Below are 252,963 nucleotides of genomic sequence, written 5' to 3' on the forward strand. Positions count from 1 at the left end.
TAATTTGTCAGCTACCCCTACAACCGGTCAAGTTTCTTCATGCAATGTTGATGCAGAATTACAGAAATGTAATTCGAAAATTAAACGTTAACAATGTGCGGAATGAAAACAAAAGTTTTCGCTCACACCTGTTAGGTAACGTACTTTGCCTTCGATTTCTCAAAGGATTTCCAGTCACCAGTTAGGCAGCTATTATGCTTTTGTGATGTAAAATGCAAACAATATGTCAATTGCCTTATGAGGTGCAATTGGAATATTTTGGGTATTTTTGATATATATAATATTTTTTAATAATAAACACGAATTACTTGAATTGAATAGATAGGTATGAATTGAAGCAGGATGCAATACGAACAAATCAAAAATTAATTTGAATTGTTAATGAATAAAATGTTAAAAACAAATAAATATATATTTAGATTTTTAGGAGCCTAAGCTCTGATACCAAATGACGCGTGAGGGCATGGGGAGGATCGAATCAACTCCTATAACCCACTTAATATTGAAACTATAATCGCCTAGATAAACCCCTCCCTCTAATTGGATCTATAATCTTAAAAAAAAAAAGCAAAAATAAAGAATAGGGAAGTGAAACAAGGAAAAGAAAAACACCACGGACTTACCGATAAGTTGATCCTCGATCCTTTGCTCAATAAGACTTCTGAAGACTCCTGTTTTTTGAAGAACTTGAATAAGCTAATTTAGCAGAAATGCTAAAAAGAAGAAAAGTCTAAGCTTTCATGAATTCTCTCAAATTGACTGTAATTGGTTTTTTATAACCTATGGGGAGAAACTTATTTATAGCCTTTCCCGGACAATCCAGATGACTACAAGCTCTTGGAATAATTTCATAAAATGATAGTCTAAATAAAACTGTATCTAAATTTAGGATAACTATACAATAAAATAATTATTATATCTCAAATAAATCAATTAAATAATCCTAAAGGATACACTTATAATAAAATAATAATTAAAATATCTTAATACGTATCCCATTTGAATTCCATGTAAAAAATATGTGGAAATTCCATTAAAATAACGAGATAAATTGTAGCGCCCGGGGAAATTGAAGAAGAGAAGAAAAGAAAAAAAAAAAAAAAAAAAAAAACGCCCGTGCCACGTCAGCAGACCCAGTCAGCAGTCCTGGCCAACCAGGATCTACCACGTGGCAAAATCACGTCGACTGGGGACGGGCCACGTTGGCGATCCGCGTGCGCGCGATTGGACGGCCCAGATCAATCGCGCGCACGGACGACCCAGATTTAATCGCACGGACGGCCCAGATTTAATCAAAAACGGACGACCCAAATTAAATCAAAATAGACGGCTGAGATCAAAAGGCAAAAGGGTATAAATAAGACCCCCACACCAGACCCCAAACCCTAGCCGCCTGCCCTCGCCGGAGAAGACGAACCAGAAGCCGGCCGCCGCACCGGAGGGATTTCCGACCGCCGATCGAGGTAAATTTCATACCCCCGACTCGTTTTTCCACGCTGATTTCCCCAGTGGCTAAATCGAAGCCAAAATCCTGGCCAAACGGCCAAAAAATACAGCCGAAAGCCAGCAGTGCCGCCGCGCCCCTCCTCGGTTTTTGCCTCCGATGAGGCCCTTCCCGACCTCCGTTTAATGCAATTTTTATATCACCGTGATCACCATTCTTTTCTCTACAGGTTGATCAGAGCCGAATCACCAAAACACGAACTTCACCGGAGAGCCACCGCACCCGAGAGCACCGCCACCGGTAAGCTTCGGTTTTTCGTAAATTTTCGGCCCCCCGAGGGCCGTAGGGTTGTTTTATCGCAGGAACCAATGCGAGTGTGGCCGAATTCGGCCGGAAGCAGCCGAAAACGGCCAACCCGAGGCGAACCGCAGCTGCAAGCGGCGGCGCCGACGCCGAAGCACGGCGGAGCCGCCGTGCTGGAGTTGCGATATTGGCCGAAAGGGGCCCTAGGCCTAATTTGGGATTTTTTGGAACACGTGCAGGTACCAGTAGTGCGTTTCAGTTCCCCGAGAAAAATTCAGGAAAGATTAGGGACAGCCTGCAAGCGCACTGTGAAGCCGTGTTCGGACCCCAAAACGAGTAAGGACCCCTCACCCTATTTCCTATCACGGTTTTAAAGTTCAATAAATGATAAAACGGTATTTCATGAATCAACGAATATGTGAAATTGCTTAAGGTCGCTAATGGAGCCCGAGTATAGTGTGTTTGTCGGTTAACTGTTATTTGGCCTGTTTACAGTTTTAAATGCAGTATGAGATTTGATGTTTTCATTTTATAGTTTCGTGTGCATATTCTACTGTTTTATTGATTATGGATTGAATGACCGGGATATTGATGCTGTATGTTGTCTGTTTGGCATAAACTATCGTTTTGCTTGTTTGTATGTGATTGATAATGCTGACTGAGGGAAAAGGAGAATGAAAGATTATGTAAATGGAAATTGTATACTGTGGTCAGCCTGACTAGATATCCTGGGAGATGGTGGACGGACCGGGTCCGTAGGGAACCCTACCGGGATTGTGGTCTCCCATACCGGACGGGGTATGGAGATCTTATGTGTTTTGGCGCCCATACCGAACGGGGTATGGGGACGGCCCGTTTCACCCTCATACCGGACGGGGTAATGAGGTCTATGGTTTGGCGCCCATACCGGACGGGGTATGGGGACGGCCCTGGAATGGATTTCAAGTGTTAAGGATTAACGGGTAGCATGACCCCTATGGATCCCCATGGATACTAGTGGGCTGGTGAATTAGGAAAATATGTTGTGTAACGATTGAATTACGAAAAGTTTGATAGGTATTATGTTATACAGTTCATATATATGTTTTCATGATGATGATGATGTTATTGCTTTTGTATATTGTTTTATGAATTTCACCGAGGTAAGTGAATGGTAAAGGTTTTATTATTAATAAAAGGATTTGTTGTAAATTATGCTCCATTGGTCTTTTTGTGTTTTCTACCCACCTTTACCTCAGTGACGGTGAGATATCGTGATGTCTTTACTGGGCTAGTGTAGCTCATTCCTTATTTAATCATTTCATATCAAGAGGACATCATTCCCGAGCCGGTTCCGCAGGAGGACGACGAAGGGGACGCCTAAAGACTCCATAGTCACATTCGTAGTTTTTACTTTCAAGTTTCTCCTTTAGGTAGTTTGATCTTTTATATTTTGTGAGCACGTTTTTGGTTTTAGTGTAAGGGATGTTATTCAAATTTTGACTTCGCTTCCGCATTTGATATTTATAATATAAAATTTATTTTAAATTTCTGGGGCTGCTACAGTTGGTATCAGAGCCGCATTTCCTCGGACCCATCCCTTACACAATAGTGCCTTAGAGAAATACTCACCGATATATCGTTACTCAATCATTCCTTGTGAATGCAGGTACACGGGAATGAGGAGAGGAAGGCCCCCACTAAACCGAGCGGCCCCAGATAATCACTTCGGGAGGATTTAGATAGACTATTCGAGATAGTGGAGGCTCTCGCAGCTGCCCAGCGAAGGCAAGAGGAGAGAAGGGAGTTACCGGGACCTCCTCCGCTAGCGCAGGTTGAGCCCCCGCTACAGCAGGCTGATCCCGAGCCACCCCGGCAGGAGCTTGTTCCTCCACGGTACCACCCGGCACCACAGCCGCGGTACGACCTGGTACCACAGCCACAGTATAAACAGGTGCCGCCACAGCACATTCCAGTGCCCCCACCACATCAGCAGGCGCCACCACAGGGTCCCCCAGTTCACCCTCAACCGGCCCCAGTCCCTCTACCTCGGGACCCCGCTCCCTCCTTGATCGACCCCGGCTTCATAGAGAGGTATAGAAGACTGAACCCTTCTACTTTTTCAGGGGATCCTCTTTCGAAGAGGCCCAATACTGGCTGGCAGAGACCGAGAGAGCTTTCGAGACCTTGGGAGTAGCTCCTGAGCAGAGGGTTGCCATTGCCTCCTACATGCTGGTAGGGGAAGCAGTACGCTGGTGGGAGCTCAAGCGGGCCACCTTGCCTGTACCAGTTACTTGGGAGCAGTTCCTAGCAGCCTTCCATGCGGAGTATCTCCCTAAACACATCCAACATTTAAAGGAAATGGAATTTGCTCAATTGGTCCAGGGAAATATAACAGTGTCGGAGTATGCCCGCAAGTTCCTAGAGCTGGGCCGACATGCCCCGGAGACATTGTTGGATGAGGGCCGAAAGGCCAGGAAATTCCAATGGGGTCTCCGCCCGGCGATCAGACAACACTTATTGGTGATGGAGCTCGAGACATATTCGGCAGTCCTGGCAAAGGCGCAGATCATAGAAAAGAGCTTCGACACCCGCCCTCAGCTAGCGGGAAGTTCCCGACCCTCAGCCCCGCTCCGCAGGCCAGCGCCTACCATGCCTGTCCAACCCAGTAAGAGGCCCAGACCTGCCGTCCAGGCCCCTCCTCAGGCTATGGGGGCAGCACGTGGGAAGATCTGCCAGTACTGCGGCAGAGATCATGGGGACCGACCCTGCTACCGCCTCAACAACACCTGTCGCATATGCGGCAGTGCCCAGCACTATGCGAGGGAGTGCCCTAGGAACCAGAATCAAGGGAGGCCTCCAATCCAGGGCAGAGTTTACAACCTTACCCAGAAGGATGCCGACGCAGACCCGGATGTGGTACATGGTATGTATACTATCTCTGGCCACATTGCTCATGTTTTGTTTGATACTGGTGCATCACATTCTTTTATTTCACATGTTCTTGCTTCCAAAATTTGTGTATCACCTGATAGACTTGATTCATTATTGCTTGTATCTACCGCTGGGGGGGAGACATTGCTAGGAGAGGTTGTCTACAGGGCATGTGCCATGGAGATAGCAGATAGGAAATTGAGGGTAGACCTGATAGGGTTAGACACAGGGGATTTTGATGTAATCCTAGGAATGGATTGGCTAGCGGCGTATCACGCCACCATAGACTGCTTTAACAAAAAGATTGTATTTAATCCTCCCAACGAGGAGCCATTTACAAGTTAATAAAATTATTCGGTACTGATTTCCCCTAATGGCAAATTCTTTTCTTCTTAATTCCCAGTGCCTTAATATTGTATTTTCTCTAACTAGGTAAACCCAAGAAAGAAGTTTATATCCAAGAGATTTCAGTAGTCCGAGACTTTCTAGACGTATTTCTGGATGAACTGCCCGGTCTACCAGGGGACAGAGAGGTCGAGTTCACCATAGATTTACAGCCAGGAACCCAGCCCATCTCGGTAGCTCCTTACCGAATGAGCCGCATCGAGATGGAAGAGCTAAGGAAACAAATCACTGAGCTACAAAACTGTGGCTTCATTAGACACAGCATTTCCCCATGGGGTGCCGGGGTTACTTTTGCAAAGAAAGGGGATGGAACGTTGAGACTGTGCATTGATTATAGAAGGATAAACAAGGTAACAATTAAGAACAAGTACCCTCTTCCCCGGATTGATGACCTTTTCGATCAGTTGCAGGGTGCACAGGTCTTTTCCAAAATAGATCTACGATCAGGTTACCATCAGGTAAAAGTGAGAGCCGAAGACATCCCTAAGACGGCATTCTGAACCAGGTACGGACACTATGAGTTCCTGGTTATGCCGTTTGGGCTAACCAACGCCCCGGCCATCTTTATGGATCTAATGAACAGAATCTTCAGAGAATTCTTGGATCAATTTGTCAACGTGTTTATCGATGATATCTTAGTCTACTCAAAAAGTAGGGAAGAACATGCTCATCATCTTGCCCAAGTCCTACAGGTACTCAGGGAAAAGAAGTTGTATGCGAAGTTGAGCAAGTGTGGATTTTGGCTCGAATAAACCGCCTTCTTAGGACATGTTATATCGAAGGAAGGGGTGTCGGTGAACCCTGAAAAGGTTGAAGCGGTACTTGGTTGGGAAAGGCTGACAACAGTTAAGGAAATTCGCAGTTTTCTAGAGATGGCAAGTTATTACCGCCGGTTTGTCGAAGGGTTCTCTAGTCTAGCAGCTCCTCTGACCCGACTCACAAAGAAGAATGCAAGGTTTGAATGGAATGAGAACTGCGAGAGGAGTTTTTCAGAGTTGAAGAAGCGACTGACTACTGCACCAGTGCTGGCTCTACCGAGTGGATCAAGAGGGTACACAGTTTATAGTGATGCCTCCTATCTAGGCCTGGGTTGTGTCCTAATGCAGCATGGAAAGGTTATAGCATATGGGTCTAGACAGCTAAAGAATCATGAGAAGAACTATCCTACCCATGACTTGGAGCTTGCCGCAATCATACACGCCTTGAAAACCTGGCGCCATTATTTGTATGGAGAGACCTTTCAGATCTACACCGATCATAACAGTTTGAAGCATATCTTCACTCAGAAGGATCTCAACATGCGTCAGAGAAGGTGGATGGAACTCCTCAAGGACTATGATTGTGACATCCTATACCATCCAGGTAAGGGCAACGTGGTGGCCGATGCCCTCAGCAGGAAAAGTGCAGGCACCCTAGCCCATCTGATGGTTTCAGAATGTAGGTCCATTGGGGCTACACAGCAGGTTCGCCTGCGAGACCTGAAGAGAGTCACATGTTTGGGCCACCTAGCAGTCCAACCCGAGTTAATCCAAAGAATAAAGGAAGCCCAGTCAGTCGACCCCGCCCTAGTAACCCGCAAGAAGAATGCAGAACAGGGAGTGAGCTCAGAATTTCAGATCTCTGCTGACGGATTGATTCGTTTCAAGGACAGAGTGTGTGTCCCAGACGACAGTGAGTTAAAAAGAGACATCATGACAGAGTCCCATAGTTCAAGGTTCGCCATGCATCCAGGAAGTACGAAAATGTACCAAACTATGCGACCTCGGTTCTGGTGGAATGGGATGAAGAGAGATATAGCCGACTTTGTATCTAAGTGCTTGGTATGTCAGCAGGTCAAAGCAGAACATCAATGCCCGGGCGGGTTACTTCAGCCTTTACCGATTCCAGAGTGGAAGTGGGAACACATCACTATGGACTTCGTATCGGGACTACCCAAGGCACGATCGGGACATGATGCTATATGGGTAATTGTTGACCGACTCACTAAGTCTTCCCACTTCCTGGCCATCAGAATGACTAATCCTTTGGACAAGTTGGCAATAATGTATATCCGGGAGGTAGTCAGACTGCATGGAGTTCCAGTAACAGTGGTATCCGACAGGGATCCCAGATTCACTTCTCGGTTTTGGAATAGTTTCCAGCAAGCTATGGGAACAAAGCTGTCTCTTAGTACTGCTTTCCACCCCCAAACCGATGGACAATCAGAGAGGACAATTCGTACGCTGGAGGATATGCTCCGAGCTTGTGTCCTTAACTCCGGGGGCCATTGGGACGACCACCTACCCCTGATAGAGTTTGTTTACAACAACAGTTACCAAGTAAGCATCGGCATGGCCCCATACAAGGCGCTATACGGGCGTCCGTGCAGGTCACCGATCTATTGGGAAGAAGTGGGCGATAGAAGATTGTTTGGCCTGGATTTGGTAGAAGAAATCATGTCCAAGATAGTTAAGATCAAGAAGAACATCCAGACAGCTCAGAGTAGGCAGAAGAGTTATGCTGATACCCGGATGAGAGACCTGGCCTTTGAGAAAGGCGACCGGGTGTTTCTTAAAGTCACCCCCTTCAAGGGAATTAGTAGGTTCGGCAGGAGGGGAAAATTAAACCCCAGATATATTGGACCCTTTGAAATCTTAGACAAGATTGGTACCACTACCTACAGACTTGCACTGCCTCCTGAGCTCTCCCGGGTTCATAATGTGTTTCATGTATCTATGCTACGTAAGTACAATCCGGACCCTTCTCATGTCTTGGCTCATGAACCGCTTCCACTCCGAGAGGACTTGTCTTATGAAGAAGTACCGGTCGGTATCACGGATCGAGAGAGCAGAATACTCCGCAACCGGGAAATATCATTTGTAAAAGTCATGTGGCAGAACCACACGCCCAGGGAGGCCACCTGGGAACTGGAATCAGAATTTAGGGCCCAATATCCCCATCTGTTCGATCAAGAGTAACGAAGCAAATTTGGGGACCAAATTTCTTTAAGGGGGGGAGAGTTGTAGCGCCCGGGGAAAATTCAAGAAGAACAAAAAAAAAAAAAAAAAAAAAACGCTCGTGCCACGTCAGCAGCCATGTCAGCAGACCCAGTCAGCAGGCCTGGCCAACCAGGACCTGCCACGTAGCAAAACTACGTCGACCGGGGACGAGCCACGTTGGCGATCCGCGTGTGCGCGATCGGACGGCCCAGATCAATCGCGCGCACGGACGGCCCAGATTTAATCAAAAACGGACGGCCCAAATTAAATCAAAATGGACGGTTGAGATCACAAGGCAAAAGGGTATAAATAAGACCCCCACACCAGACCCCAAACCCTAGCCGCCTGCCCTCGCCGGAGAAGACGAACCAGAAGCCGGCCGCCGCACCGGAGGGATTTCCGACCGCCGATCGAGGTAAATTTCATACCCCCGACTCGTTTTTCCACACTGATTTCCCCAGTGGCCAAATCGGAGCCAAAATCCTGGCCAAACGGCCAGAAAATACAGCCGAAAGCCAGCAGTGCCGCCGCGCCCCTCCTCGATTTTTGCCTCCGATGAGGCCCTTCCCGATCTCCGTTTAATGCAATTTTTATATCACCGTGATCACCATTCTTTTCTCTACAGGTCGATCGGAGCCGAATCACCAAAACACAAACTTCACCGGAGAGCCGCCGCACCCGAGAGCACCGCCGCCGGTAAGCTTCAGTTTTTCGTAAATTTTCGGCCCCCCGAGGGCAGTAGGGTTGTTTTATCACAGGAACCAATGCGAGTGTGGCCGAATTCGGCCAGAAACGGCCGAAAACGGCCAACCCGAGGCGAACCGCAGCCGCAAGCGGCGGCGCCGTCGCCGGAGCACGGCGGAGCCGCCGTGCTGGAGTTGCAATATTGGCCGAAAGGGGCCCTAGGCCTAATTTGGGATTTTTTGGAACACGTGCAGGTACCAGTAATGCGTTTCAGTTCCTCGAGAAAAATTCAGAAAAAATTAGGGACAGCCTGCAAGCGCACTGTGAAGCCGTGTTCGGACCCCAAAACGAGTAAGGACCCCTCACCCTATTTCCTATCACGGTTTTAAAGTTCAATAAATGATAAAACGGTATTTCATGAATCAACGAATGTGTGAAATTGCTTAAGGTCGCTAATGGAGCCCGAGTCTAGTGTGTTTGTCGGTTAACTGTTATTTGGCTTGTTTACAGTTTTAAATGCAGTATGAGATTTGATGTTTTCATTTTATAGTTTCGTGTGCATATTCTACTGTTTTATTGATTATGGATTGAATGACCGGGATATTGATGCTGTATGTTGTCTGTTTGACATAAACTATCGTTTTGCTTGTTTGTATGTGATTGATAATGCTGACTGAGGGAAAAGGAGAATGAAAGATTATGTAAATGGAAATTGTATACTGTGGTCAGCCTGACTAGATATCCTGGGAGATGGTGGACGGACCGGGTCCGTAGGGAACCCTACTGGGATTGTGGTCTCCCATACCGGACGGGGTATGGAGATCTTATGTGTTTTGGCGCCCATACCGAACGGGGTATGGGGACGGCCCGTTTCACCCTCATACCGGACGGGGTAATGAGGTCTATGGTTTGGCGCCCATACCGGACGGGGTATGGGGACGGCCCTGGAATGGATTTCAAGTGTTAAGGATTAACGGGTAGCATGACCCCTATGGATCTCCATGGATACTAGTGGGCTGGTGAATTAGGAAAATATGTTGTGTAACGATTGAATTACGAAAAGTTTGATAGGTATTATGTTATACAGTTCATATATATGTTTTCATGATAATGATTATGTTATTGCTTTCGTATATTGTTTTATGAATTTCACCGAGGTAAGTGAATGGTAAAGGTTTTATTATTAATAAAAGGATTTGTTGTAAATTATGCTCCATTGGTCTTTTTGTGTTTTCTACCCACCTTTACCTCAGTGACGGTGAGATATCGTGGTGTCTTTACTGGGCTAGTGTAGCTCATTCCTTATTTAATCATTTCAGATCAAGAGGACATCGTTCCCGAGCCGGTTCCGCAGGAGGACGACGAAGGGGACGCCTAAAGACTCCATAGTCACATTCGTAGTTTTTACTTTCAAGTTTCTCCTTTAGGTAGTTTGATCTTTTATATTTTGTGAGCACGTTTTTGGTTTTAGTGTAAGGGATGTTATTCAAATTTTGACTTCGCTTCCGCATTTGATATTTATAATATAAAATTCATTTTAAATTTCCGGGGCTGCTACATATGATAATAATAATAATAATAATAATTGTGAAAAGTTTTAAAGAATAAAAATTAGTTGGGATAAAATTCAAAATTCCTACACGATCTTAACTCCGCTCACTCAGAATAGTAATTCGCATGTCAGCTAATTAAATGAGACTGATATATCATATTTTTAGTACAAAATGGACTATTAAGTTTAACTAAAATCAATTGAACATTAATTTGTAACTCAAAAATAAGAAAAATTTAAAAATGAAACCCAATTCATTTATTAGTATAACAAAAGTACACGTCTAAACGATGAATGTACTTATTACATATATATTAAGTAACTTTCTTGCATGTCTCGTAGGAAAATGCCGATCATCATTTGGTCTTGAAATCTGTAACATTTATCAGGTATTATTACTACAACCATTAGTAAAAGAAAAATGACGTGAGAAGGAATAAAAAAATACATATAAAAAAGATCTATCAGGTTATATATTAGTTAGTAAACTATCTAAACATAAGTAATAGACTTTAAATCTAAACATAGTTAGTAAAATATTTTTGCATTTCATTATAAATTTTATTTGAGATTTGAAAATCCTGAAAGTGATTATTTTAGAATGTTTATTAAATATTTAGGTTAGTTTCAGCTCGACCCTTATGGTTTGATTTTTTTTTTTTCACTTTAGGACCCTATGTTTTTCTTTTTGTTAACAATTTAGTACTTTGTGATTTATTTGTTGAATATATATATATATGTGAACATTGTTATTAAGAAAGAAAATTTTGTTACACGGCCACTCCACAAGATGACACGTGACACCAGAAAAAGTAAAATGATTAACTTTGACATTAACAACACTAATTAAAATTAATCATAATTAAAAACATTTTGATTGATTTTGAAAACAAAAGAAAAAATAATAATTCCTTGCTTCGAAGCCAACAAATTCTTCCTTCTTTGCTTCTTCTCTTCTTCATTATTCACTTCTCCAACTTCCTCCACATGAATAAAAAATTGTAGGTTAGTAGTTGGCACCCTTCTTTGTCATCTCTGCTTTTTTTTCTGACTTTAATAATCAAGGTAGAGAAAACCCTAATAGAGATCACCTTTGTGTCCTCCCCTCTACATTTTGTTTTTGCTTAGGGTACTTTCACTTTAACCTAATAAATGTTTCTTAATGTATATCTTTTCTTAATTAAATTTTAATTTCTACTTAGGGTTTTCTTCCCTAATTAAACTGCTTATTTATGTATATCTTTTGCTATAAGTGGGTTGGGCCGAAACATTTTGGTCTTTTTTCAATAGATAAGGATTGGGTTGAGGTTTTTCTTTGAGTTTTGTTTTGGGTTTGGGTCATATAATACTAATAATACTAACAATTGTGAAAAGTTTTAAAGAATAAAAATTAGTTGGGATAAAATTTAAAACTCCTATACGATCTTAACTCCACTCACTCAGAATAGTAATTTGCATACGTCAGCTAATTAAATGAGACTGATATATCATATTTTTAGTACAAAATAGACTATTAAGTTTAACTAAAATCAATTGAACAACAATTTATAACTCAAAAATATGAAAAATTAAAAAATGAAACCAACTTGTTTATTAGTATAACAAAAGTACACGTCTAAACGATGAATGTACTTATTACATATATATTAAGTAACTTTCTTGCATGTCTCATAGGAAGATGTCGAACATCATTTGGTCTTGAGATCTGTAACATTTATCAGGTATTATTACTACAACCATTAGTAAAAGAAAAATGACATGAGAAGGAATAAAAAAATACATATAAAAAGGATATATCAGGTTATATATTAGTTAGTAAATTATCTAAACATAAGTAATAGACTTTAAATTAGACTTATACAATTTATTGAATTTTTAAAAAAAATAAACTGATAACGCTTAGATGATCTATGAACTCATTTATATTCTTTAAGCAATATTTGATAAGAACATATTACCGGATGACAAAAATGTTGTGGGTTGATCATGAGCATCTACCGTACATTGGTTTAAACATGCAGATAAACAAGCCCCTCGGAATCTACCCAAGCATTTGCTCGAACATCTTCGATAGCAGTCTTCGTCAACTTTGGCTTCCATAACCACGACAAGAAGAAGCAACAGAACGCTGATAATCATACCTCTACCCATTTTCTTATATCTGATGTTTTTACTTCAGTATGTTTATTATTTATAGAGCTTTACTAGTACTTTACCAATAAAATATATTTAATGTGCGGTTGTTTCTTCCATGTAAAACTAGAATTCCCTTCACTTTTTTCTTCACAATACGCAAAAGAATTTTGTAACCGGCCATAAATTTAATATTATAATTTTACGATAATAAATTATGTGTAACGTTTTCATAATTAAACAAATTAAGTAAGAAAGTATCCACTAAGAAAAAAACAAATTAGATGTCATATCTTTGCTATAAATGCCTTGAATTTATTTATAATTAAAAATAAAATTCATTAAGTGATGTCTAAAAACAGATTGAATTCATTAAATAAACAACTAAATAATTTTGAAATTAATTATAAAAATGATCAATTTAAGCATTTTTTTAGTAATAATAATGGTATAATATGTCCAATGAAGTATTAAATAATAATTTTAGGAGAAGAATATTGTAGAAATCTCTATTTTATATTTGAGATATTTTTAATTGATTTCGTATAAAATAAAATAACTTCAATCAATCTGTGAATTATATTCTCATATTACAAATTAAAAAAGTTTAGATTTTTACTTAAAATAATATTAAATGAGTCTAAATTTTTCTTTTTTTGGGGTTACAATTATAATTGTTATATATCTGGTTCCTAATTTTTGCTTCTATTTTCGTCCTTAACCTTTTTGTCCTTAAAATTAAGAAATCATCCTTTTATTTAGCTTCCAATTTTGTTTTTGCATTTGTAATACCTGGGCCCAAAAACTGGCCCGGGATAATTCTTTTTATTTAAAAAAGTTATCTAAATAATTAATTTAACATAATTTTAATTTAATTTTGTTTAAATTTTTGGAAAAAAACGAAATGTGGACAAATTTGAAAATTATTTTGGGGAAAAGGGGTGAAATTTTGACTAAAGGGGGTATTTTTGAAAGAAAACTTGAAAACAGGGAGTAAAATCGCAAAAAGAGAAAATTCAGCCACGTGGGACAGCCAAATCAGCAGTCACTGCAAACTAAAGCACGCCGCATGGCAAAACACACTGACATTGGCGCCATGTAGGCGATCCGTGTGCTTGGCGATCCGACGGTCTTGATCACGTTCTGCGTGTATGAACATCTTAGATGCATTCCCTCTTTATTCGCGATCGGACAGGCGAGATCAATCACGATGAACCATCTGATTCGCCCACATAATCGGCCTAAACAAGACAGAATCGGATGGCTCTCCTCGCTCCACGTCGACACCGACGGACGACCCAGATTGATACGGGATGAGTATTTAAACATGCGTCTCATGGAACCCTAACCCTAGTCGCACCTACCCTCGCTAGAGAAGAACCAGACGTTGGAGATGAAGATCGACCAACGGCTACTGCCACACTGGAGGCAACGTCGACCTCCAAAAAGGTAAAAAGTTCCCCTTATCGTTCAAATTTTGATTTTGAGTCTCTCTGTGGCCATATCGGAGCAAAAGGGACAATGGGTGAGCTGAAAATCGTGGGCAAAGCCCGACGAAGCCGCGGCGGCAAAAACCCTAAAACCTCATTGATAAACCCATTCTCGTTTCTTTTTTTACATCATTTTTTTACTATTATGTTCACCGTCCTTTTCTTTGCAGATTAGCCAAAGAATAAACCTCAGCCAGGTCGAAGTGAACCGCCGTTGTGGGTGGAGGAGCCGGCACTGGAGCATGGCGACATCGTTGTGCCGAAATCTTAAAATTGGCCAGAAAGGATTTTCAACACTAATTTTAGGCTTGAGGTATTTTTAGGTACGTGATGAGTATTTTGATTCCCGTAGAAAAAATTCATGAAATCTAAGACTCGTTAGGAGGCATAGTAGTTAGTACAACATTTCAAAACATAGATCCGGGTAAGGATCCCTCACCTTATTCTCTGTTACGGTAAATTAAAGATTAATAATCGATAATTATGTATTTTGTAAAAAATTAAAAATACCTTAAAAATAATTATAGGTCACTAGTGGAGTCGAAACTGGTTAGTTTATATTTGTCTTGATTCCCTGTTTATTTTTCCTATATTGCCTAAATTACTTACTATTATATTGTGCATATTTAAATTGATTGTTTTTATGACCTTCTCGATTATTTGGTTTATTTGGTTCCTTCTGCATTATTTAATTGGTTATCTGGTTACTTACTTATTCGGTTATGTTAAACTATATCGTTTGCTTAAATACTATTTAATTAATCGGTGAATATGAAACGAGACGTTCATATACTTTGGTGGTTATTTAGCTGATGAGAATCTAAATAAATGAAAGCTTACTGGGCATCTCAGGAAAGGGTGGATGGACCCGGTACATAGAGAACCCTACTGTGGATATTACCTCAGTCGAACGGGGCTGAGAAGTCCCATACCGGAAGGATTTTGGGAGATATGGTTAACTCTCATACTAGAAGGGGTATCGAGGCGATGGTGTTTTTGGCACCCATTACCGGACGGGGTATGCAACGGCTGGGTTAAATGTCAAAACTTGATACTGGGTCTACGAGTAGAGAGATATTCCTATAGACCCCCAAGGGTCCCAGTAAGTAGGTTAAAAGAAAGAATTTATGATCTTATGTACGAAATTAAAATGTCACTGGGTTATTTGTCTTCATAGGTTGTTTTTGAAAAAATATGTAACGGTAAATATAAAATAAAACATTTTAGAGTTAAATATATTAACTTAAATCAATGGCTTCGTGAGTTATTTTGTGATTTTTACCAATCTTTGGTTTTTTGTATCAATGATTAGTGTGATATTTTTACTGGGCTAGTGTAGCTCACCATTTCATTAACTATTTTAGATAAAGAAAATCAAAATTTAGATCCTGATCAGTAAGAGAGTTGTGAGTAGTTCATCTCCCGGACTCCCTTCAAGTGCTAGTGGAGGTTAACCCCTAGGATATCTATTTATTTGTTTTTAATTATTATTTATCTTTTTTTATGAAACAATGTAGAAGAGACATTTTCATAGCCTTATTGGGCATTCCAATTTACTGTGTAAGGAATGTAAATCCTAATTTTATTATTTGCTTCTGCATTAAAGATATAAATTCTTGTCCTTTAAAGTTTCGAACCTTTACACCATTAATTTTATAGTTAATTTAAAATTTAAACATTAAGCAAAATAAAATATAATCTGAAATAGTATTTTGACATAATTAAAATTCAATGATAAATACACAATAATAGTTGACAATAGTTTAAAATTCAATGATAGATACAAAATAATATTTGACAATAGTTAATTTTATATTTTTGTAATACTAACACATTCTTGACATTCGAAGTGCAACAAATATTCAAGGAAATTGAAGTGAACTTTAAAACATCAAGAAAAATGAAAAGTGAAAGTTACTTCAAGTATGAGGTGTCAGGAAAGGATCAAGTCAGGTAGTAAGATTAAAAAGCAAACTAGTAGTCTACCCTTTGGCACGTATGTCTCTTAAGGTCTGCCCTTTGGCATGTTCTTTGTAACCTACACTGGGGAACCACCATGACCCACCATGGAGGAATTGGCTTTAGCCACACTCACAAAACAGATGTAGAAGAGGGTGGCTAGGATATCGTTTATATTGTACTGAACCCCCATGAATCCTATGATTTCTATTTGGTTGGACAGTTTCTAACTAAAATGGTCGTCAAATTTGAATTCATGTGAAATACACTAGCCGATGTGTGGCAACCGATTAGGGGAGTGAGTGTCAAGGATTTTGGTTCTGGGCGCTACCTATTTCGCTATTTTACGAGGTAGATATCCAAAGAATAATTAATGGGGCACCATGGACATTTAACAACCATCTTCTGGTTGTCCATCGCCTCCAAGATGGAGAGAACCCCCTCATAGTTGATATAAATGATAGTCGCGTTTGGATTCAAGTTCATGCACTCTTGAGGGGCTGTATGCCGGAAACTATGACTAAATAATTTGGGAGTTTTCTTGATAAGTACATTTGTCATGGACATACCCCATATTATAGGGTGATGACTGGAGCATACTTTCTTAAATCAAATAGACATAAGTTAAGTAAAATAACCTAACTTTATTAATCATAACAAAGTCGCACAAGCATTACATCTCTTAAATATAAAACATAAACATATATACGAGATTCTAAATTCTTTGCTTATAGTACTAAACAAAAGTACGAAACAATAACTTTAATCTCAAAGTCTAGCTTCAAAACTTTTCTCTGTATCACCGCCCACTCTGCAGCGGTATTTTCAGTATCTGGAGGATGATAGGAGGGTGAGATAAAATATCTCAATAATCGATATTATGAAATCATAATATAGTACATTCAATATACAGTTTCTTTGCACACAACAAAACATATATCATATAATCTTTTCAAAATAGATATACGAATTAAAAAACGAATGCATAAATAAATAAAAAAATTCACAATTGTGTCATTGTATACTTCATCACTATTATGGAGAATCAATCAGTTACCATGCATTATGCGTAAGCATACATACTTATCACTTGTTCTCCATCTACCTAAACACAGAACGACATACATGAGTACCTTGAAACACTGCTACCCCCGAACACGGAACAATTATGGCACGCAGATCAGACTATTTTTCCATACATTTGAACATGGAATGGTTATGCATGAATACATACTTATCACTTCGCCAATACATTTATATACGAAACAGTTAAGTATGGTCACATTGAAGCCTAACATAATGCAGGTGCTTTCAGAAAAACTTCTTTCCATAACAAGTGATAGACACATATCAAAATTACATTTTGAAAATAAAAAGCGAAATAACATTTATATCGATGTAAAACGTTAACAAATACTTACTTAGCAAATACAAAAGACAATTCAAACACTTTCATATTTTTATACTAAAAATACTTCAACACTACGTAGGCTAATGAATCCATAATATCCACTTACCTTAGGTGCTTAGTAGTCATAATTTTAATTTCGGGATAGTTTTGGCTTTATTTATGACATTTTTCTCTACAAAATCTGGCAGAATTTTGGGACAATTTTTTATCACTTTCTTAACTTAAAAATATACAACACAATACTAAAAAACTAATCCCAAAAATTAAAAAGAAATTAAACTTCAAAACTTAAAAAAAGACTTACCTTTTTAATGATTTATAACCTTCTTTTGATAGTGAGCCTTCTTCCTCTTCTTTTTCTTTTCCTTTATTCTCACGAATTCTTCTTCTTCTTTTTCTCTTCCTTTATTCTCACGAATTTAGCAAAGTTTCCTCAAGGTTTTTATCTAATACCTGACAATACTCTCAAAAATTACACACTTTATACTCCTTTCCTCACCTCTATGCTTCTCACTATTTTCTCTCTTCCAAAAATGTCTCTTTCTCAATTCTTCCATCCCCTATTTATAGGAATGGGGAGGCACGAGAGAAAGGTTGCTACCATTTCGCTATAGTATTTCATCTAAAAGTTATCATCTTTTATCATATCACTTCATCTAAAATGTTAGCATTTTTCACATGCTGCTATATCTAAAATTTTTTTTCATATGTTACTTCATCTAAAAGGTTACTACTTTTCACATGTTATTTCATCTAAAAGCTGTCACTTTCTATTATATCACTTTATTTAAAAATTTTCTCTTTTTACAAGTTATTTTATTTAAAAATTGTCACTTTCTGTTATATCACTTCATCTATGAGTCTCCACTCTGAGGCTATTATGTAGACAGAAGTGCAAGTATTCTTCCTACTAAGTGCATCTGCAACCATATTGTCTTTTTCCAAATGGTATGAGATCTTGCAATCATAATCATTAAGTAAATCCATCCATCTCCTTTGGCGCATATTATGTTCTTTCTGCGAGAACAAATACTTTAAACTCTTATGCTCTGTGTGAATCTCAGATCTTTAAGGAAAAAACTATTGGCAGCTAGTTCTAAGTCATCGATCAGATAGTTATACTCATGATTCTTTAATTGTCTATAACCATATGTTATCACTTTTCTATGTTGTATTAGCACGCATCCTAATCCTTACTTTGAAACATCATTACAAATAAAGAATCAATTAGTACTATTAGGAATAGTCAATACTAGAGCTATTGTCAAACACTTCTTCAATTCCTAAAAAAATTATTCACACTTATCATTCAACTCAAACTTTGTGTCCTTTTTAGTGAGCTGAGTTAGTGGAGTAGCGATCTTTAAAAAACTTTCAATAAACTTCCTGTAGTATCTATGTAGATCGAGAAAACTTCAAACTTCAATTACTGTTAGAGTCTTTTTCCAGTTTATTACCGCTTCTACCTTAGCTAGATCTATTGATATCCCGTCCTTTGAAACTATATTTCCAAGAAAGGCAACATCCTTTAACAAAAACTCACATTTTTTAAACTTGGCATACAACTTATTTTTCCTAAATATCCCAAGAACTATTGTTAGATGCTCCGCATGTTCAGCCTTGCTCCATGAATAAATCAATATATCATCAATGAAGACGATAACAAACTTATCTAAGAATAGCTGAAAAACTCTGTTCATCAAATTCATAAATACCGCAAGAGCATTTATTATACTAAAAGGCATGAATAAGAATTCATAATGGTCATACCTGGTCCTAAAGGTAGTCTTAGGAATATCTTCTTTCTTAGTATTTTTTAATTTATGGTATCCAAAACATAGATCAATCTTTGAAAATACTTGGGCTCCTTGAAGTTGGTCAAACAGATCATCAATACGAGGCAACAGATACTTATTCTTTATGGTAACTTGGTTCAGTTGCCTATAATCGATATAAAGCGGCATAGTACCATCATTTTTCTTTACAAATAGTATTGGGGCTTCCTATGGTGATACACTTGGTCCAATGAAACCTTTCAATAATTCTTGTAGTTGTTTATTGAGTTCCAAAAGTTTGATTTTCGCCATTTGATATGGAGCCTTAGAGATAGGGCTCCTACCAGGAACTAAGTCAATAAAGAACTCAATTTCCCAATTTGAGGGTAGACTTGGAAGATATTCTGGTAAAACATCAAAAAATTCCTTCATCATGGGTATCTATTGTAGATTGACTTCTTTACTTTTATTCTCCACTACGTAAGCTAAATACCCTACACATCTCTTCTCAAGTAATTGTTGAGCTTGAATGCAAGATATGAGACATGGATGTTGGGGCTCTCTAATCCCTTTAAATTTGAAGGCCTTATCATTAAGAACATTAAAGGTCACCATCTTCCCGTGATAATCTATATTGTCATGGTACACAGCCAACCAGTCCATTTCTAATATGATGTCAAAATCATACATATCTAATAGTATGACATCTATTGGTAACTCTCTATTGGCAATCTCCATAATACATGCTTGATGTACTGTACTAATGGTTAAGTCCCTATTGACTGGGGTAGAGACTACTAATACATAATATAAAGGTGACTGTTCAATATTCAGATGTTGAGCAAACTCATGTGATGCAAAAGAGTGTATAGACATTGGATCAATTAAGACCTTAGCCAAGGTACTAGAGATAGTGTGCATACCTTGGACCACATCCTAAGAGGCTTCGACATCTCTCTCTGTAATGGCATATACTCTTCTTTGAATTCTTGTTCTGGTCTGCTCTTTGTTGGTAGGACACTCTTTGATTTGGTGATGAGTACTACCACATCTTAAGCATCTATTTGTCAGTTTGTAGCAGGGTTTGCTACCATGGTTCTTTCCACAATGGGGGCATTCTGCTATGACCCTTGTGCTGGGATTATAAGGCTCGTCTTCTGCCTTTTATTAGGTTGTTGTGGCTCCTAGGCCTTCCTCTTATTGTTTGGTATGAATGGTCGAACCCGTTGGATCTGTTGTGGGATTGGGCTTGTAGCCTTTTTTGCAATCTGGGTCCGTTCCAGTGCTTTTTGGCAATCATTAATCTTCATAACTAAGATTTTATCCCATATCTCCTTATGCAGGCCTCTCTGAAACTTCCTAGTTCTTAGGCTTCTGTCTGCTACTAAGTGTGGCATGAACCGAGCCAAATCTATGAATTTTTTTGCATATTCTGCCACTCTCATATTCTTTTTACTTTAACTCTAAAAACTCCATTTGCTTATGTTCTTGAATAAAGTTAGGGAAAAATTTCTCATAAAAGATCGCTCAAAATACTTTCCAAAGGATTGGTGTCATCAGGAATCCCTTCTTCAAGCGCCGACAGTGTTCTGCAGCTCCTTTGAACATGAATGTGGCTAACTGTACCTTTTGCTCTGAAGTGGGTTTGGGAACTTCGAACATTTTCTCCAACTCTATGATCCATTGTCTGCTAATATCGGGTCAGTTGCTCTAGTAAATGGTGGTGGGTTCATTCTCTTGAATCTTTCAATAAGTTTTTTATTATTTTCCTCTATCGACTGGGTGTTACTGGTACTAGTATTATTACTGTTAATAGCATTTTGTTTATGGACTATGTCTTGACCTATCACCGTAGTCAAGCCTTCGACTATACGCGAGTCTATCTAGACTCTATTCGATCCAGTCTTTTGGAACCCGATGTGCCTACTCTCTGAGTATCCTTTACTATTTCTACATTAATGAAATTTGAACTTAGAGGCATTTCACTATGTTACACAACTCTATTTAACTCTCATGTAACTCTAAGCGTCGTATTTAAGGGATGTCTTAGAATCGTGCTCTGGTACCACATGTTATGGACCACTCCATCTAATAGAGTAATTACCAGAGCATACTTACTTAAGTCAAATAAACTCAAGTTAAGTAAAATAACTTAACTTTATTAATCATAACAGAGTTACAGAAGCGTTACATCCCTTAAAAGCAAAATATAAACATATGTACGAGTCTCTAAATTTCCTTACTTACAGTACTAAACAAAAGTACGAAACAGTAACATCAATCTCAGAGTTTAAATTTAAAAATTTTCTCCATGTGCAGCAGTATCTTCAGTATCTAAAGAGGTATAGAAGGGGTGAGATAAAATATATCAATAAACGATATTATGAAATCACAGCATAGTACATACAATATATAATTTTTTTTACACACAACAAAATATATATCATATAATTTTTCCAAAATAGACATACGAATGAAGCAGCACTTATCCAAAGTATCCAATTAAGTTTGAATAGAAGAGAAGACAAACACATTTATGATTTCTCCAAAATGGTTAATATACAGTCAAATCTGCATATCAATATCTGAGGGGGCCGCACTCTAATCAATCAGTCGAACAATATAATGTTTGGAGATTATTATGGCAATCTGAAGTCTTGTCAAAAGTGCAGAACTTTACTTCGAGATTGTTAACTGACACTTTCCCTGTTAAAGCTCGACTGAGAGTAAAAGGAATTACAACTGAGAGTTGATGCTCATGTTGTGGGAAGGAGGAGACCATCCAACATACCTTGTTCGAGTGCGAAAAAGCAATTAAATATTGGCAAATTTGGTATCCAATTGTAGGCTAAATAGACGTGTTGGCTGGATGGCTTGTGTCCAAGACTAGGATCCAACCGAAACAAATGAATGAAGAGATATTATGCTTCTTATAGCGCATTTGGCTAGAGCGTAATGATTTCACCTAGAATGGGAAATTATTTGTTGATTGGTCATCAATCTAGTTAATGCGGAATTAATTAAATGAGTGGAGACAAGTGAAACGGATCAGAGCTATGGGTAATATAAGCCAAGAACAGTGCCAAAAGGTTCAGTACGATGGCAAGCCCCTACTGCTGGTACCTGGAAATGTAATGTGGATGGGGCGATCTACGAACATAACTCAGAAGCAGGTTATGGGGTTGTTTTTCGGGACTCAACAGGGAAGGTAATAAAGGCTTTAATTAAAAGGATATCGGCATGTCAATCACTATCATTGTTGGTTTGTAGAAATCTCAACAGACCTGGTATACTAGAGATAGACGCCCATAATGTAACGATCACTATCGTAGCCCTATATCCAATCAACTCTGAGTTTGGGGTTATTGTCGAAGGCTGCAAAGAGATGTTAACTTCAAGACCGTACATCTTTATTAACTGGATTAGAAGCAAAGGAAATGTAGTGGCACAATGACTCGCGAAAGAAGCCCATTCGTTTTCCAGTTTGTATGTATGGGAGACCTTGCCTCCAACCTATAATGTATTACTTTGATGATTAATAAAAGTCGTTCTTTAAAAAAAAGCATGAAGTGTAAAAATTTTATTTTTTATTTTTTGTGATTAGATGATTTAATTTAAAGTTCAAAAAGTATTATTTTTGCATTTCATTCTAAATTTTCTTTTAGATTTGAAAATCTTGAAAGCCTTCATTTTAGAATATTTGTTAAACTTTTATACTAATTTTAATTTGACCCCTTGTAATTTAACACTAGATGCGACAACCCGTACCCCAGAAGGAGGCAAGGTATCATTCCACATGTTCCCATCTTCTTGTCATACAACTTACAGAGGAAGTATAATCATGAATAGTTCCTACAAATGGGCCGACTGAGACCCATCGGGAAGACCCGAAGGCCTGATCCAGCCGACCTGCACTTGAGGGAGAAGAAATTGGGCCAAATGTCTGGCCCAGCAAGTCGGCCCAGTAGCCTAGCCTAGCAGCAGCCGCAGGCCCAGTTGAGAAGAAACCTGAGCAGGTCGCGGAGCCATGAGGCTTGATGGCTGCGTGCACGCAGGCTCGGCCTAAGCCACATGAGCACGTGCGGGCTTCCCTAACCCACACAGGTGAGGTGTGTGATGTGTGTGGGAGAGGGGAACAAGTGGCAAGCTTTTGGACTTCTTTTCACCACATGCTCCATGTGATTTTCCATCCCAAATTCCATAAAATTCACATGGTAATTATCACCTATTTATTTAATTATTATTATTTAAATTAAGATGATTAATTATATAATATTTTAATCTTAAGGTTATCCTAAGCTATTATTTCATTATATTATTGATCTTATTATTTTAATATAATTTCCACATGTGTTTTACAAGGAAGTCACATTGGATAAGAATTAAGATATTTTAATTATTATTTTACTGTAAGTCTATCCCTTAGGATTATTTAATTAATTTATTTAGGATAGAACAATTATTTTATGGTGTAATTATCCTATATTTAAATATAATTTTATCTTGGGTATTATTTTATTGAATTATTCCAAGAATTTATACTCATCTAGATTGTCTGAAAAATGCTATAAATAGACTTTTGCCCATAGGTTGTAAACACACCAATTACAATCAATTTGAGAGAATTCTTGAAAGCTTAAGTTTTTTTCTTTTTAACATTTTTGCTAAATTAGCTTATTCAATTTCTTCGGAAAGCAGGAGTCTTATTGAGTGAATGAGCGGGGATCAACTTATTGATAAATCCATGACATTTTTTCTTTCCTAGTTTTATTTTTCTAGTCTTTGTTTTTCCTTTCCTTTTAATATTGTAAAGTCAATTAGAGGGAATGATTTATCAAGGCGGTTATAGTTTCGGTATTACATTTGTTGAATGAGTTATAGGAGTTGATTCGAACCTCCCCATACCCTCCCCTGTCAAAATCAATAACAATAAGTCTTGTTTTGCTTTTACTTTTGTCCTTAACCTTTATATCCTTAAAATTAAGAAATTGTCCTTTCGCTTTGCTTCCAATTTGGGCTCTGACCTAGAAATATTTTTGCATTTCATTATAAATTTTATTTGAGATTTGAAAATCTTGAAAGTGATTATTTTAGAATGTTTATTAAATATTTAGGTTAGTTTCAGCTTGACCCTTATGGTTTGATTTTTTTTTTTTTCACTTTAGGACCCTATGTTTTTCTTTTTGTTAACAATTTAGTACTTTGTGATTTATTTGTTGAATATATATATATATATATGTGAACATTGTTATTAAGAAAGAAAATTTTGTTACACGGCCACTCCACAAGATGACACGTGACACCAGAAAAAGTAAAATGATTAACTTTGACATTAACAACACTAATTAAAATTAATCATAATTAAAAACATTTTGATTGATTTTGAAAACAAAAGAAAAAATAATAATTCCTTGCTTCGAAGCCAACAAATTCTTCCTTCTTTGCTTCTTCTCTTCTTCATTATTCACTTCTCCAACTTCCTCCACATGAATAAAAAATTGTAGGTTAGTAGTTGGCACCCTTCTTTGTCATCTCTGCTTTTTTTTCTGACTTTAATAATCAAGGTAGAGAAAACCCTAATAGAGATCACCTTTGTGTCCTCCCCTCTACATTTTGTTTTTGCTTAGGGTACTTTCACTTTAACCTAATAAATGTTTCTTAATGTATATCTTTTCTTAATTAAATTTTAATTTCTACTTAGGGTTTTCTTCCCTAATTAAACTGCTTATTTATGTATATCTTTTGCTATAAGTGGGTTGGGCCGAAACATTTTGGTCTTTTTTCAATAGATAAGGATTGGGTTGAGGTTTTTCTTTGAGTTTTGTTTTGGGTTTGGGTCATATAATACTAATAATACTAACAATTGTGAAAAGTTTTAAAGAATAAAAATTAGTTGGGATAAAATTTAAAACTCCTATACGATCTTAACTCCGCTCACTCAGAATAGTAATTTGCATACGTCAGCTAATTAAATGAGACTGATATATCATATTTTTAGTACAAAATGGACTATTAAGTTTAACTAAAATCAATTGAACAACAATTTATAACTCAAAAATATGAAAAATTAAAAAATGAAACCAACTTGTTTATTAGTATAACAAAAGTACACGTCTAAACGATGAATGTACTTATTACATATATATTAAGTAACTTTCTTGCATGTCTCATAGGAAGATGTCGAACATCATTTGGTCTTGAGATCTGTAACATTTATCAGGTATTATTACTACAACCATTAGTAAAAGAAAAATGACATGAGAAGAAATAAAAAAATACATATAAAAAGGATCTATCAGGTTATATATTAGTTAGTAAATTATCTAAACATAAGTAATAGACTTTAAATTAGACTTATACAATTTATTGAATTTTTTAAAAAAATAAACTGATAACGCTTAGATGATCTATGAACTCATTTATATTCTTTAAGCAATATTTGATAAGAACATATTACCGGATGACAAAAATGTTGTGGGTTGATCATGAGCATCTACCGTACATTGGTTTAAACATGCAGATAAACAAGCCCCTCGGAATCTACCCAAGCATTTGCTCGAACATCTTCGATAGCAGTCTTCGTCAACTTTGGCTTCCATAGCCACGACAAGAAGAAGCAACAGAACGCTGATAATCATACCTCTACCCATTTTCTTCTATCTGATGTTTTTACTTCAGTTTGTTTATTATTTATAGAGCTTTACTAGTACTTTACCAATAAAATATATTTAATGTGCGGTTGTTTCTTCCATGTAAAACTAGAATTCCCTTCACTTTTTTCTTCGCAATACGCAAAAGAATTTTGTAACCGGCCATAAATTTAATATTATAATTTTACGATAATAAATTATGTGTAACGTTTTCATAATTAAACAAATTAAGTAAGAAAGTATCCACTAAGAAAAAAATAAATTAGATGTCAAATCTTTGCTATAAATGCATTGGATTTATTTATAATTAAAAATAAAATTCATTAAGTGATGTCTAAAAACAGATTGAATTCATTAAATAAACAACTGAATAATTTTGAAATTAATTATAAAAATGATCAATTTAAGCATTTTTTTTAGTAATAATAATGGTACAATATGTCTAATAAAGTATTAAATAATAATTTTAGGAGAAGAATATTTTAGAAATCTCTATTTTATACTTGAAATATTTTTAATTAATTTCGTACAAAATAAAATAACTTCAATCAATCTGTGAATTATATTCTCATATTACAAATTAAAAAGTTAAGATTTTTACTTAAAATAATATTAAATGAGTCTAAATTTTTCTTTTTTTGGGGTTACAATTATAATTGTTATAAATCGGGTTCCTAATTTTTGCTTCTATTTTCGTCCTTAACCTTTTTGTAGCAGCCCCGAAAATTTAAAATGAATTTTATATTATAAATATCAAATGCAGAAGCGAAGTCAAAATTTGAATAACATCCCTTACACTAAAACTAAAAACGTGCTCACAAAATATAAAAGATCAAACTACCTAAAGGAGAAACTTGAAAGTAAAAACTACGAATGTGACTATGGAGTCTTTAGGCGTCCCCTTCGTCGTCCTCCTGCGGAACCGGCTCGGGAACGATGTCCTCTTGATCTGAAATGATTAAATAAGGAATGAGCTACACTAGCCCAGTAAAGACATCACGATATCTCACCGTCACGGAGGTAAAGGTGGGTAGAAAACACAAAAAGACCGATGGAGCATAATTTACAACAAATCCTTTTATTAATAATAAAACCTTTACCATTCACTTACCTTGGTGAAATTCATAAAACAATATACGAAAGCAATAACATCATCATCATCATGAAAACATATATATGAACTGTATAACATAATACCTATCAAACTTTTCGTAATTCAATCGTTACACAACATATTTTCCTAATTCACCAGCCCACTACTATCCATGAGGATCCATAGGGGTCCCGCTACCCGTTAATCCTTAACACTTGAAATCCATTCCAGGGCCGTCCCCATACCCCGTCCGGTATGGGCGCCAAAACACATAAGATCTCCATACCCCGTCCGGTATGGGAGACCACAATCCCGGTAGGGTTCCCTACGAACCCGGTCTGTCCACCATCTCCCAGGATATCTAGTCAGGCTGACCACAGTATACAATTTTCATTTACATAATCTTTCATTCTCCTTTTCCCTCAGTCAGCATTATCAATCACATACAAACAAGCAAAACGATAGTTTATGCCAAACAGACAACATACAACATCAATATCCCAGTCATTCAATCCATAATCAATAAAACAGTAGAATATGCACACGAAACTATAAAATGAAAACATCAAATCTCATACTGCATTTAAAACTGTAAACAGGCCAAATAACAGTTAACCGACAAACACACTAGACTCGGGCTCCATTAGCGACCTTAAGTAATTTCACACATTCGTTGATTCATGAAATACCGTTTTATCATTTATTGAACTTTAAAACCGTGATAGGAAATAGGGTGAGGGGTCCTTACTCGTTTTGGGGTCCGAACACGGCTTCACAGTGCGCTTGCAGGCTGTCCCTAATTTTCCCTAAATTTTTCTCGGAGAACTGAAACGCACTACTGGTACCTGCACGTATTCCAAAAAATCCCAAATTAGGCCCAGGGCCCCTTTCGGCCAATATCGTATCTCCGGCACGGCGGCTCCGCCGTGCTCCGGCGACGGCGCCGCCGCAAGCGGCGGCGGTTTGCCTCGGGTTGGCCGTTTTCGACCGAATTCGGCCACACTCGCATTGGTTCCTGCGATAAAACAACCCTACGGCCCTCGGGGGGCCGAAAATTTACGGAAAACCGAAGCTTACCGGCGGCGGTGCTCTCGGGTGCGGCGACTCTCCGGTGAAGTTCGTGTTTTGGTGATTCGGCTCCGATCGATCTGTAGAGAAAATAATGGTGATCACGGTGATATAAAAATTGCATTAAACGGAGGCCGGGAAGGGCCTCATCGGAGGCAAAAACCGAGAAGGGGCGCGGCGGCGCCGCTGGCTTTCGGCCGTGTTTTCCAGCCGTTTGGCTGGGATTTTGGCTCCGATTTGGCCACTGGAGAAATCAGCGTGGAAAAACGAGTCGGGGGTATGAAATTTACCTCGATCGGCGATTGGAAATCCCTCCGGTGCGGCGGCGGGTGGCGGTGGCCGGCTTCTGGTTCGTCTTCTCCGGCGAGGGCAGGCGGCTAGGGTTTGGGGTCTGGTGTGGGGGTCTTATTTATACCCTTTTGTCTTTTGATCTCAGCCGTCCATTTTTTTTTAATCTGGGCCGTCCGTTTTTGATTAAATCTGGGTCGTCCGTGCGCGCGATTGATCTGGGCCGTCCGATCGCGCGCACGCGGATCGCCAACGTGGCCCGTCCCTGGTCGACGTGGTTTTGCCACGTGGCAGGTCCTGGTTGGCCAGGCCTGCTGACTAGGTCTGCTGACGTGGCTGCTGACGTGGCACGAGCGTTTTTTTTTTTTTTTTTTCTCCTTCTTGAATTTTCCCTAGGCGCTACACTTTTTGTCCTTAAAATTAAGAAATCATCTTTTTATTTAGCTTCCAATTTTATTTCTGCATTTGTAATACCTGAACCAAAAATTCGGTCTAGGATAATTCCTTTTATTTAAAAAAGCTATATAAATAATTAATTAAATTTAATTTTAATTTAATTTTGTTTAAATTATTGAGAAAAAATGAAATAGGGACAAATTTGAAAATAATTTTGGGGAAAAGGGGTGAAATTTTGACTAAAGGGAGTATTTTTGAAAGAAAACTTGAAAACAGGGGGTAAAATCGTAAAAATAAAAAATTCGGCCACGTGGGACGACTCAGTCAGCAGTCACGACGAATCAGAACACGCCGCATGGCAAAACACACTGACATTGGCGCCACGTAGGTGATCCGTGTGCTTGGCGATCCGATGGTCTTGATCAAGTCCCACGCGCACGGACAGCTCAGATGCATTCTCTCTTTATGCACGATCGGACTGGCGAGGTCAATCCTAATTTCCTGCTTATTTTTCTTGTACAGCCTAAATTACTTAATATTATATTGTGAACATTTAAATTAATTGTTTTTATGACCTTCTCGATTATTTGGTTTATTTGATTTTTCCTGCATTATTTAATTGGTTATCTAGTTACTTGATTATTCGGTTATGTTAAACTATATCGTTTGCTTAAATACCGTTTAATTAATCGGTGAATATGAAACGAGACGTTGGTATGATTTGGTAGTTGTTTGGTTGATGAGAATCTAAATAAATGAAAGCTTACTGGGCATCCTGGGAAAGGGTGGACATACCTGGTACATAGGAAACTTTACCGTGGATATTACCTCAGTCGAATGGGGCTGAGAAGTCCTATACCGGAAGCATTTTGGGAGATATGGTTGACCCTCATACAGGACGAGGTATCGAGGCGATGTTGTTTTTGGCGCCCATTACCGGACGGGATATGGAGACGACCGGGTTAATTGTCAAAACTTGATACTGTGTCTACGAGTAGAGGAATATCCATATGGACCCCTAAGGGTCCTAGTAAGTAGGTTAAAAAGAAGAATTACTGATCTTATGTAAAAAATTAAAATGTCACTTGGTTATTTGTTTTCATAACTTTTTTTTTTGAAAAAATTCGTAACGGTAAATATAAAATAAAACATTTTAGAGTTAAATGTATTAGCTTAAATCAAGGGCTCCATTAGTTATTTTGTAATTTTTACCAACATTTAGTTTTTTGTATCAGTGATTAGTGTGATATTCTTACTGGATTAGTATAGCTCACTCTTTCATTAATTATTTTATATCAAGAAGACCAAGATTCAGATCCTGATCAGCGAGAGAATTGTGAGTAGTTCATCTCTTGGACTCCCTTCAAGTGCTAGTGGAGGTTAACCCCTATGATATCTATTTATTTGTTTTTAATTATTGTTTGTCTTTTTTAAAGAAACAATATATAAGAGACATTCCCGTATTCCTATTGGGATTCCAATTTACTGTGTAAGGAATGTAAATCCTAATTTTATTATTTGCTTCCGCATTAAAGATATAAATTCATGTCATTTAAAGTTTCGGGTCTTTACACCATTAATTTTATAGTTAATTTAAAATTTAAACATTAAGCAAAATAAAATATAATCTGAAATAGTATTTTGACGTAATTAAAATTCAATGATAAATACAAAATAATATTTGACAATAGTTTAAAATTTAATGATAAATACAAAATAATATTTGACAATAGTTAATTTTATATTTATAAAATACTAACACATTTTTGACATTCGAAAGTGCAACAAATGTTCAAGGAAATTGAAGTGAACTTTAAAACATCAAGGAAAATGAAAAGTGAAAGTTAATTCAAGTACGAAATGTAAAAATTTTATTTTTTATTTTCTATATAATTAGATTATTTAATTTAAAGTTCAAAAATTATTATTTTTGCATTTTATTCTAAATTTTCTTTGAGATTTGAAAATCTTGAAAGCTTCATTTTAGAATGTTTGTCCAACTTTTATGCTAATTTTAATTTGATCCTTGTGATTTAACTTTTTCACTTTAGTATCTTATGGTTTTCATATTAGATATTCAATATTTTCTAGTTTAGTTGTTAAATATATACATGAAGGGTATTAGCAACGAAGAAAATTTTGTTATGTGGTCACTCACAAGCTGACACATGGCACCATATTAACTAAACTGATTAACTCAAGAATTAACGATATTAGTCAAAATCAATTCTAACTAAAAAACATTAAATTAAATTTAAAAACAAAAAAAAAATCTCTGATTTCTAAGGCAACAAATTCTTCCTTTTTACTTCTCCTCTTCATCATTCTTCGTTTCCCAAAACTTTGTCCGCATTTAATCAAGAATGGTAAGTTATTTGTTGGCACCTTTCTTTGTCATTTCTCTTCTCTTAGGTTTTCGGAACCAAGATAGAGAAAACCGTAATCAAGATGACCTTTGTATCTTCCCTATATTTCCTTTCTGCTTAGGGGGCTTTCATTTTGACCCAACAATTGATTCTCAATGTATATCTTTTGCTTAATTAAATTTTAGTTTTTGCTTGGGGTTTCCTTTTTTAATTAAATTGCTTCTCCATGTATATCTTCTGCTTAATGTATATCTTTTGCTACAAAAGCATGATACTTCAACATACCTAATGTCACACAATCTTTAACTGATTAGCATAATACTTCAAATCATTTAATGCTACAAATCATGAACGCATTGATTCTGTATTTGATAATCCACTAACTTCTAAAGTAATATTTATATGGTTAATGTATATCTTTTGCTATAAAAGCATGGTACTTCAACTCACCTAATGTCACACAGTCTTTAACTGATTTGCATAATACTTCAAATCGTTTAATGCTGCAAAGCATGAAGGCGTTGATTCTGTATTTGATAGTCCACTAACTTCTAAAATAATATCATATGATTATTTTTATTAATACATAATATGCAATTAATTAATTCATAATTTTCCATGTTTGTTGATGTATTGTATTGTTATAATATTTTTAATATCATTTTTATTTAAATTTGGAATAATTATTGAAATAATTTTGAGTTAAAAATGAATTAATTAGTAAAATTTTGATGTTGGTGATATTGTTAAGAAAAGAGCAAAAAAAAAACTGAAAATAGAAGAAGAAGCCTAAAACCCAAGCCCAAATATTGAACAACCCATCCTAGTAGCCACGTCAAAACCAAAAAAAAAAAAAAACAGGGAAAAATAATTACAGAAAGCAGAAGAGGAAAATAAAGAAGCGGCTGAAGAGAAAAAAAAGAAAAAGAAAAAGAATCAGCTAAGAAAGAAAAGGGGCTCAAAAGGAAAAAAAGTTCAAAAAAAAAAAGAAAGAGAAAACCCCATCTCTTCTCTTGCAGCGGCCTATTAAAAAAGGGAGGCAACAAAAAGGAAAAAAAAAACAAAAGAAAAAGAGAGAAAACTTGCAAAGAGAGAGAGATGGGAGCTAGAGAGAGAAAGCAGCAACCCAATCTGCGAACTTAGTGAACGCAAGCAGAGGCGAAAGGAAGCAAATGCGGTGGAGAGAGAGAGAGGAGCTGAGAAAAATTTAGTAATTTTATTTTTAATTAACTTAGTTTTGGGCAAACAGATTTAGGATATTATGATGAAATCTGAACGTTAGCATTTGAGATTATTCAGATGTTTATTTTTAATTAATTACATGAGTTATTTTTTTTCAAATACACTTTGTGTTGCTCAAACCACCATGTCTAGCTAAATTTCTTTCGTTAGAGTAATTGTCGTAACCTGAATCAAAGGTAAATTTGCTTTTTAATTTTTTAGCTTTCTCCTTATTGCAATTTAACATTATTGAACTTAATTAGATTGTGAAAATTTGTCGGTTCATAGTTTTATATGCGATTGATGGTTTTATAATTACGAGGGTGAAATTTTATCAATTAAACATATAGTGTTAAACATTAATAGAGACTTGAATAAGAGTAATATAGTCAAATTAACGTGGATCAATTAAATTATTAGAGATTTAATTGAATCAAATTAATAATTGTTATAAAAGGTTAACAGTTGTTAATTGATAGACCTATGAAATAATAGAAAGAAAACCGAAAGTATATTAGAATATTTCGACCATTACAGATTAGATTAAATCGATTGCGAAATCAAAACGTGAATATATCCAAGATTCATGTTAATCAATTACTCTAGTGCGTTTTCGTTGATAAGTTTTTCTCAATTTAATTATTCTGCTTTGATTAAATTATTTAAATGTTATTTCCTGCATAAACTTAATTTTGATTTCTATATAATAATATAATTTTTACAATTTTGGTATTTGGTACGTAATATCTGTGATATGATATTCTATTCATCACTTTATTATTTGAACAATTTCTTACACTTGAGAATTCACCTGTCGGTTGTTTATGATTTAAAATTTGTAACATATGAAAATATTTATATGTTATTCATCTGCATCATAGTCGACAATTTATATTTAAGCCAAATACTACATATGTTGGAGGGGAAGATGCGTTTGATTGTTAAGATGAAGATTACTTAGTTTTATTTACATTTAGAGATTTTTTTAATATCTTGGTGATTATAAAAGATGTAGAATTATTTATTTCATCCAATCTAATTTATGTTTTGAATTAGAATAAACTAAAATAGGTTCAAATAGTGATGTTTATTTTGTGAAAGAGTTTGTCATAGGAAATATTGTTGAGCTATATTTATCAACAAATTCTATACTTTTAAATGTAATGTATGATGATGACGGTAGAACGACAATATACACCCTTTAGAATGTGGACATGCATGAGTGTGAGAATTTGGGTGATGTAAACATTCACAGGGGTGAGAACTCGGGGACTGCAAACATGAATGAGGATAATAATTTTTTATTATTTTAAGGTTTAGATGGTTTTTAATTTTTTTTATATAAATTTAATTATTCAAGTTCAGATCAAGATCAGATTAGACCATAACTAATTTAATTTAATTTTATTTAATTTAGACTGAGCAACTAGGTATAGTTTGTCTTTTCGGTCCATAATGAACTATGCACAACCTAATAACTAAAATTGCATACATGTAAAATAAATTTAATCGTATAATCTCTTAAAATACTAATAATATGAAAAAATATTAATAATTTTAAATAGGAAAATAACTTTTGTGCTATTTTTATTGTTTTGTTTAAACCCCCTATATTTTGTTCTTCTCTTTTTAATTAACTCTTATATTTTAAAATTTTTTTCCAATAAAAAATTTTCTTTCAAAAAGTTTATGTAACTATTAAATCAATGTCACATGTGCACGTCATATAAGGTTGACTTCCTCACTACTAAAATGATGAAATAGAGATTTTTTATATCGTGTTCAATGTTAGCAACACCTACTAACTAGTCAACGTTACACCAAACCAATGAAGTAGAGATTTTTTTCTATGCCATGCTCCATGTCAACAACCTTATACCATTTCACAATTGACGTAATTTTTCGCTCACACAAACTTGAACCCCTCAAATTAAAAATTAATATTTTTCTTCTACACCACTGAAGACAATGAAGTAAAGATGGTAATAAGCAAGATTTCATCACATAAAAATTCTATACTTCTTTAAATTACATGACAATACTTTTTTAAGTTGGATTTAATTTCAAAAATGTATATAACTCCTCTTTTTTATTCTCACCCATATATGTAACGATCTGCTTTCTCTGCTGAGAAAGAAGTGTTACCACATATATAAAAACCTAATAAACACGCATCAATATGCTAAAATTTTTAATTCAATCATCCACTGTATGCAGTTACAATTTGTGAGTCTCACAAAATCCTTAAGTTACATTATGATAACATATTTAGATCTAAAGTAGAAAATAAAATATCTAAAATTAATAAACATTTTTCAGAGTCTTCATTTGACCTTAAATATGCTCTTGATTCGAACTAATCTGCTCTGAGGGGGTGTGAATTAAGGTGAGCTTCATGGGCTCAATAAAAAAAGGGTAGTGCCCATACAGAGGCATGCAAACAACCAATCATACAAGTTTTAGGAAAACAAATGCTGATTTTAAAGCAAAATACCCAAACATGGAAAATAATACAACAATAACAAAGTTTCTCATTCTTCATTCCACATATCAGTTTCTTTTTCCTTTGATATTGACCTCACATATCCCAATCTCATATTCATTAACAAATTATCATTAGAACATATTCATAATCGGAAGCTATACATATAAATTATATGCGAATGATTCCGTAAAGAATGAGAAATGAGATTTTTTTGATAAATGGGAAAAATTTTAAAAATAGTGTTTGTGGATGGAAATGAGGGAAAGTCTACAATACCTGGGTTGAATCAGATATAATTTGAAGGATTTTGTAGGTTTATTAATAAGTGTCATGATCAGAAAAGATTTATATTTAAATACCATACACATCCATAAAAACACATCACATTTATGTTCGGACAACTTGCGTTCTCATGCATAAACACAGTTACATCTTATCAAATATATAACCAAATGTAATACATGTATTAGATCAATTCGTTTCTCTCTTCCGTTTGATATTTAGAGTTTCACATACCTTTAGATTTCACAATGTAATGCCTTTTTAACCAATATTATTTAATACATAAGGATCCCCTCTATATGTGAATACTCAAATATTTCCATAGCCAATAAGTAATCGTTAGTTATCCTCATACCCCAACCCATGTGGGCGCCATAATTATCAACCATCCTCATACCCTCAACCCGTATAAGTGTCATAACCAGTCGATCGCCACCATACTCTAACCCGTATGGGTGCTGCTGTTATTCCATATGTATAATAGGGTTTGCCCTGCATAACCAAAATACAATCATTATATAATCAAAGCACAAATGTGACCATCAGCTGCCCAGACCACAATCCATTTGAGCGCCATAAACACCTACCGTATGAGTGCCATAAACCATACCCTAACTCGTATGGGCGCCTTTGTTATTTTGTATCCACAGTAAGGTTTGTTCTGCATAACCAAAACACAATTATTATATAATCAAAGCAAAAATATTCCAATGTTGTATCTGTGATATTTATTTTACTAATCAAATTCCAATGTTGTACTTTTACTTTTGTCCTTAATCTTTTTGTCCTTAAAATTAAGAAATCATCCGTTTATTTAGCTTCCAATTTTGTTTCTCCATTAATTTTATAGTTAATTTAAAATTTAAACATTAAGCAAAATAAAATATAATTTGAAATAATATTTTGACGTAATTAAAATTCAATGATAAATACAACATAATATCTGACAATAGTTTAAAATTCAATGATAAATACAAAATAATATTTCGCAATAGTTAATTTTATATTTATGTAATACTAACACATTCTTGACATTCCAAGTGCATATAAATATTCAAGGAAAATGAAGTGAACTTTAAAACATCAAGAAAAATGTAAAGTGAAAGTTAATTCAAGTATGAGGTATCATGAAAGGATCAAGTCATGTAGTAAGATTAAAAAGCAAACTAGTTATCTGCCCTTTTGTATGTATGTCTCTTAAGGTCTGCCCTTTGGCATGTTCTTTGTAACCGACATTGGGGAACCACCATGACCCACCATGGAGGAGTCGGCTTTAGCCACACTCACAATAACAGATGTAGAAGAGGGTGGCTAGGATATCGTTGATATTGCACTGAACCCCCATGAATCCTATGATTTCTATTTGGTTGGACGGTTTCTAACTAAAATGGTTGTCAAATTCAAATTCATGTGAAATAAACTGGCCGGTGTGTGGCGTAATGGTCCCGAAAATTTAAAAAGAATTGCATATAATAATTTTAGTGCGGAAGCGAAATAAAGGTTAAAATTAACATCCCTTACATGATAACTCAAAAATACTAACAAACATCACAGAACAAATTTTCTGAAGAAAATACGAAAAATAGAAAAAATAAAGGAAATTAATAAGTATCTAGGGTCTACTCGTAGCCTTCTTGCGGATCGGGCTCGGGAACCGGGTCCTCATGATATGAAATTGTTAAATAAATGGTGAGCTACACTACCCCAGTAAGGATATCATAATATATCACCGTCACAGAAGCAAAAGTTGATAGAAAAATCAAAAACAACCAATAGAGTACAAATTTTAAATAAATTCATTTATTAATAATAAAACCATTTACCATTTACTTACCGCAGTGAGATTTATAAAAACAACCTATGCAAACAATAACATTATAAATATCATGAATTCATATATAATCTGCAACATAGCATATATCGTACACGTGAACCCTTTCCATTAACAATCTTAATTCCAGGACCATCCCCATACCCTGTCCGGTATGAGTGCCAAGACATTAAACCTCAATACCTCGTCCGGTATGAGGGTGAAGCGGGTCGTTCCCATACCCTGTCTAGTATGAACGTCAAATGACCAAGTCTCCATACCCCATCCGGTATGAGACAACGTTCATGGTAGGATTCCCTATGAACTCAGTCCGTCCACCATCTCCTAAGATATCTAATGAGGCTGTCATCTTATCCATTTATCAGATCACATCCCTTTCCTGTTTATCCTTAATCTCCGTTACCAAATTAAACACAATCACATAAATAATGAACATGTACCCGGTAATACAATCATATCTTAAATCCCAAATCACACAGTGGTCAAGTAATACAGTAATACATGCATTTAAAACTTTAAGACCAGATACCATCATGCATTTAAACTGTAAAATAAATCAACAGGAATCAACAGAGAATAATGTCCGGTTTCGGGCTCCATTAGCAATCTGTAATTAAATATGAATATTTATCTAACCTATACAAAAGACCGTATTATTATTTATTCAAACTTCACATCTATGACAGGAAATAGGGTAAGGGGTCCTTACTTGATTTGGCGCCAACAATTAGATGGTTACTGTGCTTACGGGCGGTCCCTAAGTTCCCTGAATTAAACGCGCTTACGGTACCTACAAGTATCCCAAATAAACCCATTCGGCTCATTTTCTTCTCCCTCAAGTACGGGTCGGCTGGATCAGGCATTCGGGTCTTCCCGATGGGTCTCAGTCGGCCCATCTGCAGGGACTTGCGGCATGGGCCGTATGTTCTTCTCAGGTGCGATGCCTACTAGCCCACGGATTGAGCCTAGCAAGCGGTGTAGCAGGTTAGGTGACTCAGGTTTCCCCCTCACGGGTGCCTCTCCTCCATGTGCGACCTCAGACACACCATCTTCGTCGAGTGTGGGCTTTTTTACAATTCTTCAAGTTCATTAATCTTACTTGGGCCTTTAAGTCTTTTAGCTTGAACAAACTTGGCCAATCTCTTGGAATAATCTCAATTAGGAAAGTAATCCGGAATGAAATTACTTTCATATTATGGGCATTCCTCATTGATGTTATATTGCATCTTTGGAACTATTTTTTGATTTTCTAGGATCACATCATCTCCCCCTTCTTTAAAAAATTTGTTCTCGAATCTGGGCCTTCATCACAAGGGAAAAAGATTAGTGATTGCAATAGAAAACATATCATACCTCCCAGGTATGTTTGTTTTATTGTTTATGCACTTCATGACTTGATTAACAATTCTTTTGGGATCGGGATCAAATCTTTGTAGCCCACTTATCATGATAATTATCTGTAAGAGAAAAACAATACGAATATGCAAAGAGTGGTTAAGGTCAAAATGAATCTCCCTATAGGTAAGGACAATCAAAATTACATTTTTATAAGAGATATTACTTAACATTGTGTCTTTATGATCAAGACACTTGTTTGTTTTTGCTCTATGTTTTTCTATTAATAGACAATCTTTAATTTTCTGTCGGGCTTTTTTGATGCTTAATGGACCACTAGTTTCTTTTTCGACCTTCTCTATCTCTTATGCTCTCTTTGAGTATTCATGAAAGGACTGTTTAATTTTAACATGATCTTCATGTGCCTCTTTTGGTGATAAAGGCATAAGAACATGATTCAGACCGTCCTTTCACAATGAGTATTAGTTGGCGCAACTGCTATGTTGTACCTGTCTGTCAAACTGCCAAGGTCTCCCAAGTATCAAGTGAGTGACATGCATAGGTACGATATCACAACATACCTCATCGTGATATTTTCCGATGGAGAATGGTATTATGACTCTTCGGTAACTTGGGCTTCACCATATTCATTCAAACACTTTAATCGATAGAGATTCGAATGCTTGATGTATGTCAACCTAGCTCTTTCCATGAGTAGAGTGCTTGCCACATTAGTATAACTACCACTATCAATGATCATTCCACATACCTTACCATTGATAAGGCATTATGTGTGGAAAATATTCTCCCTCTACTCGTTGCCTTCACTCATAACTTACACGTTGAGAGCTCTTCAGATAACAAGGAAATTACTTTCACAGAATGGAAGTATGTCACTTTATTGAAACATAGTGAATTTCCCTACAAGGTAAAGGTTATTGAAAGAAAATCTCTCCCTTGCCTTCACTCATGTTTACCTCAGAATCTCTCAATTGACCGTTTCTTCTGTCGAGTTGAGCATCTGGAATCGAAATCACTTGAATCAGATTTGCATGTTAATCCTTACGACACAACAAAGAACCCTAAAAGGATCTGATTTCTATGGAAGCTCATAAACAAGTACATAGAAAAAAGACTAGTGTGTTTTTTATGTGTTAAACAACTAGAATCGATTAGTCACTTAATTTTTTTATAATGGAATAAAAGTAAAATAAAAGATAGAAATGTAGATCACAAAGAATGAAAATTCGAACTGATACATAGGAATCCGATCAATCCCAATGGATATAACTGGAAGGTGTATTTACCTATACTACCCCTAATTTGTCAGCTACCCCTACAACCGGTCAAGTTTCTTCATGCAATGTTGATGCAGAATTACAGAAATGTAATTCGAAAATTAAACGTTAACAATGTGCGGAATGAAAACAAAAGTTTTCGCTCACACCTGTTAGGTAACGTACTTTGCCTTCGATTTCTCAAAGGATTTCCAGTCACCAGTTAGGCAGCTATTATGCTTTTGTGATGTAAAATGCAAACAATATGTCAATTGCCTTATGAGGTGCAATTGGAATATTTTGGGTATTTTTGATATATATAATATTTTTTAATAATAAACACGAATTACTTGAATTGAATAGATAGGTATGAATTGAAGCAGGATGCAATACGAACAAATCAAAAATTAATTTGAATTGTTAATGAATAAAATGTTAAAAACAAATAAATATATATTTAGATTTTTAGGAGCCTAAGCTCTGATACCAAATGATGCGTGAGGGCATGGAGAGGATTGAATCAACTCCTATAACCCACTTAATATTGAAACTATAATCGCCTAGATAAACCCCTCCCTCTAATTGGATCTATAATCTTAAAAAAAAAAGCAAAAATAAAGAATAGGGAAGTGAAACAAGGAAAAGAAAAACACCACGGACTTACCGATAAGTTGATCCTCGATCCTTTGCTCAATAAGACTTCTGAAGACTCCTGTTTTTTGAAGAACTTGAATAAGCTAATTTAGCAGAAATGCTAAAAAGAAGAAAAGTCTAAGCTTTCATGAATTCTCTCAAATTGACTGTAATTGGTTTTTTATAACCTATGGGGAGAAACTTATTTATAGCCTTTCCCGGACAATCCAGATGACTACAAGCTCTTGGAATAATTTCATAAAATGATAGTCTAAATAAAACTGTATCTAAATTTAGGATAACTATACAATAAAATAATTATTATATCTCAAATAAATCAATTAAATAATCCTAAAGGATACACTTATAATAAAATAATAATTAAAATATCTTAATACGTATCCCATTTGAATTCCATGTAAAAAATATGTGGAAATTCCATTAAAATAATGAGATAAATTGTAGCGCCCGGGGAAATAGAAAAAAAAAAAAAAAAAAAAAAAAAAAAAAAAAAAAAAACGCCCGTGCCACGTCAGCAGACCCAGTCAGCAGTCCTGGCCAACCAGGATCTACCACGTGGCAAAATCACGTCGACTGGGGACGGGCCACGTTGGCGATCCGCGTGCGCGCGATTGGATGGCCCAGATCAATCGCGCGCACGGACGACCCAGATTTAATCGCACGGACGGCCCAGATTTAATCAAAAACGGACGACCCAAATTAAATCAAAATGGACGGCTGAGATCAAAAGGCAAAAGGGTATAAATAAGACCCCCACACCAGACCCCAAACCCTAGCCGCCTGCCCTCGCCGGAGAAGACGAACCAGAAGCCGGCCGGCGCACCGGAGGGATTTCCGACCGCCGATCGAGGTAAATTTCATACCCCCGACTCGTTTTTCCACGCTGATTTCCCCAGTGGCCAAATCGAAGCCAAAATCCTGGCCAAACGGCCAAAAAATACAGCCGAAAGCCAGCAGTGCCGCCGCGCCCCTCCTCGGTTTTTGCCTCCGATGAGGCCCTTCCCGACCTCCGTTTAATGCAATTTTTATATCACCGTGATCACCATTCTTTTCTCTACAGGTTGATCAGAGCCGAATCACCAAAACACGAACTTCACCGGAGAGCCACCGCACCCGAGAGCACCGCCACCGGCAAGCTTCGGTTTTTCGTAAATTTTTGGCCCCCCGAGGGCCGTAGGGTTGTTTTATCGCAGGAACCAATGTGAGTGTGGCCGAATTCGGCCGGAAGCGGCCGAAAACGGCCAACCCGAGGAGAACCGCAACTGCAAGCGGCGGCGCCGTCGCCGGAGCACGGCGGAGCCGCCGTGCTGGAGTTGCGATATTGGCCGAAAGGGGCCCTAGGCCTAATTTGGGATTTTTTGGAACACGTGCAGGTACCAGTAGTGCGTTTCAGTTCCCCGAGAAAAATTCAGGAAAGATTAGGGACAGCCTGCAAGCGCACTGTGAAGCCGTGTTCGGACCCCAAAACGAGTAAGGACCCCTCACCCTATTTCCTATCACGGTTTTAAAGTTCAATAAATGATAAAACGGTATTTCATGAATCAACGAATATGTGAAATTGCTTAAGGTCGCTAATGGAGCCCGAGTATAGTGTGTTTGTCGGTTAACTGTTATTTGGCCTGTTTACAGTTTTAAATGCAGTATGAGATTTGATGTTTTCATTTTATAGTTTCGTGTGCATATTCTACTGTTTTATTGATTATGGATTGAATGACCGGGATATTGATGCTGTATGTTGTCTGTTTGGCATAAACTATCGTTTTGCTTGTTTGTATGTGATTGATAATGCTGACTGAGGGAAAAGGAGAATGAAAGATTATGTAAATGGAAATTGTATACTGTGGTCAGCCTGACTAGATATCCTGGGAGATGGTGGACGGACCGGGTCCGTAGGGAACCCTACCGGGATTGTGGTCTCCCATACCGGACGGGGTATGGAGATCTTATGTGTTTTGGCGCCCATACCGAACGGGGTATGGGGACGGCCCGTTTCACCCTCATACCGGACGGGGTAATGAGGTCTATGGTTTGGCGCCCATACCGGACGGGGTATGGGGACGGCCCTGGAATGGATTTCAAGTGTTAAGGATTAACGGGTAGCATGACCCCTATGGATCCCCATGGATACTAGTGGGCTGGTGAATTAGGAAAATATGTTGTGTAACGATTGAATTACGAAAAGTTTGATAGGTATTATGTTATACAGTTCATATATATGTTTTCATGATGATGATGATGTTATTGCTTTTGTATATTGTTTTATGAATTTCACCGAGGTAAGTGAATGGTAAAGGTTTTATTATTAATAAAAGGATTTGTTGTAAATTATGCTCCATTGGTCTTTTTGTGTTTTCTACCCACCTTTACCTCAGTGACGGTGAGATATCATGATGTCTTTACTGGGCTAGTGTAGCTCATTCCTTATTTAATCATTTCATATCAAGAGGACATCATTCCCGAGCCGGTTCCGCAGGAGGACGACGAAGGGGACGCCTAAAGACTCCATAGTCACATTCGTAGTTTTTACTTTCAAGTTTCTCCTTTAGGTAGTTTGATCTTTTATATTTTGTGAGCACGTTTTTGGTTTTAGTGTAAGGGATGTTATTCAAATTTTGACTTCGCTTCCGCATTTGATATTTATAATATAAAATTTATTTTAAATTTCTGGGGCTGCTACAGTTGGTATCAGAGCCGCATTTCCTCGGACCCATCCCTTACACAATAGTGCCTTAGAGAAATACTCACCGATATATCGTTACTCAATCATTCCTTGTGAATGCAGGTACACGGGAATGAGGAGAGGAAGGCCCCCACTAAACCGAGCGGCCCCAGATAATCACTTCGGGAGGATTTAGATAGACTATTCGAGATAGTGGAGGCTCTCGCAGCTGCCCAGCGAAGGCAAGAGGAGAGAAGGGAGTTACCGGGACCTCCTCCGCTAGCGCAGGTTGAGCCCCCGCTACAGCAGGCTGATCCCGAGCCACCCCGGCAGGAGCTTGTTCCTCCACGGTACCACCCGGCACCACAGCCGCGGTACGACCTGGTACCACAGCCACAGTATAAACAGGTGCCGCCACAGCACATTCCAGTGCCCCCACCACATCAGCAGGCGCCACCACAGGGTCCCCCAGTTCACCCTCAACCGGCCCCAGTCCCTCTACCTCGGGACCCCGCTCCCTCCTTGATCGACCCCGGCTTCATAGAGAGGTACAGAAGACTGAACCCTTCTACTTTTTCAGGGGATCCTCTTTCGAAGAGGCCCAATACTGGCTGGCAGAGACCGAGAGAGCTTTCGAGACCTTGGGAGTAGCTCCTGAGCAGAGGGTTGCCATTGCCTCCTACATGCTGGTAGGGGAAGCAGTACGCTGGTGGGAGCTCAAGCGGGCCACCTTGCCTGTACCAGTTACTTGGGAGCAGTTCCTAGCAGCCTTCCATGCGGAGTATCTCCCTAAACACATCCAACATTTAAAGGAAATGGAATTTGCTCAATTGGTCCAGGGAAATATAACAGTGTCGGAGTATGCCCGCAAGTTCCTAGAGCTGGGCCGACATGCCCCGGAGACATTGTTGGATGAGGGCCGAAAGGCCAGGAAATTCCAATGGGGTCTCCGCCCGGCGATCAGACAACACTTATTGGTGATGGAGCTCGAGACATATTCGGCAGTCCTGGCAAAGGCGCAGATCATAGAAAAGAGCTTCGACACCCGCCCTCAGCTAGCGGGAAGTTCCCGACCCTCAGCCCCGCTCCGCAGGCCAGCACCTACCATGCCTGTCCAACCCAGTAAGAGGCCCAGACCTGCCGTCCAGGCCCCTCCTCAGGCTATGGGGGCAGCACGTGGGAAGATCTGCCAGTACTGCGGCAGAGATCATGGGGACCGACCCTGCTACCGCCTCAACAACACCTGTCGCATATGCGGCAGTGCCCAGCACTATGCGAGGGAGTGCCCTAGGAACCAGAATCAAGGGAGGCCTCCAATCCAGGGCAGAGTTTACAACCTTACCCAGAAGGATGCCGACGCAGACCCGGATGTGGTACATGGTATGTATACTATCTCTGGCCACATTGCTCATGTTTTGTTTGATACTGGTGCATCACATTCTTTTATTTCACATGTTCTTGCTTCCAAAATTTGTGTATCACCTGATAGACTTGATTCATTATTGCTTGTATCTACCGCTGGGGGGGAGACATTGCTAGGAGAGGTTGTCTACAGGGCATGTGCCATGGAGATAGCAGATAGGAAATTGAGGGTAGACCTGATAGGGTTAGACACAGGGGATTTTGATGTAATCCTAGGAATGGATTGGCTAGCGGCGTATCACGCCACCATAGACTGCTTTAACAAAAAGATTGTATTTAATCCTCCCAACGAGGAGCCATTTACAAGTTAATAAAATTATTCGGTACTGATTTCCCCTAATGGCAAATTCTTTTCTTCTTAATTCCCAGTGCCTTAATATTGTATTTTCTCTAACTAGGTAAACCCAAGAAAGAAGTTTATATCCAAGAGATTTCAGTAGTCCGACACTTTCTAGACGTATTTCTGGATGAACTGCCCGGTCTACCAGGGGACAGAGAGGTCGAGTTCACCATAGATTTACAGCCAGGAACCCAGCCCATCTCGGTAGCTCCTTATCGAATGAGCCGCATCGAGATGGAAGAGCTAAGGAAACAAATCACTGAGCTACAAAACTGTGGCTTCATTAGACACAGCATTTCCCCATGGGGTGCCGGGGTTACTTTTGCAAAGAAAGGGGATGGAACGTTGAGACTGTGCATTGATTATAGAAGGATAAACAAGGTAACAATTAAGAACAAGTACCCTCTTCCCCGGATTGATGACCTTTTCGATCAGTTGCAGGGTGCACAGGTCTTTTCCAAAATAGATCTACGATCAGGTTACCATCAGGTAAAAGTGAGAGCCGAAGACATCCCTAAGACGGCATTCTGAACCAGGTACGGACACTATGAGTTCCTGGTTATGCCGTTTGGGCTAACCAACGCCCCGGCCATCTTTATGGATCTAATGAACAGAATCTTCAGAGAATTCTTGGATCAATTTGTCAACGTGTTCATCGATGATATCTTAGTCTACTCAAAAAGTAGGGAAGAACATGCTCATCATCTTGCCCAAGTCCTACAGGTACTCAGGGAAAAGAAGTTGTATGCGAAGTTGAGCAAGTGTGGATTTTGGCTCGAATAAACCGCCTTCTTAGGACATGTTATATCGAAGGAAGGGGTGTCGGTGAACCCTGAAAAGGTTGAAGCGGTACTTGGTTGGGAAAGGCTGACAACAGTTAAGGAAATTCGCAGTTTTCTAGAGATGGCAAGTTATTACCGCCGGTTTGTCGAAGGGTTCTCTAGTCTAGCAGCTCCTCTGACCCGACTCACAAAGAAGAATGCAAGGTTTGAATGGAATGAGAACTGCGAGAGGAGTTTTTCAGAGTTGAAGAAGCGACTGACTACTGCACCAGTGCTGGCTCTACCGAGTGGATCAAGAGGGTACACAGTTTATAGTGATGCCTCCTATCTAGGCCTGGGTTGTGTCCTAATGCAGCATGGAAAGGTTATAGCATATGGGTCTAGACAGCTAAAGAATCATGAGAAGAACTATCCTACCCATGACTTGGAGCTTGCCGCAATCATACACGCCTTGAAAACCTGGCGCCATTATTTGTATGGAGAGACCTTTCAGATCTACACCGATCATAAGAGTTTGAAGCATATCTTCACTCAGAAGGATCTCAACATGCGTCAGAGAAGGTGGATGGAACTCCTCAAGGACTATGATTGTGACATCCTATACCATCCAGGTAAGGGCAACGTGGTGGCCGATGCCCTCAGCAGGAAAAGTGCAGGCACCCTAGCCCATCTGATGGTTTCAGAATGTAGGTCCATTGGGGCTACACAGCAGGTTCGCCTGCGAGACCTGAAGAGAGTCACATGTTTGGGCCACCTAGCAGTCCAACCCGAGTTAATCCAAAGAATAAAGGAAGCCCAGTCAGTCGACCCCGCCCTAGTAACCCGCAAGAAGAATGCAGAACAGGGAGTGAGCTCAGAATTTCAGATCTCTGCTGACGGATTGATTCGTTTCAAGGACAGAGTGTGTGTCCCAGACGACAGTGAGTTAAAAAGAGACATCATGACAGAGTCCCATAGTTCAAGGTTCGCCATGCATCCAGGAAGTACGAAAATGTACCAAACTATGCGACCTCGGTTCTGGTGGAATGGGATGAAGAGAGATATAGCCGACTTTGTATCTAAGTGCTTGGTATGTCAGCAGGTCAAAGCAGAACATCAATGCCCGGGCGGGTTACTTCAGCCTTTACCGATTCCAGAGTGGAAGTGGGAACACATCACTATGGACTTCGTATCGGGACTACCCAAGGCACGATCGGGACATGATGCTATATGGGTAATTGTTGACCGACTCACTAAGTCTTCCCACTTCCTGGCCATCAGAATGACTAATCCTTTGGACAAGTTGGCAATAATGTATATCCGGGAGGTAGTCAGACTGCATGGAGTTCCAGTAACAGTGGTATCCGACAGGGATCCCAGATTCACTTCTCGGTTTTGGAATAGTTTCCAGCAAGCTATGGGAACAAAGCTGTCTCTTAGTACTGCTTTCCACCCCCAAACCGATGGACAATCAGAGAGGACAATTCGTACGCTGGAGGATATGCTCCGAGCTTGTGTCCTTAACTCCGGGGGCCATTGGGACGACCACCTACCCCTGATAGAGTTTGTTTACAACAACAGTTACCAAGTAAGCATCGGCATGGCCCCATACAAGGCGCTATACGGGCGTCCGTGCAGGTCACCGATCTATTGGGAAGAAGTGGGCGATAGAAGATTGTTTGGCCTGGATTTGGTAGAAGAAATCATGTCCAAGATAGTTAAGATCAAGAAGAACATCCAGACAGCTCAGAGTAGGCAGAAGAGTTATGCTGATACCTGGATGAGAGACCTGGCCTTTGAGAAAGGCGACCGGGTGTTTCTTAAAGTCACCCCCTTCAAGGGAATTAGTAGGTTCGGCAGGAGGGGAAAATTAAACCCCAGATATATTGGACCCTTTGAAATCTTAGACAAGATTGGTACCACTACCTACAGACTTGCACTGCCTCCTGAGCTCTCCCGGGTTCATAATGTGTTTCACGTATCTATGCTACGTAAGTACAATCCGGACCCTTCTCATGTCTTGGCTCATGAACCGCTTCCACTCCGAGAGGACTTGTCTTATGAAGAAGTACCGGTCGGTATCACGGATCGAGAGAGCAGAATACTCCGCAACCGGGAAATATCATTTGTAAAAGTCATGTGGCAGAACCACACGCCCAGGGAGGCCACCTGGGAACTGGAATCAGAATTTAGGGCCCAATATCCCCATCTGTTCGATCAAGAGTAACGAAGCAAATTTGGGGACCAAATTTCTTTAAGGGGGGGAGAGTTGTAGCGCCCGGGGAAAATTCAAGAAGAACAAAAAAAAAAAAAAAAAAAAAAACGCTCGTGCCACGTCAGCAGCCATGTCAGCAGACCCAGTCAGCAGGCCTGGCCAACCAGGACCTGCCACGTAGCAAAACTACGTCGACCGGGGACGAGCCACGTTGGCGATCCGCGTGTGCGCGATCGGACGGCCCAGATCAATCGCGCGCACGGACGGCCCAGATTTAATCAAAAACGGACGGCCCAAATTAAATCAAAATGGACGGTTGAGATCACAAGGCAAAAGGGTATAAATAAGACCCCCACACCAGACCCCAAACCCTAGCCGCCTGCCCTCGCCGGAGAAGACGAACCAGAAGCCGGCCGCCGCACCGGAGGGATTTCCGACCGCCGATCGAGGTAAATTTCATACCCCCGACTCGTTTTTCCACACTGATTTCCCCAGTGGCCAAATCGGAGCCAAAATCCTGGCCAAACGGCCAGAAAATACAGCCAAAAGCCAGCAGTGCCGCCGCGCCCCTCCTCGATTTTTGCCTCCGATGAGGCCCTTCCCGATCTCCGTTTAATGCAATTTTTATATCACCGTGATCACCATTCTTTTCTCTACAGGTCGATCAGAGCCGAATCACCAAAACACAAACTTCACCGGAGAGCCGCCGCACCCGAGAGCACCGCCGCCGGTAAGCTTCAGTTTTTCGTAAATTTTCGGCCCCCCGAGGGCAGTAGGGTTGTTTTATCGCAGGAACCAATGCGAGTGTGGCCGAATTCGGCCAGAAACGGCCGAAAACGGCCAACCCGAGGCGAACCGCAGCCGCAAGCGGCGGCGCCGTCGCCGGAGCACGGCGGAGCCGCCGTGCTGGAGTTGCAATATTGGCCGAAAGGGGCCCTGGGCCTAATTTGGGATTTTTTGGAACACGTGCAGGTACCAGTAGTGCGTTTCAGTTCCTCGAGAAAAATTCAGAAAAAATTAGGGACAGCCTGCAAGCGCACTGTGAAGCCGTGTTCGGACCCCAAAACGAGTAAGGACCCCTCACCCTATTTCCTATCACGGTTTTAAAGTTCAATAAATGATAAAACGGTATTTCATGAATCAACGAATGTGTGAAATTGCTTAAGGTCGCTAATGGAGCCCGAGTCTAGTGTGTTTGTCGGTTAACTGTTATTTGGCTTGTTTACAGTTTTAAATGCAGTATGAGATTTGATGTTTTCATTTTATAGTTTCGTGTGCATATTCTACTGTTTTATTGATTATGGATTGAATGACCGGGATATTGATGCTGTATGTTGTCTGTTTGACATAAACTATCGTTTTGCTTGTTTGTATGTGATTGATAATGCTGACTGAGGGAAAAGGAGAATGAAAGATTATGTAAATGGAAATTGTATACTGTGGTCAGCCTGACTAGATATCCTGGGAGATGGTGGACGGACCGGGTCCGTAGGGAACCCTACTGGGATTGTGGTCTCCCATACCGGACGGGGTATGGAGATCTTATGTGTTTTGGCGCCCATACCGAACGGGGTATGGGGACGGCCCGTTTCACCCTCATACCGGACGGGGTAATGAGGTCTATGGTTTGGCGCCCATACCGGACGGGGTATGGGGACGGCCCTGGAATGGATTTCAAGTGTTAAGGATTAACGGGTAGCATGACCCCTATGGATCCCCATGGATACTAGTGGGCTGGTGAATTAGGAAAATATGTTGTGTAACGATTGAATTACGAAAAGTTTGATAGGTATTATGTTATACAGTTCATATATATGTTTTCATGATAATGATTATGTTATTGCTTTCGTATATTGTTTTATGAATTTCACCGAGGTAAGTGAATGGTAAAGGTTTTATTATTAATAAAAGGATTTGTTGTAAATTATGCTCCATTGGTCTTTTTGTGTTTTCTACCCACCTTTACCTCAGTGACGGTGAGATATCGTGGTGTCTTTACTGGGCTAGTGTAGCTCATTCCTTATTTAATCATTTCAGATCAAGAGGACATCGTTCCCGAGCCGGTTCCGCAGGAGGACGACGAAGGGGACGCCTAAAGACTCCATAGTCACATTCGTAGTTTTTACTTTCAAGTTTCTCCTTTAGGTAGTTTGATCTTTTATATTTTGTGAGCACGTTTTTGGTTTTAGTGTAAGGGATGTTATTCAAATTTTGACTTCGCTTCCGCATTTGATATTTATAATATAAAATTCATTTTAAATTTCCGGGGCTGCTACATATGATAATAATAATAATAATAATAATTGTGAAAAGTTTTAAAGAATAAAAATTAGTTGGGATAAAATTCAAAATTCCTACACGATCTTAACTCCGCTCACTCAGAATAGTAATTCGCATGTCAGCTAATTAAATGAGACTGATATATCATATTTTTAGTACAAAATGGACTATTAAGTTTAACTAAAATCAATTGAACATTAATTTGTAACTCAAAAATAAGAAAAATTTAAAAATGAAACCCAATTCATTTATTAGTATAACAAAAGTACACGTCTAAACGATGAATGTACTTATTACATATATATTAAGTAACTTTCTTGCATGTCTCGTAGGAAAATGCCGATCATCATTTGGTCTTGAAATCTGTAACATTTATCAGGTATTATTACTACAACCATTAGTAAAAGAAAAATGACGTGAGAAGGAATAAAAAAATACATATAAAAAAGATCTATCAGGTTATATATTAGTTAGTAAACTATCTAAACATAAGTAATAGACTTTAAATCTAAACATAGTTAGTAAAATATTTTTGCATTTCATTATAAATTTTATTTGAGATTTGAAAATCCTGAAAGTGATTATTTTAGAATGTTTATTAAATATTTAGGTTAGTTTCAGCTCGACCCTTATGGTTTGATTTTTTTTTTTTCACTTTAGGACCCTATGTTTTTCTTTTTGTTAACAATTTAGTACTTTGTGATTTATTTGTTGAATATATATATATATGTGAACATTGTTATTAAGAAAGAAAATTTTGTTACACGGCCACTCCACAAGATGACACGTGACACCAGAAAAAGTAAAATGATTAACTTTGACATTAACAACACTAATTAAAATTAATCATAATTAAAAACATTTTGATTGATTTTGAAAACAAAAGAAAAAATAATAATTCCTTGCTTCGAAGCCAACAAATTCTTCCTTCTTTGCTTCTTCTCTTCTTCATTATTCACTTCTCCAACTTCCTCCACATGAATAAAAAATTGTAGGTTAGTAGTTGGCACCCTTCTTTGTCATCTCTGCTTTTTTTTCTGACTTTAATAATCAAGGTAGAGAAAACCCTAATAGAGATCACCTTTGTGTCCTCCCCTCTACATTTTGTTTTTGCTTAGGGTACTTTCACTTTAACCTAATAAATGTTTCTTAATGTATATCTTTTCTTAATTAAATTTTAATTTCTACTTAGGGTTTTCTTCCCTAATTAAACTGCTTATTTATGTATATCTTTTGCTATAAGTGGGTTGGGCCGAAACATTTTGGTCTTTTTTCAATAGATAAGGATTGGGTTGAGGTTTTTCTTTGAGTTTTGTTTTGGGTTTGGGTCATATAATACTAATAATACTAACAATTGTGAAAAGTTTTAAAGAATAAAAATTAGTTGGGATAAAATTTAAAACTCCTATACGATCTTAACTCCACTCACTCAGAATAGTAATTTGCATACGTCAGCTAATTAAATGAGACTGATATATCATATTTTTAGTACAAAATAGACTATTAAGTTTAACTAAAATCAATTGAACAACAATTTATAACTCAAAAATATGAAAAATTAAAAAATGAAACCAACTTGTTTATTAGTATAACAAAAGTACACGTCTAAACGATGAATGTACTTATTACATATATATTAAGTAACTTTCTTGCATGTCTCATAGGAAGATGTCGAACATCATTTGGTCTTGAGATCTGTAACATTTATCAGGTATTATTACTACAACCATTAGTAAAAGAAAAATGACATGAGAAGGAATAAAAAAATACATATAAAAAGGATATATCAGGTTATATATTAGTTAGTAAATTATCTAAACATAAGTAATAGACTTTAAATTAGACTTATACAATTTATTTAATTTTTAAAAAAAATAAACTGATAACGCTTAGATGATCTATGAACTCATTTATATTCTTTAAGCAATATTTGATAAGAACATATTACCGGATGACAAAAATGTTGTGGGTTGATCATGAGCATCTACCGTACATTGGTTTAAACATGCAGATAAACAAGCCCCTCGGAATCTACCCAAGCATTTGCTCGAACATCTTCGATAGCAGTCTTCGTCAACTTTGGCTTCCATAACCACGACAAGAAGAAGCAACAGAACGCTGATAATCATACCTCTACCCATTTTCTTATATCTGATGTTTTTACTTCAGTATGTTTATTATTTATAGAGCTTTACTAGTACTTTACCAATAAAATATATTTAATGTGCGGTTGTTTCTTCCATGTAAAACTAGAATTCCCTTCACTTTTTTCTTCACAATACGCAAAAGAATTTTGTAACCGGCCATAAATTTAATATTATAATTTTACGATAATAAATTATGTGTAACGTTTTCATAATTAAACAAATTAAGTAAGAAAGTATCCACTAAGAAAAAAACAAATTAGATGTCATATCTTTGCTATAAATGCATTGAATTTATTTATAATTAAAAATAAAATTCATTAAGTGATGTCTAAAAACAGATTGAATTCATTAAATAAACAACTAAATAATTTTGAAATTAATTATAAAAATGATCAATTTAAGCATTTTTTTAGTAATAATAATGGTATAATATGTCCAATGAAGTATTAAATAATAATTTTAGGAGAAGAATATTGTAGAAATCTCTATTTTATATTTGAGATATTTTTAATTGATTTCGTATAAAATAAAATAACTTCAATCAATCTGTGAATTATATTCTCATATTACAAATTAAAAAAGTTTAGATTTTTACTTAAAATAATATTAAATGAGTCTAAATTTTTCTTTTTTTGGGGTTACAATTATAATTGTTATATATCTGGTTCCTAATTTTTGCTTCTATTTTCGTCCTTAACCTTTTTGTCCTTAAAATTAAGAAATCATCCTTTTATTTAGCTTCCAATTTTGTTTTTGCATTTGTAATACCTGGGCCCAAAAACTGGCCCGGGATAATTCTTTTTATTTAAAAAAGTTATCTAAATAATTAATTTAACATAATTTTAATTTAATTTTGTTTAAATTTTTGGAAAAAAACGAAATGTGGACAAATTTGAAAATTATTTTGGGGAAAAGGGGTGAAATTTTGACTAAAGGGGGTATTTTTGAAAGAAAACTTGAAAACAGGGAGTAAAATCGCAAAAAGAGAAAATTCAGCCACGTGGGACAGCCAAATCAGCAGTCACTGCAAACTAAAGCACGCCGCATGGCAAAACACACTGACATTGGCGCCATGTAGGCGATCCGTGTGCTTGGCGATCCGACGGTCTTGATCACGTTCTGCGTGTATGAACATCTTAGATGCATTCCCTCTTTATTCGCGATCGGACAGGCGAGATCAATCACGATGAACCATCTGATTCGCCCACATAATCGGCCTAAACAAGACAGAATCGGATGGCTCTCCTCGCTCCACGTCGACACCGACGGACGACCCAGATTGATACGGGATGAGTATTTAAACATGCGTCTCATGGAACCCTAACCCTAGTCGCACCTACCCTCGCTAGAGAAGAACCAGACGTTGGAGATGAAGATCGACCAACGGCTACTGCCACACTGGAGGCAACGTCGACCTCCAAAAAGGTAAAAAGTTCCCCTTATCGTTCAAATTTTGATTTTGAGTCTCTCTGTGGCCATATCGGAGCAAAAGGGACAATGGGTGAGCTGAAAATCGTGGGCAAAGCCCGACGGAGCCGTGGCGGCAAAAACCCTAAAACCTCATTGATAAACCCATTCTCGTTTCTTTTTTTACATCATTTTTTTACTATTATGTTCACCGTCCTTTTCTTTGCAGATTAGCCAAAGAATAAACCTCAGCCAGGTCGAAGTGAACCGCCATCGTGGGTGGAGGAGCCGGCACTGGAGCATGGCGACATCGTTGTGCCGAAATCTTAAAATTGGCCAGAAAGGATTTTCAACACTAATTTTAGGCTTGAGGTATTTTTAGGTACGTGATGAGTATTTTGATTCCCGTAGAAAAAATTCATGAAATCTAAGACTCGTTAGGAGGCATAGTAGTTAGTACAACATTTCAAAACATAGATCCGGGTAAGGATCCCTCACCTTATTCTCTGTTACGGTAAATTAAAGATTAATAATCGATAATTATGTATTTTGTAAAAAATTAAAAATACCTTAAAAATAATTATAGGTCACTAGTGGAGTCGAAACTGGTTAGTTTATATTTGTCTTGATTCCCTGTTTATTTTTCCTATATTGCCTAAATTACTTACTATTATATTGTGCATATTTAAATTGATTGTTTTTATGACCTTCTCGATTATTTGGTTTATTTGGTTCCTTCTGCATTATTTAATTGGTTATCTGGTTACTTACTTATTCGGTTATGTTAAACTATATCGTTTGCTTAAATACTATTTAATTAATCGGTGAATATGAAACGAGACGTTCATATACTTTGGTGGTTATTTAGCTGATGAGAATCTAAATAAATGAAAGCTTACTGGGCATCTCAGGAAAGGGTGGATGGACCCGGTACATAGAGAACCCTACTGTGGATATTACCTCAGTCGAACGGGGCTGAGAAGTCCCATACCGGAAGGATTTTGGGAGATATGGTTAACTCTCATACTAGAAGGGTTATCGAGGCGATGGTGTTTTTGGCACCCATTACCGGACGGGGTATGCAACGGCTGGGTTAAATGTCAAAACTTGATACTGGGTCTACGAGTAGAGAGATATTCCTATAGACCCCCAAGGGTCCCAGTAAGTAGGTTAAAAGAAAGAATTTATGATCTTATGTACGAAATTAAAATGTCACTGGGTTATTTGTCTTCATAGGTTGTTTTTGAAAAAATATGTAACGGTAAATATAAAATAAAACATTTTAGAGTTAAATATATTAACTTAAATCAATGGCTTCGTGAGTTATTTTGTGATTTTTACCAATCTTTGGTTTTTTGTATCAATGATTAGTGTGATATTTTTACTGGGCTAGTGTAGCTCACCATTTCATTAACTATTTTAGATAAAGAAAATCAAAATTTAGATCCTGATCAGTAAGAGAGTTGTGAGTAGTTCATCTCCCGGACTCCCTTCAAGTGCTAGTGGAGGTTAACCCCTAGGATATCTATTTATTTGTTTTTAATTATTATTTATCCTTTTTTATGAAACAATGTAGAAGAGACATTTTCATAGCCTTATTGGGCATTCCAATTTACTGTGTAAGGAATGTAAATCCTAATTTTATTATTTGCTTCTGCATTAAAGATATAAATTCTTGTCCTTTAAAGTTTCGAACCTTTACACCATTAATTTTATAGTTAATTTAAAATTTAAACATTAAGCAAAATAAAATATAATCTGAAATAGTATTTTGACATAATTAAAATTCAATGATAAATACACAATAATAGTTGACAATAGTTTAAAATTCAATGATAGATACAAAATAATATTTGACAATAGTTAATTTTATATTTTTGTAATACTAACACATTCTTGACATTCGAAGTGCAACAAATATTCAAGGAAATTGAAGTGAACTTTAAAACATCAAGAAAAATGAAAAGTGAAAGTTACTTCAAGTATGAGGTGTCAGGAAAGGATCAAGTCAGGTAGTAAGATTAAAAAGCAAACTAGTAGTCTACCCTTTGGCACGTATGTCTCTTAAGGTCTGCCCTTTGGCATGTTCTTTGTAACCTACACTGGGGAACCACCATGACCCACCATGGAGGAATTGGCTTTAGCCACACTCACAAAACAGATGTAGAAGAGGGTGGCTAGGATATCGTTTATATTGTACTGAACCCCCATGAATCCTATGATTTCTATTTGGTTGGACAGTTTCTAACTAAAATGGTCGTCAAATTTGAATTCATGTGAAATACACTAGCCGATGTGTGGCAACCGATTAGGGGAGTGAGTGTCAAGGATTTTGGTTCTGGGCGCTACCTATTTCGCTATTTTACGAGGTAGATATCCAAAGAATAATTAATGGGGCACCATGGACATTTAACAACCATCTTCTGGTTGTCCATCGCCTCCAAGATGGAGAGAACCCCCTCATAGTTGATATAAATGATAGTCGCGTTTGGATTCAAGTTCATGCACTCTTGAGGGGCTGTATGCCGGAAACTATGACTAAATAATTTGGGAGTTTTCTTGATAAGTACATTTGTCATGGACATACCCCATATTATAGGGTGATGACTGGAGCATACTTTCTTAAATCAAATAGACATAAGTTAAGTAAAATAACCTAACTTTATTAATCATAACAAAGTCGCACAAGCATTACATCTCTTAAATATAAAACATAAACATATATACGAGATTCTAAATTCTTTGCTTATAGTACTAAACAAAAGTACGAAACAATAACTTTAATCTCAAAGTCTAGCTTCAAAACTTTTCTCTGTATCACCGCCCACTCTGCAGCGGTATTTTCAGTATCTGGAGGATGATAGGAGGGTGAGATAAAATATCTCAATAATCGATATTATGAAATCATAATATAGTACATTCAATATACAGTTTCTTTGCACACAACAAAACATATATCATATAATCTTTTCAAAATAGATATACGAATTAAAAAACGAATGCATAAATAAATAAAAAAATTCACAATTGTGTCATTGTATACTTCATCACTATTATGGAGAATCAATCAGTTACCATGCATTATGCGTAAGCATACATACTTATCACTTGTTCTCCATCTACCTAAACACAGAACGACATACATGAGTACCTTGAAACACTGCTACCCCCGAACACGGAACAATTATGGCACGCAGATCAGACTATTTTTCCATACATTTGAACATGGAATGGTTATGCATGAATACATACTTATCACTTCGCCAATACATTTACATACGAAACAGTTAAGTATGGTCACATTGAAGCCTAACATAATGCAGGTGCTTTCAGAAAAACTTCTTTCCATAACAAGTGATAGACACATATCAAAATTACATTTTGAAAATAAAAAGCGAAATAACATTTATATCGATGTAAAACGTTAACAAATACTTACTTAGCAAATACAAAAGACAATTCAAACACTTTCATATTTTTATACTAAAAATACTTCAACACTACGTAGGCTAATGAATCCATAATATCCACTTACCTTAGGTGCTTAGTAGTCATAATTTTAATTTCGGGATAGTTTTGGCTTTATTTATGACATTTTTCTCTACAAAATCTGGCAGAATTTTGGGACAATTTTTTATCACTTTCTTAACTTAAAAATATACAACACAATACTAAAAAACTAATCCCAAAAATTAAAAAGAAATTAAACTTCAAAACTTAAAAAAAGACTTACCTTTTTAATGATTTATAACCTTCTTTTGATAGTGAGCCTTCTTCCTCTTCTTTTTCTTTTCCTTTATTCTCACGAATTCTTCTTCTTCTTTTTCTCTTCCTTTATTCTCACGAATTTAGCAAAGTTTCCTCAAGGTTTTTATCTAATACCTGACAATACTCTCAAAAATTACACACTTTATACTCCTTTCCTCACCTCTATGCTTCTCACTATTTTCTCTCTTCCAAAAATGTCTCTTTCTCAATTCTTCCATCCCCTATTTATAGGAATGGGGAGGCACGAGAGAAAGGTTGCTACCATTTCGCTATAGTATTTCATCTAAAAGTTATCATCTTTTATCATATCACTTCATCTAAAATGTTAGCATTTTTCACATGCTGCTATATCTAAAATTTTTTTTCATATGTTACTTCATCTAAAAGGTTACTACTTTTCACATGTTATTTCATCTAAAAGCTGTCACTTTCTATTATATCACTTTATTTAAAAATTTTCTCTTTTTACAAGTTATTTTATTTAAAAATTGTCACTTTCTGTTATATCACTTCATCTATGAGTCTCCACTCTGAGGCTATTATGTAGACAGAAGTGCAAGTATTCTTCCTACTAAGTGCATCTGCAACCATATTGTCTTTTTCCAAATGGTATGAGATCTTGCAATCATAATCATTAAGTAAATCCATCCATCTCCTTTGGCGCATATTATGTTCTTTCTGCGAGAACAAATACTTTAAACTCTTATGCTCTGTGTGAATCTCAGATCTTTAAGGAAAAAACTATTGGCAGCTAGTTCTAAGTCATCGATCAGATAGTTATACTCATGATTCTTTAATTGTCTATAACCATATGTTATCACTTTTCTATGTTGTATTAGCACGCATCCTAATCCTTACTTTGAAACATCATTACAAATAAAGAATCAATTAGTACTATTAGGAATAGTCAATACTGGAGCTATTGTCAAACACTTCTTCAATTCCTAAAAAAATTATTCACACTTATCATTCAACTCAAACTTTGTGTCCTTTTTAGTGAGCTGAGTTAGTGGAGTAGCGATCTTTAAAAAACTTTCAATAAACTTCCTGTAGTATCTATGTAGATCGAGAAAACTTCAAACTTCAATTACTGTTAGAGTCTTTTTCCAGTTTATTACCGCTTCTACCTTAGCTAGATCTATTGATATCCCGTCCTTTGAAACTATATTTCCAAGAAAGGCAACATCCTTTAACAAAAACTCACATTTTTTAAACTTGGCATACAACTTATTTTTCCTAAATATCCCAAGAACTATTGTTAGATGCTCCGCATGTTCAGCCTTGCTCCATGAATAAATCAATATATCATCAATGAAGACGATAACAAACTTATCTAAGAATAGCTGAAAAACTCTGTTAATCAAATTCATAAATACCGCAAGAGCATTTATTATACTAAAAGGCATGAATAAGAATTCATAATGGTCATACCTGGTCCTAAAGGTAGTCTTAGGAATATCTTCTTTCTTAGTATTTTTTAATTTATGGTATCCAAAACATAGATCAATCTTTGAAAATACTTGGGCTCCTTGAAGTTGGTCAAACAGATCATCAATACGAGGCAACAGATACTTATTCTTTATGGTAACTTGGTTCAGTTGCCTATAATCGATATAAAGCGGCATAGTACCATCATTTTTCTTTACAAATAGTATTGGGGCTTCCTATGGTGATACACTTGGTCCAATGAAACCTTTCAATAATTCTTGTAGTTGTTTATTGAGTTCCAAAAGTTTGATTTTCGCCATTTGATATGGAGCCTTAGAGATAGGGCTCCTACCAGGAACTAAGTCAATAAAGAACTCAATTTCCCAATTTGAGGGTAGACTTGGAAGATATTCTGGTAAAACATCAAAAAATTCCTTCATCATGGGTATCTATTGTAGATTGACTTCTTTACTTTTATTCTCCACTACGTAAGCTAAATACCCTACACATCTCTTCTCAAGTAATTGTTGAGCTTGAATGCAAGATATGAGACATGGATGTTGGGGCTCTCTAATCCCTTTAAATTTGAAGGCCTTATCATTAAGAACATTAAAGGTCACCATCTTCCCGTGATAATCTATATTGTCATGGTACACAGCCAACCAGTCCATTTCTAATATGATGTCAAAATCATACATATCTAATAGTATGACATCTATTGGTAACTCTCTATTGGCAATCTCCATAATACATGCTTGATGTACTGTACTAATGGTTAAGTCCCTATTGACTGGGGTAGAGACTACTAATACATAATATAAAGGTGACTGTTCAATATTCAGATGTTGAGCAAACTCATGTGATGCAAAAGAGTGTATAGACATTGGATCAATTAAGACCTTAGCCAAGGTACTAGAGATAGTGTGCATACCTTGGACCACATCCTAAGAGGCTTCGACATCTCTCTCTGTAATGGCATATACTCTTCTTTGAATTCTTGTTCTGGTCTGCTCTTTGTTGGTAGGACACTCTTTGATTTGGTGATGAGTACTACCACATCTTAAGCATCTATTTGTCAGTTTGTAGCAGGGTTTGCTACCATGGTTCTTTCCACAATGGGGGCATTCTGCTATGACCCTTGTGCTGGGATTATAAGGCTCGTCTTCTGCCTTTTATTAGGTTGTTGTGGCTCCTAGGCCTTCCTCTTATTGTTTGGTATGAATGGTCGAACCCGTTGGATCTGTTGTGGGATTGGGCTTGTAGCCTTTTTTGCAATCTGGGTCCGTTCCAGTGCTTTTTGGCAATCATTAATCTTCATAACTAAGATTTTATCCCATATCTCCTTATGCAGGCCTCTCTGAAACTTCCTAGTTCTTAGGCTTCTGTCTGCTACTAAGTGTGGCATGAACCGAGCCAAATCTATGAATTTTTTTGCATATTCTGCCACTCTCATATTCTTTTTACTTTAACTCTAAGAACTCCATTTGCTTATGTTCTTGAATAAAGTTAGGGAAAAATTTCTCATAAAAGATCGCTCAAAATACTTTCCAAAGGATTGGTGTCATCAGGAATCCCTTCTTCAAGCGCCGACAGTGTTCTGCAGCTCCTTTGAACATGAATGTGGCTAACTGTACCTTTTGCTCTGAAGTGGGTTTGGGAACTTCGAACATTTTCTCCAACTCTATGATCCATTGTCTGCTAATATCGGGTCAGTTGCTCTAGTAAATGGTGGTGGGTTCATTCTCTTGAATCTTTCAATAAGTTTTTTATTATTTTCCTCTATCGACTGGGTGTTACTGGTACTAGTATTATTACTGTTAATAGCATTTTGTTTATGGACTATGTCTTGACCTATCACCGTAGTCAAGCCTTCGACTATACGCGAGTCTATCTAGACTCTATTCGATCCAGTCTTTTGGAACCCGATGTGCCTACTCTCTGAGTATCCTTTACTATTTCTACATTAATGAAATTTGAACTTAGAGGCATTTCACTATGTTACACAACTCTATTTAACTCTCATGTAACTCTAAGCGTCGTATTTAAGGGATGTCTTAGAATCGTGCTCTGGTACCACATGTTATGGACCACTCCATCTAATAGAGTAATTACCAGAGCATACTTACTTAAGTCAAATAAACTCAAGTTAAGTAAAATAACTTAACTTTATTAATCATAACAGAGTTACAGAAGCGTTACATCCCTTAAAAGCAAAATATAAACATATGTACGAGTCTCTAAATTTCCTTACTTACAGTACTAAACAAAAGTACGAAACAGTAACATCAATCTCAGAGTTTAAATTTAAAAATTTTCTCCATGTGCAGCAGTATCTTCAGTATCTAAAGAGGTATAGAAGGGGTGAGATAAAATATATCAATAAACGATATTATGAAATCACAGCATAGTACATACAATATATAATTTTTTTTACACACAACAAAATATATATCATATAATTTTTCCAAAATAGACATACGAATGAAGCAGCACTTATCCAAAGTATCCAATTAAGTTTGAATAGAAGAGAAGACAAACACATTTATGATTTCTCCAAAATGGTTAATATACAGTCAAATCTGCATATCAATATCTGAGGGGGCCGCACTCTAATCAATCAGTCGAACAATATAATGTTTGGAGATTATTATGGCAATCTGAAGTCTTGTCAAAAGTGCAGAACTTTACTTCGAGATTGTTAACTGACACTTTCCCTGTTAAAGCTCGACTGAGAGTAAAAGGAATTACAACTGAGAGTTGATGCTCATGTTGTGGGAAGGAGGAGACCATCCAACATACCTTGTTCGAGTGCGAAAAAGCAATTAAATATTGGCAAATTTGGTATCCAATTGTAGGCTAAATAGACGTGTTGGCTGGATGGCTTGTGTCCAAGACTAGGATCCAACCGAAACAAATGAATGAAGAGATATTATGCTTCTTATAGCGCATTTGGCTAGAGCGTAATGATTTCACCTAGAATGGGAAATTATTTGTTGATTGGTCATCAATCTAGTTAATGCGGAATTAATTAAATGAGTGGAGACAAGTGAAACGGATCAGAGCTATGGGTAATATAAGCCAAGAACAGTGCCAAAAGGTTCAGTACGATGGCAAGCCCCTACTGCTGGTACCTGGAAATGTAATGTGGATGGGGCGATCTACGAACATAACTCAGAAGCAGGTTATGGGGTTGTTTTTCGGGACTCAACAGGGAAGGTAATAAAGGCTTTAATTAAAAGGATATCGGCATGTCAATCACTATCATTGTTGGTTTGTAGAAATCTCAACAGACCTGGTATACTAGAGATAGACGCCCATAATGTAACGATCACTATCGTAGCCCTATATCCAATCAACTCTGAGTTTGGGGTTATTGTCGAAGGCTGCAAAGAGATGTTAACTTCAAGACCGTACATCTTTATTAACTGGATTAGAAGCAAAGGAAATGTAGTGGCACAATGACTCGCGAAAGAAGCCCATTCGTTTTCCAGTTTGTATGTATGGGAGACCTTGCCTCCAACCTATAATGTATTACTTTGATGATTAATAAAAGTCGTTCTTTAAAAAAAAGCATGAAGTGTAAAAATTTTATTTTTTATTTTTTGTGATTAGATGATTTAATTTAAAGTTCAAAAAGTATTATTTTTGCATTTCATTCTAAATTTTCTTTTAGATTTGAAAATCTTGAAAGCCTTCATTTTAGAATATTTGTTAAACTTTTATACTAATTTTAATTTGACCCCTTGTAATTTAACACTAGATGCGACAACCCGTACCCCAGAAGGAGGCAAGGTATCATTCCACATGTTCCCATCTTCTTGTCATACAACTTACAGAGGAAGTATAATCATGAATAGTTCCTACAAATGGGCCGACTGAGACCCATCGGGAAGACCCGAAGGCCTGATCCAGCCGACCTGCACTTGAGGGAGAAGAAATTGGGCCAAATGTCTGGCCCAGCAAGTCGGCCCAGTAGCCTAGCCTAGCAGCAGCCGCAGGCCCAGTTGAGAAGAAACCTGAGCAGGTCGCGGAGCCATGAGGCTTGATGGCTGCGTGCACGCAGGCTCGGCCTAAGCCACATGAGCACGTGCGGGCTTCCCTAACCCACACAGGTGAGGTGTGTGATGTGTGTGGGAGAGGGGAACAAGTGGCAAGCTTTTGGACTTCTTTTCACCACATGCTCCATGTGATTTTCCATCCCAAATTCCATAAAATTCACATGGTAATTATCACCTATTTATTTAATTATTATTATTTAAATTAAGATGATTAATTATATAATATTTTAATCTTAAGGTTATCCTAAGCTATTATTTCATTATATTATTGATCTTATTATTTTAATATAATTTCCACATGTGTTTTACAAGGAAGTCACATTGGATAAGAATTAAGATATTTTAATTATTATTTTACTGTAAGTCTATCCCTTAGGATTATTTAATTAATTTATTTAGGATAGAACAATTATTTTATGGTGTAATTATCCTATATTTAAATATAATTTTATCTTGGGTATTATTTTATTGAATTATTCCAAGAATTTATACTCATCTAGATTGTCTGAAAAATGCTATAAATAGACTTTTGCCCATAGGTTGTAAACACACCAATTACAATCAATTTGAGAGAATTCTTGAAAGCTTAAGTTTTTTTCTTTTTAACATTTTTGCTAAATTAGCTTATTCAATTTCTTCGGAAAGCAGGAGTCTTATTGAGTGAATGAGCGGGGATCAACTTATTGATAAATCCATGACATTTTTTCTTTCCTAGTTTTATTTTTCTAGTCTTTGTTTTTCCTTTCCTTTTAATATTGTAAATTCAATTAGAGGGAATGATTTATCAAGGCGGTTATAGTTTCGGTATTACATTTGTTGAATGAGTTATAGGAGTTGATTCGAACCTCCCCATACCCTCCCCTGTCAAAATCAATAACAATAAGTCTTGTTTTGCTTTTACTTTTGTCCTTAACCTTTATATCCTTAAAATTAAGAAATTGTCCTTTCGCTTTGCTTCCAATTTGGGCTCTGACCTAGAAATATTTTTGCATTTCATTATAAATTTTATTTGAGATTTGAAAATCTTGAAAGTGATTATTTTAGAATGTTTATTAAATATTTAGGTTAGTTTCAGCTTGACCCTTATGGTTTGATTTTTTTTTTTTTCACTTTAGGACCCTATGTTTTTCTTTTTGTTAACAATTTAGTACTTTGTGATTTATTTGTTGAATATATATATATATATGTGAACATTGTTATTAAGAAAGAAAATTTTGTTACACGGCCACTCCACAAGATGACACGTGACACCAGAAAAAGTAAAATGATTAACTTTGACATTAACAACACTAATTAAAATTAATCATAATTAAAAACATTTTGATTGATTTTGAAAACAAAAGAAAAAATAATAATTCCTTGCTTCGAAGCCAACAAATTCTTCCTTCTTTGCTTCTTCTCTTCTTCATTATTCACTTCTCCAACTTCCTCCACATGAATAAAAAATTGTAGGTTAGTAGTTGGCACCCTTCTTTGTCATCTCTGCTTTTTTTTCTGACTTTAATAATCAAGGTAGAGAAAACCCTAATAGAGATCACCTTTGTGTCCTCCCCTCTACATTTTGTTTTTGCTTAGGGTACTTTCACTTTAACCTAATAAATGTTTCTTAATGTATATCTTTTCTTAATTAAATTTTAATTTCTACTTAGGGTTTTCTTCCCTAATTAAACTGCTTATTTATGTATATCTTTTGCTATAAGTGGGTTGGGCCGAAACATTTTGGTCTTTTTTCAATAGATAAGGATTGGGTTGAGGTTTTTCTTTGAGTTTTGTTTTGGGTTTGGGTCATATAATACTAATAATACTAACAATTGTGAAAAGTTTTAAAGAATAAAAATTAGTTGGGATAAAATTTAAAACTCCTATACGATCTTAACTCCGCTCACTCAGAATAGTAATTTGCATACGTCAGCTAATTAAATGAGACTGATATATCATATTTTTAGTACAAAATGGACTATTAAGTTTAACTAAAATCAATTGAACAACAATTTATAACTCAAAAATATGAAAAATTAAAAAATGAAACCAACTTGTTTATTAGTATAACAAAAGTACACGTCTAAACGATGAATGTACTTATTACATATATATTAAGTAACTTTCTTGCATGTCTCATAGGAAGATGTCGAACATCATTTGGTCTTGAGATCTGTAACATTTATCAGGTATTATTACTACAACCATTAGTAAAAGAAAAATGACATGAGAAGGAATAAAAAAATACATATAAAAAGGATCTATCAGGTTATATATTAGTTAGTAAATTATCTAAACATAAGTAATAGACTTTAAATTAGACTTATACAATTTATTGAATTTTTTAAAAAAATAAACTGATAACGCTTAGATGATCTATGAACTCATTTATATTCTTTAAGCAATATTTGATAAGAACATATTACCGGATGACAAAAATGTTGTGGGTTGATCATGAGCATCTACCGTACATTGGTTTAAACATGCAGATAAACAAGCCCCTCGGAATCTACCCAAGCATTTGCTCGAACATCTTCGATAGCAGTCTTCGTCAACTTTGGCTTCCATAGCCACGACAAGAAGAAGCAACAGAACGCTGATAATCATACCTCTACCCATTTTCTTCTATCTGATGTTTTTACTTCAGTTTGTTTATTATTTATAGAGCTTTACTAGTACTTTACCAATAAAATATATTTAATGTGCGGTTGTTTCTTCCATGTAAAACTAGAATTCCCTTCACTTTTTTCTTCGCAATACGCAAAAGAATTTTGTAACCGGCCATAAATTTAATATTATAATTTTACGATAATAAATTATGTGTAACGTTTTCATAATTAAACAAATTAAGTAAGAAAGTATCCACTAAGAAAAAAATAAATTAGATGTCAAATCTTTGCTATAAATGCATTGGATTTATTTATAATTAAAAATAAAATTCATTAAGTGATGTCTAAAAACAGATTGAATTCATTAAATAAACAACTGAATAATTTTGAAATTAATTATAAAAATGATCAATTTAAGCATTTTTTTTAGTAATAATAATGGTACAATATGTCTAATAAAGTATTAAATAATAATTTTAGGAGAAGAATATTTTAGAAATCTCTATTTTATACTTGAAATATTTTTAATTAATTTCGTACAAAATAAAATAACTTCAATCAATCTGTGAATTATATTCTCATATTACAAATTAAAAAGTTAAGATTTTTACTTAAAATAATATTAAATGAGTCTAAATTTTTCTTTTTTTGGGGTTACAATTATAATTGTTATAAATCGGGTTCCTAATTTTTGCTTCTATTTTCGTCCTTAACCTTTTTGTAGCAGCCCCGAAAATTTAAAATGAATTTTATATTATAAATATCAAATGCAGAAGCGAAGTCAAAATTTGAATAACATCCCTTACACTAAAACTAAAAACGTGCTCACAAAATATAAAAGATCAAACTACCAAAGGAGAAACTTGAAAGTAAAAACTACGAATGTGACTATGGAGTCTTTAGGCGTCCCCTTCGTCGTCCTCCTGCGGAACCGGCTCGGGAACGATGTCCTCTTGATCTGAAATGATTAAATAAGGAATGAGCTACACTAGCCCAGTAAAGACATCACGATATCTCACCGTCACGGAGGTAAAGGTGGGTAGAAAACACAAAAAGACCGATGGAGCATAATTTACAACAAATCCTTTTATTAATAATAAAACCTTTACCATTCACTTACCTTGGTGAAATTCATAAAACAATATACGAAAGCAATAACATCATCATCATCATGAAAACATATATATGAACTGTATAACATAATACCTATCAAACTTTTCGTAATTCAATCGTTACACAACATATTTTCCTAATTCACCAGCCCACTACTATCCATGAGGATCCATAGGGGTCCCGCTACCCGTTAATCCTTAACACTTGAAATCCATTCCAGGGCCGTCCCCATACCGCGTCCGGTATGGGCGCCAAAACACATAAGATCTCCATACCCCGTCCGGTATGGGAGACCACAATCCCGGTAGGGTTCCCTACGAACCCGGTCTGTCCACCATCTCCCAGGATATCTAGTCAGGCTGACCACAGTATACAATTTCCATTTACATAATCTTTCATTCTCCTTTTCCCTCAGTCAGCATTATCAATCACATACAAACAAGCAAAACGATAGTTTATGCCAAACAGACAACATACAGCATCAATATCCCAGTCATTCAATCCATAATCAATAAAACAGTAGAATATGCACACGAAACTATAAAATGAAAACATCAAATCTCATACTGCATTTAAAACTGTAAACAGGCCAAATAACAGTTAACCGACAAACACACTAGACTCGGGCTCCATTAGCGACCTTAAGTAATTTCACACATTCGTTGATTCATGAAATACCATTTTATCATTTATTGAACTTTAAAACCGTGATAGGAAATAGGGTGAGGGGTCCTTACTCGTTTTGGGGTCCGAACACGGCTTCACAGTGCGCTTGCAGGCTGTCCCTAATTTTCCCTAAATTTTTCTCGGAGAACTGAAACGCACTACTGGTACCTGCACGTATTCCAAAAAATCCCAAATTAGGCCCAGGGCCCCTTTCGGCCAATATCGTATCTCCGGCACGGCGGCTCCGCCGTGCTCCGACGACGGCGCCGCCGCAAACGGCGGCGGTTTGCCTCGGGTTGGCCGTTTTCGACCGAATTCGGCCACACTCGCATTGGTTCCTGCGATAAAACAACCCTACGGCCCTCGGGGGGCCGAAAATTTATGGAAAACCGAAGCTTACCGGCGGCAGTGCTCTCGGGTGCGGCGACTCTCCGGTGAAGTTCGTGTTTTGGTGATTCGGCTCCGATCGATCTGTAGAGAAAATAATGGTGATCACGGTGATATAAAAATTGCATTAAACGGAGGCCGGGAAGGGCCTCATCGGAGGCAAAAACCGAGAAGGGGCGCGGCGGCGCCGCTGGCTTTCGGCCGTGTTTTCCAACCGTTTGGTTGGGATTTTGGCTCCGATTTGGCCACTGGAGAAATCAGCGTGGAAAAACGAGTCGGGGGTATGAAATTTACCTCGATCGGCGGTTGGAAATCCCTCCGGTGCGGCGGCGGGTGGCGGTGGCCGGCTTCTGGTTCGTCTTCTCCGGCGAGGGCAGGCGGCTAGGGTTTGGGGTCTGGTGTGGGGGTCTTATTTATACCCTTTTGTCTTTTGATCTCAGCCGTCCATTTTTTTTTAATCTGGGCCGTCCGTTTTTGATTAAATCTGGGTCGTCCGTGCGCGCGATTGATCTGGGCCGTCCGATCGCGCGCACGCGGATCGCCAACGTGGCCCGTCCCTGGTCGACGTGGTTTTGCCACGTGGCAGGTCCTGGTTGGCCAGGCCTGCTGACTAGGTTTGCTGACGTGGCTGCTGACGTGGCACGAGCGTTTTTTTTTTTTTTTTTTTTTCTCCTTCTTGAATTTTCCCTAGGCGCTACACTTTTTGTCCTTAAAATTAAGAAATCATCTTTTTATTTAGCTTCCAATTTTATTTCTGCATTTGTAATACCTGAACCAAAAATTCGGTCTAGGATAATTCCTTTTATTTAAAAAAGCTATATAAATAATTAATTAAATTTAATTTTAATTTAATTTTGTTTAAATTATTGAGAAAAAATGAAATAGGGACAAATTTGAAAATAATTTTGGGGAAAAGGGGTGAAATTTTGACTAAAGGGAGTATTTTTGAAAGAAAACTTGAAAACAGGGGGTAAAATCGTAAAAATAAAAAATTCGGCCACGTGGGACGACTCAGTCAGCAGTCACGACGAATCAGAACACGCCGCATGGCAAAACACACTGACATTGGCGCCACGTAGGTGATCCGTGTGCTTGGCGATCCGATGGTCTTGATCAAGTCCCACGCGCACGGACAGCTCAGATGCATTCTCTCTTTATGCACGATCGGACTGGCGAGGTCAATCACGGTGAACGATCCAGATTCGCCCACACAATCGGCCTAAATAGGACACAATCGGACAGTTCTCCTCACTCCACCTCGACGCCGACGGATGGCCCAGATTGACACAGGATGGGTATTTAAACATGCGTCTCAGGGAACTCTTACCCTAGCCGCACTTATCCTTGCTGGAGAAGAACCAGACGTTGGAGACGAAGATCGACGCCCGACTACCGCCGCACCGGAGGCAACGTCGACCTCCAAAAAAGGAAATTTTTTTTCTTATCGCTCGAAATTCGATTCTGAGTCTCTCTGTGGTCATATCGGAGCAAAAGGGACAGTGGGTGAGCTGAAAATTGTGGGCAAATCCCGACGGAGCCGCGACGATAAAAACCCTAAAACCTCTTTAATGAGCCCATTCTCGTTTCTTTTTTTACACAATTTTTTGACTATTGTGTTCACCGTCCTTTTTTGTGCAGGTTATCTGAAGAAGAAACCCCAGTCACGAAGGAGAACCAGCAGAGCTGCCGCACCTGGAGACCCCCCGCTGATAGGTTCTATTTTTTTATTTTTTTGCCAACCGAGGCCCTTAACATGTTTTTCTTCAGGGATAAGTGTAAAACTGGCCAAAACTAGTCAAAACCGGCCAGGCTAAAAGAAACCACCATCGTGGACAGTGAAGCCAGCACCGGAGCATGGCGGTGCCACCGTGCCGGAACCCTAAAATTGGCCTAAAAGGGTTTTCAATACTGATTTTAGGTTTGGGATATTTTTAGGTATGTGACGAGTATTTTGATTCACGTAGAAAAATTTATGAAATTCGAGACCCGTTAGGAGGCGTAGTAGATAGTACAATATTTTAAAAAACAGATTCGGATAAGGATCCCTCACCCTATTCTTTGTTACAGTAAATTGAAGATTAATAATCAATAATTATGTATTTTCTAAAAAATTAGAAATATCTTTAAAATAATTATAGGTTACTAATGGAGTCGGAACTGGTTAGTTCATATTTGTCCTAATTTCCTGCTTATTTTTCTTGTACAGCCTAAATTACTTAATATTATATTGTGAACATTTAAATTAATTGTTTTTATGACCTTCTCGATTATTTGGTTTATTTGATTTTTCCTGCATTATTTAATTGGTTATCTAGTTACTTGATTATTCGGTTATGTTAAACTATATCGTTTGCTTAAATACCGTTTAATTAATCGGTGAATATGAAACGAGACGTTGGTATGATTTGGTAGTTGTTTGGTTGATGAGAATCTAAATAAATGAAAGCTTACTGGGCATCCTGGGAAAGGGTGGACATACCTGGTACATAGGAAACTTTACCGTGGATATTACCTCAGTCGAATGGGGCTGAGAAGTCCTATACCGGAAGCATTTTGGGAGATATGGTTGACCCTCATACAGGACGAGGTATCGAGGCGATGTTGTTTTTGGCGCCCATTACCGGACGGGATATGGAGACGACCGGGTTAATTGTCAAAACTTGATACTGTGTCTACGAGTAGAGGAATATCCATATGGACCCCTAAGGGTCCTAGTAAGTAGGTTAAAAAGAAGAATTACTGATCTTATGTAAAAAATTAAAATGTCACTTGGTTATTTGTTTTCATAACTTTTTTTTTTGAAAAAATTCGTAACGGTAAATATAAAATAAAACATTTTAGAGTTAAATGTATTAGCTTAAATCAAGGGCTCCATTAGTTATTTTGTAATTTTTACCAACATTTAGTTTTTTGTATCAGTGATTAGTGTGATATTCTTACTGGGTTAGTATAGCTCACTCTTTCATTAATTATTTTATATCAAGAAGACCAAGATTCAGATCCTGATCAGCGAGAGAGTTGTGAGTAGTTCATCTCTTGGACTCCCTTCAAGTGCTAGTGGAGGTTAACCCCTATGATATCTACTTATTTGTTTTTAATTATTGTTTGTCTTTTTTAAAGAAACAATATATAAGAGACATTCCCGTATTCCTATTGGGCATTCCAATTTACTGTGTAAGGAATGTAAATCCTAATTTTATTATTTGCTTCCGCATTAAAGATATAAATTCATGTCATTTAAAGTTTCGGGTCTTTACACCATTAATTTTATAGTTAATTTAAAATTTAAACATTAAGCAAAATAAAATATAATCTGAAATAGTATTTTGACGTAATTAAAATTCAATGATAAATACAAAATAATATTTGACAATAGTTTAAAATTTAATGATAAATACAAAATAATATTTAACAATAGTTAATTTTATATTTATAAAATACTAACACATTTTTGACATTCGAAAGTGCAACAAATGTTCAAGGAAATTGAAGTGAACTTTAAAACATCAAGGAAAATGAAAAGTGAAAGTTAATTCAAGTACGAAATGTAAAAATTTTATTTTTTATTTTCTATATAATTAGATTATTTAATTTAAAGTTCAAAAATTATTATTTTTGCATTTTATTCTAAATTTTCTTTGAGATTTGAAAATCTTGAAAGCTTCATTTTAGAATGTTTGTCCAACTTTTATGCTAATTTTAATTTGATCCTTGTGATTTAACTTTTTCACTTTAGTATCTTATGGTTTTCATATTAGATATTCAATATTTTCTAGTTTAGTTGTTAAATATATACATGAAGGGTATTAGCAACGAAGAAAATTTTGTTATGTGGTCACTCACAAGCTGACACATGGCACCATATTAACTAAACTGATTAACTCAAGAATTAACGATATTAGTCAAAATCAATTCTAACTAAAAAACATTAAATTAAATTTAAAAACAAAAAAAAAATCTCTGATTTCTAAGGCAACAAATTCTTCCTTTTTACTTCTCCTCTTCATCATTCTTCGTTTCCCCAAACTTTGTCCGCATTTAATCAAGAATGGTAAGTTATTTGTTGGCACCTTTCTTTGTCATTTCTCTTCTCTTAGGTTTTCGGAACCAAGATAGAGAAAACCGTAATCAAGATGACCTTTGTATCTTCCCTATATTTCCTTTCTGCTTAGGGGGCTTTCATTTTGACCCAACAATTGATTCTCAATGTATATCTTTTGCTTAATTAAATTTTAGTTTTTGCTTGGGGTTTCCTTTTTTAATTAAATTGCTTCTCCATGTATATCTTCTGCTTAATGTATATCTTTTGCTACAAAAGCATGATACTTCAACATACCTAATGTCACACAATCTTTAACTGATTAGCATAATACTTCAAATCATTTAATGCTACAAATCATGAACGCATTGATTCTGTATTTGATAATCCACTAACTTCTAAAGTAATATTTATATGGTTAATGTATATCTTTTGCTATAAAAGCATGGTACTTCAACTCACCTAATGTCACACAGTCTTTAACTGATTTGCATAATACTTCAAATCGTTTAATGCTGCAAAGCATGAAGGCGTTGATTCTGTATTTGATAGTCCACTAACTTCTAAAATAATATCATATGATTATTTTTATTAATACATAATATGCAATTAATTAATTCATAATTTTCCATGTTTGTTGATGTATTGTATTGTTATAATATTTTTAATATCATTTTTATTTAAATTTGGAATAATTATTGAAATAATTTTGAGTTAAAAATGAATTAATTAGTAAAATTTTGATGTTGGTGATATTGTTAAGAAAAGAGCAAAAAAAAAACTGAAAATAGAAGAAGAAGCCTAAAACCCAAGCCCAAATATTGAACAACCCATCCTAGTAGCCACGTCAAAACCAAAAAAAAAAAAAAACAGGGAAAAATAATTACAGAAAGCAGAAGAGGAAAATAAAGAAGCGGCTGAAGAGAAAAAAAAGAAAAAGAAAAAGAATCAGCTAAGAAAGAAAAGGGGCTCAAAAGGAAAAAAAGTTCAAAAAAAAAAAGAAAGAGAAAACCCCATCTCTTCTCTTGCAGCGGCCTATTAAAAAAGGGAGGCAACAAAAAGGAAAAAAAAAACAAAAGAAAAAGAGAGAAAACTTGCAAAGAGAGAGAGATGGGAGCTAGAGAGAGAAAGCAGCAACCCAATCTGCGAACTTAGTGAACGCAAGCAGAGGCGAAAGGAAGCAAATGCGGTGGAGAGAGAGAGAGGAGCTGAGAAAAATTTAGTAATTTTATTTTTAATTAACTTAGTTTTGGGCAAACAGATTTAGGATATTATGATGAAATCTGAACGTTAGCATTTGAGATTATTCAGATGTTTATTTTTAATTAATTACATGAGTTATTTTTTTTCAAATACACTTTGTGTTGCTCAAACCACCATGTCTAGCTAAATTTCTTTCGTTAGAGTAATTGTCGTAACCTGAATCAAAGGTAAATTTGCTTTTTAATTTTTTAGCTTTCTCCTTATTGCAATTTAACATTATTGAACTTAATTAGATTGTGAAAATTTGTCGGTTCATAGTTTTATATGCGATTGATGGTTTTATAATTACGAGGGTGAAATTTTATCAATTAAACATATAGTGTTAAACATTAATAGAGACTTGAATAAGAGTAATATAGTCAAATTAACGTGGATCAATTAAATTATTAGAGATTTAATTGAATCAAATTAATAATTGTTATAAAAGGTTAACAGTTGTTAATTGATAGACCTATGAAATAATAGAAAGAAAACCGAAAGTATATTAGAATATTTCGACCATTACAGATTAGATTAAATCGATTGCGAAATCAAAACGTGAATATATCCAAGATTCATGTTAATCAATTACTCTAGTGCGTTTTCGTTGATAAGTTTTTCTCAATTTAATTATTCTGCTTTGATTAAATTATTTAAATGTTATTTCCTGCATAAACTTAATTTTGATTTCTATATAATAATATAATTTTTACAATTTTGGTATTTGGTACGTAATATCTGTGATATGATATTCTATTCATCACTTTATTATTTGAACAATTTCTTACACTTGAGAATTCACCTGTCGGTTGTTTATGATTTAAAATTTGTAACATATGAAAATATTTATATGTTATTCATCTGCATCATAGTCGACAATTTATATTTAAGCCAAATACTACATATGTTGGAGGGGAAGATGCGTTTGATTGTTAAGATGAAGATTACTTAGTTTTATTTACATTTAGAGATTTTTTTAATATCTTGGTGATTATAAAAGATGTAGAATTATTTATTTCATCCAATCTAATTTATGTTTTGAATTAGAATAAACTAAAATAGGTTCAAATAGTGATGTTTATTTTGTGAAAGAGTTTGTCATAGGAAATATTGTTGAGCTATATTTATCAACAAATTCTATACTTTTAAATGTAATGTATGATGATGACGGTAGAACGACAATATACACCCTTTAGAATGTGGACATGCATGAGTGTGAGAATTTGGGTGATGTAAACATTCACAGGGGTGAGAACTCGGGGACTGCAAACATGAATGAGGATAATAATTTTTTATTATTTTAAGGTTTAGATGGTTTTTAATTTTTTTTATATAAATTTAATTATTCAAGTTCAGATCAAGATCAGATTAGACCATAACTAATTTAATTTAATTTTATTTAATTTAGACTGAGCAACTAGGTATAGTTTGTCTTTTCGGTCCATAATGAACTATGCACAACCTAATAACTAAAATTGCATACATGTAAAATAAATTTAATCGTATAATCTCTTAAAATACTAATAATATGAAAAAATATTAATAATTTTAAATAGGAAAATAACTTTTGTGCTATTTTTATTGTTTTGTTTAAACCCCCTATATTTTGTTCTTCTCTTTTTAATTAACTCTTATATTTTAAAATTTTTTTCCAATAAAAAATTTTCTTTCAAAAAGTTTATGTAACTATTAAATCAATGTCACATGTGCACGTCATATAAGGTTGACTTCCTCACTACTAAAATGATGAAATAGAGATTTTTTATATCGTGTTCAATGTGCACGTCTCAGAATGCAGGAAAATTGGGGCTACACAACAGGTTCGACTTCAGGACTTGAGGAGAGCCACATGTTTGGTCCATTTGACCGTCTAGCCTCAGTTAATCCAGAGAATAAGGGAAACTCAATCAGCTGATCCCGCCCTAGTAGCCCTCAAGAACACTGCAGAATAGGGAGTTAGTTCAGAATTCTGAGTCTTTGCTGATGGGTTACTCCAATTTCAGGACAGGGTATGTGTTCCAAATGACAGTGAGTTGAAGAGAGATATTATGACAGAGGCCCATAGCTCAAAGTTTGCCATGCATCCCGGAAGCACCAAAATGTACCAAAGCATGCGATCCCGGTTTTGGTGGAATGGGATGAAAAGGGACATAACTGACTTTGTGTCTAAATGCTTGCTGTGTCAGCAGGTCAAGGCAGAGCATCAGCGCCCAGGCGGGCTACTTCAGCCTTTACCGATTCTTAAATGGAAGTGGGAACATATCACCATGGACTTCGTGACAGGGTTACTTGAGGCACGCTCAGGACATGACACCATCTGGGTAATTGTTGACCGGCTCACCAAGCCTTCCCACTTCTTAGCCATCAGGATGACCGATCCCTTGGACAAGTTGGCAAGAATGTATATCCGAAAAATAGTCATATTGCATGGAGTCCCAATAACAGTGGTGTCCGATAGGGACTCTAGGTTCACTTCTCGATTTTGGAGTAGCTTTCAGCAAGCCATGGGAACGAAGCTGTCCCTTAGTACTACCTTCCACCCTCAGACTGATGGACAATCCGTACACTTGAGAATATGCTTCGAGCTTGTGTCCTTGACTCTGGGGGCCATTGAGATGACCATCTTTCCCTGATAGAATTTGCCTACAACAACAGCTACCACGCGAGCATGGCTCCGTATGAGGCGTTATATGGGCGTCCATGCAGATCGCCGATTTGTTGGGAAGAAGTGGGTGATAGAAAATTATTCAGCCCGGAGCTGGTAGAGGAGACCACATCCAAGATAGTTAAGATTAGGATGAACATTCAGACGGCTCAGAGTAGGGAGAAGAGTTACGCGGACACCCGAATGAGAGATTTAGCGTTTGAGAAAGGCGACCGGGTGTTCCTTAAGGTCACTTCTTTCAAAAGAATTAGTAGGTTCAGCAGGAGGGTAAAACTGAACCCCCGATTTATTGAACTATTTGCAGTCTTAGATAGGATTGGTACCACCGCCTACACACTAGCACTACCTCCAGAGCTTTCCAAGGTCCACAATGTGCTCCACGTGTCCATGTTACGTAAGTACAACCCAGACCTCTCTCATGTCTTGGCCCATGAATCTCTCCCACTCCAGGAAGACTTATCCTACGAGGAAGTACCAGTCAGCATTACGGATTGAAAGAGTAGATTACTCTGCAACTAGGAAATATCATTTGTAAAGATCGTATGGCAGAACCACACACCAAGGGAGGCTACATGGGTGCTAGAATCAGACTTTAGAGCCCAGTACCCCCATTTGTTCGATCAAGAGTAAAAAGAAAATTTGAGGGACCAAATTTCTTTAGGGGGGGGGAGAGTTGTAACAACCCAACCCTTTCTTTTTTCATTAATTTTATTTATTTTATAATTATTATATGAATATAATGATTAATTATGTAATAATATATTGAATTTAATTTAGTTCAATTTATTTTAATGGAAATAATAATAATAATAATAATAAAAGGGGCAAAAATTATTTAGGAATTTAATTGAAAAAAATTTTGGAAAAAAAGGTGAAAATTTAGGTTCTATGGGTATTTTTGAAAGAAAAATTGAAAACTAGGGGTCAAAACACGATTTAAAAAAATTGCACCACGTCAGCTGCCCGGTCAGCAGCCCCGGCCAACCAGGACGTGCTGCGTGGCAAAGACGCTGACGCGGGAGGCCACGTGGAAGGGAGACATGTGGGCGATCCGCGTGTGCGCGATCGAACGGCTGAGATCCGTTCCCGCACGCACGGACGGCCCAGATTGCATGCGCAAGGACAGCCCAGATTGAATCGCGCATGGACGGCCCAGATTGCACTGCGATGAACGATCCAGATTCATTTTCTATTAAATCGCGGTCGGACGGCCCAGATTGAATCGCGATGGACAGCTCAGATTAAAAGCAGATGGTTATAAATAATCTCATCCGCACTCAAACTCAAACCCTAGCTGCCAGAGCCCCTCGCCGAAAAAGATAGCCCAGCCGCCGGGGAACTGACCGCCGCCACCCACCGTCGTACCGGAGCAATTTTCGATCGCCAAACGAGGTAAAAATTCTTTCCTTGGCTCAGAATTCGATTCTAAACCCACCTATGGCAAAATCAGAGCAAAAATACCGGCCAATTGGCCGAAAAACGCCGCCGAATCCCAGCGGCACCGCCGCAGGTTGTCTCAATTTTTACCTCCGATGAGGCCCTTCCCAATCCCTGTTCAATGTAATTTTTCCACCATTGTAACCACTGTTCCCTCCTCTACAGGTTGACCGGAGCAAAACACCAAACCACAACGCGAGCTGGAGGAGCCGCCGCACCGGAGAGCCCCACTGCCGATAAGTTTCAATTTTTTGTATTTTTTTGACCCACCGAGGGCCCTAGGGGTGTTTTCTCATAGGAACCAATGCAAGTGTGGCTGAATTCAGCTGAAAACAGCCAGAAACAGCCAACCTGAGGTGGATCACCGCCGCACGCAGCGTCACTAGAGCACGGCGGAGCCGCCGTGCCAGAATTTTGAAATTGGTCGAGTAGGCCCTGGGTCTGATTTTTGGGTTATTTGGGACATGTGTAGGTACCGTAAGCGCATTTTAGTTCACAGGAAAAAAATTTAAGGAACCTAGGGACCGCCCGTAGGCACAGTGAAAATCTAGTTTTCAGCGTCAGATCAGCTAAGGACCTCTCACCCTATTTCCTATCACGAGATTAAAGTCTGAACAAATGATAAAACTATTTTTTGTACAAATTGAGTAGATATGCATAATTACGGTTGCTAATGGAGCCCGAATCGGACATATTTCTCTGTCAGTTCCTGTTTGATTTATTTTACAGTTTAAATGCATTATGGTATTTGGTTTATTTATTCTATGGTTTTAAATGGATGAATCACTATTTACTTCACTACTGCTTGATTTTGTGAATCTAAGATATACTTGCCTTGTTGGATGCTCGTTGCTTGTTTAAGTATTCATGTTTGAATGGGTAACGGAGACTAAGGAAAAAATAGGAAAGGGGTGATAAATGGATAAGATGACAGCCTCACTAGATATCCTGGGAGATTGTGGAGGGACCGGGTCCATAGGGAACCCTACTGAGAACGTTGTCTCATACCGGACGGGGTATGGAGACTTTATTATTTTGGCGCTCATACCGGACGAGGTATGGGGATGGTCCACTTCACCCTCATACCGGACGGGGTATTGAGGTTTATTGTTTTGGCGCTCATACCGGATGGGGTATGGGGACAGCCCTAGAATTAAGTTTGTTAAGGGGAATGGTTCACGTGTAGTAGGGACCCCAATGGATCCCCATGGATACTAGTAGGCTGATAAAAAGGGGCAATTATTGTTTGATGATTTGAATATAAAAGTATTTATATGTGATATATTACAGATTATATATGAATTCATGATATTTATAATATTATTATTTCCATAGGTTATTTTTATAAATCTCACTGCGGTAAGTAGACAGTAAATGGTTTGATTATTGATAAATGAATTTGTTTAAATCTACTGCTCCATTGGTTGTTTTAATTTTCTACCAACCTTTGCTTCTGTGCCGCTGAATAGTGTGATGTCCTTACTGGGCTAGTGTAGCTCATTCCTTATTTAACAAGTTCAGATCAGGAGGACTTGGTTCCTGAGTCCGATCCACAAGAAGACGGCGAGTAGATGCTAGGTGTCTTATAGTTTTCTTTATTCTTCTTTCATTTCTAGTATTTCTTTTAGAAAACTTATTCTTTGATATTGTTTAGTACTTTTAAGTTATTGTGTAAGGGATATTAACCTAAATCTTTTATTTCGCTTCCGCACTCAGATTATAATATATATTTCCTTTCGAATTTCTGGGGCCGTTACATAATTATTTATTTCATCCAATCTAATTTATGTTTTGAATTAGGATAAACTAAAATATGTTCAAATAGTGATGTTTATTTTGTGAAAGAGTTTGTTATAAGGAATATTGTTGAGCTATATTTATCAACAAATTCTATACTTTTAAATGTAATGTATGATGATGATGGTAGAAGGACAATATACACCCTTTAGAATGTAGACATGCATGAGTGTGAGAATTTGGGTGATGTAAACATTCACAGGGGTGAGAATTCGGGGACTGCAAACATGAATGAGGATAATAATTTTTTATTATTTTAAGGTTTAGATGGTTTTTAATTTTTTTATATAAATTTAATTATTCAGGTTCAGATCAAGATCAGATTAGACCATAACTAGTTTAATTTTATTCAGTTCGGACTGAGCAATTAGGTATAGTTTGTCTTTTTGGTCCATAGTGAACTATGCACAACCTAATAACTAAAGATTGCATACATGTAAAATAAATTTAATCGTACAATCTCTTAAAATACTCATAATATGAAAAAATATTAATAATTTTAAATAGAAAAATAACTTTTGTGCTATTTTTATTATTCTGTTTAAACCCCTATATTTTGTTCTTTTCTTTTTAATTAACTCTTATATTTTAAAATTTTTTTCCAATAAAAAATTTTCTTTCAAAGAATTTATGTAACTATTAAATCAATGTCACATGTGCACGTCATATAAGGTTGACTTCCTCACTACTAAAATGATGAAATAGAGATTTTTTTATGTCGTGTTCAATGTTAGCAACACTTACTAACTAGTCAACGCTACACCAAACCAATGAAGTAGAGATTTTTTTCTATGCCATGCTCCATGTCAACAACCTTATACCATTTCACAATTGACGTAATTTTTCGCTCACACAAACTTGAACCCCTCAAATTAAAAATTAATATTTTTCTTCTACACCACTGAAGACAATGAAGTAAAGATGGTAATAAGCAAGATTACATCACATAAAAATTCTACACTCTTTAAATTACATGACAATACTTTTTTAAGTTGGATTTAATTTCAAAAATGTGTCTAACAACTCTTTTTTATTCTCACCCATATATATAACGACCTACTTTCTCTGTTGAGAAAGAAGTGCTACCACATATATAAAAACCTAATAAACTTACGCATCAATATGCTAAAATTTTTAATTCAATCATCTACTATATGCAGTTACAATTTGTGGGTCTTATAAAATCCTTAAGTTACATTATGATAACATATTTAGATCTAAGGTAGAAAATAAAATATTTAAAATTAATAAACATTTTTCAGAGTCTTCATTTGACCTTAAATACGCTCTTGAGTTGGACTAATCTGCTCTGAGGGGGTGTGAATTAAGATCAGCTTCATGGGCTCAGTAAAAAAGGGTAGTGCCCATACAGAGGCATGCAAACAACCAATTACACAAGTTTAGGAAAACAAATGCTGATTTTAAAGCGAAATACCCAAACATGGAAAACAATACAACAATAATAAAGTTTCTCATTCTTCATTCCACATATCAGTTTCTTTTTCCTTTGACACTGACCTCACATATCCCAATCTCATATTCATTAACAAATTATCATTATAACATATTCATAATCAAAAGCTATACATATAAATATATGCGAATGATTCCATAAAGAATGAGAAATGAGATTTTTTTGATAAATGGGGGAAATTTAAAAAATAGTGCTTGTGGATGGAAATGAGGGAAAGTCTACAATACCTGGGTTGAATCAGATACAATTTGAAGGATTTTGTAGGTTTCTTAATAAGTTTCATGATTAGAAAAGATTTATATTCGAATACCATACACATCCATCAAAACACATCACATTCATGTTCGGACAACTTGCGTTCTCATGCATAAACACAGTTACATCTTATCGAATATATAACCAAATGTAATACATATATTAGATCAATTTGTTTTTCTCTTCCGTTTGATATTTAGAGTCTCACATACCTTTAGATTTTACAGTGTAATGCCTTTTTAACCAATATCATTTAATACATAAGGATCCCCTCTATATGTGAATACTCAAACATTTCTATAACCAATAAGTAATCGTTGGCAATCCTCATACCCCAACCCCATGTGGGCACCATAATTATCAACCATCCTCATACCTTCAACCCATATAAGTGTCATAACCAATCGATCGCCACCATACTCCAACCCCTATGGGTGCTGCTGTTATTCCATATATATAATAGGGTTTGCCCTGCATAACCAAAATACAATCATTATATAATTAAAGCACAAATGTGACCATCGGCTGCCCCAGACCACAATCCATTTGAGCACCATAAACACCTACCGTATGACTGCCATAACTAGTCGGTCACCACCATACCCTAATTCGTATGGGCACCTTTGTTATTTTGTATCCATAGTAGGGTTCGTCCTGCATAACGAAAACACAATTATCATATAATCAAAGCAAAAAATATTCCAATGTTGTATCTGTAATATTTATTTTACTAATCAAACTTATTCGTTTAGTCTCCTTTATGTTTTTTTTCCTTTTGTGACACTATATCTATTATCCATAACTATATTTATTGTTTCGATATCAGAGTCACCATGCACTGCCTCACACATCATTAAAGTTGTCATGCGTCGCCGCACGCACCATTGTTGGGATCAGTACATGTTGTCGCATGCACCGCTGCATTTTGACCATAAACACTATGGAAACCTCATGCACTTGCTTGAGCGAATAAGAGAGGTAAGTTGAGGTCGCATTTCGCACAAACCTATAAGGATCACGCGTAGCTTCACCGCACCAAGCACCATAAATGAATCTTTTCTTTGCAGGTCTATCTTCCTTAACGCATATCTAAACGAACGCATTGACCTTCTATTTTTGATCGTCAGCAACTACGCTATTGTTCATATCAGGTCGATTCACACATAGATCTGTCTTGTCGCCCACTACCGCTTTAATCTTCTTCTACAGCCAGTTTGCCACGTCTCTTTTCCTCTTCTTCTTCTTCTTTTTCTTTGCTTTCTTATTCTTTTTATTCTTCTTCTAATTCTCTCCTCCACCACCTCTCTCTCCTACTGTGTCTTCCTTCCGCCATGCCTCTCTCTCTCCTTTCCCTTCTAGCTGCCAACTCTCCCATCAGCCTTCCTTTCCTACCATGTTCTCTCATCCACCCCTATTCTCTTTTATTTATTTATCTATTAAATATTGTATATATATACATATATATATATACTTATGGGATGTTCCAATATAAGTACCTCATTCCCACATCTTTTACATAACTCTCTAAAATCAATTTCATAAGATTAAAGAAAAATCTTTTTCTATTCTCTTCAAACTCTTATGAGTCTTAAGAGTGTTTTCATTTATAATCAACTTTTTGAGATAGTAAACCTGAATATTTTCTTCTACTTTTGTGGGTGTTATAAAAAATATTTGAAAACTTTTTCTGGAGGTTCTTTTGTTGAGAATACACAAGTATTCAACGAGTTAGACACTAGAAGTTACTAATTTATTGTGAGTTTGAAGAAAATAGTAGAATATAAGTAGTTGGTTTGGTAAAGAGGAGGTAGACACAAATTGTAAAAACCCCTATAAATCGAGTTTGCAATATCTCTTCTTCTCTTTTGAAACTTATCTTTGGTGTATATTCCTCGATAATACATTATTTCTCATTCTAGCCCATATTCTTCATACATATTTTTGGATTTTTATGTAAAGGAAAATATTGTTTTTATTGTCAATAGATATTATCATTATCATCTTTGAGAAATTGAACACAAAGTATAATTTTCACTTTCATTCATACATTTTACACATTATTAATGAAAATATTCATATAAAGAAATCTCTTTACCTTAGAGTATATATTATATACAAATATTATTGGGTAATTACTTAAAAGCTTGAAACTTTGAAAAGCTCGATTCACTGCTCTCTTGGGTTGTCTTAGAATTTAGGCCAACAAGCACAAACTCTCCCTTAGTAGTCGCAAATCTTGCACCAACAACTCTCTCACTTCAATGAACTATGCTAGTTTGCATCCTCTATAATCTTTGTCCTCTATGCTTCTATATGGTGCTCCCATCTCCATCATTCCCATCACATAACTAAACTAAAAGCATGGAAAATGAAAATGCATACTAATTTGATTACAGATCTAAAACCTTAATATCTTACCAAAATTTTGTAATCTTGGTTAAAACCGAAACTAAGTTAAGTTGAAGAAAGATGGGTTGATTCACACAAAAGGGAGGCTTAGTTTTAAAACAAAAAGAAGAGAGGCTGGGTTTTAACATTTGGGTTTTGGTTTTATTCAAAACATAAATGGGTCAAGCAAAATGGGATAAACATAAAAGAGCCAAGGCATTAAAAATGAGTTAAGTAAAAAAAGGAGAATCATATCTTTATAAGATTGGATTATTTTTCATCTCTCTTATTTTCTTTGATTTGTTTTTTTTTCTCTCTCTATTTTGTTCACTCTCTTCAACAATAACAACAATAATAGTATTTATTTTTCTAAACATTTAAAAAATAAACTACAGGATAAAATTAAAAAAGCTCTTATATGATCTCAATTTAGTCATATTTTTAGTAATTGTGCATACTTGGTCCAATTAGATAAAATTGATCTGTCATATTTTTAGTACAAAATGGGCTATTAAGGTTAACTAAAATCAATTTAACAGCAATTTGTAACTGAAAAATATGAAAACTTTAAAAAAGAAACCCAATTCATTTATTAATATAATATAAGTACACGTCTAAACGATGAATGTACTTATTACATATATATTGTAAGTAACTTTCTTGCATGTCTCACAGGAAGATGTCGAACATCATTTGCCATTGACATCTGTAACATTTATCAGGTAATATTACAACCATTAGTAAAGGAAAAATAATGTGAGAAGGAATCAAAAAATACGTATAAAAAAATATCTATCAGGTTACGTATTAGTTAGTAAACTATTTAAACATGAGTAATAAACTTTAAATTAGGCTTATATAATTTATTAAAATTTTTTTAAAATAAACTGATAATACTTAAATGATCTGTCAACTCATTTATATTCTTGAAGCAATATCTAATAAAAACATATTACCGGATGAAAACATTGTGGGTTGATCATGAGCATTTATCGTACATTGGTTTAAAAGTGTAGATAAACAAGCCTCTCAGAATCTACCCAAGCATTTGCTCGAACATCTTCGATAGCAATCTTCATCAACTTTGGCTTCCATAGCCACTACAAGAAGAAGCAAAGATGTTGACAATCACACCTCTACCCATTTTCTGCTATTTGATGTTTTTACTTCAATATGTTTATTATTTATAGAGCTTTACGAATTACTTTACTAACAAAATATATTTAATGTGTGCTTGTTTCTTTCATGTAAAACAAGAATCCCCTTCACTTTTTTCTTCACAACACGCAAAAGAATTTTGTAACCGACCATAAATTTAATATTATAATTTTATAATAATAAATTATTTGTAATGTTTTCATAATCAAAAAAATCAAGTAAGAAAGTAATATATACTTATTACATATATTAAATATAAAATTCATTAATTGATGTCTAAAAGCAGATTGAATTCATTAAATAAACAACTAAATAATTTTAAAATTAATTATAAAAATAAACAATTTAAGAATTTTTTTAGTAATAATAATGGTATAATATGTCTAATAAAGTATTAAATAATAATTTTTTAGGAAAAGAATATTTAAGAAATCTCTATTTTATATTTGAAATATTTTTAATTGATTTCGCACAAAATAAAATAATTTCAATCAATATGTGAATTATATTTTAATATTACATATTAAAAAAGTTTAGATTTTTACTTAAAATAATATTAAATGAGTCTAAATTTTTTTTTTGGGGTTACAATTATAATTGTTACAAATTTGATTCCTAATTTTTACTTTTATTTTTGTCCTTAATCTTTTTGTCCTTAAAATTAAGAAATCATCCGTTTATTTAGCTTCCAATTTTGTTTCTCCATTAATTTTATAGTTAATTTAAAATTTAAACATTAAGCAAAATAAAATATAATTTGAAATAATATTTTGACATAATTAAAATTCAATGATAAATACAAAATAATATCAGACAATAGTTTAAAATTCAATGATAAATACAAAATAATATTTGGCAATAGTTAATTTTATATTTATGTAAACTAACACATTCTTGACATTTCAAGTGCAACAAATATTCAAGAAAAATGAAGTAAACTTTAAAACATCAAGAAAAATGAAAAGTGAAAGTTAATTTAAGTATGAGGTATCATGTAAGTAGTATATTTTAAATTTTGTTTCTATAATTTTCTGAAAAAAATGAAAATAAATCGATAATACTTAGATAATCTACCAATTCATTTAAAATTTTGAAGTAATATTCGATAAAAATATATTACCAGATGAGGAAAATGTTGTCTGATGATCATGCGTAAGTATCTTGTATTTTTTTAAACATTCAGATAAATAAACTCTTCGAATTTTACCCAAGCATGTGCTTAAACATTTAAGTTCGCAATCTTTGTCAACTTTGGCTTGCACAGCCACCACAAGCACAAATAGCAGGATGTTTATGACCACACCTCTACCCATTTTCTTTTATTTGTGTTTTTACTCCAACACATCTATTATTTGTAGAGTCTTCTATCACTTTACAATTTACAAAAGAAGTTTGTAACCCACCATAAATATAAGATTATAATAATATGATAATAAATTATGTGTAACATTTTCATAATAAAAATAATACTTAGGTAGGTATCCACTCAGAAAAGGACAAATTAGATATCAAATCTCTACCATGAATATAGGGGGAGTTACTTATGATTAAAAACAAAATTCATTAATGGATGTCTAAAAAAATTTCAAATACATTAAATGAGCAGTTACATATTTTTAAAATTAATAAAAAATATTTAAGAAATATCTATTGTTTATTTGATATATTTTTAGTTGATTCATGAAAAATGAAAAAATCTCAATCAAGCTGTGAGCTATATTCCCATATCACAATTGAAAAATGTTTTGATTTTTATTTAAAATAAGATTACATGAATCCAATTTTAAGTTAAAATTATGCCTAAACCTAAATTAGAAAAAGTAAACGGTATATGCTTTCTAAATTACTTAGAAATAGTAGGTGAGCAGAATTGTATATGTGGTAACTGCAATTTTACCGGTCTGTCTATCCTCAATAATTAATTCTCACTGACCACGCCCTATATGGATCATCAAATCTGATGTGATCCTAAACAACCAAAAATTAGTTCTAAAGATGCAATCTTGCATCAATGAGGAATGCCCAAAATAGAAAAGTAATTTCATCCCTAACTACTTCCCTAATTGGGATTATTCCAAGAGATGGAACAAGTTTGTTCAAGCTAAAAGACTTACGACTTAAGTAAGATTAATGGACTTGAAAAATTATACGAAAGCCCACACCTTACAAAGATGGCGTGTCCGAGGCCGTGCATAGAGGAGAGGCACTCCCGAGGGGTGACCCGAGTCACTCGACCCGCTAGACCCAACTCACGGGCTAGGGGGCTACGCAACCAAGAAGAACGTGCGGCCCATGCCGCACGTCCCTATAGATGGGCCGACTGAGGCCCATCGGGAAGACCAGAAGGTTGGCCCTCATCCCAAGGCTCGATCCAGTAGAATTGCACCCGTGGGAGAAGAAACCAGGCTGAACGTTTGGCCCAACAGTAGTTGCAGGCCTAGTCGAGGAAAAACCCAGGCGGGTCGCGAAGCCGTGAGGCCCGAAGGCCACGTGACCACAGGCCTGGCCCAAACTGCTGCACATGTGCAGGCTTCCTTTGCCCGCACGAGTAATGTGTGTGATGTGTGTGAGAGAAAGTAAGAAGTGGCAAGCTTTTGGACTTCTTTTCACCACATGCTCCATGTGATTTTCCATCCCAAATTCCACAAAATTCACATGATAATTATCATCTCATTATTTGATTATTATTATTTAAATTAAGAGGATTAGTTATATAATATTTTAAGCTTATGGTTATCATAAACTATTATTTTATTATATTATTTATCTTATTATTTTAATGTAATTTCCACATGTTTTTTTACATGGAATTCAAATGGGATACGTATTAAGATATTTTAATTATTATTTTATTATAAGTGTATCCTTTAGAATTATTTAATTGATTTATTTGAGATATAATAATTATTTTATTGTGTAATTATCCTAAATTTAGATACAATTTTATTTAGAGTATTATTTTATGAAATTATTCCAAGAGCTTGTAGTCATCTGGATTGTCCGGGAAAGGCTATAAATAAGTTTCTACCCATAGGTTATAAAAAACCAATTACAGTCAATTTGAGAGAATTCGTGCAAGCTTAGACTTTTCTTCTTTTTAGCATTTTTGCTAAATTAGCTTATTCAAGTTCTTCGAAAAACAGGAATCTTCAGAAGTCTTAGTGAGCAAAGGATCGAGGATCAACTTATCGGTCAGTCCGTGGTGTTTTTCTTTTCCTTGTTTCACTTCCCTATTCTTTATTTTTGCTTTTTTTTAGGATTATAGATCCAATTAGAGGGAGGGGTTTATCTAGGCGATTATAGTTTCAATATTAAGTGGGTTATAGGAGTTGATTCGATCCTCCCTATGCCCTCACGCGTTATTTGGTATCAGAGCTTAGGCTCCTAAAAATCTAAATATATTTTTATTTGTTTTTAACATTTTATTCATTAACAATTCAAATTAATTTTTGATTTGTTCGTATTACATCCTGTTTGAATTCATACCTATCTATTCAATTCAAGTAATTCGTGTTTATTATTAAACAATATTATATATATCAAAAACACCCAAAATATTCCAATTGTACCTCATACGGCAATTGACATATTGTTTGCATTTTACATCACAAAAGCATAATAGCTGCCTAACTGGTGACTGGAAATCCTTTGAGAAATCAAAGGCAAAGTACGTTACCTAACGGGTGTGAGCGAAAACTTTTGTTTTCATTCCGCACATTGTTAATGTTTAATTTTCGAATTACATTTCTGTAATTCTGCATCAACATTGCATGAAAAAACTTGACCGGTTGTAGGGGTAGCTGACAAATTAGGGGTAGTATAGGTAAATACACCTTCCAGTTATATCCATTGGGATTGATCGGATTCCTATGTATCAGTTCGAATTTTCATTCTTTGTGATCTACATTTCTATCTTTTATTTTACTTTTATTCCATTATAAAAAAATTAAGTGACTAATCGATTCTAGTTGTTTAACACATAAAAAACACACTAGTCTTTTTTCTATGTGCTTGTTTATGAGCTTCCATAGAAATCAGATCCTTTTAGGGTTCTTTGTTGTGTCGTAAGGATTAACATGCAAACCCGATTCAAGTGATTTTGATTCCAGATGCTCAACTCGACAGAAAAAACGGTCAATTGAGAGATTCTGAGTTAAACATGAGTGAAGGCAAGGGAGAGATTTTCTTTCATTAACCTTTACCTTGTAGGAAAATTCACTATGTTTCAATAAAGTGACATACTTCCATTCTGTGAAAGTAATTTCCTTATTATCTGAAGAGCTCTCAACGTGTAAGTTATGAGTGAAGGCAACGAGTAGAGGGAGAATATTTTCCACACATAATGCCTTGTCAATGGTAAGGTATGTGGAATGATAATTGATAGTGGTAGTTGTACTAATGTGGCAAGCACTCTACTCGTAGAAAGAGCTAGGTTGACATACATCAAGAATTCGAATCTCTATCAATTAAAGTGTTTGAATGAATATGGTGAAGGCCAAGTTACCGAAGAAGTCATAATACCATTCTCCATCAGAAAATATCACGACGAGGTATGTTGTGATATCGTACCTATGCATGTCACTCACTTGATACTTGGGAGACCTTGGCAGTTTGATAGATAGGTACAACATAGCAGTTGCGCCAACTAATACTCATTGTGAAAAGACGGTCTGAATCATGTTCTTATGCCTTTATCACCAAAAGAGGCACATGAAAATCATGTTAAAATTAAACAGTCCTGTCATGAATACTCAAAGAGAGCATAAGAGATAGAGAAGGTCGAAAAAGAAACTAGTGGTCCATCAAGCATCAAAAAAGCCCGACAGACAACTAAAGATTGTCTATTAATAGAAAAACATAGAGTGAAAACAAACAAGCGTCCTGATCACAAAGACACAATGTTAAGTAATGTCTCTTATAAAAATGTAATTTTGATTGTCCTTACCTACAGGGAGATTCATTTTGACCTTAACCACTCTTTGCATATTCGTATTGTTTTTCTCTTAGAGATAATTATCATGACAAGTGGGCTACAAAGATTTGATCCTGATCCCAAAAGAATTGTTAATCAAGTCATGAAGTGCATAAACAATAAAACAAACATGCCTGGGAGGTATGATATGTTTTCTATTGCAATCACTAATCTTTTTTCCTTGGGATGAAGACCCAGATTTGAGAACGAATCTTTTTAAAGAAGGGGGAGATGATGTGATCCTAGAAAATCAAAAATTAGTTCCAAAGATGCAATATAACATCAATGAGGAATGCCCAGAATATGAAAGTAAGTTCATTCCGAATTACTTTCCTAATTGAGATTATTCCAAGAGATTGCCCAAGTTTGATCAAGCTAAAAGACTTAAGGCCCAAGTAAGATTAATGGACTTGAAGAATTGTAAAAAAGCCCACGCTCGATGAAGATGGTGTGTCTGAGGTCGCGTATGGAGGAGAGGCACCCGCGGGGGGGAAACCCGAGTCACCTAACCTGCTACCCGTCTTGCTAGGCCAAATCCATGGGCTAACAGGCAGCGCGCCCGAGAAGAACGTACAGCCCATGCTGCACGTCCCTGAAGATGGGCCGACTGAGACCCATCGGGAAGACCCGAAGGCCTGATCCAGCCGACCCGCATTTGAGGGAGAAGAAACTGGGCCGAATATCTGCCCCAGCGAGTCGGCCCAATAGCCTAGCCTAGTAGCAGCCGCAGGCCCAGTTGAGGAAAAACCCGAGTAGGTCGTAGAGCCATGAGGCCTGATGGCTGCGTGCACTCAGGCTCGACCTAAGGCGCACGAGCATGTGCGGGCTTCCCTAACCCGCACGGGTGAGGTGTGTGATGTGTGTGGGAGAGGGGAACAAGTGGCAAGATTTTGGACTTCTTTTCACCACATGCTCCATGTGATTTTCCATCCCAAATTCCACAAAATTCACATGGTAATTACCACCTCATTATTTAATTATTATTATTTAAATTAAGATGATTAATTATATAATATTTTAATCTTAGGGTTATCCTAAGCTATTATTTCATTATATTATTTATCTTATTATTTTAATATAATTTCCACATATGTTTTACATGGAAGTCACATGGGATAAGTATTAATATATTTTAATTATTATTTTACTGTAAGTATATCCCTTAGGATTATTTAATTAATTTATTTAGGATAGAATAATTATTTTATTGTGTAATTATCCTATATTTAGATATAATTTTATCTTGAGTATTATTTTATTGAATTATCCCAAGAATTTATACTCATCTAGATTGTCCGGGAGAGTCTATAAATAGACTTTTGCCCATAGGTCGTAAACACACAAATTACAATCAATTTGAGAGAATTCTTGAAAGCTTAAGTTTTTTTTCTTTTTAACATTTTTTCTAAATTAGCTTATTAAAGTTCTTCGGAAAGCAGGAGTCTTCAGAAGTTTTATTGAGCAAATGAGCGGGGATCAACTTATTGATAAGTCCATGACATTTTTTCTTTCCTTTTACGATTGTAAATTCAATTAGAGGGAATGGTTTATCTAGGCAGTTATAGTTTCGGTATTGCATTTGTTGAATGAATTATAGGAGTTGATTCAAACCTCCCCATACCCTCCCCTGTCAAAATCAATAACAATAAGTCCTGTTTTGCTTTTACTTTTGTCCTTAACCTTTATATCCTTAAAATTAAGAAATTGTCCTTTCGTTTTGCTTCCAATTTGCTCTCTCCGTCAATTTTTTAGTTACCTAGAAATATTTTTGCATTTCATTATAAATTTTATTTGAGATTTGAAAATCTTGAAAGTGATTATTTTAGAATGTTTATTAAATATTTAGATTAGTTTCAACTTGACCCTTATGGTTTGATTTTTTTTTTTTCACTTTAGGACTCTGTGTTTTTCTTTTTGTTGATAATTTAGTACTTTGTGATTTATCTGTTGAATATATATACATATATAGATATGTGAACATTGTTAACAAGAAAGAAAATTTTGTTACACGGCCACTCCACAAGCTGACACGTGACACTAGATAAAGAAAAATGATTAACTTTGACATTAACAATACTAATTAAAATTAATCATGATTAAAAACATTTAGATTGATTTTGAAAACAAAAGAAAAATAATTATTCCTTGCTTCGAAGCCAATAAATTCTTCCTTCTTTGCTTCTTCTCTTCTTCATTATTCACTTCTTCAACTTCCTCCACATGAATAAAAAATTGTAGCTTATTAGTTGGCACCCTTCTTTGTCATCTCTACTTTTTTTCTTACTTTAATAATCAAGAGAAAACCCTAAAAGATCACCTTTATGTCCTCCCCTCTACATTTTGTTTTTGATTACTTTAACGTAGTAAATGTTTCTTAATGTATATCTTTTTTTAATTAAATTTTAATTTCTACTTAGGGTTTTCTTCCCTAATTAAACTAATAATTTATGTATATCTTTTGCTACAAGTGGGTTGGGTCGAAACGTTTTGGGCTTTTGTTCAATAGATAGGGATTGGGTTGGGGTTTTTCTTTGAGTTTTGTTTTGGGTTTGGGTCATATAATAATAATAATAATAATAATAATAATAATAATAATTGTGAAAAGTTTTAAAGAATAAAAATTAATTGGGATAAAATTCAAAACTCCTACACGATCTTAACTCCGCTCACTCAGAATAGTAATTCGCATATGTCAGCTAATTAAATGAGACTGATATATCATATTTTTAGTACAAAATGGACTATTAAGTTTAACTAAAATCAATTGAACAACAATTTGTAACTCAAAAATATGAAAAATTTAAAAATGAAACCCAATTCATTTATTAGTATAATAAAAGTACACGTCTAAACGATGAATGTACTTATTACATATATATTAAGTAACTTTCTTGCATGTCTCATAGGAAGATGCCGAACATCATTTGGTCCTGAGATCTGTAACATTTATCAGGTATTATTACTACAACCATTAATAAAAGAAAAATGATGTGAGAAGGAATAAAAAAATACATATAAAAAAGATCTATCAGGTTATATATTAGTTAGTAAACTATCTAAACATAAGTAATAAACCTTAAATTAGGCTTATATAATTTATTGAAATTTTTTTAAAATAAACTGATAATGCTTAGATGATCTATGAACTCATTTATATTCTTAAAGCAATATTTGATAAGAACATATTACTGGATGACAAAAATGTTGTGGGTTGATCATGAACATCTACCGTACATTGGTTTAAACATGCAGATAAACAAGACCCTCGGAATCTACCCAAGCATTTGCTCGAACATCTTCGATAGCAGTCTTTGTCAACTTTGGCTTCCATAGCCACGACAAGAAGAAGCAACAGGATGCTGATAATCATACCTCTACCCATTTTATTCTATCTGATGTTTTTACTTCAGTCTGTTTATTATTTATAGAGCTTTACTAGTACTTTACCAATAAAATATATTTAATGTGCGGTTGTTTCTTCCATGTAAAACTAGAATTCCCTTCACTTTTTTCTTCACAATACGTAAAAGAATTTTGTAACCGGCCATAAATTTAATATTGTAAATAAATTATGTGTAATGTTTTCATAATTAAACAAATTAAGTAAGAAAGTATCCACTAAGAAAAGAACAAATTAGATGTCAAATCTTTGCTATAAATGCATTGGATTTATTTATAATTAAAAATAAAATTCATCAAGTGATGTCTAAAAACAGATTGAATTCATTAAATAATCAACTAAATAATTTTGAAATTAATTATAAAAATGATCAATTTAAGCATTTTTTAGTAATAATAATGGTATAATATGTCCAATAAAGTATTAAATAATAATTTTAGGAGAAGAATATTTCAGAAATCTCTATTTTATATTTGAGATATTTTTAATTGATTTCATATAAAATAAAATAACTTCAATCAATCTGTGAATTATATTCTCATATTACAATTAAAAAAGTTTAGATTTTTACTTAAAATAATATTAAATGAGTCTAAATTTTTCTTTTTTTGGGGTTACAATTAGAATTGTTACATATCTAGTTCCTAATTTTTGCTTTTATTTTCGTCCTTAACCTTTTTGTCCTTAAAATTAAGAAATCATCCTTTTATTTAGCTTCCAATTTTGTTTTTGCATTTGTAATACCTGGGCCCAAAAATCGGCCCGGGATAATTCTTTTTATTTAAAAAAGTTATATAAATAATCAATTTAACTAAATTTTATTTAAAAAAACGAAATATGGACAAAATTGAAAATAATTTTAGGGAAAAGGGGTGAAATTTTGACTAAATGGGGTATTTTTTAAAGAAAACTTGAAAATAGGGGGTAAAATCGAAAAAAGAGAAAATTCGGCCACGTGGGACAGCCACATCAGATGTCACGTTAAACCAAAGCACGCCGTATGGCAAAACACGCTGACATTGACGCCACGTAGGCGATCCGTGTTCTTGGCGATCCGACGGTCTTGATCATGCCCGCGCGCACGAACATCTCAGATGCATTCCCTGTTTATGCGCGATCGGACGAGGGAGATCAATCGCGCTGAACGATCTAGATTCGCCCACACAATCGACCTAAACAGGACAGAATAGGACGACTCTCATCGCTCGACGTCGACACCGACGGACAACTCAGATTGATACGGGATGGGTATTTAAACATGCGTCTCAGGGAACCCTAACCCTAGCCCCACCTACCCTCGCCGGAGAAGAACCAGACGTTGGAGACGAAGATTGACCCCCGGCTGTTACCACACAGGAGGCAATGTCGACCTCCAAAAAAGGTAAAAGTTTCCCCTTATAGCTCAAAATTCAATTTTGAGTCTCCCTGTAGCCATATCGGAGCAAAATGGACAGCAGGTGAGCTAAAAACCGTGGGTAAAGCCCGACGGAGCCGCAGTGGCAAAAACTCTAAAACCTCTTCGATGAGCCCATTCTCGTTTCTTTTTTTACACAATTTTTTTACTATTGTTTTTACCGTCCTTTTCTTTGCAGACTAACCGAAGAATAAACCTTAGCCACAAAGAAGAACCGACAAAGCCGCCGAACCCAGAGACCCCCCGCTGGTAGGTTTAATTTTTTTATTTTTTGGCCAATTGAGGTCCCCTAACGTATTTTTCTACAGGGATATGTGTAAAACTTGCCAAAATTGGTCAAAACCAGCCAGGCCGAATCGAACCGTTGCTGTGGGCGAGGGAGCCGGCACTGGAGCATGGTGACACCGTTGTACTGGAATCTTAAAATTGGCCAGAAAGGATCTTCAACACTGATTTTAGGTTTGAGGTATTTTTAGGTACGTGACGAGTATTTTGATTCCCATAGAAAAAATTCATGAAATCCAAGACCCGTTAGGAGGCATAGTAGTTAGTACAACATTTCAAAACACAAATTCAGGTAAGGATCCCTCACCCTATTCTCTATTACGATAAATTAAAGATTAATAATCGATAATTATGTATTTTGCAAAAAATCAAAAATATCTTAAAAATAATTATAGGTCACTAGTGGAGTCGAAACTGGTTAGTTCATATTTCTCTTGATTCCCTGTTTATTTTTCCTGTACTGCCTAAATTACTTACTATTATATTGTGCATATTTAAATTGATTGTTTTTATGACCTTCTCAATTATTTGGTTCCTCCTACATTATTTAATTGGTTATCTGGTTACTTACTTATTCGGTTATATCGTTTGCTTAGATACCGTTTAATTAATCGGTGAATATGAAGCGAGATGTTCATATGCTTTAGAGGTTGTTTAGTTGATGAGAATCTAAATAAATGAAAGCTTACTGGGCATCTCAGGAAAGGGTGGATGAACCCGGTACATAGAGAATCCTACCGTGGACATTATCTCAGTCGAACGAGGCTGAGAAGTCCCATACCGGAAGAATTTTAGGAGATATGGTTAACTCTCATACTAGACGGGGTATCGAGGTGATGGTGTTTTTGGCACCCATTACCGGACGGGGTATGGGACGGCCGGGTTAATTGTCAAAACTTGATACTGGGTTCACGAGTAGAGAGATATTCCCGTGGACCCCCAAGGGTCCCAGTAAGTAGGTTAAAAGAAAGAATTACTGATCTTATGTACGAAATTAAAATGTCACTTGGTTATTTGTCTTCATAGGTTGTTTTTGAAAAAATATACAACGGTAAATATGAAATAAAATGTTTTAGAGTTAAATGTATTAACTTAAATCAATGGCTTCATTAGTTATTTTGTGATTTTTACCAACCTTTAGTTTTTTGTATCAGTGATTAGTGTGATATTTTTACTAAGATAGTGTAGCTCACCATTTCATTAACCATTTTAAATAAAAAAAATCAAAATTCAGATCCCGATCAGTAAGAGAGTTGTGAGTAGTTCATCTCCCAGACTCCCTTCAAGTGCTAGTGGAGGTTAACCCTTAGGATATCTATTTATTTGTTTTTAATTATTGTTTGTATTTTTTTATGAAATAATGTAGAAGAGACATTTTCGTAACTTATTAGGCATTCCAATTTACTGTGTAAGGAATGTAAATCCTAATTTTATTATTTATTTCTGCATTAAAGATATAAATTCATGTCCTTTAAAGTTTCGGACCTTTACACCATTAATTTTATAGTTAATTTAAAATTTAAACATTAAGCAAAATAAAATATAATCTGAAATAGTATTTTGACGTAATTAAAATTCAATGATAAATACAAAATAATATTTGACAATAGTTTAAAATTCAATGATAAATACAAAATAATATTTGATAATAGTTAATTTTATATTTATATAATACTAACACATTCTTGACATTCCAAGTGCAACAAATATTCAAGGAAATTGAAGTGAACTTTAAAACATCAAGAAAAATGAAAAGTGAAAGTTACTTCAAGTATGAGGTGTCAAGAAAGGATCAAGTCAGGTAGTAAGATTAAAAAGCAAACTAGTAGTCTACCCTTTGGCACGTATGTCTCTTAAGGTCTGCCCTTTGGCATGTTCTTTGTAACCTACACTGGGGAACCACCATGACCCACCATGGAGGAGTCGACTTTAGCCACACTCACAAAACAGACGTAGAAGAGGGTGGCTAGGATATCGTTTATATTGTACTGAACCCCCATGAATCTTATGATTTCTATTTGGTTGGACAGTTTCTAACTAAAATGGTCGTCAAATTCGAATTCATGTGAAATACACTAGCCGATGTATGGCAACCGATTAGGGGAGTGAGTGTCAAGGATTTTGGTTCTGGGCGCTACCTATTTCTCTATTTTACGAGGTAGATATCCAAAGAATAATTAATAGGGCACCATGGACATTTAACAACCATCTTCTGGTTGTCCATCTTTTCCAAGATGGAGAGAACCCCCTCATAGTTGATATAAATGATCGTCACTTTTGGATTCAAGTTCATGCACTCTTGAGGGGCTGTATGCCAGAAACTATGACTAAATAATTTGGGAGTTTTCTTGATAAGTACATTTGTCACGGACATACCCCGTATTATAGGGTGATGACTGGAGCATACTTTATTAAATCAAATAGACTCAAGTTAAGTAAAATAACTTAACTTTATTAATCATAACAGAGTCGCATAAGTGTTACATATCTTAAATATAAAACATAAACATATATACGAGATTCTAAATTCTTCGCTTACAGTACTGAACAAAAGTACGAAACAATAACCTTAATCTCAAAGTCTAGCTTTAAAAATTTTCTCTGTATCACCGCCCACTCTGCAGCGATATTTTCAGTATCTGGAGGGTGATAGGAGAGTGAGATAAAATATCTCAATAACCGATATTATGAAATCACAATATAGTACATTCATTATAAAGTTTCTTTGCACACAACAAAACATATATCATATAATCTTTTCAAAATAGATATACGAATTAAAAAATGAATGCACAAATCAAAAAACAAATTCATAATTGCGTCATTGTATACTTCATCACTATTATGGAGAATCAATCAGTTTCCATATATTATGTGTAAGCATACATACTTATCACTTGTTCTCCATCTACCTGGACACAGAACGGCATACATGAGTACCTTGAAACACTACTACCCCGAACACGGAACAGTTATGGCACGCAGATCAGACTATTTTCCCATATATTCGAACATGGAACGGTTATGTATGAATACATACTTATCACTTCGCCAATACATCCGTATACGAAACAGTTAAGTATGGTCACATTGAAGCCTAACATAATGCAGGTGCTTTTAGAAAAACTTTTTTCCATAACAAGTGATAGACACATATCAAAATTACATTTTAAAAATAAAAAGCGAAATAACACTTATATCGAAGTAAAACTTTAACAAATACTTACTTAGCAAATACAAAAGAAAATTCAAACACTTTCAGATTTTTATACTAAAAATACTTCAAAACTACGTAGGCTAATGAATCCATAATATCCACTTACCTTAGGTGCCTAGCAGTCATAATCTTAATTTCAGCATAGTTCTGGCTTTATTTATGACATTTTTCTCTCAAACATCTGGTAGAGTTTTGGGACAATTTTTGGTCACTTTCTTAACTTAAAAATATACAAGACAATACTAAAAAACTAATCCCAAAAATTAAAAAGAAATTAAACTTCAAAACTTAAAAAAAGACTTACCTTTTTAACGATTTATAACTTTCTTTTGATAGTGAGCCTTCTTCCTATTCTTTTTCTCTTCCTTTATTCTCACGAATTTAGCAAAGTTTCCTCAAGGTTTTTATCTAAAACCTGACAATACTCTCAAAAATCACACACTTCGTAATCCTTTTTTCCTCACCTCCATGCTTCTCACTATTTTCTCTCATCCGAAAATGTCTCTTTCTCAATTCTCCCATCCCCTATTTATAGGAGTGGGGAGGCACGAGAGAAAGGTTGCTACCATTTTGCTATAGTATTTCATCTAAAAGTTATCATCTTTTATCATATCACTTCATCTAAAAGGTTAGCATTTTTCACATGTTGCTATATCTAAAAGGTTTTTTCATATGTTACTTCATCTAAAAGGTTACCAGTTTTTACATGTTATTTCATCTAAAAGTTGTCACTTTTTATTATATTACTTTTTAAAATTTTTCACTTTTTACAAGTTACTTTATCTAAAAGTTATCACTTTCTGTTATATCACTTCATCTAAAAGTTACCATTTTCTGTTATATCACTTCATCTATGAGTCTCCACTCTAAGGCTATTATGTAGAGAGAAGTGCAAGTATTCTTCCTACTAAGTGCATCTGTAACCATATTGTCTTTTTCCAAATGGTATGAGATCTTGCAATCATAATCATTAAGTAAATCCATCCATCTCCTTTGGCGCATATTATGTTCTTTCTGCGAGAATAAATACTTCAAACTCTTATGCTCTGTGTGAATCTCATATATTTAAGGCAAAAACTATGATAGCTAGTTCTAAGTCATCGGTAACATAGTTATGCTCATGATTATTTAATTGTCTATAACCATATGTTATCACTTTTTTATGTTGTATTAGCACGCATCCTAATCCTTGCTTTAAAACATCGCTACAGATAAAGAATCCATTAGTACTGTTAGGAATAGTCAATACTGGAGCTATTGTCAAACACTTCTTCAATTCCTAAAAAATTTATTCACACTTACATTCAACTCAAACTTTATGTCCTTTTTAGTGAGCTGAGTTAGTGGAGTAATGATCTTTAAAAAACTTTCAATAAACTTCCTGTAGTATCTATGTAGATCGAGAAAACTTCAAACTTCAGTTACCATTAGAGGCCTTTTCCAGTTTACTACCGCTTCTACCTTAGCTAGATCTATTGATATCTTGTCCTTTTAAACTATATTTCCGAGAAAGGCAACGTCTTTTAACAAAAACTCACATTTTTTAAACTTGGCATACAACTTCTTTTTCCTAAGTATCCCAAGAACTATTGTTAGATGCTCTGCATGTTCAGCCTTGCTCCATGAATAAATCAATATATCATTAATGAAGACGATAACAAACCTATCTAAGAATAGCTGAAAAACTCAGTTTATCAAATCCATAAATACTGCGAGAGCATTTATTAGACTAAAAGGCATGACTAAGAATTCATAATGGTCATACCTGGTCCTAGAGGTAGTCTTAGGAATATCTTCTTTCTTAGTATTTTTTAATTTATGGTATCCAGAACATAGATCAATCTTTAAAAATACTTGGGCTCCTTGAAGTTGGTTAAACAAATTATCGATACGAGGCAACAGATACTTATTCTTTAAGGTAACTTGGTTCAGGTACCTATAATAAACATAGAGCGGCATAGTACCATCCTTTCTCTTTACAAATAGTATTGGGGCTTCCTATGGTGATACACTTGGTCCAATGAAACCCTTCAATAATTCTTGTAGTTGTTTATTGAGTTCCAAAAGTTTGATTTTTGCCATTTGATATGGAGCCTTAGAGATTGGGCTCCTACCAGGAACTAAGTCAATAAAGAACTCAATTTCCCAATTTGAGGGTAGACCTGGAAGATATTCTGGTAAAACATCAAAAAATTCCTTCATCATGGGTATCTATTGTAGATTGACTTCTTTACTTTTATTCTCCACTACGTAAGCCAAATACCCTGCACATCCCTTCTCAAGTAATTGTTGAGATTGAATGCAAGATATGAGACATAGATGTTGGGGCTCTCTAATCCCTTTAAATTTGAAGGCCTTATCATTAAGAACATTAAAGGTCACCATCTTTCCGTGATAATCTATATTGTCATAGTACACAGCCAACCAATCCATTTCTAATATGATGTCAAAATCATATATATCTAGTAGTATGACATCTATTGGTAACTCTCTATTGGCAATCTCCACAATACATGCTTGATGTACTGTACTAATGGTTAAGTCCCTATTGACCGGGGTAGAGACTACTAATACATAATCTAAACGTGACTGTTCAATATTCAGATGTTGAGAAAACTCATGTGATGTAAAAGAGTGTATAGATCATGGGTCAATTAAGACCTTAGCCAAGGTACTAGAGATAGTGAGGATACCTTGGATCACGTCTTGAGAGGCTTTGACATCTCTCTGTGTAAGGGCATATACTCTTCTTTGAATTCTTGTTCTGGTATGCTCTTTATTGGTATGACACTCTTTGATCTGGTGATGAGTACTACCACATCTTAAGCATTTATTTGTCAGTTTGTAGTAGGGTCTGCTACCATGGTTCTTTCCACAATGGGGGCATTCTGCTCTGACCCTTGTGTTGGGATTATAAGACCTGTCTTCTGCCTTTTATCAGGTTGTTGTGGCTCCTAGGCCTTCCTCTTATTATTCGGTATGAATGGTCGAACCCACTAGATCTATTGTGGGATTGGGCTTGTAGCCTTTTTTGCAATCTGGGCCCGTTCCAATTCTTTTTGGCAGTCATATTAATCTTCAGAACTAAGATTTTATCCCATATTTCCTTATGTAGGCCTCTCTGAAACTTCCTAGTTCTTAGGCTTCTGTCTGCTACTAAGTGTGGCGTGAACCGAGTCAATCTATGAATTTTTCTACATATTCTGCCACTCCATTTGCTTATGTTCATGAACAAAGTTAGGGAAATATTTCTCATAAAATGTCACTCAAAATACTTTCCAAAGGATCAGTGTCCTCAGGAATTCCTTCTTCAAGCGCCAACAGTGTTATGTAGCTCGTTTGTACATGAATGTGGCTAACCGTACCTTTTGCTCTGAAGTGGGTTTGAGAACTTCGAACATTTTCTCCAATTATATGATCCATTATTTGCTAATATGGGGTTAGTTGCTCTTGTAAATGGTGGTGGGTTCATTCTCTTGAATCTTTCAATAAGTTTTTCATTATTTTCCTTTATCGACTGGGTGTTACTGGTACTAGTATTATTACCGTTAATAGCATTTTGTTTATAGACTATGTCTTGACCTATCACCGTAGTCAAGCCTTCGACTATACGCGAGTCTATCTAGACTCTATTCCATCCGGTCTTCCGAAGCCCGATGTGCCTACTCTTTGAGTATCCTTTGCCATTTCTACATTAATGAAATTTGAACTTAGAGGCATTTCACTATGTTACACAACTCTATTTAAGTCTCATGTAACCCTAAGTGTCGTATTTAAGGGATGTCTTAGAATCGTGCTCTGGTACCACTTGTCATGGACCACTCCATCTAATAGAGTAATTACCAGAGCATACTTACTTAAGTCAAATAAACTCAAGTTAAGTAAAATAACTTAACTTTATTAATCATAACAGAGTGACAGAAGTGTTACATCCCTTAAACATAAAACATAAACATATATACGAGTCTCTAAATTTCTTTACTTATAGTACTAAACAAAAGTACGAAACAGTAACCTCAATCTCAGAGTCTAACTTCAAAAATTTTCTCCATATCACTACTCACTCTGCAGCATTATCTTCAGTATCTGAAGAGGTATAGAAGGGATGAGATAAAATATCATAATAAGCGATATTATAAAAATCACAGCATAGTACATACAATATATAATTTTTTTTACACACAACAAAACATATATCATATAATCTTTCCAAAACAAACATATGAATCAGAAGACAAATGCACAAATCAGAAAAAAGATTCATAATTACTTCATTGTATACTTCATCACCATTATAGAGGATCAATCAATTACCATATATTATGTATAAGCACACACACTTATCTCTAGTTTCTCAAATACCTGAACACGGACGACATACGTAAGTACCTTGAAACACTACTATCCTCCGAATACATAACGATTAGGGCACGCAGATCAGACTATTTTTCCATACACCCGAATACGGAATGGTTATGTATGGGTACACACTTATCACTTGTCCAATACACCCGAACATAGAACAGTTATGTATGACCATATTGAAACCTAGCATAATGCAAGTGCTTTTGGAACAACTTTTTTCCATAATGAGTGATGTACACATATCAAAATCACATTTCAAAAATAAAAAACAAAATAACACTTATATTGTAGTAAAACTTTAACAAATACTTAATTAGTAAATGTAAAAGACAATTCAAACACTTTCACTCTTTTATATTGAAACTACGTAAAATACTTCAAAATTACGTAGGCTAATGAATCCATAATATCCACTTACTTTAGATCCTCAACAATCGTAATCTTAATTTCAGTAGAGTTCTAGCAATATTTATGACATTTTTCTTTCAAAAATCTGGCAGAGTTTCGGGATGATTTTTGGTCACTTTCTTGACTTAAAAATATCCAACACAATACCTAAAAACTAATTCCAAAAATTAAAGAAAAGTCGAATTTCAAAACTTAAGAAAAGACTTACCTTTCTAACAGTTTATAATCTTTTTTTAATCATGAGCCTTCCTCCTCTTCTCTTCCTCTTCCTTTACTCTTAAGAATTTAGTAGAATTTTCCTAAGATTTTTATCTAAAACCTCATAATACTCTCAAAAATCACATACTTCATACTCCTTTCCTCACCTCTAGCTTCTCACTACTTTCCCTCATCCAGAAATGTCTCTTCTTCCCTTCCCCCATTCCCTATTTATAAGACTGGAGAGCCACAAGAGAAAAGTTATCACCATTCTGTCATACCATTTTATCTAAAAGTTGCCACCTTTCATTACGCTACTTCATCTAAAAGGTTACCACTTTTTACATGCTGCTTTATTTAAAAGGTCTTTTCACATGTCACTTCATCTAAAATGTTACCACTTTTCATATGCTACTTTATCTAAAAATTATCACTTTCTGTTATGTCACTTCATTTAAAAGTTACCATTTTTCACGTGTCACTTGATCTAAAAGTTGTCACTTTCTGTTATGTTAATTCATCTAAAAGTTACAACTTTTCATTATACCATTCATCTAAACGATTCCCACCTTTTTCCAGGCCTCTTCATGCTTATTCCAACTATTTCATCCTTATCTATCCTTTTTTCGTTTGATTTTAAACTATGTTCTTAACCTTATTATACATTTCTAAACACATATAAAGGTTAAATTAAATATAAAAAATTAATTCAGAGGTATTTTCGAGCTATCACAACATTGATTATGACTCAAAGCAGGTAAATACCAGTAAGATTGAATACGTGCATATTTGGGTTACCTGTGTGGTTGGCTAGGACACTCTGAAAACTACTATAAGCTTCTTATCCATCAAGGCCCCAAACCACTGCAACCGGAATGGGATGATTCTATCAAAGCATAGTGTGTCAAAAGAACATATTGGTAAGCAAGTGGCTTAGAGATGACATAGGCAAATTTTTTTCCCAAATCAAATGTGATATATGCAGGATACGAACTGTGTAAGAAAGAAAATCTAGAATCTCGTAAGATATTTGCTTCTCTTAATCATGCGGGATCATGTCAATCAGATATACTTGAGTCGGGAGAGGGGAATATTGAAGATACAGAGCATGATGATTTAGTGGGCCAAAATAAAGTGGAATCATTGGGCCTATACCACGATAGACTCAGGCCTCGATAGTAAAAGAAATCCGTGTGGCCTAAAAAAAGGGTAAAAAATGGCAGTATCCAATGTTAGCCTCTGAAATTGAGCCTACCATATCAGATTCAGTGAACAACAACAAATAATTAAAAACAAACACCAAAATGAGAGATCAACGAGATTTGGCCTCCAAGCTCATTGGAGGCCATGAAAATCTTAAGCTAGAACTATGGAGGGCTTGGCAACCCTCGGATAGTTATAACTATCAAAGCTTATACGAAAGTTTATGTCAAATATATTTTTCCTACTAGAAACCATGGTAAAAAAATAGAAACCGGGCACAGTGAAAGCACAACTGAGATTTTAATATATCCTTGGGACGGATAGACTAGGAAGAGGCAGAGGCTTGACAGTGTTCTGGTCGACAGCCTCTAATGTCACTACACAATCTTACCCACTAAACCATCTAGATTTAAGGATTAACCTTCCAATTGGAAGGGAATGGATACTGAGGGATACCATGGCCACCTAATCAGACACAGAAGAGAGGAAACATAGCATATCTCAAGACAACTAGCAACCAATAGGAATGTACCATGAGCGATGATATGCGACTTTAATGATATAACCTCTGTGACAGATAAGGATTGAGGGGCACCTCCATCTACTTTGCTCATGATAGGATCCTATAATACTTTAGACTACTGAAAATTATCCAACATGTTAATGGGATACCAGTTTACCTAGTCGCGTGGGAAGGACACCAACATAATAAGCGAAAAGATTAATAGATGCGCAGCAAATGATCCCTAGCTTGCCTGCTTCCTACAAATCCGACTAAAAAATCTCTGCACTCCAGTATCATATCACTCATCCATCTTACTCATCTGTGATGGTACCACAGTCAAAAGGGTAATAGCTCGATTATAAATTCAAGAATGTTTGGTTATTAAATCCAAAGGTCGAGAATGTAGTGGCTGATATCTGGGGAGATGAAAGTGATACCAATATTATGATGAAAATAATAAGCTATGGGCTGACATCAAAGGAATTGGGTCACTCGCAGGTAACTCAGTTTTCTAAAAAGAAGAATACAATCTACAATCAAATATTGGCATCAAAAAGGTCCAAAGTCAGAACTAGCCAACAAATATCTGAAAAACTAAATAGGGAGTGCATCCAACTCCTTGAGGAATAAGACGTTTTTTAGAAACAAAAAGTGAAGAGGTTTTGGCTGCAGCATGGCAATCGAAATTCTAAATCCTTTCATAGATAGACCATTCAAAAAAAAGGAAAAACTACCTCACGGCCTTACGGGATGAGAATGAGAAGTGGATTCGGGATTCGGCTACCATGCACGAGCATATTGTTAACTATTTCTTAGAGTTTTTCAAGGTCTCGAATGAGGAATATGAGGAAGTAACCAACCAAGTATTTAACAGAGTCAAAACAGAGGCCAGTGAACAACTAATAGCTCCCCTTAGTGCTGAAGATATCAAAGCGATAGCCTTTTAAATACACCCCGACAGAGTGTGGGGAACTGATGGGATGAATCTAACATTCTTTCAAAGATTTTAGGGTATCATGGGAAGAGAAGTAGTATCTTGTTGTCAAAAGTGGTTCGAACAGAGGGAACTCCCTAAGTTAGTTAATGATACCATAATGGTTAAGGATCTAAAGCCAATCTCTCTATCCAATGTAATATATAAGATATCCTTTAAAATATTGGCTAACCAGATGAGGATGATTTTGCAGGAACTCATCAAGGAAACTCAGTTGGATTTCGTCCCAGGTCGATTAATGATGGATAATGTTTTGTTGGCATTCGAGATTATACACTAAATAAAAATAGCAGGATGAAGGAAGATAGGGGATATGGAAATGAAGATCGACATAAGTAAGGCTTATAATAGAGTAAGATGAGAGTATCTAGAAGTGATCCCCCTCAAATTTGGATTCAATTATAAATATAAAGTGAACATAAATGAAGAGGAGATCGATTCGATCACCCCACACAGGAGGCTTCGGCAAGGATATCTCCAGTCTCCATACCTATTCATTCTGTGCACTGAAGGATTATCAACACTATTTCAGAAAGCTGATGAAGCTAGAAAAATCCACAGTCACTGGATATGCCCGTAAATTTTTAGTATATCTCACATATTATTCGTAGATGATTCATTCTTCCTTTTTAAAGCCAATGCAGAAGAATGCTCCTAAATTAAACACATCCTACAATTGTATGAGAGTGCATTAGGCCAAGCGATCAACTATCAGAAATCTGGTACTTACTTTAGTACAAACACTCCCAATACTCCCCATGAACTTTGGACATTCCTGAACAGCATCCTGGGAGTGCAAAGCAGAATTGATCACGACTAATACTTTGGATTACCATCCTTGATCGGGCAAAGTAAACACATAATATTCATGTTTCTTAAAGACATGCTCAGGAACTACTTAACAACATAGAACACCAGGTTCCTATACAAAGTACGGAAGGAGATCCTATATAAAATAGTGGCACAAGCACTCCTGACATTCTGTATGAGTGTATTTTATATTCCCACACTTTTCTGTCATGAACTCCATAAGATGATGAACTATTTCAGGTGGGACTTGAACAGGAATGAACAAAGAAGTATACATTAGCTGTCATGAGACTCTCTTTGCCGAAGTAAAGACGAAGGCGACATGGGTTTCTAACACCTACAAAGTTTTAATCGTGCCATGTTTGGCAAACAATGATGGTCGTTGCTTAACAATCTAAACTCCTTATTATCTTGCACTATCAAAGTAAGATATTTTCTTCACGGGGACTTCTTAACTGTCGAGTTGGGTTTCAATCTCTGTTTCACTTGGAGGATTTTGTTCATGGCTAAGGATCTATTGAGCAGTTGCTTAAGATGGGTTGTTGGATCATGTGAGAAAGTGAGAGTATGGAAAGACCTGTGGATACCTAGGGAGCAGGATTTTTATATTCAAAGTGTATATACTGAAGGGCTTGAGGATTTATTAAGCTATGATATTATGGATGAGGGACGATCAAACTGGGATGCCGACATGTAAAACAGGCTATTTAGGGAGGAAGAAGTAGCACTTATCCGAAGTATCCCACTAAGTTTGAACAAAAGAGAAGACAAATGCATTTGGGCTTTCTTCAAAGATGGTCAGTATACAATCAAGTTTGTATATCAATATTTGAGGGGGTCGTACTCTAATCACTCAGCCAAACAATATAACATTTGAAGATAATTATGGCAATCTAAGGTCCCACTGAAAGTGTAGAACTTTGCTTGGTGATTGTTAACTGACACTTTACCTGTTAAAGCTCAACTGAGAGCAAAAGGAATTACAACTGAGAGTTCATGCACACGCTGCAAGAAGTAAGAGTCCATCCAACATACCTTCTTTGAGTGTGAAAAAGTAATTAAATGTTGGCAAATTTTAGGTATCCAATTGCAGGTTGAAGATACGTGTGACCTGGTCGGATGGCTAGTATCCCAAACCAAGATCCAACTGAAACAGATGAATGAAGAGATATTGTGCTTCTTATGGTGTATTTGGCTGGAGTGTAATGAGTTCACCCAAAATGGGAAATTATTCGCTGATTGGTTGTCAATCAGGTTCATGCGGAAATAACTAAATGAGTGGAGACAAGCGAAAGATATTAGAGCTAGGGGTAATGTAAGCCAAGAGCAACTGCCAAATGGTTCAGTACGGTGGCAAGCTCCTACTGTTGGCACTTGGAAATGTAATGTGGATGGGGCAATCTACGAAAATAACTTAGAGGTAGGTTATAAGGTTATTTTTTGGGACTTAACAGGGAAGGTAACGAAGGCTTTAACTGGAAGGGCACCATCATGTCGATCATCGTATCTAGCTGAGCTGTTGGGGTGTAGAAGTGCACTACAGTATGTATCAGCAAATCTCAACAGACCTAGCAATTTGGAGATTGAGGCCCATAATATAACAACCGCTATCACAGCCTGATACCCAAACAACTCCAAGTTCGATTTTATCGTTGAAGACTGCAGATAGATGTTAGCTTCAAGATTAAACATCTCCATTAACTTATTAGAAGACAAGAAATGCAGTGGCGCACCGACTCATGAAGGAAGCCCGCTTTTTTTCAAATTTGCATGTATGGGAGACCTTGTCTCCCGCTTATGATGTATTACTTTAATGATTAATGCAAGTCGTTTTTTTTTAAAAAAGTATGAAGTGTAAAAATTTTTATTTTTATTTTTTGTATAATTAGATTATTTAATTTAAAGGTCAAAAAGTATTATTTTTGAATTTTATTCTAAATTTTCTTTGAGATTTAAAAATCTTGAAAGCTGTCATTTTAGAATGTTTGCTAAACTTTTATGCTAATTTTAATTTGACCCATTGTAATTTGACTTTTTCACTTTACTACCTTGTATTTTTTTATTAGATATGCATTTTGTGGTTTTGTTGTTCGATATATACATAAGGGCTATTAGACACAAAGAAAATTTTGTTATGTGGTCACTCATAAGCTGACACATAGTACCAGATAAACTAAACTAATTAAATTAGGTATTAAAAATATTAGTTAAGATCAATTCTAATTAAAAAATTTTAAATTAAATTCAAAAACAAAAAAAATAATCTTTTACTTTTAAGGCAACAAATTCTTCCTTTCTAAGTCATCTCTTCATCATTCTTCGCTCCCCCAAACTTCCTTCGCATTTAATCAAGAATTTTAAGTTATTTGTTGGCACCTTTCTTTGTCATCTCTACTTCTCTCAGGCTTTCCGAACCAAGATAGAGAAAACTGTAATCAAGATCACCTTTGTGTCTTCCTTAATAGGAAGTTAAACCTCAGGTCAGACATACACAGTCAACAAACGTTAAAGTTATTGTAATTAGCTAAATTAGTTTACATTAGTTTTTTAATTAATCAACATTAAAATAATTAATTGAGATTAGACTCTATATATAAATACTCAATTTCTCATTAATGAACACAAGTTGTTCATTTTTCAAGAACCTTGATATTCATCCTCTCTCTTGCACTCCCTATCTGTTAAACTTCTTCAGATTTATAGAGAAAGGTTTCACCATTTTTCTTCTAGTTTTTGGATGATTTCAAGTTTTAACATAGTATTAGAGCAATGTCATGCATTTTCACTCTCTTTTCCTCACATTTTTTTAATCAATAAACAAAAATAAACAACTTGTTTTCATTAATGAGAAACTGAGTATTTAAATACAGATTTTAATCTCAATTAATTATTTTAATGTTAGTTAATTAAACAAATAATCTAAACTAACTCAACCAATTACAAAAACTTCAACATCTGTTGACTGTGTATGTTTTAGGTTTAGAGGTAGCTCGTTCTGCTATAAGGATCAACATATGTCAACGCAAATATACATTGGACTTGTTACGTGACACTAGATTTCTAGGTTGCAAACCCACACCTACACCTATGAATACCTCGATCAAATTATGTAAACAAGATGATTCATCTTTAGTTGATTCTACTTCTTATAGACGCCTTATTGGAAAACTTATATATCTTACTAACACTAGACCAGATATATCTTTTGCAGTTCAACAACTATCTTAATTTATGGATTCACCAACACAACAACATCTACAGGTAGAGCATCAGGTCCTACGCTATTTGAAGAAGCGTACCAGGACAGGGATTATTCTATTATTCTCAAAATTATTTACATCCAAAAGTCTTTAGTGATTCTAATTGGGCTTTTTGCATTGATTCAAGGAAGTCTATAATCGAATTTCGTGTGTTTTTCGGTCATGCCTTGATATTTTGGAAAAAGAAACAACAAACAATTTTCAGGTCTTCGTCAAAAACTAAATATCACGTTATGGCAGTAGTGACGTTTGAACTTCAATGGCTTGAGTACATAATTCAAGACCTGCAAATTCCTTAAAAACCAACAACATTATATTGTGACAACCAATCAGCAATTTGAATTGCCAAAAATCCTATCTTCCATGATTGTATAAAACACATAAAAATTGATTGTCATTTAATTCAGTAAAAACCTTCTGATTGGCTTATTCATTTGCTATATGTTCCTTTAAGTCTTCAACCAGTTGATTGCTTTACAAAGGCTCCTCCTATTTCAACATTCCAAAATGCTATCATCAAGCTGTGTATAGAAAATATATACTGTGACATCCCAAGTTCTAATTAAGGCAAATGAGTGTCAGATACAGATTCAGAATAACGAGTGCATGACAAAATTTATGCAATAGAATCAAACCGTAACAAATCCCTTACAAATATATATAATGTTCCAAATACATACATAAACTGAGGCCAGAAATGGCTATAAAATACAAAACATAAGGACTACTTCTTTCACTATGCTACTAGATTCATCAGAGTGCAGGAAACAGTCATCCACTCAAACTTATGGATTCACGGGATCTTTATAGACTTCTATTGGTAGGTCTGCCTGTAGTTCCTCATTTTCTTCCTCATCTAGAGGGGGCATAGAAAGAGTGGGTTCCATATGCTCAATAAAGAAAAAAGTATTAAATTAACATCGTAAGATTTTAAAATTTTATTATTTTCTCTTACTGTTTAGCTTCCTCGTTTACCTATCTCATCATTATGAAAATCATTTATTTGATTATGAAAATGGTACGTTAGCACGGAAGATCAAACATACATCATGTCAGATAATAGAGAAAATCAAATAAATCATGAAATGCACAGATTTTTCATGTCATGCTTCGCGAAGTCATTATAAACTTCCATATATGAGGGTAGATACAGATTTCTAACTACCCAAGTGGAATGACCAGATCATATACAAATAAGAAAATTTGTTCAGACCCACTTTTGGTTGGCTAAACTAGGGTACGATCTATGACCACAGCTGCGCCAACCATAGCAGTCCTAACATATATCTATAGTCATGACATTACTTATCCATGGGTGATCCCTATAGATAGTGCAATACCACTCTCGTCAAAGGGCACGGCGTCATCCACTAAGACAGACCAGATAGGGGAGAAAAAAATAGATACCCCAAAGGGCAAGGGTAATAGATACCCTTCATAGATAAAAAATCTAACAAGACACTTGATACAGTATGCATATCAATACATATACACTTCAGACCATATAGGCTTCATTCCACTTTTCTCTTTTTTTTTTGCTTTTACTATTATGGGTTACATATTACATTTATTACATGTAAATTCATCAAGCGTCTATAATTCATATAGCATGCTTGAAAACCAAAATAATTCAACTCATTTAAACACAGAGACATACAAAACAGAAAAAATAAAAATTATATTAAATTTACTTATCTAAAAATACTCCTTAAGATGTCAAAAGTAATAATAGATTCCTTATCGAAACCTCGATGATTTATTTTTCACCATTTTCCTTTCTTTTTCTTCTTCTCTCACTAATTTACTATATCTCTCTCTCTAAACCTTTTAAAAAATGAAGAAATGGAAGTGTGGAGAGGAAGGGAAGGGGGGCAATTTATAAAATTTCATAACTGTTATATTCATGACAAGTGGCAAAATCCGGTGAAGAAAGAGGAAAAAAATATTTTTGGCATGAAAAACGAGAAAGGAGGACCTCCTCTACTGGCGGCGGTGCACTGCCTGAGGTGGCAATGCTCAACCGGGACGCTGCAGGCTAGTCTACAAGGGCAAAGGCCTACTGTCGTGTGCATAGGGGCTAGCCTACGCACGCAAGCCCCAAACACACAGGCCCGCTGCACGCGCACAATGTGATGCGCCAGTCTGTGTGAGAGGTGATGCAGGGACGGTCCACCTACGCACGAAAAGACGCGTGTGTAGGTCCTGACTTCGCGTCATATATGCATGCTTGCGTGTAGAGCGAATGTGTGCGTTATGCGCATGTCCCGTGTGTACGTGCGTGCGGAGGGGACGTGCGCATTGCACGTAACATGTCTTCCAATGTCTTGATCGTACTATCTAACTGACCATTCATTTGAAGATGATAAGTGGTGCTGAAGTACAACCCAAACCCCTAAGCTTCTTAGAAACTGTCCCAAAAGTGAGAAGTGAACTGGGGTCGCGGTCGGATGCAATGGATGAGCGAACTCCATGAAGTCAAATAACATCAACATATAGGCAAGCTAACTTACTAGTCAAGTTCATGGTTTGAATAGGTAGGAAATGGGAAGTCTTGGTCAACCTATCCATAATGACCCAAATGGCATTTCGACAAGAACAGGTCCTAGGCAATCCGATGATAAAATCCATAATAACGTGCTCCCATTTCTATTCGGGAATTAGAAGACTCTATAGCAAGCCACAAGGTCTCTAATGTTCTCCCTTTATCCATTGATAAGTAAGGCATCGAGAGATATAGTCAACTATATCCTTTTTTATTCCTATCCACCAATATTGTTGTTTTAAGTCTCGATACATTTTGGTACTTCTGGGATGAATGGATAACTTGGAAGCATGGGCAATCTTTAGTACATTTGTACGTACAACAACGGAGACCCAAATTCAATTCTGGAATCTAAATAATCTGCCATCAGAGATCCTGAAATCAGGAGATTCGTTAGAAGTGAACTTACCCAGATTCTTGATGAGTACTGGGTCCGTGGCCTGTGTTTCCCAAATCTTTATAAAGAGATCTGGTAGGGCTCAGATCTGAGTGAGATAGGTTCTTTTGCCATAATAGCTAAGGCGAAGTGATTGTATAGTGTCCATCATCTTCCGACTGAAGGCAATGGTTTGGGCCAGCACAACAAGCTCCCTTCGATTTAGAGCATCAACGACTACATTCCCTCTCCTACGATGATAAATGATCTAACAATCATAATCTGTCAGAAGATCCATCCAGCGTCTTTACCTCATGTTTAACTTCAATTGAGAAAAAATGATCTTGAGACTCTTATAGTCAGTGTAGATTTCAAAAGTCTGACCATACAAATAATGTCACCATATCTTCAGGGCAAAGATAATGGCTGCTAGTTCCAGGTCGTGGGTAGGGTAGTTTTGTACATGAATTTTGAGCCCTCAGGATCCAAAGGCGACTACTTTGTCATGCTGTATCAAGACACACCCCCAAACCAATATGAGATGCATCACATTAGACCTGGAATCTCCCCTCATAATTAGGGAGGATTAACATAGGGGCAGAGGTGAGACAGCACTTTAGTTCCATGAAGCTTTCATTGCACCCATAATTCTAAATGAATGGTACACCCTTTCTAGTGAGTTGAGTCATAAGGGCAGCAATCTTAGCGAATCCATCAATAAATCGTCGGTAGTAGCCTGCTAAGCTAAGAAAACTACGTACCTTAGCCACATTGGTGGCGGACTCCAGTTGATCACCGATTCTACCTTGGACGGGTCTACAGAAACTCCTTCACTTGAGATTACATGACCAAGAAAAGAAATTTGATCCAACCAAAAGGAGCACTTGTCTAGTTTCGCATACAGTTAGTTTTGGCAGAGAGTCTCCAACACTTCAGCCAAATACATAATGTGTTCCTCATGGCTTTTGGAATACACCAGAATGTCATCAATAAAGATGATGACATACCGATTCAGTGCGTGTCAGAAAACTCGGTTCATTAGATCCATGAAAACTACTGGGGCAGTAGTCAATCCAAACGACATCACCCTAAACTCGTACAATCTATACTTGCACCAATAGGCAGTTTTTGGAATATTTTCTTTTTTAACTCTCAACTGGTGATACCCAATTCTAAGATCGACCTCAGAGAAGACCGTGGCTCCTTGTACTTGCTTTTAATGGTCACTCGGTTGAGCTCCCTATAGTCCATGCAAAGTCAGAAGGTACCATCCTTTTTCTTTACGAATAACACCGGAGCACCCCAAGAAAAATTGCTAGGGCAAATGAATTTCTGGGTGATAAGATTAGAAAGCTAATGTTCCAACTCTGTTAGCTCAATGCGACTCATGCGATACGTGGACTTCGAGGTCAGTTGGGTTTAAAACAATAATTCACTCAGGAACTCTACCTCACATAGAGGAGGTAGACCAGGAATTTCGATGAGAAAGATATTTAAAAATTACAAATAATTGGTATAGAACACACAGCAGGATCAGCGTCCATATTCCTGTTCATTCAATTATTAGAAAAATGATAACAACAATTTTTATTGCTTTTTTGGAGATCGTAAAGTTATAATTTTTCTTTCAATGTCTATTATAGCTCTATACTTTTTCAACCAATCCATTCCTAGTATTACATCAAATCTTACAAAATCTAATAGTATCAGGTTTACACATACCTCTATCCCTGAAGTTTTTATCCTACAGTCCTTATATACAATGAGCCTCTAGTAGTCCTTTAGAGGGAGTTTCCACCACTAGCGTTTTTTCTAAAGCTTTTGGTCTAAATTCTAGGTTACAAGCAATTATGTAAGAAATAAAAGAGTGAGCTGTATCAGTATCGATCAAAGCCTTGGTATAAGTATTATGAATAAAAAACATACCCTGAATGAGGACAAAAGCAGGAAGGAAATCAGATTCATCTAAGTGGTACACTTGACCTCGTGCTTTGGATCAGCTACATCCTTTGGTCAGTGAGGGCAGTCTTTTATAAGGTGTTGGGTGGTTCCACACCAATAGTAGGCGTTATTAATACGCCGACAGGATAGGTCACCATGCGAGCAACCACAATGTTGACAAGGTTGGCTAGCTCGGGCAGGTGGAGTTGTAAGTGGGGGCAGGGCAGGAGGAAGGGTAATTCTAGTTCGTTTATCTAAAGGGTTACTTACTGGGTTAGAAAATCTTTTTCTAAGTTGTTGGGGTTGTTGTTGGGCACGAACTTGGGTAAAGCGTTTATGCTTAACCGAGATAAGATCTTCGGCCAATTGGATATGTTCAAGCACCTCTATATACGAACTAAGTCTCAGCATTGTGACCCGGTCATAAATGTCGACATGAAAGTCTTTGAGAAACTTCCTAGCTTTTCAGCTTTCAAGCGTGACCATCAAATGGGCAAACCTAGACAATTAAACAAATTTGGCTATATATTGGGCTACAGACAAGCTTCTTTAGGGGAGATCCGGGAATTCTTTCTCTCTCTTTTCCCGAACATAGGCAGGGAAAAAGTTATCAAAAAAAACATCAACAAAAACTTTTCAAGTAGTAAGGGTAGGGATGACTTCTTTTTTAAGTCGCCACCAATGTTCGGCTTTACTATTTTAACATGAAAGCGGTAAGAAGGACTTTTTATTCTTTCGTCAAGTCTAGTACAGAGAAGAGTTTCTCTATTTATAGGATCTAGGCTTTGGCTACTAAAGGATCAGGACCACCTTCAAAGTGTGGGGGGTTAAGTTTTCTAAACTTCGGTATATTGTGGGAGATAGACCGTTATGTGTTTCGGAATTCAAGAGTAAGGGGTGGATAAGGGTTAGCCTCGTTTTATCCTACTACTACTGTTAATCCTTGAATGGCTCAGAAAAGTTCTGTAAATTCAACCATAGTAGGATGATCCGGGGCTTCAAGTCGTTCAGTACACTCTACGGATGGTCTTCGTCACGTCATTCCTACAAAAGAAAGGAAGACACGAGTTGGAGGTTTAATTCTTAAAAAGAGGACATATTTCTTCCTTAGATACTCTAAAAGGTTTATCTACCCTAAGCCTCAGTGCAAGGAATTTATTCTAAAAAATTCTACTCTAATAAGATCTGTGACATCCCAAGTGCTAATTAAGGCAAATGGGTGTCAGATGCAGATTTAGAATAATGAGTGCATGATAAAATTTATGTAGCAAAATCAAACCATAATAAATTCCTTACAAATATATATAATATTCCAAATACATACATAAACTGAGGCTAGAAGTGGCTACAAAATACAAAATATAAGGGCCACTTTTTTCACTATGCTACTAGATTCATTAAAGTGCGGGAATAGTCATGCACTCATACTTGTGGATCAACGAGATCCTTATAGATTTCCAAGGGTAGGTCTGCCTGCAGTTCCTCATTTTCTTCCTCATCTGGAGGGAGAGAGCGTGGAAAGAGTGAGTTCCATATGCTCAGTGAGGAAAACAGTATTAAATTAACATCATAAGATTTATTTTATCTTACCGTTTAGCTTCTTCATTTACCTATCTCATCATTATGAAAATTATTTGTTTGAATAAGAAAATGATACGTTATCACAGAAGATCAAATATACATCATGCCAGATAATAGAAAAAATCAAATAAATCATTAAATGCACAGATTTTTCGTGTCATGCTTCGTGAAATTGTTACAAACTTTCATCTCTTAGGGCAGATACAGATTTCCAACTACTCAAGTAGAATGACCAAATCAGATACAAATACGGCAATTTGCTCAGGCCCACTTTCGGCTGGCTAAACTATGGTACGATCTATGATCACCATCGCACAAACCAAAGTGGTCCTAACAAATATCTATGTTCACGACATTACTTAGCCACAGGTGACCCCTATAGATAGTGTGATACCACTCTCATCAGAAGGCACATTGTGATCCACTAAGAGTGGTCATCTTACATCTTTCCAGACTAGATAGAGGAGGGAAAAACAGATACCCCTCAGAAATAAAAAGCCTAACGAGACACTTGATATAATATGCATATCAATACAGATACACTTTGGACCATACAGGCTTCATTTCACTTTTCTCTTTTTTTTTACTATTACAAGTTATATATTACATTTATTACATACAATTCATCAAGTGTCTATAATTCACATAGCATATTTGAAAACAAAGACAATTCAACTCATTTGAACACGGAGGCATACAAAACAGGCAAAATAACAATCATATTAAATTTGTTTATCTAAAAATACTCTTTAATACGTCAAAAGTAATGCTAGATTCCTTACCGAAGCCTCGATGATATCATCTTCCCTATTTTCCTTTCTTTTTCTTCTTCTCTCACTAATTTACTCTCTCTCTCTCTAAACTTTTGAAAAATGGAAGAAATGGAAGTGTGGAGAGGAAGGGAAAGGGGGCACTTTATAGAATTTTGTAACTATTAGATTCGCGACAAGTGGAAAAATTTGATGAAGAGAGAGGAGAAAAATATTCTTGGTACGAAAAATGAGGGAGGAGAACCTCCTCCACCGATGACGGCATCACGCTCCCCAAGGCAACAGCGGTACACTGCCCAAGGTGGAAAAGCCCGGCCAATGCGCTGCAAGATAACCTGCAAGCGTACAGGCCTACTATCACCCATACAAGACCTAGGCACCGTGTGCTCAGGCCCTAGGCGCATAGGGCCTATCCGCGAAGGCTTACTATGAGCATGGCGCACGCACAGTGTGCGACGCCAATCCGTGCGTGAGGTGATGCGTGGATGCCCGCCTGCACGAGACAGGACATGTGCGCAAGTCCTGACCTTGCGCCATGCACGTAGAGGGGACGTACACGTTTTGCGCATGTCCCATGCGTGCGTGCGTACAGAGGGGACGTGCGCGTTGTGCGCACGTCTCGTGCGTGCTGGCGTGCAGACGGGTCGTACACACAGTGCCCAGCACTCGCGCGGGCAAATCACCCTCTCGCAATATTTTTTTCGCTAGCAGTTTTTTTCTATTTTGCCGTTTTTCGATTTAAAGTGGCCAAAGTACCAAATAAATAGAATTTTCAAATCATTTTAGCACAGTGATGGGCGAGGTGTTGCATATATACTCCAGCTTGGGAGGGCTAATAGAAAGTCAAAAATCGAGCTAGATATACATAGTGAGCAGACATTAAAATTGTTGTAATTAGTTAGGTTTGTTTAGATTAGTTTTATAATTAATCAGCATTAGAGTAATTATTAAGATTAGACTCTGTGTATAAATACTTAATTTCTCATTAATGAAAACAAGTTATTCATTTTTCAAGAACCCCCTATATTCTTCCTCTCTCTTGAACTCCCTGCCTGTCACACATTTTCATATTTATAAAGAAAAATTTCACCATTTTTCTTTTATTTTTTGGAAGATTTTAAGTTTTAACATTCCCTTCTACATTTCCTTTCTATTTAGAGTAGTTTTATTTTTTTACCCAATAACTGTTTATCGATGTACATCTTTTGCAGATTAAATTTTAGTTTCTACTTGGGGTTTCTTTCTTAATTAAATTGCTTTTCCATGTATATGTTTTGCTTAATGTGAATCTTTTGTTACAAAAGTATGGTACTTCAACTTAGCTAATGCTACACAATCTTTAACTGATTAGCATAATACTTCAAATCATTTAGTGCTACAAAATATGAATGCATTGACTCTGTATTTAATAATCTACTAACTTCTAAAGTAACATTGTACGATTATTTTTTGTTAATTATTTCATAATTTTCAAGTCTATTTTATGTTTTGGAATTTGTAACATATGAAAAATTTATATGATATTGATCTGCACCATGGGGAAAAAAATATTTTTAAGCCAAATCCTAGATATGTTAGAGGGAAATATGTGTTTAATAATTGAAATTAAGATTACTTCGATTTATTTACATTTAGATATATGTTTGAATCTCTTGGTGATTATTAAAGACATAGAGATATTTATTTCATCCAACTTACTTTAATTCAAAATGTGAATTATTGTATTATGTATATACATATCCTACAAATCATTGCAAATTATTGTAAGAGGTTGAAGAAAGCAATTAAATATCAAGTAGTTGACTTGAGAAAAAGGATTTAAAACTTATCTTTGATATATATTCCTCAACATTGCATGATTTCTCATTCTAGCTTATATTTTTCATACATATTTGCATATTTGTATATAAAGCAAAATATTTTTTTATTAATAAATATTATTATTGTTACCTTTGAGTACTTGAAATACAAAGTAAGATGTTCACTTTTGTTCACACATTTTATATATTTGTACAAATAAATCTCTTTACCTTAGAGTATATATTTATTAGGTTGGATTATTTTTCCTCTCTCTCATCTTTTCTTTTTCTATTTTATTCTATTTTTCCTCTTTTTTATTTTACTTTTTATTTTTCTCTCTCATTCTCTTATTTGTTTTTTTATCTTTCTCTCTTTTTCCACTCTCTCCCATAATAATAATAATAATAATAATAGTTTTAAAATTTTTAAAAATAAAAATTAGCTCAGATAAAGTTAAAAGCTCATAACGTGATCTCAACTCGGCTTAACCTACTCAGAATAGTAATTGTTCATATTTGGTCCAATTAGATAAAATTGATCCGTCATATTTTTAGTACAAAATAGATTCTATTAAGTTTAATTAACATTAATTTAATAGCCATTCGTAACTTAAATGTGAAAAAATTTTAAATAGCTATTTGTAATTCAAAATGTAAAAAATTTTAGAAAAGAAACTCAATTTATTTACTAGCATAAAACGAGTACACATCTAAACGATTAATGTACTTATTACAGACATGTTAAGTTCTGTAACATTTATTAGATATTATTATAATCACATGAATATGTCGAACAACATTTGACGTTGAGTTCTGTAACATTTATTAGATATTATTATAATCATAAGTAAAAGATACATAACGTAAGAAGGAATAAAAAAAAACTATGAACAAAAAAAGATTTATTAGGTTACATATTAGTTAGTAGACTATCTAACTGTAAGTAGTAAACTTTAAATTTTTTTATATAACTTTCTAAAAAAAATTTAAAATAAATTGATAATACTTAGATAATCTACCAACTCATTTAAAATTTTGAAGCAATATTTGATAAAAACACATTACTGGATGAGGAAAATGTTGTCAGATGATCATGAGTAAGTATCTTGCATTTTTTCAAACATTCAGATAAACAAACTCTTCAAGTTCTACCCGAGCATGTGCTTAAACATCTAAGTTCACAGTCTTTGTCAACTTTGGCTTGCACAGCCACCACAAGCACAAATAGCAGGATGTTGATGACCACACATCTACCCATTTTCTTCTATTTGTGTTTTTACTCCAACCCATCTATTATTTATAGAGTCTACTATCACTTTACAATTTGCGAAAAAAGTTTGTAACCAACCTTAAATATAATATTATAATCATATGATAATAAATTATGTGTAACATTTTCATAATTAAAAAATAGTTAGATAGATATCTACTCAGAAAAGAACAAATTAGATATCAAATCTCTACCATGAATACAGGGGAGTTACTTATGATTAAAAACAGAATTCATTAATGGATGTCAAAAAGAAATCAAATACATTAAATGAACAGTTACATATTTTTAAAACTAATAAAATTGTATATTTGATATATTTTTAGTTAATTCATCAAAAATGAAAAAACTTCAATCAAGCTGTGAGCTATATTCTCATATTACAATTTAAAAAAACTTTTGATTTTTATTTAAAATAAGATTACGTGAATCTAATTTGAAACTAAATTATCCCTAAACCTAAATTACAGAAAGTAAAGGGTATATGTTTTCTAAATTACTTTGAAATAGTAGGTTGGCATATTTTTAATTAAAAATAAAAAAAAATAGATTTTGAAGTGTCTAAAATTTAAGCCACAAAGAAATATTGATGCATTAGAAAGTTTTTTTTTTCTGAGATTTGAAAATCTTGAAAGCGATTATTTTAGAACATTTATTAATATTTTAGGTGAGTTTCAGTTTGACCCTTTGTGGGTTGACTTTTTTTTTTCTTTAGCACCATATGATTTTTTCTCGTCAATTTAATACCTTGTGATTTAGCTTTTAAATATATAAATAAACTCAATTAACAATAAAGAAAATTTTGTTACGTCAAACCAGATAAACTAAACTTATTAGCTTTTGCATAAACGATTCTAATTAAGATTAATTCTAATTAAAAACATTCAAATTAAATTTAAAAACAAAAAATAATAATAATCCCCGAAAACAACAAATTCTTCATTTTTTGCTTCTTCTCTTCTTCATTTTTCACTTCCCCAAATTTTTTCCACACTTAATCTCGACTTTAGGAATCAATGCAGAGAAAAGCCTAATTGAGATTGCCTTTGTGTCTTCCCCTTTACATATTGGTTTTCACTTAGGTTACTTACACTTTTTCTCGGCGATTGCTTCTTAACATATATCTTTTACTTAATTAAAATTTAATTTCTATTCAGGATTTTCTTCTTTAATTAAATTATTTCTCTACGTATATTTTTTACTATAAAAACATGATATTTTAACTCACTCAATACTACATAGTCTTAAATTGATTAGCATAATACTTTAAATCATCTAATGCTACAAAGCATGAGCACATTAATTCTGCATTTGATAAGAAAAAGATTAATTTGGGTCTTGGAAATTGGGTTAAGTAAAAGTTGTTTGTGGTTTAACTTTTGCATATGACGGAAGCTAAATTTGGGATGAAGCAAATGGTAAAATTAAAGGGTAAGAAATGGATTTGGGTCATAAAAAAAATAATAACAACAATAATAATAATAATATAACTATCACTATTGTAAAAGTCCAAAACTTTCATGAAATGAATATATATTGTATTAGTAAAAGAATAACATAAGCAATTAAGAGTTTAAGGTTTACATTCTTTACACAGTAAATTAGGATACTCAATACGGATACGGAAATGTCCCTTTAAGAAAGTTCAAATAACGGACTAAATAAATAAAATAAAACAAAACTAAAAATCCTATAGGGTTAACCTTCGCTGGGCAACTCTGATGGAATTCAGGAGACAACCTTTATTCACAACTTTCTTACTGTTCAGGATTTGAAATGATTAAAAAAGGGGGATGAGCTACACTATGTAACGACCCTGAAAATCCAAAAGAAAATATATAATAATTTAAGTGTGGAAGCAAAATAAAAGGTTAAGGTTTACATCCCTTACATGATAACTTAAAAGTACTAAACAAACATCACGGAATAAATTCTTTAAAAGAAATACGAGAAATGAGAAAAGTAAAGGAAAATATAAAGTATCTAGTATCTACTCGTAGTCTTATTATGGATCGGGCTCGGGAACCAGGTCCTCTTGATCTGAAATGGTTAAATAAGGGGTGAGCTACACTAACCCAGTAAGGACATCATACTATATCACCGACATAGAAGTAAAGGTTAGTAAAAAATCAAAAACAACCAATGAAGCACTAAATTTAAACCAATATATTCATTAAAAGTAAAACCATTTATCCTTTTACTTACCATTGGAAAATTTATGAAAACAAATTATAGAAACAATAATATCACACAGATCACAACTTCATGTACGATCAGCAACATAGAACAGATCAAAAAATTCACATTTTTTAACAATAAACTAAATCATAACCGTTTCTCGTTTCATCAGCCTACTAGTATCCATGGGGATCTATAGGGGTGTCCCCACTACACGTGAATTATTTTCCTTAACAATCTTAATTACAGAGTCATCCCCATACCCCGTCCAGTATGAGCGCTAAGACATTCAAACCTCAATACCCCGTCCGGTATGAGGGTGAAGCGGTCGTCCCCATACCTCGTCCGATATGAGGGTGAAGTGGTCGTTTCCATACCTCGTTCAGTATGAGCGCCAAATGACCAAGTCTCCATACCTCGTCCGGTATGAGACAACATTCATGGTAGGGTTCCCTATGAACCTAGTCCGTTCACCATCTCCCAGGATATCTAGTGAGGCTGTCATCTTATCTATTTATTAGATCACACTCCTTTCCTGTTTTTCCTTAGTCTCTTACCAAATCAAACATAAATATATAAACAAGTAGACATACAACCGACAATGCAATCATATCTTAGATCCCAAAATCGAACAGTGGTCAATTAATGCAGTAATACATGCATTTAAACCATACAATATATAAACCAGATACCATCATGCTTTTAAACTGTAAAATAAATCAACAGAAAATAATGTCCAATTTAGGCTCCATTAGCAATCTGTAATTAATCAAGTACATCTATTTAATTTGTACGAAAAATCATATTATTATTTATTTAAACTTCAATTTTATGATAGGAAATAAGGTGAGGGGTCCTTACTTGATTTGACGCCAAAAAGCTAAATGATTTATTGCGCCTACGGGCGGTCCCTAGGCTACTTGAATTTTTCTTTGGGAACTGAAACGAGCTTACGGTACCTACAAATGTCCCAAATAACCCAAAAATCAGTCCTAGGGCCTACTCAACTAGATTCAGAAATTCGACACGGCGACTCCACTGTCCTCCGGCGACAAGCGGCAGCGATCTGCCTGAGGTTGGCTGTTATCGGCCGAATTCAACCAAACTTGCATCCGTTCCTGTGAGAAAAAATACATAGGGCCCTCAGTTGACCGAAAAAAACACCGAAAATCGAAACTTACCAGCGACGGAGCTCTCTGGTGCGGCGGCTCCTCCGGCTCGAGTCGCAATTTGGTGTTTTGCTCTGGTCAACCTGTAGAGGAAGGAACGATGGTCACAATGGTGGAAAAATTATATCAAACAGGAATCGGAAAGGGCCTCATGGGAGGCAAAAACTGAAAAAACTTGCGGCGGCGGCACCGCTGGGCTTCGGCGGTATTTTTCGGTCAATTGGCCGGTGTTTTGGCTCCGATTTGGCCACAGGTGGGTTTAGAATCGAATTCTGAGCCAAATGGAGAATTTTTACCTCGTTTGGCGATCGAAAAGTGCTCTAGTGCGGCGACGGGTGGCTGTGGTCAGTTCTCTGGTGGCTGGACTGTCTTCTCCGGCGAGGGCTCTGGTGGCTAAGGCTAGGGTTTGGGTGTAGATGAGATTATTTATAACTTTCCGCTTTTAATCTGAACCGTCCATCGCGATTTAATCTGGACCGTCTGATCGCGATTAAATAGGAAATGAATCTGGGCCGTTCATCGCGATGCAATTTGAGTCGTCCGTGCGTCATTCAATCTGGGCCGTCCGTATGCGTGCAATCTAGGTCGTCCGTATGTGCTTTTGATCTAGGTCGTCCGTGCGCGCAGGAACGGATCTCAGTCGTTTGATCGCGCGCAAACGGATTGCCCGCGTGGCTCCCTTCCACGTGGCCTCCCGCGTCAGTGTCTCTGCCACGCGGCGTGTCCTCGTTGGCCGAGGCTGCTGACCTGGCGCAAGTTTTCTAAATTGCGTTTTTACCTTCGGTTTTTGATTTTTTTAAAAAAAACACCCCCATAACCCAAATTTTCACCCCTTTTTCCCAAAATTATTTACAATTGAATTCTAAAAATAATTTTATCCTTTATTATTATTATTATTATTATTATTTCTATTTAATTAAATTAAACTAAATTAAAACTATATATTATTACATAATAAATCATTATATTCATCTAAAAATTAAAAAAAATAAAATAAAATAAAATAAAATAATAATCATTTGGGGTGTTACACGTTCGACTAAGGTAACGTTTACAGTAGGGTTTTTCTATGCACCGAGTCTGTACACCAATACCCATGGTACCCAATAAGGCCTTTAGAATACATATTAACATCATTCACCAGCCACCAATCACACGCAACCAACTCATTCCATATTTATAGAATAATAGAGTGATAATTACATAAGTATTATAAATTAATTGATTAATGACTAAAGGAGACATGATCAAGGCATTTATTACAAACTAATCAACAGATGAGGACAATACGGGTAGATAAACTAAATAAACATGAAAGCAATTAAAACTAATAAATTAAAGCACACAATATAACAGTAAGCATTTTAGGCAGTATAAGAGAAAATAAACAACAAAGCTAAAATAAATATACTCTGACCGGTTTCAGCTCCACTGGTGACCTATAATTAATTTAGAAATTTCTATTTTTTTATAAAAGTCAATGTTATTAGTTATTAGACTTTAATTTACCGTAACGAGAGAAAATGATAAGGGATTCTTACCCCGGATTAGGGTTTAAAATAATGTTCTTTTCACTGTGTCTCCAGGTGATTCCTGAGTTTCCTGAATTTTTCTTGAAAAAATAAAAAATACGCATCACGTATCCAAAAATATCCCAAAAAGGCCAAAATAAATTTTTTTAAACTTTTTCGATTGGTTTATGGTTCTGACATGGCGGCACCGCCATGCTCCGGTGCCGGCTCCCCTGCCCACGGCGGTGGTTCCTCTCGATCTGACCATTTTTGGCCAGTTTTGGCCTATTTTAATGAAAACTTGCGAAAAACAAGGTGAGGGAGCTTCTGTCGGCCGGAAAAAGGAGAAATTGATACCCTACCGACGGTGGGGGGAGGGGTGGCCTCCGGTGCGGCAGCTCAGCCCTTCCTCTTTTACGATCAGGGTTTTTTTTTTTAGCTAACCTGCACTAGAAAGAAATGAGGAATACGATGGTAAAAAAATCGAGGGAAATGGGAAACGGGAAGGGGTTTATCATAGGGGTTTTAGGTTACGGCCGCGGTGGCTCAACTGAGCTTTGCTTGTATTTTTTGGCTCACCCGTCAATCTTTTAGCTCCTATATGGGTGCGGGGAGGTTCAAAATTCAATTCCAAGTGAAAGGGGAAAATATTTTACGTCTTCAGTGTCAGCGGTGGCTCCGGTGCGACAACGACAATGTCCTCTCTGGTGGCTGAGCTCTCCTCCAGCCACCCTTCTTCTTTTTCTCCGGTCAGGGGTGCCGGCTAGGGTTTTAGGAGCCGACTGAAGAGAGGTTTAAATACCTCTCTTCACCTTATCTTGGTCGTCCATTCGCGTCGACATGGAACAAGGAGAGTCGCCCGATCAAAAATCATTTAAGTCGATCTGTGTGCAAATCTAATCGTCTAATCGTGTCTAAAGAGGAAATGGATCTGGACCATCCATGCACAGGGATTGGATCTAGGTCGTTGGATCTGCTGGCACGCATATTGCCCGCGTGGCCTCTTATATAGATGTGTGTCCACGTATCTGCCACACAGCGCACAGGGATGCCCCGCGCTGCTAGTGGGGCGATCCACGTGGCAATACTTTCGAAAATTCTAATTTTACCTCAGTTTTTTAGATTTCTTTTTAAATAGGTCATTTTTATTTCTACTTTGCCCCTGATTTTTAAAAATATTTCCAAATGCATCCAAAACCCAATTTTCATAAAAAATTGATAAAAATTAAAATTAAATTATTTTAAATTTATTTTTTTATAAATATTAAATTATTCTGTGCTAAATTTTCGGGTCCGGATATTACAACTTTAGCCCCTTTAAGAAAAAATTTGGTTTGCTCAAATTTTTCGCTCTCTCACTAGTCAAATAGTTGGGGATACTGGGCTTTGAAGTCCGATTCTACCTCCCAAGTGATCTCGTCCTTCGAGTGATTCTGCCATAAGACCTTGACGAAGGGGATTTCTCTGTTGCAAAGCACTCTGTTCTTTCAGTCTAAAACACCTACCAGTACCTCCTCATAGAATAGATTCTTCTGAAGTGAGAGTGGCTCATGAGACAAGATATGCAAGGGATCTGTGTTGTACTTGCATAAGATAGACATATGGAATACATTATGAACTTTGGATAGCTCTGGAGGTAGTACTAGTCTGTATGCGGACGTAACATCCCTGTCCAAGATCTAAAACAGTCCGATGAACCGAGGGTTTAACTTTCTCCTCTTTCCAAACCTGTCGATACCCTTAAAGGGGGTGACGTTAATAAACACTCGATTGCCCTCTAATTTGGGTATCCGCATAACTCTTCTGCCTACTCTAGATTATTTGGATGTTCTTCATGATTTTAGTTATCTCAGCTATGGTCTCATCTAAAAGGTCTGAGCTAATAAATTTTCTATCACTCATCTCTTTCTAACATATCGATGATCTACAGGGTCGACTGTACAATGCCTCATACAGAGGTATGTTGATACTTGCTTGATAACTGTTATTGTAGGTAAACTCTATCAGGGGTAGGTGATCGTCCTAATGTCTTCTGGAGCCTAGAACATAAGCTCTGAGTATATCCTCCAGTGTACAAATGGTTCGTTCTTACTGTTCATCTGTTTGAGGGCGGAATGTTGTACTGAGGGACAATTTCGTTCTCATTGCCTGTTAAAAACTTGACCAAAATCGAGAGATGAACCTGGGGTCTCTGTCAGATACTACTGTCACTGAAACTCCATGTAATCTGACTATCTCCCAAATCTAAATTCTTGTTAGCTTGTCTAAACAGTCGGTCATTCTGATAGTCAAGAAATAAGAGGACTTAATGAGTCGGTCAACAATTAACCAGATAGCATCATGCCCCAAGCCTACCTTAGGCAACCTTGTTACAAAATCCATAGTGATATGTTCCTATTTTCACTCTAGGATTGATAATGACTGAAGGAGCTCACCTGGGCGTTGATGTTCTACCTTAACCTACTAACATACAAGGCACTTTAAGACAAAATTCGTAATTTTCCTTTTCATCCCGCTCCACCAGAATCGAAGTCGCATGCTTTGATACATCTTAGTACTTTCGGGATGCATGGTGAACTTTGAATTGTGAGTCTTTATCATAATATCCATTTTTAATTCACTGTCATCTCGAGCATACACCACATCTTAGACCCTAAGCAACCCATCGGCAGAGACTCGAAATTCTAGATTTACAACTCATTCTGTATCCTTTTTAAGAGTTGCTAGATTGGGATTAGTTAGTTGGACTTTCTTTATTTTCTGAATCAGTTCGGGTTGAACAGCTAGATGGGCCAGGCATATAGCCCTTTTCAAATCCTGAAGTCGTATCTATTACGCAGCCCCTATTACCATACATTCAGAAACTATTAAGTGAGCCAACATACCTATACTTTTCATACTGAACGCGTCGGCTACCCCATTGTCCTTACTAGAGTGATACAAGATCTTACAATCGTAGTCCTTGAGGAGCTCTATCCAACACCTCTAACGCATGTTGATATCATTCTGCGTGAATATATACTTCAAGCTCTTATGGTCTATCTAAATCTCAAAAGTATCCCCATACAAGTAGTGGCATCAGGTCTTCAAGTCGTAGATAATAGCGGCAAGTTCCAAGTCATGGATGGGGTAATTCTTTTCATGACTTTTCAATTGTCTGGACCCATAGGTTATGACCTTTTTGTGCTGCATTAAAACATAGCCCAACCCTAGGTAGGAAGCATCATCATACGCTACCCATCTGTCCCACTCGGTAGAGCTAAAACTAGTGCGGTAGCCAACTGCTTCTTGAGTTCTGTAAACCTCTTTTCACAGTCCTCATTCCACTCAAACTTGATGTTCTTCTTCGTAAGCCAGGTCAACGGAGCGGCTAGGCTTAAAAATTATTCAACAAACCTGCGGTAATAACCTATCATCCCTAAAAAGTTACGAATTTCCTTAACTGAAGTCAATTTCTTCCAACCCAGTACTGCCTCAACCTTCTCAAGATTCACTGACACCTTATCTTTTGATATTATGTGCCTTAGGAAAGTAGTCTGCTAGAGCTAAAACCCACACTTGCCCAATTTTACATACAACTTATTTTTTTGAAAACTTATAAAACTTGAGTCAGGTGTTGAATGTGTTCCTCCCTGCTCTTTGAATATACTAGGATATCGTCAATAAACACTATGTCCAACTGATCCAAGAATTGCCTGAAAATCCTGTTCATCAAGTCCATAAAAATAGCTGGCGCATTGACTAGCCCAAATGGCAAGACTAGGAACTCAATAGTGTCTGTACCGAGTTCAGAATATCGTCTTGGAAATGTCCTCTGTCCTGATCTTTACTTGATAGTAATCCAAACGTAAGTCAATTTTGGAGAAAATCTAGGCACATAATTGATCGAAAAGACCATCGATCCTGAAGAGGGGGTACTTGTTCTTGATAGTGACTTTGTTTAATCTCCTGTAGTCAATACACAACCTTAGGGACCCATCCTCTTTTCTTACAAACGTGACTCCAACATCCCGATGAAATATATTGTGTCAGATGAACCCACTATCTTGGAATTTTTTGATCTATTTCCTCAGTTCTCCCATCTCCACATGACTCATACGGTAAGGTACAACTAAAATAGATTAGGTATAAGACTAAAGATCTATAATAAATTCAATGTTCCTATCCACCGGCAGTCTGGGTAGTTTATCATAAAATACATTCGAAAATTTTTGGACCACAAGAATCTCTCGAATGCAAATTTCTTTCTTAGGCTTATCTAATATAGAAAAGAACAACTGAGTTAAAGCATCATATAAATAATTTAGTTACCATGAGAGAATAATATCTACAAATTTTATTAATTTGTGAATGACTCTTTGTTAGAAAGATTGAATACAAGCTTCTAAATAAAAATAATCTACGGTAGCGTGATACACCGCTAACTAATTTATCCCCAGAATTACATCAAAATCTCCCGTGTCTAGTGTTATCAATTCTACACTTAATTTTCTATTAGTATTTCTATGATACAAGCATTGTATATGACATCCCTTACTAGTGTCTCATTCCCAAGAGTAGACACAAACAATACAAAATCAAGATTTTCAAGTAGCAAATTCAAATTTTTTATAAAAGCATGCAAAACAAGAGAATGTAAAGCACCAGTATTAATTAAAACATGTGTAAGGTGATTATAAAGAATGTACGTATCCTGTATCATGTCTGGGTTAGCTTCAGCATCCTGTTGGGTGAGGGTGTAGGCTCTGCCCTAGATTGGAGGTCTGGCCTGGTTCTAATTTTTCGAGCACTCCCTCGTTTAGTTCTGAAAACTTCCACATATGCGGTAGGTATTGTTGAGGCGATAGCAGGGTCAATCCTCATGATCCTTGCCATAGTGCTGGCAAGTCTTACCATGTCCTGTTACCAAAGCCTGAAAAGAAGTTTGAGTTGGAGGCCTAGGTCTCTCATTCTGCTGAATCGATGCAATAGGTGCTGGCCTGCATTGTGGAATCGGGGGTCTGAAGTTGCCCACTACTGGAAGGAAGATGGGAAGGTTCCTCCCTATTAGTTGTGCCTTGACCAAAACTCTTGAGTAGGTGCTGAGCTCGAATACATATTGTAAAGGCCCGAAACTTAAAAGAAAATAAAGTCATAAATTAAATACGAAAGTAAAATAATAGAGTTTAAGATTTACATTCCTTACACAATAATTTAGAATGCCCAATAGGGCTACAAGAATGTTCCTTCTAAAAGAACAAACGAAAATCAAAGAAATAAACAAAAGGCAAATAACTGAGCATTCTAGGACGACCTTCACTAGCTTTTGAAGGAAGTCTGGGTGGTGAACTATTCACAATCTTCTTATTGATCGGGATATGGATCTTGGTTCCCTTGATCTGAAATAGTTAATGAAAGGGTGAGCTACACTAGCCTAGTAAAAATATCACACTACTCACCGATACAGAAACTAAAGGTTAGTAAAAATCATAAAAACAACCAATTGAGTTCTTGATTTAAGTAAATTCATTTATCACAAGGAAAACCATTTATTGCATATATTCGCCGTTGCGAGATTTTTAAAATGGATCTATAAAGACAATAACTCAAATAACATTCTAATATCATATTCAAGAACAACAATTTTCCCTTTTTATTTGCCTATTCCTAGGGGTTCGTAGGGATGTCCCACTACGTGTGAACCAATATCTAATATTTTCAACTAACTGACCGTCCCCATACCCTGTACGGTATGAGTGCTAAAAATGTCATTCCTAAATACCCCGTCTAGTATAAGGGTGAATCGGGTCGCCCTCATACCTCGTCCGGTGTGAGCGCCAAAAATATCATTCATCGATACCCCATCCGGTATAAGGCAACATTCACAGTAGGAGTTCCTATGTACCCAGTCCATCCACCATCTCCCAAGATATCCAGTAAGACAACCATTCATTAATTCACATAACCAAGTAATTTTTCGTTTGCATATTAATTTTCAATTTCATAAATTAACCGTAAATCATGCAAGACAATCAATAAATATACATCAAGGAAGCACAATTGAATCATTTAACCATTTCAATATATTTTCATGTATTTAAAGCTATAAAAGCAAACAATCAATTACACATGACAAATAAATAAATAAATAACCGTCTCTGGCTCAATTAGTAACCTATAATTATTCTCAAAGTTTTCTAAATTACATAAAATATCATATTATCAATTATTAAGTTTCAATTCCATAACAGAGAATAAGGTGAGGAATTCTTACCCGAATCGGTATCTGAAACATCGAACTTTCTATTGCACCTACTAGCAGTCCTCGAATTTTTTGAATTTTCTTACAGAGATTAAAATACACTTCACATCCCTAAAAATCCTTAGGAATCCAAAATCGGTAAAAAAAACCCTTTTCGGCCAATTTTGGGGTTCCGACACGACGGCACTACCATGCTCCAGTGACGACACCACCGTCTCATAGAGGCGGTTTGCCTCGACCTTGCCCTTTTTGACCGATTATGGCCAGTTTTGACTAGTTTTATACATATCCTTGCGAAAAAATATGTTAAGAGGCCTCGATTAGCCGAAAAAATCAGAAAACATAAACCTACTAGCAGTGGGATTTTTCGAGTGCAGCGACTTCACTGACTCACCTTCGTGGCTAGGAGTTCTTCTTTGGTCAACCTGTAGAAAATATAATGATGAATACAATGGTAGAAAAATTGCACAAAATGAAAAATGGGAAAAGGCTCATCGAAGGAGGTTGTGGGTTTTGCCCGTCGCGGCGCCGCCGGGCTTTGCCAGTGGTTTTCAGCTTACCTACCATTTTTTTTGCTCCAATTTGGCCATGGGGTGCTCGAAATTAAATTTCAAGAGGATAGGAGAATTTTTACCTTTTTTGGCGATCAGAGTGACTACAGTGCAGTGGCGATCAACGGTCAGCTCCCTTCTTCGGTAACTAGTTCTTCTTCTCCAGCGGGAGGCTGACGGCTAGGGTTTGGGTTCAATGTGATATGAAATATTTATACTCATCTCGCATTAATCTAGGTCGTTCATCGCGTTTGATCTCGACCGTCCGATCGCATTTAAAGAGAAAATGAATCTGGGACGTTCATTGCGTTTGATCATGACCGTCCGATTGTGCCTGATAAGGAAATGGATTCGGACCGTCCACGCACGCAGGAACGTTTTTGGGTCGTCCGATCGCGGAGTACGCGGATCGTCAGTGTGGCCTCCTGCGTGGCACCGAGTCAGCGTGTTTGCCATGCAGCATGCTCTGGTTCGTCAAGGCTGCTGACTAGGCGATCCTACGTGAAATTTTTTTTTAATTGCATTATGACCCCTAATTTCTATTTTTTCTTTCAGAAATATCCTTCAACCCCAAATTTTTACTCTTTTTTCCCAAAATTATTTTCAATTTCATCCTCAACCTATTTTTTCATAATTTTACATTAAATTAAAATTTATTAATTTTAAAAATAGATTCTTATACATTTTTAGAATGTTAAAATTAATCCGGGACCAAATTCTGAGCCCAGGTATTATACATACAGTTGTTGCCTGATCTTAGGACGAAGGCCCCACTCAAACTTCCTTGCCTTTTTGCCTTCATCCATCATGCTCTCAGGAGAATACTGGCCCAACTCCATGAATTTTTAAGCATACTTAAACACTGTCATCTCACCCTATACCAGGTTTGCAAACTCCATTTCCTTCAAATTCTGAAGATGCTTTGAGAGGTACTCTGCATTGAAGGCTACCAGGAACTGTTCTCAAGTGACTATAATGGGTAAGGTGGCCTACTTTATCTGCCACTAGTTACCTGCCTCACCCACGAGCATGTACATGATAAGTATGACCTTCTGTTCGGGAACCACTCCAAGAGTCGCGAAAGTCTTCTCTGTCTCTACTAACAAGTACTCGGCCTCTTTAAAAGACGATGTCCCTGCAAAGCTAGATGGGTTAAGTTTCTTATACCTCTCAATGTAGCCCGGGTCTATCATGGGTTGAATTAGGTTTCGTTAGATAGAGACTGAATTATGTTGGGGAGGGGTCGGTTGGTCTTATGTCAGCACCTTGTTGTATGATGGGGGCACCAGATTATACTGTGGTAATGCCGGATGATACGGTAGAGGGGCAAGGTTGTATTGGGGTGGCACTAGATCTTCTCGTTACAAGGGTGGTTCATACTGCGATAGTGGTGGAGGGTCAGGTAGCTCCCTCCTCTCTTTCAAGGCCTGCTGGGTAGAGATAAGTCTCTCCAGTATCTCAAAGAGACAATCGACATCCTCTCGAAATGACCCATCTAGGACTGCTCGGTTTAGTGGGGGTCTTCCTCTCCTCATATCTTTGTACTTGTATTTCACAAGAAAAGGTTGAGTATCAGGTTGTATTTGAATTATTCAAATCTTTGTGCAAGGAATGGTTCCAAGGAACGTGGCTTTGATATCAACTCTAGAAGCTCAAAACTTTCAAAAAAATAAATATATATTGTATTAGTAAAAGAATGGCGGAAGTAATTAAGAGTTTAGGATTTACATTCCTTATACAGTAAATTATGATACCTAATAGGGCTACAGGAATGTCTATTTAAGGAAGTTCAAATTATAGAATAAATAAATAAAACAAATCATAACTAAAAATCCTATAGGGTTAACCTCCACTAGGCAACTCTGATGGGATTCGAGAGGCAACTTTTATTCACAACCTTCTTGATGTTCAGGATCTTAATCTTGGTCTTTCTGATCTGAAATGGTTAAATAAAGGGGAAGATCTATACTAGTTCAGTAAAAATATCACACTTAACACTAACACATAAAACTAAAAGTTAGTAAAAATTATCAAACAACCAATGGAACCATTATTTCTTTTTAAATAAATTTATTTAACTCAAAAACCATTATTCCATACTTACCTTTATGATTTTTTAAAATTGACCTATGAAGACAATAACCTAAATAACATTTTTATTTCACACTTAAAGGAACAACAGCAATAAACTTACCTCCTTACTTGCTTACTAGTATCCTTGGGGGTCTATAGGGATATCCCCCCTACGCGTGAACCCAATATCCAATTACTAATTAATCAAGCGTTCCCACACCTCGTCCGATAATGGGCACTAAACATATCACCACCTTGATACCCTGTCCAGTATGGGGGTGATCTATACCTCCCAATCTCTTCCAGTATAGGACTTCTTAGTCCCGTTTGACTGAGATAACGTCCACGGTATAGTTTCTCTATACACAGGGTCTGTACACCCATACCCAAGGTACCCGATAAGGCCTTTAGCATATATATTCATATTATTCACCAGTCACCAAACATACACAACCAACTCATTCCATATTTACAAAACAATAGAGTAATAATTATACAAACAGTATAAATTAATAGATTAACAACTAATGAAAGCATAATCAAGGCACTTATTGCAAACCAATCAACAAATGAGGACAACACGGGTAGATAAGCTAAATAAATATGAAAACAATTAAAATTAATAAATTAAAGCACAGGATGTAACAGTAAGCATTTTAGACAGTATATGAGAAAATAAACAACAAAGTTAGGGCAAATATACATTGACCGGTTCCGGCTACACTGGTGACCTATAATTAATTTAGGAATTTCTACTTTTTTATAGAACACACCTTTATTAGTTATTAGACTTTAATTTATTATTAGTTATTAGACTTTAATTTACCATAACAGAAGAAATGGGTGAGGGATTCTTAACCTTGATGGGTGTTCGAAACATAATTATTTTCACTGTGCCTCTTGACGGTTCCTGGGTTTCGTGAGTTTTTATGTGAAAATCAAAAATACGCGTTATGTATCCAAAAATACCCCAACAAGGCCAAAATAAATGTTTTAAAACTTTTTCAGCCGGTTTAGGGTTCCGGCACGGTGCCACCACCGTGCTTCAGCACCGGCTTCACCATCCATGACGACAGTTCCTCTCGACCTGGCTGTTTTCGGAGAGTTTTAGCTGGTTTTAGCTAGTTTTGCATGGAAACCTGCGAAAAATATGGTTAGGAAGCCTCTGTCGACCGAAAAAGGAGAAAATCGAGACCCTACTGGCAGAGGGGTCTCCCAGTGCAGTGGCTTCGCCATTCCTCTTTTGCAGTTGGAGTTTTTATTTGGCTAACCTGCACCAGAAAGAAACGAGGAACACGATGGTCAAAAAATTGAGAAAAATAGGAAACAAGAAGGAGTTCATCGAAGGGAGTTTTGGGTCGCAGCCACGACGGCTCGGTCGAACTCCGCTCGTATTTTCTGGCTCACCTGTTGACCTTTCAGCTCCGATATGGGTGTGGGGAGGTTTGGAATTCAATTATGAGTAGAAGGGGGAAAAAGTTTACCTCTTCGACGTGGGTGGTGGCTCCGGTGCGGCGGCGACAATGTCTATCCGGCGGCTGAGCTTTCCTCCGGCTGTCCTTCTTCTTCTTCTCTGGATAAGGGTGCCAGCTAAGGTTTTGAGAGCTGACTGAAGAGAGGTTTAAATACCTCTCTTCCCCTAATCCCGATCATCTATTCGCATCGATGTGGAGCAAAGAGAGTCGTCCGATTCAAAGCCCGTTTAGGTCGATCTGTGTGCAAATGTGGGCTGTCCATTGTAATCATATCCAGCCATCTGATCGTGTTTGAAGATGAAATGAATTTGGGCTATCCGTGTGTGCGAGATGCGATATGAGCCATTGGATCCGCTGGCACGCAGATCGCCTGCATGTCCTCCCGTATGGACATGTGTCCACGTGTCTTCCATGCGGTGTATGGAGACTGGCCGCGCTGCTGGCATGGTGGTCAACGTGGCAATACTTTTAAAAATTCTATTTTTACCATAGTTTTTCATATTTCTTTTCAAATAGGTCCTCTTTTATTTTTACTATGTCCCTGATTTTTAAAAATATTTTTAAATGCTTCCAAAACCTAGTTTTCACCAAAAATTTATAAAAATTAAAATTAAATTATTTTAAATTTATTTTTCTTATAAATATTAAATTATTCTGAGCCAAATTTTTGGATCCGGGTGTTAGAATTATTATTTAAAAAATTAAAGAATAAAATTAGTCAGGATAAAATTGAATAATTCAGGTCAACTACTTAGAATAGTAATTGTGCATACTTGTTCCAATTAGATAAAACCGATCCCTCATGTTTTTAGTACAAAATAGACTTTATTAAGTTTGATTAACATCAATTTAATTATTGTTTATAACTTAAAAATAAAGTTTTTTTATAAAAAAAAAAACTCAATTTATTTATTAGAATAAAAAGTACACATCCAAATGATACATGAACTTGGTATATATATATATATATATTAAGTAAATTTTTTTGCATGTCTTATAGGATGATGTCGAACAATATTTAGCGTTGGCATTGAGATCTGTAACATTTATAAAGTATTATTACAATCATCCGTAAAAAAAATGATACAAGAATGATTAAAAAAATGCGGTCATAAAAAATTTATTAAGTTATATATTAGTTAATAGACTCTTTAAATGTAAATAATAAACTTAAAATTTTGTCTATATAATTTTTTTAAAAATAAAATTAAAATAAACCGATACTATTTAGATAATTTATTAATTTATATATATTTTTAACACAATATTCGATAAAAACACATTACCAAATGATAAAAATGTTCTGGGTTAATCATGAGTAAGTATCTTGCATTTGTTTAAACAAGCAGATAAACAAACCCCTCCAAATCTACCCAAGCATTTGGTTGAACGTCTTCCATAGCAATCTTGGTCAACTTTGGCTTGCACCACCATTACAAGCACAAGGAGGAGGATGGTGAAGATCACAACCTTACCTATTTTCTTCTATTTGTGTTTTTACTTCAACAAGTTTATTATTTATAGAGCTATACTATCACTTTAACAATAAAATATATTTAATATGTACTTTATGGTAATAAAGTAATATTATAACTTTATGGTAATAAATATGTGTGACATTTTTATAATTAAAAAAAAATAAATGGGTATCTACACAGAAAAAAACAAATTAGATTTCAAATTGCTGCTATAAATGCACAAGATTTACGACTAAAAACAAAATTCATTAATTGATGTCTTAAAACAGCTTAAATTCATTAAATGAACAACTAAAAATTTTTAAAATTAATAAAAAAATGAATTATTTAAGCATTTTTAAGTAATAATAATTGTATAATATGTCTAATAAAATATTAAATTAAAATTTAAGGAAATGAACATGTAATAAAAATTAATAAAAATATTCTCATATTACAGATATTTTTTTTAGATTTTTACTTAAAATAAGATTAAGTGAATATAATTTTAAATTAAAGTTATGCCTAAAAACTAAATTAGAGAAAGTAAAGGGTACACATTTTCTAAATTATTTAGAAATTGTAGGTGAGCATATTTTAATTAGAAATATAAAAAATAAAAAAAAGATTTTGAAGTGTCTGAAATTTTAGCCACAAAGATAGACTGATACATTATAGTTCAATTTAACCCAAAAATTAACGTAGTATCGTGTCCGTAACAAAACAAATATGTTAATTAATTAAATAAAATAATATACTAGGTGATATGAATTTAATTTTTATAAATTATTATTTTATGCATCACTTGTTTTAATGATTAAAGTCATACTAATTATAGGATATAATAATTCTATTATATATAATATGTTAAAAGTTATAAATGAACCAAAAAGATATATGATCATTGAAAAATACTTTTTTAGGTGTAGTTTACAATTTTTTTAATTTAAATTTATGATATAAATTACTTGTATTAATAAACTCCTAAGTTATTATAACTTTTTATTGGAGATTAATTATTTTTTCTAAAATTATATAAATAACACCCTGATTATCTTTTTTCAGAAAAAAAAAAACATTATTTTATATATAAATTTTAGTTAAATAAACATAAAATATATTATAATAATAGGATATTATGGTATTTTGTTTATATGCAATGATAAAGCAAATTGCTACTCAATTAATTAACTAAATATACTACAGTAATGTGTTTGGGAATTAAATCATTAGAATTATTATATTATACATCTTTCGTCCTGTAGAGCTTTTATATTATGCAATATGTTATTAACTTATTACTTATGTTAAAGATTTTGAATATTATTTAAATTCTATTTATATTTAGAAAATTTAAATAGATAATATATTAAAACTAATAATTCAAATAAATATTTTAAGTATTGTTTTAATTTTTAAATAAGAAAATTTAAATAAATTATAAATTCAATATTAATTAAAAATAGACCATCTAATATATATATATATATATTATGTAACACCCAAATAAATAAATAAAAATTTTATTTATTTATTTTTTATTCTTTTTATTTATTTATTTATTTAATTTTTTATTTAATTTAATTTAATTTAATTCAATGAAAATAAAAATAATTATAATGATAAAATTGGGTTAAAATATTATTTGGATTTAATTGAAATTGATTTTGGGAAAAATAGGTAAAAATTTAGATTCTGGGGGTATTTTTGAAAAGAAAATCGGAAACCGGGGGTCAAAACGTAATTTAAAAAAGTTGTGCCACATCAGCTGCCCGGTCAGCAGCCCCGGCCAACCAAGACGCGCCGCGTGGCAAGGACACGCTAAACAGGGGACGGGCCACGGGGACGATCCGCGTGCGCGCGATCGGACGGCCCAGATCCGTTCCCGCGCGCACGGACAGTTCAGATTCAATCAGGCACGGACGGCCCAGATTGCATCGCGATGAACGGCCCAGATTTAATCCCAATTAAATCGCGATCGAACGGCCCAGATTCAATCTTGATGGACGGTCAAGATTAAAAGGCAAAGGGTATAAATACCCCCACCCACACCTGACCAAAGAAACCCTAGCCGCCAGTGCTCGCCGGAGAAGAAGAACCAGATGCCGGAGGAGCTGGCCGCCGCCACCTGCCGCCACACCGGGGAAGTTTTCGACCGTGGATCGAGGTAATTTTTCTCCCCCTTGCTCGTTTTTTGACGCTGAGTCCGCCTATGGCCAAACCGAAGCCAAACCACCGGCCAAACGGCTGGAAAACTCAGCCGAAACCCAGCGGCGCTGCCGCGCCCCTCCTCGGTTTTTGCCTTCGATGAGGCCCTTCCCGGCCTCCGTTTGATGCAAATTTTATACCATTGTGATCACCGTTCTTTTCTCTACAGGCTAATCGGAGCCAAACATCAAAACGCAACTCACACCGGAGGAGCCGCCGCACCCGAGAGCACCGCCGCCGGTAAGTTTCGATTTTTCGTAATTTTTCGGCCCACCGAGGGCCCTAGGGTTGTTCTATCGCAGGGACCGATGCAAGCGTGGCCAAATTCGGCCGAAAACGGCCAACCCGAGGCGAATCGCCGCCGCAAGCAGTGGCGCCGTCGCCGGAGCAAGGCGGAACCGCCGTGTCGGAATTGCGATATTGACCGAAAAGGGGCCCTAGGTCTAATTTGGAATTTTTTTGGACACGTACAGGTACTAGTAGTGCGTTTCAGCTCCCCGGAAAAAAATCAGGAAAAATTAGGGACAACCTGTAGGCGCACTGTAGAGCCGTATTCAGACCCCGAAACAAGTAAGGACCCCTCACCCTATTTCCTATCACGGTATTAAAGTTCAATAAATAATAAAACGGTATTTCATGAATCAATAGATGTGTGAAATTGTTTAAGGTCGCTAATGGAGCCCGAGTCTGGTGTATTTGTCGGTCAGTTGTTGTTTGTTTTATTTCACAGTTCTAAATGCAGTATGATGTCTGGTGTTTTTATTTCATAGTTTCGTGTACATATATCACTGTTCTATTGACTATGGGTTGAATGACTGAGAACCTGATGTTGTGTGTTGTTTTGTTTGGCATAAATTACTGGTTTACATGTTGTGTGTGTTTGGTTGATTGAGACCAAGAAAAAAGGTCAAAAAAGTTATGTGAATTGATAGTGGATAATGTGGACAGCCTGACTAGATATCCGGGGAGATGGTGGATGGACCGGGTCCATGGGGAACCCTACCGGGAATGTGGTCTCTCATACCAGACGGGGTATGGAGACCTTATGTGTTTTGGCGCCCATACCGAACGGAGTATGGGGACGGCTCGTTTTACCTTCATACCGGACGGGGTATTGAGGTTCGTGGTTTTGGCACCCATACCGGACGGGGTATGGAGACAGCCCTGGAATCAGGTTATAAATGTTAAGGGTTCACGGGTAGCGGGACCCCTATGGATCCCCATGGATACTAGTAGGCTAGTAAATGAGGAAAATATGTTGTGTAATGATTGAAATGCAAAGGCGTGGTAAGTATTATGTTATATAGTTCATATGATTTCATGATGATGATAATGTTATTGCTTTCGTATGTTGTTTTATGGAACTCACCGAGGTAAGTAGACAGTAAAGGATTTTATTATTGATAAAAGAATTTGTTATAAATTATGCTCCATTAGTCTTTTTGTGTTTTCTACCCACCTTTACTTTCGTGGCGGTGAGATAGTGTGATGTCTTTACTGGGCTGGTGTAGCTCATTCCTTATTTAACCATTTCAGATCAGGAAGACATTGTTCCCGAGCCCGTTCCGCAGGAAGACGGCGAAGGGGACGCCTAAAGACTCCGTAGTTATATTTATAGTTTTTATTTCCGAGTTTCTCTTTTAGTTAGTTTGTTCTTTTATAATTTGAGCACGTTTTTTATTTTAGTGTAAGGGATGTTAATCAAATTTTTATTACGCTTCCGCATTTGACATTTTTAATACACATATTTCATTCTAAATTTCCGGGACGCTACATATTATCACATCCATTTGATTTTAATATGAAAAATTATATCTTTATAATAAAATTAAAACATTAAAATCATATACTCAAGTAGCAAGATGATTTGGATGTAGCGAGTATGATATTAACCCACTAGTTATATCCATATCTATATCTTACTCATTTTATATTTTTAATTTTAACTTACACCTTTTTGTAACCCACTAATTATAAGTTTCTCTCTAATTTACTAGGAACATATTAAAATAGATTAATGGTTTTTATGTTCATTTTAGTGGTTACTATATAAATACTATGTGGTTGCCATAGGGATACCATATAAAAACCCTGAGAATTTGTAAAAGACCTATAAGCTTAATCTATATATAAACCAACCAAAACCCTATTTGGAAAAAACTTTAGATACCACATAAGGACCCTTCTTTATTCTCATCCTTTATCTTTTTTTCTCCACTTGCCCGATTTTTTTTCAATTTCTTATTCCACTTTTATTTTCACTATACAATCAATGAGAACCTTAAGATGATTGAGGAAAAGGTGAAACTTTAGTGTCTACCTCATATAATATTTATTTATTTTTTCTTCAAACTGAATTTACATGTTAAAGACACACTATTAGACAGTTTATGAAATAAAAAAATTATTATGAATTTATGAATGGTTATTTAATATTCACGAGTTATATGAGTGGAAAAAAGAAATGAAGCACAATTAGGTTCTTAAGCAGGCACTTTAAAAAAAAATAGAGATGAAAATACACTGAATAATTAAGTTTCATAAAAGCACTTATATGGTTGCATAATAAAAACCTATTGAATAAAAAGATGACTCCAAAATAGATGGTATGAGTTAGAAGAGAAAGAAAAAAAGAAGAAGATGAACATCAAAGGTGTTTAAGAATGGAATGCCAATGTGAGGCTTACATGAACAACCACATGGCATTTATAGGGTAAATTCTATTATCTATTAATTAACATATACAATTAAAAATAAAAATAAAGAATAAGTATTTAAAATACAAAGCTTATCGAATAGAATTGAAAAAAAAAATCTGAGCAAATTTGTGTTACTCTCTTCAAAAAATGTGAGCAAGAAGAGAAGAAAGGAAAAAAAAAAGAATTAAAGAAACAAAAATGTACAATTAGCTAGGAAAAAGAGAGAAATTGGAAAATTTTAAAATAATATTGCTTTTAAATATATAATTTAACATATAATGGTTGTTAAATATATAGTTAATATAGAATGACATATCGAGACAAAAATGAATAAATTAAAAATGTTAAATATAATTAACACAAATAAAAATATAAAAACAATACTTTTTTTTTAACTTTTACATCTAAAAAATATACAAATCCTTTTGTTCTCACTTGTTTCATAACATGATAGATATTATTATTTTATTATTAGCATTATGACCCCAAAAAAAGAAAATGCACAAATACACAGATTCTTCCCAGCGTCACTTGTGTGTCCAGGGCCCCACTGGTTGTTACGTTCTAGCCAATCATAAGGGCTCTCGTCGTTAGCAGAAGGAATCCAACGGCCAAAATCAAGTAATCGGTTTAGTTTACCGTCGTCAGATCCATTTCTAAATACTCTAACGGCCATAAACTAGCGAGTAACAAAGAGAATTATAGGTGCGGCACATGATAGCTACTCCGTCCACATTGTTTACGAACTGTCCAAAACCCGGTTCACGCGAGTTGAATGTTGACACTACCATGTGATCCATTTACCATTTTCATCAAAATTCAGACACCTTCCCTCTCTCTCTCTCTCTCTGCGCAGCTTGTTCGCTCACTCCCCTCTCCTTTCTCCAAGATTTCTTCCTTCGTTGTCTCAGAGTGTAAGCTCAGATCAGGGAACAACAAGGTGAAAAGTTTTGTTCATTTGCTCTCTCTTCTTCGAACCAAGCTTTCTTTCTTTTTTATTTATTATTGTTTGATTTATGTTGTACAACTCAGCATTTATTTGGATCATCTTCTCAAGTCTCAACAAATTTGATGATCATTAAAGTTACTATTTAAGGTTTATAGGGTTTGTTTAGGTTCCCGGTACTTTTCAAAGTTGATAAACTACTTTTATGATCGGAGTAGCTTTACTGTACAAAACTGGAGTAGCAAATTTCTTTGCTCTCTTTAGCTTGACAAGGAAGCGGGATAAAGTCAACGCCATTCTACTCATGAGTCCTTCGAGTCTCAGCATTTTGTTTCTAGTGATGTTTAGTCGCTAATAAATGTACAGGCGATGAAGGAGATTTCCATTCGTTGATCATCCAGATTTGGTACTCGTGGTTGAAAATGTGCATTGCTAAGCTTGAGTGAAGTACAGGTCGATTGCTGGTAAAGTGGAAGAAAGAAATGGAACCAAATCCTGAATTTGCTTTTCTCAAGCTTTATTTGCTTCTGAAGTAATGTAGAGAACAAGTTTGTGTTGAGAAATTTATCTTTTTCATGCTGCAATAATGTCAGATATTTAATTTGTACTGGTTTAGGTTTGCATGTTTCCTTTTCTTTATATCTGCAGTCAAGCTGACCATTAAGTTCTGATGATTCAAATGTCCACCAATCAATTGGTGATTTGCATTATAAGGTTTACTCTAGTTGCCTTATCTCGACACTAACTCAGAAACGTTTTACTTTTTCTTTTCTATTTGAAAGAGGAAACTAAAAGGGAAACAGAGTAATGGGCCTAACAGTTGCTGTAAAATTTTCATTTTAATGTCTGAAGTAGTTCTTAGTTACTTCGATATTTCTTTGATTTCTGAGAAAATCCAAGGAAGATAAGGGAGAAAAAAAAGAGATTCTCAATTTAATATTTTGGCTTCGTTACGTCGATCTTAGTTATCTTTATCCTACAGCAAGTGCAAAGTTCTTGGAAATCATGTATCTAAAATTTAGTTATCTACTTCATTTTTCTGTTTCAATTTTACTTGCTATTTGTGGTTTACAAAGAAGGTGAAAAATAAATTGGTGTTTTCTTCTTTCATATAGAACTGGAACTCAAAGATCTGCAGCTTGTTAGCGACAAAGTCATTGTTGGTAGTAGACATGCAGATGGAATCTGGGCTAATCTTTTCAGTGGAATGCTAGTCTAAAACTGATGGAGGAACGTCTTGGAAAAGGTGATTTGCAAGTAAATGTAGTTCGGCAGTCATCCTTAAGGCAAGGTAGCTTTAAATCTACATTTTCAGGAAGGTCAACTCCTAGGAATTCTCCTTCTTTTCGGAAAGTACATTCCAGCCGAACTCCACGAAGAGAAGCTAGAAGTAGTGGTGGTTTTGAACAATGGTTTAGGAGCAACAGGTTGATTTACTGGCTGCTCTTGATCACTCTTTGGGCTTATCTTGGGTTCTACGTGCAATCCAGGTGGGCTCATGGTAATAATAAGGAAAGAATTTTGAGTTTTGGAGGTAATCCAAGAAATGAGATCTCAAATCCTGAAGAGAATAAGCGACAGGATTTGATTGCTAATAGCAGTTTGGTGGTTGTAAAAAATGGTACGAGTACAGATCAAGTAGCTGGTGGGGAAAGGATAAATGTAGTTTTGGCCAAGAAGGGTAATGGGCTTTCTCACAGCAGCAAAACTCCAAAGAAGAGGACCAAGAGAGCAAAACGCAATTCACGTAGTAGGATGCATGTTAAGCAAAAGGAGACTGTGGAGGTTGAAGGTAAAGATGTAGACGGCCAAGAACAGGATATTCCTAAGAAAAATACTACTTATGGATTACTTGTTGGTCCTTTTGCATCTATAGAGGATAGAATTTTGGAATGGAGTCCAGAGAAGCGGTCGGGAACTTGTGACAGGAAGGGAGACTTTGCACGCCTTGTTTGGTCTAGGAAATTTGTGTTGATATTCCATGAACTTTCAATGACTGGGGCTCCTATTTCAATGATGGAATTGACAACAGAGCTTTTGAGTTGTGGAGCAACTGTTTCTGCTGTAGTTCTTAGTAAGAAAGGTGGGTTGATGCAGGAGCTGGCTAGGAGAAGGATCAAAGTAGTTGAAGACAGAGCAGACCTCAGCTTCAAAACTGCCATGAAAGCAGATCTTGTCATTGCAGGATCAGCAGTCTGTGCATCATGGATTGGTGAGAAACATTAGGCAACAATTATTAACGATTTTTTGTTTAAGTTACAAGTATTTACTAGCACTGGTATCACTATTTTGGAGTTGCATTATTTAAATGGTCCAATAGGACCCCATTTTCGTTGCAGACAGTTTGAGAATGCAGTATTATTATTATGTGTGATACCTATCTAATGTTGTTCTTTCATTTCCTAATTATCTTAATGTAGGTTATTTTGATTATTATCTTAAGCTTCGATTTGATCTAATGCATGAAGTTTATAGGATCATGCATGAATAATCCATTTAGTTTCCTTATTCAGTAGAATGTGTTCCAAGTGACATTATGTAACTGTATATCTGCAATGGCATTGAACTAATTAAATGGCATAATAAGAGGACATTATTTGGCTTGCCTGGATTACAGACAGTTACTAGATTTCACATAGAATGAGGCTATAACGCAAGAGATATTCTTACCCCACTTCTACGTATAAGAATTTGCCTAAGTTTACTGAAAGGTTAATTCAATATGCTGATTAAGTAGGGGATTAAATTAGTATATGTTTCAACATTGTGCTTTTGTTCAGATCAATACATAGCTCATTTTCCTGCTGGTGGAAGTCAAATTGCTTGGTGGATCATGGAAAATAGACGAGAATATTTTGATAGGTCAAAGCTTGTTCTTCATCGAGTGAAGATGGTGATTTTCCTATCTGAATTGCAGACTAACCAATGGTTAACCTGGTGCGAAGAAGAAAATATTAAGCTGAGATCTCAGCCTGCAATTGTCCCACTGTCTGTTAATGATGAATTGGCATATGTTGCGGGAATTACTTGTTCACTAAACACTCCAACTTTTACTCCTGAGAATATGCTGGAGAAAAGGAAATTGTTACGAGATTCAGCTCGGAGAGAAATGGGTTTGATGGAAAATGATATGCTTGTGATGTCCCTTAGTAGCATAAATGCTGGAAAAGGCCAGCATCTGGTCCTTGAATCAGCAGCCTTGCTATTTGGGAAAGGATCTCTACAAATTGGTTTAAATATGGACAATTCCACAGATAATGGCAAAGATCAGTCAACTTTGGCGGTAAAGCATCATTTAAGAGGTTTACTGCAGAAGTTAAATGGCACTGATGTAGTTTTGAATGAACAATCTATTTCCCGTGCGTCTCATGTTGTGCCAGATGAGAATAACACAAATAAGTTAGGCCTATCCAGTCGCCTTGTGCACTTTAATGACATGTATGCTGTGAGCTTTCCTGGCAGTCCGAATGGGAGGAAATTGTTGTCTAATAAAGAAATGGAAAAACAGGCTCTTAAAATTCTTATTGGTTCTGTTGGATCTAAAAGTAACAAGGTGCCATATGTTAAAGAAATCTTAAGGTACTTGTCCAAGAATACAAATTTGTCGAAGTCTGTACTCTGGACTCCTGCAACTACACGTGTTGCCTCGCTATACTCTGCAGCAGACGTTTATATTATAAACTCCCAGGTAATGCATCTTTATAGTTTAACAAATAGACAAACTTAGAGACAGACCACATTACAAGAAACTTTTGGCACAAGTTTTCAATTGAAATTCTGGGTGTTTATGTTTCTTAAATCTGAGTCTATGATGAAGTTACCTTGACATTTGTAGTCTTTTGACATGATAGGCTATTCCATTCAGGTGCTTCATAATCCTTAATTTAATAGGTTTCTTAATTTACCTTTTGACCTGTTTAATCATTAAATTTTTAGAATCTTTGCTCAGTAAAATCTCAGCTAGTTATTTTAGTAAATGCTTTTATACATATGTTTAAATCTAAATGGATGTTATATTAGAGGTGCAAGTGATTGTATTTGCTTTATGGTCTGTTAATCTATCACATAGGAGGATATATTTCATGCGCTTGCTTGACAAGGTGAAGAATTCTTCTAAGTACGAAAACCAACATAGTTGTATGCTCTACAATACAGGATGAAGATATGCCTCTTCAGTGAAAATACATAATAGGCAGAAAGCCTTTTTCCTGTAAATGCAGAAGGGAGCCACCTCAAATGCAGAACCCTTGTACTTATATTCCATAATACGGAGAATTGAGACTTGAGAGTGATCTAATGAAGTTGTGAGGGGTGAGGGCAAAAATCTTGTATAGAAAAATTCTTTGGCTGGCCCCCCACCATTTAAATTCACATTCGTTCTTCCTCCTGCCACTTATTTCATCCAATTTGCAATGTCAAACCTTCAAACATCTGGAACCATAAGTAATAATCTTTAAGATTCCTGAAATCCAAACTTTTTGTTTGTGTTCTATGTATTCATTAATTATGTGCATGACAATTGAAGTAGCAATCACTTGATTATTACACGATGAAAACGCTTGCATGTAGTGTACTTAATTCTGTGTGTCCTTCAAAGTTTAGAAAAAAAAAAATTCAAGTAATGCTAGTTACCCATTTTAATAATTCGTCCTTGTCAATCAGCAAGTATGTATTAATTTTTTGTTTCATGTATAGGGACTAGGAGAAACCTTTGGAAGAGTGACCATTGAAGCAATGGCATTTGGCCTCCCAGTAAGCAATCTGTCCTTGGATACTGAGTTTTTGTTTCCTTTTCTCCTGTACAGAATTATATCCACTATCTGTCTGTTATTGTGATAGATTACTTAAATTTCTTTCCACCTCCCATATGTTTCTCACAGCTTTGAAAGATTTTAGACATTTGTTTTTCACTATGCAAACAGTCATTTTGCTTTTATACTTTTGCAATGATAATCTAATTTGCTTTTGTGCGTCTTTATTTATATGCATCATGCGTGTTTGTATCAGTAATTCAAAGTGAGGAGTGTGATCCAATTCCTGCATGTTTGTTTGTCTGTTCTCTCTTTCAGTCAGACACATAAGTTAGAAGTTTCCATTCTGTTTTAAGAGAATAAATTACCTCATGCATCGGAGAAGGAAATATGTTCATAGTTTTACCTTTCACGGATAATATTGAGGTTTTTCTCTTTTGCAACTCATTTTCAGAGGTAGATGTTAAATGGTAAATAACAATTGCATGACGGTTTTTTTGGCAGCCTTGTTTTACATGGAAGAATAATTTAACCTTAGGCCTTGGAATCAATAACAAGAAAATCCATTATACAGTTGAACAGTAATTTGAAGCATACTGGGAGAAGGTATGATACAAGGACTTTTCTTTTTTGAACACAGGAGGTGAACATAAATTCTGGATCCCAGAGTCTTCAAATGATCTGATCTGATGTGGTGTTGTAATCTATAGCTAGAAACTCCTCAGATCACAGTTCCAAAATTTTATTAAGTTGTCTCCTAATTCTTGACTTTCCTGGGGATAAAGCTTAGTTGGGACTTGAAAATGATGATTCCGAAGAAGTAGAAAGGGGGGCAATCACAGTAATTTGGTCCACTTTGTTTATTCTTTTTTCTTCTGATGACTCCCTTTTGTGAAAAACTAAAAGAGGTTTATGTTTTAAGTGTAGTGCTATTTCCAGCATTACCTATAAATTATGATTCGGGCTTACATGTGTAGAAAGATACTTGAAGCAGATGTTGATGGTATTTTCTTGCACATTATGATACAGGTGCTTGGGACTGATGCCGGAGGCACAAAAGAAATTGTTGAGCACAACGTAACAGGGCTTCTCCACCCTGTAGGTCGACCGGGAACTCAGGTTCTTGCTCAGAATCTTCAGTTTTTGCTTGAAAACCCATCTACCAGGATGCAAATGGGGATGGAAGGAAGGAAAAAGATAGAAAGAATGTATTTGAAGCGGCACATGTACAAGAAGTTTGTGCAGGTCCTCTACAAGTGCATGAGCAGCATGTAAAATCCACCATTGTCAGTCCCATTCTTTAATTGGTTCTGAAAGATCACAGTGAGTAATGAAATTCTCTCTATATTGCCCAATTGATTAGACAAAATTCTCAGAGCAATCATTTCTGAGGAAACAAAATGTGTTTCAGTCTTTCGGTTGATTAGGAAATAATTTTTGGTCCAAATTTTAGAACTCAGATCTCCAATATTCCTTTGCTTCTTAAAAAAAAAAAAACACTTCAATTATCCTGTGGAAATAAAGAATCAGGCTTCAGTAAAAGAAACCTGAAAGTATTTGAGGCGTGGCAAGTGCTGATTCCTGAAAAGTCGTGATTGGAAGGGCACAAACACAGAAATAGTAAAGATGCAGTTCCTAGGTGAATTATGTTAACTACATAATCAACATATATATATATGTACATCTATATTTATATATATATTTATGTAAATACACCAGCTGAACAATAGTTTATATCACCATCAAATTATGTGCTGTTAGGATTAAGGCAAATATTCACTAATCAGGCTGTGTTTATATATAAATATGAAGAGATGCTCTTGGTAGCTGAGCTTTTAGGTAGATAATCATCCTGGGGAAAACACGCCTACTTAGATGAAAAATCATTAGGAAGGAGCTAAATTATAGAGCCAGGAGGTAACGTTAAGCAGGGAAACCCAATTCGAGTAGCTCTTCAAACCCAAATTTGGAAGGGCATGGGCACAGCTGTTAGGCACAGCTGTTACTGATTATGCAGGTGAAATTAAGGACCACATATCCAGTCTAGGAGGGACTTGCAGGCATCGAAAGTGTTTGTGAACTGTTGGTTGTCACCATAACCATTGCTCGTGGATAGGGGATCAAAATATTCATAATAGGTCCTAGGAAAGGGGGGAGACACAAGAATTCGAACTGAGGATTGCGAACGATAGATACTCTTGTTACCATTTTCTATAAGAACATCATAGAGTTCCATGCAATCAATATGTTAATACTTCAGAATGTCAAACTTATTTTTGAAGAACTTTCTATATATATGGTAATGCATGCCGCTGTGCATTACGTGTGGGTTCGGTTGGCATTTTTTTGGCACAATTTGATGCTCCTCCAGTTAAATTTTTGTAGAATTAGCAGTATACTGTGTAGGTGCCGTGTTCTGATGATGTTTTAGTTTGAGAATAGTGTTAATGATGATTTATCTTGAGATATGAATGAGGATAGGACTCGAACCCGAGTCACTCTTCAATGAAATTGTTGTCATATGAGCTAAACATTCCGAGTCACTCTTCTATGAAATTGTAATAATATGAGCTAAACATTCTTGATACATCAAATTGTTGAACTCATCTAAGGTAAAACTTTTCTTTCAGTGCACATTCATGTGTTTACTGCTTAAAAAAAAACACGCTTGTTACAGTAACTAGGTAATTGGTTAAATTTTAATTTATTTATAATGTATTAATTATTTTCAATTTATATAATTTTTAATTCACTCATTTTTTAGATATATTTGTATAATTAGTTATTGATAATTTTAAATATATTTATATAATCATCTATATAATTTAACCAATAGAATATTTATGTATTGAAATAATTAAGAATCAAATTTAAGATTAGTGTAAATCAAATTTTTTCATCTTTTTTTGTTAATTTAACACATCAAAGATTTATAACGAGGACAATGATTATTGAAAAATATCGAACTTCAAATATCATAAAAAAGGCTGTAGAGCTTTGGGCAAAATTCACATGGCACATACCATAGCTATACATGAACTGTCTTAAATATAACTTTTTATAAGTTCACATCCTCTGCTAACGCTTTGATTAGATTACTTGCATAAGGGTTCATTAATGTCATGTACGGTCGGGTATATGCAAGATCTATTAATGTTTATTTAAACATATTTGAATGATGGTCTATTAATATTTGATAGTGATAACTGTTTTTGATTGGATTGATAAAATGATATGCCAGTATATATGAGCAAATTTTTTATTTTACCTATACTTTATTATATATAGTACTAAATGAAAAATAAAAAAGAATTAAAAAAATATATAATATTAAATATAATGATATATAAATACATATAATTAAATATATTATATACATATATATATATAATTAAAAATATAAATATATAAATTTAATTGAATATATAAATATATTTTTATATATAAAAATATATATAATTATATATATATATATACAATGTTTGAAAAGAATATAAAAAGAAGTGTCGGTTAAAAGAAATTAAAGAGAATGGTAATGTTATAAAGAACAAAAAATAATAAAGGTATAAAGGAAAAAAATTATCAAGTTATCATAAAACTACCGAATTAATAGTTTGAAAAAATAGAAAAAATCATGATTTTGAGAAGCATAACTCAACTACCAAAAAACTATACAATGTATTTGAAAATGTAAACAAAAAGAAAAAAAATCATATCATCATTATTGAATTATCGTCCAAACAAGGCCTAAGTAATATTTCTCTTCAATAAAGAGCAATAATAAAATTTTGTAAGTCTTGACATACTTCACATGTAATACCTGGCCCGAAAATCAACTGGGGATAATTTTTTTATTTTAATAAATAATTTAATTTAATTTTATTTTATTTTATTGATTTTTTGAGAAAAATAAATAATGGACGAAATTAAAAGCAATTTTGGAGAAAATGGGTAAAATTTTGAATTCATTGGGTGTTTTTGCAAGAAAAATTAGAAACAGATGGTTAAAATACAAAAAAAAATAGCCACGTGGCACAGCCCAGTTAGTAGCCCGAGTGAATTGGAGCACACCGCGTGGCAACTCCGCTGACATCGGCACCACGCAGGAAGCCACATAAGTGATCCGCTTGCCCAGCGATCTGACGGCCTAGATCTCATCTCGCGCGTGTGAATAGGCTAGATGTGTTTCCTCTTTAGACGCGATCGGACGAACTTTATGGATCATAATTGACGGCTTGGATTCATCCATGCCATTAGCCTAAACGAAAAACCATCGAATGGTCCTCCTCGCTCCACGTCGACGCAAACGGACGGCTCGGATCGAAGAGTATAAGGTATTTAAACTCCTCTTCGCAGGGCAACCCAACCCTAGCCACCAGCCCCCCGCTGGAGAAGAAGACCTGCCCCTGGCCGTCGTAGTACCGGAGCCATCGCTCATCGCCAAAAAAGGTAAAAAAAATTTCGTTCTGCCCAGAATTCGATTCCGAGTCTCTCTGTGGCCATATCGGAGCAAAAGGGACGGTAAGTGAGCCAGAAACAGCGAAAAAAACCCGGCAGAGCCACTGCAGCCAAACTTTTAAAATCTTCTGATGAACTCCTTCCTATTTTCCATTTCACACGATTCTTTGATCATTGTATTCACCGTCCCTTTCTTTGCAAGTTAGCCGAATGAGAACCAGCGGAGCCGCGCCACCCGGAGACCCCCCGCCGGTAAGTTCAGTTTTTTGGTTTTTCTGGCCAACCGAGGCTTCATAATGTATTTTTTTGCAGGGGTACGTGTAAAACTGGCCAAAACCGAACAAGCCAATGCAAATGTCGTCGTTGGCAGTGGAGCTGACATCAGAGCACGGCAGCGCCACCGTGTCGAAACTTTAAAATTGGCCAGAAAGGGTTTTCAACACCAATTTTGGGTTTTTTTGGGATAGTTTTGGGTACGTGATGAGTATTTTGATTCTCGCAGGGAAAATTCATAAAAACTCGAGGTCCGCCAGGAGGTGTAGTGGGTAACACAGCGTTTAAAAACATCGATCTTAGGAAGGATCTCTCACCTTATTCTCTGTTATGATAAATTAAGGCTTAATAATCAATAATCCTGTATTTTGTGAAAATTAGAAAAACCCTAACAATAATTATAGGTCACTAGTAGAGCTGAAACCGGTCAGTATACGATTGCCCTAGTTTATTTCATTTTCTTCTGTATTGCTTAAAATATTTACTATTGATTTATGTGCATTAAATTGCTAGTTTAAATTGTGTTCTCGATTATTTAGTTTACTTGAGTTTTCCTGTATTAATTTATTTGGTTATCTGGCTACTTGGTTATTCGGTTATGTAAATTATATCGTTAGCTTAGATGTCGTTTAAATTAATTTATGAATGTATAATATGTGATTGGTGGTTGTTTGGACGACGAGAATCTATATATATGAAAGCTTACTAGGTGCTCTGGAAAGGGTGGATGGATCCGGTATATATGGAACCCTACTGTGTACATTACCTCAGTCGGATGGGGTTGAGAAATTCCTTACCAGAAGAGTTTGGAAAAAATGGTTCACCTCATACCGAAGGGGGTATAGAGGGGATGATATGTTGCGTCCATTATCGGACGGGGTATAGTGACGTCCGGATTAATTGTCAAATCAAGATACTGAGTTCACGAGTAGATGAATATCCCTATGGACTCCAGGAGTCCTAGTAAGTAGATTAAAAAATAAGAATTACTGATCTTATACATGAAATTAAAATGTTATTTGGTTACTTGTTTTCATAGGTTGACTTTGGAAAATTCCGTAATAGTAAGTATGGAATAAAATATTTTAAAGTTAAATATATTTACTTAAATCAATAGCTCCATTGGCTGTTTTGTGATTTTACGAACCTTCGATTTTTTATATTAGTGATTAATATAATATTTTTACTGGGATAGTGTAGCTCACCCTTTTACTAATAATTTCATATCAAGAAAACTAAGATTTAGATCCCGATCAGCAAGAGAGTTGTGAGTAGATCACCTCTCGGACTCTCATTCAAGTGCTAGTGGAGGTTAACCCCCTATGATATCTATTTATTTATTTTGATTATCGTTTTTCTTTTTTTATGAACCAATATAGAAGGGATATTCTCGTAGCTATATTGGACATTACAATTTATTATATAAGGAATGTAAACCCTAACTTTATAATTTATTTATGCAATTAGATAATAAACTCTTTTCTTTTAGTTTTGGACTTTTACAGTTGGTATCAAAGCCGTATTCCTCAGAACCATTCCTTACACAAAGATTTGAAACATCTAAATAAAGCCCAACTCTTAACCCTTTATTGTGAAAAATAAGTACAAGGACATGAGGAGAGGAGGGCCCCCACTGAATAGGGTAGCTTAAGATAAGTCGCTTTGAGAGGTTATCGATTGGCTCTCCGAGATGTTAGAGAGACTCATCTCTGCCCAACAGGCTATGGAAGAGAGGAGGGAGTTGTCTGACCCTCCACCACTGCCACAGTGTGAGCCACCCCTACAATGAGAGGATCCAGTGCCATCTCGATGCAACTCTACTCCTCCACTGTATCATTCGGCATTGTCACAGTACAATCCGGTGCCCCACTATACAAGCAGGTGCCACCATAGGGTCACCCAGTCCCTCCCCAACATAATCTAGTTCCTCTTCAACAGGACTTGCTAGCACCGCAGCAAGGACTATGGGGACCAACTCTGTTATCGCCTCAATAATACCTACTGCATCTGCGGAAGTATCCAACACTACACGAGAGAGTGTTTGTGGAATTAAAAATCAAGCCAAACCTCCAGTTAGGGCATAGTCTATACCCTCACCCAACAGGATACTGAAGCCAACCCGGACATCATACAAGGCAAGTGTAAGAAAGAAATTTGCATTCAAGAGATTTCTGTAATATGAGATTCTCTGGACGTGTTTTTTGATGAAATATGAGGACTACCGATAGATAGAGAAATTGAATTTATCATAGATCTTCAACCCGGCACCCAGTCAATCTCAGTTGCCACTTACCATATGAGTCGTGTAGAGGTGGAAGAATTGAGAAAACAGATCAAAAAACTGTAAGATAGTTGGTTCATTCAACATAGTGTATCTCCTTGGGATGCTGGAGTCACGTTTACAAAGAAAGGGGATGGGTCCATGAGGTTGTGTATTGACTACAGGAGATTGAACAGAGTTATAATCAAGAACAAATACCCCCTTCAGGATCGATGATCTTTTCAATCAATTACAAGGTGCTCAAGTTTTCTCCAAAATAAACTTACATTCGGGTTCCCATCAGGTAAAGATCAAGGTAGAGGACATTCCTAAGACAGCTTTCAGAACTAGGTACGGACACTGAGTTCTTGGTTATGCCATTTAGGTTAACTAATACGCTAGCCATTTTTATGGGCTTGATGAACATAGTTTTCAGATAATTCCTGGATCAGTTTGTCATTATATTTATCGATGATATCATGGTTTATTCAAAGAGCAGAGAGGAACGTGCTTACCACCTTACTCAAGTTTTACAGGTTCTCAGGAAAAAGAAATTGTATGTAAAATTGAGTAAGTGTGGGTTTTGGCTCGAGTAGACTACCTTCTTAAGTCATATCATATCAAGAGACGGAGTATCAGTGAACCCCAAAAAAGTTGAGGCAGTATTTGATTGGGAAAAATTGACATCGATTAAGGAGATTTGTAGCTTTATGGAATGACATGTTATTACTGCAGGTTTGTGGAAGAATTTTTTAGTTTAGTCGTTCCTTTAACCAGGCTTACAAAAAAGAACGTTAAGTTTGAATGGAACGAGAATTGTAAAAGGAACTTTATAGAACTCAAGAATCAGTTGACTACTGCACCTGTGTTGGCTTTACCGAGTGGGACAAGTGGATACACAATACATAGTGATGCCTCCGACCTAAGATTGGGTTATTTTTTAATACAACATAGGAAGGTCATAGCCTATGGGTTTAGGCAGTTGAAGAGTTATGAGAAGAATTACTTCACCCACGATTTAGAACTTGCCGTCATTATCCATACCTTGAAGACCTAGTGCCAATACTTGTATAGGGAGACTTTTGAGATTTATACAAACTATAAGAGTTTAAAGCATATATTCACTCAGAAGGATCTCAACATGTGTCAGAGACGTTGGATAGAGCTCCTCAAAGATTACAATTGCAAGATTTTGTATCACCCAAGCAAGGGCAATGTGGTAGCAGATGCACTAAGCAGAAAAAGTGCAGGTATGTTGGCTCACTTAATGGTTTTTTAATGGAGGGTAATAAGGGCTGCACAACAGATACAACTTCAGGACTTGATGAGAGTTACATGCTTGGCCCACCTAACTGTCCAACCTGAATTGATTCAGAGAACAAAGAAAGCTCAATTAACTGATTCCACCCTAACAGCTCTCAAGAAGGATGTAGAATAAGGAGTAAATCCAAAATTTCGAGTCTCTGTCAATGGGTTATTCAAACTTCAGAACGAGGTGTGTATTCTAGATAATAATGAACTAAAAAGGGACATCATGATGAGACTCCTAGTTCAAAGTTCACTATACATCCCGAAAGTACTAAGATGTATCAGAGTATATGACCCCAGTTTTGGGATGAAAAGAGAGATAGTCGACTTTGTCTCCAAATGTCTAATATATCAACAGGTTAAGGTAGAACATCAATGCCCAGGTGAGTAACTTCAGCCATTACCGATCCCGGATTGGAAATGGGAACATATTACAGTGGACTTCGTGATAGGGTTACCTAAGGCACGCTCAGGACATGATGTTATTGGATTATTATCGATCGGCTCACCAAGTCCTCTCACTTCTTGACTATTAGGATAACCGATTCCTTAGACAAGGTAGTAAGAATTTATATCCAAAAGATAGTCAAGTTACATAGAGTCCTAGTGATAGTGGGATACAACAGAGATTCCAAGTTTACTTCTCGATTTTGGTCTAATCTTTAATAAGAAATGGGAACGAAATTGTCTCTTAGTACTGCATTTCACGCTCAAACCGACGAACAATCAAAGAGGATTCACACACTAGATGATATGCTTCGAGCTTATGTTCTAGACTTTGGAGGCCATTGGGATGATCACCTACCTTTGATAGAGTTCGCCTACAATAACAGTTATCAAGCAAGCATTGACATGGCTCCGTATGAGGCATTATATGGTCGACCCTGTAGGTCATCGATCTACTAGGAAGAGGTGGGCGATAAAAAATTATTTGGCCCGGATCTTGTAGAGGAGACTACAACTAAAATAGTTAAAATCAGGAAGAACATCCAGACAGTTTAGAGTAGGTAGAAGAGTTATGTGGACACCCAGTTGAGGGATTTAAAGTTTGAGAAAGGTGATGGAGTGTTTTTTAAGGTCATCCATTTCAAGAGAATCAGCAGGTTTAGAAAGAGGAGAAAATTAAATCTCCAGTTCATTGGGCCATTTGAAATCTTAGACAGGATTGGTATATTCGCCTACAGACTAGCATTACCTCCAGAGGTATTTAGAGTCTATAATGTGTTTCATATGTTCATACTACGCAAGTACAACTCAGATCTCTCACACATCTTGTCCTACAAGCGCATCTCAATCCAGGAGAATCTATCCTATGAGGAAGTACCAGTAGGCATTGTGGACCGAAAGAGTAGAGTGTTTCGCAACAGAAAAATTCTTTTCGTCAAAGTCTTATAGCAAAATCACACACAAGAAGAGGCCACTTGGGAGTTAGAATCAGACTTCAAAACATAGTAACCCCAATTGTTTAACTAAGAGAGAGGGTAATAAATTTGCGGGACCAAATTTTTTTAAAGGAGAGAGAGTTGTAACACCTGGTCCCGAAAATCAACCTGTGACGATTTTCTTATTTAAAAAAATATTTTTATAAGTAATTTTATTTATTTTAATTTTAATTTATTGAATTTTTTTAGAAAAATGAATTAGGAACCAAATTAAAAGCAATTTTGGAGAAAATGGATGAAAGTTTGAATTCAGAGAGTATTTTTGAAAGAAAAATTAGAAACAGGGGGTTAAAATATAAAAAAAAAAAGTTTAGCTACGTGAGACGGCACAATTAGCAGCCTCAGCGAACCGGAGCACGCTGCATGGCAACCTCGCGGGAAACCACGCAAGCGATCCGACAATTCAGATCTCATCCCATGCGCGTGAACGGCCCAATGCGTTCTCTTTTTAGACACGATTCGACAGACAAGATGGATCGTGATAGACGGCTCGAATTCGCCCATATCATCAGCCTAAACAGAAATCCATCGAACGGTCCTCCTCTCTCTACGTTAATGCAAATGTACGGCTCGTATCGAAGAGGAAAGGGTATTTAAACTCCTCTTTACAGGGGAACCCAACCCAAGCTGCTATCCCCCTATTGGAGAAAAAGAACCTGACGCAACGACCAGCCCCCAGCTACCGCCACACCGAAGCCACCATCGACCGTCAAAAAAGGTAAAATTTTCCCTTTCCTACTTAGAATTTGATTCTAAGTCTCCCTGTGGCCATATCATAGCAAAAAGGACAGCGAGTGAGCCAAAAATTGCAAAAAAATCCAACAGAGCCGCCATGGCCAAAACTCTAAAACCCCTCCGATGAGCCCCTTTATGTTTTTCGTTTCACATGATTCTTTGACCATTGTGTTCACTGTCCCTTTCTGTGCAAGTTAGCCAAAGGAAAACCGACGGAACCGCTGCACCCAAAGAACCCCTCGCTGGTAGGTTCGGTTTTTTGATCTTTTTGGCCAACCAAGGCTTCCTAACATGTTTCTTAATAGGAGTACGTGTAAAACTGATCAAAACTAGTTAAAATTGACCAGGTCGAGGCGAACTGCTGCCATGGACGACGGTGCTGCCATGCTGGAACCCTAAAATTTTTCAGAAAGGATTTTCAACATCGATTTTGGGCTTTTTGAATATTTTTTGGGTATGTGACGAGTATTTTGATTCATGCAGAAAAAAATAAAAAAAATTCGGGGCCTGGCAAGAGGCATAATTGGTAACACAGCATTTTAAAACACCAATCACAAGAAAGATCCCTCATCTTATTCTCTGTTGCGATAAATTGAGGTTTAATAATCAATAATCCTGTATTTTGTGAAAATTAAAAAAATTCTAACAATAAGTATAGGTCACTAGTGGAGGCAGAACTGGTCAGTATACGATTACTCTACTTTGCTGTCATTTTCTCATGTATGACTTAAAATGTTTACTTTTGATTTATGTGCACTAAATTGCTAGTTTAAATTGTGTTCTTGGTTATTTGGTTTACTTGAGTTCTCATGTATTGATTTATTTGGTTATCTGACTATTTGGTTATTCAGTTATATAAATTGTATCGTTTGCTTAGATGTCGTTTAAATTAATATATGAATGTATAATATGCGATTGGTGGTTGTTTGGACAACAAGAATCTATATATATGAAAGCTTACTGGGTGCCTTGGGAATGGGTGGAATGGACTCGGTACATAGGGAACCCTGTTGTAGACATTAACTCAGTTGGATGGAGTTGAGAAATTCCTTACTAGAAGGGTGGGAAAGATGGTTCACCTTATACCAGATGGTGCATCGAGGAGATAGCATGTTAGCGCCAATTACCGGATGGGGTATGGGGATGATCAGATTAATTGTCAAATCGAGATACTAGGTTCACAAATAGAGAGATATCCCTATGGACCTTCAGGAGTCCCAGTACGTAGGTTAAAAAGGAATAATTACTGATCTTATATATAAAATTAAAATGTCATTTGGTTACTTGTCTTCATAGGTTGACTTTGAAAAAATCCGTAACAGTAAGTATAGAATAAAACGTTTTAAAGTCAAATGTATTTAGTTAAATCAAAGGCTCCATTAGTTATTTTGTGATTTTTACCAAGCTTTGATTTTTCGTACCAGTGATTAGTATGATATTCTTACTAGACTAGCATATCTCACCTTTTTCTTAATCATTTCAGATCAAGAAGACCAAGATCCAAATCCTAATCAGTAAGAGGATTGTGAGTAGATCACCTCCTGGACTCTCCTTCAAGTACTAGTGGAGGTTAACTCTCTAAGATATCTATTTATTTGTTTTGATTATCGTTTGTCTTTTTTTATGAACCAATGTAAAAAGGACATTCTCGTAACCCTATTGGACATTCTAATTTACTGTGCAAAAAATATAAACCCTAACTTTATTGTTCACTTCTGCAATTAGATAATAAACCATTTTTCTTTTAGTTTCAGGCTTTTTTATCACATGAGTTTGTCTGCACATGTTATTGACATGGAAGAAGAGAATAAAGGTGCATAACTCAGTTCTGTAGGTTTTGGTTCAAAAAATTTTTAATTAAAATTTTTTTGAACCAAAACAAAAATCTTGATCGACCATAAATAGACTGTAATTAGCTTAACCCATTGACCAAAATTGTGATCATAATCATCACTGAATTGATCAAATTATTTAAGTTTATACAGTTCATAGCCGATTAACTGAAAAAATACATATATTTTCTTTTTGTTTCTTATTTTTAATATATTATGTAATATTCGGGCTCGAAAAATGGCTCGGAATAAATTTTTCTTATGAAATTATTTAATTAAAATAATTAATTAATTTATTTTAGTTTTATTTTATTGAATTTTTTAGAAAAAATGAATTAAGTACGAGATTGAAAATAATTTTAGAAAAAAAAGGGTAAAAATTTAAGTTTCAAAGGTGTTTTTGAAAAAAAAAAAATTAGAAACAAGAGTTAAAGTGCAAAAAAAAAAAAAAAAATCGGCTGCATAGGACAGCCCAATCAGCAGCCCTGACAAACTTGAGCACGCCGCGTGTCAAAACACGCTGATGTTGGTGCCATGCGGGAGGCCAGGTGGACGATCTACGTCCCCATTGATCCAATGGCCCAGGTTCGATCCCGTGGGGGTGAACTGTAACACCCCAATTATTATTATTATTATTAGTATTATTTATTTTGATTTTTTGTAATTTTTATATGAATATATGAATTTTTATATGGTTTTAATTTAGTTTAATTTAATTAAATAAAAAATAATAATAATAATAATAAAAAGGGGGTATAATTATTTTAGAGATTTAATTGAAAGTAATTTTGGAAAAAATGGGTGAAAATTTGGGTTCTAAGGATATTTTTGAAAGAAAATTTGAAAATCGGGGGTCAAAACACAATTTAAAAAAATTGCGCAACGTTAGTTGCCCGGTTAGCAGCCTTGGCCAACCAGAACGCACCGCGTGGCAGAGACCCTAACGTGGGAGGCCACGCGGAAGGGAGCCATGTGGGCGATCCGCGTGCGCGCGATCAAACTGCTGAGATCCGTTTCCGCGCGCACGGACGACCCATATCAAAAGCGCGCACAGACGACCCAAATTGCACTCGCACGGACGGCCCAGATTAAATCGCAATGGATGCCACAGAATAAAAGCGGAATGTTATAACTAATCTCATCCACACTACAAACCCTAACCCTAGCCACCAGAGCCCTAGCAGGAGAAGACAGCTCAGCCGCCGGGGAGCCGACTGCCACCACCCGCCGCCGCACCGGAGCACTTTCTGACCGCCAAACGAGGTAAAAATTCTCCTCTTGGCTTAGAATTCGATTCTAAACCCACCTGTGGCCAAATTGGAGCCAAAATACCGGCCAATTGGCCAAAAAATACTGCTAAAGCCCAGCGGCGACGCCGCGAGTTTTCTTGATTTTTACCTCCGATGAGGCCCTTCCCCATTCTCGTTCGATGTAATTTTTACACCATTGTGACCATCGTTCCTTCCTCTATAGGTTGACCGGAGCAAAATACCAAATCGCGACTCGAGCCGGAGGAGCCGCCGCACCTGAGAGCCCCGCCGCCAGTAAGTTTCAGTTTTTAGTGTTTTTTAGGCCCACCGAGGACCCTAGGGGTGTTTTCTCACAGGAACCAATGCAAGTTTGGCCGAATTCAGCCGAAAACGGCCAGAAACGGCCAACCCGAGGCGGATCACCACCGGAGCACGACGGAGCCACCGTGTCAGGATTTCGAAATTGGACTAATAGATCTTGGGTCTGATTTTTGAGTTTTATGGACATGTGTAGGTACTGTAAGCGCGTTTCAGTTTCTGGAAAAAATTTCATGGAACCTAGGGATTGCCCGTAGGCGCAATGAAAATCTGACTTTCGGCTTCGAATCAGGTAAGGACCCCTCACCCTATTTCCTATCACGGGTTTAAAGTCTAATAAATGATAAAACTATATTTTATGAATTAAATAGATATACATAATTATTACGGTTGCTAATGGAGCTCGAACCGGACATATTTCTCTATCAGTTCCTGTTTGATTTATTTACAGTCTAAATGCAGTATAGTATCTGATTTATTTATTCTATGGTTTTGAATGCATGAATCACTGTTTACTTCATTATGGCTTGATTTTGTGAATCCGATGATATGATTGCCTTGTTGGATGCTCGTTACTTGTTTAAGTATTCATGTTTATGTGAGAAATGGAAAACTAAGAAAAAAATAGAAAAGGTATATGAATTTATAAATGGATAAGTTGAAAGCCTCACTAGATATCCTGGGAGATGGTGCACGGACTGGGTCCATAGAAAATCCTACCAGGAACGTTGTCTCATACCGAACGGGGTATGGAGATTTTTAATGTTTTGGCGTTCATACCGGACGGGGTATGGGGACGGCCCGCTTCACCCTCATACCAGACAGGGTATTGAGGTTTATTGTTTGGCACCCATACTAGACGGGCTATTGGGACGGCCCGAAAAATTAAGTTCATCAAGGAGATGGTTCACCAGTAGCGGAAACCCCTATGGATCCCCACGGATACTAGTAGGTTATTAAAAAGGGGGCAACTGTTGTTTGATGATTGAAATATAAAAGTATGACATGTACTGTGTTATAGATTATGTATGAACTTATGATATTTATGATATTATTATTTCTATGGGTCGTTTTTATAAATCTCACTGAGGTAAGTGGATGGTAAATGGTTTGATTATTGATAAATGAATTTACTTGAAACTTGTGCTTCATTGGTTGTTTTTGGTTTTCTACCAACCTTTACTTCTGTGACAGTGATATAGTGTGATATTTTTACTAGGCTAGTGTAGTTCATTCCTTACTTAACCATTTCATATCAGGAGGACTAGGTTCCCGAGCCCGATCTATAAGAAGATGGCGAGTAGATACCTAGATGTTTATTAGTTTCTTTTATAGTCTTTCATTTCCAGTATTTTCTTTTAGATGACTTATTTTCGGTATTGTTAGTACATTTAAGTTATTGTGTAAGAGATATTAACCAGCACCTTTTATTTCGCGTCTGCACTTATATTCTTCGTGTCCATTTCATTTTTAAATTTTCGGGGTCGTTACAGTTGGTATCAAAGTCGCGTTCCTCAGACTCGTCCCTTACACAATGATACTTAGAGAAACACCAAACCAATGAATCATTGCTAAACCCTTCCTTGTGAAATACAGGTGCAGAGAGATGAGAAGAGGAAGACCCCTACTAAACCGAGCAGTTCGGGATGGTCCGCTTCGGGAGGACGTTGACAGAATATTTGAGATGCTGAAGAGGCTCATTGCTGCCCAGCAAGGTCGAGAGGAGAGAAGGAACTACCTGACCCTCCCCCACTGCCACAAGTTGAGCCACCACTGCAACAAGAGAATCCCGAGCCACCCCAGTACGAGCCTGCTCCTCCACAATACCACCTGGTGCCACCACCACAGTATAATCCGGTGCCCCGCCGCAGTACTGCCCGACACTGCCACAATATAATCTGGTGCCCCCACCATACCTGCAAGTACCACCACAGGGCCCCCCAGTTTATTCTCAGCCTGGCCCAGTCCCTCTTCCGCGGGACCTAGCTCCTTCCATGATTGACTCGGGCTACGTAGAGAGGTACAGAAGACTGAACCCATCCACTTTTACAGGGGAATCCTCTTTTGAAGATGCCCAGTACTGGTTGACGGAGACAGAGAAGGCTTTCAAGACCTTATGAGTGGCTCCCAAACAGAGGGTCACCCTTGCTACCTACAAGCTGGTGGGAGACGCAGATCGTTGGTGGGAACTCAAGCAGACCACCCTGCCTGTTCCAGTTACTTGGGAACAGTTCTTAGCAGCCTTCCATGCAGAGTACCTCCCAGAGCACATCCGACATCTTAAGGAGATGGAGTTTGTCCAATTGGTCCAGGGGAATAGGACGGTGTCAGAATATGCCCGTAAGTTCTTGGAGTTAGGCCGATATTCCCCTGAGACGTTGATGGATGAGGGTAGGAAGGCTAGAAGGTTCCAGTGGGGCCTCCGCCCAGAGATCAAGCAGCACCTATTTGTACTGGAGCTCAAGACATACTCAGCCGTTCTGGCCAAGGCACAGTTAGTAGAGAGGAGCCTCCACACCCTCCCTCAGTTAGCAGGGAACCACAGACCCTCAGCTCCACTCCGCAGACCAGTACCTACTGCACCTGTCCAACAGAACAAGAGGCCCAGACCGGTGATCCAAGCTCTCCCTCAGGCTCCAGTGGCAGGACGTGGTAAGATCTATCAGCATTGTGGCAGGGATCACGGGGACCGATCATGTTATCGCCTCAACAACACTTGTCGCATATGTGATAGTGCCCAACACTATGCGAGAGAGTGCCCAAAGAACCAGAATCGAGGAAGACCTCCTATTCAAGGCAGGGTTTACAACCTCACCCAGCAGGATACCGTTGCCGACCCGGACGTAGTACAGGGTATGTACATTATCTGTAACCATTTTGCTCATGTTTTGTTTAACATTACTGCATCGCATTCATTTGTTTTACCTGTTTTTGCATCTAAATTTAATGTATTGCCTGATAAACTTGATTCGATGTTAATTGTGTCTACTACTGGGAGTGCAACATTACTAGGAGAAGTTGTCTACAAGGCTTGTGCCGTGGAGATAAAAAATAGAAAACTGAGTGTAGACCTGATAGAATTAGACAGGGGATTTTTGTATAATTTTAGGGATAAATTAGCTAGCTGCGTATCACGCCACCATAGATTGTTTTAGCAAAAAGGTTGTATTCAATCCTCTAAATGGGGAGCCATTTATAAATGAATAAAGTCATTTAGTACTTATTACTTAATGGCAATTTTCTTACTTGTCGAGTGCCTTAACCTTGCTATTTTCTCTAACTAGGCAAACCCAAGAAAGAGAATTGTATTCAAGAGATTCCGGTAGTCCGAGACTTTCTAGATGTATTTTCGGATGAGCTGTCCGGACTCCCAGTAGACAGGAAAGTCAAGTTCACCATAGACCTACAGCCTGGCACCCAACCTATTTCGATCGCTCCTTACCGCATGAGTCACGTTGAGATGGAGGAGCTGAGAAAGCAGATCGCTGAATTACAAGACAATGGTTTTATCAGACATTGTGTGTTCCCTTGGGGCGCCGGAGTCACTTTTTCCAGGAAGGGAGATGGAACATTGAGGCTATGTATTGATTACAGAGGATTGAACAGGGTCACAATCAAGAACAAGTATCCCCTTCCCAGAATTGATGACCTCTTTGATCAGTTGCAGGGTGCGCAGGTCTTCTCCAAAATAGACCTACGATCAGGTTACCATCAGGTAAAAATAAGAACAAAAGACATCTTCAAGACGACCTTTCGAACCAAGTATGGACACTATGAGTTCCTAGTCATGCCGTTTGGGCTAACCAATGCCCCAGCCATCTTCATGGATCTGATGAACAGGGTCTTCAGAGAATTCCTAGATCAATTTGTTATCGTGTTCATCGATGACATCCTGGTCTACTTAAAAAGATGAGAAGAACATGTTCACCATCTAACCTAGATTTTGCAGGTTCTCAGAAGAAAGAAGTTGTATGCAAAATTGAGTAAGTGTGGATTCTGGCTTGAGCAGACCGCCTTCCTATGACACGTCATATCAAAGGATGGAGTATTAGTGAATCCTGAAAAGGTTGAAGCGGTGCTCGGCTGGGAGAAATTGATATCAGTTAAAGAAATCCGTAGCTTTTTGGGAATGGCGGGCTATTACTGCAAGTTTGTCGAAGGATTTTCTAGCCTAGCGGCTCCCCTAAACCGAATCACAAAGAAGAATGTCAAGTTTGAGTGGAATGAGGACTGTGAAAGAAGTTTTTCAGAACTGAAGAAGCAGCTGACTACTGCACTTGTGCTGGCCTTACCGAGTGGATCGGGGGAATATACGGTTTACAGTGATGCCTCCTATCTAGGCCTGGGTTGTGTCCTAATGTAGCATGGGAAGGTCATAGCTTATGGGTCTAGACAATTAAAGAGTCATGAAAAAAATTATCCCACCCATGACTTAAAGCTTGCCACAATCATACACGCCTTGAAGACCTGACGCCATTATTTATACAAAGAGACCTTTCAGATCTATACCGATCACACGAGTTTGAAATACATATTCACCTAGAAGGATCTGAACATGCGTCAGAGAAGGTGGATAGAACTTCTTAAAGACTATGATTGTGATATCTTGTACCACCCAAGTAAGGGCAACGTGGTAGCCGATGCACTCAGCAGGAAAAGTGCAGGTATCTTAGCCCATTTGATGGTCTCAGAATGCAGGCAAATTGGAGCTACACAACAGGTTCGACTTCAAGACTTGATGAGAGCCACATGTTTGAGCCATTTGACCGTTCAGCCTGAGTTAATCTAGAGAATAAAGGAAACCCAGTCAGCTGATTCCGCCCTAGTGGCCTTCAAGAACAATGCAGGATAGGGAGTTAGTTCAGAATTTCGAGTCTCTGCCGATGGGTAACTCCGATTTCAGGACAGGGTATGTTTTTCGAATAACAGTGAATTGAAGAGAGACAGTATGATTGAGGCCCACCGCTCAAAGTTTGCCATACATCCCGAAATGGGATGAAAAGGGACATAGCTGACTTTGTGTCTAAGTGCTTGATATGTGAGCAGGTCAAGGCAGAGCATCAGCGCCCATGCGAGCTACTTCAGTCTTTACCGATTCCGGAATGGAAGTGGGAACATATCGCCATGGACTTCGTGACAGTGTTACTTAAGACACGCGCAGGACATGACGCCATCTGGGTAATTGTTGACCGGCTCACCACGTCTTCCCACTTCTTAGCCATCAGAATGACCGATCCCTTGGACAAGTTGGCAAGAATGTATATCTGAAAAATAGTCAAATTACATGGAGTTCCAGTGACAGTGGTGTCTGACAAGGACCCTAGGTTCACTTCTCGATTTTGGAGTAGCTTTCAGCAAGTCATGAGAACGAAGTTGTCCCTCAGTACTGCCTTCCACCCTTATACTGATGGACAATCAGAAAAGACAATCCGTACACTTGAAGATATGCTTCGAGCTTGTGTCCTTGACTCTGGGGGCCATTGGGACGACCATCTGCCCCTAATAGAATTTGCCTACAACAACAGCTACCAAGCGAGCATTGCCATAGCTCCGTATGAGGCGTTATATGGGCATCCATGCAGATCGCCGATTTATTAGGAAGAAGTGGGTGATAGAAATTTGTTCGGCCTGGAGCTGGTAGATGAGATCACATCCAAGATAGTTAAGATCAGAAGGAACATTCAAACGGCTCAGAGCAGGCAGAAGAGTTATGCGGACACTCGGAGGAGAGATTTAGCGTTTGAGAAAGGCGACGGGGTGTTCCTCAAGGTCACTCATTTCAAGGGAATTAGTAGGTTTTACAGGAGGGAAAAACTGAACCCCCGATTCATTGGACCATTCAAAATCTTAGACAGGATTGGTACTGCCGCCTACAGACTAGCACTACCTCCAGAGCTTTTCAAGGTCCACAATGTGTTCCATGTATCCATGCTAAGTAAGTACAACCCAGACCCCTCTCATGTCTTGGCCCATGAACTCCTCCCACTCTAGGAAGACTTATCATACGAGGAAGTACCAGTGCATTACGAATCGAAAGAGTAAGTTGCTCCGCAACTGAAAAATATCTTTTGTAAAGGTCGTATGGCAGAACCACACACCAAGGGAGGCTACATGGGAACTAGAATCAGACTTTAGAGCCCAGTACCCCCATTTGTTCGATCAAGAGTAAGAGGCAAATTTGAGAGACCAAATTTCTTTAAGGGGGGGAGAGTTGTAACACCCCAATTATTATTATTATTATTATTTATTTTAATTTTTTGTAATTTTTATATGAATATATGAACTTTTATATGATTTCAATTTAGTTTAATTTAATTAAATAGAAATAATAATAATAATAATAATAATAATAATAATAATAATAATAATAAGGGGTAAAATTATTTTAGGGATTTAATTGAAAGCAATTTTGAAAAAAAAGGGTGAAAATTTGACTTATGGAGGTATTTTTGAAAAAAAATTTGAAAACTGGGGGTCAAAACATAATTTAGAAAAATGGTGCCACATCAGCTGCCCGGTCAGCAGCCCCAGCCAACCAGAACGCACCGCGTGGCAGAGACACTGACGCGGGAGGCCACGTGGGCGATCTACGTGCGTGCAATCGAACACTGAGATCCGTTCCCGCGCGCATGGACGACCCATATCAAAAGTGCGCACGGACGGCCCAGATTGCACGCGCACGGACAGCCCAGATTGAATCGCGCACGAACGGCCCAGATTGCATCGCGGTGAACGGCCCAGATATATTTCCTTTTTAATCGCGATGAGACGGCCCAGATTAAATCGCGATGGACGGTTCAGACTAAAACCTGAAGGTTATAAATAATCTCATCCACACCCAAACCCTAACCCTAGCCGCCAGAGCCCTCACCGGAGAAGACAGCCTAACTGCCAGGGAGCCGACCGCCGCCACCCGCTGCCGCACCGGAGCACTTTTCAGCCGCCAAATGAGGTAAAAATTCTCCCCTTGGCTCAGAATTCGATTCTAAACCCACATGTGGTCAAATCAGAGCCAAAACACCGGCTAATTGGCCGAAAAACGTCGCCAAAGCCCGACAGCGCCGCCGCGCATTTTCTCGATTTTTGCCTCCGATGAGGCCCTTTCCGATTCCCGTTCGATGTAATTTTTATACTATTGTGACCACCGTTCCTTCCTCTACAGGTTGACCGGAGCAAAACGCCAAATCGTGACTCGAGTTGGAGGAGCCGCCGCACCGGAATTTCAAAATTAGCCAAATCGACCTTGGGTATGATTTTTGAGTTATTTGGGACATGTGTAGGTACTGTAAGTGCATTTCAGTTCCTGGAAAAAAATTCAGGAAACCAAGGGACTGCCCGTAGACGTAGTGAAAATCGGCTTTCGGCTTCGAATCATGTAAGAACCCCTTATCCTATTTCCTATCACTGGTTTAAAGTCTAATAAATAATAAAACTGTATTTTATGAATTAATTAGATATACATAATTATTATGGTTGCTAATGGAGCCCGAACCGGACATATTTCTCTGTCAGTTCCTGTTTGATTTATTTTACAGTATAAATGCAGTATAGTATCTGATTTATTTATTCTATGATTTTTAATGTATGAATTACTGTTTACTTCATTATGTCTTGATTTTGTGAATCCGATGATATGTTTGCCTTACTGGATGCTCGTTACTTGTTTAAGTATTCATGTTTATGTGAGAAACGAAAAACTCAGAAAAAAATAGAAAATGTATGTGAATTAATAAATGGATAAGTTGACAACCTCACTAGATATCCTAAGAGATGGTGGACGGACTGGGTCCATAAGGAACCATACCGGGAACGTTGTCTCATACCGGACGGGGTATGAAGATTTTAAATGTTTTAGTGCTCATACCGGACGGGATATGGGGACGGCCCGCTTCACTCTCATACCAGACAGGGTATTGAGGTTTATTGTTTGGCACCCATACTAGACGGGGTATGGGGACGGCCCGAAAAATTAAGTTCATCAAGGAGATGGTTCACGAGTAGCGGAAACCCCTATGGATCCCCACGGATACTAGTAGGTTATTAAAAAGGGGGCAACTGTTGTTTGATGATTGAAATATAAAAGTATGACATGTACTATGTTATAGATTATGTATGAACTTATGATATTTATGATATTATTATTTCCATGGGTCGTTTTTATAAATCTCACTGAGGTAAGTGGATGGTAAATGGTTTGATTATTGATAAATGAATTTACTTGAAACTTGTGCTCCATTGGTTGTTTTTTCTTTTCTACCAACCTTTACTTCTGTGATAGTGATATAGTGTGATGTCTTTACTGGGCTAATGTAACTCATTTCTTACTTAACCATTTCATATCAGGAGGACTTGGTTCCCGAGCCCGATCTACAAGAAGACGGCGGGTAGATACCTAGATGTTTATTAGTTTCTTTTATAGTCTTTCATTTCCAGTATTTTCCTTTAGATGACTTATTTTCGGTATTGTTAGTACGTTTAAGTTATTGTGTAAGGGATATTAATCAGAACCTTTTATTTCGTTTCCGCACTTATATTCTTTATATACATTTTCTTTTTAAATTTTCAAGGTCGTTACATGAACGACTTATATTCGTTTCCTCTTTAGATGCAATCGGACGGACGTGATTAATCATGATAAATAGTCCAGATTCGTTTTCTTTTTAGGTGTGATCAGATGGACGAGATCACTCATGATGAATGATCTAGATTGACGTGAGATGAGTATAAATACCTTGTGTCGTAGGAGAACCCAAACTCTAACCGCCAGCTCCGGCCAGAAAAGAAGAACCAGGAGCTAGAGAAGAAGGTCGACCACCGACCACTGCCACATCGGAGCCACTGCCGACCAAAAAAAAGGTAAAATTTTCCCATACCCACTTGGAATTTGATTTCGAGTATCCCTATGGCCATATTAAAGCAAGAGGGACCGCTGGTGAGCCGGAAACCACGGGCAAAGCCGGCGGAGCTGCTGCAACCAAAACTAAAAAATCCCTCTGATGAGCCCGTTTTCACTTCCCATTTCACGCAATTTTTTTATCATTGTATTCACTGTCCTTTTCTATACAGTTTTGCCAAAGAAGAAGTCCCAACTGTGAAGGAGAATCGGCAGAGCTGCAGCACCCAAAGACCCCCCTGCCAATAGGTTTGATTTTTTGTGATTTTTCAGCCGACCGAGGCCCATTAACGTGTTTTTCTACAAGGATACGTATAAAACCGGACAAAACTTGTCAAAATTGGCCAGGTTGAGGTGAACTGCCTCCATGGGTGGCGGAGCCAGCACCGGAGCATGGCGGCACTGTCGTGCTGGAACTCCAAAATTGGCCAGAAAGAGTTTTAGACACCGATTTTGGATTTTTAGAGTATTTTTAGGTACGTGACAAATGTTTTATATTCCACAAGAAAAATTTAGAAAATTCGATACCCATTAAGATGTATAGTAGATAATGTGACATCTCAGAATATCGATCTGGATAAGGATCCTCCATCCTATTTTCCGTTACGATAAATTGAGACTTAATGATGTATAATTTTATATTTTTGTAAAAAGTTAAAAATTCTAAAAATTATTATAGGTCACTAGTGGAGTCATAACCGGTTAGTTTATAATTGTCTTGATTTTCTGTTTATTTTTTTATATTGTCCTACTTACTTGTTATCGTATTTTGCATGTTCTTAATTTATAGTTTCAATAATCTTATTAATTTATCTAGTTTATTCGATTATCTAGCTACTCGATCCTTTGTTATGATAAGGTATATCGTCTGCATAAATATCGTCTTAATTGATATGTAAATATAATATGAGATATTGGTATACGTTTGTGGGTTGTTTTGCTTAATGAGAATCTTTATGTGAAAGACTCACTTGGTACCTAAGGAAAGGGTGAACGGGCCTGGTACATAGGGAACCCTACCGTGAACGTCACCTCAGTCGGATGGACCTAGGAAGTACCATACCGAAAAGATTTGGGAGATACGGGTCACCCTCATGCAGACGGGGTATAAAGACGATAGAATGTTTAGCGCCCATTACCGGACGGGGTATGGAGATGACCAGTTAATTATTAAAATTGGATATTGGATTCACGAGTAGAGGGACATCCCTATAGACCCCCAGGGGTACTAGTAAGCAAGTAAGAAAGGAAAATTGTCGTCTCTTGTTCTCTTATGTGTGAAAATGAAAAGTGATATGAATATTTATCTTCAAAGGTTATTTTTTTAGAAAATTCATAACGGTAAGTATCAAACAAACGTCTTTAAGTTAAATGTATTTAATTAAAATAAGGGCTCTTGTAATACCTAGGTTCGAAATTTGACTCGAAATTAATTTTAAAAATTAAAATTAAAATATAAAAATATAATTTTAAATTTATAAATTTTTATTTAATGTAAAAATTAAAAAAAAATAGGTGAATGATGAAATTGAAAATAATTTTAGGAAAAAATGAGTGAAAATTTGGGTTCGAGAGGTATTTTTGAAAGAAAAATCAGAAACTGAAGGTCAAAACACAATTTAAAAAATGTGTCACGTAGGATCGCCCAGTCAGCAGTCTCGACGAACCAGAGCACGCCGCGTGGTAAGGCACGCTGACTCGGTACCACGCGGGAAGCCACCCTGGCAATCTGCATGCTCGCGATCGAACGGTTCGGATTTGTTCTTGCGCGCATGGACAGTCCGGATCCGTTTCCTCCTTAAACGCGATCGGACGGTCGCGATTAAACGCGATATACGGTCTAGATTCGTTACCTCTTTAAATATGATCGTATGGTCAAGATCAAATCGCGATGAACGGTCCATATTTATTTCTTCTTTAAACACGATCGGATGGTCGAGATTAAACGTCATGAATGGCCCAGATTAAAGAGAGACGGATATAAATATCTCACTTCACACCGAACCCTAACCCCTAGCTGTCAGCCCCCTGCCAGAGAAGAAGAACCAATCGCTGGAGAATAGAGCCGACCGCCGCTTGCTGCCGCGTCGGAGCCACCTCTGACCGCCAAAAAAGGTAGAAAAAAATTTTATTGGCTCGAAATTTGATTTTGAACACCTCCATAACCAAATCAAAGCAAAAAGACTGGCAGATGAGCCGAAAATTGAAGGTAAAGCCCGACTGCACCGCCGCGAGAAAAACTAGAAATTGCCTACAATGAACCCCTTCCCGATTCTCGTTTCGTGCGATTTTTTCACCATTGTATTCATCATTCTGTTTTATACAGGTTGACTGAAGAAAAACACTCCAACCGCGAAGGTGAGCCGGCGGAGCCGTCGCACCAGAAAACTCCACCGCCGGTATGTTTATGTTTGTTTTAATTTTTTTGGGCCAATCGAGATCCCTTAACGTGTTTTCTCGCAGTGATGAGTATAAAATCGGCTGAAATTGGCCAAAACTTATCAAAAATGGCCAGTCCGAGGCAAACTGCCGTCCCAGCGGCGATGTCGTAGTCGGAGCACAGCGGTGCCGTCGTGCCGAAATTCTGAAATTGGCGATAAAAGGTTTTTAACACCGATATTGAATTTTTTTGGGGTATTTCTAGGTACTTAAAGCGTGTTTTAATCTCCGAAAAAAAAATTCAGGGAACCTAGGGACCGCTAGTAGGCGCAGTTAAAAGTTTAGTGTTTCAGACACCGATTTGGGTAAGAATCCCTCACCTTATTTCCTGTTATGGAATTGAAGTTTAATTATAAATAATACAGCATTTTATGTAATTTAAAAAATCTCGATAATTAATTACAGGTTACTAATGTAGTCGGAACTAGTTATTTATTTCTGTTTATTCTGTTTAAACTGATTGATTGATTTTACAGTTTTAAATGCATAATAATACGCTGGAATTGGTAAGATGATTCAGTTGTGTTTCCTTGATGCATGTATTGCTTGTTTTACATAATTTACAGTTAAATTGTAAATTTGAAAATTAAATATAAATGAAGAATTTTTTGATTAAGTGAATGAATGAATGGTAGCCTTACTAGATAGTTGTAGCGCCCGGAAAGGGGCTGGAAAAAAAAAAAAAAAAAAAAAAGCCACATCGACAGCCACATCAGCAGGCCCGGTCAGCAGTCCCGGCCAACCGGGACCTGCCACGTGGCAAAACCACGTCGTTCCAAAAAGGGCCACGTTGGCGATCCGCGTGGGCGCGATCGGACGGCCCAGATTTAAACGCACGGACGGCCCAAATTTAATCAAAAACGGACGGCCCAAATTAAAACAAAATGGACGGCTGAGATCAAAAGGCAAAGGGTTATAAATAGAACCCCCACGCCAGACCACAAACCCTAGCCGTCTGCCGCTCGCCGGAGAAGACGAACCAGAAGCCGGCCGCCGCCACCCGCCGCCGCACCGGAGGAATTTCTGACCGCCGATCGAGGTAAATTTCGTACCCCCGACTCGTTTTTCCACGCTGATTCCTCCTGTGGCTAAATTGGAACCAAAATCCCGGCCAAACGGCCGAAATACACGGCCGAAGCCCAGTGGCGCCGCCGCGCCCCTTCTCAGTTTTTACCTCCGATGAGGCCCTTCCCGGCCTCCGTTTGATGCAATTTTTATATCACCGTGATCACCATTCTTTTCTCTACAGGTTGACCAGAGCCGAACACCAAAACACGAACCTCGCCGGAGAGCCGCTGCACCTGAGAGCGCCGCCGCCGGTAAGCTCCGTTTTCCGTGATTTTTTGGCCCCCCAAGGGCCCTAGGGTTGTTTTCTCGCAGGGACCGATGCGAGTGTGGCTGAATTCGGCCAAAAACGGCCGAAAACAGCCACCCCAGGTGAATCACCGCCGCCAGCGGCGGTGCCGTCGCCGGAGCACGGCGGAGCCGCCGTGCTGGAGTTGCGATTTGGGCCGAAAGGGGCCCTGGGCCTAATTTGGGATTTTTTTGGAACACGTGCAGGTACCAGTAGTGCGTTTCAGTTCCCCGAGGAAAATTCAGGGAATATTAGGGATAGCCTGCAAGCGCACTGTGAAGCCGTGTTCGGACCCCGAAACGAGTAAGGACCCCTCACCCTATTTCCTATCACGGTTTTAAAGTTCAATAAATGATAAAACGGTATTTCATGAATCAACAAATGTGTGAAATTGCTTAAGGTCGCTAACGGAGCCCGAGTCTAGTGTGTTTGTCGGTTAACTGTTATTTGGCCTGTTTTACAGTTTTAAATGCAGCATGAGGTCCGATGTTTCATTTTATAGTTTCGTGTGCATATTTTACTGTTTTATTGATTATGGATTGAATGACCGGGATATTGATGTTGTATGTTGTCTGTTTGGCATAAATTATCGTTTTGCTTATTTGTGTGTGATTGATAATGCTGACTGAGGAAAAAGGAGAATGAAAGATTATGTGAATGGAAATTGTATAATGTGTTCAGCCTGACTAGATATCCTGGGAGATGGTGGACGGACCGGGTCCGTAGGGAACCCTACCGGGATTGTGGTCTCCCATGCCGGACGGGGTATGGAGATCTTATGTGTTTTGGCGCCCATACCGGACGGGGTATGGGGACAGCCCGTTTCACCCTCATACCGGACGGGGTAATGAGGTTTATTGTTTTGGCGCCCATACCGGACGGGGTATGGGGACGGCTCGTTTCACCCTCATACCGGACGGGGTAATGAGGTCTATGGTTTGGCGCCCATACAGGACGGGGTATGGGGACGGCCCGTTTCACCCTCATACCGGACGGGGTAATGAGGTCTATGGTTTGGCGCCCATACAGGACGGGGTATGGGGACGGCCCTGGAATATGATTTCAAGTGTTAAGGATTAACGGGTAGCAGGACCCCTATGGATCCCCATGGATACTAGTGGGCTGGTGAATTAGGAAAATATGTTGTTAACGATTGAATTACGAAAAGTGTGATAGGTATTATGTTATACAGTTCATATATATGTTTTCATGATAATAATGATGTTATTATTTTCGTATATTGTCTTATGAATTTCATCGGGTAAGTGAATGGTAAAGGTTTTATTATGGATAAAAGGATTTGTTGTAAATTATGCTCCATTGGTCTTTTTGTGTTTTCTACCCACCTTTACCTCCGTGACGGTGAGATATCGTGATGTCTTTACTGGGCTAGTGTAGCTCATTCCTTATTTAATCATTTCAGATCAAGAGGACATCGTTCCCGAGCCGGTTCCGCAGGAGGACGACGAAGGGGACGCCTAAAGACTCCATAGTCACATTCGTAGTTTTTACTTTCAAGTTTCTCCTTTAGGTAGTTTAATCTTTTATATTTTGTGAGCACGTTTTGGTTTCAGTGTAAGAGATGTTATTCAAATTTTGACTTCGCTTCCGCATTTGATATTTATAATATAAATTCCATTATGAATTTTCGGGGCTGCTACTATTCTATGAGATAATGGACGGATCGAGTACATAAGGAACCCTACCGTTAATGTTGCCTCATACCAGACGGAGTATCGAAAATTGGTATTTTGGTGCTTATAACGGACGGAGTATGGGGACGGCCCATTTCACCCTCATACCGGACGGGGTATTGAGAGATGTTATTTTTAGAACTTATACCGGACTGGGTATGGGGTCGATCGGTTAGTTGACAATATTGAATAAGGGTTCACACGTAGTAAGGACATCCCTCTGGATCCCCACGGATACCAGTAAACAGATAAAAAGGGAAAGTTGTTGTTCTGATTAATTGAATATGAAATTGTAATGTTGTTTATGTTATTGCCTCTATAGACCAGTTTTAGAAATCTTGCTACGGTAAGTATATAATAAATAATTTTATTTATGATAAATGAATTTACTTAAATTAAGAGCTCAATTAGTTATTTTTATGATTTTTACTAACTTTCATTTCTGTATCGGTGAGAAGTGTGATATTCTTACTGGGTTAGTGTAACTCACTCTTTTATTAATTATTTCAGATCAAGAGAACTAAGATCTAGATCTCGATCTACAAGAGGGTTGCGAATAGGATGCCCAGTTGTTTACTTTCTATTTATTTCTTTGACTTTTTGTTTGTTTTTTAGAAGAGTCATTCATGTATCCCTATTGGGTATTCTAAATTATTGTGTATGGAATGTAAACCTTAACTTTATTATTTCGCTTCTGCATTCAATTTATTATTCTATTTCCTTTTAAGTTCTGGGCTGTTACAGCTCCATTAGTTTTTTTTTTCTTTTACCAATCTTTAATTTTTCGTATTTGTAATTAGTGTGATATTTTTACTGAAATAATATACATCATCTTTTCATTAATAATTTCATATCAAGAAGACCAAAATCTAGATTCCGATTAACAAAAGGGTTATGAGTAGTTTACTACCCGGACTCCCTTCAAGTACTAGTGAAGATTATCATATGATACTTATTTATTTATTTTTTTCTTTAATTATTGTTTGTCTTCTAAAAAAGACATTTATGTAATCCTATTGGACATTCTAAATTATTGTGTAAAAAATGTAAACCCTAATTCTATTATTCGTTTCGGCATTTAAATTGTAAATTCAATTCGTTTAAAATTTCGAGTCTTTACATACTATATAATAAGCCATGCTTATATAATAAAAAAGCTGCAGCCTGCCTTTTGTATATATAATATACACAATGTAACGGCCCCGTAAATATTAAAATGAAATGAGTATTTAAATATATCAAATGCGGAAGCGAGATCAAAATTTCAGTTAACATCCCTTACACGAAAAACCAGAAACGTACTTAAAATATAAAAGATTAAACTAACTAAGAGAGAAACTCGAAAATAAAACTATGAGTATGACTACAGAGTCTCTAGGTATCCCCTTCGTCGTCCTCCTGCGGAACGGGCTCGGGAACCATGTCTTCCTGATCTGAAATGGTTAAATAAGGAGTGAGCTACACTAGCCCAGTAAGAACATCACGATATCTCACCGTCACGGAGGTAAAGGTGGGTAGAAAAACACAAAAAGACCAATGGAGCATAATTTACAATAAACTCGTTTATTAACATGAAAACCTTTACCATCCACTTACCTTGGTGGAATTTATGAAAACAATATGAGAAAAACAATAACATCATCATAATCATTGAATAATCTAAGCTGTAAAACATAACACTTATCACGCCTCTTGTAATTCAATCATTGTACAACATATCCTTTTTTCTCATTTACCAGCCTACTAGTATCCGTGGGGGTCCATAGGGGTTCCGCTACCCGTTAACCTTTAACATTCATAATCAGTTTCCAGGGCCGTCCCCATACCCCGTCCGGTATGGGCGCCAAAACCATGAACCTCAATACCCCGTCCGGTATGAGGGTGAAACGGGCCGTCCCCATACCCCGTCCGGTATGGGCGCCAAAACCATAAACCTCAATACCCCGTCCGGTATGAGGGTGAAACGGGCCGTCCCCATACCCCGTCCGGTATGGGCGCCAAAACCATAAGATCTCCATACCCCGTCCGGCATGTGAGACCACAATCCCGGTAGGGTTCCCTACGGACCCGGTCCGTCCACCATCTCCCAGGATATCTAGTCAGGCTGACCCCCATAATACAATTATCAGTCTATACAATCTTTCATTTTCCTTTTCCTCAATCAACATCATCAATTCACATTTAAACAAGCAAATCGTAATTCATACCAACAGACAACATACAATATCAGTTTTTCAGTCATTCAACCCATAATTAATAAAAACGTAGTACATGCACACAAATCTGTAAAATGAACACATCAAACCTCACTTTGCATTTAAAGCTGTAAACAGGCCAAATAACAGTACATCATCAATCACACTAGACTCAGGCTCCATTAGCAACCTTAAGCAATTTCACACATGCGTTAATTCAAGAAATACCGTTTTATCATTTTGAACTTTAATACCGTGATAGGAAATAGGGTGAGGGGTCCTTACTTATTTTCGAGATCCGAATACGATTCACAGTGCGCCTGCAGGCTGTCCCTAATTTTCCCTGAATTTTTCCCGGGGAACTGAAACACACTAACAGTACCTGCACGTGTTCCAAAAAAAATTCAAATTAGGCCCAGGGCCTCTTTCGGCCCAAATCGCAACTCCGGCACGGCGGCTCCGCCGTGCTCCGGCGACGGCGCCGCCGCTGGCGGCGGCGAGTCGCCTCGGGTTGACTGTTTTCGGCCGAATTCGGCCACACTCGCATTGGTCCTTGTCAGAAAACAACCCTAGGGCCCTCGGGGGGCCAAAAATCACGGAAAAACGGAGCTTACCGGCGGCGGCGCTCTCGGGTGCAGCGGCTCTCCGGCGAGGTTCGTGTTTTGGTGATTCGGCTCCGGTCAACCTGTAGAGAAAAGAATGGTGATCACGGTGATATAAAAATTGCATCGAACGGAGGCCGGGAAGGGCCTCGTCGGAGGCAAAAACCGAGAGGGGGCGCGGCGGCGCCGCTGGGCTTCGGCCGCGTATTCCGGCCGTTTGGCCGGGATTTCGGCTTCGATTTGGCCATAGGAGGAATCAGTGGGGAAAAACGAGTCGGGGGTATGAAATTTACCTCGATCGGCGGTCGGAAATTTCCCCGGTGCGGCGGCGAGTGGCGGCGGGTGGCGGCGGTCGGCCTCTGGTTCGTCTTCTCCGGCGAGCGGCTGGCGGCTAGGGTTTGTGGTCTGGTGTGGGGGTTCTATTTATAACCCCTTGCCTTTTGATCACAGCCGTTCATTTTGTTTTAATCTGGGCCGTTCGTTTTTGATTGAATCTGGGCCGTCCGTGCGATTGAATCTGGGCCGTCCGATCGCGTGATTGATCTGGGCCGTCGGATCGCACCCACGCGGATCGCCAACGTGGCTCCTTTTGGAGTGACGCTGTCTTGCCACGTGGCAGGCCCTGGTTGGCCGGGACTGCTGACGTGGCTGCTGACGCGGCTGCTGACGTGGCCCCCCCCCCCTTTTTTTTTTTTTTTTTTTTTTTTTTTTTTTTTTTTTTTTTTTTTTCCTCCTCCTTTCCGGGTGCTACACACAAGATTTTTTATTTTTGGTATGCCTTCATTCTTTTTTTATTTCTAAATCTTGTAATTAGATGAAGAATAATTTATCTAAAGAGATTTTTTATATACATGATTTTATTTGTATGAATGAGAAAATATTGTATTGCTGTTCTTCTTTTTCGAAATTTTCTATCAACACATTCCTAATTAATGAAATATAATAACAATAAAAGTAAATTATTAAATTACTCATCAATATTTATTTATTATAGTTTGATACATAATATTTTTTTTACAATTGAGTTTTTGATATTTTTTATTTGTTTCAAACGCTTAATTTTTTTTTTATTTTTTAAGGAAAAAAGTTAGATTAGTGTAGATAATATTTAGATTTTTAAAAAATAATTTAAAGAATAACCCTAATTAATTAATGAAATTCACATATTAATAGATTAATAATAATATTATAGCTTTTTTATCATTAATTTAATTAATTAATTAAAATTATTTTTAATTATATTTTTTTAAATTATTTAAATATGAACTAATTATTTTAATTTTTATTAAAATATTAAAAAATGTCCAAAATAAATAAAAATATCATAAATTAAATTATAATAAAAAATATTAAAAATTAAAATATAATAGGTACAAAATTTTAAAAATTAATTTAATAAATTAACATAATAATAATAATAATAATAGTAATAATATTTAATTTTTCGTTGAAAAAAAAGTATTTAATTTTAAAAATGTGAGTTAGCAATATAACATGTGCCCTTACATTCTTCTTTTTCGAAATTTTCTATCAACACATTCCTAATTAATGAAATATAATAACAATAAAAATAAATTATTAAATTACTCATCAATATTTATTTATTATAGTTTGATACATAATATTTTTTTTACAATTGAGTTTTTGATATTTTTTATTTGTTTCAAACGCTTAATTTTTTTTTATTTTTTAAGGAAAAAAGTTAGATTAGTGTTGTAGCGCTCGGACCGAGGAGAAGAAAAAAAAAAAGCCACGTCGGCAGCCACGTCAGCAGGCCCGGTCAGCAGTCCCGGCCAACCGGGACCTGCCACGTGGCAAAACCACGTCGTTCCAAAAAGGGCAACGTTGGCGATCCGCGTGGACGCGATCGGACGGCCCAAATTCAATCAAAAACGGACGGCCCAGATTAAAACAAAATGGACGGCTGAGATCAAAAGGCAAGGGGTTATAAATAGAACCCCCACACCAGACCACAAACCCTAGCCGCCTGCCGCTCGCCGGAGAAGACGAACCAGAAGCCGGCCGCCGCCACCCGCCGCCGCACCGGAGGAACTTCCGACCGCCGATCGAGGTAAATTTCGTACCCCCGACTCGTTTTTCCACGCTGATTCCTCCTATGGCCAAATCGGAGCCAAAATCCCGGCCAAACGGCCGGAATGCACGGCCCAAGCCCAGCGGCGCCGCCGCGCCCTTCTCGGTTTTTGCCTCCGATGAGGCCCTTCCTGGCCTCCGTTTGATACAATTTTTATATCACCGTGATCACCACTCTTTTCTCTACAGGTTGACCGGAGCCGAATCACCAAAACACGAACCTCGCCGGAGAGCTGCCGCACCCGAGAGCGCAGCCGCCGGTAAGCTCCGTTTTTCTGTGATTTTTTGGCCCCCCGAGAGCCCTAGGGTTGTTTTCTCGCAGGGACCAATGCGAGTGTGGCCGAATTCGGCCGGAAACGGCCGAAAACAGCCAACCCGAGGCGAATCGCAGCCGCCAGTGGCGGCGCCGTCGCCGGAGCACGGCGGAGCCGCCGTGCCGGAGTTGCGATTAGGGCCGAAAGGGGCCCTGGGCCTAATTTGGGATTTTTTTTGGAACACGTCCAGGTACCAGTAGTGCGTTTCAGTTCCCCGAGGAAAATTCAGGAAAAATTAGGGACAGCCTGCAAGCGCACTGTGAAGCCGTGTTCGGACCCTGAAACGAGTAAGGACCCCTCACCTTATTTCCTATCACGGTTTTAAAGTTCAATAAATGATAAAACGATATTTCATGAATCAACGAATGTGTGAAATTGCTTAGGGTCGCTAATGGAGCCCGAGTCTAGTGTGTTTGTCGGTTAATTGTTATTTGACCTGTTTTACAGTTTTAAACGTAGCATGAGGTTCGATGTTTTCATTTTATAGTTTCGTGTGCATGTTTTACTGTTTTATTGATTATGGATTAGATGACCGGGATATTGATGCTGTATGTTGTCTGCTTAGCATAAATTATCGTTTTGCTTGCTTGTATGTGGATTAATGATGCTGACTGAGGAAAAAGAGAATGAACAATTATGTAAATGGATAATGGTATAATGTGGTCAGCCTGACTAGATATCCTGGGAGATGGTGGACGGACCGGGTCCGTAGGGAACCCTACCGGGATTGTGGTCTCCCATACCGGACGGGGTATGGAGATCTTATGTGTTTTGGCGCCCATAACGGACGGGGTATGGGGACGGCCCGTTTTACCCTCATACCGGACGGGGTAATGAGGTCTATGGTTTGGCGCCCATACCAGACGGGGTATGAGGACGGCCCTGGAATTTGATTTCAAGTGTTAAGGATTAACGGGTAGCAGGACCCCTATGGATCCCCATGGATACTAGTGGGCTGGTGAATTAGGAAAATATGTTGTGTAACGATTGAATTACGAAAAGTGTGATAGGTATTATGTTATACAGTTCATATATATGTTTCCATGATGATGATGATGTTATTGCTTTCGTATATTGTTTTATGAATTTCACCGAGGTAAGTAAATGGTAAAGGTTTTATTTATCGATAAAAGGATTTGTTGTAAATTATGCTCCATTGGTTGTTTTGTGTTTTCTACCCACCTTTACCTCCGTGACGGTGAGATATCGTGATGTCTTTACTGGGCTAGTGTAGCTCATTCCTTATTTAATCATTTCAGATCAAGAGGACATCGTTCCCGAGCCGATTCCGCAGGAGGACGACAAAGGGGACGCCTAAAGACTCCATAGTCACATTCGTAGTTTTTACTTTCAAGTTTCTCCTTTAGGTAGTTTAATCTTTTATATTTTGTGAGCACGTTTCGGTTTCAGTGTAAGGGATGTTATTCAAATTTTGACCTCGCTTTCGCATTTGATATTTTTGAATATAAAATTCCATTTTAAATTTCCGGGGCTGTTACAGTTGGTATCAGAGCCGCATTTCCTCGGACCCATCCCTTACACTAATGTGCCTTAGAGAAATACTCACCGATATATTGTTACTCAATCATTCCTTGTGAATGCAGGTACACAGGAATGAGGAGAGGAAGGCCCCCACTAAACCGAGCGGCCCCAGATAATTCAATTCGGGAGGATTTAGATAGACTATTCGAGATGGTGGAGGCTCTCGCAGCTGCCCAGCGAAGGCAAGAGGAGAGAAGGGAGTTACCGGGACCTCCTCCGCTAGTGCAGGTCGAGCCCCCGCTACAGCAGGCTGATCCCGAGCCACCCCGGCAGGAGCCTGTCCCTCCACGATACCACCTGGCACCACAGCCGCGGTACGATCCGGTACCACAGCCACAGTACCAACAGGTGCCGCCACAGCACATTCCAGTGCCCCCACCCCATCAGCAGGCGCCACCACAGGGTCCCCCAGTCCACCTTCAGCCGGCCCCAGTCCCTCTACCTCGGGACCCCGCTCCCTCCTTGATCGACCCCGGCTTCATAGAGAGGTATAGGAGACTGAACCCTTCTACTTTTTCAGGGGGATCCTCGTTCGAAGAGGCCCAATACTGGCTGGCAGAGACTGAGAGAGCTTTTGAGACCTTGGGAGTAGTTCCTGAGTAGAGGGCTGCCATTGCCTCCTACATGCTGGTAGGGGAAGCAGTACGCTGGTGGGAGCTCAAGCGGGCCACCCTGCCTGTACCAGTTACTTGGGAGCAGTTCCTAGCGGCCTTCCATGCGGAGTATCTCCCTAAACACATCCAACATTTAAAGGAAATGAAATTTGCTCAATTGGTCTAGGGTAATATGACAGTGTCGGAGTATGCCCGCAAGTTCCTGGAGCTGGGCCGACATGCCCCGGAGACATTGTTGGATGAGGGCCGAAAGGCCAGGAAATTCCAATGGGGCCTCCGCCCGGCGATCAGACAGCACTTATTGGTGATGGAGCTCGAGACATATTCGGCAGTCCTGGCAAAGGCGCAGATCATTGAAAGGAGCTTCGACACCCACCCTCAGCTAGCGGGAAGTTCCCGACCCTCAGCCCCGCTCCGCAGGCCAGCGCCTACCATGCCTGTCCAACCCAGTAAGAGGCCCAGGCCTGCCATTCAGGCCCCTCCTCAAGCTATGGGGGCAGCACGTGGGAAGATCTGCCAGTACTGTGGCAGGGATCATGGGGACTGACCCTGCTACCGCCTCAACAACACATGTCGCATATGCGGCAGTGCCCAGCACTATGCGAGGGAGTGCCCTAGGAACCAGAATCAAGGGAGGCCTCCAATCCAGGGCAGAGTTTACAACCTTACCCAGAAGGATGCCGACGCAGACCCGGACGTGGTACATGGTATGTATACTATCTCTGGCCACATTGCTCATATTTTGTTTGATACTGGTGCATCACATTCTTTTATTTCACATGTTCTTGCTTCCAAAATTTGTGTATCACCTGATAGACTTGATTCATTATTGTTTGTATCTACCGCTGGGGGGGAGACATTGCTAGGAGAGGTTGTCTACATGGCATGTGCCGTGGAGATAGCAGATAGGAAATTGAGGGTAGACCTGATAGGGTTAGACACAGGAGATTTTGATGTAATCCTAGGAATGGATTGGCTAGCGGCGTATCACGCCACCATAGACTGCTTTAATAAAAAGATTGTATTTAATCCTCCCAACGAGGAGCCATTTACAAGTTAATAAAATTATTCGGTACTGATTTTCTCCAATGACAAATTCTTTTCTTCTTAATGCCCAGTGCCTTGATATTGTATTTTCCCTAACTAGGCAAACCCAAGAAAGAAGTTTGTATCCAAGAGATTCCAGTAGTCCGAGACTTTCCAGACGTATTTCCGGATGAACTGCCCGATCTACCAGGGGACAGAGAGGTCGAGTTCACCATAGACTTACAGCCAGGAACCCAGCCCATCTCGGTAGCTCCTTACCGAATGAGCCGCATCGAGATGGAAGAGCTAAGGAAACAAATCACTGAGCTACAAAACAGGGGCTTCATTAGACACAGCATTTCCCCATGAGGTGCCGGGGTTACTTTTGCAAAGAAAGGGGATGGAACGTTGAGACTGTGCATTGATTATAGAAGGATAAACAAGGTAACAATTAAGAACAAGTACCCTCTTCCCCGGATTGATGACCTTTTCGATCAGTTGCAGGGTGCACAGGTCTTTTCTAAAATAGATCTACGATCAGGTTACCATCAGGTAAAAGTGAGAGCAGAAGACATCCCCAAGACGGCATTCCGAACCAGGTACGGACACTATGAGTTCCTGGTTATGCCGTTTGGGCTAACCAACGCCCCGGCCATCTTTATGGATCTAATGAACAGAATCTTCAGAGAATTCTTGGACCAATTTGTCATCGTGTTCATCGATGATATCTTAGTCTACTCAAAAAGTAGGGAAGAGCATGCTCATCATCTTGCCCAAGTCCTACAGGTACTCAGAGAAAAGAAGTTGTATGCGAAGTTGAGCAAGTGTGGATTTTGGCTCGAACAAACCGCCTTCCTAGGACATGTTATATCGAAGGAAGGGGTGTCGGTGAACCCCGAAAAGGTTGAAGCGGTACTTGGTTGGGAAAGGCTGACAACAGTTAAGGAAATTCGCAGTTTTTTAGGGATGACAGGTTATTACCGCCGGTTTGTCGAAGGGTTCTCTAGTCTAGCAGCTCCTCTATCCCGACTCACAAAGAAGAATGCAAGGTTTGAATGGAATGAGAACTGCGAGAGGAGTTTTTCAGAGTTGAAGAAGCGACTGACTACTGCACCAGTGCTGGCTCTACCGAGTGGATCAGGAGGGTACACAGTTTATAGTGATGCCTCCTATCTGGGCCTGGGTTGTGTCCTAATGCAGCATGGAAAGGTTATAGCATATGGGTCTAGACAGCTAAAGAATCATGAGAAGAACTATCCTACCCATGACTTGGAGTTTGCCGCCATCATACACGCCTTGAAAACCTGGCGCCATTATTTGTATGGAGAGACCTTTCAGATCTACACCGATCATAAGAGTTTGAAGCATATCTTCACCCAGAAGGATCTCAACATGCGTCAGAGGAGGTGGATGGAACTCCTCAAGGACTATGATTGTGACATCCTATACCATCCAGGTAAGGGCAACGTAGTGGCCAATGCCCTCAGCAGGAAAAGTGCAGGCACCCTAACCCATCTGATGGTTTCAGAATGTAGGTCCATTGGGGCTACACAGCAGGTTCACCTGCGAGACCTGAAGAGAGTCACATGTTTGGGCCACCTAGTAGTCCAACCCGAGTTAATCCAAAGAATAAAGGAAGCTCAGTCAGTCGACCCCGCCCTAGTAACCCGCAAGAAGAGTGCAGAACAGGGAGTGAACTCAGAATTTCAGATCTCCACCGACGGATTGATTCGTTTCAGGGACAGAGTGTGTGTCCCAGACGACAGTGAGTTAAGAAGAGACATCATGACAGAGTCCCATAGTTCAAGGTTCGCCATGCATCCAGGAAGTACGAAAATGTACCAAACTATGCGACCTCAGTTCTGGTGGAATGGGATGAAGAGAGATATAGCCGACTTTGTATCTAAGTGCTTGGTATGTCAGCAGGTCAAAGCAGAACATCAACTCCCGGACGGGTTACTTCAGCCTTTACCGATTCCAGAGTGGGAGTGGGAACATATCACCATGGACTTCGTATCGGGACTACCCAAGGCACGATCGGGACATGATGCTATATGGGTAATTGTTGACCGACTCACTAAGTCTTCCCACTTCCTGGCCATCAGAATGACTGATCCCTTGGACAAGTTGGCAAGAATGTATATCCGGGAGGTAGTCAGACTACATGGAGTTCCAGTAACAGTGGTATCTGACAGGGATCCCAGATTCACTTCTCGGTTTTGGAATAGTTTCCAGCAAGCTATGGGAACAAAGCTGTCTCTTAGTACTGCTTTCCACCCCCAAACCGATGGACAATCAGAGAGGACAATTTGTACGCTGGAGGATATGCTCCGAGCTTGTGTCCTTGACTCCGGGGGCCATTGGGACGACCACCTACCCCTGATAGAGTTTGCTTACAACAACAGTTACCAAGCAAGCATCGGTATGGCCCCATACGAGGTGCTATACGGGCGTCCGTGCAGGTCGCTGATCTGTTGGGAGGAAGTGGGCGATAGAAGATTGTTTGGCCCGAATTTGGTAGAAGAAACCACGTCCAAGATAGTTAAGATCAGGAAGAACATCCAGACAGCTCAGAGTAGGCAGAAGAGTTATGCCGATACTCGGAGAAGAGACCTGGCCTTTGAGAAAGGCGACCGGGTGTTTCTTAAAGTCACCCCCTTCAAGGGAATTAGTAGGTTCGGCAGGAGGAGAAAATTAAACCCCAGATATATTGGACCCTTTGAAATCTTAGACAAGATTGGTACCACTGCCTACAGACTTGCACTGCCTCCTGAGCTCTCTCGAGTTCATAATGTGTTTCATGTATCTATGCTACGTAAGTACAATCCGGACCCTTCTCATGTCTTGGCTCACGAACCGCTTCCACTCCGAGAGGACTTGTCTTATGAAGAAGTACCGGTCAGTATCACGGACCGAGAAAGCAGAATACTCCGCAACCGGGAAATATCATTTGTAAAAGTCATGTGGCAGAACCACACGCCCAGGGAGGCGACTTGGGAACTGGAATCAAAATTTAGGGCCCAATATCCCCATCTGTTTGATCAAGAGTAATGAGGCAAATTTGGGGACCAAATTTCTTTATGGGGGGGAGAGTTGTAGCGCCCGGACCGAGGAGAAGAAAAAAAAAAAAAAAAAAAAAGCCACGTCAGCAGGCCCGGTCAGCAGTCCCGGCCAACCGGGACCTGCCACGTGGCAAAACCACGTCATTCCAAAAAGGGCCACGTTGGCGATCCGCGTGGGCGCGATCGAACGGCTCAGATCAAACGTGCGATCGGACGGCCCAGATTTAAACGCACGGACGGCCCAGATTCAATCAAAAACGGACGGCTCAGATTAAAACAAAATGGACGGCTGAGATCAAAAAGCAAGGGGTTATAAATAGAACCCCTACACCAGACCACAAACCCTAGCCGCCTGCCGCTCGCCGGAGAAGACGAACCAGAAGCCGGCCGCCGCCACCCGCCGCCGCACCGGAGGAACTTCCGACCGCCGATCGAGGTAAATTTCGTACCCCCGACTCGTTTTTCCACGCTGATTCCTCCTGTGGCCAAATCGGAGCCAAAATCCCGACTAAACGGTTGGAATGCACGGCCGAAGCCCAGCGGTGCCGCCGCGCCCTTCTCGGTTTTTGCCTCCGATGAGGCCCTTCCCGGCCTCCGTTTGATACAATTTTTATATCACCGTGATCACCACTCTTTTCTCTACAGGTTGACCGGAGCCGAATCACCAAAACACGAATCTCACCGGAGAGCCGCCGCACCCCAGAGCGCCGCCGCCGGTAAGCTCCGTTTTTCCGTGATTTTTTGGCCCCCTGAGGGCCCTATGGTTGTTTTCTCGCAGGAACCGATGCGAGTGTGGCCGAATTCGGCCGGAAACGGCCGAAAACAGCCAACCCGAGGCGAATCACCGCCGGAGCACGGCGGAGCCGCCGTGCCGGAGTTGCGATTAGGGCCGAAAGGGGCCCTGGGCCTAATTTGGGATTTTTTTTGGAACACGTGCAGGTACCAGTAGTGCGTTTCAGTTCCCCGAGAAAAATTCAGGGAAAATTAGGGACAGCCTGCAAGCGCACTGTGAAGCCGTGTTCAGACCCCGAAACGAGTAAGGATCCCTCACCTTATTTTCTATCACGGTTTTAAAGTTCAATAAATGATAAAACGATATTTCATGAATCATCGAATGTGTGAAATTGCTTAGGGTCGCTAATGGAGCCCGAGTCTAGTGTGTTTGTCGGTTAATTGTTATTTGGCCTGTTTTACAGTTTTAAACGTAGCATGAGGTTCGATGTTAATCAATTTTGTCTTCGCTTCCGCATTTGATATTTATAATATAATTTTCATTATGAATTACCGGGGCTGCTACAGATACATAATATTTTTTTTACAATTGAGTTTTTGATATTTTTTATTTGTTTCAAACGCTTAATTTTTTTTTTTATTTTTTAAGGAAAAAAGTTAGATTAGTGTAGAAAATATTTAGATTTTTAAAAAATAATTTAAAGAATAACCCTAATTAATTAATGAAATTCACATATTAATAGATTAATAATAATATTATAGCTTTTTTATCAATAATTTAATTAATTAATTAAAATTATTTTTAATTATATTTTTTTAAATTATTTAAATATGAACTAATTATTTTAATTTTTATTAAAATATTAAAAAATGTTCAAAATAAATAAAAATATCATAAATTAAATTATAATAAAAAATATTAAAAATTAAAATATAATAGGTACAAAATTTAAAAAATTAATTTAATAAATTAACATAATAATAATAATAATAATAATAGTAATAATATTTAATTTTTCGTTGAAAAAAAAAGTATTTAATTTTAAAAATGTGAGTTAGCAATATAACATGTGCCCTTACATTTTTTATGGTATACTCTACCGTGCAGCTTCGTCACTCTACCACGCATCGTCTCAATTCAACGGCCACCTCCATTAATGTACTGCTGAAAACAGAACAAGCTTTAATTTTCAAAAGAAGAAAAAACCCAGAAGAAGGTGAAGGCGTGTTCTGGAAGGACGAGACAAAACCAGAACAAAGGAAATGAATCTGTACGCGCACGACCTCTCTCTGCTCGATTTCAACCTCGCCTTCATTGATCCCGAATCAGAGTCTCTCACTTTTCACCACCGAATTTCATCTTCTCTGTTCCACGACGATGATGATAACCGCCTCACCATTAATTACAGTGATAATTATCGTACTTATGATTTCGACAGCGGCAGTCGTAAAGAATCAATGCCAAATCGCAAGAGCCCACCACAGCATCGTCATGACGGCAAGTCACCGCTGCCTTTGGGAATGGACTGGAGTGCTCCTCCTCGCAATTGGGTATTTGACTCTTTGATTTTTCCTGCTCCTATTTTCTTTTAGAGGATTTCTTTCTCTCTTTCTTTTTGTTTGTTTGTTTTCGCTCTCTCCCCTTATCTGCCTTGTTGTCATCTATTATTTTGGGTGGGTTGAATTTGAACTATGATTTTTTTGCTTGATAAGTTTTTGTTGAAACTTTTATTTGTCTTCCAAGTATGTTTGAGCTAAAATTGAGGTTCTGGGTAGCTTTGGACGTATGTTGGTGTTGGGTTAACCAATTTATCATGCTAATCCAGTCATTAGGTGGTTAACCTCAAGAATTATACGAGGTGCTTCCTGGTCAAGAGTTGGCATTCTGATTTGGAGGAGGTCTTTGATTCATCTGTTGAGAATTTTGTGTCCATTTTTTTGGGTCCTAGTATGCTATTTGAATCAATGGAGTTGTTTTTTGGTTCCCTGGTTTCACTATATGATTGTTATGTGCCTTATTATAACTTTGGACTCTTGCAGTTTTATATGACCAATGCATTGTCACAGTTATATCAGTTTTCAAGTGTGATTACTGGGTGCTAGATTAAGAGCTTATGTTTAAATGAAGAATTTCATATTATATATTTTCTTAAGCGGGATCCATTTGATATTGCTGCATGCTTGCCAGCAAAATAACTAATTTCATCTCATCTGGAAGATTTCTGTATGAAGAGATATTTCATGATTAGTTGGCACTTTGAGGTCCTTGCAAGAAATAAAAATTGGCAAACTGACGATGTATTGGAGTCTTATCCTAATTTATAGTGACCTACATAATGTTGGAGCTTATGCGTATCTATGAAGCGATCTCTCTCTTAGCTATTCGTTTAAAATTTTCATTTTGTTAGGGTAGCCTGGATTGGTAGTGCAGTTTTCTGAGAATTTTTCGTATAACAAACCTACAGCTTTAAAGTTCTTTTTCTCCTTCTTTGGTATTTAGGATTTGAGTTTTATTAAATGTTCGTGTATAGTTTAGAATTTCTTGCCTTTCTGGATTTTATTAAGTTTTTTCCATCAATGGTTCTTGGTCTCTGGACATAGGATGGGCGCAACACCATTTGGCCGCATGATCCTCAAACAGGGTGGAGTTACTGTGTCACTATACCTTCTTGGACTGTTCCCCCAGAATCAAGAGTTCCAGATCCTATAGTGGTATTCTTTTACTGCCCTTCATCTTGTCTGAATAAAAGCTGATTTCTGCATCCTTTGTTCATCAAATTTGTTTTTTTGACATTTTTGTTATTCTTATATGTGATGTTATTCTACCAATGCCGATGGCTTTATATCACATCCTTCAACTTGATTTTTTAGGATCTTCATAGTATTATTTTCTGTAGAATAAAACTTTCTTCAGTATATTTAAAGGTTAATGTATATTGGAAATGAAAATTAAGTAAAACTTGTTGATGTAGGACAAAGAGAGATTGAAGACAAACTTAGAGAACTTTTACTAAGAACAAAACTTAGAAATCTCGAATCTCAATAATCAAAATAATATTTGAATTTATGAATAATAATAATGAATAACCTACCTTAATAACTAAGATAGAGTACCTTATTTATATGCACCAAAATACATCAAAATAGAAAATATAGAAAACCTAGTAATGGGAAAATAAATTAAACAGATAGGATGGAAAAGTAGGAAACCTAGGAAATATGAAAACAAATTAAATAGAAAGAATTAGGAAAATAAGAAATTTAGGAAATAGAAAAATAAATCTTCCTGTTTCCCTGAATTGTGGAACTTTTTGAAACTTGTAAAAAGAAATTAAATCTCCCTATTCCTTTTATTGAACTTCCTAAAATGTTTATGTTTCTTTATTGGTTCTGCATCATATCTCTTACTAATGAAATATATCTATCTTAGAAGTTCTCTATTCTGCATCATTCTCCTCCACTTGGTGAAAATTTGACCTCGAGTTTTAAAATGCTGTAGTAAAAAGGATAGCGAAGTTGGAACTTGTCTCAATAACATTTGAAGCTTGTGAAACTTGAAATTCTCATGAGATGGCATGAATGCTTCTAAAATCAAGGATTTCGAAGATGTAGTAAACCAATTAGAAATGACAAAATCCACAAGAGAATAATAACCAAACTCTTTCTGTTGTTGTTAGGGGTCAAAGAATGTAGAGATATATCCTCATATGGGGCCACTTCCTTGGTGGAGTTTAAACCAACTAGGGTTGATTCTTGATCATTAGGTTGCGACACTTCCATAAGATTTTGTTTATTCACTAAATCATTCACCATTTCATTATTTTCTTGTTCTTCATGTTATATGAAAATTTGAGATATGTTAGGTTCTTCTGTAACTGAAGATTCAAGATTTTCTCTTTGTTTTGTCATCGTCATTTCTTACATGACAACTTTTTACGTAAATTCTGGATAGTTATTTTTATATCCTCCAAACTTTTATAAGAATTTTTCCTTTGAAATAACTAAACCTTTATAAGAATAAGAAGTATCATATTGCTCTTGGGACTTATTGTCTCTTGTAGGGGGGACAATTTTAGATATTAGAAAATAATTTTAAATTTCTATCTGATAACATCCCCATAAAGTTCATAGGTACAAAAGCTTGTGACCTTGTAGAATGTAGATTTATTTTAATTTTCTCCCTATATCCATGTGAAGAAGTATTTTATGTTAGGTTAGAGTGTGGGTTTAATAGGTAAAGAGTATATTAGTAATATATTATGTTTATGATCTTTGTAATTAATTTCCTTGTATTGTTACTATTAACTTGTATATATAGGACCCTAATACTAAATAAAATATATAACATTCTATTTTTCCACATGGTATTAGAGTTATAGGAAAAATATTCTAACATTTTCCAAAAATCCTAAACTAACCTTTATTGTCGAAAGATGAAAAGAAAAATCCTGAAACCAAATCCAGCTTTCGTTGCTGGAACATACCCTGCTCTGTCAGAAAACACCACTACTGTGCTGGAAAACACCCTGTTCCCACATGCTCTGCTCCAGCCAAAACTGCTCTATTTTGCCTATGTTTTGGCGCTCTGCTCCAGCAACTACTGTGCTGGAAACCTGCTGTTGTGCTCAGTTTTCCCCTGTTTCGACTCTGTTTCATGCCCTGTTTTGCTATGTTTTGGGCAAAAATCTACTTCGTTTTTGCACAGCTCTACTTTGTTTTCAGTGCTCTGTTCTGCTCTGTTTTAGCTGCAATTCCTCTGTTTATAAGCCTTTGTCCAACTACAAGCAACACCTCTAGCCGCTACTTCTTGCAGCTGCGAATCAGTCCAGCTGCATGATCACTAGCCAAGCAACCAATCAACACGCCAACCAGCATGCGTCTGCCTTGCTCTTTTTTTTTCTCAATAAAAACCTCAAATTAGTTGCTATTTCGATGGGCCTTAACTGCATTGAAATATTTCAAATCATGTTGGATATTACATCCCAAGTTAGTGGAGCAAATTCCAACATGACAACTTTAGATCTTAGTGAATTTAAAGTGGAGATTGAAATATTAAGAATTCGACTTGAGTCCTAGGAGAAACAAACATGTACTGATTTATTGGCACATTCAGATACAATTATGACCTCATTAGGCACATTCAGATACAATTATTACCTCGCATAGACTAATTTGCTCCTAGATTGCACTTGGGAGCCACATACTACATGAACAACTCCGCTCAATTTTTAACCCCTATGTCTGATGCCCCAACAATACAAAATTCGTTGGAGCAATAGTAGGAGTTAGAGCTATAAAACTTAACGTTTACTATAAAACTTAACATGTCCCTAAATTGCGTACCAATTTAATATCAGTAACTAAGTTATTCCAACATCTTAGTTATAAAGTGATTTTTTCTTCATCTCTTAGTGAAATTTAGGATCAGAACTCTAGGAGGATGATTGAGACTTGAAACATGTTATGCCCCAATAATAGACTTGAGACACCACGGGCTGTCCTTTCCACTAGCACCCTTGATAAGATATGGCTCTCTCATAGAAGGTTAGGTAACCCCTCATTCTCCAACCTTAAGATTATATTTCCCTTATTGTTTTCGAATTCTAGTAATGAAAATTTATATTGTGATGTATATGAATTGGGAAAACACAAACGTGTAAATTTTTTTGTCTGATAAATAAAAAAGTAACTCTCCTTTTACTTTGGTTTATAGTGATATTTGGGATCTCTCAAATATTTTTAATATTTTTGAGGCTAGATAGTTTATCTCTTATATTGATGATTGTATTCAGGTAACTTGACTTTTTCTGTTGAAATCTAAAGTTGAACTCAGTCATATCTTTTCCAAGTTTTATATGATGATTCATACACAATTTGTGATAAAAATCAATGCTTCCAAACTAATAATGTCAAATATTACTTTAAAACAAAAATTTTCATCCTTCTTCCGGAGAGAAGGAACTGTTAATGATTATTTCTATGTCTGCGCTCCGTAACAAAATGTAGTAGAATGGAAAGACAGCCATTTGCTGACCGCTACCTAAACCTTTTTGTTTCAAAACCATGTACTTGAACAATACTAGGGGGAAGCTTATTAACTGTTACATATCTTATAAGTCGATTGCCATTTAGCGTTAAAGTTTGCAATCCTATGGAAGGTCTTGCTTCTTTTTTTTTTCTTGAAGTAGCCAATTATCATTTCAGTATTGAAATTTTGCAACCCTATGGAAGTTCTTGCTTCATTTTTTCCTGAAGTACGAGTCTCTAAAGTCCAAGTCTTTGAGTATGTTGCCTATGTTCACATACATTAATCACAAAGAGGGAAACTTGACTCTAGAGCTATCTAGTGCGTTTTTGTGGAGTACTCGCTCATCTAGAAAGGATATAAATGTTGCCATCTCGCTACTACAAAATTCTTTATATATACTGATGTTACATTTATTGAGACAGAAACCTTTTTTGATAAATCTTATCTTCAAGGAGAGACTATACTAGAAGATAAAGAGGATTCATCTTTTGGTATTCATCCCCTACTTTTAAACATTGTATCCTTTAAAACAACCATTACACCAGGAAACCTGAGCCCACAAAATGAGCAAGAACCTCAAGTCATACAAAATGAACCTAAACCTCAAATCATACAAGGCCCATGCTTTACCCAGGTGTATTTAAGAAGAAAAAACTTGACTCTAATTCCAAGCAAGTTCAAGAATCTGAGTCAGATATTAGAAATGAGGTGAATTTTGAGAATCCATTTCCTTCTTATATTGATATGCCTATTGCACTTAAAAAAAAAGACAAAAGAATGCACGAAACATACACTTTAATCAGTCTTAAACTTTGTTTCTTTTGAATTCTCACTATCTCACAAGATTTTTTTTGTGAATCTGAATACCGTGTTCATTCTTAAAATATTATTTGAGATTTTAATTAGTGAGAAATAAAAAAAAAAAGGTTATGAATTTTTTTTTAAAACAAAAAAAAAAGGCTATGAATAGTGAAATACAAACATTTGAAAAGAATTAGACGCGAGAAGTAGTTGACTTGCCTTAAGGGAAAATACCAATAGGTTGCAAGTAGGTATTCTCTATCAAATACAAGTCTGATGAAACTATTGAAAGATACAAGATGAGACTGGTGACCAAAGTACATACCTAACCTTACAGGATTGACTAATAAGAAACATTTGCACCCGTTCCGATAATGAATATGGTGCATATCCTGCTATCTTTAGCTGCTAACTTAAATTAATAATTTTAGCAGGTTGATGTGAAGTGTGCGTTCTTGCATGATGAATCGAAAGAGGAAATTTACATGGACATTCTCCTCGGGTTTGATAAGGGAGTAGGAATGACCAAGGTATGCAAACAAAAGAAGGCACTTTATAGACTTAAGCAATCCCCCTGGGTATGATTTGAGAGATTTGCAGATGCTATCAATGGATTATAAGCAGAGTTAGGGAGATAACACCCTGTCCATTAAGCACTTAGAGTTAGCAAGAGCCACAACTTTCCTGGTATATGTAGATAATATAATTTTTACAGGGAATAAGGAAGGATAAAAGATGATTCTCAAGCAATGCCTCGTTAGAGAATTCGAGATTAGGGAAATGGAAAAATTAAAATATTTCGTCAAGAAAGAAGTGGCCTATTCAAAGTCTGGAATGTTCACATCATCGTAAAAGTTTGTTACAAACCTTTTGAAGGAAATTGATAAGTTAGCATGCAAGTTTGCTAGTAAATATATTGATCACAATCATAAACTAGGACTGCTAATAAAAGACCTAGATGTGGACAAAGAAATGTACTAGAAACTAATGGAAAATTAATGTATTTGTCACATACAAAACCAAACATTGCATACGCAGTTAGAGCCAATTCATGCAAAAGTCTAAAGAAGTGCACTTGCAAGCTGCCTACAGAATACTCCATTATTTAAAGGAAACTTCGGGGAAGGAAATTATATTAAAAAAAAAAATGGTCTATTTCTTGAAGTATACATTGATGCAAACTATGCAGTATCACTAGTTCACATAAGATTCACTTCTGGATATTGTATCTTTCTTAAAGGAAATTTAGTAACTTGGAGAAATAAGAAGCAGAATATAGTAAACCGCTCTAGTGAAGAGTCAGAGTTCAAGGCTATGACCCAAAGAATGTGTAAGTTCATACAGTTGAAGATGATTTTAGAAAACATGAAGGTTCAATTGGATGGACTTATAAGACTCTACTGTAGCAATAAGTCAACAATTAACATTGTTCAAAATTCAGTACAATATGACAATATTAAGCAATATTGAAGTAGACCGATATTTAATCAAGGAAAAATTGGATAATGGTAATATGCACTTAATATATGTTTAGCGCTTCGCGACTTGCTAATATATTGACCTAAGGATCAAGCAATCCTGTATTTTAGACAATCATCGCCTAGTTGGGAATGGATAATATCTTTTCCCCAGCCTGAGGGGGAGTATTAAGAAGTATTATATATTAAGTTAGAGTGTGAGTTAAGTAGAATAAAGAGTATTTTAGTAATATACCCCTTGTTTGTAATCTTTGTAATTAGTTGTGTTGTTTTTTATTACTACTATTGACTTGTATACACCTGGATAACACACAAAGAAGCACCAGTTGCGCCTCTCTCTTTCTTTTGAAGAAAGCCTCAATGCTCGCGTTTTATACGGAACTTTTTTTTACTATTTACCTTCAAAGCCGGAAGCGAAGAACGAAAACTCCAAAAAAATGTCTAAGGGGTGCTTGTGTTGTGGTTTTAAGTTCCTTGGCTTGTGTTCTAATAATAACCACAGGAAGAAGTGGGGAGCATTCTCTATCAAATAATGATGGAGGGGGTTCATGGTTTGTAGTCTCGTTTTTGTCGAGGCTGATTCTTTATAATATGAATGTCTTTGATTGGATGGAGACATATATATACAACCTTAATAATCAATAAAATATATGACATTCTATTCTTCCATAATTCATATTGATCAAAAGTTTCATATAAAACTTAATGTGAATAATTAGTTGTAATTGAATCATCTACTCGATGGAATGTAACTAAAAAAGCTCTGTGCATGTTTTAAATCCATCCAATGTTCCTCTGAGACTAAACATACTTTGTCTAATATCAACTTGCAAAGTAAATAATGAAAAAAATTTGAGCCAACTAACCTTAAAAAGTGAAAAGACACATACAAAAACCTCGTAAATCATTTTGGAAATACCAAAAACAGGTATGGGGTGGCTAAGCTAGATAAGATTAACAAAATCGAACCAAACCAGTCTGAACCTGTCAATAATTTGTCAGACAACCCAAGGCCAAACACACTAGTCAGTGCGTTTATTGGCTTTCAGCAAGCTTCCGACAATGTTCTTCTAGCGGAGGAATCATCTTGAGGTGATGGTGTCAGATTCGATGTCGATGTTACTCCTAGTGGTCGGGAAGGATGGTTTATGGTAAAGTAGCCACAAGGGTGATTTCAAATTAAAAGTGCGGTGGTAAGCGTTGAAATTTAGTGGAGCAGCCGATTGGACCCTATAAAGAGTTATGACAATATTGAATATTTATTATCTTTTATTCAAATAGAGTTAGGGGTATATATACATATAAACAAATTCATATATGGTAACCAACATAAATTACTCTATTAATTTTCTTCCTCATTATGCTAATATATTTGAGAAAGTAATCATGTTATTATATACAAAGAATATTTTATAATATTTTAACACTTCCCTTCAAACTGAAGTATAAATGTTAATCATGCCCAGTTTGTTACAAAGATACTTAGTACATGTTCCATTCAGAGGCTTTGTGAATATATCATCTAGTTGTTCTCGTCTTCACATAACCAGTAAATATAAAGTTTTCTTGAATTTTTTCGCGGATGATGTGACAATCAATCTCGATATGTTTAGTTCTATCATGATACACCGAATTTGAGACAATATGAATGACAACGTAATTATCGCACCAGAGTTTTGCAGGAGATGTGGGTTTCAAATCCACTTCATCTAAAAGATGATATATCTATGAGACTTCGCATGTGGACTGGATCATAACTCTATATTTGGACTCCACGCTTGAGCGATACAATTGTTTGCTTCTTACTTTTATATGATACGAGATTCCCTCTAACAAAAACACAATAGCCTGTAGTGGACCTCCTATCTATTTTAGATCTAACTCAATCAGCATTTGTAAAACATTTAATATGAGTATGTTCATGATTGTTAAAAAATATGCCAAGTTTCGGAGCACCTTTTAAATAACACAAAATCTGTTTCAGAACCTCTTAATGTTTGACTATAGGTGTAGATATAAATTGACTTGTAACATTGATATGATATGCAATATTTGGACGAGTCACAGTGAGATAGTTCAATTTTTCAACTAATTGCTTGTATTTTTCTAGATTAACAAGGGAATCGCCATCATTTTTGTAAAATGTACATTTGACACCATTTGTATATTTGCATGACTTATCTCTCAACTTTTTCGTTTTTACAAATGGGTCAAGTAAATACTTCATATGAAATAACAAAATCCCTTTCTTGTTTGTTGTTACTTTAACCTTTAAGAAATATTTTAATTGTCTCAAGTATTTAATATGAAACTTGGCATGCAAGAATGATTTAAGAGAAGATGTTCCTGCATGATCATCTCTTATAGTCACAATATCATCAATATAAATAATAAGAAATATAATACCAGCTATTGATTTTTTATAGAAGACTGAATGATCACACTTGCTCTTCTTTAATCCACACTCACAGATTACTTCACTAAACTTGTCAAACCACGCATAGGAACTTTGTTTTAAACCATATAAAAATTTTTTCAAATGATAGACTTTTTCGTACTCCTTCTAAATAATAAATCTAGGTAGTTGTTTCATATACACCTCTTCTAAGAGATCACCATGAAGTAATGCATTCCTAATATCCAGTTGGTGTAAGAGCTAGTCTTCAGAAGTTGCAATAGAAATGAATAAACGGACAAAGGTAAATTTAGCCACTGGAAAGAATGTATTAGAATAATCAACCTCATAAGTATAAGCATAATCATTCACTACCAGTCTAGTTTTAAGTCTTACCACAGAGCCATCTGGATTCATTTCGACGGCAAATTTTCATTTGTACCCCACAACTTTTTTTCCTTTGAGTAAATCTATCAGATTCCAAGTATGATTATGATCAATAACATTTATTTCCTCCAGCATAACATTACGCCAAACAAGATGATTCAAAGCCTTTTTAACTGTCTTGGGTATGGAAGTTGATTCTATAAAGACAACTAAAGAGTTAGACGAATGAGACAAGTGATCATAAGAAATGAAATTAGCAATGAGATAAGTAGAATTAGGAAGAGTGCATTGACGTGTACCTTTACGAAGACTAATGACGAAGAAGCTGGTACAGGACATGTATCATTGGTCTATTGTCTTCTGGAATAAACACGAACAATTGGTGGTTGTCCTTGAGTTGGAGACACACCATCATTAGTTTGTTCAACTAGAACATAAGGCATATTGGAAAAAACACCATTATCTGGTTGCATCGTAGAAGTAGTTGGATGGAACCTATAGATGAGTCATTCATCGTCTTTTATTTGATATGTAAACTGAAAGATTAGGAGAAGAATAGTATATCTCTAAAAAGATTATATCGGTTGGTACCAGGTATTTATTTAGGTATGGAGAGTAACACCGATATCTTTTTTGGAGGTGAGAATATCCCAAAAAGACACACTTCAAGTCTTTTTGATCCAATTTATTAATATTGAGTCATACATATCGAACATAACGAGTACTATCAAATACCTGCGATTGCGTTAGAAATAATGACTTGTTTGGAAAGACAATATTGTAAGGAACATCACTTCCAAGTACTATAGATGGTAGACGATTAATTAAGAAACAGGCTGTTGATACAACATTGCTCTAAAATTGCTTAGAAATCTGTGTCTAGAACAAAAAGACTCGAGCAGTTTCAAGTAAATGTCTATTCTTTTTCTCAGTAACCCTGTTTTAAGATGGTGTATCAACACAAGAAGACTTATGAAGAATCTCTTGTTGAGTCATATAATTCTGAAATGAGTATACATGCACAAAAACATTAAACTGGGTTTTGATTTTCGTATGAAAAGCACAAAAAAAGCAAACACTTCAAAACGATTCTCATAAATTATATTCAAGTCATTTGAGAAAAATCATTTATAAAAGTAACAAAATACTTAAACTCTATTTTAAACATAACAGAACACAAACCGCAAATATCAGAATGAACTAATTCAAAAACAGACTCAGCTTGTTTATTAATTCTTGAACTTGATGAGATACGTTGATGTTTTGCAAATTGACATGGCTCACAATCTAATAAAAATATATCATGAAACTGAAGACATAACTCCTTCAATACAGTGAGAGACGGATGTCTTAACTGAAAATGTGCTTCAAATGGAGAGATGACACTAGAACAGACAATTGATTGATACACCCAACTATGAAGAATGTAGAGACCTTCTGATACAAATCCTTTCCCAATAATCTTTTTCGTCATAAAATTCTGAATAAGGCAATGATTAGGAAAGAATGAGATCTAATAATCGAGATCTTTAATAAGTCTACTTACAAAAATCAAATTGAAAGTAAGTTTAGGTAAAATTAATACAGATATCAGGGTAATGGATGGAGTTTTATAGTCCCAGAACCCTCAATATTATAGGTTGACTCATCAACAATAGTTATAGGAGATGATGATTTGTATGATTGATAGCTAGATAAGATATTAGGGTTACCTTTCATGTGATCTGTAGCATCAGAATCAATTACCCATTTGTTTGAGAAGGAGATAAGATATTTTTTACGTGATTCAACAAAAGTAGTGACAGGTGTACATTCCTTCAAAAATTCTTGGAACTGAAAGAATTTTCCATACTCGTCAACTAAAATCATAATAGTTTTCTTAGAAGAGAAGTTAGCAGTAGCAATAATAGCAATATTAGTAGTTTGTGTTCCCTAATTCCGATTTTGTAATTTATTGCATTTGCCACTTTGTATGTCATTGCTCATGGCAGTAGTAGCGAACAATATTGTTTAAATTTTTATTCCGATTATCCATTGCTTCATTTCCTCCCCTATTATTATTTCTTCCTCCTCATTTGGCAACAAGAACATTAGTATGTTGATTGAGTGTAGTACTCTCTGTGCGTAACACTCTACTGAAAACTTTCTGAAGAGATATGATCTCGGAACCAGATAGAATATGAGATTTAACAATCTCAAATTTAGATGGAAGATCAGCGAAGAAACTCATCATGGTCATCTTCTCTCTTTGGATTTGTTGTACCTTGATGGCAGTACTAAACGAAAAAAGTACATTAAACTCATCATATGTCTTTTTGAATTCTATAAAGTAGACTGAGAGAAATTTATCCTCCTTCTTAGCACGGTAGAAGGTCTTCCAAATATCATACATGCAAGACATATTTTCTTTGCCTGAATATAAAAATTTTAAATAATATATCACTTCATTCACAAACTCACAGTAATTAATTAAGGCAATTACCTTACAGTCAATTGAATTTTTAATCTGCAGAAACAATCGTGCATCATCTTTTAACCAAACTTCTTTGCTTCCATCAATGGGAGGGTCTTGAATCAAGTGATCGTTCTTATTAATAATGCGTAGATGCTTCTAATGCTCTTGCTCCACTTCAGATAATTGGTGTCATTCAATTTATGTTCAGTGATTTTTGACAAAATTTGGACTATCTCATTTATAAAGAATTTGTTATCACCTATTTTTACCACAAGAATTAAAAATTCCACACAGAACACCCAAAACACAGCAGTTAGAGATGCACGGAAAACATTGCAAATAAAATCAGAAATTAGGCGTAAATAGAGTACCTCTCCATGCACGGCCTTTACTAGAACCTCACTTTCACCTTTGGGGACCAAGCACCGTTGTATGCACCATTGTCGGAAACCCATGCGCCATTGCCGAAAAACACCAAACAACTTCCATTTGGCTTGAAATTACCAAAAAACCCAAATCTGCACCCAAATCCGGAATGGATGTCACAAAATTGCCCCAAATAGCGCCGGAAACACCCCGAAACCTTGCTGTCGCGCGATCTATCTCCGCCTCGGCTTCCTCATTAACATCTATTACATAATAACCAAAACGTACTCAAAACATGAAAGAACAAATTAAGTAAAAGAGATACTCGAGATAAGAACCATAAATATAACTATGGAGTTTTTAGGCGTCCCCTTCGCCGTTTTCCTGCGGAACAGGCTCGGGAACAATGTCTTCCTAATCTGAAATTGTTAAATAAGGAATGAGCTACACCAGCCCAGTAAAGACATCACACTATCTCACCGTTACGGAAGTAAAGGTAGGTAGAAAACAAAAATGAGCAATTGAGCATAATTTATAACGAACTAGTTTATTAATATAAAAACCTTTAATGTTCACTTAGCTCGGTAAAATCCATGAAAACGACATATGAAAGCAACAACATTATCATCATCATGAAATCATATAAAATGTATAACATAACATTTACCAAGCCATTGCATTTCAATCATTAAACAACATATTTTCCTCTTTTACCAGTCTACTAGTATCCATGGGGATCCATAGGGGGTCCCCGCTACCCGTGAACCCTTAACCTTACAACCTGATTCCAGGGCTGTCCCCATACCTCGTCCGGTATGGGCGCCAAAATCATGAACCTCAATACCCCGTCCGGTATGAGGGTGAAACGGGCCGTCCTCATACCCCGTCCGGTATGGGCGCCAAAACACATAAGGTCTCCATACCCCGTCCGGTATGAGAGACCACGTTCCCGGTGGGGTTCCCTACGGACCTGGTCCATCCACCATCTCCCAGAATATCTAGTCAGGCTGTCCACATTATCCATTTATCAATTCACATAACCTTTTTGCCTTTTTACCTTTTTCCTTGATCTCAATCATCCAATCATACAAAACATGTAAACCAGTAATTGACACCAAACAAGACAACACAGTATCGGGTTCACCATAATACAAACCATAATAAAAAAAATTATAGTTCATGCATACGAGACCATAACATAATTACATCAAACATCATGCTGCATTCAATACTGAAAATTAGATCAAACAATGATAGACCAACACTGTATCAGACTCGGGCTCCATTGGCAACTTTAATCAATTATACATCTATAAATTCACAAAGTACAGTTTAATTATTTATTTAGCTTTAATACCGTGATAGGAAACAAAGTGAGGGGTCCTTACTTGTTTTGGGGTCTGAATTCGACTCTACAATGCGCTTACAGGCTGTCCCTAATTTTCCTGAATTTTTTCCGGAAAAACTGAAACACACTACAGGTACCTGCACGTGTCCCAAAAAATCCCAAATCAGACTTAGGGCCCCTTTCGGCCAATATTAGAATTCCAGCACGGCGGAGCCGCCGTGCTCCGGCGAGCGGCGGCGATTCGCCTCGGGTTGGCCGTTTTCGGCCGAATTCGGCCACACTTGCATCGGTCCCTGCGATAAAACAACCCTAAGGCCCTCGGTGGGCCAAAAAATCACGAAAAACCGAAACTTACCGGCGGCGGTGTTCTCGGGTGCGGCGACTCCTCCGGCGTGAGTCGCGTTTTGATATTTGGCTCCGATCAACCTGTAGAGAAAAAAACGGTGATCACAGTGGTATAAAATTTGCATCGAACGGAGGTCGGAAAGGGCCTCATCGGAGGCAAAAACAGAGGAGGGGCGCGGCGGCACCGCTGGGCTTCGGCTGGGTTTTCCAGGCATTTGGCCGGTGGTTTGGCTCTGGTTTGGCCATAGACGGACTCAGTATCGAAAAACGAGCCAGGAGGAGAAAATTTACCTCGATCGGCGGTCGGAAACTTCCCCGATGCAGCGGCGGGTGGCGGCAGCCGGCTCCTCCGGCATCTGGTTCTTCTTCTCCGGCGAGGCACTTGCGGCTAGGGTTTTTGTGGTCAGGTGTGGGTGGGGTTATTTATACCCTTTGCCTTTTAATCTCAACCGTCCATCAAGATTAAATCTGAACCGTTCGATTGCGATTTAATTGGGATTAAATCTGGGCCGTCTATCGCAATGCAATCTGAGCCGTCCGTGCGTGATTGAATCTGAGCCGTCCGTGCGTGTGAATCTGGGCCATCCGTGCGCATGTTTGATCTGGGTCGTCCGTGCGCGCGGGAACAGATCTAGGCCATCCGATCGCGCGCACGCGGATCGCCCACGTGGTCTGTCCCCTAGTCAGCGTTTCTTTGCCACGCGGCGTGTCCTGGTTGGCCGAGGCTGCTGATCGGGCCGCTGACGTGGCTGCTGATGTGGCACAACTTTTCTAAATTGCGTTTTGACCCCCGGTTTCCGATTTTCTTTTTAAAAACACCCCCAGAATCCAAATTTTCACTCATTTTTTCCAAAATCAATTTCAATTAAATTCAAATAATATTTTTACCCAATTTTATCATTATTATTATTTTTATTTTCATGAAATTAAATTAAATTAAATCAAATTAAATTAATTAAAAATAAAAAAATTCAAATAATTAAAAAATAAAAATAATAACACTTGGGTGTTACATCCTCCTCTCCGGCTTTCTGGTTTCACACTTGAAACTGGTCGAACAAGCTTCTCTTCGGCTTCTGTCTTCGTGCGGCCGTCATTCCAGACACGCACGGATGATTTCGCAAAACCTCTTCCTATTTTCTGTCGTTCCAGAAACGATCTGGCTTCTTTCGCTTCCCTACCTCGTCGGCCACACGCTGAATGGCCGAGGTTCGGTTCTGTTGACTGCCGTCGGCACAGTGAATAGGTTGTTCAACCCCTCTTTTGGTCTAATAGAATCTGACCTCTCAAAGCCTAACCCTAACCCTAATTCTAACTCTAATATCATTTAAAAAATTAGGAAAATATTGAATATTTCTTATGTTTTATTAAAAGAAGATTAAGGATATATATACATACAAATGGATTCATATATGGTAACCAACATAAATTATCCTATTAATTTTCTTTTTAATTATGCTAATATATTTGAAAAGTTAATCATGCTATTATATACAAAGAATATTTTAACAGACCCCTATGAAACCAATAAAAGGGACAGTGTCAACCACCTCCCTGCAGTGGCCGAAGATGGCGTTGGATCGATGATTACTATCTTTTCTCTCTCCTGATGCTGGTGTTGACTGATTTAGGAGTTTAGTATTTTTTTAATTTTCTGACGATAGTGTTGAGTTTTGTTAAGTTCAGTTGAGAAATTAGGGCAACGTGATGAATCGAATTTAAACTCTGATACCAACTGGTGTAGAACAAACAGATGTTGAATACAAACTTACAGAACTTTTATTAAGAATAAAATTTGAAGATCTCCAATCTAAATAATAAAAATAATATCTTAATATAATAATAACAATAATGAATAATCTACCTAATAACTAAGTTAAGATACCTTATTTGTAAACACTAAAGTACATCAAAATAGGTTATGTAAAAAAAATCAAAATAGAAAATGTAGAAAACTTAGTAAATAGGAAAATAAATTACATAGAAATGATTAGAAAAATAGGAAACTTAATAAACAGGAAATAAATTAAATTGAGAGAATTAGGAAAATAAATCTTACTATTTCCCTTTATTGTAGAACTTTAAAAAATTTATAAAAGAAAACTAAACCTCTCTATTCCTTTAAGTTAGCTTCTGAAAACATTAATGTTCATTTATTGTTTTGCCTCATATCTCCTATTACTGAGATATGCTACCTTTAGAAGTTTCTTACTCTGCATCACTCCTTCTCTCTTGTTGTGTGCTCCTCCTTCCTACTTGTATTGATAAATATTATTTTCCTTTGTTATTCTTTATTTCACACCAATCAAATAAAAAACAGTTTTCCCGTTGCTGGTTTTGTCAGTTTTTCTTTTGTTCATTAGGCGCAAGCTGAAGATATTACTGCTTGTTTGACCTGTTGCTGGGTTTCACCCTTCTTTGTTGTGCATTCTGAGGACTTTATCCAATTGATCTGTGCTTACAAGTTTGCCTGCAATCTTCATACCAATCTTGTTGTGGTCATTGTCAACCTTCTGAAGTCATAGTTGAGCCTAAAAACTTTCTTTCATTTACTTTTCTCTGAGAAGCTAAATGTACTAGCTGCAATACATTTTAACTAAATTCTGCTAAAACTTGAATTGCTACATTTAATTTTTGTGTTAACATTCTTTGGCAACAGTTCTACAGAGTTCGAGTTGGGATCCAGTCACCGGAAGGGATCACCACTACCCGATGTACATTGCGAAGATATAGTGATTTCTTGAAGTTACTTTCTGAAGTAAGTGGGAGCTTACTATGTATATTGTTAGAGACTGAATCATTCATTTTCCAGCATTGTAAAAGTTGCTTTCATTGAACAATTAAACAAATGTATTTGACTAAATAATATTACTGGTTCAATGAGTTTGCACATGCATCCATTCTTGTTCATTTGATTATGGCACTCATGCATTCTTGCTTCTGGTTGTTCTTCTTTAGCTTAAAAAGGAGTTTCCAAAGAAAGCTTTGCCCGTGGCCCCTGCTAAGAGAATTTTGAGAATTAAAAGCAAGAGATTGTTGGAAGAGGTACTGCAGATTTGTGAATTCTAATCTACTTTTTTCTCTCTTCCATGGGATTGTGAACTATTAGAATCAATTTTTGATTTTTTTGAGTTCCATAATGCATATGGCAACTATAGCCATGAGGTCTGTTGTGATAGCAATTGACTGTTGTATTGTTTGTCTGGAGGGAACTTATACATTTTTATTATATAAAGCTGGGCTGGTGTTTTAAATAGCATGACTTATGGTTCTATTTTTAGTTTTATCTGTACTAGAAAAAATTTATCGTGTAAAATTATCAAAAAACATATAGAAATTAAAATATAAAGCTAGTTTTGTTTCAGAGAATAATAATATATTATGTAATAAGGCAATAATTCGCTCCATTTAATTTGAGTAGACACATTCAGAAAAAAAAGTTGAGTGGAGAAGTCGTGTAGTTGCTACTTAAGTTAGTAGAAGGATGCGTCTTCTCCTTTCTCTCTAACTTCTTTTCACCACCATCTTCATCACCCTTTCTTCTTATTCATTTCTTTTCACCAACATCATCTTCATCACTCTTCCATCTTATTTGTTAATATTCAAGTACTCTAGTCACTAGACTATGTAGAATGATTCAATATGAACACAAATCTATTAGGACTCACTGACTTGAGTGTCTAACAACCTTGCAATTGTGGTTGTGAGAACCCTATGATTGTGGTTGTTATAAATCCATGTAGTTATGGATTAAATTTAGCTCTTCTTTTTCTATCTTTCTAGCCTCCTTTGCTATCTTAAGTTAATTCGTTATTAGAGCTTGGTTCGATGCAGGAACATGAAGGTTACTAGGCCTCCGTGCTTTTGCTGATGTCTAAAACTGATGAAAAATAAAAATATTTTAGAATGGACATACCTCAGTAGTATGGGGTATTTACTTTTTCTGAAAGGAAAAAAGAACACAATTACAAAGCACCAAGGTGGTGTGACCCATTTGCAAATATCTACTCATCTTTCTATGAGAAAAGATCTAGATATCAACAAACTCACACTCATCGCAGATGGGATGACCCAAAAACCAAATATTTGGAGTTCTAAACCAATGATTGTGACCTATGAGTGAAAGGGGTTGTAAGGTTTCTAAAAGTTCTATTGCAAATGATTCAGATAATAGTGTCACGAATGATGGACATAAACTTTCTTCCTAGATTTTGCATTTGTGATACCCTTCCAATCACAAATCTCATCCTTTATGAAGCCACTAGCAACCTAACTTGAATTAAGGAGACTAAGAATAGAATGTTGAGCCTTCTGGTTTTAGGAGACCAAAGCATAAGGTGGCTTGGTGATTCAACATCATCTTGACATAGAAAGCAACATTCTTTACTAAGTTGGGCTATTGAAGAGACCCCATAAATGCATTGGTGGGGGAGAATGATGGGTTACATAGGCTTTAATTAATAAAAAAAACTCGAGTCGGGGTGTTTGATTCAACTGACAATTTTCTTCTCCCTGTTTTGTTTGACGTATTAATTTATTGCACAAACAAGCATATTTAACCTTTTTTTTTTTTAAATAAACATATTTAACTTTTATTAGTTGTGTGCTAGTAATAAAATCCACTGCTTGCACCTCCTGGTTAAAAGAGGAAGAGAAAATCTTGCTGACAATTGCATCTTTTCATCTAGCAAGTGAAACACAACGGGAAACTGGTAAAGGAGGAGACTCAACTTTTGTGAGTCGTGGTCTCGTGGATAGGGTGATATCTTCTCCATTTTCCACGGGGGACAATCATGAGGAACAATTGGAATATTTAGACTTGCAGTTTCGCTTCACTGTAGTTGGTGATATTATGGTTTTATTAGTTTTAGTCTTTAATTCTGGGTGATTATGGGGAAATTGACCGATTTTTTTGTTGACGCCAAGTCCTCTGGAAATTTTAGAGGAGATATTAGTCCCAGAAGTTTGGTCATTTTGGAATTCTCTATTTGTAAGGATATTTAATTCGTTTGGATAAGGAGTGCTATGGTTGAAAAAACTTCTTTCTCTTTTGCTTAGACAACAATGTCAAATCTTTCCACTAGTTATTAGATAGCCGAATAGGTATTTTCTGGTTGAGAGTAATCAAGAATTCTTGGGTTGTTTTCTCGCTTTGTTAAGATGTAATGGATGACGGAGGAGAAACGCCATGTTTGTTCTAGAAGATAGGGTGGGGATCGGTTGAAGGAGTTTGAAAATACCACTGGTTGAGGTATCTGCTTCGAGAAAGAAACAACAACTTCTGAGGAGAGTAACGGAAATATTGGGAAGAAAGAAGAGTCGGTAGCGGGCAATGATTCTCGAAAATTGATGGAAGCTTTCATTGAGGAGCAGCTTATTTCCTTAACTTTTGAAAACTCAAGTTCAATTTTCAAAACCTTTGGTATCAAGTGAGAAATAAAGTGTGGGTAAAGAGGAGGGTTTTCTATATAAAGCAATTAAGGAAGATATTCAATTATTTGACAATCATTTGCTTTTAATTGCCGTTGACTTCCGAGAGTTTAGAAGGATCCAATTGTAGCAGAAAATTCGTAAGGATATAGCGGATATAGAGTTTCATTTTTGAAACTTTTTTCTAGACTGGCCCAGCTGGTGACCAGAAGGTTTTGTCGTCATGCATCGAGAAGCCCACAGAATGGAACCCATATCTTTCCCAGCCTATGTAACTCAATCATTTTCTTTTAATTGCACCGATGTCCAAGGGGTTAGAAGCATTCATTGCTAGTGGAATGTTCTTAAAAATGTAGAGGGGCACAGACAAAATTTCTGTTTTCAATAGAAAGTTTCCTTTTTTGAATTTTTTCTAGATTGGGCCGGGGCCCAGTTAGTGACCAGAAGGGCTGATTTCATGCGTTGGGAAGCCCACAGAATGAGACCCATATCTTTCCAAGCTATGCAGGTTCAGTGGATGGAAAAAATTTATTAAATTTAACCTATTCTGGAGTACTAGTAGCCCAAACAGCTTCAAATCAGAAATCCACACTGTGTTGAATTGTTATCTCCAAAGAAGGTAACAAGACTCATGATGTGACTTAGAAGCTCTCTAACTGGTGAGGCTAAAGATTTATTATCGAGTATTCTTAGAGAAGAAGAAGTTTTGGAGGGTGAAGAGACATCATTTAAGTTTGCAGGCAGTTCTTCAGTTTGGTCAAGCTTATGCTTCCATGAATTTCCACAAATCCATCACTCTAGGAACTGTTTTGGAGGAAGAGTACGGTGACTCAGTTCCTAGTGCTACATCTTTTGATGTGGAGGAAGATATTGATGGGTACCTTTTTTTGGGAAGATTCTTGGAGGAAGAAATGGGTATTGAAGACCCTTTTCAAGCTAGTAACAATTAAGATATGGAGGCAAAGACAAATTTTAAGGCTGGAGGGACTGAATATGCTATTTGATGCTCAAATTCCTGGTTATGGGTATGTCCCTTGGTTTCTTGAAGCTTCCAACACTTTTCTCCTGTGTACCTTGGTTTCTTGTAGAAGGTAGCTGAATATGCCGTGGTCTTACTGTGATTTGGTTACTTTCCTAGTTGACGTGGTTTGGAGTCTTTAGTTATCATTTCAGAGCCCTTAGTGGTGCGAGATTCAAGTATAATCCCTCTTCTACTTTCACCTGCAGTAAGCATATCACTTCTTCAGGGATGACATCTCTTCCTTCCCAGGATGTAAACTCTCACCTGATCATATTCTTCACTGAGTCCTGCCATAAATTGGTACAGTCTATCTTTCTCAACAAGTCTTTTCAAGACTGCTACATCTTTACTACTTTCCATATTGATTCTAGAATATTGGTTAAGTTCTTGCCATAATGTTGGCATAGATGTCTAGGCTTTGAAAGTCAAATCACATATCTAAGTTGCATGTTTTTCCTAAGAATAGGTTTCTCGGATTGAGTCCCAAATCTCCTTTGCTGTAGGTAGATATACAACTGTTGCCATTGAATTCCAAAGTCAAGCCATATTCATCATTTTTCCTCGTCTCAAACATCAAAAGTGAGATTTCTTGACTTTGGTCCAGTGCCAAAGATATGACTTAGCTCTCTCCTGCCCTTGAAGGGCGGTCCGAATCAGTTGCAATCAACTCAAGTAATCTATGCCATTGAAATAGTAAGCAGCCTGATTAGTTGGAATTCGATGTTGTTCTGTGCTAGAGTTTCCCATTGGAAAGTTTGTTTCGGTAGATTGCGGCGTAACTTCCGATATCTTTCAAAGGAATGCTTAGGCAATTAACGCCAATAAAAAAAAATACAGTTGGGCGGGGATCACGGCTGGCAAGTGGTGTGCAGAGGAATGGAATGGTTGGTTTGCAGGAGTGGCCTGCGGCTTTGGATTGAGGCTGCAGGAGAGAGGGAGGGCTGGGCAATTGAGATGCAGCTGGTGGCTGGCTTGGCCTGGCAGAAGCTGTGGAGATGCAGGTTGCTTTTGTTGCTGGTTTTGGTGGCTTTTCTGGGTATAGGCACGCGGTTCTGGTGCTGGCACTCCTTTAGCTGCTTCTGGCTGCGCAGCTTGGAGGACAGGGCCGGCTATGAAGGCTGGATTGTAGTGGCAGGAGGCTGATTAATGGTTGCAGGCGGCTCGACTGTGGTGGCCGTCTATGAAGGCTATCCCCTCTAAGGTTTTCTTATTTCGACGATGAAGGTCGTACAAGGTTTGTAAAAAGGTTTATGGTTTTTTATAATCTAGATTTTTGATACCATGTAGAGAATGAAGTATGAATTTTCTTGAATAATAGTACCCTATACAAACATGTTTATATGAACAATAAAAGAAAACACTCTTAATTATATGAGATGGGTATATTACTGATAAACCTTTTACCCTACTTATTATACAAGAACTTTTCCAACACTTTCTTTGTTGGAATATGAGTGATGTGGCCGGAGCGAGATGCTGAACTTTTAGAGATCGTTTCGCCAAATTTTTTATTCTCTGAGATAAATTCTGTTTTGGCTTCCTTTGGGCCAAGGTTCATGGGCATCTTAAGGAGTTATCTTTGTTCATTTTGGCAGACATTAGCTTGCTATGCTTTGTCAAGAGTAAATGGTCTTCTCCTTTTTTCTTGTTTTTTATATGGGAGGATATTTGATCCCCCATCTTCTTGTAATCCTATTTCTCTTATTAATAATATTTCTTTTTCCATAAAAAGAATTACTCAACAAATTCTGGTTACCGATAGATAATATGGCTTGCTTATTATATTCTGTGTGTTCTCTCTTATGGTCCAAGAAATGAAAATTTTTTCTCAATACATAATAATAGTATGATATTCTCAAAAGTGATTAGCTTTATGCAGCGGCGGTGTTGTTTGGAGGATTGGATGGGACAACTACTATCAGACATTGACATATCCAGAAGCACTCCAGTAGCTATGTTTCTTGAGCTAGAAGCTGCTGCAAGGTCTTGTAGGTGTTCCTTTGATACACTCTGCTATACCTTGGAACAAAAACTGAATAAAAATTGAATTTATCCATCTTTATTACTATTCAGTTATGAATATCAAGTCATGGTAGTAGAAGTAGAAAGTGGAACTAAAGTGAAAAATGAACAAGCTGTTGCCAAACTAATATGACTAAAATGTATTTTTTAGTTTTCAAATTTTCAGCATTTTTTGAGCCATCCTGAATTTTAAGCCATTCTAACAAAATTTTAAATTTTAATTAAGTTCTTGATGAATAAAGATTTGTTGCTAATATGACTTTTCTCTTTTTAATGCTTTCAGCATTCGATGATGTAGATCAGCAAATTACAGAAGCAAATTCTTCATCTAGTGTTGTCACTCCATTTCTGTTTGATGCCAGCTCAGATGTTTCCCTGGTTGCTGGTAGTGCATCAGTTGCATCTGATCATGATAATGGTTCTTCCAGTGACATAACTGAACTGGGAATGCCCAGGCTTGGGAAAGGTAATGATATTCTTGTAGAAGATTCAACTTGTGAGCAAAAATTAACTGATAAGAATTACAATTTGGGGAAGCTGGAAAGAGTTTCCAGGCAGAAAATGCAGACTGGTGGAGATATCAGAACCATAGTTGGAAAGGAACTTTCGGAAAGGATAGTCGAAGCTCTTCGTAGTGACAGAACAGAGCCTTTGACTGAAGTAGAGCATCAAAGGTTAGATGACCATGCTCAAAGATTCTCTATGGAAAGCATCAGAAGTGACTTAAGCTCTGCAAGAGCTAGTGAAGCATCAAACTTGGGAATCTCTAATTTATTTGGTGATGACTCGCTGGACATCCCTGAAGGTGTTGAAGCTTCTACCTCCATGGATGCTCCTTTTAATGCATGTTTGCAGTCTGCAGATTTGATTGTTGCACTTCCATCAGATGAGAGACATAAATTTAACAGAATTCTTAAGACAATGCAACAGAGACTTGCAACAGCAAAGACAGATATGGAAGATCTCATTGCAAGATTGAATCAAGAAATTACTGTACGGCAATTCTTGACGACTAAGGTATGCTTGAGATAGTTGCAACAATTTCATGATGTTTCCCGCTGTTGATAAAAAGAATCAATATATCTACTATAGGGGTTGGTATATGCTTAGCATACAATGTTTTATTTCTTTTTTCTATGCCTTCTTGTTTTAATTTTTCTTGGTACTTAAAAATGCTTGGGCTTACTCCTTTAGGTAATTGATTATGAGAACTAAGTTAGTTTATTATTTGAAACCATTTCATTCATTCTAATCAAGTTAGTTGTCCATTTTTCTAATAGATCTTGCTGTTGGAGGAGAATTTATTAGTAGAGAATACTCGACAACTTATTTCCTTGTATACACCTGAGAAAATCTAGGGTCTAATATGATCTTTTACGCGGATTGGATTTTAAAGGTTATTTTGTGGTAATGAATTTTTTAGTAGACCTATTCTCTTGTGATGATGAATTTTTTGGGAGGTTTTGAACATTCTCTTGTAAGTGATAGTTTGGAGGTGTGTAGCAAAGGTGGTAGATTAAAATCCATTGAAAATCATATATCCTTATCTTCTAATATGAGCTCCTCTTAAGGATAAGGTTGGATAAAGTAAAATTCATATTCAACAAATATGACGTATGCAGACACAGTTTTTGAGTAGGCGGATGATAATATTTATACTCTTTTTTAGTGGAGGAGTACCCCACAAATACGCGTTTCGAGGCTCGTGGATCTAGTTTTCCTCTTTATGAGAGTGAATATAAACAAAGGCAATGCACCATCTGAGGGATCAGATAGTTTATGATACTTACTATTGAAAATGCTTGAAGAGAACTTTTGAAATTAAGAACACTTGTGGACAGACAATTAATAATGACGGTAGCAGTAAAGATGGATTCGCCTCAATATTATTTTGGGACATTGTTTTGGAAAAGGAAAACTCTGGTGGTGGTTAAAAAATGACTATTTTTTGTTCTGCTAGTCAGTTATGTTGTGGAGTATGGATGCATGATGATTTATGAAGAATTCTTTCTTGCTGTAAGAATGATGAAAGCGTTTCATTAAAAAATCTTTAGTATTGCCTGTATGAAATTTGTTTATGGATGTTCTAAATTAGTTTTTTATCATATTATAGAATTGGAGTATGATATAAATTACATCATATTTGGTTTTGAGTAAAAACAGACAGGTGACTCTAGTACAATCATTAATAAATGACAGAAACCATTAAACTCCAGAAATATTAAGTACGTGATATGGTCTCCTAATATTACTATGGATTACTGAAAATGGAACTACACTTCATTTATTACTAACAGGAAATGTTACATGCTTATATTTTACAAATTTACATATATATCCCAGTGTAAATTTTTATATTCCAAATTATTAAATAATGAAAAAAATATGACTTTTAAGATAGAGAATGATGGTTACTCAAGTATTTTATAGTTGTAGAAATTTAGGAAAAAATATTTACTTTATTTCCACTATGTTTTTGGTGTTACAAATAACTCATATAGATATAAGGATTCTTAAGTACAAATAAAGAAATTTCCCTTATAATAGGAATTCTAAATAATTATAAGAAATTAATAGTGAGAGCTATATAAAAAAAAATATCACAATTATTTAGCCAACAAAATATTAATGTCAACACTCCCCCTTAAGTTGGTGCGAAATATCACACATGTACAACTAGCATATCAAGTTTTGAAGAGTTTTGTTGTAAAAGTTTTTAGTGAAGATATTTGCCACTTGATTGTTACAAGATACATGATATAAGTATAATAAACCATCAACCACTTTTTCTTTTATGAAATAACGGTCAATCTCAATATGTTTCGTCCGGTCATGTTGAACTGGATTTTAGGCAACACTAATAGTTGTTTTATTGTCACAAAACAATGATAGGTACCTTTCTTTAAAGAGTTTTAATTCATTCGTTAGCTTCTTCAACCATAATAATTCACATATCTCATGAGTTATTGCTTTATATTCTGCTTCAGTAATAGAACGGGCAACTACACTCTGCTTCTTGCTTTTTCATATAAGTTGCCACCAACGAATGTGCAGTAACCAGTAGTCGACCTTCTATCATCTGAAGATTCAGTCCAATCGGCATCTGTAAATGTTTCTATTTTAAGGGGCCATTTATGGAGAAAAGTAAACTTTTTACTAGTGCAGATTTCAGATATTGTAATATTCGAAAGACGGCATGTAAATAAGTTTCGCGAGGATCATGCATATACTGACTCACTAGACTAACTACATAAATTATATATGGTCTGGTATGAAAGATAAATGAGTCTTCCAACCAATCTTTGATATCTTCCCATGTCAATTGATGCACAACTGCTAGCTTGTAATTTGTTATTACTTTCAATAAAGAACTCTGTTGGCTTGCAACCCCTCATTCCAATCTCTTTTAATAAGTATAAGATATATTTTTTTTGAGAAATAAAAATTATTTTATTAGATCTAACAACTTCAATTTCTAAAAAGTACTGCATTTTTTCTAAATTTTTAATTGCAAATTCTCGGACAAAAAGTTCCTTTAATCGAGTCATCTCCTTTGTATCATTTTCAGTTATTACAATATCATTTACATAAATAATAAAAAGAGTGATCCTACCATCACAATGTTTGATTAACAGAGTATGATCAGCATTAATTTGTTGATATTCGAAAGAGATTATAGTTCTTCTGAACTTTTCAAACCATGCTTTTGGAGACTATTTTAATTCATACAAAGCCTTCTTTAATTTACAGACATTCACTTGTGTTCTTTCATCTTTGAATCCAGGTGAAATCTTCATGTATATCTCTTCCTCTAATTCTCCATGGAGGAAGACATTTTTTACATCAAACTGGTATAAGTCCCAATAAAGATTAGTAGCACAGGATAGTAATCTTCTAATTGTGTTCATTTTTGTGATGGGCGCAAAGATTTCTTGATAGTCAACTCCATAGGTCTGAATATACCCTTTAGCCACTAATCTAGTTTTGTATCTTTCAATCAACTCATCTGTTTTGTGTTTTACAGCGAACACCCACTTACAACCAATTATCTCTTTTTTTTGTGCAGTTGAAACAAGCTCCCATGTTTCATTTTCTAACAATGCTTTCATTTTTCAATTATCACTTCCTTTTATTTAGGATCTTGTAGAACTTCTCTCAAATCCTATAGAATAGACACAGAGGAAACAGATAAAACAAAAGTTCTATAAGAGGGAGATAGAGAGTTATAGGATATAAAGTTAGACATAAAATGTTTAGTACAAATTATGTTTCTTTTTGTAAGAGTAATGGGTTTATTAGATAATTCACAAGGCAAAAATGATTCACCAGTAGCTTCAGGAACTTAAGAAGATTTTTGACCTGGGATAGACTGCATGATGGTTTTTTCTGTCTTATCTCTCATTGAATACCTCTTCAAATCCGGTTTATTCAGTCGTCTAATATTTTCTCCTTGAATAAGATTTTCTGATATGGAATTCTCCGCTAAATATGACTGTCAAGAGTGACCAAAGTGGGCATCATCTCTTCCATTTCACTCTCCTCCGAAAGAGGTGTTGGGGTGAAACTGAAGTATGGTTTAGATTCTTTAAAAGTAGCATTCATAATCGCAAAGTATTTTTTAAATGGCGGATCATAACATTTGTAGTTCTTTTGAGTAGGGGAATATCCAACAAATACACATTTGAGAGCTTTAGATTCTAGTTTACTCACATTTTTAGTATCGATAAAGTAAACACATCCAAACATTTTGGGGGGGAACAGTATAGGAATTTATGCCTAACAACACTTGAAAAAGACTTCTAAAATTAAGAACTCGCAAAGGTATTCTATTAATAAAATAGACAGCTGGAGAACTGAATCTCCCCAATAACTTTTAGATAGATTCATTGTGAACATTAATGACCGAGTTACCTCCAATATGTGTCTGTTATTTCTTTCAACATCCCTTTTTTGTTCACTAGTGTAAGCACAACTTGTCTGGTGAACTATCACATTAGACTCAAAGTAGGCACGGAATCTACCATTCATATATTCTGTACCATTGTTTGTTCTTAGAATTTTAATTTGAGTATCAAACTGTGTACATACCATTTTATGAAATGACTGAAAGCATAGAAACACATCACTTTTGGCTTTCAACAGATAAATTCATATTAATCTAGTGCAGCAGTCAATGAAAGTAAAGAACCATCTATGGTCATATAAAGATGTATTATGAGTAGGTCCCCAAACATCAGAATGAATGGTCATAAAATGAGTAGGATTTTTATGGTTACTCATATGATATGAACTGTTTTTATATTTAGTTAGCTCACATGCATCACAAAATAAAAAATTCATAAAAATTCTTTTAAACAATGTGGCATATAATTTTTCTAGAATAAAGAAAGAAGAATGTCCTAACCGTCGATGCAAGTGTAGGATTTCCTTATTGATCCATATCTCCGAAGGCAGCTTGATTCCCAATGATATTTTGACTTCTATTCAAAACATATAAGACATCCTGCAGTCTATCCATGTCAATCATGTTTCCTGTTTAAAGATTTTGAAGGACACAATGGTCAGAAAAAACCCAATTTTATAATTAAGATCTCTTGTAAGTGCACTAATGGATAAAAGACTGTCAGAAAAATTAGGCACATGAAGAAATGAAGTCAATGGAATGGTCGGAGTACAATTAATGGAACCTGTTACAAGTACAAGAGTGTATGATCCATCAGCGACATGGATATTTTTCCGTTGAGTACAAAGAAAATAGGTTAGAAAATCTTTAGAAGAGTCTGTCATGTGTCTGTTAGCTCTAAAGTCTATAATTTAAGTATCAGAATTGAAAATAGTAGAGAGATGAGTAATACCTGAGTTTACCATCTTTGACATACCAATAGTTGACGAAGGATAATTTGAACTTAGAACTAACAATCTCTTTACTCTTGTCATTATCAAAGATGCCAAAATTGCTACAAACTGGAATCAGATCTATTGAACAGCAAAAACAACTCAGATCGACTCCAAAAAATGGCTCAGATCAGCTTGGAAGCGGCTTTCCTCAACAACTCACTTATGCTCTGGAAACAGATGTTATTCGCATGCCAAGGGAGGGCAGATCGCGACCATGCGCGGCTGGGAGGACAACAATTGCACGCTACCTCGCGAACCCCATAAAACTGATTGGATCGGGCGGCAAAGCCAGATCTGCAAAACTTTTCGTGCGCGAACTGGTGTCTTGCGCGAACAGAGCAGCTCGAAGCACGAACCAGAGAGCTTGGCGTCATGCGGCTGCGTGGATCCCAGGAAAGTGGATCGGGTTAGGTCAGGTGTGCACAAACCAAAGAAGGAAGCAGCGAGAATAGCTGCAAGTGGACGGATCGAAATGTGAAGTAGAGGGTTGCGCGCGAAATGCGCTGTGAACCACTGCAGGCGGACGGAGCAAGCAGAGAGTTATGCGCGAAGGAGCAGACGAGTCGGGTATGCGAACCAAATGAGTTGAGAACGCAAACTAGAGAGTTGCGCACAAAATGGGGCTTGAACTGCTGCCCGGTAGAGCAGGCAGGTTGGGTAGGGCGGAGATAGTCGCCGAAGTAGGGCGGCTGGCCACCTGGTGAGACTATTCCTCTATTTTGGGTGGCTGATGAGAAGATTATAGGGTTTTAAAAGAAACCCTAAAATACTCTTACTCTACTCTTATGCCATGTAAAAATTTAGGAAAAAATATTTACTTTATTTCCACTATATTTTTGGTGTTACAAATAATTCATATATATACAAAAAATTTTAAGTACAAATAAGAAAATTTCTCTTATAACAGAAATTCTAATAATTACAAGAAATTAATAGTGAGAGTTATATAGAAAAAAATATCATAATTATTTAGGCAACAAAATATTCATGTCAATAATAGTGAAGTCATATCTTGTGCATGAGGCTGGTAGTAATAGCAAAAAAAGATCTTACAGGTGGATCCAAATAGCAGAGTCTGTTTATAGTTTCAGCATGTCCAATCATCTTTTCTGAATTCTAGTCTAGAAAGTCATAGTGAGAAGAGTCAAATATTACTTTGTAATTTAATTGTTGTGATAACTTATTAACCAACACAAGATTAGTAAACAATTTAGGGACATATAATATATTTTTTAAAATAAGGGCAGGGTTATTGAGGGAATCATCTATATTGACAATCTTTTTCTTACTTTGATTAAGAATATATATATATAAATATTTAAAAATATTGATTATATGATCTACTTGAATGTATAATCAAAAAAATTTCAAATGATTTATCTGAGATATTTAATTCCTATGAGGTAGAAATCGTACATGAGTGTGCTAATAAATTAATACCTGTTTGTTTCTTCAGGGACTCAAGTCGAGCTATAGTCTTCCAATTCCACTCTGATTTTACTAAGATCTGAATTTGCTGTGTTTGGATTTGCTCCAGTAATTTGGCAACATGAGAAAAATACAAAGTCTGCACTGAGTCAACTTATGAAGTTAACTCAAACCAGAAACTCACTAAGTTAACTTGAATTTAAAACTCACAAAGTTGACTTGATGATTTCTTACCACCTTGATTCAGCTCGGCTTGAATCTAGACCGGAGTCACGAGCACAATAGGACCAGCAATTAGCATGCATGCATCTGTGTGCAAAAAGTCGCGATAGAGATGAGCTAGGGTTCTGGCTCCAGTGATGAAGGCCGGTCGATTACTACTGGTGGCTGGCGGTGGTAGCTGGCGACTGTTCTCCAGTGGTCAGCTATGAAAGCTTACTTAACTCTTTTTAGGGTTTTTCTTTTCTATATCAACAATGAAAGTTGAATAGGTTTTATAATTGAGATTAGAATTTTTCTAACCTAATGCTCTGATACCATGTTAAGAATGATTTTTTTTTATTGATGTGTATTCTATTAAATATTACAGTCTTATATATACAGGTTTTCTAAGATAGAAAAAGGAAATAAACAATTAATTACAATTAATAACGAATTGTGTAATTTTGCTCTTATGCCCTTTAATCTGATTTGTTTTCTCTTTAACATTTTGATTTACTTGTTTCTTAATACCCTGATTTACTTCCTCTTTAATAGGGATTAATGTGGAGGAGGCCACAATTGACGAGTTAGTGACAGATATAGGCTGCAGCAAATTAGAGTGGCCATTTGTCTACCTTGACATCCCTTTAGGGGGAAACTTAAATAGCAAACACTTTCAGAGAAGGGTGGAAAACAAGATTGCTAAGTGGTTAGAAAGTTAGAAAGGTAGCCTTATTCACTTTAGAAAGCAGAGCTAAACTGGTTCAAGCGCCTCTCAAATATCCCCCTTATACTATTTATCCCTGTTTAAGATCCCTTCCAGGATAGCAGATAGGATTGAGGGTCACATGAGGAACTTCCTTTGGGCTGGGTGAGGGAAATTTCAAGGATCACCAAGTGAGTTGGGAAATATATAGGGTATCCAAGAGTGCAGGGGATTTGGGGATAGGAATCTCGTGGCTTAACGACTTTGGCATTTCCCGAGGGAATCAGACTCCTTATGGCACGAAGTGGCAAAAAGCATCCATGGGAGTGAGCAAGATGGTTGAGATGTCACTGCAGGAAGGCATGCTTCTCATCGTAGTCCTTGGAAAGTCATTTCCTAGGTATACCCTTTTTTCCTTCCTTGTACACGAATCCAATTGAGAAATAGCTCCACACTGAAATTTGGGAAGGCTGTTGGTTGGCAACCAGTCATTAGCATCCCAATTCCCAAGGTTATACCAGCTTTCTACAAGACCTCAAGCTCATATCTTATTTTACAACAACACAGGTGGGATAACGTCTTGGAATTTCCATTTATCTCGTGACCTTTCAAATAAAGGGACCATAGACATGTCAGCCTTGGTAGACACTTAGGCACCTATTACTATTTATCCCTAGTCTGACTAGAGATTATGGACCTTGGACACATCTGGCATCTTTATCTGCACATTTTTATTTGACTACCTCACAAATAACCCATCGACCATGCTATTCTTGTTGCTAAAGGAAATTTGGAAGTTCCTATTCCTCTAAGGTAAAGCTGTTTATGTGGAGGGTGACTCATCAAAAGCTTAACACAAACGATTTGCTCCAAATCCTTCATCTTAATTGTGCTCTTTCTCCCAATCTATGTGTTTTGTGTTTCCGAGGGGGAGAGACTCGTGCACATTTGTTTCTCCATTATGAGTAGCTTGAAGATTGTGGACTGATGTGCTTTAAGTTGTTTGGTTGTTTTTGGGTTGTGCCTCCTATTGTAAATAGCTTCCTCTGCACGTTTATTGAAGGGGAAGGGATTAGGCAGGCTGCCAAACCAATGTAGCAGGGGGTGCTGTTCGCTGGTCTCTAGTGCACTTGGCTGAAGCGAAACTCGAGAATTTTTAACAACAGGATTTCATTTTATTCCAAGCTGTGGGAGAGGGTGACCTTTTTGGCATCCTTTTAGACCAAAGGCCATGGTTTTTTTCCATATATTTGCATCGCTGATCTCTATTGACACAGAAATGTTTTTATATACAGTCATAGCCTTTGTACTATTTGTTTCTTTTTTTTGCCGATTTTGTCACTTATGTTTTCTTAGCTGTTTTGGGGTTTTATTTTTCTGTATCTCTATGAGGGTTACTCTTCTCCCTGGCTGTACTTTTTGTTCTCATCTTAATAATATCTTCTTCTTTTATCAAAAAGAAAAAGTCAGAAAAAAGAGTCTCCAACATATTTTGTACAATAATCATGATATCACAATCATACTGGATAAAGTTTCATTTATGAGAATCTACTCTTCCAGGTGAAAGATTTGGAAGTGGAACTGGACACTACGAGAGAGAATTGTAAAGAAAACATTCAGCAAGCTGCTCTAATTGAAAAGGAAAAATTTACTCAAGCACAATGGGATATGGAGGAACTTCGGAAACAATGCTTGGAGATGGAACTGACATTGAAGTCTGTTCAGGTTTAGTTTCCATCAGTAGCATGCTGCTTAATATTCATTTTATATTATCATTAAAAGGTTTTGGTGAATGACTTCACTTTTCAGGATGAAAAGGCGCGGATTGAATTAGCAAAATTGTCACTTCTTCAGGAAAACAACACATTGCTGCAGGAGTTGAATATTGTCAGGGAGCAGCTTGGGAACTTGCATAAAGGCCATGAGGAGTTAGAGGTGAAATCTAAAGCAGATGTGAAAGTTCTAGTTAAAGAGGTTAAATCTTTACGAAGCTCTCAATCAGAATTGAAGAAGGAGCTTAGCAGCCTGATGAAAGAAAAATTAGAACTAGAGGTAATGTGTCTCCCAGACACCAAAAGCATTACTGTTAACATAAAGATATTTATTTGCAAATACAGATATGCAGAACCATCTTTTATTTATTTTATTTGGTAGAACCATCGTTTAATAATATAGAACCATCTTTTAGTTATTTTATTTGTTAGCTTGAATTTAAATTGGGCTTATCTTTTAATTATATTTGATTCATATTTATCTTTTAAATATTATATAGTTGGTGGGAGGTTATCTTTTATAATATTTGATTTATATTTATCTTTTAAATATCATGTAATTAGTGGTATCTTATTTTTAGAAGATTAATTTATATGTGAACCTATTTAAATGTATACTAAGTTGTTAATTATTAAGTCAATAAAAATTCAAGTTTCTTCACATAAAAAAAACTCCAATAAATGGTATCAAAGTCTTTCTTACTTATGGGTCTGTGGAAAAAAAATATAAAGAGAAAACAAGTGAGTTCATTAGATTAAATATGGTCTCAAACACTTTTCCTTTGTGTTCATCTCCTGTTTTCACTGGAAAAAATTATCAATTATGAGTTTTGAAAATGCAAACATATCTACTATCCAATTATCTACAATAATTAGAGATTGATAAGAAGTGCATCAATAATCAAAAGAAAAGTGCTTCAAAATATGACAATTAAACAAGATATATTTGAGAGAGATGCTCCAATAAAACAAATTTGGTATGTGTAACTTCTACATTAAGGAAGAGTGTGAAAAATTAATGTAGAATGTATAATTTATTTTATTTGTTAGTTTGAATTCAAATAAAATTTATTTTTTAATTAGACTTACTCTATATTTATCTTTTAAATATTATGTAGTTAGTGAGATATTATTTTTAAGAGATTTTATTCATATTTATCTTTTAAATATCATGTAGTTAGTGGTATGTTACTTTTAGGAGATTTGTTTATATGTAAATCTATTTAAAGGCACACTAAATTGTTAATTCTTAAATTAATGAAAATTCAAATTTTCTTCACATAAAAAAATTCCAACAGATTTTTCTAATAAGTTTTGAAGGTTTCCTGGTGGTGATAGTTTTGGGGATGGATAGTAAAGGTAGTATGTTAAAGTTCGTTAAAAACTTTGTAACCTTATCTTTTGATATAGACTCCCTCTAAAGATAAACTTGAGTGAAGTAAGATTTTGTTCAACAAATGTTAATTCGCAAACACATCGAATTTTTAGATAGGCTGAAGGTAAAATTTGTACCATTTTTTAGAGGAGTACTCTACACATACACATTTTAAGGATCAGGGATCAAGTTTTCCTCTTTGATAGAAATGAATATGAACAAAGGTATCACTCCTAAATATCTTAAGGACCCGATAGTTTATGATACTTACCGTTAGGTAAAACTGTTGAAATGCTTTTAGAGGACTTTTGAAGTTAAGAATGCTTGTGAGCAGACGATTAATAATGTAGATGGTATTAAAGATGACTTTATATTAATATTGTTTTGGGATGTTATTTTGGAAAAGGAAAGTTCTGGTGATGGTTAAAAGGTGATTATTTTATTGGAGAATGTGAATGCATGATGATTGATGAAGAATTCTTTCTTGATGAAAGAATGATGAAATTTTGTGATTGAAAAAATGTTTAGCATTGTCAATGTGGAATCTTATTATGCCAATTCCGAATTGTGTTTTTATCATATTGCAGAAATTGGGTGTGATATGGCTAACATCATATTTGGTTTTAAGTAAAAACAACCATGCAATTCTAGTGCAATCGTCAATCAATAACACAAACTATTGAGTCCCAGAAATATTTTGGAATGTTATCTCCAATATACTTCAGGAGTTTCATGGTAATTAAGGTTGAAAGAAAAAAATTCCAAAAGGGATTTTACCAGGAATACAAGTAGCTGTGTGATGAGGGAATCCACAGCTTAAGAATATACGCAGCTAACGTGGTTCTGCGCGGCTGATGGAGCACTAAGGAGGTAGTTTGGCACAGCTGTTGTGCTGGACAGAAACTATGCACAGAGGCTGGATAGAGGCTGTTGCACGACTCGTCAAGAGCTGTGCACAGAGGTCCAGCTGCATGAATCAGTGTTTGCATGGCTAACCACATCAAGGAGCAGTTAGAGCTATGCATCTGGATGTATAGATGCATCTGGGCAAGTGCGCAGCAAGGACAAAAGCACTGCTAGGGCTGTGCACTACAGGAAGCGGCTGTTAAGGGCAACTTGATTGTTGGAACAGAGAGTGGCACAGACGGGCAAAACATTATTTAACTGGTGGCGTGGTCGTGTCGGTATAGCGACTGTGTCTGAGCAGCAAGAAGGAATAGAGTAGCAACACGTATGAGCTGTGTGGTTGCAACGAAGAATGTTGCGTCTGGTAGCGGCCACGTCTGGTGGTGCGGGTCACAACAAAGAAGTAGCTGTGGCAGAGGGACGTTCGCGACTGCACAGAAAAATATTTCTGGAATGCAGAGGGAAGTAGCTGCAGCTGAGGGATGGTGCATGACTAGATACATGGTTGAAGGGTTCTAGTGCCACGATAAAGGTTAGTTTGGCTATTCTCGATTGCCGATGATGGTGGCTGGCGGCTGGTCTGCAAGTGGCTGGCTATGAAGACTGACCTAACCCTTTTAAGGTTTTTTTTTTTTATTTCGGTGATGAAGGTCAAATAGGATTTTGGAACTGAGATTAAAGTTTCTTTGACCTACTGGTTTGATACCATGTTACGAATGATTTGATGCATATTTTACTAAATATTACAATCTATATATATAGGTTTTTAGAATTGAAAATAAAAGAAACAATTAATTATAATTAATTATATAAAATATAATTTATTCTTATACCCTTTAACCTAATTTATCATTTCTTTAACATTCATCATTGAATTAATAAATCAAGACATGATCGTACAGTGTTCCCCTTCCATATCCAATATCTTGGGTCATTTATAGCCTGTGGATCAGCAGTTCCTTTGAGGTGGTCCTCCTTTCCTTTCCCACATGCAAACATTAAGACAGATTGCGACCAAGGTAAGTAGTTTAATCTGTTCCATTTGTGTCTAGTGAAGGACAATCTGGAGTTCTTCATGCTATTGTTCCCAACTGGAACATTTTCCGTCGGATACACGATTTTCAACTTTGGACTTTGGAGATGGCTGGTGATACCATATTTTGGCATGTCACTTGTAGATGGGTCAGAGAACCATGCTCTGATAACATGAAGAAAGACTGAATTTTTATTCATGGTTTTCTTCTACATCATTCTACAATTTATAGAGCAGAATACCCAACTGATATTATCCCTTAAAATGTGGAAAATATACTCTGAACAATAAATTTCCCCTTTTTCATGATTCTAGCATATATTTATCTATCTATTTTTTCTCCTATATCTTCTCACAGTCATATTTTCCTCCTTATTTTCCTCCTAACTTTTCTCTTGATATTTCTATAAATTACTTCTAGGAAATTAGAAAGAAATTGACATAACTGAGCATTTTAACTTTAAACAATAAAACTGAAAATAAACTGAGAAAATATAAATCTTACATTTGCTGATCTGCTCTCATAACTGTTTAAGATACAAAAATAATGATGAGTACTGGCTGTTATTTTATTTTTATTAGGCTCGTAACAGATTATGGAAGACAAAGTTCTTTTCGTCCTCGTAGTTTAAGTACTCTTAAAGAAGATGTTGGTATAAATTTGTCATTTAATATTTAAGATCTGTGTGCATCTGTGTATTTTCTTTTTCTTTTTCTTTTTCCTTTGCTAGAAACCATAGGCATCGACGTCTATTCATGCTTGTAAAATGGAAAACATTATGTATATGTTGATAGGGGATCTGAACTACTCGGAATATTATGGGTGAGGGTTACAGCTGATGATGAAGGCTTATAGACCACAAGGAGAACACAGAAGTCCATGGAATAGCTCCTATCAACAAATACTTCAGAGGTTGTTTGGTAATTTGGAGACACCAATATGGTGGCACAAAAGAGACACCATGACCACTCAGGAAAGGGTGATATGGGCAATGCATGATGAAAAATAAAATGAATTTGGAACCTCTACATAGTGCTCATATTAGATTTTTCAGTCGTAAGTGAACCTCAGTCAAAATAAAAAATCAGCTACTTTCAATAAGTATCTTTGCAGATATTGTGTAATTTTGCAATGAGTGTAAAATTTCTTTCAATAGGTTGCCAAAACAAATCAGTTCACGCTTTTTAGGATATGCTTTTTTCAGAGGGTTCTTCAAAAGGAAAAACAGAAGACGGAGCATACAGACACAGCAAACGCAAAGTTGTTGCACGAGTGTGAAATTCTTTGGAATCGACTTCAGGAATGTAGTGTCAATTTCCTTGTTGAAGAGGAAGATAAATTGACTGTGGAGACTTCATCCCCATCTGATGCTATTGATCTATTGGTAACCTCTGACAACCGAATCGGTCTCCTCCTTGCTGAGGTACTAGTTACAGCAAAATTGATTTTCTCCTTGGTGTGTGTATCTGCATTTCTCCATATGAATTTTTTGCCTCTTGTTGATTTAACTTTTAAAATGAGTCTTTAATGATGGTAACAGAAAGGAAGGTATGTACATATGTTCGAACGAAAATACCTGCCCACTTGTGGTTTACCAAGTAGTTCTGCAACTAAAAGTGATTTTTTGTATAATAATTTCTTGCGATTTAATAATAGTGTTAAAATTTGAAAAGAAGTAGGGATCAGCAAGATAGAGGTTTAGAGTTACATTGAGGTCCAATTAGGTTCATTTTTCATTCAATTCCTGGCTAATCTCTAATTTTAGTTCTTCTGTCCTTTCTTTCTATTCTGGAAGGCCCTAGTACAGCATGTTCTTTTTGGGTTTTTGAGTTACTCCCACAATTATCTAGAATTCTCACACACACAGAATTTAAGGTGGGTGTGGGTTAAGTCAAATGCATATAATTATTGTTTCACTCATTTGGTTCGATTTCTAATTATATTCTCACTTAATTTCACTCTATATTTTTCACTGTATTAAATTTATAGGACCTGGAACTTACTTTTTGTCTCACCTCTTATCCCCACTTTGAATTTCTTATGGTGGGAATTCAATTTCCACTATAATTCATAAGAATTAGACTCACTTCCGATATTCACATTACTCTTTAATATATAAGTGGAACATACTTCATGTTTAATCTCACCTCTCATCTCCACTTTGAATGTTTTTTAAGTGGGATCCCATTTCCACTTTAACTCATAGGATGTAGATTATCACTTACCTTCCAGATAATGCTAGGTTGGGAGAGTGGTAAGATTAAACATACAAATCATGTTTTAATTCCACATGTTAAGACTCATATGAAGATTTAGAAGAATGAATTGAGTGGGATCGAATAGAAACTGAACTGATGCACCTTACAAAAGTTAGAACTAGTTATTAGTTAAGAACTAAATGAGAAATGAACCAACAGGCTGTTAGAGGTGTAAAATATAAATTTTATAATGTATCTTTATTTTCAATTCTTTTCTCAAAAATGCTGTCTCTCGTCATGTCAGGACTTGTTGAAGACAATCATTCTACGCTGCTCTTTATGCTCTTGTTACTTTTGCCAAGTCACTGTCTTTTCCATGAGGTCTAGGATTGAAAGACCATTTATGAATAGTTGGGAAATTGAAACTCAGTTTCATATTTCGGTGCCATAGGCATATAGGAGGATCACAAGATACATAATTATGTTGTGATAACTCTAGCATTGCAAGTCTTTGAAACATGTGAAGAAAATGTTTTTCTGCAAAAGTTCTCTTGGGTAAAAGTCTTTGAATCATGAGTAAAACACTTCATGTGATTCAATTCTATATCTTGCATCTTGTAATCGGAAATTATAACTAATAATGATGAACTGATTTTTTCTTCTCTGGTAAGTGTATCTTCCATGAATTGCTTATGTTTGATATGTCGACATAAACAGGCCCAACTCCTTGCACAAGATGTGGAAGTTTCGGGGAGGAGATTGGATGAAACTGAAAACGTAGATGGTAATATTCGAAGAACTAAAGATGAGCTGAAGAAGATGCTGACAGATATTTTAGTTGATAATGCGAGATTGAGGAAGCAAATGAACTCTGTGCTTCGTTGCACACTCAACCCTTACGTTAAATCTGATAAAGAAGATGAGGATGAAGAAGAGGAGACTAACTTAAGAAAAACTGTTCTCAACAAGTTCTTAGAGAGATAAAACACATCATTGATATCAGACTCAGAAATCCGGTATAAAAAGTGGGAAGAATTTTCCACTTTCTTGGTAAATAATAGCAGAACACTTGTTCTTATAGTTTGTTACTTCCCAATCACCAGTACAGTTCTGTATCATATTAATAAGTACTTTTTTCAAAAAGTTAATATATATATATGTATAGTTTTCTGAAAAGAAAATATATTTTTTCATTTTTTCTATGTTCATTTACTAATTTTAGAGCATGTTCTAAATATAAAAATTAAATAAAAGTATTTTTCTGTCCATTTACTAATTTTGAAACATATGGTAAATATAAATCAAAGAATTTTTATCTTTTAATTTTAATCCAAATCATACTTAAAATCTTATTGTACCAGATAATTAGATTTTTTTTTTTAAAAAAAAACATATATAAAACCATGTTGCCATAATATAACCCTTTTCTTCCTTATTTATACATATGTTTTTCTTTATCTTATGCATCTAAATATCATGCAATTAAATCCTAATTTAAGGTCTAAATAAAAAAGATTGTTAGTAACTATATATATATATACATCCTAAAACAATAATTATTGTTCAAAAGTAATTTTTGAGATATATATATATATTATCGTTCAAAAATTACAACTTTACTATTTTAATTTTCACTTAAAAATTTTCAATTAGATAAAACCTTTGAGACTACTTTCTACCAATATCACCTTAATTATTTTTATATAATAGATATAATTAATGGTCTTATGAACAAATTAATAAAACATCAAAATTGAATAATAAATAATTAAAATTTTTTTGTTGATTAGTGTTTGAAATTATATTCATATGTCTTTTGCATGAAAATATAGTTGGATAAAATTTTATTTATAAAAACAACTAATTGTATGTTTTTGTCATTTCACTAAACTATTATTAGCTTAAAACTCTTAATTTTACATGTAACTTTTTAGCCCAAAAGTCACCAAGAAATCATAATAGTAATTAATAATATAATATAAATTTATCTTGATAATTATTAAAAATTTTGAAATTGAATATTATCATAAATATATATATATGTGAAGGATACATTGATGAGCATAAATATAAATGTAATGAAAAAAGATTATATCTAATTTTTTTAAATTGTTATGATTAACCAAACTAAAGAAACTTATTGTTTCGGAATATTTCATTCGTTTATAAACGTATTAAAATTAAGTTCAATTTAATCGTCAAATCTACCAATATGCTAATTGAGTTAAGTTTTTAATCTATTGGATCAAATATTATGGACGGTCACTGTCACTTTATTATATGTTTATAAAATAAAAAATACTAATATTTTTAATAAAATTTGAATTTATAATTTTTAAATAAAATACACATAAATAAATAAGAATATTACATGAATTACTAATTATAAGAATTTTTTAACCATCATAAAATATTTTGTTATTGAATATATTCTAGATGACAGTTTATTTTTGTAATAAAAAATAAAATATATGAATATTTTTGTAAGTATATTCAAGATAAAAGGGTATCTTTGTAAATTAATACAACATTACAATATTACATGAAAAGAAAATACGTTACGTACATAAAATAAAACAAATAAGTTTCTATTTTAAAATTTAATTTGGGCCGACAATGTGTCTTTTAAATCTTAATATTGCTTTGTTAAATATTTATGTAATTATACAGAAAAAGCGTATATTTTTACAATTACAGTCTAATTTTTATATTAAAATAATTGCAGCTTAAGATATAAGTTACGTATATGTATATACATGTATTATAATTGAAAAAATATATATATTGTATACTGAATTTTTCTCATAAAAATCTGGTCGTTTTGTACTTACTCGCTGTTACTCTCACTCAACTGATTTCCTCTAATTTTTTTTTTTTTTAAAATATATAATTATAATTAAATTAAACCAATTTATTAGTATAACTGCAATAAAATTATTATATTTTTATTTATTTTTAACACGTGAAGAAACTCTATTCTTTACCATTATTTATTTATTTATTTAAAAGTGCTTCCACAAGCACGTGCCATTCGATTGCCTCGAGCAGCTTATCCCTTTATCAACCTTATTTCCTTGGTATTGTATATGTAACCTTTCATCCCCAAAAAGGCCTAATTCTTCAAAAGCTCAAAACCCTAGCCAGAGGTCCAATTTTAATTCTAGGGTTTTTCCCCCTTTTCCCATTCTTCGGCTTCGAACAAGGAAAAAGAAGTTAAAGCTCAGGACTTGAATGAAAGCTCAAACCTCAAGCCCATTAACCTCTTTGTCTTCGTCTTCCACCCCTCTCTGCAACCGGATTCAAATATTTTTTGGAAAAATCCGGGAAAACTTTCAAAACCCTTGATTCAGATCTACAGTAGGAGTTTTCATCGCAAATCAATGTAAGAATTTATTTACTCTTTTGTTTTGTATCTACTCGTAGATCTTGTGCTTGTCCTCGTTTTCTCTATAATTTCAGAGTTTTTTGTTAGGTTTGCTATCGCGGATTATGTTATTATTATGATGGCGGTTTCGGGTTTTACCGTTTCGCGATTGCTGTTTCGTTTCAGTACTCTTTTTCTTCGTTGATGAATGCTTTATTTTAGGTGGTTTCTTTAATTTCAGTTTTCTGTGATAATTGGTGCTTTTGTGGTACTCTTTTGGTTTGATTTTTGGACGTGCTTTTTCAATTTGTAGTTTTCCTCTTAATGCTTAACTCGCTAGTCTTTTACCTAGTTCAGTCATGGACATTCTCAATTGCAGAGGTTTCACTTATTTAGGATTTAACATATATATTAGTGCTCCAGGTACGACTTGCTGGGAATAGCAGCTCTGCAAAGGTTCATTCTTCTTCGCCGCTTGGGTGGAGGCTTTGAATAGGCTTTTTGAGTTTCGAATACTTGTCCATCCAATGGGCCTTCTTAATGGCCCAGTTTATATCAGGACGTCAAATGTTTAGGTTGGGTGTGAAATTTCGCGGCTGCTTAGTCTTTAATTGGAAGAAAAGAAGATTGCTTTTCTTTCCGTCTCTTCCCACTTTGACATCATCTCCCCCTCTTTCCCATTTCGTCCTTAAAACATGGTTTCGGGAAGCACTTGTTTTTAACTTATAAGTTATGTCAGCTGTATGGTGGCAGCCTGTCTAATTTGATGTCTTAATTGCTACTCCAGATAATCTGACCTCTGCTTCTTGGGGTCTTTCAGTTCATTAATTTTTTCCCCAATTTTTGGATTGATAATAAATGGGTGGAGTGGTGAAACCCAGTTGGTTGTCCGTATTCATGGATCTGGTCTTTTAGTTTGAGCACTGTATTAACCATGTTTATTTCAAAGGGTGTATCAGAAACATGAATAATGTTGGCTTTTTGCTTTTAAAATCCCAAAAGAATAAATGATAGGGGTAGTTATGACGAAACAGGAACAATCTGACTGCAGCACTACCTACGTCAAGAAGAATTAAAGAAATTTTATGATCAGATATTTGTCATGTTCATCAGTTAGAATGGTGTATTATGTTCTGATTCTGGAATGGGGGCTTGAAATTGTTTAATACTTCTGTGATTTATCATCTCATTTGGTTTTCCTGGTCATAACCAGATATCTGAAACAGCTATCTTATTTGTTAGTTTTTTGGTTTTTGTATTTCATGCTTACATATGATATAAATAATGTGTTCTATAATGTTATGAATCTGGAGTAGGGCACGTTGTACATATAACAAGAATGGATAGTCTGCTTGACCTTTCATTTATTTCTCTGCTCAGGTCGTTAAGAAGATATCTGAAACAGCTTAGCTATTACTATTTTTTTTTTTTGGTTTTTGTATTTCGTGCTTATGTTTGTGTGAATACTCTGAAGTTTGGAGTTTGAAGCTGGTTTTTATCATTCTTCCCCCTTTGGGATTGTAGCTTATCTGATACTTTGCCAAAGGGTGGATGTCTATCACCTCCCCCCCCCCCCAAAAAAAATGAAATTGATATTTCTCTTTATCATGCTCTTAAAGTGCATTTGCTTTGCTGTTGCAGGAGTTCACCCGTCTCTGTAGAGATGGATAACCCTTCTGATAATGCTGAACACACGGAGATGGATAACCCTTCTTTGATTGAAACGGATCACAATGCTTCTGGGAAGGTTAGTAACCCTGAACACGAGGAAATGGAGAACACTGCTTCTATTGAGATGCAGACAACTGTTTCTGACAAGGATGATAATCCTGAACATGTGGCAATGGATAATCCTGCGTCTGTTGAGAACCCTGATCTGTCAAAGGTTGATAACCCCGAATGCTTGGAGATGAATAAGAGTGCTTCTTCCATTGAGATGGATAACACTGCCTCAGCAAGAGTTGAAAACCCTGAGTGTCTGGAGATGGATAACAACCCTGCTTCTTCTGAGACAGATAAAAGTACTGTTTTGAGGGTTGATAATCCTGAGTGTGCTAAGATGGATGACAACCTTGCTTCTATTGAGATGGATAAAGCAACTGTTGCAAGGGTAGATAACCCTGAGCGCGTGGAGATGGATAACAAACCTGCTTCCATTGAGGTGTATACAGCTGCTTCTTTGAGGGTTGATAAACCTGAATGTGTTGAGATGGATGATAACCCTACTTCCATTGGCATGGATAAAACTTCTTCTGCAAAGGTAGATAATCCCGAATGTGAGGAGATGGATAATAACCCTGCTTCCTTTGAGATGGATAAAACTTCTTCTCCAAAGGTAGATAATCCCAAATGTGAGGAGATGGATAATAACCCCACTTCCATTGAGATGGATGATAATCCTGCTTCCATTGAGATGGATGATAACCCTGCTTCCATTGAGATGGATGATAATCCTGCTTCCATTGAGATGGATAATAACCCTGCTTCCATTGAGATGGATAAAACTTCTTCCGCAAAGGTAGATAATCCCGAATTTGAGGAGATGGATAATGACCCTGCTTCCATTGAGATGGATAAAACTTCTTCCGCAAACATAGGTAATCCCGAATGTGAGGAGATGGATAATAACACTGCTTCCATTGAGATGGATAAAACTCCTTCCACTAAGGTAGATAATTTCGAATGTGAGGAAATGAATAATAACCCTGCTTACATTGAGATGGATAAAACTACTGCGAGGGTTGAGAATCCGGAACATGCAGAGATGGAGAGGGATCCTGAGATGGATAAAACTGCGTCTGCTAGAGTTGATAACCCTGAGTATATGAAGGTGGAGAACGACCCTGCTTTTGTTGAGATGGATAACATTGCTTCTGCAAGGGTTGACAACCCTGAACATGTGGAGATAAACAATCTTGCTTCTACAGGTATGGATAGCTGTGCTTCCTTTGGATTGGATGGCCATGCTTCTCTGGAGGTGGATAACCCTCTATCTGTGGAGGTGAACCCTCTTGCCATGGAGATAGATAACCCTGCTACGGCTGTTATTCCATTTACACCCACTACTCCTATTGTTCCTTCTGTTAATAATGAGCAGTCGAATACCGATTCACAGCCTAATAAGCGTAGAAGGAAGAAATCAATTGTCTGGGAACACTTCACTATAGAGACTGTTGGAGCTGGATGTACCAGGGCCTGTTGTAAGCAGTGCAAGAAATCCTTTGCTTATATTACTGGTTCAAAGCTTGCAGGAACTAGCCACCTTAAGCGACATATTGCCTTGGGAATCTGTCCAGTTAGCCGTCAGAGGAACCAACAAACACCAGGGGCCAAAACTGGGAGCACTTCTGAACCACCAAAAAGACGGTATAGAGCATCTCCTGGATATGCAAGCATTCCGTTAGATCAGGACCGGTGTTACCATGAGATTGCTAAGATGATCATATTGCATGATTACCCCCTCCACATTGTGGAACATCCTGGTTTCATTGATTTTGTGAGGTCTCTTCAACCCCAGTTCAATATGGTGAGCTTCAACACTATTCAGGGCGATTGTGTGGCTATGTACTTGAAAGAGAAGCAAAGCCTTCTGGAATTTATTAGCAGGATTCCTGGACGAGTCAGCATTACGTTGGACTTGTGGACTTCAAATCAAAGTGTGGGCTATGTTTTCTTGACCGGTCACTTCATTGATAATGAATTTAATTTGCATCGTCGAATACTTAATGTTGTAATGGTAGCTTCCCCTGATTCAACTAGTTCCTTCATTCAAGCAATTGCAGCATGCTTAACTGATTGGCATTTGGAGTGCAAGCTCTTTACTCTCACTATTGACCAATCAATCTCAGATGAAACAGCAACTGCAAATCTCAGAGGCTTTCTTTCTGTCAGGAACCAACTTTTGTTCAATGGGCAATTGGTAATGGGGAACTGTTATGCCCGTACCATAAGTCGTCTTGCACAAGATGCTCTTGGGGCTATGGCAGAAACTGTAAAGAAAATCCGCGATAATGTGAAGTTTGTGAAGACTTCAGATTTTCACGAGGATAAGTTTTTTGAGCTGAAGCAACATCTTCAAGTCCCTAGCACAAAAGACCTTCTCATTGATGACCAAACTAAATGGAACACAACATACCATATGTTGGTGGCTGCCTGTGAACTAAAGGAAGTGTTTTCTTGTTTGGAAACTTATGATCCCGATTACAAGATTGCCCCATCAATGGATGAGTGGAGACAGGCTGAAATTCTCTGCGTGTACTTGAAGTTCTTCTTTGATGCAGCTAATATTCTAACTTCCCCAACATACCCAACTGCAAATGCATTCTACCATGAAGTGTCAAAAGTTCAGCTAGAGCTGACCCATGCATCATTTAGCCAGGACCCGTTTGTCAGTAACCTGACTAAGCCTTTGAAAGATCAATTTGATAAATATTGGAATGATTGCTTCCTGGTTTTGGCAGTTGCTGTAGTTATGGATCCAAGATTTAAAATGAAGCTTATTGAGTTCAGCTTCTCAAAGATATATGGCGAGGATGCTGGGATGTGGATCAAGATCATTGATGATAATGTTCATGAACTGTTTTACGAATACAGCACTCCGGCACTTCCTCCGCCAGAAACTTTTGTGGGAGGAGGGAATGAGATCGTCCCCAAAACAGAGACACTTGAAGGAGCTTCTCAAGAAAGCCATAACATAGACGTATCCTCTCAGGATGTGACTCTTATATCTGTCGGCGATGGGCTTTCGGATTTTGAGGTTTATATTTCCGAGATTACTAGCACTCAGCAGATGAAGTCAGAATTAGATCAGTATCTTGAGGAGTCTCTTTTGCCCCGGGCTCAAGAGTTTGATATTCTGGGTTGGTGGAAATTGAACAGGATCAAGTACCCAATTCTCTCAAGGATGGCTTCGGATATTTTGTCTATACCATTTTCTACGCTTGCTCCTGATTCTCTGTTCGACACCAAAAACAAGATGATGGATAGCTACCGGGGTTCATTGCGACCAGTGACACTCGAAGCTCTAATTTGCGCCAAGGACTGGTTCCAGTATGCGTCATCAACTTCACAGGTCCAAAGTGAGACACTGAAACCGGATTTTAAAGTATAGGTTTAGTTATTTTCTTGTAGGATTGGTTTTTAGCCTCTATAATTTTTTAGATATTGTAATTTTTTTTTCTTACAGTTCTGGAGATGCCTGGGATTTTTGTTTTCTGAATTCAAAAGATATTTGTTGAGCTAGTACTGCCATTAGTCTTGAAGACAGGATCTGAACTACTATGCTGGATATTAGTTATCCTCCATATATAAACCTCACAGATGATAATTTAGTGAATAACAATGCTTGTTCCTTGTAATTACTTTCCTACCTTAGTAAATTATCTAGTTACCTTTCAAAAAAATTAATAAATTTAATGAAAAATTTAATGCTTAAACCACAAAAAGTAATATTTTTTTAGAAGATTACTTTCTAAGATAAATTAAATATTTTGTACAACTTACTTTAGCTTTTTTTTTTTTTTTTTTTTATACTATAATGAGAATTTGAGCAATTATATTTGTGGTAAATATTAAATTTTTACGGTAAAATTTGATGTCTGTCACTACAAACATGAGACAAGAAAATCTCTTGTTCCCTTAAAATAACAGAAAAAATATGATTTGTTTCCAAAAGTGGAAGATAATTTTTTTCAATATTTGAAAAATTATTTAGTTATATTTATAATTATAAGCATCTTTATCTTCCTATTATCTTTTATAATGTTCATTTTTTGTGTTACAATTTGTTAGGCAACTTAACAACCACAACAATATGTTGAATTTAAAAATATAACGTATAACATTAATAATTATTATAATCTCCATATATATACAATACATGCTTAATATATTATTTTCTTCAATTATATACTAATTTTATTAGTACCTATCTATAACATGCATACTAATTTAATTTTTGTTATAAAGATTATGAGTTTGAACAGCTTTTTAACATTATAAGTATATTATAAACTTATATAATTATCAATATATTATGTTTGCTATATTAAAATTAAAAATTTATTTTATTAAGGTATCAGTAGTGTTATAATGATCAAATTGAGTTTAATTTCAGCAAATTTATTATATTTTTGAATAAAAAAATTATTCCAATACAATTAAGTACTTAATTTTAATTTTAAACATATAACTAGTAACGTTAACTAAAATATTAAGAATCTAAACTATATATGTAAAGAAATTAAATCCCAAAAACTAATTTAAAATTCAATATGACAACATTGTATACATGGTAGCTAACAAAAACAAAAATTAAAGCAAAAGAAAATGTAGATTTAGTAGTAACTTTCACAACAACCCTCATATTTTCCCTATCAACTTTTGACCATCAACGCTATATGTAACTCTAATTTAAATACCATAAGCTTTTATAAACACATATGGCATAAGTTTTATTATCATGGTGTGAATTATAATTTTTAAATATTTAGAACTATAGAAATTCTATAATTTTATTAAGTAGTTTTCAAGATCTAAGATCTTTATCTTATAACGACGTTTTTTGTCACGGACCATACCCTATCTTATAGGGTAATGACCGGAGTATACTTACTTAAATTACATAAATTTAAGTTAAGTAAAATAACTTAACTTTATTAATCATAATAAAGTTGTAGAAGCGTTACATCGTTTAAATGTAAAACATAAACATATGTACGAGACTTTAAATTTCTTTACTTATATTACTAAACAAAAGTACAAAACAATAACTTTAATCTTAACGTTTAGTTTCAAAAATTTTCTCTATATCACCATTACTCTGCAGTGGTATCTTCAGTATGTGGAGGATGATAGGAGGTGAGATGATCACAACATACTACATATAATATATAGTTTCTTTACAAAAAAAAAAACATATATTATATAATCTTTTCAAAACAGATATACGAATCAGAAGATGAATACATAAATCAGAAAAAAGATTCACAATTATTTCGTTGTATACTTCATCACTATTATGGAAGATTAATCAGTTATCATGCATAATACATATGCACATATACTTATTACAAGTTCTCCATGTACCTGAACACGAAATGATATATATGAGTATCTTGAAACACTACTATCCTTCGAACACGAAACGGTTAGGACAAGCAAAACATACTATTTTTCAATACACCCGAACACTGAATAGTTATGCATGAGTACACATTTATCACTTCGCTAATATACCCGAACACAGAACGATCATGTATGGTCACATTGAAGTCTAGTATAATGCAGGTGTTTTCAAAACAATTTCTTTTCATAATGAGTGATGCACATATATTAAAATCACATTTTAAAAACAAAAAGCGAAATAACACTTATATCAAAATAAAACTTTAACAAATATTTACTTAACAAATACAAAAGATAAATCAAACACTTTCATATTTTTATACTAAAAATACGTAAAATACTTCAAAATTATGTAAGCTATGAATCCATAATATCCACTTACCTTAGGTCCTTAACAATCATAATCTTAATTCCATTAGAGTTCTAGCTTTATTTATGATATTTTCCTCTAAAAAGTTTAGTAAAGTTTTAGGATGATTTTTTGTTACTTTTTTAATTCAAAAATATCCAATACAATAATTAAAAACTAATCCCAAAAATCAAAGAAAAATCGAACTTCAAAATTTAAGAAAAGATTTACATTTTTAATAGTATAGTGGCCCGGAACTTAAAAAGAAAATAAATTATAAATTGAATGCGAAAATGAAATAATAGAGTTAGGGTTTACATTCCATATACAATAATTTAGGATACCCAATAGAACTATGAGAATGACCTTTATAAAAGAACAAACGAAAAATCAAAGAAATAAATGAAAAGTAAACAATTAGGTATCCTAGGACGACCTTCACTAGCTTTTAAAGGAAGTCCGGGTAGTAAACTATTCACAATTCCCTCGTTGATCAGAATTTGGATCTTGGTCCTCTTGATCTGAAATGTTTAATGAAATAGTGAGCTATACTACCCCAATAAAAATATCACACAACTCACTGATACAAAAATGAAGGTTGGTAAAAATTATAAAACAACCAATGGAGATTTTAAATTAAGTAAATTCGTTCATCATAAATAAAACTATTTATTGCATACATACTGTTGCGAGATTTCCAAAACCAACCTATAGAAGTAATAACACAAACAACATCATAATCTCATATTCAAGTGGTTAAGACAACAACTTTCTATTTTTATTTGCTTATAAGAATCTCTGGGGGTCCATAGGGATGTCCCACTACGCGTTAACTCATATCAAACTTTGTCAACTAACTAGTCTCCCCATACCCTGTCCAATATGAGTGCCAAAAGTATCATTCCTCAATACCTTATCCCGTATGAAGGTGAATCAGGCCGTCCCCATATCCTATCTGGTATGAGCGTCAAAGATACCATTACTCGATATCCCGTTCGGTATGAAACAATGTTCACGGTAGGGTTCTCTATGTACCCAACCCATCCACCATCTTACAGGATATCCAGTGAGACAACCATTCACTCATTCATTTAACCAATCAATTTTTCGTTTACATTTTAATTTTCAGTTTCATAAATTAACTGTAAATCATGCAAAACAAGCAATACATGCATCAAGAAAATACAACTAAATCATTTTACCAATCCCAATGTATTATCATGTATTTAAAATCGTAAAATCAAATAATCAGTTAAAACATGACAAATAGTAAAAAATAATCGATTCCAGTTCCATTAGCAACCTGTAATTAATTCTCGAAATTTTTTGAATTACACAAAATAACGTATTATTTATAATTAGACTTCAATTTCATAACAGAGAATAAGGTGATGGATTCTTAGGCGTCTGAAATACTGAACTTTCTACTATGCATACTAGCGATCTCCGGATTTTCTGAATTTTTCTTCAGAGATTAAAATACGCTTTGCGTACCTAAAAATACCAAAAACCCTCAAATCGGTGTTAAAAACTATTTTCTAGCCAATTTTGGGGTTCCGACACGGCAGCACCACCGTGCTCCAGCAACGACACCACTGCCCACGGTGGCGATTTACCTAGGCCTGACCGTTTTAATCCCCTTTTGGCCGGTTTCGGCAAGTTTTATACCAATTCATGCGAGAAAACATGTTAGGAGGCCTCAATTAAATACGTTAGGGTGCCTCGATTGGCCGAAAAAGTCAAAAAATAGAAACCTACCGGCGGTAAAATTTTTCGGTATGGCAGCTCCGCCGGCTCACATTCGCAGCTGGACATTTTCCTTCGCTCAACCTGTAGAAAATAGAACAGTGATCACAATGGTGGAAAAATCACACGAAACAAAAATCGGGAATGGACTCATCGGATGAGGTTTCGAGTGTTGTCCATAGCGGCGCCGCCGGGCTTTGCCCAAGTTTTTCAGTTCATCCGCCGTTTCTTTTACTCTGATTTGACCATGGGGGTGCTTGGAATCAAATTTCGAGCGAATAAAAGAATTTTTACTTTTTTTGGCAGTCAGAGGTGGCTCTGGCACGGCGGCGAGCGACAGTCGACTCCCTTCTCTAGCGACTAATTCTTATTCTCTGATGGGAGGCTGGCGGCTAGGGCTTGGATTCGGTGTGATATGAGATATTTACACTATTCTCGCGTCAATTTGGACCGTCCGATTGCGTTTGATCTTGACCGTCCAATCGCGTTTAAAGAGAAAATAAATATGGATTGTTCATCATGATTTGATCTCGACCGTACGATCGCGTTTAAAGAGGGAATGAATCTGAGTCGTTCATCATATTTAATTGCGACTGTCCAATCGTGCCTGATGAAAGAACGGATCCGTATCGTCCACGTGCGCGGGAACACTTCCGGACCGTCTGATCGTGGGGCACGCGGATCGCCAGCGTGGCCTCCCGTGTGGCACCTAGTCAGCGTGTCTTGCCACGCGGCATGCTTCAGTTCGTCAGGACTTTTGATTGGGCGGTCCTACGTTGTGCAACTTTTTTTAATTGTGTTCTGACTCCCAGTTTCTGAATTTTCTTTTAAAAACATCATCCGAACCCAAATTTTCACTCATTTTTTCAAAATTATTTTCAATCTCATCGCTAACCTATTTTTTCATAATTTCACATTAAATTAAAATTTATTAATTTCAAAAAATAGATTTTTTTATACATTTTCGAATGTAAAATTAATTCTGGGCTAAATTTCGGGACCGGATATTACAAATGGTTTATAATTTTCTTTTGATCACGAGCCTTCTTCTCCTTCTTCTTATTCTTCTTCCTCTACTCTCACAAATTTAGCAGAGTTTCTTCAAGATTTTTATCTAAAATCTCAAAATACTCTCGAAAATTACATACTTCGTATTTTCTTTTCTTCCTTCACCTCTATATTTCTCACTATTTTTCTCTCATATGGAATGTCTCTTCCTCCTTCTTCTATCCCCTATTTATAAGACTGGGGAGTCACGAGAGAAATGTTATCACTATTCTATCATGTCACTTCATTTAAAAGTTGACACATTTCATCATATCACTTAATCTAAAAGATTACTACTTTTCGCATGTCACTTCATGTTTATTCTAGCTCCTTCATCTTTATCCGTTATTTTTTTGTTTAACTCTAAACTATGTCATTAACTTTATTATATATTTTCAAATAGATATAAAAGCTAAATTAGATATATCAAACATAAGGAATTAGTTCGATGTTATCACATTTTTAATTGATTATTTCGTTTGAATTATAATTTTACATATCTAATTTGTAAGTATATGACAATTTTTTTCTCAATCAAGTTCGTACTCAGAGAATTGAAGCCTTAAAGTTAGTTGCACGTTATTGAAATCTAAAAGTTCAAATGTCAGTATTAATGAATGATTTTAGTGTACTAAAATAGATAAATTTGTGTGATATTATGATTTTCAAGAGACTATATAGTTTTATTCTTATATTATATATTTAGAGCTTATTTAGTTATATGGATAGACTTTTAAATTTTGGCGATAATAGATTGTAATAATTTATTAAGTCATTTAATTATTTCTAAATTATTACAACAAAAGGATATTGAGTAATAAATTAGACCAACCAATTACACATAACTAAGGTAACTAATGAAATTTGTTGTTGTTAATAATATCTAAAATTTTTCAAATTTAAGTTATGGTAAAGATTTTATTCATTACCTACCAATATCAGTTCATTATCAGTGATATTTAATAAAATCACAAAAATTAAACTTATTAAAGATGAACATCAATATAATAGGGATTCTCTAGCTATTAAGAACAAAAAACGAATCTTTTTATTGTTTTTTCTTTTAAAAAATTATTTCTTTCATATTTTTTTCAACTTATTTAATAATTTAAAATAATATTTAAGAAGAAAATAAAATAGAATGAGTAATATATTCTTTTAAAAAATACTATGTTAAACTTAACTGGAAACTGTTAAATTACGTAACGATTTCACACTTTTCTTTCAATTAAGGGTTTTGTAATAATATACTGTTATTTTCTGATTCACAATATAAAACCTCACCCGACTCTATTCACAATTTCTGATTTCCTCTTAAGATTAGATTTTCTCCCTCTCCGCCTTCTGCGTCTCCATATATCTTCGTCTGCTCAAAATCTCGATACAATTGCTTAGGAATTTTGCAATACTCAGTAGCAAAGATGGTTTTAGCTCAGTTAGGAGGGAGTATTTCCCGGGCCATACAGCAGATGAGCAATGCCACGATCATCGACGAGAAGGTATTGAATGAGTGCCTCAACGAGATCACGCGTGCTCTCCTGCAAGCCGACGTGCAATTCAAGCTCGTGAGGGATATGCAGACCAATATCAAGAAGATCGTCAACCTCGATGACCTTGCCGCCGGACACAACAAGCGCAAGATCATTCAGCAGGTCACTCGCTTTATCATCTTCTTCCTTTGTGCTTTTGGCTTTTCCTCTTTCAATGTGGCGATTAAGATGCGAGTTCTAATGGGTTATTTGATTATGTAGATTGTTTAATTAAATAATTTCATGCTGTTTCTGGATTTCCTGGAATTAGTTTCAGCACTTGTGAACCCAATGATGAAGTGGGATAACATGTTCATTATTTTTTTTATTGCATATTGGGATAAATTGGGAGTTCATATGTTAATTAGTTTTGTGGGTAGCGAGAAAAAAAAGTTCTTTTCCTGGGATAATTTTGTTGAGTTTTAGTGATATAGTGTCCTCCAAAAGCTCATCAAATCTGAAATGTCCCTTTCCTTTTGGAAATTTTGTCTAGTTATCCTTGAGAAAGGATGAAATTTTGGAAGAGAATAGTATCCCTTGTTCAGAACTTATCCTAAAATTGGCTACTGCAGAATCGAGTTTATTGAGTATCAGCATGGTCTTTATGAAGGATTGTATGAAATGGAGTTGTTTAATAAGTTTAACAGTAAAGTTGGTGTCAGTCATGTAAAACTCCATTTACTAATTATCAGCATGGTCTTTGTGTAGGGGTAGTCTATGAAATGGAGTTGTTTGAATAGGTTTAACAGTAAAGACAGTCGGTCATGTAATACCAATTCAACCTTAAGTTTTCTTCTTGTGATTGCATTTTCTCTCTTTTTTAGGGAATATTATTTTCTTTATTTTTTATGCTCCTGCTCCTAGTGCAGCTTTCTAATAGGTTTCTTTGTTATAGGCCATCTTTAATGAGCTGTGCAAAATGTTGGATCCTGGAAAGCCTTCCTTCACTCCAAAAAAGGGGAAAACAAGTGTGGTCATGTTTGTTGGTTTACAAGGCAAGTTAACTGTTCAGTGCAGTGTTTAACTGGGCGGTCATAAACTTACATGTCCTCCCACACACCAAAAACTGAGTACACCATTCCTTGATTCTTCATTACATGATTGATTATTTCAATTTGGTGTATTGATTCCTTGGCCTGATTGTGACCCATCCCAGGATCTGGAAAAACCACAACATGTACAAAGTATGCATATTATCATCAGAAAAAGGGCTGGAAACCGGCTCTGGTGTGTGCAGATACTTTCAGGGCTGGTGCTTTTGATCAGCTGAAGCAGAATGCTACAAAAGCTAAGATTCCATTTTATGGAAGGTACGATGCAGAATCTGACAGAGACATTTCTGTTATTTGTTTCTCTGCATTTGTCTTTTCATCTTATATAGGAAAAATATTATATGTTTGGACCTGTGTTTGGACAATGATAAATTATTTTGTAAACTCTTGATGGGTTAAGATGCATGTGTATTTTAAATATTATTGCCAGTTAACATCTTTCAAATATTGTCTGCTTTTCTTCTTTCTTCAGGGGCGACAGTCCTCCAAAGTTGTCTTTCTCTTTTTCTATCAAATAGTACTTCTTTTCTATCCAAAAGAAAATCATAAGTTCTGTCATGTGCATATGTTCGTCTTTTTGTTGTATACATTCACGCATGTTGCATGTGTGGACAACCTTGGATGAGTTGCATCAAACTGTTAGTGCTTGATGGTTTTTTTCCCTATGTCTTCCTCCTTGATGCATGGCCTTTTGACTTGCGAAGTGCAATAACTGAGATAGTGTTATGTTTTCGAGACCAGGATCTTGTTACCGAGCGGTTCACCAGATAATCTGATTTCGGGTTCTGCTTCTTTCCCTTGTTATGATTCCTTGAGCGACTTACTGTGAATTATTTCCAAGTTCATCAAAGGGTGCTTGGCACTTTGAACCTCTTTAGAGAGAGTTCCAATCTTAATATTTGTGATTGTAATTCAACTTGCTTTCTATTAATTATAGAGTCCTTTAAATAGGACTAGTCTCATTACAATATAGGAAACTTTTAGTTTATGCTTCCCGTAGTAGAAATTTAGGAAATTCCTAATTAAGAAATAAATTTTCAGATAAAATAAAAATTCCTAACTAAGAGATAAGTTTTCCTATTGAGAGATAAGTTTTCCTAATAAGAGATAATTTTTCCTATTAAGAAAGAAGTTTTCCTATAATAGAATAACTTAGCCTTTATCATTCCAACTAGTTATGGCCATGTCTGCGATAAGGTTGACCCATGAAGGAGTCTGTAACAGATAGATTGGTAGCCAAAAAAGATATTCTTCAGCACTTGTTCACAAATTTACAGAACTTGAGTTTCAACCATGCCGCTAATTATGTCAAGCTTTTGGAATATAGAAAAATTTATTGGTAACTAGGGTCTAAACAACTTTTTTTGTTGTTTCTGCTTTCTTGTTTCCTTTTTCCTTTTCCATTAAATGTCATATACAAACTGATTACATGTGTTGTGATCCTAAGGCACCTTCTCAAACTATTTGAGTCCACATCTTAATCTTTCTAGCTTCTTGATTGTAAGCTTTGTGTATGAGGAGAATCTAAATCCGGTAGAGGGATATATTCATATGTTTTACATAACAATTGTTTCTCCCACCTGGGGTGGGTTCCTTTCTACAGCTACATGGAATCAGATCCTGTCAAAATAGCAGTTGAAGGAGTAGAAAGATTCAAAAAAGAAAATTGTGATCTTATTATTGTGGATACTAGTGGGCGTCATAAGCAGGAAGCCGCTCTTTTTGAAGAAATGCGTCAAGTTTCAGAAGCAACGGTATTTTCTGGCTTTCTAGTGATATATCTAATTTTGTCTCCAAGCGATTGTAATTGCTGATGTCTTTTTCACTTCTTTCACAGAGACCAGATCTTGTTATTTTTGTCATGGATAGCAGTATTGGGCAAGCTGCTTTTGATCAAGCTCAAGCATTCAAACAAAGTGTCTCAGTTGGAGCTGTTATTGTTACAAAGATGGATGGTCATGCAAAGGGTGGAGGTGCTCTTAGTGCGTAAGTATGGTTTTGTTTTGTTTTGTTTTATTTTGTTTATTTCTTTAATTTTTTTAAATTCTATATTTGGGTTTAGTTGCAAAGGAAAGAAGATGTCAATATCCAACACAAAAATGTGGATATATTTGTTAAGGCTATCATTTGCTTTTTAAGATATTATTTTTCTATACGTTTAAGCCATTATATTGTATTTTCCTCTACCTTTATTTGTTGTACTTAACAAGCTTGGGGAAAGTGAGTCCTTCGCCATTCGTGGCTTGACAAAACCATGTTGAAATAGTCCCGATAAGCTCGATGCTGTAATACTTATAGACATAAGAAATTGAGCACGCATTGTCCTGTCATCCCACTCACTAGCATTCCCCAGAAGCCCCCTTAGTTGGAAGGTTACACCATCTAATGTCCTTAACATCATGAATACCGCACTTCAGGGCAAATGGTTATGGAGAGCTTCTAGAGAGGACCAAAAACTATGGTAAAAGGTGGTTATGGCTAGTTGGGGAGGGAGAGACGGTATTGGCTCTGATAGAGCTATTTCAAAACCTCATGGCAGGAGTTTGTGGAAAAAAATCATGATGGGTAGTCAGAATTTCTTGGAGTGCACTCGTTGGAAAATTCCTAAAGGTGATAAAATCTGTTTCTTGGAGGACATGTGGATCGATGAATATAAACCTAAAGACACATTCCCTAGCATTTATGCCATTGCACAAGACAAAAGCTCTCTGGTGCAAGAGATGTATTCAGTGAGGGGTGACCAATGGGATTGGATGGTGCGGCTTTGCAGAAACTTGAATGATTGGGAAGTTGTTGAGTATCAAGAACTACTGATATTACTTTCCAATTTTAAGCTAGATAATCACAGTGATTAGAGGGTGTGGAATCTTGGGAAACATAGCAATTTTTCTATAAAATCATACTATAACAAGCTCGCAGTTGGGACAGATGGTGAGTTTTTAGTTTTCCCTGTAAAGCTGATAGGGGAGACTAAAGCTTTCCCCCAGAATGGCCATTTTTGCTTGGGAAGCTTGTTGGAGAGCATATTGATGATTGACATGCTTAAACATAGGGGGAAGATCTTGGTTAATCATTGCTATTTGTGTAAGATGGGGGCTGAAACATGCAATCACATTCTGCTGTGGTGGCCTCTTGGGGCTGAACTGGGTCATTGCAGGTTCTGTTAGAGAGGAGCTGTAGGCTTGGGCGGGTTTATGTAATAAAAGAGCACATCTTCTACTCATTCCGTTATCTATTTTTTGGGTAGCGTGGAAGAAAAGAAATGCTAGAGTTTTTGAAGGGGTTGAGGGGAGTTTTGTTCATATTAAAGATAGATGGTTACATGTTTTTGGATTTTTGACTTTGGGTCATGACGTTAAAGGATTAGATGATTTTGGGTATGTTATCGACCATTTGATTGACTTGTAAATCTGCATTATATATGCAGGTCGTACTCTCTTGATACCATTGTTAATAATACTTTTACACTCTTTTATTAAAAAAAATAGTGTTAGTTATTCATCATCCTTTGATTCTTGTAGGTATTCTAGATTTGGTTTCTAAGAAAGGTAGTTTTTTATGATTGTTCTCTTGCTTAAATAATTCATGCCCATCGTATTTTATGATATAAGCTTCTTTAGCATAACTTTAACAAATACTTCGAGTTCGAAATGCCCCAGTACCCTTTGTCTCCCTTATGCCCTTCTTATAATTTATAGAGCATCAGAACCTTTTAGGTTCTCTACTTTTGTCCTCTCCATTTTCTTTTAAACTTGGCTTTCAGCATTTATTAGTCTCAGGGTTTCTTTTTGTATTAATATTAAAAAATCTGTTTAATTCTATAGCTTAAGAGTATTTAAGGCCTGTCCCTTCCAACCCTCATGATTTAGCCCGGTGGTTTGCTAATATAAGAAATATTCTTCAACACCCAATTAGACACCTTTTCTTGGTTGGTGGAGACATCCTTGGTAGAGTTGAAGTCATCAAGATCTTATTCTTTCTCCTCTTCCATCCGCTCGCATAACCCACTTTTTCCGGAAAAGACCTCAAGACCATCTTGCCACCTCCCAAAGATGCTAGTGGCTCAACAAGGTTGATATCCATCCCCATATGAGATGTAAAATAAGTAAGCAAGATGACCTTATGATTCCCTTGTCGCTTGTAATGATCATTGAAACACGCGACATGCAAAGCAGAACCCCCTTTGGGAATCACCCACCTTACTAGAGTAGTTGCTAGGTTAGTAATGCCAACAAAAAACTTCCTGGGTGCTGAATGCAAAGCATGCAAGTTTACTTCGGATGCGCCTATCTCAGAGTCTATAATGCTAAGGAACAAAGGGGAAGGCTCTTTGGTGGCTACTGCTTCCCTGGAATAACAGATTGGACATCAATGAAAGCTGGCTTCTGGCAGGTTTATTAGTAGGAACCATTTCCCTTTCTCAGTAGAAGAAATTTTTTTTTTTTGAAATAACTCAGTATAAGAAATTTGGTTTGACAAGGCCCAAAATTGACCTATGCCCAACTCGCTTATTGGTGATAGGGATCTGCTTCCTTTGGATTTTGAACTTTTTCAAAACCCAGTTTAAGAAAGGATCTCTCACCTGTGCCCAATATGCAAATCGTCTCTGCTAATGACCTTGAAGGAGGCATGTCTTGAGACAGAGAGCGCACTTTCATTGCGATCTTGAGATTCTCCTTATAGCACAGACACTGTCAAGCCAGTTTGACACAGAGCTAGATTCCCTTGTCAGTTCTACCTTATTAGAGGTTTCCATCCCACATGAATCCCCATAATAAAGCCTATTGTTCCTAAGCTTGAAGGTGAGAAGGTGTAAACCAAAGATCTCTTGAACGGCCTTCATAAGTCTTCACCATCCATCAATTTAAGAGCCTATTGGAAAATGCATTCTCCTTCTAACAATCCATGCTTCGAAGTGATTACCAGAAATTAGCATTTTTGTTATCTTCCAGGCAACCCAAAGTCTCCTCCCTTTGCTTATAAAGCAAAAGCAGACCCAAGACTTCGGTTCTTTATCTTAGAATTTGGATAAAGAATTGATGAACCACTCAGTCTCATTCTTGACAAGAGAAATGGAAATATGAGACCCCTTGACATATTCTAAGACCCTTAGACAGTCAAGCTCATGACCCTCAAGATTGAAATCAAAAGATTTTCTACGGATAGCCAGACATCTCTGAGGAGAGACTGCTTTGAGAGAAACAAACTTATTGACTGGTCAGGAACCAGTCAGCACGGCGAAAGCAGTTTAGAGATGGAGTGAAACCATTCAAGGGAAATGAGAAGAGAGGAGAGAGAGAGAGAGAGAGAAGAAAGAGAGCTCGAGTCAAGTTTTCAGTTTCATCTTTCATATCTACACATAGATCTCGCTTCCACCCTAGTATGGTGCCATGTTGACACCAGTGGGCACTAAAATTTAAGAGTCTGATCGACACAGTCTTAATTGTTCATTGGCGTTATCATAAGACATCTGTCTGTTGCCCTTATTGTACGGAAGCCTTAGCTTACTTTTTAGGTCTGTCTGTTACCTTTCTTTTTTTATGGAAATTGTACAAGTTATTGATCTTTTTCTTTTGGACCTGCACTGAAATGGTAAAGGGTAAAGTTTGAGCTGGGACAGTTGGTAGAAGGAAATGCCTTGTGAACATTTTGGATTGGGTTTTTGAGAATCTTTGAGCATCTTATGTGTAGTGTTTTTGGTACAATTTTATTTTCTGTATACAGTGGACTTCTGCATAGTGTATCTGCTTGCTTTGGTATTCTTATGGAAAAGCTGCTTCCTTGTTTATTTACCAGATTTATTTAGAAATTTTAACTCTCTTATTAGCCATGACAATCAAATCATTTTTTTAAAAAATAAGACAATCAGATCATCTTTTATTTATTTGAACAGAGTTGCAGCAACAAAAAGTCCTGTCATCTTTATTGGTACTGGAGAACATATGGATGAGTTTGAAGTTTTTGATGTTAAACCATTTGTTAGTCGTCTCCTTGGTGAGTTCTTTTTTCTAGTCTTTCAGCTTCATTTTTTCAGTACGATAGGCTTTAAACTTCATATTACAAATATACTTTTTTAACTAGTGAGATTCATGATTCTCTTTATGGACAATATTACCATTTTAGGAGTAACTATTTTATGATTATGTTTCAACCAGGCATGGGTGACTGGTCTGGGTTTATGGACAAAATTCATGAAGTCGTTCCCATGGATCAACAACCTGAGCTTTTGCAAAAGCTTTCAGAAGGGAGCTTTACATTGAGAATTATGTATGAGCAATTTCAGAACATACTTAAAATGGGTCCAATTGGCCAGGTTGGGAAAACTGCTAGTGACTGCTTTTGGAACATGGCTTTTTATTCTTTTTGTTTCTGTTACTCTCTGTTTGGACGTGCCAATATTTTAGGTCTCTTATTTGCTGGTTTGCGTTGGATGGTATAGCACTGTTGTATGTGTAACTGATCTGTAACTTGTTAACTTCACATATGCGGATAAAAACTTGCATAGATTTTACTGAAATTTCAGTTTTCTTTTACATTTAAGTTTATCATTTATTTCATGGAACTGCCTACTTTTATTATTGGAAAATTGGACTTTTCTCCCCACAGGTTGATTATGATAAAAAGTAACTACTGACATATTGGAGTAAAAGGTTGGTAGTTGTCTGCTTATTTGGTTTCTCAGAAGTGTAATTAATTTAATGACGAGGATAGGGCGGATATTGTTAAGGAGACAACCAATGGAATACGAATAAATTGACATGCTGAAAAGTGTAACATTCCATTTCAGTAGAAATAATCATGAGATATTAAATGGTTATATCTTCCCATCTGCTGTAAAATGAATAGATGTTTTCAGTTATATTTAGTCCTATAGTATTATAGTATTCTGATTAATTATTTAGAAGGATGAACTATGCTTGTGACTGGGTTACTATATGGAACTATTATTTCCAGTTTCAGAAGATTACAAGTATCATATGTGAATGATGCCTGTAATCTTATTTGACTGGACATTTTCATGTTAGCAAGCATGCCAAAATTCAAGCTGCAGCCGGTAATGCTCTTCATGCAAATAGACCTGAGCTAATAGCAACTGAATTCTTGAATACTTTCAACTGTAGGTTTCAATTGTGTGCTTGTTGTAGTATGTGGTTGATCTGAAATTCACCTAATATTCTTTTAGATTAAATAAAAGATTTTATCTCTCAGTTACTTTTATTGGTAGATGAGGTTTGCTATCTTTCTCTCTCTTACTCTCTTCTTCCTCTCTTCTTCATGTTTCTCGGACATCTATTTAACTTTGTGTTTTAGGTATTCAATTGTTTGTTGTCCTGGGCATGGCAAGATAATATCTCCAATGATTTTTGAGCATCAGATTTGAGGTATTTTTCTACTTGTTTGCCACAGGTTTTCGCAATGCTCCCTGGATTTAGTTCTGAATTAATGCCAAAAGGTCGTGAAAATGAAAGCCAGGCAAAGATTAAGCGCTACATGACCATGATGGATTCAATGACCAATGAAGGTATGTCAATGTTACTTTTAAATTATTTTCCTTTAAGCATTCTGGGCATCCTTTCAAAGCTAAATTTCCTAATATCTATTTTGAAGTGGCTGATTATGATTTGCTACCTTACAGAGTTGGATAGTCCAAACCCAAAGCTCATGAATGAGTCACGAATTATGCGGATAGCTAGGGGATCTGGGCGAAAAGTCAGAGAAGTTATGGAAATGCTGGAAGAGTATAAGCGCCTTGCCAAGTTATGGGGAAAAATGAAGGGACTTAAGATTCCCAAGAAAGGTGAAATGAGTGCCTTGTCACGGAATATGAATGCGCAACATATGAGCAAGGTCCTCCCACCACAGATGCTGAAACAGATTGGTGGAATGGGTGGTTTGCAAAACTTGATGAAGCAAATGGGATCGGCAAAAGATATGATGGGTATGTTTGGAGGTGGCGACAAGTAGTCTGCAAACCCAATGCCTCTGGGTTGTTGAGTTGTAAAAACAAAAAGAGAACTCTCAGTTTTCAGTGAGAAAGTGATGAGGAACCATTTAACTGGAAGGGAAAATTTGGATTATCAGAGGTTGAATGTCTTCCCAAATTGTAAACTTAGGTTTACTAATTGTACGAGGAATTTTGTTTAGTTGATTACTTGAATATATTTGTCTATAAGCAAATTCTTTTACATCATGCTTAAATATGTTTTATTTAGATCAAAATTATTATTTCTTAACTTTTTTCTTTGAAACTTTGTTTTGTATAATTGTCATGCCAAGAGGGATCATGCCTGTGTTGTACACATTGGGTAGAATTGTATTACCTGCCGTATTAAAATTTTTTCAGTTTATGTAGTGTGCTAATTTCCTATTTAGTATCTTAAATATAATATAAAGTTTAGACGCTATATAAATATGTGGGTAATATTTTTCTGTTGTTCAAACCGCTTATAAATAAAATTATAGGATATTCTTTCATGCTTGCATGCTTAATCCTTATTGATTATGGTTTTTAGTATGTGATTCCATCTCTTATTATTGTAGATTAGAGTTTTTCTTTTTCGAAATATCTTTTGATCTTTTTTAAATTTTATTTTATTGTGGTACAGATATGACATCGAGAGTTAAATTTTGCTTATGATATAAAATTTGTCAATCCTTCAAAATTTATGAGCCTAATCTAAAATCATTTAAGGTGTCTTTGGTTCATTTCTTGGGTAATTCATTTATAATTTAATCTTATAATTTTCAATTACAATATCTTTTATTTACATGATCCAACTTTGAAATCCTAGACAGAGATAATCTAATTCAAGCTTTTCAAGGCAATGATGTGTTTCCACCATAAAAAGATTCAAGGTGGGATGCCAATAATTCAAATATTATAATTCTGTTCTAATTCAAAGAAAATGCATGCAATAGGTACCGTAGCTATCTTCTAATTGAAAGGAAATTCATGGAATAGGGGGCTATATCTAAGTGTTCATGAGAATTTAGAGGGGGTGTCAATCGAATTTTTCAAATTTAAACAAGCTAAGGTAAGAAAGTAAATATTCAAAAGCAAATTGAAAACAAAAATTAATTTACAAATTTTAATTAAAAACAACATATTAAAAGATAATAGAGAATAGAGATTACAAATGCAAACTACAAAAATTCAGTTACTAATTTCTTGACTATATCGTTAACTCAAACAATTTATTTGAATATCTTTTTTTCAGATATAGCTCCTAAAATATATGATGAATCTGATAAAATGTTCAAAAAAATAGGTGATGTGATCTACTAATTAAAGCTAACTTATCAACAACCAAAGATATAATCATCATTCCACATAAATTTTTTGAAACATTATCGTATAATGTTGATGATCCTAACATGGTTAAAGTCAAACAAGCACCACTCTTTGTCCAAAAATAAAAAAAATGAACATGGGTTGTGGACAGTCTCCAACCGCAAGATAGAAGACAAAAGCTAGAAGGTTGAAAGAACCTACTATCTAATCAAGTGGGAAGAACTTTTCACAACCAACAATAATTGGAGAAGAGCTATAGATTTGTGAAAGTTTGAGAAGTAAGTTAGAGAGTATGAAGACTCTTTACTAACACTGATGATTACTTCAGATCTTTCTGGTTGGGTTTATGTATTAAGCCCTTAACCATTAATAAATGCGTACATACTTCTACAACCTTATATGAGCAGCACTAAAAGGAGGAGTGAACTATTTAGAAGCTTAGTCATATGTGGAGAACATGGTCGTGCGTGCAGGTGCACAACATTGATCAAACATGCAAACCTTAAATGGTTGCAGCACATACGTGAACATATGCATATAAGCAGCATAGGGCACATGGACACCTCGTACACATCACTCACTTGTGTGCACAAACAAGCAAACACAATTTGAGTAAGAAACATTATGAGTAATGCTAAGCACGCAAGAACATGCAGGTGATGTAGGGGCAGGGCGAAGAATACTGTAGTTTGACAATGTCCAATAACATTATATGGCGTACAAGGACGTGTGAGCATGTTGTAAGTTGTCAAGATATGGAAATGTGCTTGTGTAATGGTGGAAACTTGTAAGCTATAAACATGTTTGCCATGCATGGAGAAAATGCCTCCTATGCACACACGTTATAGGAACAAGGCACTTACAGGGAAAATTTCATGTGCCAAATAATGCAGATGCTTATGGAGATTTTTTAATTTGTGATGTGATGTTGAAAAGCATATTGGCATGGGTGTCTTAGCACAATGACATGTCCCTAACTTGGCTGGAACACACCGAGCAATTTTGGACGAGTACTTAGTGCTGATAAGCTATTAGCTCCAACAAGATTATATTTCTTGCCCCAGTAACTCGTGTGCTTTATTTGAAGATTAAGCTAGATGGTGTGTTATCCTCATTCTAAACTTTCTATAAATAAATTTGATTTCTCTATTTTATGTACTAGAGAGTAATGGTTT

The 252,963-nt window shown here is 36.5% G+C and overlaps 5 protein-coding genes and 1 long non-coding RNA gene across 10 annotated transcripts; 5 read left to right on the top strand and 1 right to left on the bottom strand.

Annotated features, from left to right (window-relative positions):
• Positions 1-34,981: 34,981 nt before the first annotated feature.
• Positions 34,982-35,787, bottom strand: LOC148266061 (uncharacterized). The gene is made up of 2 exons (XR_015819085.1): positions 35,507-35,787; positions 34,982-35,388 (listed from the first exon to the last, which is right to left on the bottom strand). It is a non-coding gene; the product is annotated as an uncharacterized LOC148266061 (long non-coding RNA).
• Positions 35,788-42,649: 6,862 nt separating this feature from the next.
• LOC148266062 (uncharacterized) lies at positions 42,650-139,455 on the top strand. Its single transcript, XM_088220542.1, has 2 exons — positions 42,650-44,032; positions 139,397-139,455. The coding sequence occupies exons 1-2, from the start codon at positions 43,336-43,338 to the stop codon at positions 139,453-139,455; spliced, it is 756 nt and encodes a 251-aa protein (XP_088076668.1). The 5' UTR covers positions 42,650-43,335.
• A 1,882-nt stretch (positions 139,456-141,337) lies between these two features.
• LOC110826247 (UDP-Glycosyltransferase superfamily protein) lies at positions 141,338-147,827 on the top strand. Of its 3 annotated transcripts, none has more exons than XM_022056860.2 (6): positions 141,338-141,499; positions 142,621-143,717; positions 144,286-145,193; positions 146,201-146,257; positions 146,761-146,862; positions 147,286-147,452. In XM_022056860.2, the coding sequence occupies exons 2-5, from the start codon at positions 142,730-142,732 to the stop codon at positions 146,839-146,841; spliced, it is 2,034 nt and encodes a 677-aa protein (XP_021912552.2). In that variant the 5' UTR covers positions 141,338-141,499; positions 142,621-142,729; the 3' UTR covers positions 146,842-146,862; positions 147,286-147,452. The 3 variants fall into 3 exon arrangements, with proteins under 3 accessions (XP_021912552.2, XP_021912550.2, XP_021912551.2); XM_022056859.2 differs by lacking the exon at positions 146,761-146,862 and adding an exon at positions 141,872-141,969 and having other exon boundaries at positions 141,344-141,499; positions 147,286-147,827; XM_022056858.2 differs by lacking the exon at positions 146,761-146,862 and having other exon boundaries at positions 147,286-147,827.
• A 39,945-nt stretch (positions 147,828-187,772) lies between these two features.
• On the top strand, positions 187,773-227,465 carry LOC110807571 (Phox (PX) domain-containing protein). Its single transcript, XM_088220685.1, has 10 exons — positions 187,773-188,241; positions 189,292-189,402; positions 204,953-205,051; positions 205,252-205,338; positions 210,624-210,732; positions 211,050-211,783; positions 220,560-220,724; positions 220,809-221,051; positions 225,291-225,509; positions 227,002-227,465. The coding sequence occupies exons 1-10, from the start codon at positions 187,954-187,956 to the stop codon at positions 227,266-227,268; spliced, it is 2,322 nt and encodes a 773-aa protein (XP_088076811.1). The 5' UTR covers positions 187,773-187,953; the 3' UTR covers positions 227,269-227,465.
• Positions 227,466-229,371: 1,906 nt separating this feature from the next.
• LOC110807574 (zinc finger BED domain-containing protein DAYSLEEPER-like) lies at positions 229,372-235,005 on the top strand. 3 transcript variants are annotated; one of them, XM_088220687.1, is made up of 3 exons: positions 229,372-229,666; positions 230,072-230,104; positions 231,290-235,005. In XM_088220687.1, coding segments are annotated over exons 1-3 (3,504 nt in total). In that variant the 5' UTR covers positions 229,372-229,664; the 3' UTR covers positions 234,759-235,005. The 3 variants fall into 3 exon arrangements, with proteins under 3 accessions (XP_088076813.1, XP_088076814.1, XP_021888430.2); XM_088220688.1 differs by lacking the exon at positions 230,072-230,104; XM_022032738.2 differs by lacking the exon at positions 229,372-229,666 and having other exon boundaries at positions 230,084-230,223.
• A 6,186-nt stretch (positions 235,006-241,191) lies between these two features.
• Positions 241,192-250,730, top strand: LOC110807572 (signal recognition particle subunit SRP54 2). The gene is made up of 9 exons (XM_022032737.2): positions 241,192-241,567; positions 242,340-242,439; positions 242,601-242,754; positions 244,100-244,250; positions 244,334-244,482; positions 248,390-248,490; positions 248,652-248,809; positions 249,904-250,018; positions 250,133-250,730. The coding sequence occupies exons 1-9, from the start codon at positions 241,337-241,339 to the stop codon at positions 250,459-250,461; spliced, it is 1,488 nt and encodes a 495-aa protein (XP_021888429.1). The 5' UTR covers positions 241,192-241,336; the 3' UTR covers positions 250,462-250,730.
• Positions 250,731-252,963: the final 2,233 nt, after the last annotated feature.

The sequence above is a fragment of the Carica papaya genome, chromosome 5 (genome assembly GCF_054855325.1).
Source record: "Carica papaya isolate Zhongbai chromosome 5, ASM5485532v1, whole genome shotgun sequence".
Classification (NCBI taxonomy): Eukaryota; Viridiplantae; Streptophyta; class Magnoliopsida; order Brassicales; family Caricaceae; genus Carica; species Carica papaya.

Excerpts from the sequence above, each read along its gene's own strand:
- LOC148266062 (XM_088220542.1), top strand. The coding sequence starts at position 43,336 with ATGCTGGTAGGGGAAGCAGTACGCTGGTGGGAGCTCAAGCGGGCCACC. Across the intron at positions 44,033-139,396 it reads AGACCCGGATGTGGTACATG|ATCAGGAAGACATTGTTCCC; the intron begins GTATGTATACTA and ends TAACCATTTCAG.
- LOC110826247 (XM_022056858.2), top strand. The coding sequence starts at position 142,730 with ATGGAGGAACGTCTTGGAAAAGGTGATTTGCAAGTAAATGTAGTTCGG. Across the intron at positions 143,718-144,285 it reads AGTCTGTGCATCATGGATTG|ATCAATACATAGCTCATTTT; the intron begins GTGAGAAACATT and ends GCTTTTGTTCAG. Across the intron at positions 145,194-146,200 it reads TTTATATTATAAACTCCCAG|GGACTAGGAGAAACCTTTGG; the intron begins GTAATGCATCTT and ends TTTCATGTATAG.
- LOC110807571 (XM_088220685.1), top strand. The coding sequence starts at position 187,954 with ATGAATCTGTACGCGCACGACCTCTCTCTGCTCGATTTCAACCTCGCC. Across the intron at positions 188,242-189,291 it reads GTGCTCCTCCTCGCAATTGG|GATGGGCGCAACACCATTTG; the intron begins GTATTTGACTCT and ends CTCTGGACATAG. Across the intron at positions 220,725-220,808 it reads TGACATTGAAGTCTGTTCAG|GATGAAAAGGCGCGGATTGA; the intron begins GTTTAGTTTCCA and ends TTCACTTTTCAG.
- LOC110807574 (XM_088220687.1), top strand. Across the intron at positions 230,105-231,289 it reads GGAATAGCAGCTCTGCAAAG|GAGTTCACCCGTCTCTGTAG; the intron begins GTTCATTCTTCT and ends TTGCTGTTGCAG.
- LOC110807572 (XM_022032737.2), top strand. The coding sequence starts at position 241,337 with ATGGTTTTAGCTCAGTTAGGAGGGAGTATTTCCCGGGCCATACAGCAG. Across the intron at positions 241,568-242,339 it reads AGCGCAAGATCATTCAGCAG|GCCATCTTTAATGAGCTGTG; the intron begins GTCACTCGCTTT and ends TCTTTGTTATAG. Across the intron at positions 242,755-244,099 it reads AAGATTCCATTTTATGGAAG|CTACATGGAATCAGATCCTG; the intron begins GTACGATGCAGA and ends TCCTTTCTACAG.